This window comes from Macaca fascicularis, chromosome 8 (assembly GCF_037993035.2).
Source record: "Macaca fascicularis isolate 582-1 chromosome 8, T2T-MFA8v1.1".
Lineage (NCBI taxonomy): Eukaryota > Metazoa > Chordata > Mammalia > Primates > Cercopithecidae > Macaca > Macaca fascicularis.
The window spans coordinates 109,565,548-109,853,905 of record NC_088382.1 but is presented as its reverse complement, the minus strand read 5'-3'; the positions used below and the strand labels follow the sequence as shown (position 1 = coordinate 109,853,905).

Sequence of the window (288,358 nt, the reverse complement as noted above, 5' to 3'; positions counted from 1 at the left end):
ATCTTGATTGGGATATTGGCTACAAGAGGATATGCACATACCAAAAGTCAATGACCTGCATACTTACAATGTATGACTTCATCGTATTACACCTTAATAAAATTGAGTTTTAAGAAAATTATTTCAGGAAATACTATTTTCCAGTATGTTCTGGTTTTTCTTTGTGATGTTATTTTCTATAAATATGAACACTCATTCATTAGGATTTCCATGCAGAAGAATCTGCATGAAGAAAAGTGACAATGTCCACTTTCTTCTAAACTAATGGTATGGTTTTCTTAGAGAAGAATGGCATTCTACAGACTTACACTGACCATCAGCTGGTTTAAGGCCCAGATCACTATAAGCTTTCAAGTCACTGACGTGTCTCTCTCAACTTCCACTGGGTCACCCATCTTCCATTCTAATGCCTTCCCCACCCAACCTCCAACACCAATCCTTGCTGGAGGAACCAGTAGCATTACCCCTAGCTTTTGGTAATACAGTACCAAACCTTCCTGTGTCTTAAAATGAACCTACTAACAATATTCCTCAGAAAACTAGAGAACAAATCATCATTTTGGAGCTGGAAGGAATCTTAGAAGCAATCTAGTTTCGCATTATGGTTAGGGGTGAAATCTGAGGCCTCTATCAAGGTTTTAGAACTGGTTAGTACAGTTCTAGGATTAAATCCAAGAATAATCTTAATCCCATCCCAAGATCTGGAGATTTATCCTTTGAAAACCACTTGATTTGTTCAGAACTGAAGTTTATGCATTAAAATGAAGATTTCCTCACCTTGAGTCCTTTATGAGCCAGAGCTCGTCTATAGCAGGCTTTCACGTTCCCATCATCTAGCTGAAGTGCCTGATCACAGTCCTGCTTTGCCTCTTCAAACTGGCACAGCTTCAAGTAACAGAGAGCTCTGGCATAATGCAACGGAACTCAGTATTATGAAAGGTAAAGATTGGATATCTATAAGTTTAGATAGCTAAGAAAAATCAGAAAATAGCTCAATATGTCTGTTTCTATACCACTGCGGTTTCCATTGAAACTTAACATTTGATTCAATTATATGGCACTGGGGATACAACTGCAAACAAAATACAGTCACAGCCCTCAAGGAGGATGCAATCAAGTGGAAGAGACAGACCATTAAAACAAGTGAACACAATAAAATCTGTGCAAAGTACTCTGGGAGCACACGGCTGAGAACTACATCAGATTCAGTGGGGCTGAGACAAGGCGCAGAGCAGGCAGGCAAGACTTCCTGGAATAAGTGACATCTAAGTCAAAATCTAGAGTATGAAGTTAAGAATTATCCAATGTAAACGCACTGGGTTGGAAGAGTTCAGACAGAGGTAGCGGGGAGTGGAGGCCAAGGACACAGCGAGTACACAGACCTATGGTGGGAGAGAATATGGTGTTCTTGAAGAATTAAGAAGAGTTCCATATGGCTGGAATGCAGGGATGAGGCTGGATGAGCAGGCAGGCCAGATCACAAAGGGCACTGGAAGTCATGGCAAGGAGGCTGAGCTTTATAAACTGAGCTTACTGGAAGTCCGATGAAGGGTTTTTAATAGGGGCTGACACGTTTGCCATGTTTGAGACAGTCCCTCTGGCTACAGCTTGGAGAATGAGATGATGGAACAAAGCTGTGCAAGGACACCAAGACGGTGCTGTGGACATTTAGGAGAGGAAAATGGCCCAGAGCAAGGGAATGACAGGAGGGTGGTGGCAAGGAGACAGGGTCACGCTGAAGATGGATTTGGGATTTAGAAGGTAGGAGCATCTGAGCTTGCTGACTGGAAGAGGGAGGTCGGGGATGATATCCAGCCCTGAGTGCAGAAGAGATGGGGGGCGCTTCGGTCTGGAGCTCAGAAGACAGAGATTTGGGAGACATCATTGTAAGGCAGTAAGTGGACCTGGGGAGAGGATGCAATGGCCTCGAGAGTATGTAGAAAGGAAAAAGGATCTAGACCCTCAGAACTATGAGAATTCTAGAGAAAGAAAAGCCTACAGAAGGAGAGGGAGAGGAAGAGAAGCAGGCAATGAGCTGCCTGCCTCCTCTGCAGCCAAGAGGAGGAGGAGTCTTCACAGAAAACTGAGTGGCCAATAATGCCCAATCCTACAGAGGCTGAACAGGAGAAGGGCAGAAAAACATCTGTTGGATTCAGTGACATCTTTTGGATTTAGTGACATCTTTTGTCCAATATTCTATCACCATATTCTATATAGGTATCTTTTACCATGAGGTAAAGATGGTACCTGAGCAACAGTCTGCCCATTCCTGCTGCACACTATCAATGACGCTGGTGCCTTCCCGCAGCACTTCAGAAGGAAAAGGGCGTTCTCCGTAAGACACTATTTTGAAAGGTCATTGATTCCTGCTCCTCCCACACTGGACAATGCCCAGGCCCAGCTAGCTGCAACGAGGCCGGCAAGCCAGGAAATGCTGAATCAGAGTTGCACAAGCCAAAGCAGCCACGGTCGCTTTTGGGAACCTGGTGGCACATACTATGTCAGACCTCCCATCCCGCCCACACCTCAGGCTTCCAGTCTCTGTAGAACTCCCGCAGTCTCATTTCTTTCAGAAACCCTTGGTTAGGACAGCTTGCTATAGAAATTCCTAGAACCATCACAAAAACTTTGGCAATTATTTGTGTTAATAAGTTACTTAAAATATTTTTAATCAAAACTATTAACATAAGAAATATATAAAGTTACAAAGAACTTGCCTGTTTGTATATATGGCACATTCCTTATTGTTAATCTTTAAGCATTCGCTATATTTCCTGAGGGCGTCTTTATAGTTTTTGTCATTTACACATTGATTTCCTTCTTCCTTAAGGGCTTTAAATGTTTTTTCATCTATAGAACAAAAAAACAAAAAAGAGGAAGTATTTGTACACGGACCTCTATGAAACCTTAAGTAGAGCTGTAAGTAAATCCTCTATTGCAAATTAACTTGACCACACAGCATGCAGAGCAAAAATCTAAATGGAACAAAACTTTGTAGACAAATTAAAATGACAAATAGGCTATAAGTAAAAGTAATTACAGAATTATGATACTATTATTTTCTAATTAGAAAATAAGATACAAATGCCGTGTGCGGTGGTTCACGCCTGTAATCTCAGCACTTTGGGAGGCTGAGGCGGGCAGATCACCTGAGGTCAGGAGTTCAAGACCACCCTGACCAACATGGAGAAGCCCCATCTTAACTAAAAATATAAAATTAGCCAGCGTAGTGGCGCATGCCTGTAATCCCAGCTACTCAGGAGGCTGAGGCAGGAGAAGCGCTTGAACCTGGGAGGCGGAGGTTGCGGTGAGCCAAGATCATGCCATTGCACTCTAGCCTGGGCAACAAGAGCGAAACCCCATCTCAAAAAAAAAAAAAAGACACAAGTAATAATTTCATCATGTTATCCATCTTGACGTGCCATCTTTTCTCTACTAGGATTCTAAAGACAGTGACAGAGGCCAGAACCACCTTAGAGATGGAGAGAATTGAGCAAACAATGCTAACAGGGCTCAGGTGACTATATGACAAGAGGCAGAATCTCCAGTAAGGCTGCACATGTGAACTAGCAACCCTCAGTGTTTCCTGTCATCTCCATCTATGCTGCCTCACACAGCACTTTTACAGTGGTACAGGAGCACTTCAGACCTCTGGTTAAGCTTGGATACGACAGAACCAGTCAATGAAATGGGATACAAATATCCACAGCGTTCTGTTTGGCAACTATTTTGTGAATAGTGAACACTCTTCTTAAAGCCTGAAGTGAACATCTATCTGGCACCCCAAATTTCCTTGGGAAATCGTATATCTTTCATTCTCTGCTCCTTTGGTTTAAGTGAAGCAAACCTCACCCCAGCCCTAACCTTTGGGATAATCATTTTATTAATCAGCACATCGGTCCTATGGCCATAGTAATCCAATTGTTCAGGGATGGGTCTATAAGAGCTGATAAAATGTTTTGAAAGATTCTTATAAAATAATTCTTGTTCTTTCCTGTGGAATTTAAGGCTCAAAAGAGGAGCTATTTTGCCATCTTGTGATAAAAAGGGATGGTGTGAGAATGGGGCCATCAGAGCAAGTAAGAGGCCAAGATGGAGAACTGGAATCTCTGAGTCCTGAATCCAGCCATCCCTGCAACCACTCCACCTGGGGACTTGTCCATAGTAAGTGCCCATAAACAGTTTTTTGCTTACTTGAGGCATTATAAGTTGGGTTTTCTTTCATCTGTAATCAGAGTCTGAACTGCTCATTACCAGAATTATAGACTATCCCTATTAACTTGCCGTGAACATTGCTGACAACCTGCTCAGAATCTGTTTCCGGGACCTCAGTATTCATTCAGCTATCACCCCTCTCCTATTCAGACCACGTGTTCAGGGAAGGCTGACCTCACTGATCAAAACCCCAGGTCTAAGCCAGTCAGTGCATGGGGCGTTTCCTCATCAAAGAGATTGGCTCAGGGATGGGCACATGGTCCAATTCAGATGAATAGAATAACAGATTAAAAAGCCTGGGCTTTGAGGAAATGTACTTCCTCATTCTTTTGGTGTTTTTTTTTTTTTTTTTTTTGAGATGGAGTCTCGCTCTGTCGCCCAGGCTGGAGTGCAGTGGCGCAATCTTGGCTCACTGCAAGCTCCACCTCCCGGGTTCACGCCATTCTCCTGCCTCAGCCTCCCGAGTAGCTGGGAGTACAGGTGCCCACCACCACGCCCGGCTAATTTTTGTATTTTTAGTAGAGATAGGGTTTCACCGTGTTAGCCAGGATGGTCTCGATCTCCTGACCTCAGTGATCCTCCTGCCTTGGCCTCCCAAAATGCTGGCATTACAGTCGTGAGCCACCAAGCCTGGGCTACTTCCTCATTCTTAATGCCATCAAAAGCAATGGTTTCCCTCTCTCTTTGGACATTGATATGTGCAGATGTAAAGCCTAAAACTGCTACAGTTCTATTGTTTTCCTGCTACAGCCTAAGCCTCGATGAGCTGAGCCTGATTTACAGCCTGTCTGGGCCCTTTCAGTGACATGAGCCAAGACCGTCTCTTACACTTTAAGTCAACAGACTTTCTGTTACTTACAACCAAGTTTTCAAACATACACAAAATATTAAAATTTGAAGTTTTAAACCTAGGTAATAAGTTTATCCTATGGAATAATCTGATATATAATAAAAATCCATAAATTAAACTTTTGGATTTTGCAATCTTAAAATCTTCTGATAGATAAATTTATTATTTTTTTATTATTTGTTTTTGAGATGGGGTCTGGCTCTGTCGCCCAGGCTAGAGTGCAGTGGTGCAGTGGTGCAATCTCAGCTCACCGCAACCTCTGCCTCCTGGACTCAAGCCATCCTCTCACCTCAGCCTCCCAAGTAACTGGGACTACAGGCACGTGCCACCATGTCCAGCTAATGTTTGTATTTTTAGTAGAGACAGGGTTTTGCCATGTTGCCTAGGCTGGTCTCAAACTCCTGAGCTCCGGCAATCTGCCTGCCTCAGCCTCCCAAAGTGCTGGGATTACAGGCATGAGCCACCGTACCCAGCCAATTTTTTTTTTTTTTTTTGGTAGAAATGGGGGTCTTGCTTTGTTTCACAGGCTGGTCTTGAACTCTTGGCCTCAAGCGATCCTCCTGCTATGGCCTCCCAAACTACTGGGATTACTGCTAAGAGCCACCATGCCCAGCCCCTTAAATTTATAATGTAAACTCAGAATGTAAACAATAATCTTATTTGTCCCTCTGCACAAATTGTATAAAATACTAGTTTACTTTTCATCTTTTATTTCAAATCACAGAATATTTCTGCCCATGTTTCATGTTTCAAAAGATCTCACACAGTCTAGGCTACTCACACCTGTTACCCCAGCACTTTCAGAGGTTGAGGCAGAAGGATTGCTTGAGCCCAGGAATTTGAGACCAGCCTGGGCAACATACTGAGATCCTGTCTCTATAAAAAATACAAAATTAGCCAGACATGGTTGCACACACCTGTAGTCCCAGTGACTCAGAAGGCTGAAGTGGAAAGACTGCCTGAACCCAGGAGGTTGAGGCTGCAGTGAGCCAAAATTGCACCACTGCACCACAGCCTGGGCAACAGAGCAAGATCCTGTCTAAAAAAAAAAAAAAAAAAAAAAAAAAAAAAAAATTCCTGACATAATAGGGTCAAATAGTACTTTCCCAATCCTGGTATAGAAACCCTGAAATAGAATATTAGGGAAGATTTTGCTGAAAAATTTTTCTCAAGCTTTTATCCTCCAGTGTCTTTAAACCTTTGGTATCCATTCTCACTATCAATCAGTAAACAAATACGGACAGAAAAATTCAAACACAGTTGATTATACCTGTGCTATGGTGTGCTAGCTCACAGCTATAGATGCATTTTGTTAGTAAGAAGTAGCTCTTATTTACTGAGCAAATGCTTTGTGTCAGGCCCTATTAATAACAGGCTCTAGAAAACTACAGATCTCCATGATTTTCCTGGGACTGCTAGATCATCTACTTGGCAGACGTCCCCTGTCTGCTCTTTCTTGGCAGTAAAGAAAATGAGGGTCCAACACTAGCTATCTGGACATCATGGCTCAGGAACCTCAGGGCATCTATAAAATGAAGCACAGCCTGGGGACACAAATGGAGTTTCTAAGCTTTGTGGGAGAAATGGGGCCTTAGCTGGCTTTAAAGCAGAAAGCAAGGGTGAAGTCACATTTATTAAATGCTTACTTACTATGCTCAAAGTAATAATGTAGGCACTAAGGAATACAAATTTTTTAACAACTACGATAAAGGCAGAAGGAAGTACCTGCATTACACAGTCATTCATCACTCAACAATGGATACGTTCTGCAAAATTTGTCGTTAGGCAATTTTGCTGTTGTGCAAACATCATAGAATGTGGCTACACAAACCTAGATGGTATATTCTACTACACATCCAGGCTGTATGGTGCAAGCTAATGCTCCTAGGCTACAAACCTGTAACAGCATGTTACTGTACTGAATACGGTGGGCAACTGTAACACAATGGTATTTGTGTATCTAAACACAGAAAAGGTATGGTAAGGGTATAGTACAGTAAAAACACAGTAAAGTTACAGTATTATAATCTTATGGGATCACTGTCATAGATGTACTCCACTGTTGACTGAAATACCATTATGAGCACATGACTATATTTATGTTGTGGGGCTTTATTTTATTATTTTAAACATATCAGTCTTACTCTTTAGCCTCATCACATATAGGGTCTACTGTAGAGCTACATGTTATTTAACTTTTTTTTTTTTTTTTTTTGAGACAGCATCTCATTCTGTCACCCAGGCTGGAGTGCAGTGACACCATCACAGCTCACTGCAGCCTCAACCTTCCTGGGCTCAGGGGATCCTCCCACCTCAGCCTCCCAAGTAGCTGGGACTATACGCATACACCACCACGGTTGGCTAATTCTTATATTTTTTATAAAGATAGGGTTTTGCCATGTTGCCCCGGCTGGTCTTGAACTCCTGGGCTCAAGTGATCCACCTGCCTCCCAAAGTGCTGGGATTACAGGAATGACCAACTGCACCTGGCCTTCTTTTTCTTATTAGTTATGTTAACAATGTTTAAGAGGTTACTACTGGTTTACACAGTCAGAATATAGTATTTTATATAGACATCTCCATTTATTTCTGAGAACCTCCTTGTGAGACATTTATTAATACATTCCCCTGCCTCAAACCACGCATGGTGGCTCATGCCTATAATCCCAGCACTTTGGGAGGCTGAGCCAGGAGAATCACTTTAGCCCTGGAGTTTGAGACCAGCCTGGGCAACATAGGGAGACTCCGTCTCTACAAAAAATTTAAAAATTAGCCAGGCACGGTGGTATGCACCTGTGGTTCCAGCTACTCAGTAGGCTGAGGCAGGAGTATTGCTTGAGCTTGGGAGGTCGACACTGCAGTGAACCGTGATTGCGCCACTGGACTCCACCCTGAGTGACAGAGCAAGACCCTGTGTCAAAACACAACAAAACAAAAAACGCTTTTACATGTATACTAGTAGGACACAGGAGGTATACAGCAACTTCTTAAGACCATGTAGTTTTAAAGAGGGAGAACATAATTCCAGCACTTTGGGAGGCCAAGGCAGATAGATCATTTGAGGTCAGGAGTTTGAGACCAGCCAAAGAGGGAGAACAGGGACTTCACTTAAACCTAGGTCTGATTCTAGAATTAATGCTCTTATCTCTCTGCTTTACTGTGAAAGTACACACACAGCTCAAGGTAACCTTGAGAAGAAATGAGTGTAGGCGTCCCCCACCTGTGATGTCCTGCTGGTGATGACTGCTGGAGTCTCCTGCTTGTTTTGAGATCATCTCTGTTGCCGGATGCCAAGCTTGCAGTGGCACAGAAGCAGGCACAGCAGGAATAGGTGACAGCTTCTCCCGCCAATTTGGTCCCTCCAGCTCCATTAAAATTCTTGATAGCCTAAAGAGAAAATGAATTTTCTCTGTTAATCATTTAGTTTGCTTTTTATATTACTGAAGGTCAGATTAAGAGTAAAATTTACAAGTGCTATGCAAATGTGTACTTCCTTGTAGAAAACATGCAATCCTGAGCATTTTCTGTCCACATAAACTAAAATGTTTTCAAAAATATTTTTACAAGTTATCATAAATGATGCAACTTAGACTATTTTTTAATCAAAACAAAAAATTAAGACATTTTTAATTTGTTAAAAAATTTAATGTATACATAATAAAATTTTATTTTTTGAGAAAGTTAAATATGTTAATAAAACTAAAATTTAAGAGGCCTAGAAGAAATGTCTCCTGTAATATTTAAAATCATTACTAAATTGATAATGTATTACTCTTGAGAATGATCAGAAGTATTTTAGAATTTCTATGCCCAAACTGTACATTATGATAACCACATTACCAACTACTGTGGTTGACAACAGGTGTACAAGACTGGCTGCCAACACTGGTAAGGGCTCGCTGTCATGTGAATAATGCTTTTTCTCAAAACATTTACATGTGGTTAAGATACTCTTTCTTGCTCTGTATTTTTTTCATTTCTATAATTATCAGTTTATTCTTTTGTTTGTTTGTTTGTCTGTCGCCCAGGCTGGAGTGCAGTGATACAATCTCGGCTCACTGCAACCTCTGCCTCCCAGGTTCAGGCAATTCTCCTACCTCAGCCCCCCGAGTAGCTGGGATTACAGGCATGTGCCACCAGACCCAGTTAATTTTTGTATTTTTAGTAGAGACAGGGTTTTGCCATGTTGGCCAGTCTGGTCTCAAACTCCTGACCTCAGGTGATCTCAGCCTACCAAAGTGCTGAGATTACAGGCATGAGCCACCGCACCCAGCCCCATTTATTCTCTTTTCATATGAATGAGGATGAAAAAATAAGATACTAGATTCTACTACAAGGGCTTTTTTATTAATGGCATTTACTGATGGCCATCATAAAATTTAGATTAATGTCCTCGGTGATCACTTATTCATTATTTTAAACATACAGAATGTCATAATTAGATTTAAAAATAAATTAAAAATTATGTCTTTTGAACACATCTGGTTAAAAAGAACTGCTTCATAAGACTGAACTGGTTTACTGGCAATTAGTAGAATAAAGTCAAGTTAGTTAAATCTAGTCGCACATACTTTTTGTGTGAAAAACTTTTATATTTATATGTAGACAAATGTAATGCACATACTTTCCCTGTAGTTTCTTAAACTTAAATTTCCATAGTGATCTTTGGTTATAATAATTGAATCTTACGCTTTAAGATTAAAAAAAATTTTTAATTAATGTATAACCACCCAGAATTGCAGAAGAAAAAGAAGTTTGAGAAAAAAGAATTTTCAAGCAAAACTTGTATTACCAGCAGAGAGGAAGGAAGAAGCAGCTGAAAAGAGATGATGTGTTGCCAGGGAATAAATAAGTATATGCAGGGAAATTTAACATATAAGATTCCTGGAGAGGAAGAGAGGAATATGGTTAATGGAAGACAGAAACAAAATAAATACAGATGTTTAAATTTAAAAACAAAAAAAGCTGCTGCTGCTTAATTTTCCATAATGAACTGGAATAGATGGAAAAGCAAGCATAAATATGAGATTCACAAATAAGAAATAGTGAAAAATTTTAAATAGATATTGTATATAAAAATATACATGGCAAAACCAAAGCCTCCTCATCAACAAAATATCAACAAGAACCATTCAATTAAAAAAAGTCTTAAAAGTCAGTTACTTTAAATGAACCTTCTTAAGTACATATAACAAATATAATACAGTCTTCAAAAAGTTAAACATAGTATTACCCAGCAATTCTACTCCTAGGCATATACGAAAAGGAACTGAAAGTAAGTATGCAAACAAAAATTTGTCCATCAATGTTCACAGCAGCACTGTTCACAAGAGCCAAAAGGTGGAAATGACCCAAATGTTCATCAACCAGTGAATGGATAAACAAGATGTGATATGATATATACATGCATATAATGGAATGTTAGCCATAAAAAGCAATGAAGTACTGATCCATGCTATGCCGTGGATGAACCCTGAAGACATGCTAAGTGAAAGAAGCCCGACACAAAAGGCCATATATGATTCCATTTAGATGAAACATCAGAACAGATAAACCCATAGAGACAGAACACAGATTGTGGTTGCCAGGGGCTAGGGGGAAAGGAAAATGGGGTGTGGCTGCTTACTGGGTACAGGGCTTCCTTTTGGGGTGGTGGAAATGTTTTGGAACTAGAAAGAAGTGATGACTGCCCAAGATGGTGTGTGTACAAAATGCCACTGCATGGTACACCTTAGTTAATTTTATGTATGTGTATTCTACCTCAATTTTTTAGAAAAACCATAATGCAAAAAGGTCAGAAATGTCAGTAATCATGGTCTCTCAGACCCATTTCTCCCTTCAACCATTCAGCCTACTATTAATTAGACTTCTTAAAATACCTTTTCTTCAGGCCCTCCTCTCTGCCAGATACTTCCGGTGTCTCCCCATTTTCCATTTCATGATAACTTCTAACACTGTGAGAAGATCTTACTTTCTCCACCTCTACCTTGAAAACTACCAAGCCGAGGATGGGGCGAATTAAAAGCAACAAGCAATGCCCCAAAGCAAAGGAGTGAACCCTATCTTCTCTGTTTGAAAACGCACTCATTTTTATTGAGGATGTCTACTGGACGCACACATAGGGGCAGTGCAGCAACAAAGATGAAAAAACACAATTTCTGACCTCAGGGAACACCTGCTAGAGCCACAGGAAAAAAATTTTAGACAGAGAGACAGCAAACTTAAAAACAATATGGAAGCTGGGTAATAAAAGAGGGCCCAGTGTTATGGGGGCACTGAGAAAGGGAACCTAAGGCGCACCTCTGGGGTAGGGAGACAGTAGATCAGGAAAAGTAGTTTTCTAGAGGAGGCAAGTCCTCTCCTGATAGATGAGAAGGAATTCAAAGACGAAAAGGAGAAAGGGCCTGCAGGCACATAAAAGGAGGCAGCAGATGGCGCCCTGTGGGGTGGCTGTGCAGGGCCAGGTGAGACTGCCTGATCAAGGCCAAGGAAGCTCAAGGTCAAGGAGACTGTGGGTGCCAGAGGTTCAGTGTCATCTCACCCCATCACAGATAATGGATGTATGTCCCTTTCTTCTAGGCAGGCTGGGATCAGACAGGTTCCCTGTGACTACCAAGAGAGCGGTTGTCAGCTCTGCCTATGTATCTTTCCAGCAGGGCTGGGACCACATGGGAAGGTAAGGTCTGATTTTAAAACTTACCTTGAATTACCATTCTCATTTTCGACAATTTTGTTTAAGGTCTCTTCACGTTCTCTCGGCATCCTTCAAAGCCCCCTCAAGTGCTCTCTCCACAAGTTCCGCCCATACAGACACAGGTGGCGTGGTCGCTCTGTGATCCCTTCCCCCAGCCTGGGGATGAACTGCTGTACACTGTTTCTACCCAGCTATATTCTAGTGTGCTTAAAGACGGACATCATGTCGTTTTTTCCCCTTTTTTCTTTTTTGAGGGGAGCAGGCCGTGGTCCAGGACAGGGTACAGTGTAACATATAAATATTTCAGAAGTTATACTTTAAGCAAATGGGATCAGAAAATATCATACATAACTAGAAATGTTTTTCCCCTTTTTTCTTTTTTGAGGGGAGCAGGCCATGGTCCAGCACAGGGTACAGTGTAACATATAAATATTTCAGAAGTTATACTTTAAGCAAATGGGATCAGAAAATATCATGCATAACTAGAAATGTTATCCAACTAGTAATTTTTCAAATTTCACCGGAAAGCAATTGATGAAGTCTGGAAGTTTTCACCTTCCCATTCTCATGCTGGGAGTAAATAGGTCATAATATAAATTAAATCCAAATTATTTGCTATTTCACCATTATAAATTACTACTCATCCTAGATAAGTGTCTATTTACAAGGGCATATGACAGAAATATCTGGCGGGCTCATGAAGATTGCTGTTTTCCTCAGGAGAAACAACAGATATGTTTCCACTGTCAGATATGGTGCCAGTGAACACCTGCAAATCCTGTGGGAGGAGAGGATTCAACACAGCAGTTTTCACCACATTTTTGGATCTTATTCTACAGCTAGTACTGATTGATTTACTTATTTAATTTTAATTTTTTTTTTTAGATGGAATCTTGCTCTGTTGTCCAGGCTGGAGTGCAGTGGTGTGATCTCAGCTTACTGCAGTCTCCACAGCCTGGGTTCAAGCAATTCTCCTACCTCCTGAGTAGCTGGGATTACAGGCGCCTGCCACCACACCCAGCTAATTTTTGTATTTGTAGTTGAGATGAGGTTTCGCCATGTTGGCCAGGCTGGTCTCAAACTCCTGACCTCAAGTGATCTGCCTGCCTTGGCCTCCCAAAGTGCTAGGATTACAGGCATCAGCCACCGTACCCAGCTACTAGTACTGATTTTATGATAGCAATGTAAATACCTTCTTATCACCACATATATTTAAGCAGCACATATGAGTTATATCCTGTGTTACTAAGATCAAAAAATATATATATAGATTGAGCAGTAATAAATAGATCAGAAAACAAATACAAAGGCATTATAGAACAACTCAGAATGTATTAAGAGAGAGTCAGAAATTAAGTTAAGGAAGAGAACCATTTGATGTAATGGAGTAAAAGGCGGCAATCATTGAGGCGATAAAAGTAACTGAGAACACAGCTATACTTTGACATGTTCTTGAAGGAGGGGAAGGGAAAAACAGTACAAAACAACTAGATTTTAGGTAGCTGCCTCAGATTAATTACCTGTTAACACTGTCATTTGCAAGCTGGAGACCACAGTCTATCTGCAACACTGTTTTATAATCCACATAAGCTTTCCCATACTGCTCTAGGGTTTCATAGGCCATTGCCCGCCGCAGAAGAGGTTTCATTGAGAATGGATGAAGTTCCAGAGCCCTAAAGAAGACAAAAATATTATATACCATTTGTTTTGAAAAATGGTCTTTCGTATATACTTCAGTGAGTAGATACTGCGTACTAAACTCTCAGATATGTACTCATCCGAGACTTCGTCTGGGGAACCAGGCAACATGCCAGAAAGGCAAATCCAGAGTAAGAGAGCAATCACATTTGTGTTCCTTTCTTTTAAACCAATAGCAAAGCACTCTGCATTTACTCTCTCCCACTGAGGCGAGAGCTCCCTGGCAGCATGCCCTGGCATCCCCAGTCCCCTAACAGAGCAGCATGGCACAAGGCACAGAGCAGGGTTTCAACAGATTCTTGTCGTTGACAGATTAAGAAGAAAATTCTTATTTGCATCTATGTATTTAATAATAAAGTACAGAACCATAAAAGTTGCATCACATTTTGAAAATCGGCACTCTAAAACTTATTAGTTTATTATGATTCACTTGCTGCAAAAGGGCTTCAAAAACAGACCAGAAGGGAATCAAGGAACTAAACATACAGTGATTTCTTCTAAGTCATGAATTTTCATCTTGCATGTTTTATTCTTATGAAGTGTTTCCAATATCACTAAAGATGTATCTCATGGTTGTGTTTTTTGGTTTTGTTTGAAGTGTTTAAAGCTACTTCAGCATTTAATATACTTCATTATATTCTGAAGTAGAACAATAAAAAAACTGTACATATAATCCTCGATTTACAATATGGTTATGTCCCAATAATCCCATGGTAAACTGAAAATATGTTAAGTCAAAAGGCAGCACAGAGTCTTTGGTTAAAGAATCACCAATGCTTAAAGACTGAAACCTTGTGGTTGTGTATCCCTTTCACACCATGGTAAAGTTAAAAAATTGTAAATTGAACCACTGTAAGTTAAGGACCATCTGTATTTATGAATGAAAACTATAGTACTCTTGGTTTTAACAAAATCAGCAGAAGCTGCAAAGAAGTCCTCCATGCAGAGATCCTATGAAGAGCCTCCTTTCTATATAACCTACTAACTAGCATCTACACCAGACTGTCTACATTGAAGATTGTGGATTTATTCTTTCAGCTCATGCTATAAGCAGTTAACATATCAAGTAGTTAACTTTCCAGGAAAGCATGAGCAAGGGCTGCTTTCTTTAACTTGTTTTTTTTCCAACAGTCTTAGAAATCTGCTGTGTATTCCTGTCTATAATGATTCAGCAATGAGGAAACATTGACAGAGTATCTGCTATGTGCTAATCACTGTAGACTTCCCCATCTAATCTCACAACAAACCTGTCAGATAAATATTAATATGTTCATTATGTGGGTGAAGAAACAGAAACATGAGGAGTGATGTGCCCACAGGTCAGTTCTTTCTAAGGTGAGCTTCGTGAACGCAAGGGCATTGCCTGTCCTGAGCACCGCTATATTCCTAGTCCTAGATCAACACCTGGGTCATGAGAGGCACTTGGCAAACTTCTCTGTGAGCCCTCAAGAGCCTACACTCTGCCTAACGCAGTACACACAGAACCACTGCAAATGAAGGAACTCTGAGTCATCTGCCACTCAGACCACTCCCCACATCATACAGATACTCAGCTGCACTTGTGGGAGCCCTTCTAGCGTATCATTGAAGTTATTCTAGAAATGCTGTTAAACTTAATCTGCTTCACTTCTCTGAAAAAATAACCAATTTCACTCTGCCTAGGTGTTAGGATTGTGATTGATTTTAATGATCATCTTTGTGCTGTGCTAGTTTTTTCTTAAGTTTTCTATAATAGGTAACTGGTTTTTTTTAAACAGTAAATGTTATTTAAAATATAAAATTAAAATCAAGTAAACATATTTCAACACTAGACAATAGATCCGTGAATATTAGGATCTGTCACCTGTACCACTGCCTTAAATTTAGTTCAGTTTATTGTTTAGGTAATATTAACTCTATGAGCAGAGTCACAACCATGTGACTACCTTCACTTCACAGAAGACTTCCAATGACCAAGGTGCCATTTATCTATTCAAGATGGCCTTAAGCCAAGCTTGGGATCTAAAATTGATGAGATGATGTATTTAATTTTTAGCACTTTCTGCCCAGTAAATGCAAGATTTTTTTCTGTAACCGCAATCCTGCAAATGAATATGAACTTATTAATGGAAATTCCATTAAGGAAAAAAACCACCCATACATAAAAGTAAGCACAGAGAACTTTTGAAGCAGAGCTCACAAAAGAGGCTATCTATTCAAGGTAACACAGTTAAGACCCTAAAGAATCTTCTAATTTCAAGACTGTTAGAGTAGCAAAGATAAGAAAAAGCAGAGAACTGGCCAGGCATGGTGGCTCAAGCCTGTATGTAATCCCAGAACTTTGGGAGGCTGAGGCTGGTAGACCACTTGAGGCCAGGAGTTCAAGACCAGCCTGGCCAAGACCTGTTTCTACTAAAAAAAAAAAAAAAGTACAAAAATTAGCTGGGTGAGGTGGTGCACACATGTAATCCCAGCTACTTGGGAGGCTGAGGTACAAGAACCGCTTGAACCCAGGAGGTTCAGAGGCTGCAGTGAGCCAAGATCATGCCATCGCACTCCAACCTGGGTGATAGAGACTCTGTCTCCAAAAAAAAAAAAAAAAAAAAGAAAAAAGAAAGAAAAAGAGAAAGAAAGAAAAGAAAAGAAAAAAGAAAAAGCAGAGAATTACTAGGCAACATTCATTTGTATTTAGCCTGTTGAAATGTCCTCAATGGAAAGTCACCAAAAGACTTTTGGTGTGGTTTAGATAAACCAAAAACGTTCTGATAGATAAGAAAAGTGAAGTTTTTTCTTTCTCAGTGTTTGACTCCTGATACCACTTATCTGGTAATAAGAAGTTTTGGGCCAGGAGCAGTGGCTCATCCCTGTAATCCCAGCACTTTGGGAGGCCAAGCCAGGTGGATCACTTGAGGTCAGGAGTTCAAGACCAGCCTGGCCTGCAGCATGGTGAAACCCCTTCTCTACAAAAAATATGAAAAATTAGCCAGGCGTGGTGGCAAGTGCCTGTAATCCCAGCTACTCGGGAGGCTGAGGAAGGAGAATCACTTGAACCCGGGAGGCAGAGGTTGCAATGAGCCGAGGTTCACGCCACTGCACTACAGCCTGGGGGACAGAGCAAGACTCAGTCTCAAAAAAAAAAAAAAAAAACCTCATGGAACTCTCCAAAGAGCAAAAGATAATTAACTGAAAAACTAAAAAAACAAAACAAAACAAAAAAACACAAAAACTCCCTTTAACATGTATGCAATCTATTTGAATATAATCACTTGAGCTAAAAAGATGTTCACAAAAGCAGAGTGGCTTCTCTAGCCTTAAACAAGATTGAGAATCACTGCTTTAGTGTAAAATCACTCCCTGCTGGGCCTCATCTCCATTTCTCTTACACTGGGATTGGTAGGCCAGCTATCAAAGAAAACATCTGAGTAGATCGGTCTCTACAGAGGTCAGCACCAACAGCAAGGCCAGGTTCCTTGCCTAGAAAACAGCTCTTAAGTTAGTTAGCACAACCTACCTAAACCAACGTCCACTTCCCTCTCAGGCAAGCCATCTCCTGTCCTCCCCTAGGACAAGCCCCCACTCTAGCTTCCCTGGACACTATGGCTGGAGTCGCATCCTTGACTTCCTCCTGTGTCTACACTGAAACGCAGCCAATTTTAGCCAGTAAATGTTCATCGCTTTAGAGGATCTCAGGTAAGGACAACACAAATCCACTCTTCTGCAGCAGCTCTAATGTTAGGAGTCTCAAGTTTTAACTAAAATGTCCTGACCTCCCTCACTGTGGAAAGGCCTAAAACAAGTCTGAAGGGTTATGTATTAGAAACAGACACTTGAGCTGAAAGGATGTTGGCTGCAAATCACCAGGGGCTTGGTATCCAACAAATTCACATGGTCTGGTCTGTTAAGAGCACTGGTAAAAGCCCTTAACAACTGGCTCTCTGGGTAAAGAAAAAAGGAGGGGTGGGAAGCCCAGATTTGTGGCATTTGCTCATTTCATGGTATTAAATGGTATCCCACCATGGCAGATTTCAAAATATCAACTTGACATCAACCAGCTCACAAAATCCTGAAAAATGTGATAATTAGCGAGTATGAGCCAACACAACTGAGGATGCGGTCTGATGTCAGGTCAAAGAGAATATAAGTATTATTCACTTCAAATTTAGATATGTAAAACTGGCAAAAAAATCCAAGTGCCTCCAGGCCTTCTTTTTAAACTTAGGCACAGATACTAGCAAGCTTTACTCGTATCAATAAACTGATACAGTCAATGAAAACAATACTAAATTACTGACCTTGTAAACAGTGTCCACATAATTTACTGTTCAAACTAGAGGTTCTGAGAGTATTATATGAGACAACATGGGTAAGCCAGAGCTGTGTTAGTCAAACTAGGACATGACTTCTTCTTTTGGGCTTCTTATTACTTAATGGTGGAAAACAATGTTTTATTATGTAGATATTTACCATCCAGGCAGGTAACTTATTGAGTACCATGGGTGACTAATATGCTTCGAGGGGTACAAAGCTGTGTAAGACATGGTTCCTCAGAGGCTACCAGAGGCTGGGAAGGGTAGGGGGAAGTGGGGGACAGGCAGAGATTTGTTAAAGGATACAAAATTACAGCTAGATAGGAGGTACAAGTTCTAGTATTCTATAGCACTGTAGGATGACTATAGTTAACAACGATACATAGTTTCATATATATGTATACATGTATATATACACATATATATGTGTATATATACATGTATACATATATACACATATACATATACTTCATATATATGGATATATATGGATAACTTCATATATATATGGAGAAGTTATCAGGCTTCTCCAGTAGTCTAGGAGTGATATGAAAAGAGCACGAATTAGGGCGGTAGCAGTGGAAATGAGAAATGAAAAAAGTTTGCACAATCTTCTATAACTCTCTTCATATATATACACACACATATATACATATATACATAAATATACATATATACACATGTATGTGTATATACATATATACATATATATACATATGTGTATATATAAATATGTGTGTGTGTATATATGTAAAGTTTACAGTAGAGTCTCTTGTCTGTTGCCCAGGCTGGAGTGCAGTCGTGGGATCTCGGCTCACTGCAACAACGTCTGCCTCCCAGGTTCAAGCGATTCTCCTGCTTCAGCCTCCCGAATAGCTGGGACTACAAGGGTGTGCCACCACACCCAGCTAATTTTTGTATTTTTAGTAGAGACCAGGTTTCATCATGTTGGCTAGGACGGTCTCAAACTGACCTGAAGCAATCTGCCCACCTCGGCCTTCCAGAATGCCGGGATTATAGGCATGAGCCACTGCGCCTGGCCACATCATATATATTGAAGCATCACTCGGTACCCCATAAATATGTACAGTGATTAGTTGTCTATTAAAAAAAGAAAAGACATGGTTCCTAACCTCAATGTGTTTAAACCCCCTTCAGTGGATAACAGGACTTAGAGGTGTGACCAAGTGTCAGTGTAGATGTTATAGGCCTGCAGATGACCAGGAAGTCTGGGGCACCCAAGAAGGTAGAGAGAAGGGGTAGCTGAGCAAGAACTTCAGAAGCTAAGATATGCAAAGGGCATTACCACCATTAGGGGCAACCTGGGCAAGGGCTCAGAGAACAGGGTGGGCGAGAGTAAGCAAGTGGTCCAGTAGACCAAATGGAAGCAGAAACTTGCTTGGAGGCAGTGTGGTGACAGAGAAGTTTACAGTTATTTCGAAGCCAATACTGAGCCATTAAAGGCCTGTTGGAAACAATCTGAACAAAATAATGTTTCAGGAGAGTTATTCTGATGCCGCAGTGGATTGGAATTAGTTATCAGGCTTCTCCAGTAGTCTAGGAGTGATATGAAAAGAGCACGAATTAGGCAGTAGCAGTGGAAATGAAAAAAGTTTGCACAGTCTTCTATGACTCTCTTCATATACATGAGATAATTTCTGATTTTTATGCATCAATCAATTAACATACCATAAAGCTCTTAAGAAATTAGATCCTTAGGCAGAAAATTTAGGATCTTGGATATTGCATTCACCACAATGAAATTATAACAATCTCTTGACAAACCTGAAAACGTGCAGTTTACCTGTTACAATCTTGAATGCAGCCACTGCAGTTTCCTTCTTTTAGGTAACATGCTGCTCTATTTGAATATAAGATACTTAGATCATCTGCAATTTCACTTCCTAAAAATCACATTTAATTAAATACAGTTAAAATCCATTAGCAAGATCACAGTTCACCAGAATTACAAGACAGCCGAGGTCTCCGGTGGGGTGGCACTGCAGTCCTACAGACTGATCATGCAGAACTCGGCGGAGCTGCTACTCGCAATAGCCACCAAGGGAAAGCCCGGCGGGGACGGAGGCAAATGTGCCTGGCCGGGAACATGCCCGCATTCCAAGGTGCTGCTCACTGAGGTCAGGTGGCACGGCGCTCTTAGTCACCTGGGAGGAATGCAGCGATGCCGGCGCCTGTCATTCAGGAGGCGGCAGCGCCTCTCCCACGGGGCCCCTGGGGGTCGGGTGAACCGCAGAGCAAGGGGCCCGGGAAGCGGCGGGGCGCGGCGCACCTACCTGCCGGCTCCAGAAGCGCGATTGCCGCCGAGTACTTGCTGGCCGCCTCGGCAAACTGCCCGCTTCGGAACAGCTCGTTGCCCTGGCTCTTCAGGCCGGCGGGGCTAAGTGGGGCAGCGGGGGTCTCCGCGCCCGGTCCGCCGCCCGGATGCCCGGTGGCGCCGCCGCCCGCCGCCGCCGCCGCAGAGGCCCGCCGCGGGCTCCGCTTGTCCGCGCCCGCCTCCGGGGTCTGGCCCCGCCGCGGCGCGCCCCTTGCCGGCCGCTTGCCACCCTCGGCTTTGCCAGTCAGCTTCTTCTGGATGTTGCCCATGGCACACGGCTGGGCGGCGCGCGCGGCTCCCGCCGGCTCCGCGGGCTCTGTGGGGAAGTGGATGCGGGAAGTGAGGGTTTGCATCACTGGGAAAGCTGCCGGGGAGGCCGCGGGGGCGCCCGGCGCGGAGGGCGGGCTCTGGGGAAGCCGGGTCGGGCTCCGCCCCTGCGGGCGGAGCTGGTGCTGGACGACCTCTGCCGCCCGTCGGCCCAGTCCGCGCCCTCGGGGCCTCTGCGGCTTCCTGAGGACTCGGCTCCCGAGCTCCGGCCAGAAACCTACCCTGCCTGTAACTGTTTAAGCGCTGAAGGGCCTGTGGCTGAAAACCGGCACCTCAGAGCCATCCCCTTCATCAAGCCCACCTGTCCAGTTAGAGCTTACAAAATACGTACTTTTTTGAATGGAGTTGCAAAAACTTGAATACAATTATAGTATCCAACACGGAGGCACCTTTCCTTATTTTAAAATATTAGGAGAAAAAGATTTGAAAGAAAAATAAAGCGTTAGTGATTTTTAAGTCATTTTAAAAGTGAATTTAGCAAAAAAACTCACAAATTAGGCACCTAGTTTTTAAGCTTAAAGGGAGCCTTAAAAACAGTAAATTTTCCATCCCATTGCCTTATTCAAACTAAAAATTTATTTGATTTTGATTAGGAGTTAGGGTATTAATAGCTTTAATAGTTGTTGAATCTATTTTTAAATATGAAAAGGATGTATAAATATTTGATTTATGGTGTCTTATCAATATTTAAAACAAAGCAATTAATCATTTCAAAACACTGTTAAAACGTACTTAAATATGGAGATTTCCAAGCTTTCTCTAACTAATTCTTATCTGATTCTTAATGGATATATTTTCCATTCTCTTTCATGAATGGTAAAGCCAAGATTTTAAGCATAGAGACAGAAGGAACAGAAAAGCACAATTATTTAAGTGAAAATCAGTAGGTGATCACCTTAAGACAAGCATCAAGTATAAAAACACATTAATAAATACTGTTTCCTATATAGCAGAATAACATTCAATTTGGATCACCAGCCAAAGGGATCTTAATTAAAACAATAAAAAATATTTTGCTATAAAGATGAATCTGCAGATTAAACCCAGCAGGGTTATTAGAGTAAGGCTCCAGTTTTCATGTGGTTTCTGTCAGTCAGGTTCTCCACCAGAAACTGGGTGAAAGCACAAAAGTCAGGGTTGGCAGAAACAATGGTCAGCTTGGTATTACTTTCACCCCTTTGTACAGTATCCCCTCAGGTCTGACCAATACTATCACGGCAGTTCATTTAGAACTAATATGGGTCACATTAATCCTAATACCAAGTATTATCATTCCCACTTTACAAATGAGGCAACAGAGAAACAAGGAAGAAGCTAAGGAATGCGCTCTAGTACACAGAGCTAGAAGCCAGCATAACTCGGATTTGTTTTTATTTTTATTATTTTTATGTATTTATTTTGACACAGGGTCTTGCTCTGCTGCCCAGGGTGGAGTGCAATGGGGCCATCATAGCTCACTGCAGCCTCGACCTCTGTGGCAGGCAATCCTCCCCTTAGCTTCCAGAGTAGCTGGGACGACAGGCGAGAGCCAGCCACGATGCCTGGCTAATTTTTAAAATTTTTTATACAGATGAGGTCTTGCTGTGTTGTCCAGGATGGTCTCAAAGTCCTGGTCTCAAACAATCCTCTCTCCTTGGCCTCCCAAAGTGCTGGGATTGCAGGCATAAGCCACTGTGCCCAGCCATAACCCAGATTTGAACTGAATGCAAAGCATTCTTTCCTTAAGACTGAAATGGCCCTAAACAACTCTGATAGTCTCTGGACAGGTAAAGAGAGGCCCAAACATGAAAGACTTGTGAGTTCTGTTGGGTGTTGGGATACCCATGGGACAATGTAGTGGAGCTGTTCAGGGGGTGGCTCCACATGTAGATCAGAGAAGTGGCCTTATCCAGACACAGTGACTTGGGAGTCACTAATATATAAAAGTTTGGGGCCGGGCACGGTGGCTCATGCCTGTAATCCCAGCACTTTAGGAAGCTGAGGCAAGCAGATCATGAGGTCAGCAGTTCGAGACCACCCTGGCCAACATGGTGAAACCCTGTTTCTACTAAAAATACAAAAATTAGCTGGGCATGGTATTGGATGCCTGTAATCCCAGCTACTCAAGAGGCTGAGGCAGGAGAATCGTTTGGACCCAGGAGGTGGAGGTTGCAGTGAGCCAAGATTACACCATTGCACTCCACCCTGGGCGACAAGGCAAAACTCCATCTCAAAAAAAAAAAAAAGTTTGGGTGTGGAACTGGCAAGGTGGCTTACTCCTGTAATCCCAGCATTCTGGCAGGCTGAGGCAGAAGGACTGCTTGAGGCCACTAGTTTGAAGCAAACCTGGGCAACATAGCAAGACTCCATCTCTACAAAAAATAAAAATAAAAGTTTGGATGTAGATGGGATCACTCAAAGGCTCACAAGGATCCCTGAGATATACTAACACTTAAAAGGATGAACAGAGGAAAAATCTACAGTGTAGGCACAGAAATGCCTAGAAATGAAAGAAAAAAAAACAGGAGCGCATACTGCCTCAGAAACACCAAGAATAGTTTGGGAAGAAAGGAGTCAACAATAACAACTATCAAAGGAATGAATGGCCAACAGTGTAGCCTCAAGTAGGGTAGTGTGAGTGGTTGATAGACCAAAAATCCTCAGCAAAATACTAGCAAACAGATTCAACAGCATACTGAATGGATTATACCCCATGGCCAAGTGGGATTTATCCCAGGAATACAAAGATAGTTCAGCATTAGAAAATCAATCAATGCCAACACACCTCATTAACAGAAAAAGTAAAGAATTGCATACATGATCCCATAATTGATGCTGAAAAGGCATGACAAAATCCAACATGCTTTCATGATTTAAAAAAAAAAAAAAAAAAAACTCAGAAAACTAGGAATAGAAGTGAAATTCCTCAACATAATAAGGCATATTTATGAAAAACCCAGAGCCAACATCACATTCAAAGATAAAAGTAATGAAAGCTTTCCCCTAAACATCATCAACAAGACAAGGATGCCCATTTTCACCACGGCTATTCAACACTGCACTAAAAGTTGTAGACTGATCAATTAGGCACTAAAATGAAATAAAAGGCATCCAAATTGGAAAGAAAATAAAACTATCGGCCGGGCGCGGTGGCTCAAGCCTGTAATCCCAGCACTTTGGGAGGCCGAGACGGGCGGATCACGAGGTCAGGAGATCGAGACCATCCTGGCTAACACAGTGAAACCCTGTCTCTACTAAAAAATACAAAAAACTAGCCGGGCGAGGTGGCGGGCGCCTGTAGTCCCAGCTACTCAGGAGGCTGAGGCAGGAGAATGGCGTAAATCCGGGAGGCGGAGCTTGCAGTGAGCGGAGATCCGGCCACTGCACTCCGGCCTGGGCGACAGAGCGAGACTCTGCCTCAAAAAAAAAAAAAAGAAAAGAAAAGAAAAGAAAACTATCTCTATTCATAATTATATGATCCTATTTATATTTAAAAAAAGAATCCACCCCTCTTCACCACCCCCACCAAAAAAAAAAAACCTAGAGCAATAAACAAATTCAGCTAAGTTGTAGGGTATAAGTTGTAGGGTATAAGATCAACAAGCCAAAATCAGTGTTTCTATACACTAGCAGTCAACAGAGCAAAAAGGAAATCAAGGAAACCATTATATTTATAATAGCATCCAAAAGAATAAAATATCTAGGAATAAATTTAACCAAGGAGATAAAAGTATTACTTTAAGAAATTTTTTAAAAGACTTGAATAAATGGAAATATATCCTGTAATCATGGATAGGAAGACTTATTGTTATTAAGGTTAAAATGTCAATACTACTCAAAGCAATCTACAGATGCAACACAATCCTATCAAAACTTTTTGCAGAAATGGAAAAGACAATTCTTAAATTCATACAAAATTGAAAGGAATTCAGAATAGCCAAAAAGATCCTGAAAAAATAAAATCAAAGGGCTGTCTTTTCTCTCTCTTTTTTTTTAGACAGGGTCTCACTTTAATGATATATTAGTCAGGGTTCTCTCTAGAGGGACAGAATTAATAGGATATATATATGTAAAGAGGAGTTTATTCAGTATTAACTTACACAATCACAAGGTCCCACAATAGGCTGTCTGCAAGCTTGGGGAGCGTGGAGAGCCAGACCAAGTCTCAAAACAGAAGAACTCAGAGTGTGATGTGATGTTCGAGGGCAGGAAGCACCCAGCACGGGAGAAAGATGTAGGCTGGGAGGCCAGTCTCTCCTTTTCATGTTTTTCTGCCTGCTTTATATTCACTGGCAGCTGATTAGATTGTGCCCACCAGATTAAGGGTGGATCTGCCTTCCCCAGCCCACTGACTTAAATGTTAATCTCTTTTGGCAACACCCTCAGACACACCCAGGATCAATACTTTGTATCCTTCAATTCAATCAAGTTGACAGTATTAACCATAACAACCACCCCTTGTCAACCTGAACCCATATACATTTCCCAAGATTATACATAATCTTCAAATAAAGACAATAATAAGGTCATAATTATACCTAACATAATACAACTGTCCTTTGTACAACCAGAAATGCACCAATCCCCAACCCAAATACTATAACATAAAGTGAATAATACTTAAATGCTGATATGAAGTCAATCTTATGTCACATGATAAAGGAAAAAGGAAATAAAATGAAGACATTTTCTTAGTACAAATGTATACCTGCACAAACATGTTTTTAACAAAAGGAGAGAATACTCATGACAATTACAGTCCCCGTTTCTGCAGCTGGTCACGTGGGCACAGCTGGTATTGACTACCTTCTTCTACTACCCATTCTCTATTCCCTTTGCCTTCAGTAAGCACCTCAGCAGGTCTTGGTTTTTTTTCTGATGGAGTGCCCCAAACCTTCATTCCTGAAGGGTCTGGGACATTTGTAGTCCTGGCTGGATTGGGTTGTTGCAGTTTCCCACTGACCTTAATCAGAGGACATAGTAATACTAAGAGACGCCCTCATGGATCTCCTGCATTCCATGCATACTCTTCCTTACCTCCACTGTGGAATAGACTGATTTCATTTTGAGAGTCCAGGTCAATCACCCCATTACATATCTGTAATCCCAGCACTTTTGGAGGCTGAGATGGGAGAATGTCTTGAGCCCAGGGGTTCAAGACCACCCTGAGCAACATAATGAGACCCCTGTCTCTACAAAAAATAAAAATGAAAAAATTAAGCAGGGATGGTGCCATGTGTCTGTAGTCCAGGCTACTCAGGATGAGGTAGGAGGATCACTTGAGCCCAGGAGTTAGAGGCTGCAGTGAGCTATGATTGTGCCACTCTGCACTTCAGTCTGGGCAACAGAGAGAGACCTTTTCTAAAAAAAGGAAGGAAGGAAGGAAGGAAGGAAGGAAGGAAGGAAGGAAGGAAGGAAGGAAGGAAGGAAGGAAGGAAGGAAGGGGAAAACACAGGAGTAAATATTTAAACCTTGGATTTGACAATGGATTCTTATATATGATATCAAAAGTACAAGCAACAAAAGAAAAAATACCTGAAAAAAATCTTTCTTAAGGGGAGCTCTGAAAAAAATTAGATAAATTGGACTTCATATAAAAATTAAAAACTTGTACATCAAAGGAAATTATCAAAAAACTTAAAAGATAGCCCACAGAATGGGAAAAGTATTTGCAAATCATATTTAATAAGGGTCTAGTATCTAGAATGTATAAAAAATGCTTACAACTCAACAATAAAAAGATAAATAACCCAATTAAAAATGGGCAAAGAGGCCAGGCGCGGTGGCTCACGTCTGTAATCCCAGCACTTTGGGAGGTCAAGGCAGGTAGATCACCTGAGATCAGGGGTTCGAGACCAGCCTGGCCAACATGGTGAAACTCCATCTCTACTAAAAATGCAAAAAATTAGCCGGGCGTGATGGTGGGAGCCTGTAATCCCAGCTACTCGGGAGGCTGCAGCAGGAGAATTGCTTGAATCTGGGAGGCGGAGGTTGCAGTGAGCCGAGATCATGCCATTGTACTACAGCCTGGGCAACAAGAGCGAAACTCCATCTCAAAAAAAAAAGCAAAGAACTTGAATAGACATTTCTCCAAAGAGGATATACAAATAGCCAATAGGGATTGAAGAGACAGTCAACATAATTAGTTCTTAGGAAAATGCAAATCAAAGCCATAAGGAGCTACCACTACATACCCATTAGGATGGCTTTTAAACAAAAAGGCAGACAATAACAAGTGCTGGCAAATATGTAAAGAAATTGGAACGCTTATTGCAGGTGGGAATGTAAAATGGGATAGCCACTTTGGAAAATAGTCTGCATTTCCTCAAAGTTAAACACAGTATATCACCCAGCAATTCCACTCCCAAATAATGCACAAGAAAATCTAAAACATCTGTTCAAACAAAAATCTGTACATGAGCGTTCACGACAGCATTATTCATAACAGCCAAAAAGTGGAAACGACCCAAAGGTCCAGCAACTGGTGAATAAAGAAAATCTGGTATTATCTACACAATGGAATATTATTTCTACAGAAAAAGGAATGAAGTACTAATGCAAGATGCAACACACATGAACCTTGAAAACATTATCTTAAGTGAAAGACAGATACAAAAGGCTATATACTATGATTCCATTGGTATGAAATACTCAGGATAAGCAAATCCATACAAATAAAAGTAGACTAGTGGTTGCCAGGGGCCCTGGGAAGGGTAAAATGGGCCGTAACTGCCAATAGGTATGAAATTTCTTTATAAAAATGTTCTGAAATTAGATCGTGGTGATAGTTGTACAACTTTGTGAATATTACTAAAATTCACTGAATTTGAAAAGGATGGATTTTACTACATATGAATTATATTAAAATATTTTTAATGCTTATTTTACCTCACTTTTGACAACAAAGGGTACTATTTTTTTTCTATCTCAGCCAATTTGATAGGAAAGAAAAAGAATCTATTTAATTTTCATTTTTATGAGTAATACAAAGTTTATTGATCGTTTCTATTTCTTCATTAGTGATTTGTCTGTTTGTATGCTTTGCCCAGTTTTGTACTAGCACGTCATCTTTTTCTTATTTTGTAGAAACTTTTCATATTATAAGGTTATCAACCCTTTGCCATCTTTCCTAGTTTGTCATTTGTCTTTTAGTTTTTTTACGGCACCTAACAATACATGTTTTTCATTTTCACTAATCAAAATTATTCACCTTTCTCTTTATGATTTTGTTGATGGTTTGAACTCCTGGAAATCTCCAACTTCCACCCTCCTGATCCTGCCGGTTCTAGGACGAGAGAAATACTGATCTATGTTTTATTCTTCTGTTTGTGAGTGACTGTTTAATTTTCTTAGCTTTCATTTTTAAGTAGGAATACCAAGAACACTGCAAGGGAGGGTAGATGCTCACTTTCCTCTGATTGCGTCTCTGTAAGGAGATAGATGGAATAAATACCAAACTCTTTGACAGCTACAGCTGTATGGTGATGGTCACTTCTTCCTTCTAAATGATCTCTACTAGTGAAGGCAAACAGATAGGGAGCTTCCAGGAAAAAGTCCATGAACTCAAATCCCCAGGTGTAATCATCCTGGCCAATAGGCAATTTGTTAATACTGGCCCTTAGAAGGAGAGGCAAAGAAAGCCTATCAATTGTCTTATCTCAGTACCTGACACAGAGCAGGTGCTCAGTAATTGTCAGTTGTTAAATTAAATCCATCAGTTATGTAATACCCCAGTCGGGATGAACTGGGCCTGGCCAACCTGAGTGGAGTTCATAAAGGGAGAGCATTACCAGCCAAGGTTACAAAACACAAATTGCTGCCTTTTTCCACGGTCATGGAACATACCCCATAACGACTGAGAATTCTTTCCTGGAATGTGATGAGATGGAGAACCACATGTAAAGATTCCAACCTGATAACTTTCCTCTGGGCTTTAACATGATTTTCCTAAAAGTGACTCAGGTTGCTTCTCTTGTGTCCAAGGCTCTAGCACCTCTTTTCACACTGTATCAAACAATGTAACTTGTCTGAATGTAACTAGTTCAATGTAACTAGAGGTGAATGTAAACTAGTTCAATTGATTTCATTTCATTTTAGGATGAAAAGATTATGTCTGAGTTTCTGGCTATTTATTCTACTTAATCTCAATTTACTTTTCTGATAAAAGGGAACTTACTGGTCTTAAAATTTATATTATATTATTTTTCTAAAAAAAAAAAAAAAGATGGGGTCTGGCTATGTTGCCCAGGCTGGGATTGAACTTCTGGCCTTAAGCAATCCTCAGCCTCCTGAGCTTCCTGGGACTATGAGTGCATGCCACTGTGCCTAGCTTAAAAATTATATTCTTTGTATCAGAAAGAAACTTACAGCATCCAATGCTCATAGTCGGAGGAGAAATTCTCACATAAATATTCCAGGCTTCTGTCTTGAGAAACTATCTTATAAAAAGAGGAGCAAGCTGAGTGTGGTGGCATGCCTATAGTCCCAGTTACTGTGGAGCCTGAGGTGGGAGAATCTTTGGCCCAGGAGCTCGAATCCAGCCTGGGTGATATGGCGAGACTCCATCTCAAAACGAAAAAAAGAAAAAGAGAGGCAAATGAACATAAAAACAAGCAGAAGGAAGAATATAATAAACAGTAAAAATCAATGAAATTGAAAAAAAGAATTTTAAAGCAGAGAAAAATCCATGAAACAAAAGCTGTTACCTTGAAAACATCAATATACATAGCTAAACCTCTAGCCAGTTTGACAAAGGAATAAAATACAAATTACTAATATCAAAAAGGGAGAGATCACTACAGACCTACCAGACATTAAAATACCAAGGGAGTACTATGAACAGCTCTTATGTAGATAAACTCAACGACTGGAATGAAATGGACCAATTCCTTGAAACTACCAAACTACCAGGATTCAGCTAAGAAAAAAACAGATAACCTGAATAGTTGCATATCTATGAAAAAAGTCAAGTTCTTCCTTCCATCCTTCCTTCCTTCTTTCTTCCTTTTTTTCTTTTTTTTTTCTTTTAAGAGATGGGATCTCATTATGTTGACCAGGCTGGTCTCAAACTTCTGGCCTCAAGCTCCTGCCTCAGCCTCCCAAAGTGGTGGGATTTCAGGCATGAGCCACCGGCATCCATTTAGAAATAAAATTCTTAATTCAGAATATTTCACAAAACAAACTTCAGTCCTGCATGGCTTCGCTGGCAAATTCTACCAAACATTTAAAACATATATATATCAATTCTATGCAATCTCTTGCACAAATAGAAGTAGAGGAAGCACATTCCAACTCATCTTATGAGGTTGGCATTGTCCTGATACCAAAACCAGGTTTTTAAAATGAAAAAGTAAAGAAAAAAGGAATAAAAACTATAGTTCAATATATCTCATATCGAATATATTAACAGACAACAGAAGAAAACTATATGACCAAATCAACTGATGCAAAAAAAAAAAAAAGCATTTAAAAAATCAACATCAATTCCAGATAAAAACTCCCAACCATCTAGAAACAGAAGGCCACTTCATTAAGTTGATACAGGGCATCTATCAAAACCCAACACTTATCATCAAACTTACTGGTAAGACTAAATGCTTGCCCTCTAAGACTGAAAACAAGACACATATGTTCACTTCAGTGCAATAAAGCAAGAGAGAGCAAGAGAGAGAAGAAATGAAAAAATAAAACTCACCTTATTTGCAAACAACATAATTGTCTATGAAGAAAATTCCAAAGAATCTACAAAAAGGATCCTAGAACTTATAAGTGAATTAGCCAGATTGTGCTAGATCAACCTAGAAAATAATCAATTATATTTCTATATTCTAGTAATGAACAACTGAATTTTCAATTTTATAAAATTTTTAAAAATATGATTTACGATAACTTCAAAAAGCTAAAATACTGAAGTATAAATCTGTCAAAGCCTGTGTAGTATCTGTATGCTGCAAAACAAAAAACACTAATGGAAGAAATCAAAGAGGACCTAAATAAATGGAGAGACATACCATGTTCATAGATTAGAAAATGCAATATAGTCACAATGTCATTTCTCCTCCAAAGTGATCTATAAATTCAGTTCCATTTCAATCAAATTCCCAGCATGACTTTTTCCCCCTGAGAATGGGAGTCTTGCTGTCACCCATATGGAAGTGCAGTAGCATGATCATGGCTAACTGCAGCCTCAAACTCCTGGGTTCAAGCAATCCTCTTGCCTCAGCCTCCAAGTAGCTAGGACTACAAGCATGCACCACCATGCCTGGCTAATTTTTTTGGATGACTTTTTTAAATAGAGAAAGACCAATTTTACTCCTTTATATCTGCTATACTATTATTATATTCTATCATAGATCTTTATATAATGATATATAGAGGAAAATCTCTTGTATTTTACAATGACTAAAAATACAAGACTTTTTTTTTTTTTTTTTTTTTTTTTTTTTTACAGTGGCGTGATTTCAGGTCACTGCAACCTCTACCTTCTGGGCTCAAGCAATTCTTCTGCCTCAGCCTCCTGAGTGGCTGGGACTACAGGAGTGCGCTATACACCCAGCTAGTTTTTGTATTTTTTGTAGAGACAGGGTTTTGCCATGTTGAACTCCTGCACTCAAGCCATCCACCCACCTTGGCCTCCCAAAGTGCTGGGATTACAGGCGTGAGCCACAGTGCCTGGCCCATACAAAGACTTGTGGTAAAATAGTCACCAAATATAAGTCATTGTTAAGTAATTTCATATGATAAATAAATATAATTGAATTAAGAGAAATGGGAGGAATGCAGACCATAAAAAGTAAAATATTCAGAATCTATATCCTAGGGGAAAAAAAGGAAAATATAACAGAAAAAAACTGATTTTAAAACTATGTGTGGCCGGCCGGGCGCGGTGGCTCAAGCCTGTAATCCCAGCACTTTGGGAGGCCGAGACGGGTGGATCACGAGGTCAGGAGATCGAGACCATCCTGGCTAACACGGTGAAACCCCGTCTCTATTAAGAAATACAAAAAACTAGCCGGGCGAGGTGGCGGGCGCCTGTAGTCCCAGCTACTCAGGAGGCTGAGGCTGGAGAATGGCGTAAACCCGGGAGGCGGAGCTTGCAGTGAGCTGAGATCCGGCCACTGCACTCCACCCTGGGTGACAGAGCGAGACTCCGTCTCAAAAAAAAAAAAAAAAAAAACTATGTGTGGCCATGCACGATGGCTTACACCTATAATCCCAGCAATTTGGGGGGCTAAGGCGGGAGGATAGCTTGAACCCAGGAGTTTGAGAACAGTCTGGGCAACACAGGGAGACTTCATCTCTACAAATAATTTTAAAAATTAGCCAGGTGTGGTGGCACACACATGCAGTCTCAGTCAGGAGACTGAGGCAGGAGGATTGCCTGAGCCCAGGAGGTCAAGGCTACAGTGAGCCATGATCTCATCACTGCATTCTAGCCTGAGCAGCAGAGCGAAACCCTGTCTCAGAAGAATTAAAATGAAAACTATGTGTGAAGGCAAAGGAACTAGAACAGCCAAACAATTCTGAAAAAGAAAAATAAAGCTGAAAAAAAAAAATCACACAACCTGATTTTAGACTTAACTGCAAATCTGTGTTAATCAAGACAGTGTGGTATTGATGAAGTGATAGACACATAGGTCAATGGAACAGAATGGAGTCCAGAATTGGATTCTACTAACTGGTTATACAAATGTAATCTTTTACAAAGGTGCATAGGCAATTCAAAGGAGCAAAGATAGCTTTCAACAAATGGTTTCAGAAAACAGACCAGGTACAGTGGCTTACTTCTCTAATCCCAGTGCTTTGGGAGGTTGAGGTAGGAGGATCGCTTGAGCCCAGGAGGTTGAGGCCAGCCTAGGCAACATGGCAAGACACTGTCTTTACAACAAATAATTTTTGTTCATTTGTTTGCTTTGTTTTGTTTTTGTTTTTGTTTGAGATAGAGTCTCTCTATCACCCAGGCTGGAGTGCAGTGGTGCAATCTTGGCTCACTGCAACCTCCGCCTCCCGGGTTCAAACGATTCTCCTGCCTCTGCCTCCCAAGTAGCTAGGACTACAGGCACACACTACCATGCCTGGCTAACTTTTGTATTTTTGGTAGAGATGGGGTTTCACCATGTTGGCCAGGCTAGTCTTGAACTCCTGACTTCAGGGGACCCACCCCTCTCAGCCTCCTAGAGCGCTGGGATTGCAGGCGTGAGCCACTGCGCCTGGCCTAAATAATTTTTAAAAATTAGCCAGATATGATGGCACTCAGCTATAGTCCTAGCTGCTTGAGAGCCTGAGGCAGGATCACTTGAGCCCTGGTGGTTGAGGCTGCAGTGAGCTATGATCACACCTCTGCACTCCAGCCTGAACAACAGAGCAAGACCCTATCTCTGAAAAAGAAAAACTTCTAAGAAAATCTTCATGACTTTGATTTAGGCAAAGTGTTCATAGATATAACATCAAAAGCACAGTCCATTTAAAACATTGGATAAATTGTACTTCTACAAAATGAAAAAACCTTTGCTCTGTAAAAGACTGTTAAAAGAATGAAAAAAGCTACAGACAAAAAGTTTTTCAAATCTCATACATAAGAAAGACCTTTCATCAAGATTATAAAAAGAATTCTCGGGACTTAACAGTAGAAAACAACAACCCAATTTTTGAAAAGTGGTGGAATAATTTCAAGAGACACTTCACTAAAAGCAATATAGAGATGGTAAGTGAACACATACAAAGATTCTCATCAGGAAAATGCAAATTAAAACTGATGAGAAACCACTGTACACCTAATAGAATGGGTAAAAAGGGGAAAAAATGCCAATACCAAATGATGGCAAGGATGAGAAGCATCTAGAACTCTCATATGTTACTAATGGCAACGCAAAATGGTATAGCCACTCTGGAAAAGAGTCAGGCAATTTCCAATAAAGTTAAACATATACTTGCCATATGGACCAGCAGTCCCACTCTTAGGTATTTACTCAGGGGAAATGAAAACATATGTTTACACAAAAACCTGCACATGAGTGTTTATAGCAGTGTTTACTCATAATTACCGAATACTGGAAATAACCCGAATGTCCTTGAATAAATGAATGTATAAACTTTGGTATAACTATTAATGGAATGCTACTCAGCAATAAAAAGGAATGAGCCAGTGGTACATGCAGCTACATGAATGAATCTCAGTGACATGCTAAGTGAAGGAAGCTAGACTAAAAATGTGACATACTTTCCAGTTCCATTTATATGACATTCTAGAAAAGGTAAAGCTATAGGAACAGAGAAGAGCTGGGGTGAGGGAAGGGTTTCACTGAAAGGACAGCAAGAAGGCCTTTTTGGATGGTAGAATTGTTCTGTATCCTGACTATGGTGATGGTTACATGAAACCATACATGTATTAGAACTGTATATTCAAAAGGTCCATTTTTACTATATATAAAATTTTTTAATAATTTTAAAATAACAGGAATTAATATAGCTTATACTTCATCTCACTTCAGATAAGATTTAAAATTATTTCCTTTAACTGTAAGACATATGGTTAATTATGCAAAGCTAAATATAAACCCTAAGAAGATTTGCTGCCAGATCGTATTTACAATCTGGCTAAAAGGCAAGCCTGAATCCTTGAAAAACTGGTTACCTTAATTTCTCCCTTTTGAATCCTTTTTATGTTCTCTCTTCCTTCTCACCTCTCTGATTGTCTTCCTCTTTCTCCCTCCCTCCCTTTCTGTTCCTTTGTCTTTATCCTATCTTAACTGATTGTATTTTAATCTGAAGTGTATACATTACATTATTTTTTGTCATGTAAAAAAATTAAAACTTGTTCTTTATTTTTCAAATGGACTGAACTGAACATTTTGTATCTCTCTCAAAATTAGAATATTCTGTCAAATTACTTACAAGTTGATTTTTACTTGTGAATGATTTTCAAAATTGATACTATCTCCCGCCTCCACTGCCCTACCCCTGCCGGTTGCTCAGGTGTTCTCAAGAAAGAGGGAAAAGTTTTTTTTGTTTTTTTTTTTTGAGATGGAGTCTCACTCTATTGCTCAGGCTGGAGTACAGTGGCACCATCTTGGCTCACCACAACCTCCACCTCCCTGGTTTAAGCCACTGTCCTGCCTCAGCCTCCCGAGTAGCTGGGATTACAGGTGCATGCCACCACACCCAGATAATTTTTGTATTTTGAGTAGAGACAGGGTTTCACCATGTTGGCCAGGCTGGTCTTGAACTCCTGACGTCATGATGCACCCGCCTCGGCCTCCCAAAATGCTGGGATTACAGGTGTGAACCACCACACCCAGCTGACGGAGGGAAAAGTTTTTATGTCTCTTGTCAAGTGACGAGGCAAATCTTTCCCCTCAAAGTTGACATAACTTTTGATGTTTTATATTATGAAGATAATGCTTTATCTAGTCTAGATTCTCTTAAAATATTGTTTCAAGTGTTAAATTATACTTATTTCTTTTGCATATTTAAAATATTTTTGAGCATATAAATGGGGCTACCCATACCTGTTTTGAAACCAACACATTTGTTTGCAGTCAAGAAGATACATACAAAACAATTATCAGAGAGAGATATTTAAGGTTAACTTGCAAATGGTTTGTGTCATATGAACACAGTCATTTACATTTAAAGGTGGTGACCAGGAATTAAACTGAGCACTAGAAAAAGGTGACAGGTTAAGAAGGAAAATGGGTTTGAGAGATTCTGTCAAGCTGTATTAAGAAAAAGATGAGCGAAGCTGGCTTGTGAATTTACAAGGCAAAGCTAGAAAAACTTTGGTAGATTACGAATTTCTGTACAAATAGAAAAACTGAGCCAGCTCATCATATAAAAAGGCAGTTTTTTACATAACCTAAATAGAAAAGATATTTTACTCTTATCTCCACTGCCATCTTCATGTTTTCTTCCGCTGTCTTTTCTTTCTTCATCTTCAGAGTTTTCTATTTCCTGAATAACCATCCTTTTGCCTTTGGTTTGAGTCTTAGATACAGCTTCAGAATTTTTCAGATCTCTTTCAACCTCTGACAAGGTTTTCTGCAACATAATCACCATATTAAACAAAATATTTTCCTTTAATAATAAATATAACCATTCTTTCAGGTAAAAACATAAAGATGTTGAAAAAAGAATACAACTAAGACACGGCTTTTTTTGGGGTGGCCTTTGTCTGATTGTAATCATACATGTCCACTGTAAAAAAACAAAAACAAAACAAATAAACAAAAAAACCAGTGTAACAAGTATAAAAAATAAAGAAAAAAATCACCTAAAATCTTGCTACTCAGATACTACTATTAACATTTTGATAATCATCTTTCTAGATGTTTCTATGCATATATACCCACAGAGATGTATAGTTTTACACAAATGAAATCATGCTACATATGCTGTTTGTTTATTTAAAATACAGAGACGAGGTCTCACTAGGTTGCCCAGTCTAGTCTTAAACCTGTGGGATCAAGCAATCCTCTCACCTCAGCCTCCTGAAGTTCTGGGATTATAGGTGTGAGCTACCACACCCAGCATATATGAAAAAGAAAAATTGATATTTGTCTTTCAGAGGAAGGTTTATAGTTTTGAAAAAAAAGTTAAGATTCTGCTTTCTTCCACTTCAAATAGATGTTAACGTTTTGGGGTGTCTAGAACATACCTACCTTTTAAAGCTGTGACCTAATCTTCAACATAATTTGTTTGGCAAGATTGATACCACTTTAAAATAAATACAGAAACAGCCAACTACAGAATTAGGTGAGAAATCACTTTCTGCACTTACCTTGGCCAACTCATTATCAGGCTCAACATCCAGTACTTTACTCAAATCTTCTATAGCTTCCTGGAGCTTGTTTTGATGTTTATATGTAGTAGCACGACGCAGAAGAGCTGAAAATTTACCAGAATAAAAGGTGTGTTTTTTAATATTTGGCATTATGGTTGCAACATATTTTGCAAGTGGAAGAATATGAGCAGCACAGAATACTTTATGATGTAATTACCCAAAGCTCAACTACACCCATTTTCATGTTGATACACACATAGGAGATGACACTGAGGTACATAAGAGAGGCTGCATCAGGCAACTGTCCCCTCTATAACAACCCTCTGGCCCTCTGGCAGCCCCAGGCCCTGCCAGTGTTTCCAAGGACTAAGAGATTTCATACCTCAACCCTTCACAGGCAACACATTGTATTGCAATATCGGAATGATTTTCACTGATAATAATCCTTTCCTTCTTATAATTATGGTGAGTATTATTTTGCCACTTTTTGAAAACATAGAATCCCTTATCAAAATTTAGTATATTGGCTAGGCACAGTGGCTCACGCCTGTAATCCCAACAATGTGGGAGCCTGAGGTGGGCGGATCACTTGAGGCCAGGAGTTCAAGACCAGCCTGGCCAACACGGCAAAATCCCATCTCTACTAAAAATACAAAAAAATTTTAGCTGGGTGTGGGGGCACACATCTGTAATCCCAGCTACTCGGGAAACTGCGGCAGGAGAATTGTTTGAGCCTGGGAGGTGGAGGTTGCAGTGAGGCAAGATTGTGCTACTGCACTCCAGCCTGGGTGACAGAGCAAGACTCCGTCTCCAAAACAAAACAACAAAAAAAAATAGTGTGTTACTGACCAGCATCTAGCTCAGAATATGGCTCATTAGTGACATCTGTATAGCAATCCTTAAAATGATTAGAAGGAGTTACTTAGCACAGGGAACTGAGAGAATCCTGATGATTAAGTCAGTTAGGTCCAGAAATTAAGCACTTTGATAATTCGTATTTGATTTTTTTGGTACGTTTCAATGTATAATTTGATTATTATTTAATACTGACAATGAATGCCTCTCTAGACTCATCATTAACTATTATATAAGGAGAACTTGGTGTAATACGTCATTACTTTGAAAAAGAATCAAGTTTGGTAATTCTGAAAAGTGGGAATTTTTTTTTTTTTTTTTTTTTTTTTTTTTTTTTTTTTTTTTTTTGAGACAGAGTCTTGCTCTGTTGCCCATGCTGGAATGCAGTGGCACAATCTCGGCTCACTGCCTCCGCCTCCAGGGTTCAAGCGATTCTCCTGCCTCAGCCTCCCAAGTAGCTGGGACTACAGGCTCATGCCACCACATCCAGCTAATTTTTTTTGGTATTTTTAGTAGAGACGGGGTTTCACCATGTTAGCCAGGATGGTCTCAATCTCCTGACCTCATGATCCACCTGCGCCAGCCTCCCAAAGTGCTGGGATTACAGGCATGAGCCACCCACCTGGCCGAAAGGTGTGAAATTTTATCTGGCATATTTTAATATGCTATTTTAAAACATAATTATAAATTTGACCAATTTGAATTTTAGTCTTAGAATGAGCTATGAAAATCTAAATGATAAATCATTTTGTTTTAAATTTAATTAAAGTTGTAGCACTGCACTTTAAATATAATTTAGCTATTGCTATTGCTACGCAGATTCCTGAAGGGAATTTCCATGAAGAAATATTCATGACATAATGATTGTCCTTTTCTAAAACTTTTTATCTTGGAATAATTGGAGATTTACAGAAAAGTTGCAGAGATAGTACAGAGAGTTCCTGTGTCCCTTAACTCAGCTTTACCTAATGCTAACATCTTCTTTCTTTCTTTCTTTCTTTCTTTTTGAAACAGAGTCTTGCTCTGTTGCCTAGGCTGAAGTGCAGTGGCATGATCTTAGTTCACTACAATCTCTGCCTCCCAGGTTCAAGCAATTCTCCTGCCTCAGCCTCCCAAGAAGCTGGGACTACAAGTGCCCACCACCACGTCTAGCTAATTTTTTAAAAAATGTATTATAGGTTTTTTTGAGACGTATTCTCATTCTGTCGCCCAGGCTGGAGTGCAGTGGCATGATCTCGGCTCACTGCAACCTCTGCCTCCTGGGTTCCAGTGATTCTCCTGCCTCAGCCTTCCAAGTTGCTGGGATTACAGGTGCCTACCACCATGCCCAGCTAATTTTTTGTGTTTTTAGTAGAGATGGGGTTTCGCCACATTGGCCAGGCTGGTCTTGTACTCCTGGCCTCAAGTGATCCACCCACCTCAGCCTCCCAAAGTGCTGCGATTACAAGCATGAGCCACTACACCCCTCCTTTTTTTTTTTTTTTTTTTTTTTTAATTTTTAGTAGAGATGGAGTTTTGCCATGTTGGCCAGGCTGGTCTCGAATGCCTAACCTCAGGTGATCTGCACACCTCAGCCTCCCAAAGTGCTGGGATTACAGACATGAGCCACTGCACTCGGCCGAGACTTGTTAAAATTAACAGAGTTAATACACGTAAAGTGCTTGGCACAGGGCCTGACAGAGCAGTGGTATGGGATTGGCAAAACCTTCAGTGGGCTGCTGCCTAAAGCTGGGAGCCCAGTCATACTCTGTGACAGAGACCAGCTTGCATAAAACACAGGCCCAACAGGACTTTATTGGTAAATGGAGGGCAATCCATGACAATGACAGTGGCAGGTGATGCACCAGGCTTCCCCTTAGCACTCCCATGGCTTCTGCCACCTCCACCATGTTTATAGGCAAAAAGGGATACATTCCATGTGAAAAAGTGTTTATATTTATTTTGAATCCATAAAAATTTAAAGAAATATAATGTGTCAATTATAATGTATGTCACTCCCTCTTGGAATGACTCCTTCTTGATAACAGAAAAGGAGAATAGAGTCTGATTTGCATACTTCAGGTCTGAACCATGACAAGGTGGTCAGTCACAGGGACAGGGAATCAAAATAGAGTGCAGGTTTCTGGCAGAAAGAGTCATTTTTGGACAAATTTAATTTATAATTAAGTTATTCAAATTATTAATTTAAAGTGAAAATTAAATTATTTATAGCAAGCCAGGCTTAGTGGCTCATGCCTGTAATCCCAGCACTTTGGGAGGTCGAGGTGGGCAGATCACTTGAGCTCAGGAGTTTGAGACCAGCCTGAGCGACACAGTGAAACCCCATCTTTAAAGAAATACAAAAAAAATTAGCCGGGTGTGGTAGCACATGCTTGTAGTCCCAGCTACTTGGGAGGCTGAGGTGGGAGGATTGCTTGAGACTGGGAAGCGGAGGTTGCAGTAAGCCAAGATTGCACCAGTGCACAGCAGGCTGGGTGACACAGTGAGGCCCTATCTCAAAAACAAAACAAAACAAAACAAAACAAAAACAGGCCAGGAGCGGTAGCTCACGCTTGTAATCCCAGCACTTTGGGAGGCCGAGGCAGGTGGATCACCTGAGGTCAGGAGTTCGAGACCAGCCTGGCCAACATGGTGAAACCCCATCTCTCTACTAAAAATATAACAATTAGCCAGGCGTGGTGGTGCATGCCTGTAGTCCCAGCTACTTGGGAAGCTGAGGCAGGAGAACCACTTGAACCCAGGAGGCAGAGGTTGCAGTGAGCCAAGATCATGCCACTGCACTCCAGGCTCGGTGACAGAATGAGACTCTGTCTCAAACAAACAAACAAACAAACAAACAAAATTATATACAGCCACCTAGGTGAAAATATCCACAAAGAAGCTGGGAGAAGGTTCTAGAGGTCCAGTGTGGGCTTATAATTTTATTATATTTATAAATAACAGAAAATCTACATTAAGTTATACTTATTATTATTTTTTTTTTTTGATAAAGAGAATGTTCAAATGCAAGCTTGAGATTTTTTTTTTTTTTTTTTTTTTTTTTTGAGACACAGGGTTCTGCTGTGTTGCCCAGGCTGGTCTCAAACTCCTAGACTCAAGCAATCATTTCACCTCGGCCTCCCAAAATTCTGGGATTATAGGTGTGAGCCACTGTGCCTGGCCGGGATACTTCTCTTTTATTTTTGTTGTTGGTTTTTTGTTTACTGAGATACTTCTTAAAAATATATATGTATTTTATTAAATCCTCTGGGATTATTAGCTACTTCTGTACAAATAATCAGGGACTTAACTTACAAGTTAAACTTAAAGGCAACTTTGTGAAGTTGGTGATTCACATACAGAAATTTGAGTTTATCTGAAATATTTTTAATGTAAACATTGCAAGTATCTATGAATGGTCTTTATTAATGGGTCCTGCTGTAAATGTAAAATAATTCTATAATATTTTTTACCCTTTATGTTTCCAGGTTCTAACTCCAAGACCTTTTCACAATCCTGAAAAGCACTATTCCAGTTCTGTAATTTGATTTCTGCTTGAGCTCGATTGTTATAGGCAACTACAGTGGGAAGCGCCGATATGCTCCTAGAAAAGAAACCGTTACTGGCAACAAGCAAGCCTAAGGTAAACACAAGAACGTAGAGAAATTCAGCTTAAGTTACACATAAAACAATTATAACCTGTGTATAATTGTTGAATGGCTGAATTGTATCCACCAACATTCATATGTTGAAGCACTAACCCCACAGTATCTCAGAACATGACTGTATTTGGAGATAGGGTCTTTAAAAAGCCAATTAAGGTGAAATGAAGTCATGAGAGGGGGCCCTGATCCCATAAAAGTGGTTTCCTTATAATAAGAAGATATTCGGACATACATGTATGGACAGACTATAAAGTCACCGGGAGAAGACGGCCACCTAGAAGCCAAGGAGAGAGGCCTTGAAAAAACCAACCCTACTAGCATCTTGATCTCAAACTTCCAGCCTCCAGAAGTGTGAGAAAAGAAATTTCTCTCGTTTAAGCCGCTCAGTCTGTGGTACTTTGTTACAGCAACCTTTGCAAACAAATATAGCCTATATTATCAAAAATAATAAAATACAATTCTATAAGCATACTAAATCAATATTTAAACAGATGCTTAAACATCCAGTTAATAGCCTTAAGGTTAACTCAGGCTTTAGAGGCATTATGAGAATTTAAATACTCATATATCTGGAATCTGAGCTTTAGTTACTAGAATTAAAATGAAGGTAGAAAAAGATAAATACCTATAGATCACCTTAAAAAAAACCACTGATGTCAGTTAACATCAAATATCAAATACCAAACACATTTTTTGGAGCCAGGCATGGTGGCTCACCCCTGTAATCTCAGCACTTTGGGAGACCAAGGTGGGAACATGGCTTGAGGCTAGGGGTTCCAGACTAGCCTGGGCAACATAGTGAGAGCCTGTCTCTACAAAAAAATACAAGAGAAAATTATCCACGTGTGGTGGCTCACACCTGTAGTCCCAGCTATTCTCCGGAGGCTGAGGTGGGAGGATCCCTTGAGCCCAGGAGTTTGAGGCTGCAGTGAGCTATGATCATACCACTGCACTCTTGCCTGGATAACAGAGTGAGACCCTGTCTCAAAAAAAAAAAAAAAAGAATCTGCCCAAGGTCAGAAAGTGGTAGTCTGAATTCCCTTAACCATTAACCATTATACTATGCTGCTTTAATTCTTCAACTACATGATTCCTCATAAAAGAAGAAAAGAGTTTTGCAACCTGTAATAGACAAGAGACTCTGTGGTATAAATCTACAAGAAAAGAAAGAACAGTTATCAAGACTGACATCCACCTGCCTGAACAGGGGAGGCTGTACTGAATGAATGATCCATCATATATCCTCTTTACCTCATGTCTTCATTTAAACAGTCTGAGAAAACTTCTTTAGAGACATCAACAACATTGAAAAAAATCTATCTTATTTCCAAAGGTGGAAAAAAGATTGTACAGAGTTTAGGGCTAAGGTGGCATTGGTGATTCTATAAGAACAGTTTATCTGTAACAACATTTTAAAAACTTAGTCTACTTTTCATAGGCTGTTAAGAACTTCAGAAGTTCATATACATATTTATTGAACAGCTACTATGAACCAGGTACTTTGTTGGGCCTTGGGGATACAATGATGTAAAAATCCTTGACAATTGGGTTCTGCTCTTACAAATCTTACATTCTAGTTATTATCAAATCACACAAGCTTAAATTATACTTCTGACAAGTGCTACAAAGGAGAGGTAAGACTGCTATAAGAGCCTATAAATTGGGAGGTGAAGTGGGTGGGGTGGGATGGAGATTTAACCTAGTTTGGAAGGTCAAGTAAGACTTCTCCAAAGAAGTAAGGTGAAGACTAAGATCTGAAGGATAAATCAGAATTAACTAGATAATGGGAGGAGGGAAGAGCATTTTTTTCTTCTTAATTTTCTTTTCTCTTTCAAAGGCTAGTCAAGTGAAACGGTGGGAGTGGAGAAGGGACAAGGAAATCTGTATCTGGTTGTGATCAATTAGTTGTAAACACCACTGTACTCAGATCAGCCATGGGAAAAGCATTTTTGATGGAGGACCCAGCATGTGCAAAGGCCCTGTGGTAGGAAGGAGCACCACAAATACTGGAATTAAATCCAGGCAGTCTACAGTAGAGCCTAAGTTATTCACTTCTATATCATATGGGCCTTCTGTTGAATTCCTGTCAGATGGCTTCTATTTTCTCTGCAAGATAGGAAGTTACGTCCTCTGTCAAAAGTAGGAGTGGAGTGGGAGCTTAAAGGTTTGAGAAAAGTATTGAAAAAATAGGAGAAACATAAGTGAATATATGATAAATCACAAGTACAATACATTGAGAGATTCTGACATAGACTTTCGCTTATTTATGTTTCAACAATTAAGACATTATCATTTTTTAAAAGGCAAGTTTAAACCACAACAAACGTCTGCTCACCTGGTATAATACATCACTGCTTCTTCATAATCTCCTGAGTTGAAAGCTTCATTTCCTTTCTCCTTTTCACGAATGGCAAGAAAATCCTTTTCTTTCTCAGTTAGACCTAGAAATAAATGTTATCTGCTATATGTAAACATATAATTTAACAGAATTTTTAAAGTTTAAATCTAAGAATGCTTATTTTAACAGAAGCAGAAGAGAGCAGAAAGATCATAAAATAAACAAAAGAAAATAAAAGGTTCCTTAAGCTTAGTGATGTTTTCTTTTTAAATCATTCACAAGTTTTGAGGATTCAGAATTTTTTTAATGATTGATTTTGTTTTACTTTATAGGTGCCATTCATCTGTTGACTACAAACAAAAACAAATAAACTGCCCCATCTTTTTGTTTTGAAGCAAATAGAAAACAATTTGAGGAATTTGGAGGGAAAAGAGGATTGGAAAAAAAGGAATTACAAACGAATTACAGTAAGAAAAATAAGTTTATATTTTAAAGTCTTACTACATTTAAAAATTAAGTGGGTAAAAGAGAGAAGCAAATTTGTTGAATGGTCAACTGTCGGAGAAAATCCATAAGCTTTTCATGGTAATCTGTGCAGTACTCAAAGACAATGTCTTCTAGATTGACAGTTTTTATTATAATTCAAAAACTTTAAAGACTACTAAATTATTATTTTTTCTCCAATTACCTGCTGTATCTATTCTTGTCTCAATTTTAGACAAGTGTGACTTGTCTATTACCGTCTTTTCTTTGTAATCTTCATCAATTTTCAAACATTCCTTTTCCACGTCAAATCTTAAATGAAAGAACAATAAAAACCAAACGAAATACAATACAGGCAAGAAAACAAATGTATTATTGATATTCTTATATTTGTACAAGTATGCCTTTGGATCCATATTCAAAGATATGCAGTAACTTTATAGTTCAAGTCATCTGAGTTCCTTCTTAAGAAAACACACAATTTAGTGAGAGCTTAAACGTTAATCAAATCTAAACTGGTCAGAACTTTGAAATTAAAATGTGACTAACTTATCTCAATTTTACATTTTTGTTCTTTTATAGTTTGGATGGGTATAAAAATTACATTAGTTTTTTTTTGGTTGGTTTTATATTAAAAAAAAGGATATAGTAGTTTTTTATGTACTGAAAAAACATCAAAAGGGCTGAGGCCAGATATTCTCAGTACTCTATTAAAGTAATTTGGTATTCTTGACATGTTCAGGTTTATAATAATTATTTAAGAAATTACTGCAGTATTTTGTGGTAGATAACTTTTTTAGTGATACATTTTATATAAAGACATGTAAAACATACTTATCCCATTCTGCATAATCCCTTGGAGTTTTCTTTTTAGTTGGTCTTTTAGAACATTTTTCCTAAAAGAATAAAATCATATTTTATGAGGTATATTTAATATAAGATTATCAGGTTTTACTGTAAATGCAATGTAAAGTATTGGGTTAAGATATACAAATGGAGGCCAGATGCAGGGGCTCACGCCTGTAATCCCAGCACTTTGGGAGGTTGAGGTGGACAGATCACTTGAGGCCAGAAGTTCCAGACCAGTCTGGCCAACATGGAGAAATGCTGTCTCTACTAAAAATACAAAAATTAGCTGGGCATGGTGGCGCATGCCTGCAATCCCAGGTACTTGGAGGTTGAGGCATGAGAATTGCTTGAACCTGGGAGGTGGAGGTTGCAGTGAGCAGAGATTGAGCCACTATACTCCAGCCTGGGTGACAAAGCGAGACTTTCTCAAAAAAATAAAATAAAGATATACAAATGGAATGGATAAGAAAAATAGGTACCCTGGAAGTTACTATAACTTCAGCATTAGAGTTATTAAGAATTTTAAATTTGTAGTTATTCTGGGGACAATCTATAGGTTTTTAAGTATATATATGTATAATTTTAAAACTTATATGTGAATATGATTATTACTGATTTTCTTATAATAAAAAAGTACTAAATTCTGATTCATTCTTTTCAAACCTAGGCATTGGAGAAACAAGAATAACTGCTATGTTAGTCAGAAGTTTGCAATGACAGTAATCTGATTTGGAATAATTACATTAAGAAAGAAGAAATTATCAGCTTATATAACTAAACTGATGGAAGGGCAGGGTATTGCTGGATGAGGGGATTCCTATGCCCTTTCTCCAGCTCTCCATGTCCCTCCCAGTCTCTGCTCCTCTCTACCTACTGATTTCACTTTCCCTGATGGGTACTTGCTTTCTTTATGTGGCAGGAAACATCGCCACAAGCATTCTGGAATTATAACCTCACAGCTCTCTCCACCAGAGGAAAAGGAGAGTGACTCTTCTCTCTGTCTTCAGTTAGAGAAATTCCAAGGAAGAACTGATTGGCTAGCTCGGGTCATGGGCCCATCTTGACCAAGCACTAACAGTGGCCCAAAGTAGCCACATTCCCACTGCTGAAGACAGAGGGCAGGTTCTGCACCGGAACAGAATGAGAGAAAGGCAAACAATAGCCATAATGCTCACCAATAATCAGTCTCCGAGACAGGGTACAATTTTTTGCTAGGTAAGTACTAAGGAATTATTAACTTTAAAATATTTATCTATATAGTCTGAAGAAAGGGAAGTATAGTAGAATTTATAATAATAAAGTAGGTGCTGATTTGTTTTTAAACTGTTACATATCTTCATTCTCATTAGGCTCAGGTTTGCTAATAGCAATACTAGGAACTATATAAACCACATAAATGAGTACTATGCAGTCCTTACAGGCTCAAAAAGTCTCATTTGATGCTTGCACTTGATTTCCTGCTCATCAAGACAATGTTCTCAATGCTAAGATGATGTTATGGGTTGAATTGTGTCTCCCAAAACAGTATGATGAAGTCCTAACCCTGGTACCTGTGAATGAGACCTTATTTGGAAATAGAGTCTTTGCAATATAATCAAGTGAAGATGAAGTCATTAGGGTGGGCCCTAATCCAGTATGACTGTGTCCCTATAAAAAGAGGAGACGAAGTTCCAAGAGAAGGAAGCTGGCGGTGTGAAAATGAAAACAGAGCTTAGAGTTGTACCGCTACAAGGCAAGGAAGGCCAGGGCTTCCAAAAGCTGGAAGAGCCAAAGAAGGATCTTCCCTTACAGGTTTTGGAGGCCCTGCCAATACCTTGATTTTGTACTTCTAACCCCTAGAACTGTGGAAGAAAACATTTCTGTTGTTTTATGCCAACCACTTCCTGTGGTGTTACAGCAGCCCTAGGAAACTAATACGAGTTGTATCACTTAGTTTCAAAAGGCATTGATGTGAAATCAGGGGTATTTAATATTCATACGTGGCTCTCAAATACCTACCTGTGACAAAAAATATCCCCCTTTAGGGATCAAGAAATGGACATGAATTGGCTTGACATTTCAAACTGTGTAGATATATCAAAACATCACATTGTTTTATCACACCATAAATATATGCAAGTGTTATCAATTATAACTGAATAAAGAAGAAAAAAATTTTCAATAAATAAAAAAATGAACAGGGAGCAATAAAAGTCTCAAGACATGGACTTAGTATATGGGATAAAATCTAATGTGTAATATTATATTTGGATATTTTAAGAAGGCAATGCTCTCTGACTGAAAGATTGGGACATGTGCCTTCTATGTATTCTTATAACACTGCATATTTACTGTCATAATCCATGGGGCGGCTCAAATTTTTCAGTATCATGACACGCTGACACTCCTCAAAACTATCGGTCATTGGAGTTATACAGATTTTCCAAATATTCACAGATTTCATTATACAATTTTATAAATCACAATTTGTTAATATCCGCATGGAGCTCATCAAAAAAGACTTTCAGGTATGTTAAATAAAATTTATAGGAGGTCAGTGATTTGGACTAAGCTCCTGCACTAGGCCCCAACAGACTAAAATGTAGTCACTGGTGCTAAAGTTCCATATCACCAACCCAAAATTAACTTGCTTATCTGACTAGAGAAATCAAAAGACATAGATAATAACCAAATTTCTGCTTTAACCCTTATAAGGAAAATAACCTGTTGTTAAATAGTCTACTTTTTGTATTCCTTGTCCCTGCTCAAGCTACCTTATAAAAACCAGCTGTTCTGCCATGGCCATTGGAGCACATTTTCTAAATTTTTAGAGGAGATGTCATCCTGATTCACAAATTGTTAATATAAGCCAATTAAATCTTGAAATTTGTTATAATGTTGTCCTTTGACAAGTATCCCCCTTAAGGGCTATTTTCTGTCACAAGCAGAAATTTGAGAAACACATAATATCTAAATTATTAGATATTATTATATTATACTAAATATTTAATACCTAAAGTCCTAATTTGCACTTTGTTTTTAGAGACAGGGTCTTGCTCTGTTGCCCAGACTGGAGTACAGTGGTGTCATCATGGCTCACTGCAGCCTTGACCTCCAGGGCTCAAGCAATCCTCTTACCTCAGTCTCCTGAGTAGCTAGAACTACAACTACAGGCATGTGCCACCACACCACACTAATGAAAAAAAAAAAGTTTTGTAGAGATGGGGTCTCACTCTGTTACCCAGGCCTCGAACTCCTGGGCTCAAGTGATCCACCCGCCTTGGCCTCCCAAAGTGCTGGGATTACAGGCCTGAGCCACTGCCCCACTTGCCTGGACCTAATTTGCACTTGAAAGCTCAGATTTGCTTACTAGCAACAAATACTGTGAGTTGTTTTCCTTAAAGTGACAGGCCTCCTTCATTCACTTTCAACAAAATTGTTGCTGAAATCCCAATTCTGAATAATGACAGTTTGTCAACCATTATTTCAAGTAGAAACAGTGTTCCAGGAAAACGTGGCTATGCATCATATCATAACCATCATATTTCACTATGCAGGGAAGTGCTTTCTGCATACTTCTCACTTTGTCACACAAAATACTAAAAGGACATGTCCTAGAAGTTCAAGATCTAACAAAGTAAATATTCTATTATTTTATTAAAGGTATTTTTAAGTAATATTGGAATTTGTTTTTACTGTATGTACAGTGTGGTGCCTGCCTTGCTTCATGTTAAAGCAACAGCAGCTTTATCCTCAGGGCAAATGCCAACACAGTGACAAGGACAAAGCACTAGTATTATTTTCAAAATAGCACTGACTTTCTGGATCCCCTGGAAGAATCTCTGGGACTTTAAGGGCTTCCTAGACCATACTTTGAGAACTACTGTACCACTAGTCCGTCCACCCCATTGCTCCTTCAGCAATGCTTATTCATTGTTATATTTTCAGGGCACAGTCTTAGTGCACAAGGACTATTCTTTTTTTTTTTTTTTTTTTTTTTTGAGACAGAGGAGATGATCTCAGCTCACTGCAACCTCCATCTCCTGGGTTCAAACAATTCTCGTGCCTCAGCCTCCCAGGAAGCTGGGATTACAGGCACATGCCACCACGCTTGGCTAATGTTTTTGCATTTTTAGTAGAGATGGGGTTTCACCATGTTGGCCAGGCTGGTCTTAAACTCCTGGCCTCAAGTAATCCATCCATCTCAGCCTCCCAAAGTGCTGGGATTACAGGCGTGAGCCACCGTGCCCGACCGACTATTCAATAAATACAATTTCATGGATTGCAGACAGTGGCATCCTCACCAGATTACTGTACACCTCAGTTACGTACGTAATTCCTAATGAGGAGTAAAAAGATCCAGGAAGGTAAATTATCAGAGAGCAGAGTGATGAAGAGCCATGGATATTTTTAAAATAAAATTGATTCAAAGAAAAGATGAGAATCACAAGAATGAGTTAACCTAGAAACGAAAAGACTTGAGGAGTCATCTGAGAAATTACAAGGTCAGATGGATGCCAGGAAACCCAGTTTCAATCTAAAGTTAAATAGAATGGGCCTGGAACTTCAACAGGCCCGTTCTGTATGGAGCCCACAGATTAAAAAGGAGAGGTCTATGTGACAAAATAGGGACCACACAGAGAAATGGGAATAAGGGGAAGAACACATGGCACTAAATAGAGGAATGACATTTATAAGTACTGAAAGTATCTGTTTACTGTTTTAAATCCATAATTAAATTATGTAATATGATATATCCTCTGTAGCCCTACTAGATATATATATATATAATTATTCCCTGAAATTTTCACACACTGAATCAGACCTTTTGCTCTCATCAAAATTGGACAGAAGAGACAGGGCGTATATTAAAAAAAAAAAAAAAAAAAGACTAAAGGCAGTAAATAAGCCCAAGATGCAAGACTTCAAAGGAAAAAACTGTTTCATTTTGATCTCCAAGTAATGAGATACAGCCTAGTGAAGAAGGTGATAGTTCCCAGCCAGCTGAACAAACTCCCCAACTCTCCTAGAGGACATCACACATAGGCTGCTCCGATTCAACTGAGATTGCCCCTTAATAAACAGCAACAATCCTCTCCCACTACCACCCACAAAGATATCAAAAAGGCCTACCTTGCCAACATGAAGACAGCTGTTTGAACCACGAACTGGAGGCAAATTATCTTTCATTGCTGGAAATGTCTCGGTTTCATGAAAGTGCATTTTATCTTCTTCTTTTTTAATTTCCGATACCCAACTCTGAGAATAGAGAAAAAGGTAAATACATAGTTTGAAATAATTATAACCAAGCATAAGAAAGAACTATAGCTGACCCTTGAACAATGCAAGTTTGAACTGCATGGGTCTACTTATATGTGGATTTTTTTCAGTAAAAATATTGGAAAAATATTTGGAGATTTGTGACAGTTTGAAAAAACTCACAGATGAATTAGAAATATCAAAAAATTAAGCTAAGTTAGGTATTTCATGAATGCATAAAATATATGTAGATACTAGCCTAGTTTATCATTTACTACAATAAAGTATACATAAGTTATAAAAAGTTAAAATTTATCAAAACTTACCCACACAAACACTTACAGACCATAAATAGCACCATTCACAGTAAAGAGAAATGTAAAAAAAAAGACATAAGGATGCAATATTAAATCATAACTGCATAAAACTGACTGTATTACACACTACAATACATAATAATTTCACAGCCACCTCCTGTTGCTGTTGTTGTAAGCTCTAAGTTACAAGTATCTGCTTAAAATGCCTTGTGACACTAGTCATCTCTGCAGAAGCAGTTTGTCTCTAGTAAACTGCATCTTGTCATAAAAAGTGATCTCTCACAGTTCTCACATATTTTTATGATGTCTAGTGCAACACTGTAAACCTTAAATAACACCATGGGACCCATACGAAGTATCACTAGTGATGCTGGAAGTGCTCCCAAGAAACAGAGAAAACACATGATATTACAAAAGAAAAAGTTGAATTGCTTGATATGTGCCAGAGATTAAGATCTGGCATGAGCTACAGTTGCAGTTGTCCACCATTTCAAGATAAATGAATCCAGAATAAGGACCACTGAAAAAAAAAAGAAAGAAAAGAAAAAAGAGGGAGAGGAGAGGGAGAGGAAAGGGGGAGGGAAAGGGAGAGAGGAAGAGAGAGGGGGAGGGGGAGGGGGAAAGGAAGAGGGAGAAGAGGAGAGGAGAGGAGAGGGAAATTTGTAAGGCCATCATTGCATCACTGCGGATACACCATCAGGTGCAAAGACTTTGCACTTCTTGTGAAATGCCTTTTTATCTTGTATTGAAAATGCAGCCTTCATGTGGGTGCAAGATTGATGTAAAGAAGACATTCCTGGCTGGGCGTGGTGGCTCACTCCTGTAATGCCAGCACTTTGGAAGGCCGAAGCGGGCAGATCACTTGATGTCAGGAGTTCCAGACCAGCCTGGCCAACGTCTCTACTAAAAACACAAAATTAGCCAGGCGTGGTGGCGGGCGCCTGTAATCCTAGCTACTGGGGAGTCTGAGGCAGAAGAATTGCTTGAACCCAGGAGGCGGAGGTTGCAGTGAGCCGAGATGGCACCACTGCACCCCAGCCTGGGAGACAGAGCAAGACTCAGTCTCAAAAAAAAAAAAAGAGAGAAAAAGAAAGACATTCCTATAGATTCTAATATGATTCCAGAAAAAGTAAAGTCACTATATGACAACTTAAAGCAAAAGAAGATGATGAACCTATAAAGCTGAAGAATTGAATGCCAGCAAAGGATGGTTTGAATTTTAGAAAAAGGTTTGGCTTTTAAAATGTCAAGAGAACAGGAGAAGCAGCTTCTCCCAACCAAAAAGCAGCAGACAAGTTTCCAGGTGCCATTGAGAAAATCACTAAAGAGAAAGAATATCTGTCTGAGCAGGTTTTTAATGCAGACAAAAGTGCTGTATTCTAGGGAAAAAAAAGTGCCACAAAGGATATTTATTAGTAAGGAACAGAAGCAAGCACCAGGATTTAAGGCAGGAAGGGAAAGGGAAACTCAACTATTTTGTGCAAACGCAGTTGGGTTTATGATCAGGACTGACTTTATCTGTAAAGCTGCTAACCCTCAAGCCTTGAGGAGAAAAGATAGATATCAGCTGCCAGTCTTTTGACTGTACAGCAAGAAGGCCTATTCAAGAACCCTTTTTCTGTATTGGTTCCATCAATGCTTTGTTCCTGAAGTCAGGATGTACCTTGCCACTAAGGGACTGTCTTTTGATGTTGGACAATGTCCCAGACCACCCAGAACCCCATGAGTTCAAGACCAAAGGGGTAAAGTGGTCTACTTACCCCAAAACAACATCTCTAATTCAACCTCTAGATCAGGGGGTCACAAAGATCTTTAAGAACTTTACTGCATGCCAGCCGGGCGCGGTGGCTCACGCCTGTAATCCCAACACTTTGGGAAGCCAAGGCGGGTGGATCACGAGGTCAGGAAATTGAGACCATCCTGGCTAACATGGTGAAACCCCATCCCTACTAAAAATACAAAAAAAAAATTAGCCGGGCGTGGTGGCGGGCACTTATAGTCCCAGCTACTCGGGAGGCTGAGGCAGAAGAATGGGGTGAACCCAGGTGGCGGAGCTTGCAGTGAGCCACTGCACTCCAGGCTGGGTGACAGAGCAAGACTCCGTCTCAAAAAAAAAAAAAAAAAAAAGAACTTCACTGCATGCCCTACTCTATGGAAAGGACTGTCAATACTACCGAAGAGAACCCTGATAGAACATCATGAACGTCTAGAAGGGTTACACCATTGAAAATGCCATCATTATTATAGAAAAAGCCATTAAGCCAGGAGTGGTGGCACATGCACCTGTAGCCCCAGTTACTCTGGAGGCTGAGGCAGGAGGATCACTTGAGCCCAAGAGTTGTAGGCTGTACTGTGTGCTATGACCCTGCCTGTGAATAGCCATTGCATTCCAGCCCTGGCAACATGGCAAGATCCCATCTCTAAGAAAAAAAAAAAAAAAGCCATGAAATAATAAATCCATGCTAGAAAAAAACTGTCCAGATATTGTCCAGGATTTCATAGGATTTACAATAGAGCAAATCAAGGAAATCATAAAAGAGATTATGAATATGCCAAAAAAAAGTTGAGGGTGAAGTGTCTCAAGATATGAATGTTGGAGAAATTCAAGTGCTAACGCCACACCACAGTAATTAACAGAAGATGACTTCATGAAGGTAAGTGCTTCTGAACCAGTGCCAGACAATGAGAAGACACAGAAGAAGCAATGCCAGAAAATAAACTAACATAAGACAATCTGGCAGAAGGGCTCTGATTACTCAAGACTGTTTTTGACTTCTTTTACAACATCTATCCTCTGTGATATGGGGACTAAAACTAAAGCAAACGGTAGAAGAAGGATTGGTACCATATCGTAACATTTTTAGAGAAATGAAAAAGCAAAAGACAGAAATTATGATTGATTTCTATAAAGTTACACCAAGTACACCTCTCATGCCTCTCCTGCCTCTCCTTTCATCTCCTCCACCTCTTCCATCTCTGCTACCCTTGAGACAGCAAAACCAACCCCTCCTGTGCCTCCTCCTCCTCAACCTACTTAATTTGATGATGATGGGGATGAAGACCTTTATGATGATCCACTTCCACTTAATGCGTAGAAAATGTATCTTCTCTTCCTCAGGATTTTCCTAATAATATTTTCTTTTCTCTAGCTTACTTTATTGTAAGAATACAGTATATAATCTATATAACATACAAAATATATGTTAATCAACTGTTTATGTTATTGGTAAGGCTTTCAGTCAACAAAAGACTATCAGTAGTTAAGTTCTGGGGGAGTCAAAAGTTGTAAGTAGATTTTTGATTGTAAAGGGAGCCAGTGCCCCTAACTCCTTGTGTTGTTCAAGAGTCAACTATATTTATCATAGTTTCCTATGAGTCAATTTTTTAGACAATGTGATCTTGCCATCCTCACTATCTGGAACATACTTCGTACCTTTTATTTTAAATTGTTGTAAATATGCATAACATAATAAAATTGGCCATCTTAACAGTTTTTAAGTCTACAGTTCAGTCTTGTTAAGTATATATACATTGTTGTTGCCCTTCCTACTTTTATTTATCTTGCAAGACCTTATTCATCATTCTTTTCAGCAAGATTTCCCAGAACTTCCTAGTTGGGCTAAAAGTGCTTCTCCTCCATAATACATTAGCATAAATATTTAAAAATCATCTATTGTTAGTCTCTCTTCTTACACTGTAAATTCCTTGAGGGCAGGGCCTATGTCTTAATTTCATCTTTGTGATTCAGTGTCTGACATATAGTAGGTTCTTAATGTTTATTAAATTGTCACAGGTGCCAGAAAAAAAAATTGAGTAAGATATTTATTATCCGTGAAATAGTATTACTTATTATTCAGAAAAGATGTATTGAGAGTTCTAATATTTGCTAGACACTCTTAAAAGCACTGGGATACAGCAAAAAAAAAAAAAAAAAAAAAAACAACAACAACAAAAAACTATATTATCTGTCCTATCTGTATATAGAAGGCAGGGAGGGTGAAAAAGGGCAAAGAGGAGAAATATGAGAAGAAAAAGAAAAGCAATAAGGTTAGAGTGGTAAAAGATAAGAGGAAGATTTATAGAGGAGGAAGGGAGCAAGAAAGAATGGAGAAAAGGGGACAAGTGACAAAGTATGAAAGAAAGGCAAGTGAAAAGGAGACTAACTTGCGAAGTGACCAACAGGAGTTCTAGACCAGCCTGGGCAACATAGCAAGACCCATGTCTCTACAAAAAAAATTAGCTGAGTGTGGTGGTAAATGCCTATAATCCCAGCTACTTGGGAGAATAAGGAGGATCACTTGAGCCCAAGAGTTCAAGGCTGCAGCGAGCTATTATTGTGCCACTGCACTCCAGCCTGGGTGACAGAGCAAGACCCCATCTCCAAAAAAAAAAAAAAAAAAGTGGTCAAGAAGAGCAAAGACACACAACGGGGAAAAACATAGGCTCTTCAACTGAAATCAAGCTGTCTAAATCCTGAAAACAAGGCCAAAAAGTCTGGACATAAAGTGCTATAGTGCTATTTTTGACTGGTAGATTAATTACCATATTTTTGAGCTCAAGCCAATAAAATGAGAAGGCTGAAAGTTTAAAAAGCAGCATTATAAGTTACAGAATGCATATACCTCAACATTGTTTTTAGATGTTTTAAAATTGTTTTTAACCCCAGAAAAATATAAATAAAATAAAGTAAACAAAAAAACTGGTTCTCCAGAATCTGTGAGATACATATATTTTATATATATATGCACACACACACATATATATACACATACACACACACATATATACACACACACACACACACATATATATATATATATATTTTTTTTTTTTTTTCTTTCTTTATTTTAGGCAGAGTCTAGCTCTGACTCCCAGGCTGGAATACAATGGTGCCATCTTTGCTCACTACAACCTCCACCTCCTGGGTTCAACTGATTCTCATGCCTCAGCCTCCTGAGTAGCTGGGATTACAGGCATGCACCACCACACCTGGCTGATTGTATTTTTAGTAGAGACAGGGTTTCACCATGTTGGCCAGGGTGGTCTCGAACTCCTGACCTTAGGTGATCTGCCCTCCTCGGCCTCCCAAACTGCTGGGATTACAGGCATGAGCCACTCATGCCCAGCCAAAAAATAATTTCTTAAGCAAAATGAAACTGAAGAAACTCTGAGAAAATATAAGTAAATATGTATCTGGTGGAGAGAAAACCTTCCTAACTATAAAAGCTGATGAAAAGATCTTAAAGAATAAAATTAAGAGGATAGCATAAAATTTTTAAAAAATAAAAAACACCACACACAACATTTAAAAGGTAAACAACAAGCTAGAGGAAAATTTACAATATACAGTACAGAACTCTTACAAAACAATGAGAAATACATTAATAGAAAAAATGCAAAAATTAGCTGGGCGCGGTGGCATGTGCCTGTAATCCCAACTACTCGGGAGGCTGAGGTAGGAGAATCACCTGAACCAGGGAGGCACAGGACAGTGATTATTGAAAGAAAGTGGAACAAATGAGGTAAGCCCTACATTTGCTCCAACTCACTGTCTGCAGTTTCCAGGCTGCAGCACAGTTAAAGTACCCAAACAGAACCCTGTGGTCTTGCTGAATTCAGCAGACAAAGTTTGGACGTTAGGAAGACCAAGACTATGAGGTTTCAGGGGGAAAAATATCAGAGAGGAGGAAGCTGTACAGCAAGAGAGCTCTAAAGATAACCTGAACAGCCTTGTATCTATTTGAAAAATTGAATTCACAGTTAAAATCTTTCCTACAAAGAAAACCCCAGGCCTATACAGTGTCAACAGTGAATTGAAAAAATTTAAGAAAGAAATAATACCAATTACATACCAACTTTTTTAGAAAACAGAAGAGGAGACAATACTTCTCAACTCCTTCTATGAGGCCAGCATTACCCTGCTACCAAAACCAGGCAATGGCATTACAGGAAAATAAAACTATTGACCAATATCTCTCATGATCATAGACACAAAAACCCTTCACAGAATTTTAGCAAATCAAATCCAGGAATATATTTGTAAAAGATATATCATGACCAAGTAGAGTTTATCCTGGAATGTAAGGTTGGTATAATATTTGAAAACAATCTACATAATTTACCTTATTAACAGACTACAAAGAAAATCATCTGTTCATCTCAATAAATGCAGAAAAAGCATTTCACAAAATTTAAAACCCATTCATGATAAAAATTCTCATCAAACAAGGAACAGAAGAAAACTTCAACTTGATAAAGGGCATCTACACAAAATTTAAAGCTCACATTATATTTCATAGTGCAAGTCAAAATGATTTCCCTGTAAGACTGGGAAATAGGCAAGGATATCTGCTCTTACCGCTTCTACTAAACTGGAGGTTCTAGCCAGTTCGATAAGGCAAGTTAAAAAAATAAATAAATAAATGGCAGACTGGAAAAGAAGCAAATCTCTCATTTTTCACAGATGGCATGACCCTGCAGGTAGAAAATCCAATGAATCTACAAAAACATTCCTAGAACTAATCCATGAATTTAACAAAATTGCAGGATATGAAGTCAATATGAAAAAGCAATTAGATAAATATAAACTTGTACAATTAAAAATTGAAATTAAAATTAGGTATCTGGAGTAGTCAAACTTACAGGAACAGCAATAGAATGGTGGTTGCTAGAGGATAGGGGAGTGGGGAAAATGGGGAGTTGTTTAATGAGTATAGCGTTTGTTTTGCAGGATGAAAAAGTTCTGAAGAGTGGTTGCACAACCATGTGAACATGCTTCACACTACTGAACTGTACACTTAAAACTGGTAAAGATAATACATTTCATGTAATATGTATTTCACTATAATGAAAAAAACAAACTTTCATAACTGAGGTGACAGGATGAGCAAAACATTGAAATTACAAAAATATTAACATTTATAATAGCATGAGCTACATGTAATGCTTAGGAATAAGTTTAGCAAAACTATGCAAGAACTATATACTGAAAACTATAAGACATTGCTGTAAAAAAAAAAAATTGAAGACTTAAATGAATGGAGAAATATACAATGTTCATGGATCCGAAATCTCAGTATTAAGATGTCAGTTCTTCCAAAATTGATCCATAAATTCAACACAATCCCAATTCAAACACAAGCAAGTTATTTTATAATAAGCAAAAGACCTAAAATAGCCAAAACAACTTTTAAAAAGAACAAAGGTGGAAGACTTGCACTAACTCCAGCCTCTTTTTTTTTCAGCCTTTTATTACAGTAAAATTTCAAGAGTTACTGTAAAACTATTGCAATCAAGACAAGAAGGTAATAAAGATGGACATTTAATATAATGAAACATGCTACTGTGGACAGACTGCCTATGGGGTAGCCTTGCTTATCAAGGAGTATAAAATAAATAAATAAATATAAAAATTAAAATAATGAAACAGAATTGAGGGAGTCAGAAATAGACGTGCACATAAGATCAATTGATTATTTTTTTTTTGAGACAGTCTTGCTCTGTCATCTAGACTGGAGTTCAGTGGCACCATCTCAGCTCACTGCAACCTCTGCCTCCTGGGTTCAAGCAATTCTTGTGCCTCAGCCTCCTGAGTAGCTGGGACTACAGGCACATGCCACCATGCTCAGCTAATTTTTGGTATTTAGTAGAGATGGGGTTTTGCCACGTTGGCCAGGCTGGTCTTGAACTCCTGACCTCAGGTGATCCACCCACCTCAGCCTCCCAAAGTGCTGGATTACAGGCGTGAGCCACTGTGCTCAACCCAGTTGATTTTTTTTAAAAAGATTTTTTAGAGATGAGGTCTTGCTGTGTTGTCCAGCCTAGAGTTAAACAGCTATTCACAGGCTTGGTAATAGTGCACCATAGCCTAAAACTCCTGGGCTCAAGTGATCTCCTTGTCTCAGCCTCCACAGAAACTGGGACTACAGGCATGCACCACCACACCCAGCTTTGGTCAACTGAGTTTTGACAATGGTACCAAGAAATTTAAAGACAATATTTTATTAAACGGTGCTTGAATACTTTTTGTTCAAACACCAATACGAAAATTAAAACTGATTATAGACCTAGATATAAGAATTAAAACTATAAACTTTCTAGGAGAAAAATTAGAGGTCCTGGATTAAACAAAGATTTCTTAGATAAAACACAAAAGCCCAAACAATAAAGAAAAGATTTCATCAAAAGTTAAAACTTGTACTCTTCCAAAGATACTGTTAAAAAAAAATGAAAAGAGGCTGGATGTGGCGGCTCACACCTGTAATCCCAGCACTTTGGGAGGCCAAGACGGGCAGATCACCTGAGGTTGGGAGTTTGAGACCAGTCTGACCAACATGGAAAAACCCCATCTCTACTAAAAATACAAAATTAGCTGGGCGTGGTGGCTCATGCCTGTAATTCCAGCTACTCAGGAAGCTGAGGCAGGAGAATTGCTTGAACCTGGGAGGCAGAGGTTGCGATGATCTGAGATTGTGCCATTGCACTCCAGCCTGGGCAACAAGAGCAAAACTCTGTCTCAAAATAAATAAATAAATAAAAGAAAAGATGGCTGGGCATGGTGGCTCATGCCAGTAATCCCAGCACTTTGAGGGGCCAAAGCAGCCCAGGTATTCAAGACCAGCCTGGACAACATAGTGAAGCCCTGTCTCTACAAACAATTAAAAAAAAAAAGCCAAGCATGGTGGTGCACACCTGTGGTCCTAGCTACTCTGTAGGCAGAAGTGGGAGAATTGCTTGAGTCTGGGAGATCAAGGCTGCAGTGAGTCATGATGGTATCACTGCACTCCAGCCTGGGCAACAGAGCAATGTATCTGATAAAGAACAAGTACTTCATAACTCAATAAGAACACAATGCAATTTTGTTTTTTAATGGGCAAAGGATGTAAAGACACTTCACAATAGAAGTTACATGAAAAGACACTCAATGTCATTAGTCATTAGAGATACGCAAATTAAAACCACAATGAGATACCTGGTAGAGTGGCTAAAACTAACAAAACTGACAATACTATGTGCTGACCAGGATATAAAGCAGGTGGAAATTTTATATATTGCTGTCAGGATTGCACAATGGTACAGCCACTTTGGAAAACATTTTGGCAGTTGAAACATAGTATATTTAGGGCTCAGTATTATCTAGGTTTTAGGCATCCACTGGGGGTCTTATCAAAGGTAAGTGGGTAAACAAACTGTAGGATATTCATACAATTCAATACTACTCAGCAACTCAGAGGAATGAACTATAGACACAAGCAACCACATAGATGAATCTCAGAAGCATTATGTAAGTGAAAGAAGACACACAGGAACGACAACATACTGTATGATTACATTTATACACAAGTCTAGAAAAGGCAAAACTATGCTGACAGTTCAGTGGTTGCCAAAGCCCAGGCAGTGGGGTCTGCACTGACCACAAATGGGCAAGAGAAAAGTTTTAGTGGTGATGGAAATGTTCGGTATCATATACATTTGTCAAAACTCAGTGAAATGTACACTATAAAGGTGGTAATTTTTATGGAATATAAATTTTACCTCAATAAAGCTGATTAAAAGAAATCTGTAAATATTTAAGAAATTTAAGTGACAGATCCATGAAAGATAACTCAACTTTACTAGTAATCAAAAAATATACTACAATAGTCCTCCCCTTATCTGTAATTTTGCCTTCTGTGGTTTCAGTTACCCACAGTCAACTGCAGTCCAAAAATAGGTGAGTACAATACAGTAAGATATTTTGAGAGAAAGAGAGCTCATATACACATAACTCTTACAACAGTATGTTGTTATAATTGTTCTGTTTTTTTAGTTATTGTTCATCTTTTACTGTGCCTAATTTATAAGTTAAATTTTATCATAGACATGCATATAGAGGAAAAAACATGGTATATTTAGGCTTCAGTACTATCTGCAGTTTTAGGCATCTACTGGGGGTCTTGGAAAGTATGCCCCAAAGATAAGAAGGGACTATGGTACTACCATTTTTTCAACTATTTAATTGACTAAAAATGATTACAGTATCCAATAAAGAGTACCTAAAAATGGGCATTTTTTTTTTTTTAAATAAAGAAACCAGGTCTCTCTGTATTGTCTAGGCTGGCCCCAAACTCTTGGGTTCAAGCAATCCTCCCTGAGTAACTGGGACTATAGGCACACACCACTGCACCTGGCTTGGGCATTCTTATACACTGTTGGGGTTGATGTATGAAGGTACAACTTTTCTGAGAACATACGTTTGAAAAGCCTTAAAAACATTCAAACCCTTTGATCAAACAATTTAAATTTTTTCTCTCTCTCTTGCTTTTCGTTGTTAGACAGGGTCTCACTCTGTCACCCAGGCCAGAGTGCAATGACACCATCACAGCTCACGGCAGCCTCAATCTCTCAGGATAAAGCGATCCTCCTGTCTCAGCCTCCTGAATGGCTGGGACTACAGGCACATGTCACCATGTCCAGCTAAGTTTTGTATTTTTGTAGAGACAGCTCTGACTATGTTGCCCAGGCTGGTCTCCTGGCATGAAGTGATCCTTCTGACTCAGCCGCCCAAAGTACTGGGATTACAGGTGGTGTGAGCAACCACACCTGACTAAGCAATTTGAATTCTAATAATTTATCCTGAGGAAATAATCAGGGAGGTGCAAAAAATAGGCCAGGCATGGTGGCTCATGCCTGTAATCCCAGCACTTTGGGAGGCCGAGGTGGGCGGATCACCTGAGATCAGGAGTTCGAGAAGCCTGGCCAACATGGTGAAACCCCATCTCTACTAAAAATACAAAAATTAGCCAGGCATGGTGGCATGTGCCTGTAACCCCAGCTACTGGGGAGGCTGAGGCAGGAGAATCATTTGAACCTGGGAGGCAGAGGTTGCAGTGAGCCGAGGTCACACCACTGCACTCCAGCCTAGGCAACAAAGCGAGACTCCATCTCAAAAAAAAAAAAAAAAATTACAAATAAACATGTTTATTCAGCACTATTTATTGAAGATGATTAAATTATAGGTTTTTTAATAGGATGGAATATTATTCAGCTAATTTAAATGCACACATGTATGGACGTGCACACACACACAAATTTGCAATGTTCCCCTGGGTGTAAAAAGCGACCAATCCTGCCTAATTGACACTAGAAGCCCTTTACGGACAAACAAGAAGCCTAGGATTTCAGATAAGTAAACACATATACAATGTCTCAACAATATCTGTGGAAAATTGGTATTACTCTATACCTTTATATCATCATCAATTTTTTCCCATTCTTCAGCTGTAAAACTGGCTGCTGTTGCTGCTGGTTTATCTTTCCTCAAAGCTCTACTTTCAGGGGCCAAGGCTTCAAGGTGCTTTTCACAAAATTCTGTAAGTTCAGGATAATATCCTTCCTCGCCAGACCTTAAAAAGAAATAAATAAGTTTTAGAGTTAGCACCTTATTTAGGATCATCTAGACCAGTGGTTTGCAGGCTGGGTTCCATGGAGCCCTAACGTTCTGTGGAGATCTCAAGGGCTGCTTCCCAGTCTCTTTCCTCAACCCGCACAGTCTCAATTTTTACCCATTAATCTACGGAACGATACAATGAAGAAAAAAAAGGAACTCCAAAGGAACCAATTTTCATCATACACTTTAAAAACTGGATAAGGGTGACTGGGGCGGGGTGGTCCCCAGCACCGTGGAGGCAGTGGGGCTGCTCCGCGGAGTTGGCGTGGGTTCTGGGTTCATCCCGGCACCACCACGTGAATGGGTTCCTTTAAGATCACTCTGAGGTCTGACCTGCGGCTGGCATAAAAAGTACTCTGTTCCTGAAAGTACACCTTTCACAGCAGTCTTATAGTTTGCAACAGAAGAATTTCAGAATTTCAAGTTCCTGCTCCAAGAAGTGCAATTATTATCAATGATGGAATATTAATATATCCCGTACAGACTGCTGGAAATGTTTTTCTAAAACATGGTTCAGAACTGCGAATTATTCCTAGAGTCGTGATGGAAGTTGTTAATATTGCCTGCTTGGAACATACAATTACCTTTCAGAATAAATATTGGTATTTTTTGTTGCCGTAAAATTGAAATCAGGCATTTAACGCACGATGAAAACACCAAGAGTCAATGAATAATAAGACTCATCTGTCCCTTTTTGTTGTCTGTACTCTTCATGTGAAGAGGGAATGCATATGAATTAAGCGTAATAGTGTCACAGAACATTGCTACCTCACACACAAACAGGTAGTTCATTTGGGATAAATGGATTATCCAACTATTTTATAACTGGGCATTTCTGATAATTTTTTGGAAAACATTTGAAACATTAAAATTTACTGAATCTTACATATTTGTCTGAGTTAAAAATATAAAAAGAATTATGGATCATGGATGGCAATTTGTTTGATAGCATCTGGTTTGCAGACTCATAGTTTGATTTTTAATTAAATATATAGCTTATGATGAAGTCAATAAACATATCAATGAATAGTTAACTATATTAAATTTTTATCAGGCTGGGCGCTGTAGCTCAGGCCTGTATTCCCAGCACTTTGGGAGGCCGAGGCAGGCGGATCACTCGAGGTCAGGAGTTCGAGAACAGCCTGGCCAACATGGCGAAACGGACTCTCTACTAAAAGTACAAAAATTAGCCAGGCAAGGCAGCGAGCGCCTGTAATCCTAGCTACGTGGGAGGCTGAGGCAGGAGAATCGCTTGACCCAGAAGGCAGAGGTTGCAGTGAGCCAAGATCACGCCACTGTACTCCAGTCTGGGTGACAGGGAGAGACTCTGTCCCAAAAAAAAAAAAAAATTGTCATTTACTTTTTTTTTTTTTTTTTTTTGAGACGGAGTCTCGCTGTGTCACCCAGGCTGGAGTGCAGTGGCCGGATCTCAGCTCACTGCAAGCTCTGCCTCCCGGGTTTTTACGCCATTCTCCTGCCTCAGCCTCCCGAGTAGCCGGGACTACAGGCGCCCGCCACCTCGCCTGGCTAGTTTTTTGTATTTTTTAGTAGAGACGGGGTTTCACCGTGTTAGCCAGGATGGTCTCGAACTCCTGACCTCGTGATCCGCCCGTCTCGGCCTCCCAAAGTGCTGGGATTACAGGCTTGAGCCACCGCGCCCAGCCCATTTACTTTTTTTTAAGTTTCAAATCTCATGTATCATATAAATTTCAGTTTAATATCAACCAAAGAAACAAAACTTTAGCAAAAATGGAATATTTTCTCTTCAACATATGTATGTTCATATGTTCATTTTGTACATGATATTAAACTCATAAAGTCAGTATTAGAGACTGGCAGAAAGATAATTTGGACTTCCTTTTCAACAAAGATTTTCTGTTCATAGTTAAATTTTTTTTTTTCAAAGAGGTAGGAAGAAAATGGCAGATAAACAGCTTAAACAAAACACCCTGAAATTCAACCACTCAAGGAACAGAATTCTTTCCTTAGAGAGTTAAATGGAGACATCTGTTCCTTTTATTTTAAGGAAAATCAGTCTTTTCCCATTCTTTTGTAGGTCTGTTCATTCTTACATTTCTAGAAAAATATAAAATTTCATTTCCCACTTTGGGAGGCCGAGGCGGGCGGATCACAAGGTCAGGAGATCGAGACCACGGTGAAACCCCGTCTCTACTAAAAATACAAAAAATTAGCCGGGCGAGGTTGTGGGCACCTGTAGTCCCAGCTACTCGGGAGGCTGAGCCGGGAGAATGGCTGGAACCCGGGAGGCAGAGCTTGCAGTGAACCGAGATCGGGCCACTGCACTCCAGCCTGGGCGACAGAGCGAGACTCCGTCTCAAAAAAAAAAAAAAAAAAAAAAAATTTCATTTCCAAATTAAATTTTAAAAAACAATTCCAAGTTCAATATATTATCACTGAATTAGGCTATTCATAGAATTTCTTGGAACCAACATTATTATAACTGTAGCTTTCCAACTGTTTCATCCAATAAACTTTTCATTTTTATTTATCCATCCTTGACCAAGTATACATGATAATATTCTGCTAAAAAAGGGAAAACAATTGATATTACTGATTTTTCACTTTCCATCAGCGTCTGGCTGGGGACCAACAGGGAAGACAGGAAGCTAAAGGTGATGAAAGAGAAAAAGGAAAGAACCCAGCGATAAGGAATAGGGATAGAGGAAATAAAGAACCACCACAGAGCAAAAGGAATTCTAGATTCCTGGAAAGTAGCTCATGCTCCACAAGTGTCTTCTGCAATAGAACTCTGGTCTCTAAATGAAAATAGCTTAAGAGATCCAAAGAGGCCCCGGCACTTTGGGAGGCCAAAGCAGGAGGATTGCTCAAGTCCAGGAGTTTGACATCAGCCTCGACAACATAGTGAGATCCAGTCTTAAAAAAAAACACACACAAAAAAAAAAAAAGAAGAAAGAAAGAAAGAAAGAGAGAGAGAGAGAAAGAGAGAGGGAGGAAGGAAGGAAGGAAGGAAGGAAGGAAGGAAGGAAGGAAGGAAGGAAGGAAGGAAGGAAGGAAGGAAGGAAGGATAAAAGAAAAGAAATCCAAAAGAGGTGTCACAGGTTGGTACTCCTCAGGACAGTGTTCTTGAAGTGGGTTCCTTGAACACCTGCATATCAATCAGCCAGCTCCACTGGTAAATCACATGTTCCCTGGCCCTACCCCAGATTTTTTGAAGCAGAATTGCTGGGAATAGGGTCCTCAAATATGCATTTTTAACAATCACATTTGATGTATATTCAGTGGGACAGTCACTAGGATGGGGCTCTACCCTGAAAAGGTCCTGATTCCCTGCCTTCTGGTATTACCTTCAGGCCTCCCCGCCACCCTCCATGTGATCAGCGTGTGGTGGGTCACCCTCCTTTGTTGTCAGGTGATATGAAGTGGGAAAGTGCCACCAGCCTAGGTTGGTGAGATAAGCTTATCTCCTAATAGCTTTTTTTTTTTTTTTTTTTTTTTAAATTTTTTGAGACTGTCACCCAGGCTGGAGTGCAGTGGCACAACCAGGGATCACTATAGCCTCCAAGGCCAAAGCAATCCTCCCACCTCAGCCTTCTGAGTAGCTGGGATTACAGGTCGAGATAATTTTTGTACTTTTTGTAGAGACAGGATTTTACCCTGTTGCTCAGGCTGGTCTTGAACTCCTGAGCTCAAATGATCCACCTGCTTCGGCCTCCCAAAATGCTAGTGTTGCAGGCATGAGCCATCACACCCCACCCTAATGGCTGCTTTCACAACTACTTTACCTTCTCCTAGAAAATGTAGAGAAGCCAAGAAAAATGCCCTCCTGGATACTAATTAGCCTAAGTCTCATGCTGGCAGTAGACCTAGGTGAAACTCTCCAAACTAACCATAGGATCAAAACCACTATTTTGGGACCTACCATGCATGGGCAAAAACAACAATCTCAATATTTGAGAATTTTCTTCAGTATTTCTTGTGGGCGGCAAGCCACCCAGGTGCTGAGGCAAGAGACCAACAGCACGAGCTGTTCCAGTGTAATAAAATATATAAAATAAAAATAGTTATACTAGATATAGATCATAGATATGATTATATATATCATTAATCATTAGTTTGTAGCAATTACTCTTTATTCCAATATTATAATACTCCTCATTTTACAATCATAACCTAGGAAAAACCAGGCCATACAGAGATTGGAGCTGAGGGGACATAGTGAGAAGTGACCAGAAGACAAGAGTGCGAGCCTTCTGTTATGCCCTGGCAGGGCCGCCAGAGGGCTCCTTGCTCTAGCGGTAATGCCAGCGTCTGGGAAGATGCCTGTTGCCAAGCGGACTGTGGTTTAGCGGTAGCGTCAGTGTCAAGGAAGAACACCCGATACTTAGCAGACCGGGAAAGGGAGTCTCCCTTTCCCCAGGGGAGTTTATAGAGAAGACTCTACTCCTCCACCTCTTGTGGAGGGCACCTCTTGTGGAGGGCCTGACATCAGTTACCCGGAGGCCTAACCATCTCCCTGTGATGCTGTGCTTCAGTGGTCACGCTCCTAGTCCGCCTTCATGTTCCGTCCTGTACACCTGGCTCTGCCTTTTAGATAGCAGTAGCAAATTAGTGAAAGTACTAAAAGTCTCTGATAGCAGAAATAAAGACGTAAGCTGTGTCTCTCTCCCCTCCCTTTCTCTCTGTCTCGGCTGCCAGGCAGGGAAGGGCCCCCTGTCCAGTGGACATGTGACCCACGTGACCTTACCTATCATTGGAGATGGCTCACACTCCTTACCCTGCCCCTTTGTCTTGTATCTAATAAATATCAGTGCAGCCTGGCATTCGGGGCCACTACTGGTCTCTGCGTCTTGGTGGTAGTGGTCCCCCGGGCCCAGCTGCCTTTTCTTTTATCTCTTTGTCTTGTGTCTTTATTTCTACAATCTCTCGTCTCCACACACGGGGAGAAAAACCCACTGACCCTGTGGGGCTGGACCCTACAATTTCTAACGTAGCTTTTACCTTTAGAAGGCAACAACAGGATAATTAAAACGGTCATACTAAAACATGAAATGATTTTAAATGCTTACCTGAGCACGCAAAGAATTTTTTCCAGATGTTTAACATCTGAACATTTTTCAATGTATTTGAAATCCAGATGTTCAATGGGAATTTTAAATGTTTTTGTTGTTCCAAAGCCCCACAATGATGGATAATCTTTGGTGGTCATAGCTGAAATACAATATTTAAAAGTTATTAATCTAATGTATAAATAATACTCAATTTGGATAGTAGTAACCATGTAGGTACTTGTTTGTATTTTTTGAAGTTTTTAAATTTTTTTGTGGAGACAGGGTCTCCCTATGTTGCCCAGGCTGGTCTCTAACTTCTGGCCTCAAGCAATCCTCCTGCTTCAGGCTCCCAAAGTGCTGGCATTACCAGCATGAGCCATTGTACCTGTCCCACCTAGGTGTTCCTGGACCAAACTGAAGGTTGGCCTGCTAGTTTTTGTGGCCCAATAATGAGATGCAGATGAATTGAGGAGGAAGAGAGTATTTATTTCTGCAACTGGTTACAGGGAGAAGGCCTGGAAATTATCGCCAGACCAACTCAAAATTACAAAGTTTTCCAGAGCTTATATACCTTCTAAGCTATATGTCCATGTGTAAGTGTGCATTCATCTAAAGACATAAGTGATTAACTTCTTTTAATGTATAACTAAGGTCTGAGTCCTGAAGACCTTCCTCTGGGGTCTCAGTAAATTTACTTAATTTAAATGGGTCCAGGTGCTGGGGCGATTACCCTTATCTTGTCTCCTGCTAAATTACGGAGGTTTGGGGAGTTCCTTCAGACCCCCCATAAACTTATTTGTGGAGGTCTGGGGAGTTTCTTCAGACCCACAATAAAACTTGTTTAATCCTAAATGGGTCCTGTTAAAAATTCCTTTGCTATTTTGTCATGCTTTAAGGCCCAGGGAAGGCCTAGGCAAAACTCTTGGTGAGCTTTTGTTACATCCCAGCCTTTGTCTAAGGGCACTGGCTTCTAATATTTAACTTAACCCCTCAGTCAGTACTGAAACCGTTGTTATGGAGGCCTGTGTTAGTGAGACCTGGCCTGCCACATAGGTACTTCTGTATAAAAGGAGGTGGAGTGTTTTGTTTGTTTTTGTTTTTGAGATGGTGTCACTCTGTCACCCAGGCTGAAATGCAGTGGTGCAATCGTGGGCCACTGCAGCCTGACCTTCTGGACTCGGTGATCCTTCCACCTCAGACTCCTGAGTAGCTGGGACTACAGGCACGTGCCACCACTCCCAGCTAATTTCTCTTAGTTTTTTTGTAGAGATGGGGTTTCACCATATTCCCCAGGCTGGTCTCGCACTCCTGGGCTCAAGTGATCCTCCTGCCTTGGCCTCCCAAAGTGCTGGGATTACAGGTGTCAGCCATCACACCCAGCCCTTCTAGGTACTTCTGTAGGAAAAGAAGGTAGAGGGTTTTTTCCATGGAGGAAGTCTACTAATTTTGAATTCTCTGTCCCTGATAACAACAGTTAACATTTATGGAGTTAAATTACTATGGGCCATACATGGATTACCTCACTTAATCTTTACTTAAGCGAAGCTGGAATACAATGACAGAGGAGGTTGTGGTGCCAAAACTGCTTTTTAAGATTTTTTTAATGTTAATTTTGAATGACCTTCTGTTAGTTTAGCTGTCTGTTAACATCCCATTCTTTGTGATTCACTACAAACATAAATAATAACATCCTTTCTGTAACTTGCCTTAACACAATCCTTTTTCCCACCCCCTGCCTCCTTCTTCTCCCCGCCACACAATGAACTATGTTCTAAGGGCACTAAGGGCACTCTGTACATACCTCTCTCTCTCTCTTTTTTTTTTTTTTTTTTGAGATAGAGTCTTGCTCTGTCACCCAGGCTGGAGTGCAGTGACACAATCCCGGCTTACTGCCACCTCCTCCTCCTGGGTTCAAGCGATTCTCCTGCTTCAGCCTCTCGAGTAGCTGGCATTACAGGTGTGGGCCACCACGCCCAACTAATTTTTGTATTTTTAGTAGAGATAGGTGGTCTTGAACTCTTGACCTCAAGTAATCTGCCTGCCTTGGCCTCCCAAAGTGCTGGGATCACAGGCGTGAGCCACCGTGCCGGGCTCTGTACTTACCTCTCTCAGCGCACATATTTGAATTATGTTTATTTGCCTTCCCTTCTAGATTGTGAAAGAGCTTACTTTATTTATCCTCATAGCTCCAGGGCTAACATAATAAGTAGTGCCTATACCCCTTCAGAAACATTCACTAAATTTAATTGAATTGGGAATAAGGAGGCCTTAGAGAAGTTTACTTTAAAGATACTGCTGCTAATGATAATGATAATAATAATAGCAACAAATATATAGTTATTAATGTATGCTAGGCACCATTCTCAGTACTTTACATATATTACTTCATTTAATCCCTCAATTACTGTATCGGGTAGATTTTATTTTAAGTGATGTTAGTAATAACAGTTAACATTTATGGAGCTAAATTACCATGTGCCATAGATGACCTCACCTAATCTTCAAAACCTCTCTCATAAAGGATATTAATAATTATTCCTATTTTATAAATGAGCAAGTCGACAAGTGAACTAAGGATAAGAGTCTCAGTAGGCTAACTACAGAGCCTACATACTTAACCACTGTACCAGTGATTTTCAAACGGCAGGTAGCAACCCATAAATAAATTTAGTGAGTTGCAATTAACATTGTTTTATAATGAGATGGAATACAATAAAAAATGGACTACCTGACATATAATATTAAAGTAAATATTGCTTTATAAAAACTTTTACTTCATGTCTACATAAATGGAAATTATGTGTTTATATAAATGCACGAGGTTATCAAGTAAACTATATTTCTTATTGTGGGTCACTGTCAAAGGTTTTAAAAAAACCCACTGTACTTGGGCAATAATTTTAAAAACAAGAAGTAGCAATGGGTCTAATTCATAGAAATATTTCTTTCAACCCTCTGGGAGTCTGTTTATATATCAGACCTCTGCAGAAAAGGATGACACTGTCCACTTCTCCAAATTCCTGCCGGCTTTGACTTAGGTATAAGATATAGACGACAGTTCTTAGGCTTCAGGATGAGACCTAGCTGATAAATTAGATGTGGCTTTCACCTCATACTTGCAGGGCCTATTGATGAATGGCTCCCATGACAAGGATAACCTTAAGGGTAGAAGTTACAGGAAAGCAAGATGAAGAACTTGTAAATTATTAATGCTGCCCAGAACAGAATGGGTTGCCTTAGGAGGATTTTTCCAAAGAATGGGGGATCTATGGTGGGAGAGATGTAAGCATCTAATGGGATTAAAATAGATTACCTTGAATTGAAGGTATTTTGCAACCCCTGAGATTTTATGATTTCAATAAAATGTGATTAAAAACACATGAAATGATAGAGCCATCTCTTACCTAATCAAATGAATTTCATTCTGAACACCGTTTTAACATTTCTGAGAATTTTTTTTTTAAAGACTAATCAAGTGCAGTAGTGAGAAGGGGAGAAAGAGTACAACAAGGAGTTGGATCTATAACTGAACAATTAAGTGAGAGAATTCACTACCTTTGGACCAAGTCTCTCTGAGAATCCTTTTTGAAAATTACCATTTTTTTTCCTTTTCTTTCTGTAGGATACACCTCAAGACTACTGAATATCCATCTCAAGTTCCAAAAACCAAGTTATACAATACTTTAGAACTCTTCCACCTCTGTTTGCAAAGTCTGTCTCTGATTGGGAAAACCTTCGGTCCCAGCTGGATTTACAGCTTAGTAATACCTCCAGTTCAAACTGCTGGGGCGTGCTAACGCGAAAAGCTGGGTCTCTCCCACCGAGGCACCCTCTTTCCTGCATCCACAGGGCCGAGCGCCCCCTGCAGTCGGGGACCGAAAAGAAACGGCATCCTGCCGCCGTGGCAACGGTTTCTATGTACAGCGGCGCCAGGACCCGCCGGGAGCCGGGAGCCCCACGGCCCAGCCGCAACGGTCTCAGTTGGCTCCCCAGTCCCTGGCTTGGGTCACCAGGGCTGACTGCGATAGTGGACCCGGGAACTCCAGCGTTGCCACCGCGCCCCGACACCCGCCACCGTCCCCCGCGGCCTGGAAAGCCCCGTGTGTTCCCCGGCCCTGAAGGACGTCCACCCCATGGCTCCCTTTCCCTCGCGGCCCACCGCCCCTTCGCCTCCCCGCCTCGACCTCTCACCCCTGCTCCGGGAAGTAAGGACTGAGATGCGACAGGTCTTCTATTCCCGGCCGGCAGGTACACACAGGCACTCACCTGGTTCTCAGCGCGCCGCCTCGGAGAGGTCGCGGCCGCCGCACCGACTCTAGCTGCGCTACAGGTGCTAAGGGAGGGGCTGGTCGCCCGGCCCGAGCCAAAGGCGACAGGCTGACGGCCGGGGCGGGGACTAGGCCTCTGCCACGCCCCGACCTGCTGTCCGGCAGATCTGCCCACCGGCCCCATGTTCACCTTCCCCGCCTTCACTGGCAGAGGGCCATTTGGGCATAAGACTTGGTGTGAGATGTCCCCTTACTCTCGTTTGAGTTTCAATTTGTTGTAGAGAGTTAAAACGCTGGAATCGGCTGGGCCCAGAGGGCTCAGGCCTGTAATCCTAGCACTTTGGGAGGCCGAGGCAGGAGGATGGCTTGAGGCCAGGAGTTCGAGACCAGCCGGGGCAACACAGTGAGAGCCTGCCTCTACAATATATATATGAATATATATAAAATATATAAATATTTTATTTATATATATAAATAATTTTTAAAATTTTTTATTGTATTCATGTATTTAATTTTTTGGAGACAGAGTCTCGCTCTGTTGCCCAGGCTGGAGTGCAGTGTCGTGATCTTGGCTCACTGCAACCTCTGCCTCCCGGGTTCAAGCGATTCTCATGCCTCAGCCCCCCAAGTAGCTAGGATTACAGATGCCCGCCACCACGCCCGGCTAATTTTTTTGCATTTTTAGTAGAGATGGAGTTCACCATGTTGGCCAGGCTGGTCTTGAACTCCTGACCTCAAGTGATCTGCCAGCCTTGGCCTCCCAAAGTGCTAGGATTACAGGCGTAAGCCACCACACCTGGCCCATAAATAAAATATATTTTTAAATGCTGTTAGTGGTCTGTTATCCTGGACTGCTATATTCCCTGCTAAGTAAATTGATTACTCCTATTTAACTATAAAAATGTAATTAAAATTTCAGAGTGCACTGCAACCAAGATTTACTTACTTCTTCCTCTTTAAACAAAAGAGTAAATGAAAGACAAGATTCCCTCTTCCTTTTCATGCATTCCACATTTTCTGAGTGCTGGTTATGAGTCAGGCACCATACTCAGCACAGGGATGAAAAGGTGAATAAGACAAAATACTAATACAACTCAGATGAGTAAAACAATAGAGGTTACTTGTCAGGAAATTTACTTCAGTTTTATAATTTCAAATAGTTAAAATAGATCATGAAGATCAAAGTTCATTTACAGTGCCTGGCAGTTCTGTAAATTTATTTCTCTTTCCCTTTTGCACTTAAATTAGAGATCTGCAGTCTGCTACCAAGCACTGTTAGTGGCAAAAATTCTAATGCTTGGCAGGACATGGTGGCTTATGCCTGTAATTCCAGCACTTTGGGAGGCCAAGGCAGGCAGATTGCTTGAGCCCAGGAGTTCAGACCAGCCTGTGCAATATAGTGAGAGGCTTGCTCTATAAAATAAATTTTAAAATTTTTAAAAAAAGATCACTTTAGTCTTCATAGAGATAAAAGAAGGTATCATCCAAGAAACAAGGAGATAAGGCGAGGCCTGGTAAGGTCACTTAGCCAAGTAACAAGGGGTGGCGCGGGTGTTTGGACCCAAAGCCTTACACCAAAGCCCATATTGTTTACTAAGCTCTTAATTACTAACCAATCCATCAGTAAGTCCCATTGGCTCAATCTCAAAATGTAACCCACAGCCAGATACTTCTCACCACCTCCACAACTACAGCCCTGGCCCAACCACCATTATCACTAACTTTTAACTATTACAGATGGTCTGTTGTTTCTTTGTTGCCACCTGTCCTATATAGTCTATTCTCACACAACAGCCTGGTGATTCTTCACATCAGACCAGGTCACCCTCCTGCTTACTGTCCCAATGGCTTCACATCACAACACCCTAAGTGAGCTGGCCTCTGCCCATCTCTGGAACTTCATCTCCTTCCATTATCCCTCCTGTCATGAAGTTGGAGTCACATGGGCCTCATTCTGAAGTGGGAACAAGATTAAGCTCACTTTCCACCCCAGGGCTTTTACATGGAGTGTTTTCCCTGTTTCAATAATGTTCTTTCTCATTCTTCAGTCCACTTTGTTCAAATAACCACTCCACCTAAACTTATTACACAGAACTTATTCTAAGGAAGGGTGAGGACATGTGTGTATTATGTATGATGAGGCAACTTGTCACCCAAGCTGGAGTGCAGTGGTGCAATCTTGACTCACTGCAACCTCCACTTCCTGGGTTCAAGCGATTTTCATGCCTCAGCCTCCCAATTAGCTGGAATTACAGGCATGTACCACCACACCCAGGTAATTTCTGTATTTTTAGTATAGACAGGGTTTCACCATGTTGGCCAGACTGGTCTTGAACTCCTGAGCTCAAGCGATCTTCCCGCCTTGGCCTCCCAAAGTGCTAGGATTACAAGTGTGAACCACTGGCCGGGCGCGGTGGCTCACGCCTGTAATTCCAGCACTTAGGAAGGCCGAGACGGGCGGATCACGAGGTCAGGAAATCGAGACCAGCCTGACTAACACGGTGAAACCCCGTCTCTACCAAAAAAAATACAAAAAACTAGCCGGGCGAGGTGGCGGGCGCCTGTAGTCCCAGTTACTCGGGAGGCGGAGGCAGGAGAATGGCGTGAACCCGGAAGGCGGAGCTTGCAGTGAGCTGAGATCCGGCCACTGCACTCCAGCCTGGGTGACAGAGCGAGACTCTGTCTCAAAAAAAAAAAAAAAAAAAAAAAAAGTGTGAACCACCACTCCTGGCTTCATTTCTGATTTCATTTTTGAATTTTTCGTAACTCCAATTTCTTAAGATAGCTATCTTAAAGCACTTTATCTCTATACTCCCTAAGATTATTTATAATCATAATTCTTTCAGTTTGATAATAAAGCTGAAGTTAAAAGAAATAAAGTGAATTGGCCAGTCATTGAGGGGCAGGGCTGAATTTGAACAAATTTCCATTCAGTACTTTTCCCATGGACAAAGATGTGCTTTTCAGTGTGTCCAGTCAGCAAGCAGTTTATAGGGTACCAAGTGATGTGCTAACATCAAGCTCAAGCTTACTAATTTTCATATTGACAGAGCACTATTCAAAAGAATATTTTTAAAGCAATTTTATATCAGTTTTTTCCTTGAAACTGTCTAGGTAGGTAAGAGGTAAAATTTCTTCTAGTTAATAGATGAAGGGAGCACAAAAAGGTAAGTGGCTGACCGAAAGCAGTCTGAAATACTTTTTGCATTAAGTTCTTCTGTCCAGTTAACCAGATTGACAATATTTAATTAAACTACTGATATGCAAAGGACTTAGTCTAAAATTAGAAGAGTTAAGAGAAGTGTATTATCCCATAAGTTGGGGTTTATCTGCTTAGGGAACTGTCATAAAGAAATAACATGTATTGGGACTCCCATATCTAAAAAGTTCAGGAAGTAATATATTAGAATTATAAAATTATGAAACCTCAATTTCATTACCAGCCTGGGCAATGTAGTGAGACCTCATCTCTACTAAAAATCAAAAGAATCAGCCAGCATGGTGGTACGTGCTTGCTGGCTATTCAGGAAGCTGAAGTGAGAGGATTATGTAAGCCTGGGAGATGGAGGCTGTAGTAAGCTATGATCATGCCACTGCACTCCAGTCTGGACAACAGAGGGAGACACTGTCTTAAAAAAAAAAAAAAAAAATCTGAGCATGGCAGTATTTCATATAGCATGTAATAAATTTATAGAATTTAATATATGAAGATGGTAGTAAAAATACAGGTGTTTTTTTTTTTTTTTTTTTTTTTTTACAAAATATCATGGACAATATTTTGAATGTCAAAGACAGACATAGCTATTAATAAAGTTGGAATACATCTAATCTTTAAAATGCACATCAGGCTGGCCAACATGACATTCCACAACCATGGAATCCTTGAACAGAATAGCATGTAGGTGTGACCATTAATTCTACATCCCAAAGATCAGGTTAAAGACTTAAACATTTATCCAATAATTCAGTGTAAACCAATGCTCCCCTCCCCAGCCCTTGACTCAGGGTGTTGCTCTGTCCATCAGGCTGGAGTGCAGCAGCACGATTATGGCTCACTGTAGCCTCAAACTCTTGGGCTCAAGTGATCCTCCCATCTCAGCCTCCCGAGTCACTGCCTGTTCTTTTTATATCCTAAAAGTAGAACTGTTGACCTTAATGCGTGATTACACCTGGGAAACTGCACTTGGCTTAATAGCCTGCTTATTCACTTTGCTTGGGGTTGATTTTGCCTTACAGAAAACAAAGTTTCCCTTCATAATTCTGAGATTTAAAAGAGAGTCAAACATTATATGAAAATACAGAAAGGCCTACACCTAGTAATAAATGAAAAACTGAACTCAAGATGATGTATGCGTATTGACAACAAGCAAAATGGTATACTCCATATCAAATGACACAGTGACACGGACAGTGGTTTCCAATAAATTTATTTAATCAGAACTTCAGAGGGTTCTAGAAACCTGCATTTTTAACAAGGACTGCAGATGATTCTAGGTTTTGATTAAAAGTATGGTTTGGGGAAGCAACTTTACCCTTTATTGTACGTCAGATTACATATACAATAAAACAAAAAGTAATGTAATGGAACAAAAAATTGCTTTATACAGAATATTAGTAGATACCCAAATACAATATGGTCTTAAAAATAAAATCATATGTATATATAGTTGTATTCCTAAGTACAGTAGTGCCCCCCTCATCCAAAGTTTCCCTTTCTGTGGTTTCAGTTACCTGTAGTCAGCCACATTCTAAAATAGGTGAGTACTGTAAAAGAAGATATTTTGAGAGCAAGAGAGACCAACCACATTCACATAACTTTTATTACAGTATGTTAGCATTGTCCTATTACATTGTTATTAATCTCTTGCTATGCTTAATTTATACATTATACTTTAACATATATATATCTCTCTCACACATATATCATAGTATATATAGAAGAAAACAGTGTATAAAGGTTTGGTACTATCTGAGGTTTCAGGAGTTCACTGGGGGCCTTGGAATGTATCCCCCAAAGATAAGAGAGAACTACAGTATGCAAAATCGAAATACAACAATCAGAAACGTTAAGACAGCAAATCCAAGTATAAGTGAAGACACTCCTCTGAATTCCCAGGTTTCATCGAGCATCAAAAACAACCACTGTATTAATTTTAGTTAAGGACAAAAACGGTACTTAAACATTATTAAAATTGAAGATTTCAGTCACTTTCTCTTTGCAATAAGCTGGTTATTTAACTTAAAATACAAAAAAGAATGGAATTCACTATTTACTATGATAACTGGTTTTTAAATAAACTAAAAACACTTTCAATTTTTATCACCACCTTTTCCATAAAATGTATCGAAAAACACTAAAGCAGGCCAGGCCCGGTGGCTCATGCCTGTAATCCCAGCACTTTGGGAGGCTGAGGCGGGCAGATCATGAGGTCTGGAGATGGAGACCATCATGGCTAACACGGTGAAACCCTGTCTTTACTAAAAAATACAAAAAATCAGCCAGGCATGGTGGCGGGCACCTGTAGTCCCAGCAACTCGGGAGGCTGAGGCAGAAGAATGGCGTGAACCCGGGAGGCAGAGCTTGCAGTGAGCCGAGATCACACCACTGTACTCCAGCCTGGGCGACAGAGTGAGACTCCGTCTCAAAAAAAAAAAAAACACTAAAGCAATGTTAAAGGTGATAATCTGTCGATTTAAAAAAAATGTGTTAGTTATAGCATAACAATTTACTCAGTATTTTCTTTTTCCACATAGGATCACACTATGTTGCCCAGGCTGGTCTTGAACTTCTGTAGCCTCCCAAAGTGCTAGGATTATAGGTGTGAGCCACCATGCTGGGCCTACTCTCAATGTTTGAACAATTTGTATGCTCAACTTTTTCCATTAGGTAATATATGCAATATTTGTATTTCTTCTTGTGAACTTTAGCTTGTCCATAAAATCAAGCTCAAGAATGAATACTTATACAAATGTAGTCATGCATCCATAATGACGTTTTGGTCAAAGATGGATCACATATAAACAGTGGTCGCATAAGATGATGCTACATTTCTGCTGTACCTTTTCTATGCTCAGATATACAAAAACATTGTATTACAACTATCTATAGTATTCAGTACAATAACACGCTGTACATGTGTGTAGCCTAGCAGCAATATGCTATACCATATAGACTAGATGTGTATGTATAGTAGGATATACGGTCTAAGTTTCTGTAGGAATGATGAAATTGCTTAAGGACACAATTCTCAGAATGTATCCCTATCATTCATCTTTATCAACCCCAGCATTATTCATTTCCTCCTACCTTATATTTAGAAAGCACAGTTAAAAGGATACATCTTTTAGTCCTTTTCTTGTACATTATTCTGTATCCACATTCTCTGCATCTGATTGGATCCCTAGATTTTATTTCATTTTCTGTGTGACATTCTAGAATTAAAAAAAAAAAAAAAGATTTACTCAATGCCTAAAAGGAAAATATTACAGACAAATTATCTTAACTACATTTTTCACCTAAGGCAATTCAAAACACTAAAATATACTCAATCTCAAGGATGTGCTGCTATTATTAAATGTATTAGGTAGGAAAGAAAAGGGTTGTAGGCCATGCATATTTCCAGGAGAGAGAATGAAATCTCAATGAGTTTTGTTTTTTTCTGTTAGTAAACGGAAGACCAAGGACGAACCCAGGTCTACTGACCTCAAGGAGATTTTTTTTTTATGGTTGCTAAAGTGTTCTACTTTATAACTTTGAAGACCAGTAACTCATTTAAGCAAAGAATAAATGTAACAATTTCAAAAAAACTTAAAAAAAATATTCTTACTTTATGTAAGTGTTACTCTTACCTCCACAGATATATATCATTGGTTGCTGCTTTGGAGGTTGAACGTCCTTCTGGGTGTCCATTGTTAGCCCCTGAAATCACAGACTCAAATACTGAATATCTCAAAAGGGCTTCTCACAAGTCCATCTGGGCCCATTTTTCTCAGGAAAAGCTAAAAAGATCCCAATTCCTAATCTGCTCCTTTCCCCAAATCCTACAGGTCTCAAGCACGAAATGCATACACACAAGTATTGAGCGTTTACCCGAAACTGGACATAATAACTACTCCATACATGATAGGCTATTATAATCTTCGTAACAATGCTCGGAGACATCACTCTTATTTTATAGATGAAGCGACCGATATTTAGACACGTTAATTTCCGCAGGATCACTCAGCTACTAAAAGTCAAAGTGATACAGATCTGACTGTAAAGCTCGCGTCTTCGTTTAACACAAGTTCTATTTTTCCCAAACTCTAGTAGAAGTTAGCCAAAAAAAAATTATATCCCTCAACAGGGGAACAGGCTAACCGAAGGAAAGAACAATGAAATAACTCCTATTGGCTAAACATCTAAACTAAAAGAAAATAGGGAAAAGAACGATAGCATGGACTGTATCCCCAGGCACTCTCAACTCTACCCCCATACCGGACCTTTTTACTCCAGGTGTCTTTCCAGTTTTGGCCCAGATATCCACCACAAACCCCAATCCGCCAATTCGCTACCTACACAGCACCGAAAAACTTCCCACTCCGCGTTTCCAAATACAACCCTCTCGTCTAGGCGTCAAGACCAACTTCCGGCGCTGGTACATGACGCACAGTGGAGTCTCTGTCTCTCTCTCTCTCTCTCTCTCTCTTTCTCCCCGCCTCTTCCGCCCCAGGCGTGGCCCGAGAGTCCGGATTGCGCAAAGGCGGTAAAGCAGGGGCTTTCTGTTAGATTTTACGGGTGTAAGTGCCTGTTTGTTCCCCAGCTATTTTAATTTTGCAGGAAAGCACAGCATTGTAACAGTTATGCAAGTACAAGGCGGTGTGTGTTTCTGACTAATGTAGTGGTACAAAGTAACACTTTTCCAGAAGCGTAGATGGTTAGGAGAAAAACCGAGATGACACTTTTCATGAAGTACTAGGCTAGCCGTTATTCGGACGAACGTAATAGAATCGACTACACCAATGATTTTCACGTGGAAAACACTTTTCCACATTGGTTTTAAAAATGGATACCTGTAGTGTGGCAGTGGGGCAGCTGCCGCTTATCCTTCTCTTGATTTTGTTTTTGCTTTCTGGCCCTTTCTCTTATAGGCTACTGAGAGGTGACAACGTGCCAGCAGACCTCGCTCGCTCTCCGCGCCTCCTCGGCCTCTGCGTTCGCTCTGGCCACGCTGGAAGTGCCCTTCAGCACGCGGCTGCGCTGTGGGGGCCCCTCTCTGGGGCTGGCCGAGGCCGTAGCCGGCTCCGTCTGCTCGCTGGGAGGTGAGGGAGAGGCGCGGGCGGGAGCCGGGGCTGCGCGGGGCGCTCGCGGTCCGGCGCAGTTTCCGGGCGGGCGCGGCCTGCCGGCGCCTGTTGGGCTTGATCTGGGGAAGTGCCCCCTCTAGGCTGCCGGAGTGCCCGGGACTAGGTGCTGCAAAGTCCCGCGGCCAGTGCCAGTGAGAAGTGAAGCCGCCTGGGCTTCTGGGACGAGTGGGGACTTGGAGAACTTTTCTGTATGGCTAAAGGATTGTAAGCACACCAATCAGCACTCTGTGTCTAGCTAAAGGTTTGTAAACGCACCAATCAGCGCTCTATGTCTAGCTAATCCGGTGGGGACTTTGAGAACTTTTCTGTCTAGCTAAAGGACTGTAAACGCATCAATCAGTGTTCTGTGTCTAGCTAAAGGTTTGTAAATGCACCAATCAGCACTCTAAAATGGACCAATCAGCAGGATGTGGGTGGGGCCAGATAAGGGAATAAAAGGCCGGCGGAGCCAGCAGAGGCAACAGGGTTGGGGACCCTTAGCATGCTGGAGAAGCTTTGTTCTTTTGCTCTTGGCAATAAACGTTAATGCTGCTCACTGGGTCCCAGCTGCCTTTATGAGCTGTAACACTCACTGCAAAGGTCTGCAGCTTCACTCCTGAAGCCAGTGAGACCACAAACCCACCAGAAGGGATGAGTAACTCCAGACAGGAGGAACAAACAACTCCAGATGGGCCACCTTTGTGAACTGTAACACCACAAAGGTCTGCAGCTTCACTCCTGAGGCCAGTGAGACCATGAAGGAACCAACGACTGGAAGGAACGAACAACTCGAGACACACTGTCTTTAAGAACTGTAACACTCACTGCCCGGGTCCAAGGCTTCATTCTGAAAGTCAGCGAGACCAAGAACCGACCAATTCTGGACACACTACTGTTACATCCTTTGCCGAATCCGTTTACTTGTTTTAAAGCAAAGGCTAGCGTGATGGTAGCTACATGAACAACTCCCACTTAAATCTGAGAGATTTTGGTAGCTTTTGTTGTCTACTCTCCCTCCCTCCGTTCTATGTATTCCACCATAGAACAACAAAACACTCTGCTCAGTGGAGGTGTGTTCTTTCACATACCAAAATTTCAATATGATGGATCAGTTGGGTTCAGAACGTTTACGTTGGTTTCCCTTTTTTGCAGAAGATATTTTACTTAGTAGGGTGAAGAAAATGAAGCTACCTAAAAAAATTAAAAAACAACTTGTTAATAACTATTTTAAAGTTAATGAAAGAAGTAGGCACTCTTTCCCCCAACACGCAATATGTCTGATATTTTATTAAGCAGGTTATACTCCTTTCGGGCTCTCCATCCAGAAATCTGAGAGCTTTGAGCTTCAGCTTTCACTTCCAGAAGTTCAAACTCCTTCTGTTGCATCTCCCCAGACCAGCTTGAGGGATTTAAGTTGATCTTTCCCAGGAAGATGCCATTTAAAAACCTTTCAGGGGAACAAGTAGTTCCTGGCTTCTTTCTTCACAGACAGGCTTACAGAGCATAAATATTTTAACCATTAGTACTGTCACAAAGTACCTTTCCTCTTAACCAAAGAGGTGATCTAACAGAAGAGGCACAATAGGCTTCCCTTTAAGAACTATTAGATGGAACCATTGTTAACCTAAGAGAGATGACAGAGTGTTCCCAAAAGTCATACTTTCATATTTACAAGCTATCTTGTATTCTAACTCTCCAGTTGAAATATCAAGATAATTCTGGTGCAGAACAATTATGGAGATCAAAATGGATCAACATAGGTAGAATACAAATGGGTCCTGGGGCCCTACAAAAGGGCAAGGTAATGACAAGTCATAGCAAGAAGATTCAGAATTTCAACAAGAATTTATGTTGGTGCTAGTTCCCAATCCAACATGCTCTTTCCTATCAGCAGAGACTGGTAGTTTTAGGATCACTTGGGAGTATGGTCAGTGTAAGCTACCCTATTATCAATGATAGCATTAACTAACTTTTTCTGAGCATGTACTACATGCCAGACGTCATTGTATTGCTTTGTTCTAATGGGGGTAGTTGTCTTGCCATCCTGGACAAGAGTGCTTTTTAACTCTTTATTCAGAAGGTTATGGAGATGCAAGTTGCTGTTTTTTTCCCCTGAATCTCTGTGTTTCCTTTTTCCTTGATTATATTCACTTAAATATGTCCAGAGAGCTTGAATATCATGGTAATTTGGGAAATCTCCCATTACGTTTTATTGGATGGTCCCAAAAAGAAGCATCAGATTTTGTGGTAAGCAGACAGCTTTTAGAGTTCTGAAGTCAATGATAGTGTGACACCCAATGCAAGAAAGAAAAGCAAAGGGCTGGGCACGGTGGCTCATGCCTGTAATCTCAGCACTTTGGGAAGCCAAGGTGGGCACATTGCTTCAGGTCAGGAGTTCAAAACCAGCCTGGCCAACATGGTGAAACCCTGTCTCTACTAAAAATACAAAAAATTAGCCAGACATGGTGGCATGCACGTGTAATCTCAGCTACTCGGAAGGCTGAGTTGCAAGAATCGCTTGAACCTGGGAGGCGGAGGTTGCAGTGAGCTGAGATTGTCCCACTGCACTCCAGTTTGGGTGACAACGCGAGACTCTGTCAAAAAAAAAAAAAAAAAAAGGAAGCAAAAAGGCAAAAACTGTGGTGAGCAAAGAATATGAAATTACAGCTCAGTGGCTTAAATCCGGAGTATGTAAGTAAAGCTCAGGCAAACTACATGTAACTAGGTGCCCTTTTGTCTGTTTTTAAAGGTGGGGAGAGGTGACAGTGATTCTTCCTTGAACAATATAAAGGAGATATGATATGGTCTTTTAATCCTCAGTCATAATAAAATATCCAAGAAAAATTAATTAACTGGAGAAAAAAAAAAAGGGCAAAGTTTAAATGGTTTTGGAGTTATGTGGATTTTATTTAACCATAGGCAAAATTCCCTGCCCTGTTTACATTGGGGTGGAGATGGGGAGCAGACATTAAACAAAAATGAGTAGATAATATGGGATTTTAGAAGATAATAAACTACACAGAGAAAATTCAGTAGAATTCTGCAGAATTGCAAATGTGGGGCAGGAAAGGGTAAAATGGCTGTAGTAGAGATTTGTTTGAAGAGCTAGAGAGGGTACTATTCACTCTACCAGTGAGTGTGAGGGTAGGCTTCAGAGAGGTGCTGTCTTGAAGAATGTGTAATTCATTAATTCTTTACAGTCCTACAAGTACCTCAAACTTAACCTCACACTAAATGCATCTTATTTTCTCTCAAGCCTATACTCTTCATTCCCTCACTCCTTGCCCCATGCAGTTGATTCTGCCAACTGAATATGTCACATCTTGGTTCTGCTCCACCCCTACTGCCTTCTGGAGAAATGCAGTAGCTTCCTACTGGTCTCCTGGCAGCCACCCTTGCCTCTCTTCATTCTGTCCTCCATTCTGCCACCGGAGTGGACTTTCTAAAAATGCTCTTCAAACTCTTAACGTGCATCCAGAACTTTCCAAGACTTAGCTTCTTCACTTCTCAGGAATTTTCTCTAATCCTTTCCTCCAACAACTCTTAGTTTCTGCATATAACAAATTATTTGCAGTTTCTCCATGTGCCTAATTGCTCTTGCACATTTTGTTTTGAGTTTGAAATTTTCCTGCCCTTGCACATTTTAAGTTAGGAATTTCCTGTTGTCTGCCTTTTAAATTGCCACTTGAAAATCAAAATCTATCTCATGCACTCTGTTCTCCAGTAGGGTTAGCTGGTTCTTCTTTGTGCTGCTACTGTTCCTCTGTTGCAGCACTTGCTCTATACCAATGAGCTCCTCAACAGCAGTAACTGTGGCTGTGTCAGCTTTGTATTCCCAGTACCTAGCCCAGTAATTGGCACATAGTTGGAAATTAACCGTTAGTGGACGGGCACAGTGGCTCATGCCTGTAATCTCAGCACTTTTGGAGGCTGAGGCGGTGGATCAACTGAGGTCAGGAGTTCGAGACCAGACTGGCCAACCTGGCAAAACTCTGTCTCTACTAAAAATACAAAAATTAGCTAGGCTTGGTGGTGGGTGCCTGTAATCCCAGCTGCTCGGGAGGCTGAGGCAGGAGAATCGTTTGAACCTGGGAGGTGGAGGTTGCAGTGAGCCAAGATCGCGCCACTGCACTCCAGCCTGGGTGACAGAGTGAGACCCCGTCTCATAATAATAATAATATTAGTTTGATTTTGGATGACTAAGGAACATCCAGATGGAGAAATGTCCAGTCAGAGAAGAGTGGTGGCAGTGCCTGTTACTGGCTTAAAAGTGATGGTTGAAGTTCTGAATAAGAATTACATAAGCATGGGATGATAAACTAATAAAAATGCTGAGGTAGGACCTCTCATTTAGGGAGTAGGCCAAGAAAAGAAGCCAGAAAAAGGAGACTAGGAAGAAGCAGCCAAGAGCAGCAGGAGTGTCCCTGGCATATAATAGATGCCCAGTAAATATTTATTGAATGAAAAAATTAGGGTTTAAAAAATTTATTTGGCATCGAGGGTACTTGGGAGTTCATGATGCCCAAAAAGGGATGTTTGTAAATAACGAACACATTTCAGTCTGGTTTTTATTAATAGATTTTTTTTAAATCTTTTTTTTTTTTTGAGACGGGGGTCTCACTATGTTTCCCAGGCTGGTCTCGAATTCCTTGGTTCAAGTGATCCTCTCATGTGTGCCTCTCAAAGTGCTGGGATTACAGACGTGAGCCACCAGGCCCGGCTTAGCTTTTTTATCACAAAATCTGTATATATTCATTGTTGAAACACGAGAAGAAAACACAGATAAAAAGACACAACTAAAAAGCAAGCATAATCCTGTACAAAGGTACCGTATCCAAGTTATTCATACCTTTCAGACCTCATCCCGTGTATATCCATATTTTTAACCTAAAAGGGGTCAGTTTGTAACTTGCTTTTTACATTTGACAGTTTGGAGAAACATTTCCAGGCGAACATTCTCATACATGATTTCTAATGGCATCCCACTGTAGGCCACGTTAGCCTTCCTAAATACGGTAATGCTTCCCAATGTGGGAATGGGGAGAGGAAGAGCCTTTCTGACTCGCCTTAGGGCGGGTGCAGGGGTGAGCAAGAGAGGGGGCGCGCCTTCAGCTCAGGCGAGGACCGAGGCCTGCGGGCGGCCGGGCGGGGGCGCTGCGGAGCCGGAGGAAGGGGCGGGGCGACGCGGGGCGGGGCTGCGTGTAGCGGTTACTCCGGGCGGGCCGTTCAAACCCGAGGAGTGAAAGGCGGCGGCCCCAAGCGAAGCTGGCGTGGGGGTTGCCATAGTCCGCATCCCAGGGGGCGAGGCCGGGGCTCCTCCCCGGCGCATCCAGCGGCGGCTGCCCGGCTCCCCTCCCACCTGTCCGCTTCGGCGCTTCGCCGGACCCCGCGGCCTCCAGGCGGGCGGCGGGGGGACCGCAGGCGAGTGCCCGTTAGCGGGTCTCCCGGCGGCCCCGGCCCCGCGCCCCTCTGTGTCTTCCAGGTGGTAGGCCTACGGAAGCGCGCGGCAGTCCTCACTCCTCCGCTCCTGGTGACGCCAGCCCATCCGCTGCCGCCCTTGGCTTTCTGGGCCTAGCGGATCTTTGACGCCCTGCTGAGACCGTTACCCACCCGCCCGCCATAGCTCCTCGGTGGAGTCAGTGCCAGGCTGCAGCACACACTGCCTTTTCAGGAACCCGAATTTGGGGAGTTTACTCATGTCTAAGTGCAGCTGGAGAAAACAAGGATATTACGATAACTATTTTCTGGAGGGCTGAGGAAAATTCAAAATGATTTAGACCTTCTCAAATGTTAGGAATAATCCCTGCGGCGTGCACACTGTGTACCCTTCGACTTTGAGCAGTCATGGTGCTGCCGCACCTTTCAATTAATTGTGCAAACGAAAGTTTTCCTGTTTGAGTGGCATTATTTTGGCATGAATTTTAAAGACAAAGATGAGAGAATTTCTTGTTTGGAAGCTACGTAACTTTGTCATCTAAGAGCTCAAGATTTACTGATGATAAGAGTTTCCACTTTAACAAATGAAGGACATTTGGGTTTAATGTAAGTATTTCATTCTCTGATTTGATAGGTGCTTTTATTTTTTTTTATTTATTTATTTTTAAGACGGATTCTGTCTGTTGCCCAGGCTGGAGCGCAGTGGCCGGATCTCAGCTCACTGCAAGCTCCGCCTCCCGGGTTCACGCCATTCTCCTGCCTCAGCCTTCCGAGTAGCTGGGACTACAGGCGCCCGCCACCTCGCCCGGCTAGTTTTTTGTATTTTTAGTAGAGACGGGGTTTCACCATGTTAGCCAGGATGGTCTGGATCTCCTGACCTCGTGATCCGCCTGCCTCCGGCTCCTAGAGTGCTGGAATTACAGGCGTGAGCCACCGCGTCCGGCCGCTGCTTTTTTCTTTCTTTTTTTCTTGAAGAACTCTTTAGGGATAAATTTTCTCAGCCTTTTATCAGAAGCCTAGTTTTTTGAAATGAATATGGAAGAGGCTTGATTGAATTTATCCGTGAACTGTTGAGTCCGTAAAATACAACACACAGTCCATGATTTTACATGAATAATTTTAAAATTCAGTTGGGAAGAACCACGTTTGAGACCAACGTCTTGGGGTAGTAGAAAGATGAAAATGATAGCAGAGAAAGGACTTTGGAGGCAACTTTAAGTGTGTAGACGAACAGAAACAAATTGTGTTTTTGTTTGTTTGAAGAGATGGAGTCTCACTATGTTACCCAGGCTGGTCTCAAACTCCTGGACTCAAGCATTTCTCCCGCCGCGGCCTCCTAAAGTTCTGGGATTACAGGCGTGAGCGACCGGCCAGATTAGATTTTTGGATAACATTTTAGGGGAAGAGATGATATCTGCGTTCCCCACTTTGTTTTTAACAGTTTGCCTCTTGAGTTTCCCAAATTCTAGCATTGTGAGACACCTAGTGGTGAAGTAGCAGTACAATTGCCATAACCTTCTAAAAGGACCGTGACCGGCCGGGTGCGGTGGCTCAAGCCTGTAATCCCAGTACTTTGGGAGGCCAAGGTGGGTGGATCACCTGACGTCAAGAGTGCGAGACCAACCTGGCCAACATGGCGAAAGCCCGTCTCTACTAAAAATACACAAATTAGCCGGGCGTGGTGGTGGGCACCTGTAATCCCAGCCAGTGGGGAGGCTGAGGCAGGAGAATTGGTTGAACCCGGGAGGCAGAGGCTGCAGTGAGGCGAAATCGCGCCATTGTACTCCAGCCTGGGCAACAAGAGACTCCCATCTCAAAAAAAAAATAAATAAATAAAAAATATAAAAATAAAAACAAAAGGACTGTGATCCAAATTGAGTGAAAAGTGTTATTTAGCAGAATTACTTTCAGAGAGGGAGAAAACAGTTCATGGGTGGAGGTGTAATTTGAATATGCATTCTAGTTTATTATTTGTAAAACAAAATTGTTTAAAAATAGAACAAAATTATAAAAAGCAGTTTGATAAATCTTGGCTTGTGACCATATGCAGAAGTTAGCAGTGATCTGAGAGGATGTAGATCAGAAGGGGACATATATGACATTTATCAAAAATGAGTATAGACTTAAAAGGTTAAAAAATACTTAGACTTTGTTTAGTAAAAATAATCTTTTAATGATCATCAAACCATAAAGAAATAATTTGTGTTTAGAGTAGCAATTTGCTTTTGTAACAAAGATCATTCACTCATATATTTGATTAAATTTAAGCATAAATAAATTACTGTCACATTACAGCCAACTAAATAGATCTTCCCAGGATCTTTTAATGGAGAAAAATTGTGCATTTGTCCTGGAGAAAACTTTGAAGGAATGACAGTCTTCTTCGTGTCCTTTGAATCATCTGGAAAAATATCGAAAACTATAATAAATTTTTTTTCTTAACACTATTTTTATCAAAACAAATTTGTTAGCTTTCTTTAAGATTTATTTCAGGTTTCTAAAAAGAAGGAATATGATGATACTGTTGAAAAGGTTAAAGAGTAAAATATTTCTTAGTGTCATTCCTTGCTCATGTAACTACTGAGTAACTGTTCTTTAAGTAATTGAGTTGCATTCTTTATTTGCAACTTCAAGAATATTTTAAATGCTGGTTTTCCCATAAATAGTTGCCTGTTAACTGTGAATTCAAGGCTGAAACTGGACCTTGCATCACAAAATATTTAGAAAGTGAGATATGAATAAGTACAACATGCCAAGTTTGAAATGGCCCTGTCTGTGGTGCAGTGGTGCATTATGGTTAGCTCAAGAAGAATGTATTAGTAGTTTATTGATGAGCCAGAGTCTTTGTAAAGGCTTAAGTCTGGGAATTCACACCTTGTGAATGGTTATGGGGACTAGATTTCTACAACAGGTCTGTGTTACATGTTTGAACATTACTCGAGTTGTTCAGCCTGATTGCAGGTGGGTGTAGTGGCAGCACTCATTATTTGACACATTTCCCAAAGATGTTTAAAAAGTAGCATATAGTGTTTTCTGACTAGACTAATATAGGCTGGCACAAATAAGCTGGAATATTAAAATGAAAATTGTTTAGTTCTGTGAAAATCATAAGGTAATAATATCAAAATAATGCTTCTAGGTTTTTTCTCTTTAGGGTAGTTCAATAAAATATGTGTACATGGTGCTTAGCCTATAGTTAATCAAGTGATCTTTGAATATTTATAAACTGAACATTTTGGCTTTTTGATGTCAACAACTCATTTTAAGTAGGATATACAACAGTTTTTTATGGAGTAGAATTTTTTTTTAAAGTAACTTTTCAAAAATTGTCTTACAATTTTCCATTATTATCTGTACTCATAACAAATAATGTATTTTGGTGTAAGCTGCCTGGATTCTCATTTCAAAGGCAGAATAACTTTGTTGTCACTTTGCAGAAACAGAGATTTTGAAGATGTCTCAAAAACACTCAGGTCAAGCTGGCACTGAAGCAGGAAATGGGGTGGACTCTCCTCCAATTGTCAACTCCAAGTACTCCACCTTCAGAGATTTTTGTTCCACATCTTCATTTCAAGATAGTGGCTACAATGAGTTAAAATCTTGTAGCTTTGATAATACAGATAAAGAATATCTTGGAAAGAAAGTAAAAGGCCCAACATTACTCCATGAGCACCCTGAAACTTCAGGCCTGGGCTTAACACATTCTTTAGAGTCTCCCACTCAAAAAAAGAAATTTATCTTGCCTAGGAAGGAAAATGATAAAACCTCAGAACTTTGTGAAACACCTAAAATTAGTGGGAAAAAATGTTTACCTCGCAGAAGGTTGCATGTATCTTTCTCTCTTCTAAAGGGGGACTTTGAATCACAAAATAGTGCTCTAGGAAGTAGTATAAGCCAAGTTCTCAACTTAGAAAAAAATATTCCAAGCAGTGCTTCAGGTTTTTCCAGGGCAAATAATTTTAGCCCTTTAGTTACTAGCACTTTAAAAACAGAAGAAGTGACTTCATGCAGTCAAAAATTGAGGCTTAATTTTTCTCAGCAAAAGACTTCCACAATTGATGATTCCAAAGATGATTGTAGCCTATTTGAAGTTGAATGTATATCTCCAATTCAGGGCAATGATTTTAAAGACTCTATCACGCATGACTTTAGTGATAGCAGTTTATGCATTAATGATGAGAATGCATGTCCAGAGCTCCTGGGCTCCTCTGTTAGTGGAACAACTTGTGGAACAGATGAGGACATATTTGTGACTCCGATAAGTAATCTTGTGGCAAACATTAGATTTAATGCAAGTCAAATACTTTCTCCTTCACCTGAAGTGAGAGGCAATATTTCAACGCCTGAAGACAGTGGTTTTAACTCACTTAGCTTGGAGAAATCAGAAGATTCCCTCTCTGACCAGGAGGGTTCTTTTCAAGAACTACTTCAGAAACATAAGGGGACTCCCAAAGTGGGGGACACCATAAGAAAGACAAGACATCTTGGAAGGTCGAGAAGACTGTCCACCCTTCGGGAGCAAAGTTCGCAGTCAGAGACAGAAGAGGAAAAGCAGATTGTCCACCCTGACTCTGAAAAAAGAGCAGCAGCTGCTTCTGCCATCTCAGGGGGTCAGCTGAGCAGTGATGAGAGTGGGGATTTGACCTTTAGCTTAAAGAATTTATCAAAGACCCCAGCCTTGCAATTGGTGCATGAGCTGTTCATGAAAAGCAAAAGAAAAAGATTACAGGAAAATAGTGGACATGAATTCTTAGAGCAAGGGAATGGGGAGAAAATAGCTGTGCTACAGTGTATACTTGCAGGACTGATTGGCAAGAAAATGGGTATAGAAAAACTGGACATCTTAACAGAATTAAAATACAGAAATTTAAAGCATATTCTTGCTATGGTTTTAGATTCCTTGACTGCAGAGAGCCTATGCAGGTAAGAAGTAAGAGTTATTTATGAAATAAAACTTACCTTTTTTTAAGTTGGAAAGTTTTTCTGTGACTTGAGTGGTTGTCCTTTATTTTGTTTATTATCTCTATCTTTTGTTATCTTATATCAAAGGTAATTTAAGTGAACTTCCCAGCAAAGCTAACTAGTACAGATCCTTCTGTTTTTTTGTTTTTTGTTTTTTGTTTTTTTGAGATGGAGTCTTGCTCTGTCGCCCAGGCTCGAGTGCAGTGGTGTGATCTCGGCTCACTGCAAGCTCCGCCTCCCGGGTTCACGCCATTCTCCTGCCTCAGCCTCCCGAGCAGCTGGGACTACAGGTGCCCGCCACCATGCCCGGCTAATTTTTTGTATTTTTAGGAGGGATGGGATTTCACCATGTTAGCCAGGATGATCTCGATCTCCTGACCTTGTGATCCACCTGCCTTGGACTCCCAAAGTGCTGGGATTACAGGCATAAGCCACCGCGCCCGGCCAATCCTTCTGTTTAAAAGCCTGCTTAAGTAGCAATAATATTGTCTTTTTTTCTGAATAAAGTTCTTATCACTGTCACTTGGAAAGAGAGTTGCTAAATGTTGAATTTTAAATTTTCAAGATGGCAAGCTCTATTCCATGTAAGTTGTTTAATGATTTAATAGTTCAGATCATATTGTCAGATTGCAAGTAGTATTAAAGTTATGACACTTTGTCAGAAATATTGTAACGCACTGTGGTGACTGAGAAATGGCAGTGTACAAAGAATACCACTTAATTATTTAAGTTCTAGAATTTAAAAACAGTGGCTAGCTTTCATTTTAGGTTTTGATCTTTCCAGAGATCAGGGTAATATGGATTATTTCATTTTTATTGTTAACACAGCAGTGAAAGTTAATTACTTTGGGGAATTTCAAGAAATTAGAAACTGAAGAATTTGTTTTCACAGATGTTGCAGTAGATTGAATGCTGCTGCATAATAAAGAGAAAGACATTTCAGAATATTGAGGGTGGGAACTAGGGTTACAAAGACTAAAATGAGCCTCTGTTCATGCCAATTTGGGGGAGTTACAGGACAATCAGAAGACAAGACCCATGGGAATGCCATGGCAATGAAGGAGAGAAGTCACGTGGAACAGAATTTCTGCAAAGTGATGGTTATGGAGGAACATGCAGGAAGTTAGCGAACCTCTTTCTTGACAGGTATATGTCAAGAGTTTTTTATAGGGTCCTTGGTTTTTTTGTTTTGTTTTGTTTTTAGTTTTTGTAGAGATGGGGTCTCACTGTGTTACCCAGGCTGGTCTGGAACTCCTGAGCTCAAGTGATCCTCCCACCTCGGCCTCCCAAAGTGCTGGGATTACAGGTGTGAGCCACTGCTTGTTCTGTCCTTGTTGTTTTTATGGCCACTACCTCTATCAAAGCCCTTCTTTATCTTCCCTCCACACATTAATTGTATGTTTATTGTAGAGAACTGTAGGATTTCTTAGCTGGAAGTCTTCTAAGGTATCTAGTTCAATCACATGTTTCACAGAGGAGGAAATAAGCCCCAGAGAAGTAAGCTTCTGACAGCCACTCAAGGAGATAGAAATAGATCTAGGTCTATAATGAGCTCTCTGATTTCTAATCTAGTATTTTTCCATAAACTTTTATTAAGGTTTAAGGCTTTCTGAAATAGATTTGATCAAGAATGTATTTGGTATATCTTAAGTAGGATAATAAACAGATTAGTGCACCCATGTTGTATGCCTTTTAAAAATGTTCAAATGATAAACTTTTTAAAAAATTAAGGAGATGGCTGAGATACAGGATTTAAAAAATATTTTTGGTATGGATGGGGTCTTACCACATTGCCCAGGCTAGTCTCAAACTCCTGGGCTCTAGCAATCCTCCTGCCTTGGCCTCCCAAAGTGCTGGGGTCACAGGTGTGAGCAACTGTGACCGGCCAGGAATGCTATTTTTATATGCTGGAGTATTTGCATCAATTAAAATTAAAATTGGGTGACACTTTTGGGTGCTTGCTTATGTGAGCAGTTGATTTTCAGTCATATTTCAACAATTGTCTCTCCTTCCCATCTCTCCAAAAGTACAGTATTGGTACTACAAAGTATGTAACTATGTTGGCAGTACTGTTCTTCCTGGTAACTTGTGAGTTGATGATCAGTTGCAGTATCTGTGGCAAATACCCAATTATGTAGTTCGTTTCTTCCCCATTATTTGGTGACTTTATGTCTGTTCCTTTCCTTCCCTCTGATATAGGGCACATATATCAGCTTAGAGAGAGTCAATGGCAATTGAAGTGGCCATGGTAGCTGGAAGAATAGTAGTTTTGACAACTGGGACCCTCTGTAAGAAGTGACTTTTTTATTTCAATCTTTTCTGACCTTACTCCTTTTGATTTGTTAGAATAACAAAAAAAAAAGACCAGATTAACAGTCAAAGTGTTACTTTTTAATAATAATATTATCAAAGTTATTGATAAATCAGCAATCACTGGACAAAAATTGTGTTTTTAGCTGCTTCATTCTCATAAACTTTGGTTAATGAAGTAGGAACTCTGGTACGACCCATAATAGTATTTATAGTTGGCACTTAGTAATGCCAATGACGGATTAATTGTGCTTGTGTTTATGTAATCAAAATGACAGAGATAAACACAGGAATAGGAGAAATTGATGAAACCTCTTGTGTTATAGATGACAATCATTTCCTGTATCTCTTGTTCCAAATTTTTAATGTTACATTTGAAGTTAAATCCTCTTAATCAGTCTCCCAGTGGATTCATACTGGCTTTATATGACCATTTATAAAAGAGTAATCTATCTATATAATGCTGGCATATATTTTACATTTTAATAGGAATTCTTTTATATGATGAATCAGTATGAAATAACAGTGTTGACTAAGTCATATTTTTAATCTAAATTTTTAGGTTTAGATTTACTGCCCGAAATCTTGAAGACAAATTTTTCTCATTAGTTAGCATACACAACAAAATGTTAATCCTATAGAATGTATGCAATATAAGGATGGATCTTTTTGTTATAGTGTTTGGAAAGTAAGCAGAAATTGGCGTGAAATTGTTGTTCAAGATAAAAATGCAAATCGGAGGAGAAAATTTTATATCACACAACTGAAAACAGATTCCGAGGTAATGTATATAATACTTCTCTAAAATGGATTTGTATAAATACATAATAATCTCCTGTTGCTAGACAACCTAATTTGGTTTTCCTGCTATCTTTTAATCTTTTCCATTTAACAAACATTTACTCATAAATTCTTTAGCTTTCCCAAACTCAATTTTCACCCAGTCTGTAAATGGAATAAACAACATAGCATCAAGAACATCTTTTTGGGCTTTGTTGCTGCTTACGTGTATGTGCTCTTAGCAACATTTGAATACCAATTATATGCTGGATCCTAATCATAATGAGATATGCTTATAGCATTTTTAATCCAGTCTTTCGAGTGGACATTACATGCTAGTGACTGTACCAGTACTCAGATTACAATGGTGAACATTTCTGATATGGTTCCTGCTCTCTTGGAGCACACACCCAAATAGGTGACTACAATCCAGGTATGTTAAAGGAAGCCCAGAGTTATTTAAAGGAGTTTTTGACTGATACTTGGGAATCAGGAGAAGTACGTCTCTACTGATACCTGAATGATGAGTTAGCAGTTAGCCAGGTGAACACAGAGAAGAGGGTTTTAGCAGAGAAAATAACCTATGTACAAGCCTGGAGGTAAGTGAACAAAGCAAATTAGTACCTGTGAAGCATCATAAACTTGCAATCCCTTGAGGATTTGAATTCTGGCTTTAAAATTACAAGAAAAGTCCTACAGAAGCTGATGGATTCCTGTCAGTCATGCTGTTTTGTGTAATAGGTATCTGATGACTCTAGCACCCATGTTTGATTATAGATTTAACTTTAGGCCAAAAAAAATTCTGAGAGTTCAATAATTCATTCCTGTTCTAGTGAAAAATATTTAATAACATACTATAAGTAAATTTCTAATTTGACTAAATATAATAATTGGAATGAAGCATGGCATAAACAAATATGAACATCTACATATAGATTGGCAGGTTTTTCATTACAGCGAACTATTAGGGACTGCTATTAACTAAAACTTTGACTTTCTTTTTTATTTTGAAGAAAAGCTTTACCTTTTCACCCTTTCAGAGCTCCTGGCTACTTCTGTAGCTACTGGCTCTGGGAGTTTATAATAGGGAAGATATTAATTGCCTTCTTAACATCTCTTTTTTGAATGCTGCCCTGTATACTAAGGACAGACTTAAAAAACAGTTGTTTAAGCATGCACTTATTAATATTTAAACATTTGGCTCCATATACTCCTTAACTCCTCTAAGGAAGAAGCATATGGTTGTGCTGGCAACCCTCCATGTAACTCCAGATAATGAAATATTCAATTCTCAAAAAAAAAAAAAAAAAAGAGAAATATTCTCATATTTGGCCAGGTACAGTGGCTCATGCCTATAATCTCAGCACTTTGGGAAGCCGAGGTTGGTGGATCACTTGACATCAGGAGTTCGAGACCAGCCTGACCAACATGGTGGAACCCCTGTCTCTACTAAAAATACAAAAATTAGCTGGGTGTGGTGGTGCAGGCTTGTAATCCCAGCTACTTGGGAGGCTGAGGCAGGAGGATCGCTTGAACCTGGGAGGTGGAGGTTGCAGTGAGCTGAGATCATGCCACTGCACTCCAGCCTGGGTGGCAGAGTTAAACTTTGTCTCAAAAAAAAAAAAAGAAAAAGAAAAAATTCTATCCTCATACTCTGTAATCACTTTTTAAAAAACTCAGTTTCTTAAAGAACTATAGTTTTCCTCCTTTCTTATGCTTTTTTTCTTATTTTGACTTGCTTTTTAAAATCTTTTTCAAAGTAATACATGGTTTAAAAAGTCAAATTGGACTATCGTAACAAAATATACCATTATGCCTTCATACTCTTGATTCTTGTTCCATTAAGACAATCATTTTCAACACTTTCTTCTAGTATTTAGCTCCATACTTCTAAATGATTTTATTTCCTTGTCATTTCTTTACTATTTTCTATAGAAGGATTAGGTTCTCTAACCTCTCACTACTACTACCACTACCAACATAACCCCTCTCTCTCTCTGAATTCCTTTCTTTCTTTTCCTATCTTATGACTATAGTTACACCACCATTTGGGAATGAATCAGAATTAGGTGCTGATATTATAAAGATTGTATTGAGATTATTATAACTTTTTTCACAGCTTTAGTATGTCGTACACTATGATTACACTTTCGTTCTTGTATAACTTTTTCCCTCCAGAGTTAATAATTGCCTAGTTTTCTGTCTCTCTCTTTTATTTATTTATTTTTGCTTAGTGTTTCTCTATACAGATCCCTGATTCATCTCCCATTATCCACCAGAACTGAAAGTCTCCTCTGTGTAAGTCCAAACAAATCAGGTATTCTACCTGTTCCTTCTTTTCCTCAGAGACATCCTTCCTGGGGCCCTTTGCTGTCCTATTCCAACATAGACTGGTTGCTTCCTACTTGAACTATTCCAATGTATTATTAACCAAAACAAAAAAAATTATACAAGAAAGTTATTTGATGGTTTTCTCCACTCTTTTGTTTACTTCTTGCCTACAGCTGCTTTTTCTACAACCGCAGAGTTGAGTAGCTGGAACTACATGGCCCACAAAGTCTAGACTATATATTATCTGGTCCTTTACAGGAAAGGTTTGCTGAACCAAACTTTAAAAAATGGAAAAGTAACCAGACATACAAACTTAGATGTAGAATTTAATTTAAAATTTTTTCTTTTTATATTTATTTAACTTTTATATGTTAGGTGAGAAAAGGTCCTTTTTTTTTTTTTTTTTTTTCTAAAAAGGAATGGCCTAGGGAGAGAATTCTGATGGCAAAAAAAAAAAAAAAAAAAAACTCTTCAAAGCTTGTAAATCCGTGTGCAACAGAAAGCTATCCTGGAACTGTTTTGGTATTGCAATATTGATGCCTCTTGTCCTTTACCACAGGGGGCTGTATTAAATGTTGAGGATGCTGCCACTCGGCTCCAGCTTTTAAATCGCTCAGCTTTAAGATCTGTGCAGGCACAGGCTAGGATACCTGGTTCTCAGAGAGAGCAAGGGTCAACATTATCTCCCTGGGGAGAAGTTTTGACACCTCTAGCAAGCTCTTCTGTTACTCACTTAAGTAGTAAACAGGAAGAATATGTTAAGGTGAGTATTTATTATATAATAAGTTATTAGAAATATTTACAGAGTTTGAAATAAAGTGCTCCTCTATATGAAACCAGAAGATTTAGTGTGTGTGCTTTCACTGCAGGTTGCCAAAACACTTTTTATTGATGAAGCATTAAAACCTTGCCCAAGGTGCCAGTCCCCTGCTAAATACCAGCCATATAAGAAAAGGGGACTGTGTAGCCGCACAGCCTGTGGTTTTGACTTTTGTGTGTTATGTTTGTGTGCTTATCATGGGTCTGAAGAATGTAGTAGAGGAGCAGCAAAGCCAAGAAATAGAAAAGATGCTCTCCCAGGAAGTGCCCAGAGTAAGCGGAATTTAAAACGCCTCTGAAGAGACTAAATATAGAAGCACTCCCCCATGCAGTGTTCTATTTATCTGACTTAAAATTATGAATATTTTGAATACATGCAAATCTTCCCATTAATGACAGGTGATGATTTATTTCCTATTTTGTATATATTATAATCCATGGCATTGTATGTTTTCTTTAAACTTCGTTTTGAAAAAACTTTATTTTACTATGTCATTTTACCCATTTTAATAACTTGGTGTTTTAAATAAAGAATTTTCATTGTTGTTATATGTGTGTATTTTATTGTTTTATATAACATTTTAAATTTGTGCATTTCATCACTCTGTGTTGAAATGTTCTTCAATAATTTTTTAAAAAATAGTTTTTCAAATAGTATTAAAGATTTTGAACTCGAGACAGATGGCCTTATAGATTTGGAAAATGAGTACTTGACTGAAATGAAATATAAATAAAATATTTTCAGAAGTTCTATCGAATTTATTCTATAATTTCAGTCTCTGGTTAAGTAAAATTTACTGAATATTAATAACTAGGAAGACATAAAGAGTAACTTATTAGAAGTATGTAGTTATTCATAATGGGAGTCTTAGTTAATATACCCTTATAAGTAACACATTTCAAATAAGAACTTTAAAAAATTCTAGAACTATAGGCACAGTTTTCATTTATTTAATCTAATCTGGATATTCTGACAAATTTGGGCTGGTTGGAAAAGACAGATTTAAGTAAGAAGGTTTACTAAGTTATTTATAAAGTACTTTAAAAAGTACTTAAATGATTTATAAATCATTTCCAAAAATGATTTGAGTTTGCATGTTCTGTTTATAGAACAGCAAGAAAGAGATAAGTTTTTGTTTTGTTTTGTTTTGAGGCATGGTCTAGCTCTGTCTTCTCAGGCTGGAGTGCAGTGGCATGATCTCATGGGATCTCGGCTCACTGCACACTCCACCTCCCAGATTCAAGTGATTCTCCTGCCTCAGCCTCCAGAGTAGCTGGGATTATAGGCGCGCACCATCATGCCCGTCTAATTTTTGTGTTTTTAGTGGAGATGGGATTTCACCATGTTGACCAGACTGGTCTTGAACTCCTGACCACAAGTGATCCACCCGCATCGGCCTCCCAAAGTGCTGGGAGTACAGGCATGAGCTACCGCGCTGGGCTAAGAAACAGATAAGTTCTACTGTTGAACAAATTACTAATACCAGGGGAAAATTTGAAGATAGTTTCATAATTTTTTTGTTTGTGTATGGGTAACTGATATATATACATATCTGTGTTCACAATCTATGCATAGACTTAAATGTAGCTCTTACGTGTTTTTTTAACAAAGCAGTTTGAAGTATGAGTTAGATATAGGCATATGTGGGGGAAATCTGCCTGAAATTTTAACTGGTTACTTAACTTGCTATAAAATTTAGATTAGCTGCTAAATATTAAATTTTCATCTATATCCTTTCTAATTCCACAAAGGGTTTTTGGAGGCTAAATTATATTTATGTAAATTATATTTATTCATAAATTTTCTGAGACATCTTTCACATCAGGATCAACTTACTAATTAATGTTCTTCACTTAGTCTTAACTTTTTTCTCTATAAGAGTTTCTTTGTTTTTAGGAAATTTATTTCAGTCTTGATTCTCTTAATTTATGAAGTTGATTCTTTAATTAATTTAATTATTTAATTTATTTAAGCCCTCTCTTTCTTTTTTTTTGAGATGGAGCCTCACTGTGTCACCCAGGCTGGAGTGCAGTGATATGATCTCAGCTCACTGCAACCTCCGCCTCCTGGGTTCAAGCAATTCTCCTGCCTCAGCCTCCTGAGTAGCTAGGATTACAGGTGCCTGCCACCATGCCTGGCTAATTTTTGTATTTTTAGTAGAGATGGGGTTTCACCATGTTGGGCAGTCTGGTCACAAACTCCTGACCTCAAGTGATCTACCCGCATTGGCCTCCCAAAATGCCGGGATTACAAGTGTGAGCCACTGCGCCTGACCTAAGCCCTCTCTTTCTGTGGCTCAGATCAAACCATATCTTCATTTGTCATATGAACAGTATTGCTATTTTATACTCTTGATTTCTGCCTGGCCTAAATGATATTCCTTCAGTGACTTTTTAGATCTTAAAAATCACAGATCCAGTTCCTTGACATATTTTTAAAAAATGAAAAGCAATATTTATTCAATTTAATGGGTCATTTTAAATACATTTCCTAATATCTTATGAATTTTTATTATTTTATTACAGAATAATGCAAAAGGAAATAGAAACCTTTTTTTTACTTAACATGTGAAAAATGTCAGTAGTACAATGAAGGAATTTAGAATCCTATTTCTAGTCCATCATGACACACTTTGTTATTGTCTTTTATATATTGCAGTCATACTGACCTCTTGGTTTGATCACCTTTGTCATTTTGTGGTTACCCAGCTGATATGGTTTGGCAGTGTCCCCTCCCAAATCTCAGCTTGAATTGTATCTCTCAGAATTCCCACGTGTTGCAGGAGGGACTCAGGAGACGGTAATTGAATCACGGTGACAGGTCTTTCCCGTGCTAGTCTTGGGATAGCGAATAAGTCTCAGGAGATCTGATGAGTTTAACAGGGGTTTCCACTTTTGCTTCTTCCTCATTTTCTCTTCCACCACCATGTAAGAAGTGCCTTTTGCCTCCCACCATGATTCTGAGGCCTCCCCAGCCATGTGGAACTGTATGTCCAATGAAATCTCTTTTTCTTCCCAGTCTCGGGTATGTCTTTATCAGCAGTGTGAAAACAGACTAATACAGTAAATTGGTACCGGTAAAGTGGGGTGTTGCTGAAAAGATACCCGAAAATGTGGAAGCGATTTTGGAACAGGGTAACAGGCAAAGGTTGGGACACTTTGGAGGGCTCAGAAGACAGGAAAATGTGGGAAATTTTGGAACTTCCTAGAGACTTGTTGAATGGCTTTGCCCCAATGCTTACAGCAGTCTGGACAATAAAGTCCAGGCTGAGGTGGTCTCAGATGGAGATGAGGAACTAGTTGGGAAACTGGAGTAAAGGTGACTCTTGTTATGTTTTAGCAAAGAGACTCGTGCCATTTTGCCCCTGCCCTAGAGATTTGTGGAACTTTAAACTTGAGAAAGATGATTTAGGGTATCTGGCAGAAGAAATTCCTAAGCAGCAAAGCATTCAATAGGTAACTTGGGTGTCATTAAAGGAACTCAGTTTTATAAGGGAAACAGAACATAAAAGTTGGGAAAATTTGCAGCCTGACTATGCAATAGAAAAGAAAAACCCATTTTCTGGGGAGAAATTCAAGCCAGCTGCAGAAATTTGCATAAGTAGCAAGGAGCCAAATGTTAATCCCCAAGACCATGGGGAAAATGTCTCCAGGCCATGTCAGAGACCTTTACAGCAGCCCCTCCCATCACAAGCCCAGAGGCCTACAAGGAAAAAGTGGTTTCATGGGCCTGGCCCATGGTCCCCATACTGTGTGCAGCCTAAGGACTTGGTGCCCTGTGTCCCAGCCACTCCAGCCATGGCTGAAAGGGGCCAGTGTATAGCTTGGGCTGTGGCTTCAAGCCTTGGCAGCTTCCACGTGGTGTTGAGCCTGTGAGTGCACAGAAGTCAAGAACTGAGGTTTGGGAACCTCTGCCTAGATTTCAGAAGATGTATGGAGATGCCTGGATGCCCAGGCAAAAGTTTGCTGCAGGGGTGGGGCCCTCATGGAGAACCTCTGCTAGTGCAGTGCAGAAGGGAAATGTGGGATTGGAGCCCCCACACAGAGTCCCTACTGGGGCACTGCCTAGTGGAGTTGTGAGAGTTGTGAGTAGAGGGCCACCATCTTTCAGACCCCAGAATGGTAGATCCACCGACAGCTTGCACCATGTGCCTGGAAAAGCTGCAGACATTCAACGCCAGACCATGAAAGCAGCCAGGAGGGAGGCTATACCCTGCAAAGCCACAGGGGCAGAGCTGCCCAAGACCATGGAAACCTACCTTTTGCATCAGCCTGACCTGGATGTGAGACCTGGAATCAAAGGAGATCATTTTGGAGCTTTAAAATTTGGCTGCCCTACTGGTTTTCGGACTTCCATGGGCCCTGTAACCTCTTTGTTTTGGATAACTTTTCCCATTCGGAACAGCTGTATTTCCCCAATACCTGTACCCCCATTGTATCTAGGAAGTCACTAGCTTTCTTTTGTATTACAGGCTCATAGGCAGAAGGGACTTGCCTTAATCTCACATGAGACTTTGGGCTGGACTTTTGAGTTAATGTTGAAATGAGTTAAGACTTCGGGGCACTTTTGGGAAGGTGTAATTGATTTTGAAATGTGAGGACATGAGATTTGGAGGGACCAGGGGCAGAATGATATGGTTTGGTGGTGTGTCCACCCAAATCTCAACTTGAATTCCCACATATTGTGGGAGGGACCCAGGAGAAGGTAATTGAGTCATGAGAGCAGGTCTTTCCTGTGCTATTCTCAGGACAGTGAATAAGTCTCAGGAGATCTAATGGGTTTATCAGGGGTTTCCACTTCTGCTTCTTCCTCATTTTCTGTTCCACCTCTATGTAAGAAGTGCCTTTTGCCTCCCACCATGATTCTGAGGCCTCCTCAGCCATGTGGAACTGTAAGTCCAATTAAACCTCTTTTTCTTCCCAGTCTTGGGTATGTCTTTATCAGCAGCATGAAAATGGACTAATGCACCAGCCCATTAGAATGTAATCTTTTATTTCACTTTGGTGGTGAAAAAGATTTTATCACATTTAATTTTAGAAATTAACAGTAAGTGGTTCTCTTTACTATAAGTACTGTGAAACAATGGAAGTTGATGTTTTTTATATTTCTGATTTTATTTGGGGTTTAAATATTACAATCAAGTATATGTGAATGAAATAGTATAAAGACTGAATACCCATATTGTAATGATTTTGTAATAAAACTCTGAAGAAAAAGGATCAAAGTAGGAATTCAAAAGGCGTTTCTTTTTGGTGGATTTTATATTTGTGATGGGGTCAAGAGATAGGTTAACTAGAAGAAAGTCATACAGTATTGTGTACAACTTTATAGAACAGAGGATCCAGCTACCCAGAAAAAAGTGACACTATCGTTATTGTGTATTGTCATAACTGACTTGGACCAGTTATCCCAACTGTGTACTTCCATAGCAGCTTGTACACCCTCTGTCGTGGCACTTAGTTCACTTTATTTAAATCAGTTGTTAACTTTATTTCCCTGTAAGCTCTGTGAAGTCCTAGACTATCTTATGTTTGATGTAAATACCATTGCATCCCTAGCACCTAGCGTAGTAGCCAGCCAAGTAAAAGGTGCTTGGTAAATAGTTATTGAACGAGTTGGTGCTATTGGTACTTTCATCCAAGTAAACCACTATAAAATAGTAACTAAACAACTTTATCCTAATAATTTATTAATTAATGTTTGATTTTCAGTGATTAATGCTTTAATATACAAAAAGTGGGATCTAAATGATTTCTTAAATTCCATGTAAACATATAGTCATGAATATATTTGGTCTACTCATTCTTTTAGCTGATCTTTCTTAGAACCATTTATGGTATAATGGAAGGAACCTTAGGCTAGAAGTAAAAAAGCTTGGGTTGGTCTCCTGAACTACTTACTAGTTGTTCCCTTATGCAAGTTACTTATTGCATCTGAGCCTATTTCCTTTATAAATGGAAAGTTAAAAGGCTTGATGTATTGTGAACTCACTCTGGAAACTCTTACACCAATTTGTGTTACTACACATTTGGCTGCATGTGAATAGAATAAAATGAAATAGCATTTGTGGGGATAGAACATATAACCTTGATATCATCATCATGCCAAATGAAACTATAAAATCATCTTCTAAACAGCTTGCAAAAAAATGTCTGGCTTAGGCCGAGCATGGTGGCTTACACCTGTAATCTCAGCATTTTGGGAGACTGAGGCAGAAGGATTGCTTGAGCCCAAGAGTATGAGACCAGCCTGGGCAGCATAGTGAGACCCTGTCTTTACAAAAATTTAAAAAATACTAGCTGGGCATGGTGGTGCATGCCTGTAGTCCCAGCTACTCAGGAAGCTGAGGTGGGAGGATCACTTGAGCCCAGAAGGCCGAGGCTGCAGTGAGCCATGATTATAGCACTGCACTCCAGCCTAGGAGACAGAGCAAGACTCTGTCTCAAAAAAAAAAAAAAAAAAAAATCACACAGAAAATTGGGGTGAGTATTCTAACAAGCAGTCTGCCATTAGTACAAAACAAAACTCTTTGTAGAGCTATTGATAAACTCAGTACACGTGTAATTACAGTATCATAAATGGAAAAAATTTTTCCCATTTTTAAAAATAAGTTGTTCTACCCAGGGAAAAAACAATTCTAATTGAGAATAATTTTGCTTGAATAAAGTAGTTCCTTAGCTCATGGGTAGCTTAAACAACTTCATTACTTGAAAATTTAAATGAGTGAAATGAGCATACTGTTATCCAAGAACTCAGCTCAAAAGAGAGAACTGCTCCAGTTCCAAAGTCTTTATAATTTAAAGGCACAGGGCATGAAAACAAGAGTAAGTATGACAACATTCCAGTTATTGCTACATTCTTACCAGTTTTTTTATTATTAGTGAGGGAAAGCAATAAGAAAAATTCACCAAACATTTATTGATGGATGTACTGTGGGTTCCCAAGGAGGTACCAAAACAAGAGGAAGGATTAAATTTAGCACTTTATTTTTGTGGTTTGTTTCACTTCTTAATAAGGATAGAAGAAAAGAATGAGAATTAAGAGGAAAGCCAATAAATGTTTTACCTTTTATTGATTTGGGGTAATAACCTCTCAATCTTTTCTCCCTGTGGTCTGTTGCCTTGACAGTCTTGCTAACTGATGGGTAAGATTATTCGTCCTATTTGACTTCTACTTAGTTTCAGGAAGGGCAGGTATTCTCTGACACCATAGTTTAGAAAAAATTGCCAGAAACTTGTGGCAAATAATGTAAAGAGAAACAACCCTTTAAGAGCTATCTGATAATTTTATACTAGCATTTCGATGGACACAAATATAGATTTACATTTATCCTAGCTATTGAAAGACTTAAATCTTATTATGGATTTCCTAGCAATAATTTAAGGATTGAATTGCTCTTGAGAAAATATTTTGATACTTAGCACTGTGTAAAGCTAAGTTTTTTCACTACCTTTGCTTAGTTTATGACACAAAGCAAAATTATCATAAATGTGTGACACAAAAATGTACTGAACTTTAAAAAAATTTATCTGTTATGTTCCTGGTTTGTACTAAGTTATTTATTATGGCTTTATTTTCAATTATTTCCATTAAAAAATAGTGTATCATAAATAGAAAATGCTTTAAGCGTTTTTAAAAATTGAAATACCCATTATTTCTGTATGGAGAGTATTTCAAGGATTACATTGAACATTTCACAAGGGGGCACCAAAGACTCATTTATGATGATTTTGGCTTTTCTTCAAAAAAGTAAATGTAGCTTTTATATATTTGAGGTTGATGTGCTGTGACATTGCCAAATAGGGGAAATGTTCCTTGAGTTAATTTTTAAAGTGTATATAGAATAAATTTTGGTAATAGTTACTACTTAGAGTTGGTAATTAAAATATTTTAGTTGGCTTGTGAGAATGTACTGTTTTCCTGGAACACCTTGTTGGTTTCCCCAGAACACCTATTGGCGGGCCCTGGTTTGTGCTTTGGCCATCTGTGTTTACTTGCCCAACAGCTCTACACTCCTGGCTCCCTCAGCATGGACTGTGGAGCCAGAGGAGTAGAAGGAGCAGTGGAAACCTGGCAGGTGAGTGCTGTTATGAATGGTGGTGGCATGCTACCAATGGTTTCCCTCTGGCATTCTCATTCCTGAAGAAAGGTAGTGTTCAGTTCAGGTCCTAATCTCATCCTGCCTAGATTACTGTAAATGCCTCCTAACACGTTTCTTTCTTTCTTCTCATGTTTCAAACATGAGAATTTGAATTTGGGGAGATTCAAATTCTCCCCATTTGAGTCTCTCCCAAACGTACACTGCCTGGTTATTTGTACCAAAATATGGCCCCAGTCATGTTGCTTCCTACTAAAAATGTAGCAGAATTTAGAATCTCCTAATGGTCCTAACTTTCTAGCAATCTCCCCCATCATTCTACTCTGTACACTTTGTTCTAGCCAAACTAGACTCCTTGTTGTTTTCTAAACTTCCCATGTGATTTCTCTACTTCCTTCCTCCTTGCCATATTAAATCACATTAAAATCCTGCTAATCCTTAGTTTATTTCCATGAATCATTTTCTGATCTTTCCAACAAGATGAGATATTTACCTTCGTTGGATCTGGTGTGTATTTATACTTTTCTGATGGTATTTCTGGCATGTTTTGTTTGTGTTAAATTCTTTACTTGTCTTCTACCATTAGCAAGTTCCTGAAGGGCCAAACTGTTTTCTCTCTCTACCTCCTTTAGCATGGTATCTTGTGCATGACAAAATGTGCAGCAAGTGTTAATTGAATTGCTGAAATAATGATGACTGGTTGTCATATGATATGATAAATTTCATCCAAATCTCATTTTTCTTTACATTTTCAGCTGGTATCATGGGGAACTTGAAATACAGTTGTTTTTGAGAGAGCTAAAATAGAGACACCACCCTCTTCACACTACCTTTGCTCTAACCCTCCAACTACTTGGAGTTTGGACAGCATTCCATTTTTGTATTCCTCCTTGCCTTTGCCAATGCTGTTTTCCCTCTTGGATTGTTGTTTTCTCCCTACCCGATGTGTCTCACTCAAACTTGCCTTTGAAGACTACTCAGGGGTCATTCAACTGATCACCTCCCCACTACCCCCAGGCCGGTTGTATCTTTCTCCTCAATACAGCTGGAGCCCCTCTATACTGTGTTATCACAGCATTTATCAGATCTTTTATGTTTTCCTTATTAGACAGTGATTTCCTTTGACCTGTGTCTGTGTCCCCAGTCCTTACTTCGTTTAGTGTCTCAGCACTGAACAGATGTTCAGTTTGGCAAAAGCCTTCCCGACCATCTCTTCTGTTCCCAGTCTAAGTTAGGTATATACACAGTGCTATGGGGCAAAGAGGGAGCGCCTAAATCAAACAGTTCTTCCCTATTGTTGTTAAAAATGAGGAAATGTAGGCCAGGCACGGTGACTCATGCCTGTAATCCCAGCACTTTGGGAGGCCAAGGTGGGTGGATCACTTGAGGTCAGGAGTTCGAGACCAGCCTGTGCAACATGGTGAAACCCCGTCTCTACTGAAAATATAAAAAAGCTGGGCATGGTGGCACATGCCTGTAATCCCAGCTACTCGGGAGGCTGAGGCAGCCAAATTGCTTGAACCCAGGAGGCAGAGGTTGCAGTGAGACAAGATGGTGTCACTGCACTCCAGCCTGGGCAACAGAGTGAGACTCTGTTTCAAAAAAAAAAAAAATGAGATGTGAAGGCTGCTGATGTAAAAGATCTCATTTTTTCTCCTGTGCTGTGAGAAATATATAAACTGCTACCTCCCTCTCATGTACTGATACAGAGTATAATTTGCACTCATTTTCCAGTTACTTTATAAGTACTCTTGAATTGTTTTATGAGGTGTGTAAATATCCCAAGGGCAAGGGCTGTGCTTACCTCCCTCCAGTGCTCTAGTGTCTGCTACAGGTACTATAATCAGATAGAGACACAGTAAATGTTGACTAAAAGGGCTGTAGAATCCTGAAACAGTGACACCAGTTAAAAATATATATCTTTTTTCCCTTCTTTCCCCTTGCTATTAGTATGCATATATTTTATATATCTTTATCATTGGTGGCTAATTTTCAGTTTGGCCAGGCAGTAAACTATATGTCTTACAGACATTATCTCCTTATGTTAAGAGCAACCCTATGAGGTGGCACTGTTATTATCTGCAATTTCTTTTCCAGAGAAGGAAACTAAGGCTTAGAGGAGCTTAAAGATATGTTCATTCCACATTAATAAATTTAGAGCTGGGGTGAAAAAAATGGTGGCTGTTTGATTCCAAATATTTCACCTTGGCTTTCTGCCTGCTCATACTGCCCCGAATAGTACCCCTCTCCTGCATCAGCCCAACTTTGGTGCTGCCTGATTTACTAGAGAATCACTTGCTGTTGTTTTGGCCTTGGGTAAGGAGATTGGAAATTGAAGTTATTGGACTTCTTTTTTTCTGACCACTGATACCTGATTGGGGGATTAAAAGTTGAGATCATTTATTTTGACCAATCTAATATTCTTTTATAAGTTGTAATAACATAATCTTTATTTCTTCATTAAATATGGTCCAATCATTTAACAAATATTTATTGAGCATTTACTGCATTATGTCAGGCTTTGTTCTAGGTGCTGGGGTTACAGGAGAGACCAACACAGTTTTAAAAAAAACTCCTTAGAGCTAAAATCCATTTAACAAAAAGAGGTGGGAGGAAGAAGAAACAAAGGAGGAGAAGAGAAAAGTAAATTATTCTCTACTAGTAAAAATTATAACGTCCTAAAGCAATATTAAGAGTTTTCAAACTTTGACTAGGGAAGGGTTAAAAATTGAATTATCTCATCAGTCTGTGCAAGAAACAAAGTAATGTAATGGAATATATTGACAATTAGAATAAATCTAAACCAGCAGGTCCAGATGGTAGTTATCTTGGATAAGTTAAGAAATTGCCTAATGAATATATTAAACTAATTATGTTCCTTTTTGAAAAAAATTATGAACTGTTAAGTTAGGAAATAGGGGAAAAAATTTGTTTTCCAGATAAATGTGATAATGATGTGGGTAGTTGTTATCCAGTATAGATAAGATACATAATTTAACAAAAGTAAAAATAACCAATGATTATTTAAAAAATGGAAATAAGCAATATATAAAATTTATAACCTCCGTTTCTAAATCTTCTTACCACATGAAGTTACTTTAGAGATTGGAATGTGGGGGTGGTACCACATATCATTCCATGTGGAGTTGCCATCCAGTTCCTAGGAAAAACACTCTAATGCCCTGTCCTGTCATTCAGATTCTTTTGTGTATACAAATTTAAAGTATGCCTTAGCTATGTGGAAATACATGAAGACAGCCCCAATAAGAACACAGCCTATTTATTCAGAGCTTGCTACAGCCAGGGAGTCAGCCTCCATCACTTGTATTTTGCAGAGACTCAGATATAGGCAAAGTAGTGGGAAATCTTGATAGTGAAAAAAAGAGAAGATTTTAGGCATACTCCCATTGGAGGCTGTTAACATAGGAAGCTGAAAATGAGTTAACTAGAATCTAGTGGGCATCCTATGTGCTTGATTTAGGGAACATACTGGGCTTTGTTTTGTTGTTGGTCCTGAGTGGCAAGAGAGGGTAAAATTAGGGAGGCTGGCAGTTACCAACCAAGTCCATACCATTCTGAGCCTATTGCTGCAAAAGTTGTGATTTGGCTTCCAAGGCTGACTGCTGCCAGAGTTTTGTCATACATGGCATGGCCACTGTCCATTTGTATATTCAGACTCTCAGCCATATAGAATATCCAATTTCCATCAAAAATTAAAATCACAATGATAATATGAATTTTGTCTCTTGGTGCTATTCCTATTCACACTCAGAAAAGTTAAGAACAAGGCTTAAGTTGGAGCCTACCACACCAAACTCAAAGAAGGATTAATACTTTAAAATCATTAAACAATAGGTAGGATGCCTGAAATATGCTCCTGATTGTCAAGGAAATATTTACACATACATATACTAGCCAGTCTCTCCAATAGTACTTAGGAGAATCATTAAATAAATCCATGCAGTTTGTCACCGTAAATAAGCTACATAAAGTGCCCTAAAGCAAATTAATCCTTGTACTTTAGACAGTCAGCCCTTTTGGTTTTTGGTTTGAGGCTCATATTAGAAAACCTATGGTTGAAATCGCCAATATGGTCGAATAGGAACAGCTTCAGGCTACATCTCTCAGTGTGAGTGACATAGAAGATGGGTGATTTCTGCATTTCCAACTGAGGTTCCGGGTTCATCTCACGGGGTGTGTCGGCAAGTGGGTGCAGGACAGTGGGTGCAGCCCACCGAGCGAGAGCTGAAGCAGGGCAAGGCATCACCTCACCCGAGAGGTGCAAGGGGTAAGGGAATTCCCTTTCCTAGCCAAGGGAAACTGTGACACACAGCACCTGGAAAATTGGGTCACTCCCACCCTAATACTGCACTTTTCCAAGGGTCTTAGCAAACGGCACACCAGGAGATTATATCCTGTGCCTGACTTGGAGGGTCCCATGCCCACGAAGCCTCCCTTAATGCTAGCACAGCAGTCTGAGATCTAACTGCAAGGTGGCAGCAAGGCTGGGGGAGGGGCATTCACCATTGCTGAGGCTTGAGTAGGTAAACAAAGCTGCTGGGAAGCTCGAACTGGATGGAGCCCACCGCAGCTCAAGGAGGTCTGCCTGCCTCTGTAGACTCCACCTCTGGGAACAGGACATAGCCAAACAGAAGGCAGCAGAAACCTCTGCAGATTTAAATGTCCCTGTCTGACAGCGTTGAAGAGAGTAGTGGTTCTCCCAGCATGGAGTCTGAGATCTGAGAACGGACAGACTGTCTGCTCAAGTGGGTCCCTGACCCCCAAGTAGCCTAACTGGGAGGCACCCCCCAGTAGGGGCAGACTGACACCTCACATGGCTGGGTACCCCTCTGAGACAAAGCTTCCAGAGGAATAATCAGGCAGCAACATTTGCTGTTCAGCAATATTCACTCTTCTACAGCCTTCGCTGCTGATACCCAGGCAAACAGGGTCTGGAGTGGACCTCCAGGAAACCCCAACAGACCTGCAACTGAGGGTCCTGAGTGTTAGAAGGAAAACTAACAAACAGAAAGGACATCCACACCAAAATCCCATCTGTACATCACCATCATCAAGGACTAAAGGTAGATAAAACCACAAAGATGGGGAAAAAACAGCAGAAAAGCTGAAAATTCTAAAAATCAGAGTGTCCCCCTCCAAAGGAATGCAGCTCCTCGCCAGTAACAGAACAAAGCTGGACAGAGAATGACTTTGACGAGTTGAGAGAAGAAGGCTTCAGACGATCAAACTTCTCCAAGCTAAAGGAGGAAGTTTGAACCCATCTCAAAGAAGCAAAAAACCTTGAAAAAAGATTAGATGAATGGCTAACTAGAATACCCAATGTAAGGAAGTCCTTAAATGACCTGATGGAGCTGAAAACCGTGGCACGAGAACTACGTGACAAATGAACAATCTTCAGTAACTGATTCGATCAACTGGAAGAAAGGGTATCAGTGATTGAAGATCAAATTAATGAAATGAAGTGAGAAGATAAATTTAAAGAAAAAAGAAAAGAACAAAGCCGCCAAGAAATGTGGGACTATGTGAAAAGACCAAATCTACATCTGATTGGTATACCTGAAAGTGACGGGGAGAATGGAACCAAGTTGGAAAACACTGCAGGATATTATCCAGGAGAACTTCCCCAACCTAGCAACGCAGGCCAACATTCAAATTCAGGAAATACAGAGAATGCCACAAAGATACTCCTCGAGAAGAGCAACTCCAAGACACATAATTGTCAGATTCACCAAAGTTGAAATGAAGGAAAAAATGTTAAGGGCAGCCAGAGAGAAAGGTTGGGTTACCCAGAAAGGGAAGCCCATCAGACTAACAGCGGACCGCTCGGCAGAAACTCTACAAGCCAGAAGAGAGTGGGGGCCAATATTCAACATTCGTAAAGAAAAGCATTTTCAACCCAGAATTTCATATCCAGCCAAACTTAGTTTCATAAGTGAAAGAGAAATAAAATCCTTTACAGACAAGCAAATACTGAGAGATTTTGTCACCACCAGGCCTGCCCTACAAGAACTCCTGAAGGAAGTACTAAACATGGAAAGGAACAACCGGTACCAGTCAGTGCAAAAACATGCCAAATTGTAAAGACCATCGATGCTAGGAAGAAACTGCATCAACTAACGAGCAAAATAACCAGCTAACATCATAATGACAGGATCAAATTCACACATAACAATATTAACCTTAAATGTAAATGGGCTAACTGCTCCAATTAAAAGACAAAGACTGGCAAATTGGATAAAGAGTCAAGACCCATCAGTGTGCTGTATTCAGGAGACCCCTCTCACGTGCAGAGACAAACATCGTCTCAAAATAAAGGGATGGAGGAAGATCTACCAAGCAAATGGAAAACAAAAAAGGCAGGGGTTGCAATCCTAGTCTCTGATAAAACAGACTTTAAACCACAAGATCAAAAGAGACAAAGAAGTTCATTACATAATGGTAAAGGGATCAATTCAACAAGAAGAGCTAACTATTCTAAATATATATGCACCCAATACAGGAGCACCCAGATTCATAAAGCAAATCCTCAGAGACTTACAAAGAGACTTATACTCCCACACAATAATAATAGGAGACTTTAACACCCCACTGTCAACATTAGCCAGATCAATGAGACAGAAAATTAACAAGGATATCCAGGAATTGAACTCAGCTCTGCACCGAGCAGACCTAATAGACATCTACAGAACTCTCCACCCCAAATCAACAGAATATACATTCTTCTCAACACCACGTCACACTTATTCCAAAATTGATCACATAGTTGGAAGTAAAGCACTCCTCAGCAAATGTAAAAGAACAGAAATTATAACAAACTGTCTCTCAGGCCACAGTGCAATCCAACTAGAATTCAGGATTAAGAAACTCACTCAAAACTGCCCAACTACATGGAAACTGAACAACCTGCTCCTGAATGACTAGTGGGTAAATAACGAAATGAAGGCAGAAATAAAGATGTTCTTTGAAACCAATGAGAACAAAGATACAACATACCAGAATCTCTGGGACACATTTAAAGCAGTGTGTAGAGGGAAATTTATAGCACTAAATGCCCACAAGAGAAAGCAGGAAAGATCTAAAATTGACACCCTCACACCACAATTAAAAGAACTAGAGAAGCAAGAGCAAACACATTCAAAAGCTAGCAGAAGGCAACACATAACTAGTAAGGCAGAATTGAAGGAGATAGAGACGCAAAAAACCCTTCAAAAAAATCAAAGAATCCAGGAGCTGGTTTTTTGAAAAGATCAACAAAATTGATAGACTGCTAGCAAGACTAATAAAGAATAAAAGAAAGAAGAATCAAATAGACACAATAAAAAATGATAATGGGGATATCACCACTGACCCCACCAAAATACAAACTACCATCAGAGAATACTATAAACACCTCCATGCAAATAAACTAGAAAACCGAGAAGAAATGAATAAATTCCTGGACACATACACTCTCCCAAGACTAAACCAGGAAGAAGTTGAATCCCTGAATAGACCAATAACAGGCTCTGAAATTGAGGCAACAATTAATAGCCTACCAACAAAAAGAAGTCCAGGACCAGACGGATTCACAGCTGAATTCTACCAGAGGTACAAGGAGGAGCTGGTACCATTCCTTCTGAAACTATTCCAATCAATAGAAAAAGAGGGAATCCTCCCTAACTCATTTTATGAGGCCAGCATCATTCTGATACCAAAGCCTGGCAGAGACACAACAAAAAAAGAGAATTTTAGACCAATATCCCTGATGAACATCGATGCGAAAATCCTCAATAAACTACTGGCAAACCAAATACAGCAGCACATCAAAAAGCTTATCCACCATGATCAAGTGGGCTTCATCCCTGGGATGCAAGGCTGGTTCAACATATGCAAATCAATAAACGTAATCCAGCGTATAAACAGAACCAAAGATGAAAACCACATGATTATCTCAATAGATGCAGAAAAGGCCTTTGACAAAATTCAACAGCCCTTCATGTTAAAATCTCTCAATAAATTCGGTATTAATGGAACATATCTCAAAATAATAAAAGTTATTTATGACAAATCCACAGCCAATATCATACTGAATAGGCAAAAACTGGAAGCATTCCCTTTGAAAACTGGCACAAGACAGGGATGCCCTCTCTCACCACTCCTATTCAACATAGTGTTGGAAGTTCTGGCCAGGGCAATCAGGCAAGAGAAAGAAATAAAGGGTATTCAATTAGGAAGAGAGGAAGTCAAATTGTCCCTGTTTGCAGATGACATGATTGCATACTTAGAAAACCCCATCATCTCAGCCCAAAATCTCCTTAAGCTGATAAGTAACTTCAGCAAAGTCTCAGGATACAAAATCAATGTGCAAAAATCACAAGCATTCATATACACCAATAACAGACAGCCAAATCATGAGTGAACTCCCATTCACAATTGCTTCAAAGAGAAAAAAATACCTAGGAATTCAACTTACAAGGGATGTGAAGGACCTCTTCAAGGAGAACTACAAACAACTGCTCAATGAAATAAAAGAGGACATAAACAAATGGAAGAACATTCCATGCTCGTGGATAGAAAGAATCAATATCGTGAAAATGACCATACTGCCCAAGGTAATTTATAAATTCAATGTCATCCCCATTAAGCTACCAATGACTTTCTTCACAGAATTGGAAAAAACTACTTTAAAGTTCATATGGAACCAAGAAAGAGACCGCATTGCCAAGACAATCCTAAGCAAAAAGAACAAAGCTGGAGGCATCACGCTACCTGACATCAAACTATACTACAAGACTACAGTAACCAAAACAGCATGGTACTGGTACAAAAACAGAGATATAGACCAATGGAACAGAACATAGCCCTCAGAAATAATACCACACACCTACAACCATCTGATCTTTGACAAACCTGACAAAAACAAGAAATGGGGAATGGATTCCCTATTTAATAAATGGTGCTGGGAAAATTAGATAGCCATATGTAGAAAGCTGAAACTGGATCCCTTCTTTACTCCTTATATGAAAATTAATTCAAGATGGATTAGAGACTTAAATGTTAGACCTAAAACCATAAAAACCCTAGAAGAAACCTAGGCAATACCATTCAGGACATAGGCATGGGGAAGGACTTCATGTCTAATACACCAAAAGCAATGGCAACAAAAGCCAAAATTGACAAATGGGATCTAATTAAACTAAAGAGTTTCTGCACAGCAAAAGAAACTACCATCAGAGTGAACAGACGACCTACAGAATGGGAGAAAATTTTTGCAATCTACTCATCTGACAAAGGGCTAATATCCAAAACCTACAAAGAAGTCAAACAAATTTACAAGAAAAAAACAACCCCATCAAAAAGTGGGCAAAGGATATGAACAGACACTTCTCAAAAGAAGACATTTATACAGCCAACAGACACATGAAAAAAATGCTCATCATCACTCACCATCAGAGAAATGCAAATCAAAACCACAATAAGATACCATCTCACACCAGTTAGAATGATGATCATTAAAAAGTCAGGAAACAACAGGTGCTGGAGAGGATGTGGAGAAATAGGAACACTTTTACACTGTTGGTGGGACTGCAAACTAGTTCAACCATTGTGGAAAACAGTGTGACAATTCCTCAAGGATCTAGAAATAGAAATACCATTTCACCCAGTCATCCCATTACTGGGTGTATACCCATAGGATTATAAATCATGCTGCTATAAAGACACATGCGCACATATGTTTATTGAGGCACTATTCATAATAGTGAAGACTTGGAACCAACCCAAATGTCCATCAATGATAGAATGGATTAAGAAAATGTGGCAAATATACACCATGGAATACTATGCAGCCATAAAAAAGGATAAGTTCATGTCCTTTGTAGGTACATGGATGCTGCTGGAAACCATCATTCTCAGCAAACTATCCCAAGAACAGAAAACCAAACACGCATGTTTTCACTCATAGGTGGGAATTGAACAATGAGAACACTTGGACATAGTGTGGGGAACATCACACACTGGGCCTGTCGTCGGATAGGGGGAGGAGGGAGGGATAGCATTAGGAGATACACCTAATGTAAATGATGAGTTAATGGGTGCAGCACACCAGCACGGCACATGTATACCTAGGTAACAAACCTGCACTTTGTGCACATGTACCCTGGAACTTAAAGTAGAATCAAAAATTAAAAAAAAAAAAAAAAAGAAAACCTATGGTCTTTTTCTCTGTCTATAGCAGCTTAATATGATATCACTTTTGTCCCGCAATTATACTGGTTTCTCATATCATAGTTTTAGCTATTCTGCAGGGTGATTGTCTGAGATGCTCTCTAGGATTCCCTAAGCTGAATTGCAGGTGTACAAAAAGTATCTATGTAAGAACATCCCAAACAAACCCTTCAAATTTGCTGATTATATGTCCAGAGTTAGAAGAGAAAAACAGAGAGGCTTAAGTCCGTTTATGCTTACATTTCTATTTGCCATTAAAGACTTTGATTTTAACTATCTTGGTTTCAACAATGATAGAGTAAAATGGCATTTCTACAGTTTTAGAAAAACTGGCTAGGGACTGGGTGCAGTGGCTCATGCCAATAATCCCAGCAATTTGGGAGGCCAAGGCAGGTGGATCACTTGAGCTCATGAGTTCAAGACCAGCCTGGCTAACATGGTGAAACCCTGTCTCTGCTAAGAAAAAATACAAAACATAGCTGGGCGTGGTGGTGTGTGCCTGTAGTCCCAGCTACTTGGGAGGCTGAGACAGGAGAATTGCTTGAACTCAGGTGAAGGTTGCAGTGAACCGAGATTGCACCACTACATTCCAGCTTGGATGACACAGTGAGACTCCATCTCAAGAAAAAAAAAAGAAGAAGAACAAGAAGAAAAAAGAAAAACTGGCTAGGGTTTATCACTTGGGGGCAAAGACAGAATATAATGTGCTAAAATAAATAGTTCAAGCGATTCTCATGCCTGGGTTTTACAGGTGTGTGCCACCATACCTGGCTAATTTTTTTTTTTTTTTTTTTCAGTAGAGATGGGGTTTCACCATGTTGCCCAGACTGGCCTTGAACTCCCGACCTCAGGCGATCTGCCTGCCTCAGCCTCCCAAAGTGTTGGGATTACAGGCATGAGCCACCGTGCCCAGCCGAGGTGTGTACTTTAAATGGGTGAACTGTGATATGTCAATTATATCTCAATGAAGTTGTTACCAAAGAAATTTGCAAAACATTATAACAGTTTATAACCTAGGCATTTAGGTTCAAATTCCTGTCTTTGTGGTTCTCACGCCATTCTTTAATCTCGTGAGATTGTTTTTAGAGAGAAAAGTCACATAACATAGTGGTAAAGAGCAAGGGCTTTGGAATCAGACTTTTGGCTTCAGCACTTTCAAACTATGTATCTTTGAGCAAATTATCTCACCTTTCTAAGTTTTCTAAACTGTACATTGAGACTAATATCAATCTCTTTGGGCTATTGTTAGGAAACCATAGCAAATATGTAATAAGTGTTAGCTACTATTAATGTTAAAACAAATTGACTTCCCATCAGCATGGGCTATCTAAAAAGGGATGAACAAATCCTGCCTGTGAGCAAAGCACCATGCAGAATGATCTCAATGGAGAGCAACTCCAGAAGTTCATTTCAACAAAGATCTAGTGAGTGGTAGGCACTCAGCAGGGGATGTGGTGGGGGCTGGGAGGAGGTTAAAATAAAATATAGCTCCCTCAGTCCCCAGGAATTTACTGTCTGGTGGGTGGCACTAGGGGAAAAGGGTGTACCTCTTCATACCAGTGATTTTAATACATTTTTGAGATGTGGGTTTGCACCAAGTATTCAAGAGCAAGAGGAGAGACAAATGAAAATAATTCATGGGAAGGTATACTGAAGGAGATGAGACCCAAGCTGAGTTTTGAAGAATGAGAAAATTTAGCCTGGTAAAGAAAGGCCGGGAGAGTTTCTCTGGCGGTGGAAATAGCACAAGCAAAGCCTGAAAAGCCCACTTACATGCTAACTCTCAAATTGCTGTCTCCCAAATTCTGAGTTCCTATGTCAAATGCAAACTGAAAATCTTCATTTGGATGACTAATAGACTTTTTAATTTTTTTCAAACTTTTTAAGATTTGGGGTACATGTGCAGGATGTGCAGATTTGTTATATAGATAAATGTAGGCCATGATGGTTTGCTATACAGATCATCCTATCACCTAGGTATTAAGCCCAGCATCTATTAGCTGTTCTTCCTGATGTGCTCTCTCCTCCCATCTTCTACCCTCCAACAGGCCCCAGTGTGTGTTGTTTCCCCCCACGTGTCCATGTGTTATCAATCAGATCCCACTTACAAGTGAAAACATGCAGTGTTTAGTTTTCTGTTCCTGTGTTAGTTTGCTGAGGATAATGGCTTCCAGCTCCATCCATATCCCTGCAAAGGGCATGATCTCATTCCTTTTTATAGCTGCATAATATTTCATGGTATATATGTACCACATTTTCTTTGTCCAGTCTATCATTGATGGGCATTTAGGTTGGTTCCATGTCTTTGCTATTGTGAAGAGTGTTGCAGTGAACATATGCATGCACATATCTTTATAATAGAATGACTTATAATCCTTTGGGTATATACCCAGTAATGCGTTTGTTGGGTCAAATGGTATTTCTGCATCTAGGTCTTTGAGGAATTGCCACACTGTCTTCCACAATAGTTAAGCTAATTTACACTCCCACCAACAGTGTAAAAATGTTCCTTTTTCTCCACAATCTTGTCAACGTTTATTGTTACTTCTTTTTAATAATCACCATTCTGACTGGTGTGAGATGGTATCTCCTTGTGGTTTTGATTTGCATTTCTCTAATAATCAGCGATGTTGAGCTTTTCTTCATGTTTGTTGGCTGCGTGTATATCTTCTTTTGAGAAGTGTCTGTTCATGTCCTTTGCCTACTTTTTGATGGCTTTTTTTTTTCTTGTAAATTTATTTAAGTACCTTGCAGATGCTGGATATTAGACCTTTGTCAGATGAATAGATTGCAGAAATTTTCTCCCATTCTGTAGGTTGTCTGTTCACTATGATGATAGTTTCCTTTACTGTGCAGAAGCTCTTTAGTTTACTGAGATCCCATTTGTCAATTTTTGCTTTTGTTGCAATTGCTTTTGGTGTTTTAGTCATGAAATCTTTGCCCGTGCCTATGTCCTGAATGGTATTGCCTAGGTTGTCTACCAGGGTTTTTATAGTTTTGTCTTGCTAGAGTCTCACTCTGTTGCCCAGGCTGGAGTGCAGTGGCACGATCTCAGCTTGCTGCAACCTCTGCCTCCCAGGTTCAAGTGATTCTCCTGCCCCAGCCTCCCGAGTAGCTGGGGCTACAGGTGTGTGCCACCACTCCCAGCTAATTTTTGTATTTTTAGTAGAGACAGTGTTTCACCATGTTGGCCAGGCTGGTCACGAACTCCTGACCTCATGTGATCCACTCACATTGGCCTCCCGAAGTGCTGGGATTTCAGGCGTGAGCCACCTCGCCTGGCCAAGTTTTGGATTTTACATTTAAATCTTTAATCCATCTTGAGTTAATTTTTGTGTACGGTGTAAGGAAGTGGTCCAGTTTCAATTTTCTGCATATGGCTAGCCAGCTATCCCAGCACCATTTATTAAATAGGGAATCCTTTCTCCATTTCTTGTTTTTGTCAGGTTTGTTGCAGATCAGATGGTTGTAGATGTGTGATCTTATTTCTGGGCTTCTATTCTGTTCAGTTGGTCTATGTGTCTGTTCTTGTACCAGTACCATGCTGTTTTGGCTACTGTAGCCCTGTAGTATAGTTTGATGTCAGGTAGCGTGATGCCTCCAGCTTTGTTCTTTTTGCTTAGGATTGTTTTGGCTATTTGGGATCCCTTTTGGTTTTATATGAACTTTAAAATAGTCTTTCTAATTCTGTGAAGAATGTTGATGGTAGTTTAATGGGAATAGCACTGAATGTATAAATTGCTTTGGGCAGTATGGCCATTTTCACGATATTGATTCTTCCTTTCCATGAGCATGGAATGTTTTTCCATTTGTTTGTGTCATTTCTGATTTATTTGAGCAGTGGTTTGTAGTCCTCCTTGAAGAGGTCCTTCATTTCCCTTGTTAGTTGTATTCCTAGGTATTTTATTCTTTCTGTGGCAATTGTGAATGGGAGTTCATTCATGATTTGGCTCTCTGCTTGCCTGTTGTTGGTGTATAAAAATGCCAGTGATTTTTGCACATTGATTTTATATCCTGAGACTTTGCTGAAGTTGGTTATCAGCTTAAGAAGCCTTTGGACTGAGATGATGGGGTTTTCTAGATAGAGGATCATGTCATCTGCAAACGAAGATAGCTTGACTTCCTCTCTTCCTATTTGAATACCTTTTATTTCTGTCTCTTGCCTGACTGCCCTGGCCAGAACTTCCAATACTGTGTTGAATAGGAGTGGCAAGAGAGGGCATCCTGGTGTTGACTTTCAAGGGGGATGCTTCTAGCTTCTGCCCATTCAGTATGATATTTGCTGTGAGTTTGTCATGTATGGCTCTTATTATTTTGAGGCATGTTCCTTCAATACCTAGTTTATTGAGAGTTTTTAACATGAAGGGATGTTGAAGTTTATCGAAGGCCTTTTTTACATCTGTTGAGATAATCATGTGGTTTTTTTCTTTAGTTCTGTTTATGTGATGAATCACATTTATTGATTCGTGTATGTTGAACCAACCTTGCATCCCAGGAATTAACCCTACTTGATCATGGTGGATAAGCTTTTTGATGTACTGCTGGATTTGGTTTGCCAGTATTTTATTGAGGATTTTTGCATTGATGTTCATCAAGGATATTGGCCTGAAGTTTTCTTTTTTTTTGTTGTGTCTCTGCCGGGTTTTGGCATCAGGATGATGCTGGTCTCATAGAATGAGTTATGGAGGAGTCCCTCCTTTTCAACTGTTTGGAATAGTTTCAGTAGAAATGGTACCAGCTATTCTTGGTATCTCTGGGTAGAATTCAGCTGTGAATCTGTTTGGTCCTAAGCACTTTTATTGTTGTTGTTGTTGTTAGGCTGTTTATTACTGCCTCAATTTCAGAACTCATTACTGGTCTATTCACAGATTCGATTTATTCCTGGTTCAGTCTTGGGAGGGTGTATGTGTCTAGGAAGTTATCTATTTCCTTTAGATTTTATAGTTTATGTGCATAGAGGTGTTTGTAGTCTTATCTGATGGTGGTTTGTATTTCTGTGGAATCAGTGGTGATATCCCCCTTAACATTTCTGATTGTGTTTATTTGAATCGTCTGTCTTCTGTATTAGTCTAGCTAGTGGTCTATTACTTTAAAACAAAAACAAAAACAAAAAAAACAAAAAAAACACCCAGCTTCTGGATTCGATACTCTTTTGAAGGGTTTTTCATGTCTCTATCTCCTTCAGTTCAGCTCTAATCTTGGTTATTTCTTGTCTTCTGCTAGCTTTGCGGTTTGTTTGGTCTTGGTTCTCTTGTTCTTTCAGTTGTGATATTAGATTGTTAACCTGAGATCTTTCTATCTTTTTGATGTGAGCGTTTAGTGCTATATATTTCCCTTTTAACACTGCTTTAACTGTGTCCCAGAGATTCTGGCATGTTGTAAATTTGTTCTCATTAGTTTCAAAGAACTTTTTGATATCTGCCTTAATTTCATTATTTACCCAAGAGTCATTCAGAAGCAGGTTGTTCAATTCCCATGTAGTTGTGTGGTTTTGAGTAAATCTCTTAATCTTGAGTTCTAATTTGATTGCCCAGTGGTCTGAAAGACTGTTAGGATTGCAGTTATTTTGCATTTGCTGAGGACTATTTTACATCTGATTATGTGGTCAAATTCAGAGTAAGTACTGTGTGGCAATGGGAAGAATGTATATTCTGTTGTTTTGTGGTGGAGAGATCTGTAGATGTCTATCAGGTCCACTTGATCCAGATCTAAGTTCAGGTCCTGAATATCGTTGTTAATTTTCTATCTCAATGATCTGTCTAATATTGTCGGTAGGGTGTTAAGGTCTCCCACTATTATTGTATGGGAGTTTAAGTTTCATTGAAGGTCTCTAAGAACTTGCTTTATGAATCTGGGTGCTCCTGTATTGGGTGCATATATATTTAGGATAGTGTATTACAGGTCTCTAGAGGGACAGAACTAATAGGATATATATGTATTTATATATGTATCTATATATAGGGGTGTGTGTGTGTATATATATCACTATGGTGTATAGGGATCTCTATATATCCTAATTATATATATATTTTATATATATATAGAAGTGGAGCTTATTAGGATATACACACACACACACACATATATATATGTATGTATGTAAAGGGGAGTTTATTAAGTATTAACTTACACAATCACGCAACCACAAGGTCTCACAATAGGCTGTCTGCAACCTGAGGAGCAAAGAGAGCCAGTCCGAGTCCCAAAACTGAAGAACTTGGAGTCCAATGTTTGAGGGCAGGTAGCATCCAGCATGGCAGAAAGATGGTTGGGAGGCTAGGCCAGTCTCTCCTTTTCACATTTTTCTGCCTGCTTTATTTTCACTGGCAGCTGATAAGATTGTGCCCACCAGATTAAGGGTGGATCTGCCTTCCTCAGCCCACTGACTCAAATGTTAATCTCTTTTGGCAACACTCTCACAGATACACCCAGGATCAATACTTTGTATCCTTCAATCAAGTTGACACTCAGTACTAACCATCACAGATAGTTAGATCTTCTTGTTTAATTGAACCCTTTACCGTTATGTAAAGCCCTTCTTTGTCTTTTTTTAATCTTTGTTGGTTTAAAGTCCTTATTGTAAGAAACTAGAATTGCAACCCCTGCTATTTTCTGTTTTCCATTTGTTTGGTAAATTTTACTCCATCCCTTTATTTGAGCCTCTGTGTGTTTTTGCATGTACGATGGGTCTCTTGAAGACATCATATTGATGGTTCTTGGTTCTTTTTTTGTTTGTGTGTGTTATCTCTTTTTTATTTATTATTTTAAATTTTTTTTTTTTTTTTTTTTACTTTAAGTTCTGGGGTACGTGTGCAGAAAGTGCAGTTTTGTTACATAGGTATACATGTGCCACGGTGGTTTGCTGCACCCATCAACCTGCCACCTACATTATGTATTTCTTCTAATGTTATCCCTCCTCCAGCCCCCTACTCCCTGACAGGCCCCGGTGTGTGATCTTCCCCTCCCTATGTCCATGTGTTCTCATTGTTCAACTCTCACTTATGAGTGAGAACATGTGGTGTTTGGTTGTTTGTTCTTGTGACAGTTTGCTGAGAATGATGGTTTCCAGCTTCATCCATGTCCCTGCAAAGGATGTGAACTCATGAACTCATGCTTTTTTATGGCTGCATAGTATTCCATGGTGTATATGTGCCACATTTTCTTTATCCAGTCTATTATTGATGGACATTTGGGTTGGTTCCAATTCTTTGCTATTGTGAATAGTGCTGCGATAAAAATGTGTGTATGTGCCTTTATAGTAAAATGATTTATAATCCTTTGGGTATATACCCCGTAATGGAATCGCTAGGTCAAATGGTATTTCTAGTTCTAGATTCTTGAGGAATTGCCACACTGTCCTCCACAATGGTTGAACTAATTTACACTCCCACCAACAGTGTAAAAGCATTCCTATTTCTCCACTCTGATGATAGTTTCTTTTGCTGTGCAGAAGCTCTTTAGTTTAATTAGATCCCATTTGTCTGTTTTGGCTTTTGTTGCCGTTGCTTTTGGTGTTTTAGACATGAAGTCTTTGCCCATGCCTATGTCCTGAATGGTATTGCCCAGGTTTTCTTCTAGGATTTTTATGGCCCTAGGTCTTAGCACATTTAAGTCTTTGATCAGTCTTGAGTTGATTTTTGTATAAGGTGCAAGGAAGGGGTCCAGTTTCAGTTTTCTGCATATGGCTAGCCAGTTTTCCCAACAACATTTATTAAATAGGGAATTCTTTTCCCTGTTCCTTGTTTGTGTCAGGTTTGTCAAAGATCAGATGGTTGTAGATGTGTGGTGTTATTTCTGAAGCCTCTATTCTGTTCCATTGGTCTAGGTATCTGTTTTGGTACCAGTACCATGCTGTTTTCATTACTGTAGCCTTGTAGTATAGTGTGAAGTCAAGCAGCGTGATACCTTCAGCTTTGTTCTTCTTTCCCAAGATTGTCTTGGCTATGCAGGCCCTTTTTTGATTCCATATGAATTTGAAATTAGTTTTTTCCAATTCTGTGAAGAAAGTCAGTGGTAGCTTGATGTGTATAGCATTGAATCTATAAATTACTTTGGGCAATATGGCCATTTTCACGATTGGCCTATCCATGTGATTCTTCCTATCCATGAGCATAGAATGTTTTTCCATTTGTTTGGGTCCTCTCTTATTTCCTCGAGCAGTGGTTAGTAGTTCTCCTTGAAGAGATTCTTCACATCTCTTGCAAGTTGTGTTCCTAGGTATTTTATTCTCTTTGTTGCAATTGTGAATGGGAGTTCACTCATGATTTGGCTCTCTGTTTGTTATTGGTGTATAAGAATGCTTGTGATTTTTGCACATTGATTTTGTATTCTGAGACTTTGCTGAAGTTGCTTATCAGCTTAAGGAGATTTTGCGTTTTGACTATGGGGTTTTCTAAATATACAATCATGTCATCTGCAAATAGAGACAATTTGACTTCCTTGCTTCCTATTTGAATATCCTTTATTTCTTTCTCTTGCCTGATGGCCCTGGCCAGAACTTCCAATACTATGTTGAATAGGAATGGTGAGAGAGGGCATCCTTGTCTTGTGCTGGTTTTCAAAGGGAATGCTTCCAGTTTTTGCCCATTTAGTATGATATTGGGTTTGTCATAAATAACTCCTATTATTTTGAGATATGTTCCATTGATACCCAGTTTATTGAGAGTTTTTAGCATGAAAGGGTGTTGAATTTTGTTGAAGGCCTTTTCTGCATCTATTGAGATAATCATGTGGTTTTTGTGATTGTTTCTGTTTATATGATGGATTATGTTTATTGATTTGTGTATGTTGAACCAGTCTTGCATCCCAGGTATGAAGCCAGCTTGATCGTGGTAGATAAGCTTTTTCATGTGCTGCTGGATTTGGTTTGGCAATGTTTTATTAAGCATTTTGGCATCGACGTTCATCAGGGATATTGACCTGAAATTTTCTTTTTTTTGTTGTGTCTCTGCCAGGTTGTGATATCAGGATGATGCTGGACTCATGAGTTATGGAGGATTCCCTCTTTTTCTATTGTTTGGAATAGTTTCAGAAGGAATGGTACCAGCTCCTCTTTGTACCTCTGGTAGAATTAGGCTGTGAATCTGTCTGGTCCTGGACTTTTTTTGGTTTGTAGGCTGTTAATTACTGCTTCAATTTCAGAACTTGTTATTGGTCTATTCAGGGATTTGGCTTCTTCATGGTTTAGACTTGGGAGGGTGTATGTGTCCAGAAATTTATCCATTTCTTCTAGATTTTCTAGTTTATTTGTGTAGAGGTATTTATAGTATTCTCTAGTGGTGGTTTGTATTTAAGTGGAGTCGGTGGTGATATCCCCTTTATCATTTTTTATTGCATCTATTTGATTCCTCTCTCTTTTCTTCTTTATTAGTCTTGCTAGTGGTCTATCTACTTTGTTGATCTTTTCAAAAAACCAGCTCCTGGATTCATTGATTTTTTGAAGGGTTTTTAGTGTCTCTATCTCCTTCAGTTCTGCTGTGATCTTAGTTATTTCTTGTCTTCTGCTAGATTTTGAATTTCTTTGCTGTTGCTTCTCTAGTTCTTTTCATTTTGATTTTAGGGTGTCAATTTTAGATCTTTCCTGGTTTCTCTTGTGGGCATTTAGTGCTATAAATTTCCCTCTACACACTGCTTTAAATATGTCCCAGAGATTCTGGTACGTTGTGTTTTCGTTCTCATTGGTTTCAAAGAACATCTTTATTTCTGCCTTCATTTTGTTATTTATCTAGTAGTCATTTAGGAGCAGGTCATTCAGTTTCCATGTAGTTGCACGGTTTTGAGTGAGTTTTTTAGTCCTAAGTTCTAGTTTGATTGTACTGTGATCGGAGAGACTGTTTGTTATGATTTCTGTTCTCTACATTTGCTCAGGAGTGTTTTACTTCCAATTATGTGGTCAATTTTAGAATAAGTGCGATGAGATGCTGAGACAAATGTATATTCTGTTGATTTGGGGTGGAGAGTGCTGTAGATGTCTATTAGGTCTGCTTGGTCCAGAACTGAGTTCAAGTCCTGAATATCCTTGTTAATTTTCTGTCACGTTGATATGTCATGTTAAAGTCTCCCACTATTATTGTGTGGGAGTCTAAGTCTCTTTGTGGGTCTCTAAGAACTTGCTTTATGAATCTGGATGCTCCTGTATTGGGTGCATATATATTTAGGATAGTTAGCTCTTTTTGCTGCATTGATCCCTTTACCATTATATAATGCCTTTCTTTGTCTCTTTTGATCTTTGTTGGTTTAAAATCTGTTCTAGCTGAGATTAGGATTACAGCTCCTGCTTTTTTTTTTTTTTTTTCCATTTGCTTGGTAAATATTCCTCTATCCCTTTATTTTGAGCCTTTATGTGTTTTTGTATGTGAGATGGGTCTCCTGAATACAGCACACTGATGGGTCTTGACTCTATCCAATTTGCCAGTCTGTGTCTTTTAACTGGGGCATTTAGCCCATTTACATTTAACTTTAATATCGTTATGTGTGAATTTGATCCTGTCATTATGATGTTAGCTGCTTGCTTTGCCCATTAGTTGATGCAGTTTCTTCACGGTGTCAATGTTATTTACAATTTGGCATGTTTTTGCAGTGGCTGGTACCGGTTGTTCCTTTCCATGTTCATTGCTTCCTTCTCTTGTAAGGCAGGCCTGGTGGTGACAAAATCTCTCAGCATTTGCTTGTCTGTAAATGATTTTATTTCTCCTTCACTTACGAAGCTTAGTTTGGCTGGATATGAAATTCTGTGTTGAAAATTCTTTTCTTTAGGCAGGTTGAATATTGACCCCTTCTCTCTTCTGGCTTATAGAGAGATCTGCCGTTAGCCCGATGGGCTTCCGTTTGTGGGTAACCCCACCCTTCTCTCTGCCCTTTTTTCCTTCATTTCAACCTTGGCAAATCTGATGATTATGTGTCTTGGAGTTGCTCTTCTCTAGGAGTATCTTTGTGGTGTTCTCTGTATTTCCTGAATTTGAATGTTGGCCTGTCTTGCTAGGTTGGGGAAGTTCTCCTGGATAATATCCTGAACTTGGTTTGCGAATTGAACTTGGTTCAATTCTCCTCGTCACTTTCAGGTACACCAGTCAAACGTGGATTTGATCTTTTCACATAGTCCCATATTTCTTGGAGGCTTTGTTCGTTCCTTTTCACTCTGTTTTCTCTAATCTTGTTTTCTCTCTTTATTTCATTAAGTTTATCTTCAATAGCTGATATCCTTTCTTCTGCTTGATTGATTCAGCTATTGAAACGTGTATGCTTCACAAAGTTCTCATGCTGTGTTATGCAGCTACATCAGGTCATTTATGTTCTTCTCTACACTGGTTACTCTAGTTAGCAATTTGTCTAACCTTTTTTCAAGGTTCTTAGCTTCCTTGCATTAGGTTAGAACATGCTCCCTTAGTTCGGAGGAGTTTGTTATTACCCACCTTCTGAAGCCTATTTCTGTCAATTTGTCAAACTCATTCTCCATCCAGTTTTGTTCCCTTGCTGGCAAGGAGTTGTGATCCTTTACAGAAGAAGAGACGTTCTAGTTTTTGAAATTTTCAGCTTTTTTTGCACTGGTTTCTCCCCATCTTTGTGGATTTATCTACCTTTGGTCTTTGATGTTGGTGACCTTCAGATGAGGTCTTTGAGTGGACATGCTATTTCTTTCTGTTGGTTTTCCTTCTGACAGGCCCCTCTACTGCAGGTCTGCTGGAGTTTTCTGGAGGTCCACTCCTCACCCTGTTTGCCTGGGTATCACCAGCAGAGGCTGCAGAAGAGCAAAGATTGCTGCCTGACCTTTCCTCTGGAAGCTTAGTCCTAGAGGGGTCCCTGCCAGATGCCAGCCAGAGCTCTCCTGTATGAGGTGTCTGTCGGCCCCTACTGGGACGTGTCTCCCAGTCAGGATACACGGGGGTCAGGGACCCACTTGAGGAGGCAGTCTGACCCTTAGCTGAGCTAGAATGCTGTGCTGGGAGGTCTGTTGCTCTCTTCAGAGCTGTCAGGCAGGGAAATTTAAGTCTGCTGAAGCTGTGCCCCGAGCCACCCCTTTCTCCAGGTGCTCTGTCCCAGGGAGATGGGGGTTTTATCTGTAAGTCCCTGACTGGGGCTGCTGCATTTTTTTCAGAGATGTCCTGCCCAGAGAAGGGAAATCTGGCAGTCTGGCCACAGCAGCCTTGCTGAGGTGCAGTGGGATCCACCCACTTCTAACTTCCCAGTAGCTTTGTTTACACTGGGAGTGTAAAACCGCCTACTCAAACCTCAGCAATGGTGGACACCCCTCCCCCCACCAAGCTTGAGTGTCCCAGGTCGGTCTCAGACTACTGCCGTGCTGGCAGCGAGAATTTCAAGCCAGTGGATCTTAGTTTGCTGGGTTCTGGGAAGGTGGGACCCCCAAGCCAGGCCACTTGGCTCCCTGGCTTCAGCACCCCTTTCCAGGGGAGTGTACGGTTCTGTCTCACTGGTGTTCCAGGTGCCACTGGGGTACGGAAAAAAAGAACTCCTACAGCTAGTTTGGTGTCTTCTCAAATGGCCACCCAGTTTTGTGCTTGAAACCCAGGGCCCTGGTGGGGTAGGCACCAGAGGGAATCTCCTGGTTTGTGGGTCACAAACACCATGGGACAAGAGCAGTATCTGTGCTCTAGTTCCTCAGGCTCAGTCCCTCACGGCTTCCCTTGGGTGGGGGAGAAATTCCCCGACACCTTGCACTTCCTGGGTGAGGTGACGCCCCACCCTGCTTCGGCTTCCCCTCTGTGGGCTGTACCCACTGTCCAATCAGTTCCAATGAGATGAACTGCGTACCTCAGTTGGAAATGCAGACATCACCCTCCTTTAGTGTCCATCTTGCTGCGAGCTGCAGACCACAGCTGTTCCTATTCGGCCATCTTGCCAGCTGTCTTGGTCTTGGTGGTTTATCCAGCTTGCCATTCTGTGTCATTTAATTGGGGCATTTAGCCATTTACATTTAAGGTTAGTATTGTTATGTGTGGACTTGATCCTGTCTTCATAAAGGTAGCTGGATATTTTGCAGATTTGTTTATGTGGTTGCTTCATAGTGTCACTGGTCTGTGTACTTCATTCAGTGTTTTTTTGTTTGTTTTTTTTTACTGGCTGGTAATGGTTTTTCCTTTCCATATTTAGTGCTTCCTTCAGGAGCTCTTGCAAGGCAGGTTTGGTGGTGACAAATTCCCTCAGCATTTGCTTGTCTGAAGAGGATCTTATTACTTCTCCACTTATGAAGCTTATTTTGGCTGGATATGAAATTCTGGGTTGGAAATTCTGTTGAGAATGCCGAATACTGGCCCCCAATTTCTTCTAACTTGTAAAGTTTCCACTGAGACGTCCACTGATAGTCTGAGGGGTTTCCCTTTGTAGGTGACCTGGTCTTTTTCTCTGGCTGCCCTGAACATTTTTTCTAACATTTTGACCTTGGAGAATCTGATGATTATGCGTCTTGGGGTTGATCTTTTTATGGAGTATCTTTCTGGGGTTCTCTGCATTTCTTGAATTTGAATGTTGGCCTGTCTTGCTAGGTTGGTGACATTCTCCTGGATGGTATCCTGAAGTATGTTTTTCAATTTAGTTTAGGGTAATAGACTTCTTAAACTCTCTCTCAATGTGGTCCACTCACAGCTTTCTCCAACTCTGTTGATGGCAACTAAACTTTTCTGGCTGTTCAGACCAAATTCTGGAGTCATTCTCAACTACTTTGTTTCGCTCCCATGTCCAACTTGTCAGGAAATCCCCTTGGCTCTACTGTTAAAATGTCTGCAGAATCTATCTCAAACCTGTACTGTTTGTGCTGAACCACCCGGACTGAGCTACCATTAGCTCTTGCCCGCTTCGAGTCATGCTAATATTAATATATTCTCTAGACAACACCCAGAGTGATTCTTTCAAATAGAAATAAAGTCATGTCATTTCTCTGTTCAAACTCTGCTATGGTTTGCATTTCACTCAGAATGAAATCTGGAGTCCTTACCAAGGGCCCACAAAGCCCTTTGTGATTCGTTCCCCCACCCCCACCTCTCCCTTATCTTCTGCCAGTATCCCGTCACTTCATTTCGTCCTCTAATTTTGTCTGGCCAATATAGTGTTTATTTTTGTCTTTTCCTATGTAATAGGGAAAAGGCAATGAATATAACTAGATGGGAGTTACGGTTCCTTGCAATACAAGCACCCATTGTCTTATTCCTTCTTTTCTTAAGCATTCATATACCTGTGGGGCCCCTGCCAGCCTTGGAGTATTCCTACAATGTAGGAGGCAATTGTGAAGCCACCGAAGGTTTTAAGCAGGTCAGATTTGCATTCAGATGGATGATTTTGCATTCATCATGGAGAACGGGCTTAAACTGAACTCCACTGGAAGCAAAGACTGAAAAAAGCAGTTAGGAAGTTTTTACAGCAGTTCAGATGGAGCCTGTACTAAGGATCTTCTTACTAGCAGGAGCGGAGAGGAGACTCCAGATTTCAGAAACACTAAGGCAGAATAAGGAGAACCTAGTGCTTTACTGAATAAGAGGGTTGGGGGGCGGGAATAAGTTTTAGGGAAAAGCTCCCAGGTTTCTGGCTTGAGTCTTGCGTAACCTAACAGACGAAGGTACCACGTTAGGTGAACATGAGGCCTCCTCAGGTAATTTTTAAGCCTAGCTCTCTTCAAAATGCAGCAGTCCTAACTGGCACACACGTGTTGGGGAAGTTCGCGGTTCCTATAGGCCGCAAATTATTTAACTTTTTACACAAGCATTTCATACAACTGTGATGGAGATCAAGAGCTGTGTGTTGCGGGCCTCCTGAGGAATGATGAAAACTCGAGGCCCGAGTCTTCCCTGCTTCCTCCGCTTCCCGGGACCAGCCGCTCTGGCGGCCTCGCGCCCCGCGTGCCCGCGGCCTCTCCCTCCCGTGGAGCACCGCGTTTCTCTAGCCGGTGCTGTTTGGCTGTAGTGGAGGAAGAACGGGCCTGAACCGCGGTTCCACAGTAACGAATTAGCGGCCAGTCGGGTCTCGAGGGCCACAGGCTTCTCCAGGGCGCCCCTCCCGGGTGACTGCGCCGCGGATCTGCATGCGCGTCCGTCCCTAGTCCTCCGCGGCGCTGGCCCCTGCACAGAAGGAAGAGGAAGGGAGGGCAGGAGGCGGCTGGGTCCTTCCCATCGCGGCTTGGTAACCCTGAAAGGCGCCTGACAGGGCGGCCTCGGCCTCCCAAGGCGGCCGCATTGTCTAAGCTCCATAGCAACCCAGGCGCGTTGCGGGCCACACGAGCCGGCGTAGCTCCGGCGCCCGCGCGCCGCCGCCGCGTCGCTCCGGCCCTGACCCGCGCTGGGCCCGCGCGCTGGGGCCCTGACGGCCCGCGCGGGCTCCAGGAGCGGGCAGAGGCGACGGCATGCCCGTGAAGAGGCTCACAGCGGGTAGGTGGCGGCCCCACAGGGACGGAGGACCAGCCTGCGGCGTCCGGGCCGCACCACGCGCCAGCCTCTGGACTTTACCTCCTGCCCTCCTAGAGGTACCCCCGCTCCCAGACATGAGAAAAAAGGGCTTCACTGCCCTCCTGTTGGATTTCATGACGAATTTCACGTCCTCGCCGGTTTACGCTGGCACCGCATTATCTCGCTTAATTCTACATATTGTACGTAGAATAATAGAGGGTTCCATCTATAAAGAAGGGTAACTGCTGGGTCACGGTGAATTAGTGACCAGGCAGGATTCCAGAGGCCTTTCCTTCCCACTTCCACCTTGAATTCCAACTTAAAATGCAAGCCATGTACAGAGAATGAAGAGAGGGCCAGAGATATACTGAGCGTGCCCGTGTATAACATAGGGCTAGGTGCTGTCTCCCATGATTTCATTTACTCAAAGGAAATCAGTTTTGAGGGAGATAATGTAATATTTTGTCTTGTTTCAGAGCCACCAGCTATTACAGAAGAAGAATTTGTAAGTACGATTTCAAGGGGCTATTTTTTTTTTTTTGGCCTTTAAAAATATAGCAAATATTAGATCATAGAAGAAAGCTGTGTGTTTTCTTTCCTCCTTTTTGCCAGAGTTTTGGTTTAGAAACAATTGTAATAACTGTGTACAAGATTTTTTTGAATTCTCTATCTGGCACATTTTTAAGAAGGGGCCAGTTAATTTGTATGGTGGATGTTGTTCATCGTTAAAGTTCTTTCACATAGATGGCCTCATTTAATTTCTCTAAACTCTTTAATGACTCCATGAGAGGAAAGTTTTATCTCCATGGCTCTATTGTGATGTGGCTGTGCAGTTCCTGGTTGGAGTAAACAAAAGTAAATGGCATTGATGGATAAAGAGTGGTCAATTTATCATTCCTTTACAAATGTACTAAATACTCTCAGCTCAGACTTATAGAGAGGTTAAATAATAAAAGTACTTTGCTAAATATATCCTATATATTGTCATTTAGGTGAGTGCTACATTTAGGGTGGGTTCCATTGTAATTCCCATTGTATACAGTGGTTATGGAACTTGCCTGAGGTTACACAGACAAACATGAGGTGTCAGAACCTAATTCCTACCAAGGTCTGAGTCTGATTCCAAGAGCTCTAAGCACTTCCATTATTTATTTATGTCTTCCAGCACTTATGTTGGCTAATTATCTTATTTGCTTTTGGCTTTCAATCAACAAACATGAGTGATTGTATAGTCATAATGTGGTCCTAGATGCTGAGGTTAAGTCTCAAGAAGTTCACAGTATAGCAGGGCCTAACAGAGAAGAAAGGGCTAAGGCTGTGTGTGCTGGTGGCTTTCACATTCACCTTTCCAGAGCTCTGGTCCATTGCTGGGAGAGACAGACACACACACACGCACACATACACACATACACACACAGAGCCACTGAAGGTAGAGGTACACAGAGCAAGTCAGAAATTCCTCCCATCTTCTGGCCATGTTGGCAGAGCTCTGCTTTAAGAAAAAAAATACATTATACACACACACACACACACACACACACATATTTTGAGACAGGGTCTCCCTCTGTCACCCAGGCTGGAGTGTAGTGGCCCCATCACAGCTCCCTGCAGCCCTGACCTCCCTGGGCTCAGGTGATCTTCCTGGCTCAGCCATCTGAGTTGCTGGCACTATAGGCACATGCCAGCACACCTGGCTAATTTTTATATTTTTTGTAGAGACAGAGTTTCACCATGTTGCCCAGGCCAGTCTCAAATTCCTGGGCTCAAGCGATCCACCCACCTTGGCCTCCTGAAGTGCTAGGATTACAGACCCGAGCCACCATGCCAGGCCCAGCCACTCTGCTTTTAATGGGAAATTTCTTTAAGCTGCTCCAGGCCTTCCTGAACTACTCTTAGTTGCAGCAGGAGGTGAGCATTTCTGAAGCCAGCAAATTTTTTCCCATACTGCTGAAGAACACTCAACAACACGCCACTTACCGTTTGAGCAGTTCACCTAACCATTTTAGATGTTGGCCCCATCCTTGAACTCATGATAGCTTGAAGACTCTAGGCGTTCCCTTTCTCTTGGCTTAATTTCACTGTCTCCGAGTTCTCTTATCTTTCATTATTATTCCCCCTTTCTGGCTTCTCTTTTTCTTTTCTCATGAAAGTACTGACCTTCAGGATTCTGTTCTCTGGGCTTTCTCTGGGTGAGCTCCTCTTCTCCTATAGCTTCAGTACCGCTGTTTCGTGGGACTTCCACATCTCCACAACTCCAGTCCAGACACCACTTTTAATGCCAGCTCTATATATCCAGTGGGTTATTGGGACTCTTCATCATCTGAATGTCTGTGTCAACAGTCTAAACTGAACCCTCCTCAGGCCCCCCGACCCCATGCTGTTTTTCCTCCACTTCTTATTTTGGTTTGTGGTGCCACTGGCCAGTCACTCAAAGCCTTGCTTCCCTTTTCTTCATCCCCTGCCTGCAATCATTTACCAAGCTCTTTTCGTAGCCATATCTTTTTCTCCATCCACACAACTACTGTCTCATTTCAGGCCCCCACCCTGGGCCTGGACTTTGGTAGTAATCCTAACTGATGTCATTGCCTCCAATATTCCTTCTGCCAACTCCAATTTTTCTTTATCTAAAGCGTAAAATTCAAGCTCCTGAGCATCACTTGTATTAGATTACTCCCTATTCCTTTGCTCTGTCTGCCTTTAGATTTTTCCCTTTCCTGTCACTCTTACCCTGGCTATCAGATTGCTATTAATTTTTTAAAACATTACCATGTTACTAGCTTGCTCAGAGCTTTTATTAATAGCTAGTATTTATTGAATGCTGACCACATACTAGCTACTAACAACCCTATTAGGTGCTAACCACATACTAGCTACTAACAACACTATTAGGTGGTTATTACTGCCCACATTTCACAGAAGAGGAGGTCGAAGTTCACAGTGGTTAACTAAATGGGCCTGAGGCCGCATATCTCGTAACTGGTAAAGCCGAAATGTCAAATGCTTTGCTTTAAGCCTTCAAAACCTTTTCTATAACTTTTCAGCCTTCTTTAACCTTATCTCCCAATGCTTTGCTCTGTGATAAAGACAACATTCTTACTGTTTTTGGTTTCGTTTATAAACTACATCCACATGCCTCCTGCCCCAGCCAAACTATACCCCACTTTTCTCCTTGCCTTTGCTGTCAAATTTTGTCTCAGTTGCCCTTCCCCATCTATTTCACAATCTTGCACATTCTTCAAGGCCCAGCTAATCTCCTCCATTAAGCCTTTCCAACTAACATCATCCAGACTGCCTGTGAGCTCTGAGCAGCTTTTAGCTGAGAGCAGTTTATAACCAGATTCTCAAATTCACATGCTCAACCAAGTATTGTCTATAGATTAAATAATTAACATGTCTTGCACATGTATTTACCCGTTTTTCCAAAGTGTGAAAGTATTGTTCTCATTAATAAATTACATATTCTTAGGAAAAATGTGTCAGGGACCTGTAGTTCCCCAAACTCCATTCTCTCCTTTTCCATAGTAGATATTAGAACCATTGCTATCCCAGGTTAAGACTACGTTTTCTAGTTTCCCTTACAGCCAAATGTGTTTATGGAACCAAATTCTGGCCAATACGATGTAAGCAGAAGTGTTGTGTCCTACTTCTCTGGAGAGCTGATGTTTATAGAGATCAAATAACGGACCCTTAGGTCACACAGCTAGTAATTAGTTGAGCCACATTTAGAAGCTGGGCTATTCTAACTTTAATACTTACATAAGTGTAGAAGGAAAGAATGAACCCTTTTTCTTCTTTTCTGCCGGCTGGAATAAAGTTGTGATGCTGGAGCTAAAGCAGTCATCTTAGATCATGAGGTGGACCTGGCATCTTGAGGATGGCAGAGACATAAGATCAGAGGGGCCTGGGTCCCTGATATTTGGGAAGCCGCAATACCTTATGATTAATGCCTTATGATTACAACTGCTTATGATTGAGAAAAATATTTTATTATTTTATTTAAGTAGTTTTCTGTTTTTTGTTTTTTTGGTTTTGTGCTCCTGTGTTCATACCAACTTTTTTTTCATATTGTATTTTCTCAGTGGATCTAAAAGTACAATGCTGTTGTGGACACCCGCAAAATAATATTTGAAACTTAACATGGTGTCTTCATCCTCAAAGGATAGAATAACTCATTTAGAATAAAGTATTTGTTTGTCAGGGACACATACCTTGTATATATTTTTAATTTTTTACCTAGGTATAAGGTACACATTGAGAAAGTTTAAAGTGAGAGTGAATTACAAAATTTACACATTAAAATTTAGGGCTGGGCACAGTGGCTCATGCCTATAATCCCAGCACTTTGGGAGGTCAAGGTGGGGCGGATCACAAAGTCAGGAGATTGAGACCATCCTGGTTAGCACAGTGAATCCTTGTCTCTACTAAAAATACAAAAAAAAAAAAAAATTAGCCAGGAGTGCCTGTAGTCTCAGCTACTCGGGAGGCTGAGGCAGGAGAATTGCTTGAACCCAGAAGTCAGAGGTTTCAGTGAGCCAAGATCACACCACCACACTCCAGCCTGGGCAACAGAGCGAGACTCCATCTCAAAAAAATAAAATAAAATAAAAATAAAAATTTAGGAGTCACTCTCGCTTTAAACTTACAGCTAAAGTAAGGTGTAAGGTACACATTCAGAAAGTTTAAAGTGAGAGTGACTCTTAAATTTTTTTATCATTAAAATAGAGTGCATTAATAGTAAAGATTTAAGTACCTGACTTTTATATTCAAAATAATATCTTTTTCTTGTACCTTAAAAGTAGTTTGTTTGTCACTATGCAAGTAAGTGTGCCAGGCTTCAAAAAAAGTCTTTATCAAGTCTTCCATCAAAAAATTGAATCCAGGAAAGAAAATTCTTTATGGAGTAAAAACATTGTAGTGTAATGATCTATTTTGTTGAAGGTTTTCTGATTTAGAAAACCCACAGTTTTATTAACTCTAAAAGCAGATTGAAAGCTGTTTAAAAAAGGAAAAGTTAAAAAAGAGAATACCTTGTAATCTTACCATCAAATTAAGATAAACTTTAGCTTTAAGCAGTATTTACTTGTATTTTACTTGTTAAAAATGGTATTCATTTTTAGCTAATTTTTAGTCTGTTCAAATTTCTATTTTGTTATTTTTACAGGTTGAATGAAATTATAATAAACATAGGGTATTTCTCAAGCATGAGGACATTCTCATTATTTTAACATACAGTAACATAGTTGGCTCTCCATATCCATGGATTCCACATTTGTGGATTCAACCGAACTTGGATTGAAAATATTCAGAAAAAGGCCAGGTGCAGTGGCTCACACCTGTAACCCCAGCACTTTGGGAGGCCGTTGCGGGTGGATCACCTGAGGTCAGGAGTTCGAGACCAGCCTGGCCAATGTGGTGAAACTGCGTCTCTACCAAAAATACAAAAATTAGCTGGATGTGATGGCATATGCCTGTAGTCCCAGCCACTTGGGAGGCTGAAGCAGGAGAATCGCTTGAACCTGGGAGGTGGAGGTTGCAGTGAGCCCAGATCACACCATTGCACTCCAGCCTTGGTGACAGAGTGAGACTCTGTCTCAAAAAAAAAAAAAAATTTCAGAAAAAAATACAAACTTTAAAAATATAGGATAACAACCATTTACATAACATTTACATTGTATTAGGTATTGTAAGAAATCTAGAGATGATTTAAAGTACATGGGAGGATGGGTGTAGGTTATATGCAAATACTATGCCCTTTTATATGAGGGACTTGAGTATCCCCAGATTTCAGTATCTGTGGGGGGTCCTGGAACCAATCTCCAGTGGATACCAAGGGACAACTGTATAGAAAAAAGGTCCATAATTCCAGTCCTCATAAACATGACTAATTACTTGGCAATTAATGACCACTTGGTGTTTTTTTTTTCAAATAAAATATGTTAAATTATACATAATTGGGTTAAATGAACAGTGAGAGCCTACTGGGGCTGACACACTAGGCAGCTTTATATGGAAACACTGGAAGGCAGGGCTAGACCTAAGTACCACCCCTACTTTCTCCTGTTCTTGTTTCTTTAAGAGGTTGCAGAGCTAGCGGCCAGAAGTGTTGTGAACAAGTCTTTAGGAAACTAAGACAGGTCCCAGAGGTCCTTTGTAAAGTGTTAGGCTATTTGGAATTCTTTCATCTCTATGGAATCCTTTACTCTGGGTAGGAATCAAATTCTCTGATGCTTTTTTGGAACTACAGAAACTGTTAGCAGTCCTATTGTTAAGTTAGTAAATAACTTTAAGCAACTTTTTCAAGGTATGGCCATATTAGACACTACGGGGTATAAACATTATTATTAATCCCCAAAGTAGCATACCTTCTGATCAGAGAGATGGCCTTTAATATGAAACAGTAAAAGGATAAGCAGTTAAGTGTTAAGTGTGAGGTTTGAATCGAAAGTACATCGGGATTTAGAGAAGTTTGCCACATCCTCTTTTTAACCGTATAGAATGGGAGAAAAGGTGACCAAGGGTGTGAGATACTCTCTGCTTTAAATGAATATATTGAGTTGTAAAGATCTTTTTTTTTTTTTTTTTTTTTTTGAGACAGAGTCTTGCTCTGGCGCCCAGGCTGGAGGGCAGTGGCGCGATCTTTGCAGTGAGTTGTAAAGATCTTTGTACAAGGAGAAAACCTTAGGGTATTTGTGCCTAATGAATTGTCTTAAGCCTAGTAGGTATAATTCGAGATATGACTGGATAAAAGCGAGTCCAGGCCAGGCGCTGTGGCTCACACCTGTAATCCCAGCACTTTGGGAGGCTGAGGTGGGTGGATCATGAGGTCAGGAGATTCAGACTATCCTGGCCAACATGGTGAAACCCTGTCTCTACTAAAAATACAAAAATTAGCTGGGCGTGGTGGCACGTGCCTATAGTCCCAGCTACTCAGGAGGCTGAGGCAGGAGAATCTCTTGAACCTGGGAGGCGGAGGTTGCAGTGAGCTGAGATTGTGCCACTGCACTCCAGCCTGGTGACAGAGTAAGATTCCATCTCAATAAAATAAAATAAAATAAAATAAAATAAAATAAAAGTGGCGGGGGGAAGGGGTTGGGGCGTCCAGAGCTTCCTTCACCTTCTCAAGTCTTTTGTGTACTTGTTGAGAGAGAGAGACAGAGAGAAGGAAAGGGAAGGGGAGAAGAGAAAAGAAGGGAGGTAAAGGAAGGGGAGGGGAGGGGAGGGGAGGGGAAGAGAGAGGAGGGGAGGGCAGGAGAGGACAGGACAGAAGCCCGATGGAAAAGTACTTCTGGATAGATACTGATGTAATCTGTGATGATAACCTTTGGAGGATAAAAGCAGAGTCCATACTTTTGCTCCTTATTGCATGAACCATTTTAATATCTTCCTCTTTCATAGACTTCATTTATAGAAAATATAATTTTGCAAACCAGTGGGGATCTGATACATGGGCTTTTGGTTTTCAAATGTCAAAAATGCCTTGATCTAGGCAAGCTATACTTTCAACAAGATGTGCTGTGGAGCTTGTCTCACCTTGTATTCTCTTTTTCTGACTCTTTTTCTCTTTTGACAGTATCTCTTCTTTTAATTAGTATTATTTGTTAGAGTTTTTTTTTTTTTTTAAGTTATTAGTCTTTTCTCTTTAGGTTTTGTGTCCTCAGTGTAATCTTTCAATTATTCAGTAAAAAATGTTGTAAACGTTTACTATCTAAAGGCATTGAAAAAATTAAAAGAATAAATAGGAAGCAGCCCTTTTCCTCCAGAAGTTCACAATCCAGGATGAGACATGTAAACAATTACAGTATGAAGTGATAAAGGTTTTTATAGGGGAAATACAAATGACCACTACTCCAGACTTCTGGAGAAGAAAAAAGATGGGTACATGAATAAGAGGGAAAATTTTTCTGGGCAGAATAATCACCATGTGCCAAGGTGCGGAACTATAAAAAAATTGCTATGACTACAGCGTGTAGTATGAGATAAGGCTGGACAGTGGGCAGGAGCCAAATTGCATTCACCATAAGCCCTTTTTGTGGTAGAAAAGGATTGGAGACTGGGGGAACAAATGGATCCCTTGTATTAAATGAGGTGTGGCTAGGAAGACTGACCCATAGGGTGGTACGGATAAGAAAGAATAGGAAAGATGAGGTTTGGCATATGATGGATAGGATGGTGAACCAGAGGTCAGTCCCTTGGTAGATAGGATTCCAGAGTAGTAGTCAGAAGATGGTCAGATAACCAGGAATTTATTCTAGAGGCAATGATGCTGATTTGAGAATCTGTTATTTAATACACAGAAGGCTAAGAAGCCTGTCCATAATGTGCAGAGAAACTTGATCTTATTTCCTTGTAATAAGGCCCCCCTCCAAACATTTACTAGGAAAAAATTTAAACATGTAAGGATTAAAAGAATTGTATAGTGAACACCGATATACCTACCACTAAGATTTCACAATTTTTGTTACATTTGTTTTTTCACATAGCTGGCCTATCTCATCATCCATCCATCAGTCCATCTTATTTTTTATGCATTTTAAAGTAAGTTACAGACATTGATAAACTTCACCTCTAAATACTTCATGAGTATCATGAACTATTAATAGTATTCAATATTAGTTTATGATTCTTTTGTTGATGCAAAATTTATACACTGAAATGCAAACATTTAAAGAATAATTTGGTGAATTTTGACAAATGTATACACCTGTGTAATCCAAACTCCAATGCATATGTAGAACATTTTCATGTCCTAGAAAGTTCTTCAAGCTCCTTCTCACTTGATTCTTGCCCCCATTCCCCAGAGACACCTACTATGCTGTCTTGCTTTCTGGCCTCTCTCCTTTGCTCATGCGTTTCTCTGTGTACTCAGCATTATTACCCCTCATATTTATATTTCTAAATACAGAATTTGAAGTTATTTGAAATGCATTTCAAAGGCCATTTTTCCCACTTGAGTCTATTCTGATTCTTCTTACCAGATAACATCTTTCCTTCCTTTGGAAGAAACAGTTTATATTGTAATTCTCTTATGGCATGTATCATATTCTTTCTTGGACTGTGGGTTTTTTGTCTTCTTATTTCCTCTTCCTTGCTTATAATGTCTTTGTATATCTTGCATCTTTTAGAGTTGTAAAGAAATTGGACTGAGTGTGGTGGCTCATGCTTGTAATCCCAGCACTTTGGGAGGTCTAGGTGGGAGGATTGCTTGAGCCCAGGAGTTCAAGACCAGCATAGGCAATATAGTGAGACCCTGTCTCTACAAAAAAAAAAAAAAAAAAAAAAAATTTTTAAATTAGTTAAGCACCTAAGTGACAGAGCAAGACCCTGTCTCAAAAAAAAAAAAAAAAAAAAATTGTAGTTAATCTGATTTGAAGTTGCGGCAAAATAACTTTAAGCAAAAAATTTTACCTACCATAATTAGCAAGCACACATAAACTATTTTGTTAACCCTCTTTCAGTAAGACATTTGAGAAGTTTGGACTAAAAATGGAAAAGCTGACTTCATTTTCACAGATGGCACACCTGTAATACATAAAAAAAAAAAAAAAACGGGTTTCAAGAGTACATTCAATTCTGAAGAAGTGTTCCTACCTTCATTCAACAGAGAATCTGTGTTGCAAATTTTGCAGTCAGGTTTATGGAATGATGTAATGGAGGAAATGATTCTAACTCAGTTTTCTTCTTGATTATACCATTAACCATCACCAGTTTATTGATTATTTGGAAGATGTTAAACCTAAGCATAGAGACTTAGAGCATTTTAATATAGCCAAGTAATGGGATTGTGGAAACTCTGAGAGTAACTGAGTTACTTCTTCAGCTCAAGGCCTTAATTTTTTTTTTTTTTTTTTTTTTAAATTAAAGGGTTTGTGGTGTAAAGGGCTTATCAGATACTCATGGGTTTACAAGACTGCTTACTGATGTGACAAGATATTTTGAACACATTGAACTAGAAACTACAGTGGGAAAATAGGTTCTTTTATTTACTAAGAGAAGGACAAGCCTTTCCACTCAAGTGCCACATGTGGGTGAGCAGATCGTACTTGGAGGCAGCGCTTATTTCCCATTGTGTAACTACCCAATATCAACGCAACTGCTGAGGTTTGATATTGATAGAAATTAAGGCACAATTTTAGAAAAGAAATATTGATTTTGATGTATTTGATAATACCTGAGGTTTTCATAGTTTTCTGTAAGTGCAAACCAAAGGATATGACTGAATGCCTAGGAAATGTCAAGTCACCAAGGGGTTAGAGCAGTGCTACTGCTGCCACCTGAGAACTCTTACCAGTCCCTGGTGAGATGAGCTGAGCTCAGGAATCTAGAGTAAACTTTGAAAACCTTTATGGCAGTTTGACAGAGTATATTTATATCTGTTGAATTTAATAACAAAAAAATTGGGATTGCCGTATGTATCTTCTATTTCATTTTCTAATTATTCATTCAAAGTTATCTATCTGAAATAGGTTAAGGAAAAAAACAAAAAACAGGGCTGGGCATGGTGGCTCATGCTTGTAATCCCAGCACTTTAGGAGGCCGAGGCGGGCAGATCACTTGAGGCCAGGACTTCGAGACCAGCCTGGGCAACATGGTGAAACCTTGTCTCTACAAAAAATACAGAAATTAGCCGGGCATGGTGGTGGGCGCCTGTAGTCCCAGATAGGAGGCAGAGGCATGATAATCACTTGAACCCAGGAGGCGGAGATTGCAGTGAGCTGAGATCACGCCTCTGCACTCCAGCCTGGGTGACAGGGCAAGACCTTGTCTTAAAACAAAAACAAAACGAGTATCTCCTCTCAGATAGTTCATTGAATTAGAATCTTTTAGAAGTGCAGGACATCTGGAAATGAATATATGAATCTGGAAATTAGAAATTTCAGGCAGTGTGGCAATTCTAGACAATACTTAGGTCCACCTGGTGCTATGAAATACATATTCTGTATTATGACTAAAAATTAAAAATGAAATGTATACTTTAGAAAAACTAACAAGGGATTGTATTGCACTACTGTATGTTATTTAAGATATACACTGTTCACATCTGTGGATTTCTGATCATGTGATCCAGTACTGCCAAATTTGGCCACCCTTATTGTAGCACAATGCCTTCTACCCAGAATTCAGATGTTTTCTCATAAGAGTTAGCAAAAACTAGATAGTCCACTAAATACAGTTGGAATTATTAAAGTAACTTTGGAAGGTAAAGTCTGATAGGTTATTAAATGGCTTGTAGTTTCCCCCAAAAGGATATCTGCCTTGTTCTGCTTTGTTAGACTTTGCCAATCAGGACTTTCTTTGAGCACGTGCTACTAAGGTACTACTACTAAGGTAGTAAATTTATTAAATCCTTAGTTTGTTGTTATTTTAATCAGTTGAAATTTTTAGAAAACTAAATCTTTTGTTTTGAGGTTTCTAGTAAGTTTCTTGATATAAATTCTATAAGTGATTGTTTATAACTCTCTTCTGATGCTGCAATTACTTAAAGAAATTGCCCTGAAAATCTACTTCCCAAAATAGGTGCAATATGCTATAGTGTCTTCCTTATAGCACTATATACTTCAGTACATTTTAAAACATTGGCCAGTATAAAAAGAAAGTAATCAGCCATATGGAAATAATAGCATTGTGTCATATTGTCAACTTTCATGTTAGATTTGCAAAATTGAAATATAATTATGAATAACAAAATAAACACATGTACCATATAACAGTTATGCCATGATGTGCTTTTGACATAATGGAAACAATTACTAATAAAATAAGGTGTCTTAGGATTTGGAAGAGAGATTTTGTTCTTGGCAGTGGCTTTTCAATTTTGCCAATTTGAAAAGTGGCTATGTTGGTGGATGAGATAGTTATGGAAAAAATGTACGCAATCTTTATTCTTAGAACACATGCATTGTCAAAGTTTCCTCATGCAAAAGTGAAGCAAGATCCAGATTAAAAAATGTATCTCATTCTGGGGTGGCGGGGCAGTACAACATTTTCTTCACTTCTTTTATCACTTCCATTGGGCAATTTAAGAAATTTACATGCTCAATTTCATTTGGGCTCCAAACACTGCTTCTTGTTGACTCTGCCTTTATTTTTATGAAATATATATATATTTAAATAAGTCTGTGTGAAACTTACCATGTGGTGGTATTATTTTGTATTTGTTGATTTTCATTTAAGTGCTGTGCTATATTTTTCATGTGTTCTGTTTTCCAACTAAGTATAGTAGCAAAGTGTTTTAAGAATATGCTCCCTTCTGTTTTCTTATTTTTTCCTTTCAGAGATTGGAAGGAAACTATAAAACACTATAAACTGTGTCCAGTTTATAGTGAGGGTTCACTGTTTACTGACTAAAAGAGATTTGAAGATCTACGTGATGATAAATTCATAGCAGAATTAGAGAATAATATAGGTATGATTTAAAACATTGTTGTATAATTATAATACTGTGTTTTTATGTTTTTTTTTTTGCAGGAAGATTCTCTGGCAACAGATGATTTCCTTGTAGACTACTTTAATGAATTTCTAAGCCTTCCAGTGAGTTTATTATTATGATCTATCGAATACATATTATGAAAGCAAAATATTTTAATCACTGAATTATCTTGTGAGACCAATTTATCAGGGATAATGCTTTTTAAAAAATATTAAAGCATTTAGGTAAAGGTTTTATCTTTTTATATAATCATTTGGATTTGAATCATATTTAGAAATTATTCTTATTGAAGAAAGCTGGAGTTTTTCTAACCATTATAAGGCATTCTGTACAAACTCTGGTTCAGCTGTATTTGGCACCATGTTAGGCTTTTTCTTTCTTTCTTTCTTTATTTTGAGACTGTGTGTCACTGTGTCACCCACACTGGAGTACAGTGGTATGATCATGGCTCACTGCAGCCTTGACTTCCCAAACTCAAGCGATCCTCCCGCCTCCCAAGTAGCTGGAACTGCAGGCATGTGCCATAACGCCCAGCTAACATGTTAGACTTTTGACAGAGGTGATAAGGACAAAATATCAAAAAAGTCAGGGAACTAATTTCTTGCTTTCAAGCAATTATTTTCATCCTCTTGGATAGATCTTAAAGTGGAATTTGTATTTAAGGCAACTAGAGTTTTATATCAGTAGTAAATAGGACTTGGCACACTGTCGTTGGTGTAACATAGATGGATGCCAATTAATAGTTTCAGTCATAGACAGCAGTAACATATATTGTGAGTATTAAGGGATGTCCTAGTCCATATAGTCTATGCTGCTATAACAGAATAACTAAGATTGGGTAATGTATAAGGAGTGGAAATTTATTTGGCTGACAGTTCTGGAAGTTGAAAAGTCCAAGATCAAGGGGCTGCATCTGGTGAGGGCCTTCCTCCCACATCATGCCATGGTGGAAGGGCAAACAGAGATTAAGAGAATGAGGGAGAAAGAGGGGCACTGACCTCACTTTTATAACAAACTTTAAACAAATTTTATAACACTCTCTTGATAACCAACCTACTCTCAAGATAATAACATTAATCCATTCAGGAGAGCAGAGCCCTCTTGACCTAATCACTTCTTTTTAGGCTCCACCTTCCAACACTGTTGCATTGGGAATTAAGTTTTCAACACGTAAAATTTGGGGGACACATTCAAACTGCAGCAAGGAATTGGGGAAAAGTGAAATGAGGGGTCATAAAAAGACCTATCTTGAATGGAAATAAAGTTAATAAGGAATGCTGGTTAAATGACATATAAGAAAAGGTTTCTGCTATTGGGTTATGAAAACTGTTTTCCAGAAAAAAATTGAAACATAAAAAAAAAATCACAAGTAATTTTAAAGGGAGTGTACCATAAATGTGAAGTCTCTTAAAGCCTGAACACTGGAAATACCTTTTGAAGGGAAATTACTATTCAGTACTTTCTTGTGTAGATTAGTTTTATATATATGTATGTATCTATGCATGCGTGCACGTTTGTTTTGTATTTTTTTTTTTCTAAGATAATTTTGTACTCTCTCTATTGGGCATAGCTAAGTCTCTGGACCCATTATAGAAGTTAGATTGACACACCAAAGCCCCTGCTCCCTTTCCAAGAACAAGCCTGAGCGACACCACAGGATACTCAAAGAGTTCTTGTTTGGTCTGACTCTTTAACTTTTGTTATCCAGTTGTATATTATATAAAACCCAGCAGCATCACAAAATTGCCAGAACTTTGCTTTTCCAGATTGTGTAGTCTTTCCTGTGGGCTCTGCAATCTCCATTCTCTCTCCAAAACAAGTACATTTTTGTGAAATTTTAAATAGAAAAGTCTCTATATAGATCTAATGTCAATTTCTTAATATTTGCATTTCAGGGTCTTGGGATTTGTGATTACATTGACTTGTTTTGGAAAAGAAATTCTCTTAATTTTCTTTTTCAAAAAATCTATTTTAAATTATAGAAATGACATAACAATAGTACAGACAGTTTACCAAAAATGTGATAATCCTGACACCCAGTCGGAATACACATTGCCATTTTTGTGTTTCCTTTTAGACTTTAGGTGACATGACAGTGTGATTTTGATTGAATTCCATGTAGTAATGTTTTTATCCCTCCTGAGCAAGACCAGAAGTTTGACACCTTCGTGTGTCCCAAGCACTCACCTGGGCTGCCTTTTTCCTGTTTTCCATCTCTCTAAATCCTGTTTTTACTTCCCCTTCCTTTTTTTTTTTTTTGAGTTCCTTTTGCATCTACATTCAGGATCACACAGTCTACCTATTAATTACCATTCTTCACATTACAAGACAAGAGAAGAGAAAATGTTGTCACGGGTTTTCAAAAAGAATCTGGGGACAGAGAGGAGAAGGAATGATGTATTCTCAAACCAAGTGTCTGGCAAAATTCTAGAACAGATTAGTAATGTTTGGTTTATGAGCACTTAGCTAAGAATTAGAAGCCAGTATGAGTTTACTGAGAGTAAGTATACCAAACTAATCTTTCTTTTTTTGGATAGTTATAGACTGGTATTTTAGGGAACCATAAATTAATATATTATTATTTCAATAAAGTATTATAAAAAATAATAAATTGAATCATGTCACTTCCTGCTCTGTTCAAAACCCTGTCTAGGGACTTCTCATTACACTAAGAATAAAATCCAGAATCCTATATGATCTGGCTCTTGCTATCTCTTGATCTTTATTTTCTCCTTACTTTCCCTACTTACTTTCCAACCTGACTGACTTTTTTTATGCTTCTCAAACAGGAATATGCCACATATACTCAGGATCTTTCTACCTGGCATGCTCTTCTCTTAGATACCTGTATCACTTTCTCCCTAACTTAAATCCCTTCTGTTTACAAAACCTTCCCTAACAACCCTATCTAAAATAACAACCTCAACACATGCTCCACTTATAGTGCTTTGTCTCCAAAGACTTTATAATTATCTGTGAAATTAGTTTTCAAATATTTGAACTGGTTCACTAACCATAATCAGCAGGAGTTGATTTTTAATAACCTACAGATTGAATTCCAAATTTGCTAGTGTACAATTCAAGACCTTTTGTAATTTGGCTTCAGCTTAACTTTCTAGCTTTGTATCTCGCTTCACATTACTTGTGCCATCCTGCATACTCTTTCCTGCCTCCCCTAGCCCACCAATCTGTCTTGACCACACTTATTCTTCCCGTGCTCAAATCTCACCATGTAATTGTTGGTATTAGGAGTGAGAGAACTGTGTTTGATTCCAACTTTTCCACTCTTACCGGTGTGATCTTAGAAACCTTGCTTACTTCATTCCTCGATTTCTTTCTCTGTGAATTAAGCTTACTTAATTCCTCGATTTCTTTCTCTGTGAAGACAATATGACTATCTTACAAAATTATTATCAAGCGAGGTAATGTATATTAAGTGCCTAGCACAGGTTTAGTGCTTCACTTTTCTTTTCCTTCACTAGACTATCTCATCCTCCATTCCTATAGCATAATAGGCAATCACTCTTTAATGGGATTGGTGGATGGTCAATCTAGAGGATAATCTTATGTGCCAAACAAATCTGTCATTGGCTTTGCCTTTTTAAAACGATTTTTATAAGAGACTTGGATGAAAAGTTGCAAGTTCCAGTATTAGGTCACTAATCTAGTAAATAATGGTCCACACAGGTTCAGATGGCTCAAAAACTTTTGATTGTTCCATCATGCTATGATGTCTATAGAACTGGCAGCAGAGGAGTAAACTAATGATTTGAGTGAGAGAATCTGGTCTTGTTTTTATCCCGATAGTATGAAATGGACCAAAACAAACAAAGTTAATGTGGTTTTAGGGGTCATTAATAGAAGTGTAGTCAAGCTCAAACAAAATATTAGTCTGGATCACAGAACTCAATAAATGTTTCTTTGAATAGGGTTGTATTGTCAGACTGCGCTTAGACTGTTGTGTTCCATTTTTGGTGCCATATGTTAAGAGTTGCTCTGCCAAACCAGACTCAGGGAGACTGAGCCAATGATCACTCTGGAAACCATGTCAAATGAAGGGTTGAAAGAAGTTTGGTGTTTAACCTGGCTTGGGAATGGGTGACAAGGGTGAAAAGGAGTAGTCCTTTTAAAATATTTTACGATTTGATTGAGGAAGAAGGGTTAATGTATTCTGTGAAACTAGAGTGCAGAACCAGGGCCAGCATTTATGAGATAAATTGATTTGATTTTCACTTACCATAAGAAGGAACTTTAGAATTCGTTTTCTAACAATTAAATGGGCTGACTTTTGAAGGAGTAAACTTGGAGGTATTCAAGTAGAGGTTACAAAATCATTTTATGAGAATATCGTGTATGTGTGTGTATGTGTGTATCTCATGTATCTCTGTATATGTATATATATCTATGGTGGGAGATTGGACTTTCTTGACCAGAGAAAATTTCCTTCTTCTCTGTTTATTTTATCTCAGAAGCTACACTGTAAATTTCCTGGGGGCAAGGACAGGTCTTTTCTGTATCTCCCAAAGCTTCTTGATTATGATTCTGTTTTTATTTCAACATTTTCCGTGTGAGATCCTTAATATAAACAAGTAAACCTTCTAATCTTTTCTCCTGCCTCCTTTCCTCACCCACCCCCACCCTCAGCCCCCACCAAAAACAATAGCCTAAGCCCTAGAGTGTAGATACAGATTATAGGGCCCTTAGGTCATCTCTGAGATGACTTCTGAGACTTTTTCCGTATTTGTAATGACATGCCCATGGTCCCATACCGAATTGTGGTAGAAATGGGCCTAGAAATCGGGCATTCTGGCCCCTACACTATTTCTTTCCATTACACCATTATACTCTTGGGACACATTGTAAGATCCAGAAACTGGTGGCTGGTAGCCTGCCTCTGTGTTATTTTTTGATGAGGGGAATCCAGGACAGTTGCTGCTATTATAAATGATTATGGCACTTTCCAAATTCTAGCTTTCATAACTTCATTCTGTTTGTTCTTGTGCCAAGTTCACATTCAGATATTGTTTTCATTTGGTGTCTGGGAGGTTTTTGCTGTCAACTCTTTATGGACAAGTGTTTGCTTATTAAGTTTTCTTCTGTGCTATAGTGTGAAAACGTTTTTTTTTCTTTTGGCTTTGTTTTGTGTGTTTTATGCTTAGTGACTGTTGTGGGATTGAGTAGATGAGCCCACATAGATTTAGGTTGGTCCTCTGTGGGTGGTTTCAAATGTTTGTGACATTTATAGTTTGCAGAAGCTGAAGGGGTGGCCTGTTCTATACCCTCCTCACAAGGATAGGTATGTCATATGTTTGCCAGACCATGCTTAGCTATGTGCTGTTGGAATTTTACCATAACTTCTTTTTTTGGACTGATTCTCCACACTTTTTAAAATCTGTAAACAATTATAATTTCTTGCAGCTTAATGAAGGAGTTACATGCTAGATGGACTGTTGTGGGGGACCAGTGGGGAGAGAGAGAGAGAGTATATTTTGGGAGAATGCATAGGATGAAGGGGGATGAAGGGTTTGGGTCTTCTCTTGCCAAAATCTAAATACTCAGAAATTGATTTTTACAGGTGTTGATAAGGCTCTAGGAAACTGCTTACTTCACTGTTTATACCTCTGGGTGTTTTGATAAGACTTGCAGCTCAAAAATACAGCACTCAAATTACCTGACTCATTTATTAACTAAGGATATTTTCTATATATTTTATGTGGCACATTATTCCTTGCATCCCATTGGTGAACATGTCTAGTAAACAGTTTATGGTTTAACATCTAAAGTGACAATAAAGCTTAGATTAAAAGAAGTTGTTATTGGTAACTGACTTGTTGCATTCAAGTAGTCAGATGTTTTCCATTCACTGACTAGGGATCCATGTTTAAAATATAGCTTTGGAGCTCAATTAGTAAAGATAGAGTTGGAGCAGAGATGAACATGTATTAAATTAACCTAGTCATTAGTTTTTAATTTAAATACTGTTCAGCTAAATAATTTGGCACCCGGTAAGTTTCACTGGTGCTGGGCTGGCAGTTTAATCACTAATTCTTCACAGGTTTTTTTTCTCTCCCCTTTCCAAAGAAATGTGGAACCAGCAATTTACTCTGGTAAAAATATTTTCATGCACTTGCTTTTTCTGTGAAAATATTTTTCACACATGGATGACTAGTACTACAAAGTTAGCTTTCACCACCTTCAGGTCAATTCATTTTGGAATATTTGGAAAATGATATCCTTGAAATAAGAAAATTAAGTAAGGACAAGAGCAGTCTGTAACAGCTTGTGGAGGATTGGGTTTGAGGCTCAAACTGAAGGTTTTTCCTGTCATATGATTCAAAGTTGAGCATTCTCTAAATCAGCCAACTTAGCTTTTTGGAGAAAAGACTTTCTACATCATTCATTTCTGTCTCCCACACCCTATGTGTCTTGTATTATTACTTACTAAACTATAGGAGTTTTATTGGTAAGCTTAGAAATAGTTAAAACAAAGGACTTGATGTTTAAGAGAGCTTCTTTTTAAGCCAACAACAGGAATTTGGGTACTAATGAAAGACCAGGGTTCTTTCTCCTGGGTATCAAACACAAATGGCTGGCACCACCTCATATGTGAATACCCATGACAGTCAGCACGACGTAACCAACAGATTGTGGCTTTGCAGTTTGTCTTCATCTGAATTCTGCCTCTCCTCAGCTAAAAACTCTTCAGTGGCTCCTCCTTGTTGTAAAGCAGTGATTCTTAAACATGTGCATGCGTTAGAATGATCAGAGGGCTTGTTAAAACTGAGAATGCTGAGCTCCTTCCCCAGAGATTTTGTTATAAGGAGGGGACCGATAAGTTGCTTATCTTTCTTTTTTCTTTTCAACTTTTATTTTAGATTTGGGGGTGTGCATGTGCAAGTTTGTTACCTGGGTATATTGCGTGATGCTGAGGCTTAAGATATGAATGATCCCTTCACCTAGGTACTGAGCATAGTACCCAGTAGTTTTTCAGCTGTTATCTCCATCCTTCCCTCTCCCATGTAGTCGTCCCCAGTGTCTATTGTTGCCATTTATGTCCATGAACACTTGATGTTTAGCTCCCACTTATAAGTGAAAACATGTGGTGTTTGGTTTTCTGTTCCTGTGTTAATTTGCTTAGGAGGGAATTTGCATTTCTAACAGGATATCAGGTGATGGTGATATTGCTGATCTAGGAACCACCCTGTGAGAACCATTTGTTCAACAGTGTAAGTTGAGAGTTACAGCATATGATAGTAGGTCCTCAACGAACTCACCCTTTCTCTCCAGTCTTATCTCTGCTATTCTCCTTTAAAATATTTAAGTTGAATATGTCTCACTGCTTGCAGTTCACCAAATGTAACCTATTATTTTGTGCTCTTGTATCTTATTTTTATTTTTAATTTTTGTGGGTACATGGTAGGTGTCATGCTCCTTTATCTTGATGCATTGGCTGTTACTTTTGCTGAATTCCCCTCTTCTCCCTTGTATACCTGACATTGCCTCTTCATTCTTCAAAATTCAACTCTAGCAGCCCACTTTCCCTCTACATCTTCCTTAATTTCCAGAATATATTAATAGTTAATGAGTCCTTCTGTGCCATCCCATTACTTTGTACGTTCTTCTATTGTGCTTGTTCTTTGTTAAACTGGAGTTGCAATATACATCCATTCTTATTTGAATTGAACTATTCATGTTCTGCAGAAAGAGTGAGGTTTAAAGAGTGACATAAAGAGTGATTTAGCCGGGCGTGGTGGCTCAAGCCTGTAATCCCAGCACTTTGGGAGGCTGAGACGGGTGGATCATGAGGTCAGGAGATCGAGACCATCCTGGCTAACACGGTGAAACCCCGTCTCTACTAAAAAATACAAAAAACTAGCCAGGCGCGGTGGCAGGCGCCTGTAGTCCCAGCTACTCGGGAGACTGAGGCAGGAGAATGGCGTAAACCCGGGAGGCGGAGCTTGCAGTGAGCTGAGATCTGGCCTCTGCACTCCAGCCTGGGTGGCAGAGCGAGACTCTGCCTCAAAAAAAAAAAAAAGAGTGATTTAAAGAGTGACAATGGTTTTCTCTTTTGTACCAATCTGTGTGTATGTGCCCTGGAGAGTGTGAGAGATGGAAGATGAGAAACTGCCATTCCATCAGTGAGTGTCATCCTTCCTGCCTCTTACAGTATGTTGTTATGTCATCATGCTAAGGGTGATTCTAGTGTTAAACATACATATTTTGTGTACAACGTGAGCTTTAAACACAAGTCCATCCCTTCATCCAGTCCCTAACTGAAGAATCAGTGACCCATTTCAATCCAGAGGAACAACTGACTCATGAACTTTTTGAGAACATTGTTGAAGACAACTTTATGGATGTTTTCAAGATTTCAAGGGATTATCTTGACTAAATATGATTTCACCTTATGTGCTGACTTTCATATCCTTTCCCCTCATAGGATGGGTCTTTATTGCCATTTATATTTACTTTTCTGTCTTCCTCTCCTGGATTATGTGTGTTCTGAGGCAGGATCTATGTCTTTTCCATTTCATTTGGGGCTTCGTGGAGGATGCCCTATATTGGTTCACTCAATATATTAAATAGGATATTATGATAATAATTAAATACTTATCGAATAAATGAATGAGCTAACAAAGGAATAATGGAGCTAGGTGATCTTACTAAAGAGCAGAAGATATAGACTTTTTCCCTGGAATGTCCATCATGGACCGATGGAGTATCAAACATGGAAAGCACCTTGGGTTTATCTAGTTACGACTTCTTTTTACTGATATGCCTCAGAAAGGCAAAGTGATTTGCCCAACATTTCTTCCATTTTTAATCATTCTGCTTATCTTTCTCTGGATAGTTTCTAGTTTAGCCAAATCTCTTTTAAGAGTATGATAACCAGACCAGACATAATATTCTAGTTACTACCCTTGTCACTGGAGACATATTTCCCCTTGCCATTTGCATTTACACAAGTTTTAATTTATTTCGGCATTTTGTTGACTCTTCATCATAGACAAAAATGAAAGATCATGTACTTGTTCCTTCAAGGGCAGAAATAATGTTCTATTCATGTTTGTATCCTCTATGTTTAGGACAATAATTGGCACTTGGTAATTCAAACATTTTGCTATTGGTAAAATGAATTACTGGGAGAAGCTTTGAAACAGTTGTTTGCCACTTTTATCATCTTAGAATCATAGTACTTTTAAGGACCTTCCAAGATCTAAGCTAATGCATGGCTTTTCAAATGCAAGAATACTTTTTTATCCCAGCAAGATCTCTGTTCCATTATAGTTAATTCCACAGAAAGAAATTCTTAAGTTTAAAAAGTATAAACATTTTTACATATAAATTCACATTTCTTTTTTAATAATAAATAGAAACATTGCATGTCATTTATTATAAACATAATTCCAGTTTTCCATTTGTTGTTTTTACTGTGCTGTTTCTATAAAGTACTTTTTTTTGACCAGTTCCTCTCCTCACTTTCATGTACTTACATACACTTTCTTCCTCAGAATGAATACACCGCCTTTTTCCCTATGAACTCCATTCAGAATTCAAGTAATTTTGTAAGTGCATATGAGTAGCACAACCTCAATCACACATGAAATTGTAGCTGTAGGGAGTCTGAGAAATAAGGTTTTTACTTTTCCAGGTTTTGCATTTCAGGAGGTTGGAGTGGATCCTGAGTGAGCCAGTCCACAGCATCCACAATAAGTCTTAACTAAAATTACATGGCCGGGTGCGGCGGCTCACGCCTGTAATCCTAGCACTTTGGGAGGCCAAGGTGGGTGGATGATGAGGTCAAGAGATCAAGACCATCCTGGCCAACATGGTGAAACCCCTGTCTCTACTAAAAAATAGAAAAATTAGTTGGGTGTCGTGGCACCCAGCTACTTGGGAGGCTGAGGCAGGAGAATCACTTGAACTCAGGAGGCAGAGGTTGCAGTGAGCCGAGATCGTGCTGTGTCTGGAATTGGTGGGTTCTTGGCCTCACTGACTTCAAGAATGAAGCTGCGGACCCTCGCGGTGAATGTTACAGTTCTTAAAGATGGTGTGTCCGGAGTTTGTTCTTTCAGACGTTCAGATGTGTCTGGAACTTCTTCCTTCTGATGGGTTTGTGGTCTTGCTGTCAGGAGTGAAGCTGCAGACCTTCGTGGTGAGTGTTACAGCTCTTAAAGGCAGCATGTCTGGAGTTGTTCGTTCTTCCTGGTGGGTTCACGGTCTCACTGGCTTCAGGAGTGAAGCTGCAGACCTTTGTGGTGAGTGTCACACAGCTCATAAAGGCAGCGTGGACCCAAAGAGTGAGCAGCAGCAAGATTTGTTGCAAAGAGCGAAAGAACAAAGCTTCCACGTTGTGGAAGGCCACCCGAGCAGGTTGCCGCTGGCTGGCTCAGGCAGCCTGCTTTTATTCCCTTATCTGACCCCACCCACATCCTGCTGATTGGTCCATTTTACAGAGAGCTGATTGGTCTGTTTTACAGAGAGCTAATTGGTCCATTTTGACAGTGTTGATTGGTGTGTTTATAATCCTTGAGCTAGACAGAGTCACAGAGTGCTAGTTAGCTAGATAGAGTGAGCTAGATGCAGAGTACCAATTGGTGTGTTTACAAACCTTGAGCTAGACACAGAGTGATGATTGGTGCATTTACAATCCTTGAGCTAGACACAGAGTCACAGAGTGCTAGTCCTCCAAGTCTCCACTAGATTAGGTAGATACAGAGTACCAATTGGTGTATTCAGAAACCCTGAGCTAGACACAGAGTGTTGATTGGTGTATTTACAATCCTTGAGCTAGACACAGAGTGCTAGATGAAAAAGTTCTCCAAGTCCCCACTAGGTTGGCTAGATGCAGAGTACCAATTGGTGTATTCACAAACCCTGAGCTAGACACAGAGTGCTAATTGGTGTATTTACAAATCTTGAGCTAGATACAGAGTGCTGATGTGTGCACATAACAATCCTTGAGCTAGACACAGAGTCACAGAGTGCTAGTTCTCCAAGTCTCCACTAGGTTAGCTAGATACAGAGTACCAGTTAGTATATTCACAAACCCTGAGCTAGACATAGAGTGCTGATTGGTGTATTTACAAACCCTGAGCTAGACACAGAGTGCTGATTGGTGCACATACAATCCTGCAGCTAGATATAAAAGTTCTCCAAGTCCCCATCCCGTTCAGGAGCCCAGCTGGCTTCACCCAGTGGATCCTGCAGGGGGGCTGCAGGCAGAGCTGCCCGCCAGTCCCCAGCGGCGCCTGCACTCCTCAGCCTTTGGGCTGTGATGGGACTGGGCGCCACAGAGCAGGGGGTGGCGCCCCTGGGGGAGGCTCAGGCTGCACGGGAGCCCACTGCAGGGGGGAGCTCAGACATGGCAGGCTGCAGGTCTGAGCCTGCCCCGCGGGGAGGCAGCTAGGGCCCCGTGGGGAGGCAACTAGGGCCCGGGGAGAATTTGAGTGCAGTGCTGGGGGGCTGGCACTGCTGGGGGACCCGGTGCAACCTCTGCAGCTGCTGGCCCAGATGCTAAGCCCCTCACTGCCCTGAGCCTGCGGTGCCTGCTGGTCGCTCTGTGTGCAGGGACCGCGGAGCCCGCACCCGCCAGATCCCCCAAGCACCTCGCACAGCCCTGGTTCCCGCCCACGCCTCTCCCTCCACACCTCCCGACAAGCAGAGGGAGGCAGCTCCAACCTCAACCAGCCCAGAGAGGGGTTCCCATGGTGCCCTGGTGGGCTGAAGGGCTCCTCAAGTGCTGCCAGAGTGGACACCGAGGCCGAGGAGGCACTGAGAGTGAGGGCTGCTAGCACGTTGTCACCTCTCAGTGCCACTGCACTCTTCTAGCCTGGCGACAGAGCAAGACTGTCTAAAAAAAAAAGAGAGAAATTATGTGGTCAGTTCTAGGTTTAAAGCAGTTGCGTAGTCATAACTCAGGAGTTCTGTTGTAAGCTCATTAGGGGACTTGCTGTAAAGCCACGAAGGGTTCATTTAGCCTTTCTCAGCTGCAGTTGTGCATTTTATGTTAAATATAAAAGTAATTGTTGGCTAGGCACAGTGGTTCACGCCTATAATCCCAGCACTTTGAGAGGCCAAGATGGGTGGATCACAAGGTCAAGACTGAGATTGAGACCATCCGGGCCAACATGGTGAAACCCCATCTCTAGTAAAACTACAAAAATTAGCTGGGCATGGTGGTGTGTGCCTGTAGTCCCAGCTACTCGGAAGGTTGAGGCAAGAGAATCGCTTGAACCCACGAGGCAGAGGTTGCAGTGAGCCGAGATCGTGCCACTGAGCTGAGACAGCGCCACTGCACTGCAGCCTGAGGACAAAGCAAGACTGAGTCTCAAAAAAACTCAAAAGTAATTGTTAACTACCTGCTTTAAATCCTCCCCTAGCCCCTGCGTGTGACGGAGACAGTGTCCCATCCAGAGAGTTAGTAATTTTTACACAAAACCTGTTTGTGATGTGATAGCAGTAGCTCTGCGATAACAGCCAGTCTCCCCAGAGTGTGGTGATGGTTCCGCTTGTGGAATGTGAGCAGCCCACCACACCAGCTCATGAGCTGGAAAGCAACCATTATATCCTCCAAACCGCTGCAGAACCTTTCTAAAACACAAGTTAGAAGTAACTATGTTACTTTCCTACTTAGGATGTTCATATGTCTCCCTGTTTCCTAGAGGGTTAAGATAAAGCCCATACTTCTTGAAATGGCATGCAAAGCCTTTCGTGATGTGGTTATACTACGTTATCTACTTCAAGTCTTTCTTCTCTGTTCCTTAAACTATTCCAACTACGGCTATTCTTGTTCTAATCCGGCTGCGTAGAGTTACCCACATACACCATGTTGCTTTATGCTTCTGTGCCTTTACTAGTAGAACCAGAGTAAATAAGAGTATAGGCTTTGGAATCAAAACGCTTTGTTTGAATCCAAGCTACCCTAACTTCATTGGATTATTACTTAGCAGAGTCCTTGGCGTAGAGAAGTGGTCAGTACACACTAGTTTTGTCATATGTGAATAAACTTTATATGTAATAAAGAAACTTTACGTGTATTAAAGAAGAGGAAATGTTCTGTCTTTGGGACCAGAGAGACTTGTTTCCATAACCCTGATCGTCTAGCACTTTATAGCTCTGAGTCCATGGACCATCACTTAGCCGTCCCTACCATCAGTCTTTTGTGAAGAGCTATGTCAGGAATGTGGAAGTATTCAAGAGAGTGCTTTTAAAGTGTCCATCATGACCTTTAACCTAAGGGAATTAATGCAGGAACAGAAAACCAAATACCACATGTTCTCACTTATATGTGGGAGCTAAACATTGAGCATGCATGGACACAAAGAAGGGAGCAATAGACCTACTATTGTAGGGGCCTACTTGAGGATGGAGAATGGAAGAAGGGTGAAGATTGAAAAACTAGCTATTGAGTGTTATGCTGATTACCTGGGTGACAAAATTATCTGTACACCAAACCCCTGCAACATGCAATTTACCCATGTAACAAACCTGCATATGTACCCCTTAAACCTAAAATAAAAGTTGGAAAGAAAAAAAAATAAAGTATCCATCACATGCCTAGCATCTGATAGACATTCAGTAAATAGTCCTTATCATCTTCATTATGTCTGCCAACTATACCTTAACTACTCACTACTACTAAGTAAGATTGATACTAGGGTCTTAGGGTATCAACAGTCCCTCCTAATTTTTTTACTTGAGCACTTTTTACTTTGTTAGTAGGAAATGTTTTATTTATCCATTGAACTAACTAATTAACATTCTTTGCTTTAGATTATCACAGCTTTGTGTTCCTCTGGCTATACCAGGTCAGAGGGTAGGAGGCAAAAAAAAAAAAAAAAAAAAGAAAGGGAAACAATAGAAGTCAAGCTTGTTCTCTTGTTCCATGTATACTCAGAACTAGAAGAAATGTTTTCCAGATGGTCTTTCACTTTATACAGCTTAATTTCTCCTACCCACATTAATATTTGATGTCATTCTCTACCAAGTTTAATTAATTTCCTTTCTCCAACCAGATAAATCTGATCTGTGATATCAGCAGACTCTTTTTTCTCTTTAGTTTAGTGATAGCATAGTTTAGGAATACTATTTATGTCATTTAGGTAAATGGTGCCTGTTTGAGTCCCATGTTTGAAAGACAGATGCAGTGGGCAACTAATGAAATATATCTATTGAAGAGACTTTATATGTAATTTATGGCTAATTCTTACTCATTGAGCAATACTTATCATTTTGGGAGAAACTCTTAGTCCTAAGGCTTTTGAGACTGTGGACTGATATTCGTCTTGAACTGTATCATCCATGTACTTTAATTCCTCAGAAGGGGAGACAGTCAGACCTTAGAGATGTGATATTATCTGACATTAAAATTTAAATATATATATACACATGCTTCTAGTTCCAATTTTACTATGAAATTCTACCACTTATTAAATTATGACTATAGTATATCTAGCAATCCCATAGTAAAATTTGAATTAATGTTCTACTTAGAACACTTACTGATCCAAGGGGAAGAGTTTGATGTCTTCTACCACTCGCCTAAGCATGTATAAGTTAATCTACATGAATAGTCAGTTCACTGAAGGTACCCTAAAATAAACAAATATTCTGAAAAAGGGACCTGATTCAAGATTCGGAGGACAAATGGGAAAAGACATGGCCAATTCACCAATTACTTCTTACGGAAGTGGAGGCCTCAAAGATGTTCAGTGATTTACCTAGAGTCACAGAGCTACTTACTGGCAAACTGGCATTCAAACTCAGGATTCCTGACTATTGTATATCAACTGACTGGCTTTAAATAAAAGTTGGCAGCATTTAGAATTACCGATAAAAACCTCAGAAATGTTATTTTCTTCTCTCTTTTTTGTCACAGCGCGAAGGATGGTGTTGAAATAGTCTTAACTGAAGAGCATATTATACTTAAATTTGTCCTTTTGGACAAGGGAGATTGTTAGCCTTCATGGCTCCTAAGGATGAAAGACAGTGGGAGCATTATTTCTTCCTTTACTCATTCCTCCCTAGTGATCCACCCCCTTCTAAGAGAATAACATAGCTTTGTAAAGCCAGGTATATATTTCTGTCCAGTTTCAAATAATCACAGTGGTAAGATGTTCATACAAAGGGAATTTCTGCCATAGCATACCCTGACAGTTACTTGTGGCATAAGTACATTGGCAAGGAAGAGTTCAGTGGGTTCCCTGACCTCTACCCAAGGGATTTCCTAGGTCCTAAAAAGGAAGAGGGAATGATTAAAAACACAAAACTCTGAGGTATGCATGCATGTATGTAAACCACAAGTCTTCTTAGAGACTGTGAGTTTTCAGGTTTAAAAAATGTTTTAATTTCCACAAATTTATATTGCAGACCTTTTCGGAGGCAATTAGATTTAATGCAGATTATGGAGTCTTTGAAGTAGTTAATGATGCTCCACAACTTCTGGAAAAACAACTGAAAAAAATTCTACAAAACCAGCAACCTCGAAATCCCATTTTTGATGTTGTAAGGAAAGGAAAGAATGAGGTTAAACCTGTTCAAATGAATGCCTCCGATGAAAATGAGACCATTAATGTCAACTACAATATTATGGTAAGAAAGTATACTGTTTTATCTTGTTAGATGGATAAAGCATTTGGTGAAATCAACATGAGTTTCCTTAGGCTTCCCTTTTTGAAGTGTAGCTACATTTATTAACCTGTGTTGTACGTACACATAGTATTTGTTAAGCACTTTTCAAATCCAATGGCCAGTTTAGCAGTTTTGTTGATGCTCACTTATCAATTTGAGAAGATTCATGTAATTTACCTTGAATATTTGAATATTAGGTTAGTTTTGAGTCATATAAATATAAGTATCCTTTATAATTTTGATGCATGGTGGAAAATGTGGATATATAGGCAATGTATTTCATTTGGGTTTTGAACCAATCCTGTCAAGCAGTTGGGAATTGAGACTTCTGACCCTCAAGTTGTACTGTGTGGCTCTGACCTCCCTGGCCTGAAATTTCATTTTCAGCTTCTAGATTGTGTCTCCTTAGCATGAGGTCAGAAAACCTGCGTTCTAATATTGGCTCCTCTGCTTACTGACTCTGTGTACAAGTTACTTTGATGAGTCTGATTTTCATCATCTGTCAGATGAGGCCTTTACTACCTACTACTTAGGTTTCTTGCATGGATGAAATGAAAATAATAATGAATGTTTAACAATACTATTTCACAGTGATTCAAAATGTCTAGTATAACTAGGCTGAAGTATGTCTAACATTTAAGACATAGATTTACTCTAGCCTGAAAGTTCTTCAATTCTTCTGTTACTGAATTGAAATAATTTCTATCTTTAACTTTCATCAAAAGTTAGTTTAAAAATTTTTTACTAGGTGGGACAATATTTATTGTTTTATTCACTTCCTTCAGTGAATAGAAAATTTTAATTGTATGGAGGTCTTTATGACCTATTTATTTATTGTTAAAAGCTATTTAGGAGCTTCTTGAGTTATGTGCTTTGACACAAGTTTCTCGGAAAGATTTAGATGATCTTATTTGATATATTTGAAGGTAGACTGATTAATTAAGCATGTCTATTATAAAACTAGGGCAGCAATTTGGAAGTTTTTAAAAAGAGGCATGAGTAATGAAAACAGGCCAGCTGCAATGGCTCACACCTATAATCCCAGCACTTTGGGAAGCCAACGCAGGTGGATTGCCTGAGCTCAGTAGTTAGAGACCAGCCTGGGTAACATGGCGAAACCCTATCTCTACAAAAAATAAAAAATTAGCCAGGCATGGTGGCATGTACCTGTAGTCCCAGCTACCCGGGAGGCTGAGGTAGGAGGATCACCTAAGCCTGGGAGGTTAAGGCTGCAGTAAGCTGTGATCACACCACTGCATTCCAGTCTAGACAGCCAAGTGAGACCCTGTCTCAAAAATATACTAAAAATAAATAAAAACAGTAGTGGAGATCGAAGGAATTAAAAAGTACTAAATGAAAAGCAGACAGAAAATGAGGAAAAATCAGACAGAGAATATAGACACATAAAGAATAAAACAACTAGGAAAATGGTAGTAGTGATTTTAAACAAACCACATCAATAATTAATATCACTTTAATCATATAATTAATGTATATGACTAATAATATAATTAATCATATTGAATTGTCATGATGTGTCATTCCTTTGATTCCAGAGCCTTGGGAGGCTGAGGCAGGAGGATCACTTGAGCCCAGGAGTTTGAGGCTGCAGTAAGCTATGATGGTGCCACTGCACTCCAGCCTGTGTGACAGAGTGAGGCCTCATCTCTAAAAATAATGATAATAATAATATACACCAATAATTACATGAAATTTAATGGCCTAAGCACCCCAAGTAAAAGCCAGAGTCAGGGATGATTTTTTAAAAATTGTGATTATTTGCTGTCTACAAGAAACTAACCTTAAAAATAACACATAAATAGTTTAGAAGTGAAAAGGATAGTAAAAGGTATACCATACAATTATGAATTAAAGGAAAGCTGGAGTGACTATATTGATATCTGGCAAAGCAGCCCTTAGAACAAGGAATCTTACCATGGATAAAGAGGAACATTACATAATGATAAAAGGGGGAGGGTCAATTCACCAAGAAAGCTTAACAACTCACAGTATGTATGCACCTAACAACAGAGGTTCAGAATACATGATGCAAGAGCTGATAGAACTGAAAGGAGAAATAGATAAATTTATAGTTATAATTGGAGACTAAAGCACTGCTCTCAGTAACTGATAGAAAAGATAGAAGATCAGTAAGGAAATGGAAGTTCTGAAAAACACTAACCACCAAGTAAATCTAATTGATCTTTACAGAGCACTTTGTCCCACAACAGTGGATGTTTATCCCACAACATTTTTTTCTCTAGTGCACTGGGAATATTTACCAAAATAGACCATATTTTGGGCCATAAAATAAATTTCAGCAAACTTAAAAGATTTGAAATCTTGCCAACTGTGTTCTCAGACCACTTCAGAATTAAACTATAAATGGGTAACAAAATTCTTAAATACTTAATTGCATAACATACTCCTAAATAATTCATAGGTCAAAGACTAAGTCCCAAGGGGAATTAAAAATTATGTTGAATTGAATAAAAACTAAAGCATAACATATCAAAATTTGTGGGATGCAACTAAATTAGTCTTTACAGGGAAATTTGTACCATTAAGTGCTTATAATAGAGAAGACTAAATAAATCTACGATCTACTTTTCACTATGAGAAACTAGAAAAATTAAGTTAAAATTAAACCAAAAGTAAAGAAATAAAGAACAGAATCAATGAAATTGAAAACAGAAAAACAAGACAGAAAAATCAATGAAAATAAAGCCTTGTTTTTTGAAAAAATCAGCGAAATTGGTAAACTTTTAGCCAGAATGCTGAAGCGAAAGAGAGAGAAGATATACATGCCCAATATCAGAAATGAAAGAGGGGATGGGATGTCATTACAAATTTTACAGACAGTTAAAAAAAAAAGAGAATTTGCAAACAATTTTATGTCTATAAGCTCATGATATTTAAATGAAATAGGCTTTTTTTTTTTTTTGGAGACAGGGTCTCATTCTGATGCCCAGGCTAGAGTGCAGTGGGATGATCTCAACTCACGGCAATCTCCACCTCCCAGGTTCAAGCGATTCTCCTGCCTCAGCCTTCCAGGTAGCTGGGATTATAGGCATATGCCACTATGTACAGATAATTTTTCTATTTTTAGTAGAGATGGGGTTTCACCATGTTGGCCAGGCTGCTCTCGAACTCCTGGCCTCAAGTGATCCACCTACCTTGGCCTCCCAAAGTGCTGGGATTACAGGCATGAACCACTGCATCCGGCCCACATATTTCTTAAAAGGCACAAATTATCAATGGTCACTGAAGGAGATATAGATAATCTGAGTAGTCCTACATCTATTACAGAAGTTGGATTCACAGTTTAAAGTCTTTCCACAAAGACAACTCCAGGCTCAGATGGCTTCACTGTTTAATTCTATCAAACACTTAGAAGTGAAGTAACCTTAAATTTATAAAAACTTATACAAAAAACAAAAGAAATCAATTTTTAATTCATTTTATGAGGTGGGCATTACACTGATGCCAAATCTAAATGAAGGAATTTGAAGGAAAAGAAAAACTTACAACTTAACATCACTCATGAACACAGACCACAAAAATCCTCAAAAATAAGCAAATTAAATCCAACAATGCAAAAAGATAATTCTATTTAAGAAGATAATACAGGTGTAAATCTTCATAACCTTGGATTATGCATTGGTTTTGTTAGATATGACACCAAATGCACAAGAAAAAAAAGATAAATCAAAACTTTCATGCTCTAAAGGACACTACCAAGAAAGTAAAAAGACAACCCACAGAATGAGAGCAAATATTTGCAAATCATATATTTTATAATGATGTGTATCTAAACTATAAAAATAACTCTTAGAACTCAAAAATAAAAAGACAAATAACCCAATTTAAAAATGTGCAAAGGGTTTAGAATAGACATTTCTCCAAATAAGATAAACAATAAGCACATGAAAAGATTTTCAACATCATTAGTCGTAAGGGAAATGGAATCAAAATCACAATGGGACACTACTTCGCACCCAACAGTATGGCTATGATTTTAAAAAAGGCAAATAATAACAAACGTTTGTGAGGATTTGAAGTGATTAGAACCTTCATACACTGCTGGTGCAATTGTAAGACGGTACAGCTACTTTGGAAAATATTAGGCAGTTCTTTAGAGCTTAGCCCAAGAGTTATCAAATTACCCAGAAATGCCACTTCTAGGTATATACTCAAGAGTATTGAATACATATGTTCACACAAAAACTTACATACAAATGTTCATAGCAGCATCATTCATAATAGCCAAAAAGTGGAAGCAACTCAAAAGTCCATTCTCATTGGTGAGAATTCCATTTTGGAAAACATTTTGGCACGTCTTTCCAAGTTAAACATATACCATACCACCTATAGTCCATTTGTGTTGCTATAAAGGAATACTCAAAATTGGGCAATTTATAAAGAAAGAGGTTTATTTGGCTCATGGTTCTGCAGACTGTATAAGAAGCATGGCACTAGCATCTGCTTCTGGTGAGGGCCTCAGGAAGCTCCCACTTATGGTGGAAGACAAAGAGGGACGAGGCATATCACATGGCAAGAGAGGTAGCAAGGGAGAGAGTGAGGAGGTATCAGGCTCTTTAAACAACCAGGTCTCATGTGAACTAACAAAGTGAGAACTCACTTATTACCATGGGGAGGACACCAAGACATTCATGAGGGATTCGCTCCCATGACCATGACATCTCTCCCATGAGGCCCTACCTCCAGCACTGGGGATCACATTCAGTACAAGATTTGGAGGAGGCAAATATCCATACCATATCACTGCCTATCTATCCTACCCCTGAGTATTACCCAAAAGAAATGAAAAGTTATACTCACACAAAAACCTGCATGTAAATGTCTACAGTTAGCTTTATTCATGATCACAAAAGCTGGAAGTTTTCCAGATTCCTTTAACTGGTGAATGGATAAAGACACTGTAGTATATACATACAGTGGAATATTACTTAGCACCAAAAAAGAATGATTTATACATGAAAGAACATAGATACATCTTAAATGCTTTATGCTGAATGAAAGATACTAGAATCAAAAGTACATACTCTATTGATTCTATTTATATGACATTCTGGAAAAGGCAAAACTGTGGAACAGATCAGTGGTTGTCAGAGCCTAGGGTTGGATGGAGTTGCTGACTACAAAGTGGCATTAGGAAATTTGGAGAGTGTTGGAACTTTTCTGTATCTTGATTGTAGTCCTGGTTACATGATTATATGCATTTGTCAAAACTTGCAGAACTGTATTAAAAAGGGTGGATTTCACTGTATGTAATTTATACCTCAATAAATCTAACCAATAAGATCTACTGATTGATAGCCATGCTTTATGTGTTTGCCTTGTACATCTAAATATAATTTTTTATTAATCCAATTCTGTAGGCACTTTAAACAGCTTGCGTATGGCTATTCGGAAATAGTTCTGTACTGATTTACCTAAAGTCATCTTCCCTTAACATTCCGGTCATCCCTTTCTGTTTCTTAACCAACTTACAGAAAATTTTTTTAAGGTTTAAATAATTTAACCTTAGATAGATTCTTTTTGTGTTTCTTATACGTATTTATTAAGTTATTTTATGGTTGATCAGGATTGTCTTGTATGTTTTTTGTCTTTATATTTAGTTACTTTTTAAAACCACGAAGAGTTTTGTTTTCAGCTTGGCTAAAGACTTTTCTTCAATTTTTGATTTTATTCTTTTTAAACTTTTTTATTCATTTTATTTTTAGGTCAAATAGGTACAAAAACACTCAAAAGAGGATGAATTATAGGTAAACTGTTTACTAGCTGAATATTCAGCAAATTGGTTTTGAATGAACTGACTACTTTGACAACCTTATAGAATTCTTTAAGGATTCATGTGGATCTTTATATGTAGTTTGGTATCTTCTGTGATACATTGAATGTAGCGCTAATGGGAGTTCAGAAGTCCTGCATGGTTGTCAGTGTGTAGCCTATGCAGAGTCTTTCTAAGATCCAAATGTCCTTCAGATCTCACTGATAAGCAGTGAGACTGTCAACAAGGTGCTGCTGATTAGGTGCTGGCTATTTCCATGGTTTTCTTCTATTCTTTCATTATGCAGAAGATAGTGTTTGGTGAAGGCAAATGAATATGGTTTTTTTTTTTTGCTGAATAGAAGAAAACTATTTGATGTTCCAATCCTGAATGCCTAAAGACTTCTGCACATATCAGCAATGATGAGCACACATCACCCTCATGAGCATCAGCACATTAGATGTCAGCAACACTACTGTATGGACATTCAATTTCCTCACTAGAGTTAGTAATGGTCTATGTGTTAACTCTTATGCAATATCACAGCAAAACTATCACCTTAGATTGTCCATGGAAGCCACATAAATGCAAACATATTTACCTCACTGAGATTGTTTTATTTATTAGTAACATATGTTTTGTGTCCAAGGTACTGATATTATTTAGAATTCTGGGAAAAGTGAATACAAGAAAAAGTAGAATCAACAGTAAGTATTTTAGGATGAACAACAGTAACTCTTCAGTAATTCAGTAATTCTGTATTGCTCTCACAACCTCAAGATAAAATCTGTACTCTTTAATGTTATTTAAAACGCTATTTGCAGTCATGACCCTGCCTACTTCTCCAACCTTTCTGTCTCCATCCCTTAAATCTCATCCTGTGACCTAATACCGCTACACTTGTGGTTTGTCTCCTCTTTTGCTTCCCTGCTCAACCTAGCTAGCCTTGCTTCGGGTCAAAGAGTGAAGTGCATGTTCTGTGGGAAACCTCTTCTGAGTTAAATGTCTCTGTGGGCTCCCACAGAAGCCTACACTGTGGCATTTGTAACACTCTACTATCATTATTAACTTTTTTATCTGTAAGAGAGTGCCTGGAGATGTTAAACAGTTAAAACATTTTTTTAAACTTGATGAACAAGGGGCCTGCAGTGACCTTGGTGGCCTTACCAAGTTTTCTTGGTGGTTCTTTTTCTGTTTGTGATTATTTTTAACCCATTTTATGACTGAAAATACTGAGATTCATTGGCTTTTTTTTCCCCCTCATTCTCCCTCCTTCAACAAGTTACTTAACTTCTCTGGATTCGATTTGTTAATCTGTAAAAATTGAGGCATTATATAGTTGATATAGAATTGTTAAGAGAATTAAAAACGTACCAGAGGCAAGAAGTGCCTCACATTTGTGGCTCAGGTTTATTGATCTCTCTAGTGGAAATAGAAGACCTACGGGTAGGGCTCCTGCTGACAGCTGGAGGTCATTATTACTCTCATGATTAAGCGTTAATCATCCTAAAAGTGATTTTCTTTGACCTTCTTTTCCTTGCTCTTTTTCTTCTCGTAGTGTCTCAGTCGTGAAGAAGGTATTAAGTGGATCAAAAAAGAAAGACTTCCAGCATTTCTGGAAAGTGATTGCTACTTTGAATACAGGTATTATAGTCCCATCAATATATGTATTTTTAAATACATATACATTAGCCTCCCAATTAGCTAGGACTATAGCTGTGTGCCACCATGTGTGGCAAATCTTTTAAATTCTTTGTAGAGTCAGGGTCTTGCTGTATTGCCCAGGCTGGTCTCGAACTCCTGGCGTCGAGAGCCTCCTGCCCTGGCCTCCCAAAACCTGAGATTACAGGCGTGAACCTCTCCAACCAGTCATAATTTAAAAATTATCTATTGATGATAACGGTATTTAGGTGCAGGGTGTTTAACAATGAAAACTAGTGTGACATGAAAAACATAGAATGCTATAGTCCAGAGCCAAGTTTTCCTTTATGTTCCCTGACTTTTAACATGTAAGAACCTAAAATTTGACCTCTGAACAACCATTTTTAAATAAAAATCAATTAAAATGAATACTTCTTAACTAATTAGTGGTTTTATGAATAAGCTATTAATTTTAACAGAGCCAAAGAAAATCATCATTAAGTGAGGAGAGGAGATTGGCTTGAATACATAAAATAAAATTTTAGGTTTTTCCCTGAATTCTGCTATATTTGAAACTTGTTTCAAATTTGTATGATTCCTAAAATGCAGGTTAGCCAAATTGGTCTCACAAGTAAGATGGAGCAAGTCCGGCATGAATTTCACAGTAGAATCAAATTTTTCTCCCTGGATCGTGAAAAAACCACCCAGTCTACCACCTCCTGCCACTGAAGAAGATAATCTTGTAATTATGAAAAAGTTCTATGTATCACTTGGTGAGGTAAAAGTATGAGTATTTTTTCATGACTTAGCGCTTCATTAAAACTTCTGATTTTATTTTTTATTTTATACATATATTTTTTTGAGACAGGATCTCACTCTGTCACCCAGGCTGGAGTGCAGTGGCATGATCATAGCTCACTGCAGCTTCCACCTCCCGGGCTCAGGTGATCCTCCCACCTCAGCCTCCTGAGTAGCTGGGACTACAGGCATGCACCACCACACCCGGCTAACTTTTTTTTTGCATTTTTTGTAGAGATGGGGTTTTACCATGTAGCTCAGGCTGGTCTTGAACTCTTGGACTCAAGGAATCCACTCACCTCTACCTCCCAAAGTGCTGGGATTACAGGCGTAAGCTACCACACCTGGCTGTAACTTCTTATTTTAAGGCATTTGTATTACCTGAACAGAAAAAATGATTTCAAATACATGTAAAGCAGATTTAGCAATAATTCTTATAGATTTATGCTAACTAATTTGCTCTGCTGTCTTTAATTTGAAATGTAGTTAGAAATATTATCCTCATGTGTCTAAAGAGACAAAGGCAAGGTTGAAGAACATGCAGTGTCACCTGGGAAGCAAGGGTAACGTGAATTGTATCCATGGTTTCATTGTTCATTCCAAAATTGCTATGATTTGGATTCTGTTACTTTTGTACAAAAAGATAAATTGAGTCTTTTCCTTCCTTTTCTCTAGGTTATTCCTTAGTAATAAAATGTGTTACTGTAAGGTTGTTATCAAATAAATTTGTCATCCATGATTAGAGAAATGTGAGGGTGTATGAGAGCACTTGAAGAGATTTAACCTAGAATCAAATATCCTTTTGGAGAGTCATAATGTAGTAAGAACTGTTGTTTGATCTTTGGCCTCTAATTATTAGATCTTGTATCTGGAACTATACTTCTAATACACAGTTCTATACAAAATTAGGAATGGCAAATATGTAGCCCTTGTGCTGCTACTCCCTATGACAGACTTTGTTAATCAATTGTGGAAATTTTTCTGCTGAGCTAGGATTTGGCTCCAGATTCTTTACAACACAGTATTCTGGGTAGGCACTTCCATTTTTTTTTTTTTTTTAAACCTTAAGGCTTACTTGAAAATAAGGCACTTTCAATTGATCAAAATTATCATACAGGAGGAAGCCTCTTTGCCTTCTATGTTGGAATAGATAGGCTAAATTTACTTGAACTTTTTTTTTCTTGTGTATCTCCTATTAATTTTGTAGTTCAGCATTTCTATCAGCAGTATTTGTCAAAAACATTTACAGTTATGCCAGTTCCATTATTTCCACTGAATAATGCTTTGTGGTGTATTTAAGGCACATTTTTCTTCTCTCTTATACTGATTTTAAGTATTTTTTTCTTTCTTTCCTTTTTTTTTTTTTTTTTTGAGACAGGGTCTCGCTTTATCACCCATGCTGGAGTGCAGTGGTACAGTCTCAGCTCACTGCAGCCTTGACTTCCCAAGGTTCAAGGGATCCTCCTCCCTCAGCACCCACAAGTAGCTGGGACTACAGGCATATGCCACCACGCCCTGCTAATTTTTGTGTATTTTTTGTAGAGACAGGGTTTTGCCATGTTGCCCAGGCTGGTCTTGAACTGCTAAGCTCCAGCAATTCATCCACCTCAGCCTACCAAAGAGTTGGTATTACAGGCGTGAGCCACTATGCCTGGCAATATTTTTTCCCTTAATTTATATACTATAGAAATGTTGGAAATGTCCTAAAAAATATGTACTCAAGGTCAATAAACATGTAAAGGGAAGAATCAATCTAGGGGAATAAGTTCTGATTTGCTATATGTGAATTTAATTAAATATAAGGGAGTTAAAATCCAAACTAGTTTACTTTTGGTATTTTCTGAGATGAAAAAACTCATTTGTATTCACTTGAGTAAACTTTAACACTATATATATATACACACAATTTTTTTTTTTTTTTGGAGACACGATCTCACTGTGTTGCCCAGGCTGGAGTGGAATGATGCAATCATGGCTCATTGCAGCTTCAATCTCCCTGTCTCAAGCAATTCTCCCACCTCAGCCTCCCAGCTGGGACCACAAGAGTGCATCACCATTCCTGGCTAATTTTTAAAAAATTATTTGTAGAGACAGGGTCTATGTTGCCCAGATTGGTCTTGAACTCCTGGGTTCAAGCAGTCCTCCAACCTTAGCCTTCCAAAGTGCTAGGATTATAGGCATGAGCCACCACACAGCCACTTTAACTATATATTACCATTTTTCAATAGCCTCTGAATTTTGCAGATTCAAAGTTCTTGAATGTTTACATTATTTATGTCATGAGTATACATAGGGATTAATCTTCATGATAATTGGTAACATTTCTTTGAGCCTTAAGTTATACCATCTAAAAAACAATTGACCCATCTCTTAAAAGTATAGGCCGGGTGCAGTGGCTCACGCCTGTAATCCCAACACTTTGGGAGGCTGAGGTGGGCAGATCATGGGGTCAGGAGTTCCAGACCAGCCTGACCAACATGGTGAAACCTTGTCTCTACTAAAAATACAAAAATCAGCCAGGCATGGTGGTGGGTGCCTGTAATCACAGCTACTCGGGAGGCTGAGGCGGGAGAATTGCTTGAACTCGGGAGGCAGAGGTTGCAGTGAGCTAAGATTGCACCATTGAACTCCAGCCTGGGTGACAGAATGAGACTCTGTCTCCACTTCCCCCCCCCAAAAAATATATAAAGTGGAATAATTATGTTAAAGATGTTGAAGTCTGACTGATGACTTCTTTCTCTCCTGTGTTCTACTCCCTCATTCTTTTTTTGCAGTTGAAATAGCAAGGACCTTGTATGTTGGTCTCTCTCAATTCCTTGAACGTTTCTTAATTACTTTGGCCTCCTGCTTAGGCTATTGCTTAGGATAAATAGTCACTCGATAATTATATGTTAGGTAAACATATAATTATATGTGAGATGAACATATAATTACTAATAAATAACTTGATTTTAAAGGAAAAGGGGAACAAAAGTGAGTTAGTCTTTGAAAGCTTTTATGCACCTGGGAAACCTCACCTGTAAGAGGGATGGTGACTGCATAGCTGCCACCTCTCATTTCTCTGTCTTGCTTTGGTCTTCTTATGTGGCTTGACTTGCCATGTTAATTCTGCATAATAGATAGGGAGTAATTTTTCTTCCATTTGAGGTACCTGTTCTCCAAGTGTTTCTTAGGCTAAGTGCTGACCAACCAGCTGATTCAGTTGGATAAATGAGAAATGAGAGGAATGTTGAACACTCCCTTCTCTGCTCTTGTTGAACAACTTGGATTCTCTAGTAAAAATAAAAGAAGACATTACAGAGAGAGGCAGGCAGAGGAATCTTCCCAAGAAGGCTAGGATAGGAGCTTCTTAGGGCTGGGGTTCTAGAAGCTAAGGATCAACTTCAGAATTGAATTGGCTAGTTCAGGGGTATACAAAGGAAAGGAAAAATGGAATGCTGCAGTTAGGGACAGATGGAGTTAGGAATCAGTGTGCAAAAAGCATTCAATCTAAGCAAAGTTGTGAAAACTGAGTCTAATGCAAAGGGGCAGCTGAGTTTGGAGAGGGTCCAGTGGCACTAAGAATAGTGTCTCTGTCATACTGGGGGAGCAGTTGTTAAAAATACTGAGCCAGGTGAGACAGAATAGGGTACCTGAAGTAATTGGGAAAGTTGTAAAGGGGAGCAGCTAGCAAAAGGATTGATGGGTCTGGTGACTGCCAAGTTGAAGTCAGATGGCATGAATTTGTAGTGAATCCAGGAAGTAGGGTTTCATGCCTTTGGTCAACAGTAGCCTGAGAGTGAGAGTGGAGAATTTATAAGTATTGGACACATATTTTCCTTTGGTTATCAAATACAAAAAAAAAAAAAAATCTGGATTGAAATTTCCTTCAGTTTCCTCTTAGCTAATGAATTTTTTGAGTATAATTTTATTTTCCTTCATGAGATAATTTTCACTTTACATATTGTACTGTGCAAGTTGAATATTATTATAATGATTTTTCCAGGTTTGTGATCAGAGCAATACTGCTAATCATATGTTAAACTAATATGCTCCCTTCTTCCTAGGCTTCCTATGCTCAAACAAAAGATTGGTTTGCATTAGCAAAACAAAGTCAGCAAACAGTATCAACCTTTTCATTACCCTGTTGTGTACCCTACAACAAACTTAAATCACCAGCTATTTCATCTGTTTCTGGTAAGCAGTAAAGGACAAGAATGACTTTAGAACTTCTCTTTAAGTTTTTGTTTGTTTGTTCTAATTTTACAGTACAGTAGTTAGTGGTTGGGGAGAAAAAATTATCCACATACCCTTTGCCTCACTGCACTTCCTATGTTTTTTGAGAGACAACTTTGTATAGTGAAAAGGAGATGGGTTTAGAATGCAACTCTGATATTTATTCGCTGTGTGATGTTTGATGAGTTTTTCCACTTCTTGGAGCCTTGCCTTTTCTTGTCTGTAAGATTAGAATAATGATATATACTAAATGTATAGGAAATGCCTGGCCTGGTGCTTGGTACCTAATATGCAGTCAATTAATGTCATTATTTCTTATCATAGTTTACAAATTCTTGTTAAGTCTTTGCAATAAAGTGGGTACAACAATTTTCTCTTCCTAAAAATAAAATAGTTATTGATGGGAATTGAGTTTCCCTTCTGTTTTTAAGTTCAGATTATTTTTCACCTTAAAAAGCATATAAATTTCTACTTTGGGGAGCTTTGTGGCTATACTGACTTTTCATAAAAATAAAAGGAATCTTCCAGAAATGGGAGTTATTAACTGTGATATTGTTAGAGAAAAAAACTTAGGTGTGATGACTCAGGAGAAGAACTTAGGAATTCACTTACAGTTCCTAACTAATCTCTTTTAAGAACTATACGCAGACTCTGGGGAAGTTAAATCTGGATTCCCTAGAATTGAACCTGAGTCTAGGTAAAGAAGAAAATAATCTCCCCAATTGAAAATAGTTGGATTCATAGGCTTCTTGTTGTTTTCCCAAAATATTGAAGTAGATAATTGGAGATAAAAATAGTATACAGGAAGAGAAGGATGGCAGGAGATGGTGAGCTGGAATGCCTGCTTCGCTCTCTGCAACATCCTCCCTTCAGTTCCATGGGATTTAGTGTACGTCCAGCATCCTCTCACAAAGTCTAATTTCTCAATATTGGGGAATTTATTAGCAACAAAAATTGTAATGAAATGTTTCCAGTTCATTGAGATTTGAACTGTGGCAATTGAGAAAATGGTCATTGAGAATGGGGCATGGATGACAACAGTTAGCTGATCTGTGGCAATTCAAGGAGTAGATTTACTATGTGAAGTAAAGCACTAACATCAGACATGTCACTGATTTTTGAAAGAGAAAATAGGAGCTGAATACTATATCTTTAGAAAAAGCATACAAATAATCCTTTTGTAAACCTTCATAAGTATCTCGTGCCATTTTGTAACTTTAATGATAAACTGTAAGTTTGATAGTAATTGAATCTTTTAATGAAATGGTGAATTTTAAAACTTGCTATTATTGTCTCCAGTTCTGGTCTGTTCGTATATGGTCTCAATCTATGGTAGTGAATTTTCTTTTATCATACAGCATGAAATATCAAAGCACATATAATCATTTAGTATACATATTCTAATTCCTTAATAGATTTGGTGCTTATGTATTGACATTTATATATCAGTCTGGAATATTACATTTTAAAAGTACATAATGTATTTTCGAATATCTTCTGTGTGTTAGGGATGTCAGATATTTAGTCCATCTGCCACCATTCTTTTCTTCCAAATCCAGGGAAGACAAGGTTAATTCCCAGTGGCAGTTTTTTTTCTACTGGTTCCAAACGTAACCTCAGAATCCTTCCTTTTTTTCGTTTTTGTTTCTTTTCTGTTCTTTCTTTTTTTTTCTTTTTCTTTTTCTTTTTTTTTTTTTTTGAGACAGAGTCTTGCTCTGTCGCCCAGGCTGGAGTGCAGTGGTGTGCTCCCAGCTCACTGCAACCTCTATCTCCTGGGTTCAAGCGATTCTTGTGCCTCAGCCTCCTGAGTAGCTGGGATTACTACGCCACCATGCCTGGGTAATTTTTGTATTTTTAGTAGAGACGGGGTTTCACCATGTTGGCCAGGTTGGTCTGGAACTCCTTACCTCAAGTGATCCGCCCACCTCAGCCTCTCAAAGTGCTGGGATGACAGGCATGAGCCACCGTGACTGGCCCAGAATCCTTCTTAAGACACTGGTCCATGCAGTCACTACCTATGATAAACCCTTTTGACGTTCTGGCTCTATAGCATCTATTTAATAATAAGAAAGGTTTGTATTCATATCTAATCTAATAGCCTTTTATGACTTAATACAGAGAATTTTATCTTTGATGATGGAGTTCACCCTAGGACAAAAAAGGACCCATTTAAAACCACCAGATTGATTTCTGAATTTGAAGAAGAAGAAGGAGAAGAAGAAGAAGAGGTGTCTGTATCTCTACAAGACACTCCTTCTCAAGCTCTTCTGAGAGTATACCTTGAAAAGAAACAGGATGTTGGTGAAAGCCTGACAATGCATTTCTCAACATGTGAAGAATTTTTAAGCTCCTATGTATACTTTATTTTGAGAGGAGCAATTCAGCAAATTGTTGGAAAGCCAGTTGGAGAAACCCCAGACTATATAAACTTCAACAATATAACAAAAGTGTCATTTGATGATTGTTTTGAGTCTATTCGTGGCAAGAATTTTTTAAGTGAATTAGTTCAAACTACAAAGGAGAGGTCAGAAGAGATAGAACAAACAAGTTTAAGTTCAAAGAGTGAGAGCGCTGGACCAGAGAGCAGGGCCGACTGGTGTATTTCTCATAGGACTTATGACATTGGCAATAGAAAGGAGTTTGAAAGATTTAAGAAATTTATAAAAGGTACATTGGGAGAGAGATATTGGTGGCTATGGATGGATATTGAGAGGTTAAAAGTTCTTAAGGACCATGGAAGACATCAAAGGTAATTCTATTTTTTTATTTTTCAATAGTTTTAAAAACAAATTATGAATATTAATTTGGGTTATTTAGCACAGGGAGAAAGCCCAAAGTAAATTTTTAAAAATGTAATTTTTTACTCTTGGAGGAATGAATGATAATAAAACTTATTTTATTATAATAGTAATATTGATCACACTAGTTTTCTGATTTCATAGTTTTCAGATACTAATGATAACAGTTATTTGGGTTTGCATAATGTTTCTGCCCATACATTCTAGAACTACTTTCAAATTAATCTATTTTCATTTTTATAACATTAAAAGGATGTATAATTTTTATAGAATAAAATAATTTATCAGTTATATAACCACACTAGCATAAAATAGACACCTACTCTCCCTAGTAGCCTGCTTGGTTAACAAATTCCATAATCCTTGGTTGGATGCCAGGTAGCTGGGTATCTGGATGAGTCTCTCTGCTAGAGAACTTCTTGGAGGTCTGATGGGGCTCAGGTCTTTGTTTGGTCAGCTCTATATGTTTTAGATTACTGTAAGTTGAAGAAAAGAGAACCCTGTTTTAGGAAAGTCTTTAACTTGTCTTTAGTCTCCTGATCTGCTCTGAAGCAGACCAACTATAGTAGATTGCAATTTCCTTTAAGGGTTTGACTGAGTATATACTAGTCACTGGGTTATTCCACTTATTTTAATGACATTCAGATCACAAAGCTCATTGTTGTATATAGCTATAAGAGCAGAGGTCACTAAATGGTTGATTATGAAGCATGACCTGATTGATCATTACCAGTTTTGAAGACATGTCAGGGTAGTTACATGCAAGTAGCCTACATAGGTTTTTCAGGATCAACACTGTAGTTCCCACTGTTGCTGTAACAAATCACCACAGACTTAGTGACTTAAAGCAACAGAGTTTTATTTATTCTCAGACAGTTCTGGAAGTCAGAAGGTTCTAGGGGTAAACAAATTCCTTATTTTTTCCATCTAATGAAGGCCTTGGTTCATGGACTTTTTCTCCATCTTCCAAGCTAGCAGCACAGCATCTTCTCTCTGACCTCTGCTCTATCCTCACATTTTTCTCTGTGATGCTGACCTTCTTGTCTCTCTCTTAGAACGATCCTTGTGATTACAATGGGACCATCTAGATAATACAGGAGATCTCTTTAAAGTCTTTAACTTAAGCACATCTGCAGAGTTTCCTTTGACATGTAAGGTAACTTAGTCACAAGTTCTAGAGATTAGAACGTAGACATCTTTGCAAGGTCATTTATTCAGCTTGTCACAAATACCCTTCCCATTTCCGTAACTGTGAGAAGTATCTTTACCTCCACAAAAATTATGGTACCTCTGACACTCAGTGTTGGTTTTGAGATAGTTCATTACTTGTCTGAAACATTTCAGAAGTGAAAACATTTTGGTAGTTGAATATTCTACCAGTGTGTGTGTATATGTGGAAATGTGTTTTCTTTCAGACATCTTGAGAAGATGAAAAAATGCTATCTAGTGAGCAATGGAGATTACTACCTTTCTGCAGAAATCTTATCAAAATTTAAACTGTTAGATGGATCACAGTGGAATGAAGAGCATTTAAGAAATATTCAGCCTGAAGTTTTAAAACCTTTACTTCTGTATTGGTAAGAAAACATGAATCAGTTACTTACTTTCACTTTTCTTAGGCCAGTTGTGAGTTATACTTTTTTTGTCTTACGGATATATGACTTATGGAAACCTAAAATGACAAGACTATTATATCTTTGGCCTTCTTTAAGTTACTTGTCCTTTAGATAATTTGGATGTTTAGATGACTTTAAATCCATAATAAGGTGAAACAGTATTTAAGTTGCCTTTTAACTTCGGTGATCATATTCTTTTTTTTTCCAGCAGAATTTACATTTTATTTCTTTATTTACTTTTAACTTCTATTTTAAGTACAGGGCTACATGTGCAGGTTTGTTACATAGGTAAACTTGTGTCATTAGGGGTTTGTTGTATGGATTATTTCATCACCCAGGTGTTAAGCCTTATATCCCTTAGTTATTTTTCTCGATCCTCTCCCTCCTTTCTATCCTCCACCCTCTGATAGGCCTCAGTGTGTGTTGTTCCCCTCTGTGTATCCATGTGTTCTCATCATTTAGTTCCTACTTATAAGTGGGGATGTGATGTATTTGGTTATCTGTTCCTGTGTTAGTTAGCTGAGGAGAATGGCCTCCAGTTTCATCCATATCCCTGCAAAGGACGTGAACTTGTTCTTTCTTATGGCTGCATAGTATTCCACGGTATATATGTACCACATTTTCTTTATCCGTCTATCACTGATGGGCATTTAGGATTCCATATCTTCGCTATTGTGAATAGTGCTACAGTGAACATACACGTGCATGTGTCTGTATAACAGCATGATTTATATTCCTTTGGGTATATACCAAGTAATGGGATTGCTGTATCAAATGGTATTTCTATTGTTAGGTCTTTGAGGAATTGCCACACTATCTTCCACAGTGGTTGAATTAATTTACACTCCCACCAACAGTGTATAAGCCTTCCTTTGTCTCCACAACCTCACCAGCCTCTGTTATTTTTTTTTTACTTTTTACTAATAGCCATTCTGACTGGCTTGAGATGGTATCTCAATGTGGTTTTGATTTGCATTTCTCTAATGACCAGTGGTGTTGAACTTCTTTTCATATGATTGTTGGCCACATGTATGACTTCTTTTGAAAGTGTTCATGTCCTTTACCTACTTTTTAATGTTTTTTTTTTCTTGCGAATTTGTTTAAGTTCCTTATAAATGCTGGATATTAGATCTTCGTTTGATGCATAGTTTGCAAAAATTTTCTCCCATTTCATAGGTTGTCTGTTCACTCTGTTGATAGTTTCCTTTGCTGTGCAGAAGCTCTTTAGTTTAGATAAATCCCATTTGTCAATTTTTGCTTTGGTTGCAATTGCTTTTGGCATCTTTGACATGATATCTTTGCCTGTGCCTATTTCCTGAATGGTATTACCTTCGTTGTCTTCCATGGTTTTTATTGTTTTGAGTTTTACATTTAAGTCTTTAATCCATCTAGAGTTAATTTTTGTGTATGGCATAAGGGAGGGGTCCAGTTTCAGTCTTCTGCATGTGGCCAGCCAGTTATCCTAGCTCCATTTATTGAATAGGGAATTCTTTCCCCGTTGCTTGTTTTTGTCAGATTTTTCAAAGATCAGATAGTTGTAGGTGTGTGGTCTTATTTCTGCATTCTCTATTGTTCCATTGGTCTATGTGTCTGTTATTGTACCAGTACCATGCTATTGTGGTTACCATAGACCTGTAGTATAGTTTGAAGTTGGGTAGTGTGATGGCTCCAGCTTTGCTCTTTTTGCTTAGGATTGCCTTGGCTATTTAGGCTCTTTTTGGTTCCATATGAATTTTAAAGTAGTTTTGTCTAGTTCTGTGAAGAATCTCAATGGTAGTCTAATAAGAATAGCATTGAATCTATAAATTGCTTTGGGCAGTATAGCCATTTTAATTATATTGATTCTTCTTATTCATGAGTATGGAATGTTTTTCCATTTGTTTGTGTCACCTCTGATTTCTTTGAGCAATGTTTTGTAGTTCTCCTTGTAGAAAATTTTCACCTCCCTACTTAGTTATATTCCTAGGTATTCCTAGCTATATTGCTATATTCCCAGGTATGCTTTTTGTGGCCGTTGTGAATAGGGGTATGTTCCTGATTTGGCTGTCAGCTTGGAACACATTCTTCTACACCTGACATTTTTGTGATTGGTATTTCATAAAATTGGTGTGTGTGTGTGTGTGTGTGTGTATACATGTAGCTAGAGTTGCTATTATCATCTTAATAAGCTTTTTTTGAGTATTACTATAGGCTAAGTGCTATGCTAAGAATACAAGGGTGAAACATGATCAAATCCTTGTGGTCATAGTATGATGGGAAGAATATACATGTGATATTAGTATAACAAAAGAAAGTGTGATAAATGCACAGGATATAGAGGGGAGGTAATGTTTTACTTGGGAACTTGAGGGACTTGAAGCAAGGGAAATAGAATGGGCATAGTGGAAAAAAATATATACCATTTGAAGATCAATGAATTGTTCCATGTGACTGTAATCGATCTGATTGTGTCACTTATCTGCACTAGACTTTTTATTTTAAGATAACTGTAGACTTACAGTCAAAGAAGGCTGAGCATGATGGCTCGTGCCTGTAATCTCAGCACTTTGGGAGACTGAGGCAGGAGGATTGCTTAAGGCCAGGAACTTGAGACCAGCCTGGGCAACATAGTAAGACCCCACCTCTATTTTATTAAAACCATTTTTTAAAATAAAGAAAAATAAAAAAGAAATAATACAAACAGATACTGTGTATCTTTCATGTATTTTCCCCCAATGGTAACATCTTGCATAACTATAGTACAATATCACAATGAGGACATTGACTTTGATACAATTTCTTTGTTATTTTTCTCTCTGGAAGATCTGTCCAATGCCGAAAGTGGGGGGTTGAAGTCTCCAGCTATTACTGCATTGGAGCCTATCTCTCTTTCTCGTTCTAATAATATTTCCTTTTTATATCAGAGTGCTGCAGTATTTGGTACATATATATTTAAAATTGTTATATCCTCTTACTGAATTGACCCCTTTATCATTATATAGTGATCTTCTTTGTCTCTTCTTATAATTTTTGTCTTGAAATCTGTTTTGTCTGATATAAATATAGCTACTCCTGCTTTTTTTTTTGTTTCCATTAACATGGAACATGTTTTTCCATCCCTTTTTTAGTTTGTATGTGTCTTTGTAGGTGAAGTGTGTTTCTTGTAGGCACCATATCAGTGGGCCTCGTTTTTTCATCCATTCAGCCACTGTGTCTTTTGATTGGAGAGTTTAGCTCATTTACATCAATGTCATTATTGATAAGTAAGGACTTCTGCCATTTTGTTGTTTTCTGGTTGTTTTGTGGTGTTCTATTCTTTCTTTCCTTCCTTTCTGTCTCCCTTTAGTGAATGTGATTTTCTCTGTTGATATGATTTAGTTTCTTGCTTTTTATTTCTTGTGTATCCATTGTATGTTTTTTGGTTTGAGATTACCATGAGGCTGGCAAATACTATCTTATAACCCATTATTTTAACCTGATAAGAACTTAACATTGCATAAACATACAAGCAAAAAGAAAACTAATAAAAATTCTATGCTTTAACTTTGTCCCCCTACTTTTAAATGTTTTGTTGTTTCTGTTTATATCTTATTGTACTGTCTTGAAAAGTTGTTGTAGTTCTTAATTTTGATTGGTTCATTGTTTATTCTTTCTACTTAGGATAAAAGTAGTTTATACATCACTGTTACAGTGTTATAATATTCTGTGTTTTTCTGTTTATTTACTATTACCTGTGTGTTTTATACCTTCAGGTGATCACTTATTGCTCATTAACGTTCTTTTCTTTCTGATTGAAATGCTCTCTTTAGCATTTCTTGTAGGACAGGTCTTGTGTTGATGAAATTCCTCAGCTTTTGTTTGTCTGGGAAAGTCTTTATTTCTCCTTCATATTTGCAGGATATTTTTGTTGGATATACTATGCTAGGGTAAAAGGATTTTCCTTCAGCACTTTAAATATTAGGTTGGTGCAAATGCTATTGAGGTTTTTGCCGTTACTTTTAATATGTCATGCCACTCTCTCCTGACCTATAACGTTTCTGTTGAAAAATCAGCTGCTGGATGTATTAGAACTCCATTGTATATTGTTTATTTTTCTTGCTGCTTTTGGGTTCCTTTCTTTATCTTTGACCTTTGGGAGTTTGAGTATTAAATGCCTTGAGGTAGTCATCTTTGGGTTAAATCTGCTTGGTGTTCTATAACCTTCTTATATTTGGATATTGATATCTTTCTCTAGATTTGAGAAGTTCTCTGTTATTATCCCCTTGAATAAACTTTCTACCCCTCTCTTTTCTACCTCCTCTTTAAGGCCAATAACTCTTAGATTTGCCCTTTTGAGACTGTTAAGGCATGCTTTATTGTTGCTTTTTTTTTTTTTTTGTCTCCTCTGACTATGTATTTTCAAAGAACCTGTCTTCAAGCTCACTGATTATTTCTTCTTAATCAATTATACTGTTAAGACTCTGATGCATTATTCAGAATCCCAATTGCATTTTTCAGCTCCAGAATTGCTGCTTGATTCTGTTTAACAATTTTAATCTCTTTGTTAAATTTATCTGATAGAATCTTGAATTTCTTCTCTGTGTTATCTTGAATTTCTTTGAATTTTCTTAACACAGCTATTTTGAATTCTCTGTCTGAAAGGTCACATATCTCTGTTTTTCCAGAATTGGTCCCTGTTGCCTTATTTCATTCATTTGGTGAGGTTGTTTTTTCCTGGATGATGTTGAGCTAGCAGATGTTCTTCAGTGTCTGGGCATTGAAGAGTTAGTCTATTCTCTTGTTACTAATAAAGACATGCCTGAGACTCAGTAATATGTAAAGGAAAGAGGTTTATTGGACTCACAGATCCACATGACTGGGGAGGCCTCACAATCATGGCAGAAGACAAAGGAAGAGCAAAGAGGTGTCTTACATGGCTGCAGGCAAGAGAGCTTGTGCAGGGGAACTCCTATTTATAAAAATCAGATATCATGAGACTTATTCACTACCACAAGACCAGCATGGAAAGACCCACCCCCACGATTCCATTACCTCCCACTGGGTTCCTCCCATGACACATAGGAATTATTACAATTCAAGGTGAGATTTGGGTGGGGAAACAAAGCCAAATCATGTAATTCTGCCCCTGGCCCATCCCAAATCTAATGTTCCTTTCACATTTCAAAACACAATCATGCCTTCCTAACATTCCCCAAAGTCTTAACTCATTTTGGCATTAACTCAAAAGTCCACAGTCCAAAGTCTCATCTGCGATAAGGCAAGTCCCTTCTGCCTATGAGCCTGTGAAATCAAAAGCAAGTCAGTTACTTCCTAGATACAATGGGAGTACAGGATTGGTGTAAATACACCCATTCTAAATGGGAGAAATTGGCCAAAACGAAAGGGCTACAGGCCCCATGCAAGTCCAAAATCCAGCAGGACAGCCAAATCTTAAAGCTCTGAGATGATCTTCTTTGATTCTATGTCTCATGTTCAGGTCATGCTGATGCAAGAGGTGGGTTCCCATGGTCTTGGGCATCTCTGCCCCTGTGCTCTGCAGTGTACAGCCTCCCTCCTGCTGCCTTCATGGTCTGGCCTTGAGCATCTGCATCTTTTCCAGGCACACGGTGCAAGCTGCTGGTGGATCTGCCATTCTGGGGTCTGGAGGATGGTGGCCTTCTTCTCACAGCTCCGCTAGGCAGTGCCCCAGTGGGAACTCTGTGTGGGGGATCCAACACCACATTTCCCTTCCACACTGCTCTAGCAGAGGTTCTCCATGAGGGCCCCGCCCCTACAGCAAAATTCTGTCTGGACATCCAGCCATTTCCATACATACTCTGAAATCTAGGCAGAGTTTCCCAAACCTCAATTCTTGACCTCTGGGCACCTGCAGGTTCAACACCATTTGGAAGCTGCCAAGGCTTCAGAGGGACTTGCACCCTCTGAAGCCATGGCCCAAGCTGTGCCTTGACTCCTTTTAGCCACGCTGGAGCAGCTGAAACACAGGGCATGAAGTCTCTAGGCTGCACATAGCAGGGGGCCTGGGGTCCCAGCCCACAGAAACATTTTTTTTCCCCTAGGCCTCCAGGCCTATGATGGGAGGGGCTGCCGTGAAGGTATCTGACATGCCCTGGAGACATTTTCCCCATTGTCTTGCCTATTAACATTTGGCTTATCATTACTTATGCAAATTTCTGCAGCCAGCTTGAATTTCTCCCCAGAAAATGGGTTTTCTTTTCTATTGCATCGTCAGGCTGCAAATTTTCCAAACTTCTATGCTGTGCTTCCCCTTGAATGCTTTGCTGCTTAGAAATTTTTCCCCCTGGATACCTTAAATCATCTCTCTCAAGTTCAAAGTTCCACAGGTCTCTGGGGCAGGGGCAAAATGCCACCAGTCTCTTTGCTAAAACGTAGCAAGAGTCACCTTTGCTCCATTTCCCAACAAATTCCTCATCTCCGTCTGAGACCACCTCAACCTGGACTTTATTGTCCGTGTCACTATCACCATTTTGGTCAATGCCAGTCAACAAGTCTCTAGGAAGTTCCAAACTTTGCTACATCTTCCTGTCTTCTTCTGAGCCCTCCAAACTGTTCCAACCTCTGCCTGTTACACAGTTCCAAAGTTGCGTCCACATTTTCAGTATCTTTACAGCAGCACCCCACTCTACTGGTACCAATTTACTGTATTAGTTCATTCTCATGCTGCTAATAAAGACATACCCGAGACCGGGTAATATATAAAGCAAAGAGGTTTAATGGACTCACAGTTCCACATGGCTGGGGAGGCCTCACAATCATGGTAGAAAACAAAGGAAGAGCAAAGGGATATCTTACTTGGCAGCAGGCAAAAGAATTTGTGCAGGGGAACTCCCATTTATAAAACCATCAGATCTTGTGAGACTTACTCACTATCAGGAGAACACACAGGAAAGACCTGCCCCATGATTCAGTTACCTCCCATCAGATCCCTCCAATGATATGTGGGAATTATTATAATTCAAGGTGAGATTTGGGTAGGGACACAGAGCCAAACCGTATCAGGTAGATATTGTAGTCTTCACTACCTGGGCTTGTTTGTACCCATCCTTCTTGGGAAGGCTTTCCAGATATTTGAAAGGACTTGGGTATTGTGATATAAGCTGCATCTGCTTTAGGGGGCACACTAAGCTTAGTAATGCTGTTGTTCTTGCAAACTCATAGAGGTACCTCCTGGATGGTCTCGGACAATATCTGGGAGAATCCTCTGGACCCCAAGTGGAGACTCTTGTTCTCTTCCCTTACTTTCTCCCAAACAGAGTCTCTCTCTCTGTTCTGAGCTACCTAAAGCTGGGAGTGGAGTGTGGCTACCACCACTGTGACTGTGCTGGGTCAGATCTGAAGCTCACATAGCACTGGGTCTTGCCCAAACCCTGCTGTAACCACTCCCTGGCTACTGTGTATGTTTGCTCAAAGCCCTGGGTTCTACAATTAGCAGGTGGCAAAGCCAGCCAGGCTTGTGTCCTTCCCTTCAGGGTGGCAAGTTCTTGCAGGCCCTAGGTGGGTCCAGAGTTGCCATCCAGGAGTCAGGGACTAGAGTCAAGCACCTTAGAAATCTACCTGGTGTACTATTGTACTGTGGCTGAGCTGACACTCAAAGCATAACTTGTAGTGCTTCCCACTGTTCCCTCCCCTTTCCAAAGGTGGAGGAGCCTTGCCCCACAACCACCATCACCATGGGCCATGAGGAGTTCTGCCAGCCATCCCATGTATGATTTATTTGATAAAAGTCTACAGATATGCCCCCTTACTGGTTGACATGCAAATATGTAATTCTGAATATTTCCAAATCTGCAAGTAAAGGTTCCGAAATATAGCGTAGAATGACCACAGAGATCTATACAGAATGCCTTCTGATCCTAAACTAATTATGGACTTTGGATTCTCTTTCACTCCCAATCTGTGTTCATATTGGGAGAGATATCCATCTTCTTCCTATTTTACTTTATTTTTAAAATTTTTGAAATTTTTTTAGAGACAGGGTTTCACTTTGTCAGTCAGACAGGAGTGCAGTGGCATGGTCATGGCTCACTGCAGCCTAGAACTCCTGAGCTCAAGTGATCCTCTCACCTCAGCTTCCCAAGTAGATAGGACTTACAGGAACATGCCACCATGCTCAGCTAATTTAAAATTTTTTTCTGTAGAGACAAGCTTGGCATGTTGCCCAGGCTGGTCTTGAACCCCTGGCCTCAAGCAATCCTCCCACCGTGGCTTCCCCAAGTACTGTGATTACAGGTATGAGCCATCATGCATAGTCATTCTTCCTATTTTAAAGGGAAGTAATTTTCTACCAGGCCTTGAAATATGGAATAAGAATTAGTCTTTGGGCTGTGGCATTAAGGGGAAGACCTGGTCCAAGAAGCAATTACCAGCAGGCTCTTACAGCTGGAGTTAACCCTATATCCAATAAAGTGTTAGCCCACATACTGAATACCATGATATCTATCCAATTAAGAGTGGCCTTAACACTATTTTCTCTAAGTTTCTGGCAGTAATGTTGGTCTTTGATTTATATAAATTATTGTAAAGTTAATTCTTACCTTCAAATTTAAAGCTTGAAAATAAATAATATGCGTTATAACTTACTTTAGTAGCATACTTAAGCATTATAAAAATGTTTATAGGCCAGGCACGGTGGCTCACGCCTGTAATCCCAGCACTTTGGGAGGCCAAGGTGGGCAGATCACGAGGTCTGCAGATGAAGACCATCCTGGCTAACACGGTGAAACCCTGTCTCTACTAAAAATACAAAAATTAGCCAGGCGTGGTGGCAAGTGTCTGTAGTCCCAGCTACTCGGGAGGCTGAGACAGCAGAATCGCTTGAGCCTGGAAGGCAGAGGTTGCAGTGAGCTGAGATCGCACCACTGCGTTCCAGCCTGGGCGACAGAGCAAGACTCGGTCAAAAAAAAAAAAAAAAGTTTATATGTTTTAAATGTTAATTTTATTCTACCATTTTTTTTTATTATAGATAAATGCCAAAGTGCTTAAAAATTATCCCAAGTACATTTCTTATTTATTTTACTAGAAACTGTAAGTTGTTTTAAAAATTCCTTTATGGATAGACAGATTTCTTTCCCTCCCTCCCTCCCTCCCTCCCTTCCTTCCTTTCTTTCTTTCTTTTTTTGGAGTTTCGCTCTTGTTGCCCAGGCTGGAGTGCAATGGCACAATCTTGGCTCACCACAACCTCCGCCTTCTGGGTTCAAGCAATTCTCCTGCCTCACCCTTCCGAGTAGCTGGGGTTATAGGCACCCGCCACCATGCCCAGCGAATTTTTATATTTTTAGTTTTCTTATCAAGCAGCTAATAATTTGAACATAATTTTACTTATGATGTTTTTCCCAATGTATGTTGCCTTTTTATGTGAGTGAATGGAATTGCAGGCAGCTGACATATCATAGAAAAATATTTTTTCAAGGCTAGGCAGTAGAGAAAGAAGTAGAAGTTATTAGAAAAGGAGTATGGCGAGACTGTTAATTGTGAGCACAGCTATTATGTATTTTGTGGGCTTTTCATTTTTGAGGCTTATTGTTTAGTTCAATCTTACATTTATTTTTCCAACAAACAGGGCACCAAGATTCTGTGTTACTCATTCACCCTCAACAAAATACGCTAGTGCTGAACTGAAATTCTGGCACCTCCGTCAAGCAAAACCAAGGAAGGATATTGACCCTTTTCCACAAATGGCAACCCTCTTGCCATTAAGACCCAAATCTTGCATTCCACAGATACCTGAGATCCAGGTAGGGTGTACATTCATGCCTTGATCTCTACTAAGTTTGTAGTAAAATATGTATGCTTGAGTGTTTGTGCACTGATAATTTTCATTATAAGCTTTGTTGTGATTGTTGCTAATGTACAAGCTGCAACATTTAGGAAATAAGAAAACCTACAGTCTGTTCTTTACCAAGCAGCCAAAGTGAGCCTTTAAAAATATATAATCATGGCCGGGCACGGTGGCTCACGCCTGTAATACCAGCACATTGGGAGGTTGAGGCAGGCGGATCACGAGGCCAGGAGATCCAGACCATCCTGGCTAACATGGTGAAACCCCATCTCTACTAAAAATACAAAAAATTAGCCGGGCATGGTGGCAGGTGTCTGCAGTCCCAGCTACTCAGGAGGCTGAGGCAGGAGAATGGCATGAACCCAGGAGGCGGAGCTTGCAGTGAGCTGAGATCACGCCACTGCTCTCCAGCCTGGGCAACAGAGCGAGACTCCGTCTCAAACTAAAAAAAAATATATATATACACACACACACACACACACACACATATATATATACACACATACACACATATATATATGTGTATGTGTGTATATATATGTGTGTGTGTGTATATATGTGTGTGTGTGTATACACACATATATATACACACATATATGTGTGTGTGTGTGTGTATATGTGTGTGTGTGTGTGTGTATATATATATATATATATATATATATATAAAATCATGCCACTCATCTTCTCAAAATTCTCCAGTGGTCTTCTTTTTCACTCTGAATAAAATCCAAAGTCTTTACACAGTTGTATAAGCTCCTGCTAACCCTCTGACTTCATTTCCTACCACTCTAACTTACTTCATTCCAACCACATTGGTGTCCTTGTTCTTCTTTGAAGGCACCACAGAAAAATCTCCAGGGCTTTGTGCTTGCTTAGAGCACTCTTCCTCCAGATATGCACATGGCTTTTCCCCTCACTTCCTTTAGGTGTCTGCTCAAGTGCCACTTAATCAGAGAGGCTATTCTTGAGGCTTATTATTTCTATATAAGCGCACTTATGTAGAATAGCTCACATACCCTCCATCACTATCTATACCCTTTGCCCTCCTTTATTTTGCTTTACTATATTTATTACAATGTGATTTATCTCTTTATTGTCTTTTACCTCCTACTAGAATGTAAAGAACTTTTCTTTAAGTGCATTTCACCAGTGCCTAGAACAGTGCCTGGCACATAATAGTTGCTGAGTAAGTATAAATTAAATGAATGAGTGAGAAGTAGCAATAGCTGAATTGTAAGTCGTGAGCATTTTTTCAAATGGGGAAAACAGTACAAAACATAAAGGGGAAAACTTTAAAAAGAGAAGAAAAGTTAACTTACTTTGTAGAGAAGAAATAAATAACCCTACATTTTGGCATAGAGATGTAGTAACTGTAGATACTACCTGTGTTTCAGAAGTAAAGAGCCTTATTAGTCATAGTAGCCCTTAAAGGTGTCACATGTTAACTGTTATTGGCCATATAGTCACATACAACCTCTTGGAAAGATTGCTTTATATTCAGGATGTCTTATTTTAAAATGCAGGAAGATATATCATGCAGTTTTTAAAGTTTTACTTCTACAAGTAGTGTTTTAGAGCTGGAGGGACCTTAACCCTGTCTGTGGTTTAACTCTGGAAACATTAGAATCACCTGAAGAACTGTTCAGACATACCAGTGCCTGGGTCTCACCTTCAGAGATTCTGATTTAATTGATCTGGAATGGGTCAGAATTTTACTTTGTAAAATCAGGGGATTGGCTTACAACTGAAGTTCTCAACCCTTCCTGAACATTAGAGCCACATTTTAGAAGCTGCAATTTATTAAGATTCTCAGATGATTCATATGTGAAGCACTACTATCGACTGGTAGTTCTCAAGCTTTAGCAGAAAAGTCAGTTGAAGAACTTGTTAAAATAGAGATTCCTAGGCTTCACTCAGAGATCAAAATCCAGTAGTCCTGGGGTGGAACCCAAGGATTCATTTGCTTTTCTTTTTTTCTTCCTTTTTTTTGGAGATGGAGTTTCGTTTTTGTTGCCCAGGCTGGAGTGCAATGGTATGGTCTTGGCTCACCGCAACCTCCGCCTCCCAGGTTCAAGCAATTCTCCTGCCTCAGCCTCCCAAGCAGCTGGTATTACAGGCATCCCCCACCACGTCCGGCTAATTTTTTTTTGTATTTTTAGTAGATATGGGATTTCACCATGTTGCCAGGCTGGTCTCAAACTCCTGACCCAGGTGATATACCCACCTCGGCCTCCCAAAGTGCTGGAATTACAGGCTTGAGCCACCCCGCCCGGCCTCATTTGCATTTCTAACAAGCTCTCTCCCTGGTGATGCTCTTGCTGCTGCTCTGGGGACCACATTTTAAGTTAATGTCACTTTAGTGCACAAATGTTTCCTCATCTTGGAGCTGTAGTACAGGAAGCACATCATCTGATAACATATGAACATTTGTACAAACAACATTATCAAGCTGAAAAGAAAGGGGGAAGAAAAAATAAGTGACGTGGTTAATGAAAGGAACTCGAATAAGAGAAGAGAACAATGCCAAAGGAGTGGGCAGAGATTAGCTTGTGTGAAAAAGTGGTATAAACGTGACTTCTCATCTGTTGTCTTCGTTTGACTTCCTGAAAATTATTACCGTATGCTGTCATTGATGTTTTCTAGTTGAACAACTTATTCTGATCTCACTCTCTCTCTCCTTGGCAGAAAATACTCTAAGGAATAGACCTCAATTCCATTTTATTTTTCCATTACAGAAACTAAGGTATAACTTACATACAGCAAAATTCAACCTTTTTAGTGTATAGTTCTGTAAATTTGGACAAAAGTATACATTGTGTACCCACCATCACACTCATGCTGTAGAGCAGTTCCTTTATACCGCCCTACGCTACAATCCACTGTGACCCTTTCTTAGTTTTTTTTTGTTTTGTTTTTGTTTCCCCACCCATCCCCATCAGTTACTTTCTGGCTACTTCTAGCTTTCACCAAAGCCAGCAAGCTCAAAAAGTCTAATATAGGCCTTTGTCTATATGATATGTTAGTTTTTTTATTTTAAGAAGCCTTAAAAAATTATTGTGGTAGAAAACATAATATGGCCGGGCGCGGTGGCTCAAGCCTGTAATCCCAGCACTTTGGGAGGCCGAGACGGGCGGATCACGAGGTCAGGAGATCGAGACCATCCTGGCTAACACGGTGAAACCCCGTCTCTACTAAAAAATACAAAAAAACTAGCTGGGCGAGGTGGCAGGCGCCTGTAGTCCCAGCTACTCAGGAGGCTGAGGCAGGAGAATGGCATAAACCCGGGAGGCGGAGCTTGCAGTGAGCTGAGATCCGGCCACTGCACCCCAGCCTGGGCGACAGAGCAAGACTCCATCTCAAAAAAAAAAAAAAGAAAACGTAATATAAAATTTGTCATCTTAATCATTTTTTATATGTATGGGTTCAGTAGTGTTAGTTATATTCACAATGTTGTGAAACAGATCTCTAGAAGCCTTATTTATTAAGAAGCCTTAAAAAATTATTGTGGTAAAAAACATAACATAAAATTTGTCATCTTAACCATTTTTTATATGTATGGGTTCAGTAGTGTTAGTTATGTTCACAATGTTGTGAAACAGATCTCTAGAACTTTTTCATCCTGTAAATATGACTCTGCCCATTAAAGACCAACTCTCCTTTTTCCCATCCCCACAGACCCTGGTAACCACCACTCTACTTTCTGTTTCTATAAATTTGGCTACTTTTGTATTATCTACTTTAAATAATAAGCTCAGCCTCCTGTGGTAACTCTCATTTACAGAGTGTTGTTTAATGTCATGCTGTGTTCTGAATTACTAAAACAGATGTAAGCCCTATATGGGAAGTTATATATAGACTATACTTGTTATTAATTTTCTTTATAGAATTCTTAAAAATTATTAGTAGTTATTACATAGAGTATATATAAGGCTTTATTGTTTGTTCTGGATAATAAAATATTATAAGTATATTCCTTGCTTTCTTGCAATGTATATAATATTCTAATGGAAGTTGACATATTAGAAAAGTTTTGTATGTTTGTTTTTGAAATTATAAAAAATAATAAAACTACTGTAAATTTGGAAACTGGAGAAGAGACAAATCACTTCTGATCTCACCTACTTCCAGACAACTACTAACTTATTTTCTTTTAGGCTTCTTCTGTGAATTTGTTGTTTTACTGTACTTAGACTTGTTTTCTGATTATCTGTTTTATCATAAGGATTTATCCATGTGTGCCATCATTTTTGTAACTACTGCTTTTAAGTATTATAGAATGCTACATTTATGTATATCCCATTCTCCATTTGGACATTTAGTTGTTTATAATTTTTTTAATCCATGCATCTCATATTCTGGATTTAAATTGTTAACTTTTACCATAAATAACTCTTTAAGAATGGGAAAAATAACCATGAAAAAAAATGCCCCAAAATGGAAGGATATAGTACTGTTAAGATATAGAGCCCTTCTTATGTGGACCAAGGGTATCTTTGTTTCATTTGCCTGCCCTGTGACCGCTGACACCACCACCCCCCAAGCCCTCGCCACACATACATACATCTAGCTCTAATACCTATTCAATTATAGAAAAAAGAATAGTTTTTACAACGTTCTTTCTCCAGGAAAGAGTCTTCTTTCACAATGGTGGAAGTAAGGATATAAGCCTTTGGCTCTTCCTTTTTTATAGTCTAAATTGCTGTGTGATTCCACTTTGCTGCTTGCAAAAGTAGGAGTTGGAGAAGGAAAAAATTTGTATTCTAATGGGAAGCATTGTAGGAGGCAGAGTGAAAGAAAAAGTACTCTAGTGATCAGAATAAATTTGAGGTATAGGTGCGAGCTGTGCTTTTTTCTCTCTCTTATTTTCATTTTGCTCATTATGTTACCATCTTTTAGAAAGAAGAATTCAGCTTATCACAACCTCCCAAGTCTTCCAATAAATCACCTGGAGTAAAATCAGCAACTCAAAAGCCCTGGAAGAGTGCACTTTTGTATCCAGATTCTTCTAAGGATCATGTGATTGAGAAAGGGTAGGTGCAACTTTTTGTATCAAGTGCTTTTCTGCAATACTAAGATTTTTAGAGAATTTAAAAACTAAACAAAAATTAAAAACTAGTACTTTGATATTTTTACATGGGTTCTTAATTTTCAGTGATATGTATTAGAGGCTTATACTTTGCATGAGTACTCTAAATTAGGAGTAGAGTTCCAGATGTTAGTAATTCTCAAGGAGATCGATGCCTCTGATCTCCAGCTTCTCAAGACTTCTCTGAGAAGATTGTCCTCTAATTCTTTTTTGGCTCTATTCAATAATTCTATAGTTCTCAAATTTGAGAACTTATAAGACTCTCAAGAATATTGTCATTGTTACTGACCGGACATGGTGGCTCAGGGCTGTAATCCCAGCATTTTGGAGGCCAAGGCAAGTAGATTGCTTGAGCCTAGGAGCTTGAGACCAGCCTAGGTAATATAGTAAAATCATATCTACAAAACATTTAAAAAATTAGCCGAGTGTAGTAGCATGTGCCCGTAGTATCAGCTACTTGGAAGGCTGAGGGATGAGAATCACTTGAACCCGGGAGGCAGCGGTTGCAGTGAGCCCAGATCGTGCCACTGCACTGCACTCCAGCCTGGGTGACAGATTGAGATTCCATCTAAAAAAAAAAAAAAAGAGGGATGAAGGGTTTACCAGTGTTTTTGACTCTCATAAGCAAACCCTCAGGAAAAAGCAGCCTCAAATGCCGAAATCACCTCTGTGAATTCTCTGGGTTTTGGCTCAGTTATTCTTGACTACATTGTTAGCACTCAGATGCCTTTAAGCAGATTTATTTTTGTAAGTTTTTTCAGCTTATCTAGTTGCCTTCTACCTGAGGTTGATCCAAATCACCTTCTCTGCCATTTCCAAAAGTAGCAGTTAATGAGCTTTTGTGGCATTGAAACTTTGCTTGCATTGTATAAATTAATTCTTTTTTCAAAAAATTGCAACAGTGTTCTGAAGGCACATGTATCTGTTAATTCTTACTGCATCCCCATGAAGAAGCCATTATCATCATTTTTCAAGTGATAAAACAAGTTAAAAGACATATAGGCAGGAGTTGACAGAAAAGCTGAATTTTGAAAACTATACATTGTTATGGCTAGAGTATCGAGTATTACAGTGAAAAAGTAGGAGATGAGCTGAAAAGATAAGTGAGGTTCAGAATGTGAAATTTCTTATCTGTCATATTAAATAATCGAGATTATTCTCTATGAACTCAAGAACAACTGGAGGGTTTTGTGTGTGTAATTTACTGAAATTGTCTTATTCTTAAAAATTAGAAATATAAACATAGTACAAAAATAGTGGCAGGCTATACACTTGTTTAGTGCCTTGTTTTTTCATTTTAAATTTTCATTAAAATATCTTAGATTTTTTTCCATAGCAGTGATTGTGCTATAGCAATAGATATACCGTAATCTACTTTGATTCTTATTCTTGTCAACTTGCCTCCTCCTATGTCTGCTTCTTTCATTTTATACCATACTTTGCATTTGTACTCTATTGATGGACATGACATTGTTTCTATTTTTTTCTGTTACAAACAGTGTTATAGTGGATATTCTTATACATTGCTCTATTTCATATATATATATATATATATATGTCCCCGTAAGGAAAGCATTGCCTTCATTTTTCAGGTGATGAAACAAGTGAAAAGACATACAGGCATGAGTTGAGAGAAAAGTTGAATTATTCAACATTAATTCAACAATTAATATTTGTTGAATATATATATAATATTTCATATATATGATAATTTCCTAAAAGAATTTTTGAGTCAAAGCTCATGTGCTTTTTAAATTTTGCTAGATAATATAAAATATCATTGGAGTTATAACAACTTATACTTCCTTCAGCATATATGAGTGCCTTTTTTTAACCATTCCTTTCCCAACTTAGTGTGCATTATCCTTGCTAAACAGATATATTTTAAAAACAGTATTTCTTATTTTGACTGAAGTTGAACATTTTTAAATATGTTTAAGAACTACTTCTACTTTATTTTCTGTGAATTTGTTATTCTCAGAAGGAGGAAAAGCAGGACTGGAGGAGGCAGATGATTTTAATTTGGCATGCTTCCTAGGTGAATGCTCCAGTGTATAGTACAGTATCAGGCACATAGTATGTGTTCAATTAATATTTGTTGAATGAAGGAATATAGAGCCTAAGGTATTCTTTTGTTTTGTTTTGTTTTTTTGAGTTGTCTTACTCTCTTGCCCAGACCAGAGTGCTATGGTGTTGAACTCCTGGGCTCAAGTCATCCTCCCACCTCAGCCTCGCAAGTAGCTAGGACTACAGGTGTGTGCCACCATGCCTGACTGATTTTTTTTTCATAGAGCTGGGTTCTCACAGTGTTGCCCAGGCTGGTCTGGCCTCAAGCAATCCTCCTACCTCCCAAAATGCTGGGATTACAGGCATGAGCCACCAAGCCCAGCCAGTACTCCAGGGATGAGATGAAACTATATTGGGTTTCAGTTTCTCTACATCCGAATTTTTTGTGTGTTGACAATGTGAATTTTATCTAAATAAAAAATGTAAAATTACATTAGGATATACATTGGGATATACATATTCAAAACAGTTGAAATATAGGTTTGGAGCCCAGGAGACAGATCAATTACAAGTAGAAAATTGAGGAAGCATTACACTTTAGTGGATAGTTGAAGCTGTGGGCATGGATGAGATGATCATGAGAGAGAGAAAGAGCAGTATATAATGAGACCTAAGTTATCAAGGTTTATAGTAAAGGCAGAGAATAAGGAACTTGAAGAGAAGACCAAGAAAGGATAATCTGGGGGAAAAAAAAAGGGGGGTAATCTGAGAGATGGGAGATGTACAAATAAGGAAAGAGTGGTGTCATAGAAGCCAAGGGAAGGAAGAATTTTAGGCTGGGAATGGTGGCTCATGCCTGTAATTCCAGCACTTTGGGAGGCCAAAGTGGGTGGATCACTTGAGGTTAGGAGTTTGAGACCGGCCTGGCCAACATGGTAAAACCCCGTCTCTACTAAATATACAAAAATTAGCCAGGCATGGTGGCTTGCACCCTGTAATCCCAGCTACTCGGGAGGCTGATGCAGAATACATTTAACCCAGGAGGCAGAGGTTGCGGTGAGCCCAGATTGTGCCACTGCACTCCAGCCTGGGCGACAGAGTGAGGCTCTCAAACAAAAAAAAAACGAAACAAACAAAAAAACCCCCAAACAAACAAAAAACCAGAATGAGCAGAATGAGTTGGGAAGTGTCCCCTCCCTCTTCTAATTTTGTAAGAATTTGGGAAGAACTGCATATTGGTTCTTCTTTAAGTACTTGATAGAGTTCACCAGTGAAGGCTTTTGGACCCAGCCCTTTTATTTGTGTGGGGTGATATCATATTATTGATTTAATCTCTACTTGCTATAGGTCTATTCAGGTTTTCTTTCTTTTTGAGTAATTTTTGGTAATTTGTGTCTCTTTAGGAAATTTCTGTAAGGTTGGTATTGAGGTATCCTCTTTTATTCGTGATTTAAGTAATTTGAGTCCTCTCTTTTTCTTGGTTAGTCTAGCTAAATATTTTTGTTTGTTTGTTTGTTTTTCGTGTTTTTTTTTTTTTTTTTTTTGAGACAGAGTCTCACTCTGCCTAGCCTGGAGTGCAGTGGCACAACCTTGGCTCACTGTAACCTCCACCTCATGAGTTCAAGTGATTCTCCTGCCTCAGCCTCCTGAGTAGCTGGGATTACAGGTGCCCGCCCCCACCTCCGGCTCATTTTTGTATTTTTAGTAGAGACGCGGTTTCACCATGTTGACCAGGCTGGTCTCGAACTTCTGACCTCAAGTGATCCTTCCACCTCGGGCTCCGAAGTGTTGGGATTACAGGCGTGAGCCACCGTGCCCAGCTGCTAAAAGTTTTTCTTGGTTAGTCTAGCTAAAGGTTTTTGTTCTCATCAGAAAGAGTATTTTTAAAGTGAAGACTTGAGACTGTTGATATGCATAGAATAGAATCCAGAGGAAATGAAGAAGCTGATGATATATGAGAAAAAATGAAGGTCTCCATATTCAAAGGAGAATAGAGGGACAGGTTCAAGAGCCAAGGGAATGAGATTAACCATGGTCAGGAGGTGGGGCGCTTCTTCCTGAGACAACATGGAAAGAAGTAAGGATGGGTACAGGTGGGATATGTTTGTTGTTCATATCAAGAATGCTTTCAGCTGCCAATACCAGAAACCTAACTAACAATGGCTTAGATGAATTGACCTAATTTTTCTCACATAACAAGAAATCCCATGATAGGCAACTGTCAGTGTTGGTACAATAGATCAGAAAGATTAGGGCCTGAATCCTTGTGATGCTCTTGGCCTTTCCCTCATGGTCAGCAGTATTGCGGGTCCTAATATCAGGCTTTCAAGTCAGAGTGGAGGAGGAAGGGCAATTTCCATTAACCCTCTCCCTCTTGTCAGGAAAGCAAGCTTCTCAGAAGCTCCCTAGCACATTTCATTTTGTATCTCATTAGTCACAACTGTGTCTCATGGCTATGTCTCGCTGCAAGGGAGTCTTAGAAAGTTAATGTTAAGCTTTTTCAGAATCTCAGTGGTACTGTATATAGAAGCATGCCATTCTGCTACATGAGGAAATGGAAACTGAAGCATGTTGTACATACGTTTTGTGTGAGAAGAAACTGCAAGGTAATCTGCTGATGGAGTGGAGTAGAGCTATATTGGCAAGGTAGAATAGGCATGTTTTATGGAGCAAGAAAATAAGGCTTTAGAATAATTACAGCGTGGATGTGGGAGAGGGAGCTGGATAAAAAAATAGAAAAAGATAATATCCAAAGTCATTAGTCTAACTCCAAAGTCTTCCATTATTTCACCCCAAACTAATCTATATAATTCCCTATGAATCTCACCTCTGTGAGGATTAAATATTATAATATGAATTATATCTAGCACAGTGTTTGGTATGTAGTATATAATGTTCACTTTTTAGTGTTAGTGTCTTCTTGCCCTAAGCAAATTATCTTTGCTGCCTTTTAAACAAGGATTTCCATACCCACCTTCATTTATTGCTCACTATTTTCCTATCTAAAGAGCCCCTCTAAAACACATTAAAATTTTTTTGAATTTTATTAAAACACAAATAAATATTTTATTTTTAAATTACTAATATAGGTTGAAGGAATTTCTCATTCTTGCCCTCTCAAAATATTTATTATCCATCCCAGTCATTTGGCATCTATAATAAACCCTCTTGAATTCATCTAACCAGTAGTTATTTTGAGAATTGTCTTCCTATATAACTATGACTCATTCTCTGAACCACCACTTCAGGGCTAGAACGATGTTTATCCTTTTATTCCTGAGTCACATTGCTCAGAAGTACTCTTAAGATTTGGTGCTATGTATACCAAAAGTGCTCAGAATTTGTTTGTTGATCAGTTAGTTCTCATTCTTATAATTTTAGTTCTCATCCTTATAATTTAGGTCAAAGCACGTATCAGAAAGCAGCAACGTCATTCACTTAACATCTTTTACTGACATTTCCGAATGTCTCAAGCCCCAGCTGGATAGAAGATACGCTTATACAGAAGAACCTAAGGTGAGTATTTTGAGGACTCATAAATATTTTGAGGACTCATAAAATATGAGTCCTCATATTTTGAGGACTGAATAAACCTGATTGTTCATTTAACTGATCAATATCTCCTGATTTTAGAGAATTTGTATTGATTTATCATAATATTTTATCTTTACTAAGCAATACATTTGATTTTTTTCCTTGCCATAGGATTTTTACACAAATATTTCCTCTGTGTTTTCCTTTTGTAGTACCATGGTTCTATATACTGCATTGATAACTGTTTTCAACGACAATGGTGTTCTGGTTTTGGTATGATGACACTTGAAAGAAAAATAGTATTTGATATTACGTTTTAGAAGCCTATAATTTTTTTTTTGAGACAGAGTCTTGCTCTGTTGCCCAGGCTGTAGTGCTGTGGCATGGTCTTGGCTCACTACAATCTCCACCTCCCTGGTTCAAACAATTCCCTGCCTCAGCTTCCCAAGTAGCTAGGACTATAGGCGCATGGCACCACACCCTGCTAATTTTTTTTTGTATTTTCAGTAGAGATGGGGTTTCACCATGTTGCCCAGACTGGTCTCAAACTCCTGACCTCAGGCAATCTGCTCGCCTCGCCCTCCCAAAATGCTGGGATTACAGGCATGAGCCACCACATCTGGCCGAAGCCTAGAATTTTTAAAGGGCAGGGTGTTTCCACAGTACAGCTACCCTGATAATGTGGATTTAATGCACTAGTTCTAGAGGAAAACTTCACATTCCCTAAGAATTATACTTTAGGTAGAAACCTTGGCAGTCCTAATACAGTCTGAACACTTAGCTATAATTTTGCATAACTATTTATTTTATTCTATGCTAATGGTACCCCATTTCTTTTAATTAGTTTTTTTTTCCTACTAAAATAATGATTTTTTTTTTTTTTTTGGTTTGGAATGCTGATAGTTAAACATAGTAAAACATTAAATTCTCACTTCAGAATTTGTTTAGCAGGCAGATAGAGAGGTGGAGAAATGGAGAGGCAGTAGGACAAAAAAAGAGTGAGAACCTTACTTAAACCCTAAATTTTTTGTACCATTATTGTCTTATTACAAAGAAGTAGTCTATGAGTTCTGTAAAACAAATAGCAAAGAGTTAAACTGAATAGTAGATGCCCTTTCATATTCTAAAGTCACTCCTGTGCTTGGAGAAATAGCCAACTTTCTGTGTTTCAAAAATTGTATGAGGGTTGCCAGTGCTGTTGGCAGAGAAGCCTATAAACAGCAAAATTTTATGAGAACTTATACTGCCATTTACACTGTGCAGGCCATGACCTACACAGGGTGAGACTGTCCAAGAGGGACCCCCTAAGGATAGTTAATGAGCTGCACCAAGAGGCCTTAGAGATAGTTCTCATCATAACCCTCTGTAGCTATAATAGCAGCACTTCAAGGCTAAAATAACATTCAATATGTATGAAAGAGGCCACCAGCAGGATTTGGAATACTCCTAAAATGGTCTTACTTTGCCTGAAACATGAAAATAATTGAAGCTGGGAAGTTGTTTCAACATTAAGTTTAAAATCAGATTCGTTTATAATAGAATATATTCTGTGACTATAGTTGGGCTCCACAAATGAATGTTATATGACTCTCAAATGCAAACATACTGCATTAATTACATATATGGTACAAAAATAAAATAGTCCAGTGGGAAAATGACAGCATGGTAGAGTTTATGAAATCCTGTTGTGTAATGCCATAAAAAAATTACTGTGTTTTTGGGTGGATAATAGACTTCTGTTTTGTTATGTAGGTTAAAACCGTGTCAGATGTTGGTGCCTTGGGAGGATTTGACATGGAAAATTTGTTGCAATCTTTGTATGTAGAAAACAGAGCTGGATTCTTCTTTACTAAATTCTGCGAGCATTCAGGAAACAAGGTATAAAAGAATTATTTAAAATTTAATTTTATAATTTTACTTCATTTAAAAATAAGAGACATCGAAATAAGTGCTCACATAATTATATTTGATGTTAAAATTCTCATCTGTGATAAGAAAATTCACATTTAATATTTAGTAAATATTTAAGCATCTCAATTATAATTATTTTGTTCATCCTACAATTACAAATTACAATGAATGGTGGCAAAATTATTTCCAGTTGATTTTTCAAAATTAAAAAAAAAAAATCAGTCTTATTTTGTGAAAATGAAAAGTATTGGCCAGGTGCGGTGGCTCATGCTTGTAATCCCAGCACTTTGGGAGGCCGAGGCAGATGGATCATTTTAGGTCAAGAGTTCGAGACCAGCCTGGCCAACACGGTGAAACCCCATCTCTACTAAAATACAAAAATTAGCTGGGCGTGGTAATGCATGCCTGTAATCCCAGCTACTCGGGAGGCTGAGGTGGGAGAATCTCTTGAGCCTGGAGGTGGTTGTTGCGGTGAGCCGAGATCACATCCCTGCACTCCAGTCTGGGTGAGAGAGTGAGACCCTGTTTCAAAAGAAAAAAAAGAGTATTTAACTGGTTCATTTACTAGAGTAATGTTTGGTTCTGCGGTAATATACATTGCCCATATATATCAAAATACGTGGTTACTCCTTAACTGTTAACTAGAATATTTACTATTTTAATGACTAATTATGTGAGAGGCATACATACAAAAATATAATCTTCCAGCAACAATATCAGTAAATATTTTGTGTGTTGCCAGTTTGTGATAGAAGATTAAAACCATCTTAACTGGAACCTGATTTATGGTAACAGCAAGGAGCTAAACAGTTACTTATATTTGAAATTAGAGCTTTGTAAGAGTTTTAATAATTAGGTGGTAATAATTTATGTACTTTTTCCATCTGTAGTTGTGGAAGAACAGCGTGTACTTTTGGTTTGACCTGCAGGCTTATCATCAGCTTTTCTACCAGGAAACACTTCAGCCTTTTAAAGTATGCAAGCAAGCACAAGTACGTAGTAAATAATACTGGTTCGATGTGAAGCACTAAGTACACAGAGAAATGAATATTGTGTCCAGTCCCAAACAAGAGATATCTGGGATCGCAGGCAAAAAGGCAGCAATTAAATTGTTGCCATGGGATTACTTTATTTAAATGTCAGCAGAATATTATTTTATAATATGATTTGTGAGTTTTCAGTTTTCTCTCTTTTATTTGGTTTGCTCTATTTTCTCTTGCCAACTACTTGTTCTTCTGACAAAGAACGTCTCTCTCTTTTTTTTTTTTTTTTTTTCTAATTTATACCTTTTTGGTTTGGTTGTGAGTGATTTAAAAGAAAACCCTGAGAATGGACATGTAATGAATCATTGAAGTGATTGGGAGCAGAGACATTGACCAACGTTGCTCTCTGAGCTTCCTGCAGATATCAGCTGTTGGACATACTAGGCTGTTGACTTGGTATGAGCAGGAAAAGATGTTGACTGAGTATGCAGTGCAAGCCCCATGTAGTTGTTCAGGCTTCAGTTCTGCATGGCGTAGGAGACAGACACTCAGGGAGTAGAGGAAAGAATGTTTCAAGACCACCCTGAAGCCAAATAGAGGAGGAAAGAAAAAAAAAATAGACGGGAAAGAACAGGATTCTCTGTAAAAGGAGACAGAGAAAATAGCCTCTTTTGTGGGGAAGAAGGAAAGGGAACAGAATTGTGACTCAAGCTGACTTATTTTCGCAGTTTTTTATTTTCAGGCTCTTCTGTTCTTTTTTGGAGACGGCTCTCCAAGCCTAGAAAAGTGCTAAGCACTTCTATATCTGTTCACCGCTTAAGTGATTCTTACAATCCAGAATAACTGCATTCCAGAGGACCTCCCCCTGAACAATGCTAAGGAAACTAGCTTCATCATTTTATTTATTATCTTATCATCTTATTTGATGTATCATAGTGTACCGCTGAATGTTCATAGTTACTTCCCCTACCCTGACTCTGGCATTAGTAACTATACTTTGTAAATCATCTGACAAAGTTTTGTACTTTTTACTGTGAGAATAAGGACTTCAGCTCCTACATAGCCCATATCTGTCTCCATGAAATCATGAAATTATATCTAATTTACTAGCACCATTTCTGAGACCACACAGTTGACTGTTCTGTTTGTTAATCCTTTGCCTGTAATTCTCTATTTATCCTCCTCCTCCTAACCTATTGCCCCTGTCTGTTCAAGTACAATGCATTACTTTTTTATGTTTTCACTACTACAAAGAATATTCCTCCAAAAATCATCAGCTGCCCAATTAAGTGAGTTTTTTCCTTAATAATTTTCATGTTTCCATGACCTTGTAAAAGAGAAAATTCAATTTGAGCTTGGTTTACTTGTTAATTATTAGTAATAAATGATTGTAAAACCACACAGTTTTGGTTACTTGAAGGTGGATGATTCTGTTTTGGGATTTTCAAGGTCTATAAGGTTTTTATCTTTTCCTAGGTTCTCTTTTGGATAATTAAAGCAGAGTGAGAGGAAAACAATGGAGACATTTGCTTTTAGGAATGAAGAAAGATAAAAGAAGCAAATCTATGGATTTTTTGTTTTGTTTTGTTTTGTTTTTACATACTTGCTCTTTGCATCTATAGTTATTTTACTTTGTCTTACTTTTTTATTTATTTACATTTTTAGAGACAGGATCTTGCCTTGACACCCAGGCTGGAGTGTAGTGGAGGGATCATAGCTCACTGCAGCCTTGAACTCTTGGGTTCAAGGGATCCTGCTGCCTCAGCCTAAGTGCTGGGGTTACAGGCCTGCACCATCGTGCCCAACTTTATTTTTCTGGTTAGAGAAGCAATTGTCTAAATTGATTTAGGTTTTAATTATCCCAGGTTTCTGTGACTTCAGATACAAGAACTGCCTGTAGTACTATAATCCTAGAGATTCATTTTATGAATGAAGTATGAAATGCTATTTGTTTCTTTATAATAGATACATGATTCTCTTCAGGGGTAAATTTACAGTTTAGATGTTTGGATTGATAATGCCAATGGCAGAATACAATAAACTAGACTGCGTTAAAATTGCTATGGGCCTGGTGTGATGGCTCATGCCTGTAATCCCAGTACTTGGGCAGGCTGAGGCAGGAGGATTGCTTGAGCCCAGGAGTTCAAGGCCAGCTTGGACAACAAAGTCAGACCGCATATCTATAAAAAATTTAAAAAGTAGCCAGGCATAGTGATGTGCACCTGTAGTCGTAGGTGCTGGAGAGGCTGAGGTGGGAGGATCGCTTGAGCCCAGGAGTTCGAGGCTGCAGTAAGCTATGATTACACCATCACACTCCAGTCTGGGGGGCAGAACAAAACCCTGACTCAAAATAAATAGATAAAGTTTCTATGAACTTGATTTTATATTGTTTTCAAATATCTGCCAAGTTGTATGCTAGGAGACCGAGATTGGATTTCAAGAGACTTACATGATTTTCTATACATAAACCCTGACATTTTATTGCCCCATGAAATATTACAGAAATATCTTTATTCAGGCTAGATGGGGAAGGGCATATCAGTAACAGTGATTAGCATGACTAAAGAGTCCAAGAGTTTGAAGTAGTGTCTTGGGTACACCCTGAATATTTTACCACTTGGCTTCAAAATAGACTAGTACACAGTACTAGTACCAATTTAAATGGTGTTGGCAAGGATAAAGGGAATCACCACCATAGTGTAGAGATATCTTTGACCCTAGCAACAGCTTGCCAAGGAACAATATACCACTGCTAAGATTTGGAGACTAGATTGTTCCTATAGACAGTTCTACAGTTGTTTTATTTTTTAATTTGGAGATTTTTCTTTTATTTCAATTTTATTTTTTCTTTTAAAAATTTTTTATTATATTTTAAGTTCTAGGGTACATGTGCACAATGTGCAGGTTTGTTCCATAGGTCTATGTGTGTCATGTTGGTTTGCTGCACCCATCAATTCATCATTTACATTAGGTATTTATCCTAATGCTATCCCTCCCCCAGGCCCCCACCCCCTGACAGGCCCCAGCGTGTGATGTTTCCTGCCCTGTGTCCAGGTGTTCTCATTGTTCAGTTCCCACCTGTGACTGAGAACATGCGGTGTTTGGTTTTCTGTCCTTGTGATAGTTTGCTGAGAATGATGGTTTCCAGCTTCATCCATGTCCCTACAAAGGGCATGAACTCATCCTTTTTTATGGCTGCATAGTGTTCCATGGTGTATATGTGCCACATTTTCTTAATCCAGTCTATCATTGATGGGCATTTGGGTTGGTTCCAAGTCTTTGCTATTGGGAATAGTGCCGCAATAAACATACGTGTGCATGTGTCTTTATAGCAGCATGATTTAAAATCCACTGGGTATATACCCAGTAATGGGATCACTGGGTCAATGGTATGTCTGGTTCTAGATCCTTGAGGAATCGCCACACTGTCCTCCACAATGGTATAACTAATTTACACTCCTACCAACAGTGTAAAAGTGTTCCTATTTCTCCACATCCTCTCCAGCACCTGTTGTTTCCTGACTTTTTAATGATCGCCATTCTAACTGGTGTGAGATGGTATCTCATTGTGGTTTTGATTTGCATTTCTCTGATGACTAGTGATGATGAGCATTTTTTCATGTGTCTGTTGCCTGCGTAGATGTCTTCTTTTGAGAAGTGTCTGTTCATATCCTTTGCCCACTTTTTGATGGGGTTTTCTTTTCTTGTAAATTTGTTTGAGCTCTTTGTGGATTCTGCATATTAGTCCTTTGTCAGATGGGTAGATTGCAAATATTTTCTCCCATTCTGTAGGTTGCCTGTTCACTCTGGTGGTAGTTTCTTTTGCTGTGCAGAAGCTCTTCAGTTTAATTAAATCCCACTTGTCTATTTTGGCTTTTGTTACCATTGCTTTTGGTGTTTTAGTCATGAAGTCCTTCCCCATGCCTATGTCCTGAATGGTATTGCATTTGTTTTCTTCTAGGGTTTTTATGGTTTTACGTCTAACATTTAAGTCTTTAATCCATCTTGAATTAATTTTTGTATGAGGTGTAAGGAGGGGATCCAGTTTCAGCTTTCTATATGGCTCGCCAGTTTTCCCAGCACCATTTATTAAATAGGGAATCCTTTCCCCATTTCTTGTTTTTGTCAGGTTTGTCAAAGATCAGATGGTTGTTGATGTGTGGTGTTATTTCTGAGACCTCTGTTCTGTTCCATTTGTCTATATCTCTGTTTTGGTACCAGTATCATGCTGTTTTTGGTTACTGTAGACTTGTTCTATAGTTTGAAGTCAGGTAGCGTGATGCCTCCAGTTTTGTTCTTTTGGTTTAGGATTGTCTTGGCAAAGTGGGCTCTCTTTTGGTTCCATATGAACTTTAAAGTAGTTTTTTCCAATTCTGTGAAGAAAGTCATTGGTAGCTTGATGAGGTTGGCATTGGACAGTATGGGCATTTTCATGATATTGATTCTTCCTATCCATGAGCATAGAATGTTCTTCCATTTGTTTGGGTCCTCTTTTATTTCATTGAGCAGTGGTTTGTAGTTCTCCTTGCAGAGGTCCTTCACATCCCTTGTAAGTTGGATTCCTAGGTATTTTATTCTCTTTGTAGCAATCGTGAATGGGAATTCACTCATGATTTGGCTCTCTGTCCGTTGTTGGGGTATAGGAATGCTTGTGATTATTGCACATTGATTTTGTATCCTGAGACTTTGCTGAAGTTGCTTATCAGCTTAAGGAGATTTGGGGCTGAGACGATGGGGTTTTCTAAATATACAATCATATCATCTGCAAACAGGGACAATTATACTTCCTCTTTTCCTAATTGAATACCCTTTATTTCTTTCTCTTGCCTACTGCCCTTGCCAGAACTTCCAACACTATGTTGAGTAGGAGTGGTGAGAGGGGGCATACTTGTCTCGTACTCGTTTTCAAAGGGAAAGCTTCCAGTTTTTGCCCATACAGTATAATATTGGCTGTGGGTTTGTCATAAATAGCTCTTATTATTTTGAGATACATTCCATCAATACCTAGTTTTTTGAGAGTTTTTAGCATGAAGGACTGTTGAATTTTGTCAAAGGCCTTTTCTGAATCTATTGAGGTAATCATCTGGTTTTTGTCATTGGTTCTGTTTATGTGATGGATTACACTTATTGATTTGCACATGTTGAACCAGTCTTGCATCCCATGGATGAAGCAGACTCGTTCGTGGTGGATAAACTTTTTGATGTACTACTGGATTTGATTTGCCAGTATTTTATTGAGGATTTTCGCATCGATGTTCATCAGGGATATTGGTCTAAAATTCTCTTTTTTGTTGTTGTATCTCTGCCAGGATTTGGTATCAGGATGATGCTGGCCTCATGAAATGAGTTAGGGAAGGATTCCCTCTTTTTATATTGTTTGGAATAGTTTCAGAAGGAATGGTGCCAGCTCCTCCTTGTACCTCTGGTAGAATTTGACTGTGAATCTGCCTGGTCCTGGACTCTTTTTTTGGTTTGTAGGCTATTAATTACTGCCTCAATTTCAGAGCCTGTTATTGGTCTATTCAGAGATTCAACTCTTCCTGGTTTAGTCTTGGGAGTGTGTATGTGTCCAGGAATTTATCCATGTCTTCTAGATTTTCTAGTTTATTTGTGTAGAGGTGTTTATAGTATTCTCTCATGGTAGTTTGTATTTCTGTGGGATCAGCGGTGATATCCCCTTTATTATTTTTTATTGCATCTATTTGATCTGTCTTTTCTTCTTTATTAGTCTTGCTAGCAGTCTATCAATTTTGTTGATCTTTTCAAAAAACCAGCTCCTGGATTCATTGATTTTTTTGAAGGGTTTTTGTGTCTCTATCTCCTTCAGTTCTGCTGTGATCTTAGTTATTTCTTGTCTTCTGCTAGCTTGTGAATTTGTTTGCTCTTGCTTCTCTAGTTCTTTTAATTGTGATGTTAGGGTGTCAATTTTAGATCTTTGCTGCTTTCTCTTGTGGGCATTTAGTGCTATAAATTTCCCTCTACACACTGTTTTAAATGTGTCCCTGAGATTCTGGTATGTTGTGTCTTTGTTCTCATTGGTTTGAAAGAACATCTTTATTTCTGCCTTCATTTTGTTATTTACCCAGTAGTCACTCAGGAGCAGGTTGCTCAGTTTCCATGCAGTTGTGTGGTTTTGAGTGAGTTTCTTAATCCTGAGTTCTAATTTGATTGCACTGTGGTCTGAGAGACAGTTTATTGTAATTTCTGTTCTTTTGTATTTGCTGAGGAGCATTTGAGTTCCAATTAGGTGGTCAGTTTTAGAATAAGTGCGATGTGGTGCTGAGAAGAATGTATATTCTGTTGATTTGGGGTGGAGAGTTCTGTAGATGTCTATTAGGTCTGCTTGGTGCAGAGCTGAGTTCAAGTCCTGGATATCTTTGTTAACCTTCTCTGTCGCTGATCTGTCTAATGTTGACAGTGGGGTGTTAAAGTCTCCCATTATTATTGTGTGGGAGTCTGAGTTTCTTTGTAGGTCTCTAAGGACTTGCTTTATGAATCTGGGTGCTCCTGTATTGGGTGCATATATATTTAGGATAGTTAGCTCTTCTTGTTGAATTGATCCTTTTACTATTATGTAATGGCCTTCTTTGTCTCTTTTGATCTTTGTTGGTTTAAAGTCTGTTTTATCAGAGACTAGGATACCCCTGCCTTTTTTGCTTTCCATTTGCTTGATAGATCTTCCTCCATCCCTTTATTTTGAGACTATATGTGTCTCTGCATGTGAGATGGGTCTCCTGAATACAGCACACTGATGGATCTTGACTCTTTATCCAATTTGCCAGTCTGTGTCTTTTAATTGGGGCATTTAGCCCATTTACATTTAAGGTTATTATTGTTATGTGTGAATTTGATCCTGTCATTATGATGTTAGCTGGTTATTTTGCTCATTAGTTGATGCAGTTTCTTCCTAGCATCGATGGTCTTTACAATTTGGCATGTTTTTGCAGTGACTGGTACTGGTTGTTTCTTTCCATGTTTAGTGCTTCCTTCAGGAGCTCTTGTCAGGCAGGCCGGGTGGTAACAAAATCTCTTAGCATTTGCTTGTCTGTAAAGGAATTTATTTCTCCTTCACTTATGAAGCTTAGTTTGGCTGGATATGAAATTCTGGGTTGAAATTTCTTTTCTTTAAGAATGTTGAATATTAGCCCCCACTCTCTTCTGGCTTGTAGTGTTTCTGCCAAGAGTTCTGCAGTTTTTTTTGACATTACATACTTGCTTCAGTGAGAGGGCACTACTAGAGAATGAAACAGACCTGGGGACTACTGTCTTTTGTAACTTGTGAAATCTTTCAAATAAGCTATATCCTAACAAAAATTATGCATTTAGAATCTATCACTCTCCATAGCATGCATAATGATATTTAAATAAAAATAAGTAAACGTATGAAACAAAAATTTAAACATGTTCAAGTATACACACACTCACACACACATACACACACACACACCAAATTTTAAAAATAAGAAATGTAGGGGGGCAGTTCCAAGATGGCCGAGTAGGAACAGCTCCAGTCTACAGCTCCCAGCGTGAGCGACGCAGAAGACGGGTGATTTCTGCATTTCCAACTGAGGGACCAGGTTCATCTCACTTGGGCATGTCGGGCAGTGGGTGCAGGACAGTGGGTACAGCCCACCGAGCAAGAGCCGAAGCCTCACCCAGGAGCGCAAGGGGACAGGGAATTCCCTTTCCTAGCCAAGGGAAGCCGTGACAGACAGCACCTGGAAAATCGGTTCTCTCCCACCCTAATACTGTGCTTTTCCAAGGGTGTTAGCAAACAGCACACCAGGATATTATATCCCACGCCTGGCTTGGAGGGTCCCACGCCCAATGAGCCTTACCCATTGCTGGCACAGCTGTCTGAGATCTAACGGCAAGGTGGCAATGAGGCTGTGGGAGGGGCTCCCGCCATTGCTGAGGCTTAAGTAGGTAAACAAAGCGGCTGAGAAATTCAAACTGGGTGGAGCCCACCTCAGCTCAAGGAGGCCTGCCTGCCTGCCCCTGTAGACTCCACCTCTGGGGGCAGGACATAGCCAAACAAAAGGCAGCAGAAACCCCTGCAGATTTAAATATCTCTGTCTGATAGCTTTGAAGAGAGTAGTGGTTCTCCCAGCATGGAGTTTGAGATCTGTGAATGGACAGACTGCCTCTTCAAGTGGGTCCCTGACCCCCGAGTAGCCTAACTGGGAGGCACCTCCCAGTAGGGGCAGACTGACACCTCACACGGCCGGGTACCCCTCTGAAACGAAGCTTCCAGAGGAATGATCAGACAGCAATATTTGCTGTTCAGCAATATTCACTCTTCTGCAGCCTCCGCTGCTGATGCCTAGGCAAACGGGGTCTGGAGTGGACCTCCAGGAAACTCCAACAGACCTGCAGCTGAGGGTCCTGACTGTTAGAAGGAAAACTAACAAACAGGAAGGACATCCACACCAAAACCCCATCTGTACGTCACCAACATCAAAGACCAAAGGTAGATAAAACCACAGAGATGGGGAAAAAACAGAGCAGAAAAGCTGAAAATTCTAGAAAGCAGAATGCCTCTCCCTCTCCACAGGAACACAACTCCTTGCCAGCAATGAAACAAAACTCAACAGAGAATGACTTTGACAAGTTGAGAGAAGAAGGCTTCAGACAATCAAACTTCTCCAAGCTAAAGGATGATGTTCGAACCCATCGCAAAGAAGCTAAAAACCTTGAAAAAAGATTAGACAAATGGCTAACTAGAATAACCAATGTAGAGAAGTCCTTAAAGGACCTGATGGAGCTGAAAACCATGGCACGAGAACTACGTGATGAATGCACAAGCTTCAGTAACCAATTTGATCAACCAGAAGAAAGGGTATCAGTGATTGAAGATCAAATGAATGAAATGAAGTGAGAAGAGAAGTTTAGAGAAAAAAAGAGTAAAAAGAAACGAACTAAGCCTCCAAGAAATATGGGACTATGTGAAAAGACCAAATCTACGTGTGACTGGTGTACCTGAAAGTAACAGGGAGATTGGAACCAAGTTGGAAAACACTCTGCAGGATATTATCCAGGAGAACTTCTCCAACCTGGCAAGACAGGCCAACATTCAAATTCTGGAAATACAGAGAGCAGCTCAAAGATCCTCCTCGAGAAGAGTGACCAAGACACATAATTGTCAGATTCACCAAAGTAGAAATGAAAAAAAAAATGTTAAGGGCAGCCAGAGAAAACGGTCTGGTTGCCCACATAAAAACTCTCAATAAATTTGGTATCATGGGACGTATCTCAAAATAATAAGAACTGTTTATGACAAACCCATAGCCAATATCATACTGAATGGGCAAAAACTGGATTCCCTTTGAAAACTGGCACAAGACAGGGATGCCCTCTCTCACCACTCCTATTCAACATAGTGTTGGACATTCTGGCAAGGGCAATCAGGCAGGAGAAAGAAATAAAGGGTATTCAATTAGGAAACGAGGAAGTCAAATTGTCTCTGTTTGCAGATGGCATGATTGTATATTTAGAAAATCCCATCGTCTCAGCCCAAATCTCCTTAAGCTGATAAGCAACTTCAGCAAAGTCTCAGGATACAAAATCAATGTGCAAAAATCAGAATCATTCCTATACGCCATTAACAGATAAACAGAGAGCCAAATCATGAGTGAACTCCCATTCACGATTGCTACAAAGAGAATAAAATACCTAGGAATCCAACTTACAAGGGATCTGAAGAACCTCTTCAAGGAGAACTACATGCCACTGCTCAACAAAATAAAAGAGGACACATACAAATGGAAAAACATTCCATGCTTATGCATAGGAAGAATCAATATTGTGAAAATGACCATACTGCCCAAAGTAATTTATAGATTCAATGCTATATCCATTAAGCTACCACTGACTTTCATCACAGAATTAGAAAAAACTACTTTAAACTTCATATGGAACCAAAAAAGAGCCCGCATTGCCAAGACAATCCTAAGCAAAAAGAACAAACCTGGGAGCATCACGCTGACTTCAAACTATATTGCAAGGCTACAGTAACCAAAACAGCATGGTACTGGTACCAAAACAGATATATAGAACAATGGAACAGAACAGAGGCCTCAGAAATAACACCACACATCTACAACCATCTGATCTTTGACAAACCTGACAAAAACAAGAAATGGGGAAGGATTCCCTATTTAATAAATGGTGCTGGGGAAACTGGCTAGCCATATGTAGAAAGCTGAAACTGGATCCCTTCCTTACACCTTATACAAAAATTAATTCAAGATGGATTAAAAACTTCAGTGTTAGACCTAAAACCATAAAAACTCTAGAAGAAAGGCAATACCATTCAGGACATAGCATGGACAAGGGCTTCATGTCTAAAAAAACCAAAAGCAATGGCAACAAAAGCCAAAATTGACAAGTCGGACCTAATTAAACTAAAGAGCTCCTGCACAGCAAAAGAAACTACCATCAGAGTGAACAGACAACCTACAGAATGGGAGAAAATTTTTACAATCTACTCATCTGACAAAGGGCTAATATCCAGAACCTACGAAGAACTCAAACAAATTTACAAGAAAAAAAAACCCCATCAAAAAGTGGGCAAAGGATATGAACAGACACTTCTCAAAAGAAGACATCTACGCAGGCAACAGACACATGAAAAAATGCTTATCATCACTCACCATCAGAGAAATGCAAATCAAAACCACAATGAGATACCATCTCACACCAGTTAGAATGGCGATCATTAAAATGTCAGGAAACAACAGGTGCTGGAGAGGATGTGGAGAAATAGGAACACTTTTACACTGTTGGTGGAACTGTAAACTAGTTCAACCACTGTGGAAGCCAATGTGGCAATTTGTCAAGGATCTAGAACTAGAAATACCATTTCACCCAGCCATCCCATTATTGGGTATATACCCAAAGGATTATAAATCATGCTGCTATAAAGTCACATGTACACGTATGCTTATTGCAGCACTATTCACAATAGCAAAGACTTAGAAGCAACCCAAATGTCCATCAATGATAGACTGGATTAAGAATATGTGGTACATATACACCATAGAACACTATGCAGCCATAAAAAGGGAAGAGTTCATGTCCTTTGTAGGGACATAGATGAAGCTGGAAACCATCATTCTCAGCAAACTATCACAAGGACAGAAAACCAAACACTGCATGTTCTCACTCATAGGTGGGAATTGAACAATGAGAACACTTGGACACAGGAAGGGGAACATCACACCAGGGCCGGTCGTGGGGTGGAGGTAGGGGGGAGGGATAGTATTAGGAGATATACCTAATGTAAATGACGAGTTAATGGGTGCAGCACACCAACATGGCACATGTATACATTTGTAACAAACCTGCACATTGTGCACATGTACCCTAAAACTTAAAGTATAATCCAAAAATATATATTTGACAAGGTAAAGAAAAAAAAAAGAAATAAGAAGGGGGAAGAAAGAGTCTACAAGAAGTATTATATGGAAAATGTAGGAATTAGTGAATGAAGAGCTTAGGTAAGAATGAAATGGAAATGAGAAATAAGAGAATTGCTAGGTAAATCCACAGCACTTTTACCACAAAGTGCTAATATAAGGAAATTCTTGCAGCAGTGTCAGATTTTTGTCTTATTGGATTGGACATCAGGGTAACACACTGTTATTTTAATATATCATCTAGATCAGAGGCTATATGACATAGAAGGCAAAAAACATCACAGAATGTGGCATTGAAAGACATGAATTATTTATATTCTCCTAGTTACTAGCTGGGTAAACTTTGTGAGGTCAGTTAGTTTTAATAGGTCTTGGTTTCATGTTCTGTAAAATATGGATGGTGATAATGTTTTACATTTTGTTTCCCTCTACTGGTTTGGAAGTTACATATTATATTTCTCTTTTTACCCTTATAGTTTTGACATGTATACTGAAATCCATGAAGTCTAAAATTAATCGTTATCTTCATCCTCCTCTCAAATAAATCAAGGATCTTAGAACACTTTAATTCTACCATACCTTGCCCATTTTCCATATAATTTTTGTACATTATTTTTGTTAATTTTGGCTTTTACCCTCCTAGTAGTCATCATTACTTTTTTAATATTGTCAATGTTTGTGTCCGTTTATTCACAAATTCCTTGCTTGCTTTTGCTTTTTGTGTCATAATCCTTCCTTTCAGTTTAATTCCTGAAGAATATCCTTTAGTTGTTTTTCCATTAGGGCTTACTAGTGGTAGACCCATTTATTTGAAAATGTTTATTTTATTCTCTTATTGATGATTTAGCTGAATATAGAATTCTAGTTTGACAGTTTCCTCTTACCACTTTGAAAATCCTGTTTTATTGTTTTCTGCCTTCCATTGCTATCATTGAAGAGTATGCTGTTGCTCCTTTGTAGGAGGATTTTTTTCTCATATTTACTTTTACAGTCTTTTCTTTGACTTTGGCATTCTGTATTTCACCTCAGTGTGTTTACCACTGGAAGATTTTCAGGGGCAGTAACATGCATGGAGCTGTCATCTCCTATGATAACAATGCCTTCTTCTGGGATTCCTCCTGAAGCACCTGCCTGAGCCTGTTTTACAGTTAACTTTTTTAATAAGTAGGAGTACATTCTAAAAAAAAGATAAAAAATATAGTGTAGTAAATACATAAACCAGTAATATGATCATTTATTATCATTATCAAGTATTATACTATACATAATTTTATGTGCTATACCTTTATACAACTGGCAGTGCAGTAGGTTTGTTTACACCAGCATCACCACAAACATGTGAGTAATACATGCGCTACAATGTTACTAGGTAATAGGGATTTTCCAGCTCCATTATGTTATGGGACCACCATTGTATATGTGGTCCACCATTGATTGAAACAATTTTATGCAGCACATGACTATATATTTCATGTCACTCTTAACCTCTGTTTCAGGTTTTTCCACCTTTGAATATCTGTGTTGTATGTTTTAGATTGAAATAGATCAATTTTCTTTGTACTGTTTTTCAGTTCATATATTCTTCAGATTTCATTCTGCTCTTTAACTTACCCATTGAGTTAAGTCATTTTAAGATTATGTTTTTGTATTATTAAACATTATATTTGTGTCTTACAAAATTTCCTGGGGTTTTTTGGTCTTTTTCCTCATTTTAAAATTTCTTTTAAAAACATTTTTATTTTGCTTTAAGTCCCAGGATACATGTGCAGAGCATATAGGTTTTCTACATAGGTGTACACATGCCATGGTTTCTTTTTTTTTCCTTTTCTTTTCTTTCTTTCCTTCTTTTTTTTTTTTTTTTTTTTGAGACGGAGTTTTGCCATGTTGCCCAGGCTGGAGTCCAATGGCATGATCTTGGTTCACTGCAACCTCTGCCTCCCCAGTTCAAACGATTCTCCTGCTTCAGCCTCCCAAATAGCTGGGATTACAGGCATGCACCACCATGCCTGGCAAATTTTTTGTATTTTTGGTAGAGATGGGGTTTCACCATGTTGGTCAGGCTGGTCTTGAACTCCTGACCTCATGTGATCCGTGTGCCTTGGCCTCCCAAAATGCTGGGATTACAGGCGTGAGCCACCATGGTTTCTTTTTTGATGTCTTTAATCATTTTAAACATGTGTTATAGTTTGTAGCTTCTGTCATAACAGTATTATCACAAAATTTGTGACTTAAAGCAACACACATTATTATCTCATAGTTTATGTAGGTCAGGATTCTGGGCACAGCTTTGTTGGGTTCTCTGTAAGGTCTCAGCCAGGGCTAGTATCTCATCTGGGGCTCGACTGGGGAAGGATCTGCTTCAGTGTTCACATGGTTGTTAGCAATATTCAGTTTCTAGCATCAGAATTGGATTGGACATCAGGGTAACACGTCGTTAGAGATGGCCTCAGATTTTTGTTGGCAGTCAGCTAGAGGCCACCCTTAGTTCTGTGTCATATGGCCCTCTCCATATGGCAGCCCACAATGTGGCAGTTTGCTTCTCTAAACCAGCAAAGGGGAGTTTCTTAGCAAGACAGGCATTGCTATCTTATGTAATGTAACCATATACATGTAATCACATACAAATAATCACCATTGCTATATTCTCTTGATTAGAAGCAGCCACATGTTATGCCCATACTTGGTGGTAGAGGGTTATGAAAAGGTGTGAATACCAGGAGATACTGTTTTCATGGGGGCCACCCTAGAGCCTGGCTGCTATAGTATTCAATAATTCTGTAATTTGTAGTTCTTGGAAGAACTAATTCTGCTATTTATTAGTTCTGCTGACATGGTGGATTCTTTTCTGATGTGTTTTGTAATTTTGAATTATGAGCTCTTTAGTGGTTTTTTTTTAATCTATGCTCTTTCTGGTAGGCACATTTTGTAATCATTTCCAAGAGGAGAAATTAGCCAAGTATAAACTTGAACATGAAGCCCACATAATAGTAAACTCACGATAGCGAATTCTCAGGAGATATGTTGTTTTCTTTCTTTTATAAAAAGCCTAGGCCAATAGAAGCAAGGCTTTTTTTTTTTTTTCCTTTTTGTCTCCTAGGTTTAGTAGGTGTGAAGAAGCTTGCTTTTCTGGTACTTACTATGGGCATTAAATAAGGGAACATGTGACTGCTTCTTGCAGAGATTTCCTTTTCTGGTATCTTGGCAGCCTAGATTACCTGAAAACTCTTCGTCTAAAAAATACCTGGAAATGCCGGCTAAAATATAACAAATGTGCTTTTAAGTGCATGGCCGAGATAGTAAGGGACATCACCAGGGACCATGGTTAAGAAGTGTACTGAGAACCAGAGTGAAAAGCATGAGCTGACAATGGGACTGTCATGGATAAACCAAGAGTGTGGGTTGTAAGAGCCACAAGGCACAGACAAGGCCCTGGGCCCTTAGAGGCGAAAAGTGACACTAAGACCCCTCACATCTACCAAGGCCTATGAAGGGTTATACACAAGGTGAAATGTGGAGTGAAAAAAAGACTATATATATATTTATAAAATTTATTTTTAATATATATTTTACAAGATCATATACAGGTGGAACAGAGCACTAAATGGAATAAACAGTATTATTAGGGTCAATATTTAAGGTTCTATCAATTACCTAGATAATGAGGAAGGAAAATGGGAATTTGAAGAAACTAGAGTGGATATACAGTTCCACAATATAACTTAAATTAAAATATAGTACATTAGGCCAGGCGTGATGGCTCATGCCTATAATCCCAATACTTTGGGAGGCCGAGGTAGGTGGATCAACTGAGGTCAGGAGATCGAGACCAGCCTGGCCAACATGGTGAAACCCCATCTCTACTAAAACTACAAAAATTAGCCAGATGTGGTGGTGCATGCCTGTATTCCCAGTTACTCGGGAGGCTGAGACAGGAGAATCACTTGAACCAGGAGACGGAGGTTGCAGTGAACTGAGATCATGCCACTGCACTCCAGCCTGGGCAACAGAATGAGACTCTGTCTCAAAATAAATAAATAAATAAAATGAAATAAAATATACTACATTGAATCACAACCTTTTAAGAATCTCCTTTATAATATTCAGTTACTTATTAATGAACATTCACTGAGAAACCTGCTATGTGCCAAGTAATGTTCTGTGGATAGAAAGATGATTAGGACAAAGTTCTTGACTTAGAAGCTTCACTCTCTAGTGGGGGAAGGAGATAATTACTGAAGCACTTCAGTCATATTTAAAACAGATAATAATGTTTCTCTCTTTTTTTTTTTTTTTTTTTTTTTTTTTGAGACAAGGTCATGCTTCTCTGTCACCTAAGCTGGAGAGCAGTGGCTCACGATCACGGCTCACTGCATCCTCAACCTCCTGGGCTCAAAGCGATTCTACTACCTCGGTGCCCCCTATGATTCCCCTAGTAGCTGATACTACAGACACATCACCAGCCCCAGCTAATGTTTTGTAGAGACAGGGTCTCACATGTTGCCCAGGCTTGTCTTGAATTCTTGCACTCAAGCAGTCCTCCCACCTCAGCCTCCCGAAGTGTTGGGATTACAGTCATGAGCCACCATGCCCAACCAGGTAATAGCGTCTTAACTGATAATGAAATTATTTCTCTCTTTGCTGGCAGAAAACAGTTGGTTATTGTTTTGTTTTCTTTTTAAGTCATCAGCTTCTTTTCAAATACCTTTTTCAAATAAGGGAACTGTTTCCTTTTTTCTCATTTTTGAGCCAAAAGCTGCTGTCCTTTAGTCTTATGCTTCATAGGACACTGTCCTATTTTATTCAGATTAACTTCAGAATCAGTTTTACATCTTTCTGGTATCTTCAGCCATAGCCAAATGAAACTTTAACATTTGCAAGTCCTGCTGCTGACATCTCCACCCAATGATATGACAGCTTGAAAATACCCTGCTGTAATGCTCTAGTGAGAGACTCCTGTTGTTTCTCCTTCTATTTCTATGAAGAAGTCACTTGATGGGTCCCTTGCCCAATAAGACTTCTACTATTTACCCAGGGTTTATAGTACTGTTGCCCGTTTACTCTTGTGTTTGCAAAATTTCACAAGAGAAAAAGAAAACACAAAAGCTGAGTCAGTGAATGTTACCAGATCTGTGTTGTGCATTGATGTTTTTAGAAAGCCCATAAGTTGTGATGTAATTGTAATGCAGAATTCATTAAATTATTTAGTAATTATTTATTGCTATCATTATCCTCTCTGGCCCCAGGTCATTTCAGTCTCCTATTAGGTGATTTGAGACACACTGTGGATCCAAATGATGTTCATACAAGGTTGTGCATTGTAGCCCTGCCTTAAGGTTCTCTGAGTATGTCTATGTATTTGTCCCCTTTGCTCCTGCTTTTATAGTGTACAAACTAGTAAATCAATATAAACTGAATAGCAGTTAGACCAGCAATTAGGAGCACATATTTTTCCTAGCCTAAACATGTTATTGCTATTTCCGCAAACATTTACCAAACACCTGCTATACCCTATGCTGTGATTGGTGCTGAGAACACCTTGGTGAACAAAGCACAGGGGCAGCCCCCCAAGCATTCTTTCTATCAAGGGTCAAGAATGTGCTTTCTTTTGCCTACTTTTCCAGAGAACCCTAGAAAGATTGAGAGAGAAAAAAACAGATAAGACCATGTAGCTCCTCCCCCATAAAATTTGCATTGTTCTTACAGTGTTTTCCAGTGAAGTCTGAGGTAACACCCAAAACCTTGGGTGTAATCACAAATTCCTTTGGAAAAACTTTATGGCATAAGAGGGGCAGTGTTGAAGATTTTTCTCTGATAATCAGCTTTATTTTCCCTTTGCTCACTGTCATCCATTACCTTAATTGTTTAGCTCCTCTCTTTACTTGGCATTTACAGGACCTAAATACTTCAGGGTGGTCCTGACATTTTCATTAAAGTGTCACGAGCTAAGTTCTCCTTCTCTAGGCCGATGGTGTATTTTCAGGTGCACCAACAGAGCTCATTATTTCTCTACTCAGCAGCAGCATTAAGAATCAAGCTCTGTTTTCTAAAAGATGAATGGGCATAGGTGAGGGGTGAGGTTGGCTGGTGATTCAATGTGGAAAATCATGTACCTCTTTATAGCTTTATGGTAAATTTTGGTGTCTTCACAATTAGGTTGTTTCTGGAGTACTGGGCAATTACTATTCAGGCTTTGTTACATTATTTGTTTTTGTTACCAGAGAGATGGTGTCCCAATTAGCGGTCAGGCTTGGATTCCTGAACACTGTGAATCACTGAGCACAGAATCAGCAGGGTTCTCGTGTTGCATCGCATTTTGTCATGTTTGCTAGTGAAGTGGATTCAGGAAGAACAAGCACAGCAGCCAGCTTTCTGGCTTGTAGCTACCCACTCATCCCCCACTTCCTGATGTTTACACCAGTTACCCATAGAGTCTTAAGATTTTTGAATACCATAGGTTTATAAACCAAAAAACGATCTCTAAAGATCCTTATTTATTTATTTATTTTTAGATCCTCTTTTAATCCTCTTGTTTCCAGAAAAGCGAACACCCGAACTTCTCTGAACCACCGATATCTATTATACCTGACATTTCTTTAATGTTTCTGTTAGGTTCTGTGGTAATAACTTTATATGGATAATTTTATTTAATTCTAGACAATCCTAAGGGGTAAATTGGTATCTTTATTTTATAGCTTTGGAAACTGAGACTTAGGGAAGTTGAATGCTTTCCTAATGCCATCCATTTAGCAATTGGTGAACTTGGAATTAGTACCAACTATTCTGACTCCAGACCCTGTACTCTTAACTTCTAAGCCATTGCTTTCTTATTATTATCTCTAGAAGAAAGAGTATCTGTTTATCACCTTGTTTAATCTTTCACTTTAATATCTTCAACTATCTTTATGAACATTAAATGTCAAATATCACCTTTAATATTTTTTTCTCCACAAAACTGTAGGTCCATGAAGACATTCTGCTCTGTTTAGCTTGTATGCTCAGGATTGAAGGTGCCATATAAAAGGTGCTGTGATAGGTATTGAAAAATTCATGAACTCATTGGCATGTTTATATTCTTAACAACATATTATAAACCTAATTAAAGATAGTCATTGATTATTTGGAAATGACAGCCAGCCGAGCATTTTTATTTCTTTAAGAAAAATTTTATGTGAAAACAGTTTAATGAGCCCCCATATACCTTCACTCAGCTTCAGTAATTATCAACATTCTGTCTTTCCAGTTTACTCTTAATAAGGAGCTCTTGGCTGGGTGTGGTGGCTCACGCCTGTAATCCCAGCACTTTGGAAGGCCAAGGTGGGCAGATCCGAGGTCAGGAGTTCGACACCAGCTTGGCCAACATAGTGAAACCTATCTCTACTAAAAATACAAAAACTAGCCGGATGTGGTGGCACGCACCTGTAATCCCAGCTACTCGGTGGGCTGAGGCAGGAGAAGTGCTTGAACCCGGGAGGTGGAGGTTGCAGTGAGCCAAGATCGCGCCACTGCACTCCAGCCTGGGCAACAGAGCGACTGTTTCTTGGAAAAATACAAAAAACAACAACAAAAATGGGAGCTCTTAAAAAATTGCATTGGAGCAGCAATGCAATCTCCCTGTCCCCTCCCACTTCACCCAAGGAACCTAAAAATATGGTTGCTTTTTGCAATTTAAACTAGGAAATGAATGTGTAATAAATCAGAACAGATATGAGCAGCCGTCTAGAGACAGAAGGGCTTCACAGGCCTGCAAGATTTGTAATGAAGATGCCAGCACATGTAAAGAAAGAATTTTCCAAGTCAGGAACAGTGGCTCACACCTGTAATCCCAGCATTTGGGAGGCTGAGGTGGGAAGATCACTTGACCCCAGGAGTTCAAGATCAGCATGAACAACGTAGTGAGACCCCATTTCTACAAAAAAAATTTTTTAATTAGCCAGGTATGGTGGTCCATGCTTGTAGTCCCAGCTAGTTGGGAGGCTGAAACAGGAAGATCACTTGAGCCCAGGAATTGGAGGCTACAGTGAGCTATGATTGTACCAGTGTACTCCAGCTGCAGTCCGGCATGGGTGACAGAGTGAGACCCTAGCTCTTAAAAAAGAAAAAGAAAGAACGTCTCACTCATGAAGAGACATTGTTTGGCAGTGGCATCCCGGAAGGTGTAGTGTCTCAGAGGCAGACCTTGACATGCTCTTGAAGAGCTGTCCTGAGCTGTCTGCTCCTTGCATCTAGTCAGCTTGATAGATCTTGAAGGAGGGAATATTCACAGGGCTCATACAGTTACCTTCACTTATTCTGACCATGTAAACTTGTTTTCCAAGGTTGTGTGCTGGTAAACATAGACCTACAACCTTAATGATGGTTGATTTTCTCATTTTTCATTGTAAAGCAATCACTTGATACTCTGGTTTCATGTATCAGTCTTGTGTGCTTTGTTAGCATAGATTATTATACTGGTGAAACAGGTTTTTTTTTTTTCTCAAGCCAGAAATTTTAATATAATCATGTTTTTTAAATTGAATTATTTATCTCAGCATTTTGGGAGGCCGAGGCAGGTAGATCACTTGAGCCCAGGAGTTTGAGACTAGCCTGGGCAGCATAGCAAAACCCTATCTCTACAAAAAAATACAAAAATTAGCCTGGTGTGGTGGTGTGCACCTGTAGTCCCAGCTACTCGGGAGGCTAGGCTTGAGCCTGGGAGGTGGAGGTTGCAGTCAGCTGAGACTGTGCCACTTTACTCCAACCTGGGTGACATAGTGAGACCCTATTTCAAAATAAAGAAATAAAGAAATAAAGAATTTTTTTGGTTCACTGATTTCCAAGAAATTATTTATTAATAGAAGTTAAATAATTCCATTAGTTTAAATGTGTATCTTGCTTTTGTCAGTGAAAGGTTTTTTAAAATACAAATCCAAAAATTTATAAAATAAAACCTTTATTTGTTCCTTAGGTTGCCTTAAACTATATAGTAATAACTTTTTTTTTCTATGTGCTTGTTTATTTTATTTCATCATGCACTCAATTGATTTTGCTTAAAATGTCTTAAGCAATGACCCAAATCTATCTTAAAAGCCTAGCTTTTTTTGTTCCTGGTTTGTTCTCATCTTTTCTTAACACGTTCTATTTTCCCCTTCTGATTTTTTATTCTGTCCCAAACGATTCAAATTGTTTTACTTTTTTATCCTATTGGCATTTTCTTAGGCTCTCGTTTGCTTTGAATTCTTTTTAGTAGGGTCTAAGCAATTGACAAAAATTCTAGTTTGTCATCATTATCTTTTTTTGTACAAGTCCATCTTGTGTTGAAGTAGTTTGCCTCTTGGTATCAAGATGTTGCAATCCTTAGATCCCATCTTTAAGATTCCTAGTTGAAAAATCCAGGGTCCTTCACATGAAAATCCATCTGTGGAAAGCTCCATCTGTAATTTATTCCCTCTCGGCATAGCTCCTCAGTAATGTTTTTGAGCTCCTAGTGGGATGTGAGAGGTCATTAGAAATCATCATTTTTTCCTCTTTTGCAGAAAAAAAGATTGGATTGCTTGAACTTGCTTGTTATTTTCTTTTTCTGCCTCATATGAACTCAGATAATAATGTCCTATGCCTGCTCGAGCTGTGAATCGTTATGAAAACAGACTTCTGTTTTTGCTGAAGTAAATATTTTGTGATTTCTGAAAGTATCCTGTATCACGGCATTTATATTTCTTTTATAAACACCTCTGGGGACTCTTTTTTTCATTTTTCACCCTTAGCTTCCGGGAGTACAGTTCATCTCATTGCTTTGTATGAACTCCAAGCATAGAGTTATTGAGCCCAGTTGAGCAGATCCCATGTTACTTTGCTATTTGCCATCACTTACAGCAATATGGTTTTTTTGTTGTTGTTACAGTTTAGTGGACATCTGTTCTGTTGTGTTTAAGATGATCTGTGAAGTGATTTTGGTTTCTTTGGGGTCCAGACACTGAATCAAGATCCATTAGTACCATTTCTATTTCTCATAATGCTTTAATGTTTCTTCTTCAAATATGTTCTTTGTACTTTCTCATCAGGCCAAGCTAATACTTTCTCATCAGGCCCACTAAACTGATTAATTTATCAGGCTGAAGATAAATGTAATACTTGAAACTTAGTTTTGACCTTTTCTAAATAAGGACTACTCAGAATGTAAACAAACAATTTTAAAGAAAAGCTGTTGACCCTCCTCTTCTGGTTCAGCTTTACTCTTAACTATTAACAGGGCCTTTACTGTATATATTTTTTAAATGGATGTCTGTTAAACAGAGTATGTAAGTAAACTGTGTTATAAATTGGCATAATCTGGTATGACTTGGTATATACTGGTATGTAGCTTTGCTGCCAGTAAATATTTGAAGTAGCTGGTGTCATTTGTTTTTTCCTACTTTATTTCTCTTTCTTTAATGATCATGATAGGAAGAGAAGTATATTTGCCTTATAATCAGTGCTATGATGACAAATGTTCAACAACCAGATCTCTAGGGGAAAAAGCAGCTCCGATTTGTAGCATTTGCTGATCTCTGGGTATAAATACTCTCACCATGGATGATTTCAAGCTGCCAACATGACGTCACTGAATGCAGAGTTGGGAAGAGATGTGCAGTAGCACCCCATCATATAATATTTCCCCCATACAGATACACCTCAAGACCATGGGTAATATTAATGGCAAAACAGTAAAATCAACAGGAAATAATGAGTTTTGAGTAGTCGTTATTTTTGTTTTTAATATAACTTCTTTTTTTCCTGAGGCCTCTGGACTGGACTGAATCATAATTTCTTTAATTGTAAGTTTATGTGATTTAATTTTTGGTAATGACAGAGTTTAACAACTGACTCACAAAATTCCTGAATATTTATGAATCGGCTCTTGTGAGCTGGTACAAGCTGGCTCCAGTAGACCATTGCTTATAAGGGAGGAAGAGAAGTAATAACAAGAAAAGCATCACTGTGAATCCTCTCCATTTTTTCTCTAATGTTACAGCTGGAGACCCTGACTCTTCACCTTTAAAAAGTTTCTTCCACCTTTTGGAGACTACTTATGAACCACTCACACTTACCAAAGAAGGCACATCATCTCTCCTCCAGAATCACCAGGTCCTGCAGTTTACTGTGAACTTCATGAAGGAGCTTATAAAAAAGCTTTGTATATTTCAGTAGCCAAAGGCTTTTTCTTCTTTTGTCTTTAGAGTGTATGAAATAGTGCCTTGGCTTTTGTGGAATATCTCTTTTTCCCAGGGGCTGGCTAAGTCTTTGCTGATACCACGCTGTCAGTCCATCAGGCAGAACCCTAGTGCTACCTGATGGTAAGTAGAAGAAAATTGCGGCTGGGAGCGGTGGCTCATGCCTGTAATCCCAGCACTTTGGGAGGCCGAGGCGGGCAGATCACCTGAGGTCAGGAGTTAGAGACCAGCCTGACCAACATGGAGAAACTTCGTTGCTACTAAAAATACAAAATTAGCTGGACATGGTGGCAGGTGCCTGTAATTCCAGCTACTCAGGAGGCTGAGGCAGGAGAATCGCTTGAACATCGGAGGCGGAGGTTGCGGTGAGCCAAGATTGCACCATTGCACTCCAGCCTGGGCAACAAGAGTGAAACTCCGTCTTAAAAAAAAAAAAAAAAGTAAAAGAAAGAAAGAACATTTTTTTTGCGACAGCAGATGACTTTGGCTTTATAGTTTGTATACTGTCTTGGTGAGCATCTTGGAAAATTACTAGAAGAATGTGAAAGATATATATTAAAATGCCTTCTGCTGCCTTACTAATTACATGATTAGAATTCCCTCCTTTACTTTTGTAGTCAAGTAATGGGTCTAAAAAAATGAACTTGTTAGTGATACAAAATGCTGAAGCATGAACGTTTTCTCCTAATCTCTGGAATACTATATTGGAAGTCTACTTTTAAAATGTCACCAATTTTAGTTAATCTGGTAATATGCTTTACGAGATGTGCTGTCAACTAGTATTAAGATCTCACAATATATAGGTTTTGAATACATTTTATTCTTCATGTACTGAGGGACTCATTTTAAGTCATACAGTTCCAAAGTTTTACGTTTCTTACTTCCAGTCCTGGCCTGGTGGTGACAGCAGAACATCATGTAATCAGTGTTACCAGGCAATCGTAGCAAGATACATACACATGATCATTAAAATAAATACATCAAAATGAAGTATGTGAAACTGTTCCATTAACATAACTAACAGCTGAAATGTAACATAACAAATCAACACATGTGTTACAACATTTGGTATTATTTCTGACTTTGCCTTTTAAGGCTGCAGAGAAATTGTTCTTGTTTTCATTGGAACGCAGATAAGTGTCAAGCTGTAGCTCATCAAATGGCCCCTATTTATGGAAAAGATGTCTTCCCAAAGCCTGTGCTCACCTTTGGCACAGTGAGAATACTTTGCTGGGTGCTTCTACAGTATGCTAGTTGGAATCTAATCCCATAGCTGTCATCATTTAGCCTTTGATACAAAGAGAAATCCAAATAGTACAGACAATTGTGGAAAATATTTCCTTTTTTTTTTATTTTTTTGCTTTTGACATTGTTAAAAACAAGAATAAGTTCAATAAACACACAATTTTCATTTCTCAGGTATGTTTATCTAGACCTTATCATTCAATAAGAAAACATTAATATGGGAAAAGTAAGCCTGGCATGCATTTTGATACATTTGAAAGAAGATTGGGATTCACTTCTATCCAAGAATATGCTTATTAACACATAATTTCAAAATGATTTTGAAAACTATTAAGTGGTGTGGAAATCTTGCATGAAAAATATCATAGTGTTGGAAAAATATAAATTTCAATGGGAAATGTCATGTTTTAAATCGTTTGAGCTATCTCATATGTATTAATAGTACAATGCAGGTATTATATAGAGGATATTGTCTCTAATTAATGAAGCAGCTGAGATTTCCTTGAAGAGGCAAACAGGAATATTTGTTCACTTCTTCCCCCAGTAATGTCAGCAAACTAATATGTATTAAAAATAAATTAAACATTGTTCTTCATTTTAACACCATTTAGAAAGCAAAACATTAATCAAAGTACGGTTTTTCTTCCCCTGCTATTTTGTGTGTGTGTGTGTGTGTGTGTCTTCATTTATCCTAATTTTTTTCTCCATTTTTTTTTCTGCTTTCCAGTTCAGCTCTTCTGTCTCATGGTATCCATCCTACATCTTTTTTTCTTGCTAGTCTTGTTAACTCTCGGGTAATACTGACAGTTCAGTTAGGCAAGAAAATTAACTCCCAGAATTTCAAGACTGTAAAAGATTTTTTAGGGGCAGGCATTACTATTTTTTCTTTTTTTTTTTGATACAGATGCCAAGAAAGTGAGTCACAGGCACAGGTGTAGAGAGGTGCAGGGCAAGCAGTGCATTGTGCATTTCCTGATTACATAACCTTTGAGTGTCTCCAGGAGAGATGAGGCTTAGAGTCATGTTGTGTGCAGTGCCAGGCACTTTGATCACAGACAGGCAGTGCTTGTATCCCTTCTCAAAAACTTTCCTGCTGGGTTGTTAAAGCATCATAGGTTAATGTTTAAATTGGACTCATGTTGGCCACAGCTGTGTGTGAGTGAATCTCTGCTTGAATGTGAATCAGAGTAGCTGACTGGAATATGAAGGGAGCAGTTTCTTCTCTAACATGAGCTGCGTTGTTATTTACTCTGTGGCTAGAAAGGAAGAACTGGGTGGCCAGTAAAAAAAGCAAATGATTTGGATATTTAAACAATGTTTCTAACCCATAATCAAGCTATATGATTTACATATCAAAAAGCATAATCTTTATGTTTCATCTTAAAGTCAATTTATATCAACTTAAAATGATTTTATCATCTTTATAAAGATTTTAAGTGTGTTGTTTAGCTTTTTAAACTTTTGTTTTAGATATACAATTACAATATCTTTTATTTACTAAATATATATATACTCAGTTACCCACTTATAGATTATAACAATCTATAAGTTAGTTATCTATAATCTATAACTTATAGATTATAACAATCTATAAGTTAGTTATCCACTTATAGATTGCCTTGGATTATTAGAAAGACATATTCAGATTTTAGTATCATAATTCAGTTTAAATGTACAATAATTTTACTGTTTGGGCTAATAAAGAATTGACAAACCGAATTCACTTTTCTCATCCTTACTCGTTTAACCGCATGTGTCTCTACCATCCTGGAGAGGTGAGGAACAGCGGAGACAACTTCAACAAAAGACAATAAATGTGTGTAGTGTAGGCTTGGGATGCCATGGATTGGATGACCTCACAAGCCCCTTTTTAATGCTTCCAGTTCTGTGATTTTTCAATAAAGGACTGGGCATAGTGGCTCATGCTTGTAATCCCAGTACTTTGGGAGGCCAAGAGGGAAGGATCACTTGAGCCTAGGAGTTTGAGACCAGCCTGGGCAATATAATGAGACCTTGTCTCTACAAAACATTTTAAAAAAATTAGTGGAGCATGGTGATGAACGTTGACAAAAGGATTGCTTGAGCCCAGGAGGCAGAGGTTGCAGTGAGCGGAGATCAGGCCACTGCCCTTCAGCGTAGGTGACAGAGCAAGCCCCTGTTTAAAAAAAAAAAAAAAAAAGACTGGTAAGGAATCAGGGATGTAGGGAGAGTGTATTCTTCTTCTTCTTCTTCTTCTTCTTTTTTTTTTTTTTTTTTTTTTTGAGACCAAGTCTAGCTCTGTCGTCCAGGCTGGAATGCAGTGGCCCGATCTTGGCTCACTGCAAGCTCTGCCTCCTGGGTTCATGCCATTCTCCTGCCTCAGCCTCCCGAGTAGCTGGGACTATAGGCGCCCACCACCATGCCCAGCTACTTTTTTGTATTTTTAGTAGAGGCAGGGTTTCACTGTGTTAGGTGGGATGGTCTTAATCTCCTGACCTCGTGATCTGCCTGCCTCGGCCTCCCAAAGTGCCGGGATTACAGGCGTGAGCCACCTCGCCCAGCAGGAGAGCGTATTATTTTTAAGGATTATGCTGGTTGTCAGATGGGGGGTTGATACTCTTGAACAAAGAGAAATTGTTTGGGTGACAATAATTCAATAAACGTGGTGAGGAAGCAAAAAAATAAAAAGTGGGAGGGCAAATTAATACCTACATTCAGGTGCAATCATTTAGTTCATTTCTTTTTTCTTCCCCTCCCCTCTCTAGTTTGGTTATTTTTAACAGGAAAGTCTGTGAAGTGTCAACCCAAGTTCTAAATTACATATTTCTGGTTTGAGATTTTGGCATTTGAGAATAGCTATTCAATTAATATGGTTGAGAATTAGACAAATGTCTGTTTCTTATCATGGAACATCTTCTGCTTTTCTTTGCTTTATTTTCAGCTTTAAATATGTGTCAAGTGTTTCTAGGAGTCTTGTTTTAGAGAAACTTCAGAATTTAACTGATGACAATTAAATATGGAGGAACCATATAAGTTATCATCTAAACCCAGATGCTTTTGAGAATTAAACTGTTAATAATTATGCAAAGACAGTAGGCTTAGACTAGAGTAGGGACACATGACTGTCCCAGTGATATAGATCCTAGAGGCTGCAGACTATGTAGCTAAATAATATGCATGAACCCCTATGACTAGGGCGAAATATGAGTGTGAGGTCAGGAAGAAAGGTAGCAGACACTAACCTGGGAAAGGTCTGGCCTTGCTTGGTCAGAAAACTGAGTTTTATGATGTTTCTTGAGATGGAAGTGATGCTACTTATTTCCTCCTGATATTTTTATATTTGTTTTTGTTAGTTTCTCCTTGTTTCATTGGAGAGATTAAAGTCATAGGATTTGCATTTGAGAATAAAAAAGGGGAGCGCAGGGAAGAGTCAAAAATTGTACTATAAATGGGTATTATTAATGAAAACTGGAGGCCAGGCATGGTGGCTCACGCTTGTAATCCCAGAACTTTGGGAGGCCAAGGCAGCCAGATTACTTGAGATCAGGAGTTCAAGACTAGCCTGGCCAACATGGTGAAACCCTGTCTCTACTGAAAATACAAAAATTAGCCTGGGTGGTGGTGCGTGCCTGTAGTCCCAGCTCCTCAGGAGGCTGACACACAAGAATCACTTGAACCTGGCAGGCAGAGGTTGCAGTGAGCTGAGATCACACCACTGCACTCCAGCCTGGGTGACAGAGGAAGATTCCATCTCAAGAAGAAAGAAAAGAAAAGAAAAAAAAGAAAAGAAACCTGGAAACACAGGAGGAAGGGAGAGGCTTCAGAAGTTAGGAAGGGATAGTTTTCTATATTGAGTCCTTGAGGGTCTGGAAGATATTCATGTGGCTATAACAAGTAGGCTGCTAAAAGCAAAGGTTTTGAGTTCAGGAAAGAAATCTGGTGTAAAGCTATTAGCATTAGTATATGGAGTTCTTCCACATTGATTGACTGTTAAATTTTTGGAGCTAGGTGAAGTCTTTCATTCATCTACTTATTCTAAATTTCACATTATGCCAGATGCTAGGGATACAGTAATAAACAAAGTAGACACAGTCTCTTTGTAGAGTGTAGGGTCCAGTGGGAAAAACATAAAAGTACAGGGTCCATGGGAACACACAGGAAGGATTCTTAAGCCAGACTTCAGGAGCCATGGAAGCTGAGTCTTTAGGATGAATAGAACCTCAGTGAAAGGCGAAAAGAAGATGAGGGTAGAGAGCATAGAAGCGATAGAGTGCGGAGTACAAAACTCCTGTGAGGGAGTGCTTGCCTCCTGTGAGAAACTGTAGGGGCATGAACTGAGAAGGTGTAATTGAGCATGGAACTTGAGTAAGTGTCATCTTTTAAGGGAGGAATGGAGGAAAAGGAATCAGCAAAGAGCCTGAGAAGCAGCAGAAATTGGCAGGGAGAGAATCAAGAGAAAGGGTTGGCGAAGTCAGAGGAAAGAGAGTAAAGGAGAGAGGAGATAATTATATTATGCAGTATTAAAGCTGCATAAGGGATCAGGTTGAATGAAGATTAAGGAAAGAAGCTATTGAATTGGCGATTAGGTGGTTTTTAGTGATCTTTGAGATCATTGTCATTGGCATGGAAGCCAGACTTCCATAGATTGAGGAGTGACTATGGAGACTTGTAGAGAAAGGGAAGAAAGAAGTAGGGTAAGAAGTAGGGAGTAAAACAGAGTCAGGAAAAACATTTTAGAATGAGAAAGGCACTAGATTTCAACAACTTTGTAGCATAAAGAAGCAAATGGAATCAATGGAGAGGTAGATTAAAGAAACAAGGCACTAAGGAAATAGCTGGTGTTGCAGGCTCTGGAGGAACATGGTCGAGTGCACCTGAATGCCTTAGGATTGGAAAGACGTCTTCCTTTGAGACATCAGAGAAACAAAAAGATTTAGAAGAGAGCTCTTGAGAGGAAAGTTGAGGGCATTTATACCAGTGGTTTTTCCCAGTTACGTGGAAGATAAAGTCTACTGAAAGTGAAGAAGTGTAAGAGTACAGTTGGGAGCATTAAATAGGATGGCAGTTTTAAAATGGGAAATGGCATTGATTAGAAATAAGCAAAAATGTAACAAACTTTTTGATTGCAGCTAAGTTTTTTTGAATTTTATTTATAATGGAGTCAGTCATGATGGAACTTGAGGGTAGAGTGGGGAGGAAATAGGGATGTTGGTAAGAGTATAGTTGAAATAATGGACAGTTCTCAGTCCCAATTGTCTAAGAAAGTAAAAGCAGCTGGTGCATGATTTACTTAGAGGACATATTTATTTAGATTGTGCTGAAGGTGAAGAAAAGCTTGGTGAGAGATACAAATAGATGAAAATTATGGTCAGAGAGAGAAAGTTGTTCTATTAATATGGTAAGTGGTAAAATAAAGACAAACTTACCTTGAAGAAAATCATAAAGCAAACTTTAAGAAGGTAAAAGCCCAAGGCAGTTGGATACAATCATATACAGAAACTTGGCTTCAACAGTGCATCAAGAAGTGTCCACCATAGTATAGATACAGTACTAGACTATCTAAATCACACATAGATGATCTCTTGGAATTGAGGTTAGCACTAAATCTTAAAGATAAAACAGAAAGAGTAAAGGCAAGACAGAGTAAAAGAGAAGGGAAGTAGATTTAGGCGTCCACCAGAGGCTGACCATCCTAACAGCTGTCATTGTTGTCCTAGCCACCATTTCAACTTCTTTCCTACTTTTACCCTCTTCTCTGTTCTCATTTAAAAAAAGAAATCAGGTCAGGTGCGATGGCTCACGCCTGTAATCCCAGCACTTTGGGAGGCCAAGGTAGACAGATCACAAGGTCAGGAGATAGAGACCATCCTGGCTAACATGGTGAAACCCCATCTCTACTAAAAATAGAAAAAATTAGCCAAGCATGTTGGTGGGCACCTGTAGTCCCAGCTACTTGGGAGGCTGAGGCAGGAGAATGGCATGAACCCAAGAGGCAGAGCTTGCAGTGAGCCGAGATCACACCACTGCACTCCAGCCTGGGCGATAAAGCGAGACTCCGTCTCAAAAAAAAAAAAAAAAAAAAATCAAAGGCGTTATCCTGATTTCTATATGAGAACTTTTCTTGTACTAACCAGAATGCTCAACATATGAGAATTTGATATGTAGCACATCAGATCTTTTTAAACTATAGTTTTGAACTGTAAAAGAAAAAAAATATTTAAAAAAAGTATTTCTGCCCTAATTTAGCCTGACTACTGATTTTTAGTGTAAGTAATTTAGGCTGTTAAATTTTCTTTTCTTTGAAGTGAATTTGGAATTATTGGAGCAAATCCTACATTTTTAAATGTTGTTAATTTGATAATTTTAATCTTTAGTTTCATAATTTACCTAAGACATTATTTTTATTAGTTTACTTTAGAAAACTCTCTCTCTCTGTTTCTTTCCTTTCTTTCTCTCTCTCTCACTGTCTCTCTCTCTGTCTCTCTCCTCACTCTTGTCACCCAGTCTGGAGTATGATGGCACCATCATATTTCACTGTAATCTCGAACTCCTGGCCTCAAATGTTTCTCCCACCTTGGCCTCCCAAAGTGCTGAGATTATGAGAATCAGCTACCACACCCTGCCAGCTTTAAATTCTTGACCTGTGAAATTTCCCTTTCAAATCACTGTTTCGCTTAAAGCCACTCATCTCCCATTTATATACTCAGCAAATATCTATTGAATGCCTATTATATTCTGAACTTTAGTATTCTCTTTTAACTACTCCACATGCCCTTCTCCCTTATCTTAATCACTGGTTCTTTGATACTCTACCCTGCAAATTACTGTATCACTACCCTGATTTTGACCTTGTTTGCTTTCCTACGTGTCATGGACCTCACAGTAGATCATTTCAATTGCACTTTAACCAGCACCTTTGATTCTTTTGTTGCTTTAATGTCTATATGTGTGTGTGTGTGTGTGTGTGTGTGTGTGTGTGTGTGTGTGTATAATTTATATTCTTAACACCATTTATTGCTGTCTCCTATCTTTAAGCTAACTCTTCATTTGGCTTCTGCAGCATTACTCTGACTTGGTTTACCTCTTATCTCTCTGACTTCTGTTTCTCAGGCTCTTTTACTATTTCTTCTGACTTTATTCATTATTATTATTTTATTTTGCAATAAATATTTATTGATATTTACCCATATATTTGTACTTTCCATTGTTTTCTAGTCCATCCTGCTTTTGTCTAGAGCCTCCATTTAATATTTCACCTCTAGAGTCTCCATTTAATATTTCATTTAGGACAGGTCTTCTGGTGATGAAGTTTCTGTTTTTGTCTGTTGATTTATAACATCTATTTTGTTTTTATTTTGGAAAGGTGTTTTTGCTAGACATAGAATTATAGGTTGGCAGTTATTTTCTTTTGGCACATTAAAAACTTGAGACTGGAGTCAATATCTAGTCCATTCCTGCTCTCAGCGTGTTTTGAGAGCTTAGGATGTTTACAGGGACTTCCCCACTGACAGGTCCTGAACTATAATCCTTGTCTCCTAATCATTGCAAGACTTCCAAAAACTCCATTTATAGGTAATTATAAGAATTTTGACTTTTATTATGTGTGAGATGGGAAGCTACTAGAGAGTGTGAGCAGAGGAGTGCTGCACAAAAGGATTTTTCTGTCTGCTGTGGTAAGAATAGACTGTGAGAAAGCAAAGAGTAGTCTGGGAAAACTAGTTAAGAGACTATTGCAAAAAAGCAAGCAAGAGGTGAAGGTGGCATGTAATTTCTTGTCTATCTATTGAAATAACTTCCAAACTGCTTCAAATATTGATCTTACTCAAACTATCGTATCCAATAGTGTCACTGCTCAGTTAAAATCCTTACAAGATTCCCCATTATATCTTTAGGTAAAAATTCAAATTCCTTAACAAAGGATAAGAGATCATATTCATGCTCTGGTTTCTGCCTCCCTTTAAAGTATCTTCTCTTATTCACCTCTTTCCTTTAGCCAGTGTTATCTACTTGAAACCTAAAATCTCTCCATAGGTTTTAAAGCTCCCATAGGCCTCCATGCATTGACCTGTGTTTTGCTTCTGCTTGGGCCATCTTTCATCAACCCTCCTCTATTGTCTGATTATTGACTCCAACTTATCTTTAGAGATTTAGCTTAACAATTATCTTCTGGAGGGCAGGCATGGTGGTTCACACCTGTTAATTCCAGCACTTTGGGATGTCAAGGTGGGCAGATTGCTTGAGCCCAGGAGTTTGAGATCAGCCTGAGCAACATAGCAAGACCCCATCTCTTAAAAAAAAAAAAAAAAAAAAGAATTATCTTCTCTCTGAAGAGTTTCTAGAATTATTTCCTTCCCTAGTCCAATACATAAATGAGTCTTTTCTAGGGATTTGGAAATTTTAATAAATGTTTATGGCATCTACTGTCTGCCAAGAACAGTTCTAGGAACTGGAGATACACCAGTGAATAAGCTACAGTCTTTGCCTTCAAGGATCTCAGTCTGGAAGAGAAGACACATAAATACATAACTGCATTATAGAGTGATAGGCATAGCAGCAGAAAGTGTGATTATTGGGGGAGAATGTGAGTGAAACTTCCTAAAAGGAGGAGAAATCAACGTTGGTTTTTAATTTTTTTAGAGGAAGTCTCACTCTGTCGTCAGGCTGGAGTGCAGGGACATGATCTTGGTTCATTGCAACCTCCACCTCCTGGGTTCAAACGATTTTCTTGCCTCAGCCTCCTGAGTAGCTGGGACTACAGGTGCGCACCACCATGCCCAGCTAATTTTTGTATTTTTGGTAGAGATGGGGTTTCATCATGTTGGCCAGGATGGTCTCGATCTCTTGACCTCGTGATCTGCCTGCCTCGGCCTCCCAAAGTGCTGGGATTACAGGTGTGAGTCACTGTGCCCGGCCTCATGTTTGGTTTTAAACTCTAAATTAGTTTATCAAGCAGACAAGGTATGTGGGGTAGTGTAGCCATCCAAGATGGAAGGAACAATATGTGTAATGGTATGAAATGGCAAAACAGCAAGACTTAGGGAAATTATAGAAAATTTGTATTTGAATGTAAAATTTTAAAGATGATTAATGGGAGACGAGCTTAAAAGATCATTGAAGATCTTATTTATAATACATACCTCTCTTATAGCACTTTTCATCCTGTTATAACCATTGATATTCATCTCCATGTCACCACCAAATTGGCTTCTTCAGAATAGGCATTGACTCTTATTTAATCTTTGCATACATAGCACCTAGCCAAGTGTCTAAGATGCAGTAGATGGAGTACTCAGTAAATGCTTGTGTTGTTAACATGGACCCTTTACCTCTTTTAAAAGATTATTTTAAATAAGACTATTGCTGTTTGGTACAAACTCATATCTGTATCTGTCTGTTCCGAGTTGGTCTAGATATTATCAGGTTCAAATTCTAAGTATTGTGAAATAAAATTGACATAAAGTACAAATTAACTAGAGATTGTTAGTAAAACTTGATTTAAAATGTCCAGTGTGCAAACATTTTTTAAACACAATGTTATTAAATTGCTTCTCAGATATATGTAACTATTATTGAGAGACAGGACAATTAGAGAATGGAACAGATATTTGTGGCAGGTTTGCTGGAGGTTCTATGTATATCTTTCCATTCACTTTTTTTTTTTGAGATGGAGTTTCACTTTGTCACGCAGGCTGGAGTGCAGTGGCATGATCTTGATCTTGGCTCACTGCAATCTCTGCCACCCGGGTTCAAGCAATTACTACTGCCTCAGCCTCCTGAGTAACTGTGATTACAGGTGTGCACCACCACACCTGGCTACTTCTTGTATTTTTAGTAGCGACGGGGGGTGGAGGGGGCGGTTCACCATATTGGCCAGGCTGGCCTTGACCTCCTGACCTCAAGTGATTCACTCGCCTCGGCCTCCCAAAGTGCTGGGATTACAGGCGTGAGCCACTGCACCTGGCCTCCATTCACTCTTATGCTTTTGTCTTCCACAGCATTGGATACCAGATGGAAAGACTTAATGGCAGAAAGGGATAATTAGCAACAGTCTTAAGAACTCTGCAGCTCAGTTTGGTAGGACAGGTAGTCTGTTGTTTCTCCAAAAGACTAATAGCCAGCTTTTCAGTCCTAGTGTATTCTTGCCTCCTGTTTCCAAAAAAAAGTATTTCAAGCCACTTTGGAAAGTAACACAAATGTGTTAGAAATGTTGTGAACATAAAGGAAGAAAAGAGGCACATAAACTCAAATTTATCGTAATAATACTTAGTGCTTCCTCAGATTTTTGTAATCTGAGAAAAATTGACTAATTACTGATGAAGAAATTGGAAAACAAAAGGAAAAACAAAGTCTTTCAAATAGATGCATTGCTTCGTGTTAAGTAGTTCTACCCATATTTTCAAGAAAAATATCACGTTGGCTTATTTGCCTTCTCTTAGTTTTTAAAAAATGCCTATGCTGAGGTATCTGCTAACCATTGTGGCTTCTCTCAACATCCTTTCCCTTCTTCCCTCTTCTCCTTCAGTATCTTTTTGCCACATACGTTGCTCCTTCTGCCACTCTTGACATTGGACTCCAACAGGAAAAGAAAAAAGAAATTTATATGAAAATACAGCCACCATTTGAAGACCTTTTTGACACAGCAGAGGAATATATCCTTCTCCTCCTTCTTGAACCATGGACAAAGATGGTAAAATCGGACCAAATTGCTTATAAAAAGGTACTGTGCCACTGATAAATTGAGTGTGAAACCATTCAGGTTTACTACAATACTCACACCTGTAATCCCAGCACTTTGGGAGGCGAAGGCGGGTGGATCACCTGAGGTCAGGAGTTCAAGACCAGCCTAGCCAACGTGGTGAAAACCTGTCTCTACTAAAAATACAAAAATTAGCTGGGTGTGGTGGCGGGTGCCTGTAATCCCAGCTACGTGGGAGTCTGAGGCAGGAGAATTGCTTGAACCTGGGAGGCGGAGGATGCAGTGAGCCAAGATCACATCATTGCACTCTAGCCTGGACGCCAAGAGCAAAACTTGGTCTAAAAAAAATAAATAAATAAAAACTAAAACTAAAACTAAAAAAACCGTTAGATTTACTGCCAACGATAAGCAGCATTGTTAACTCACAAGAGAAAAACTGGAAAAGGTCTCATGTGGCCCTAAGATTTAGAGCTAAGATTTGGGTAGCCTCAAAATTTGGGCAGGGAAAGTATTTACCCACTTGATTTTTAAATTTTTTTTTATTTTTTTGAGATGGAGTCTCGCTCTGTTGCCCAGGCTGGAGTGCAGTGGCATCACTTGTTTTTTTGTTTGTTTGTTTGTTTTGTTTTGTTTTTTGCCAGTTTTCTTATTGTTACCTAATGAAAGACTTTATGTCATTTTTTGCTCTCCGTACAAGTATGTCAGAATAGAGAAATCTGAGTTTTGGTTTCCTGTGAATAAGTAAATATGCCTTTCTTGCTACTTTTCAGCAGTAGCCTTAATTTTGATGAACAGAAACACCTATTTCATTTTATGCTAGATGAGTTTCAGTTACTATCACATGCATGGAAAACATAAACGTTTCATATGTATTGTGGAAAGTAGATCCTCTGACTTTGGTACTTCTATTTTAAAGTACCCCCAGTGTTCATCAGGTCAGACTGCTTGACTGGATACAAGTTTCAACACGTCTTTTGTCATCCTGAAAGAGGTCGTTTTAAGCCTCAATGCTTGAGTATTTTCACTATTTTATTAATGGGTGAAGGCCATTTATTTAAATATTTATTTTGAATCACAAATTAAAACCATCTATCTATACTTTTTATATTAAGTTAATGCATGTACTGTGTACCTGAGGTCATTTCAGGTGGAACTCTGCTGCCTTTGCATTGTTATTCTTTGTTCATATCTCCTCAACAACTTCTTAGATTGTCATACAAAATTAATACCAAAACACCTTGGATAGAGTTACCTTATTGGATCGTGACTGAAACAACTGTTATGGTTTACTAAGTTCAATGACCAAAATAATTAGATTTCTCTTTGTCCTGAAAAATTAGCATAGCATCCTTTGTATTACAAAAATGCATTTATTACAGTAGGAAAATTTGGATATCAGATGAAGTTTAAAACAATTCTTTCCAGTCATTATTTTAAATATACTGTATGCCATAGAGGATGCAATGGTTTCAAAAAAAAAGGTTTGGAATTATAACTAACTTCCCTAAATCAAAAAGTTTCAGCATTAGTCGTGATTCTTATAAAATGGATGAAAGAAATTGTACTGTTTTTAGTAGGAGGAAAAATAAATCTCTCTTAATTCTAGAAACTTCCTTCTAGAAGTATGAGGACTTATCTAAAAGCCCAGCTGACTGTATTCTGTAGACTCTTTCCCAAAAAGAATAACGCAGCAGACTACCAAAGCTAGCTATTAAATACAGAAAGTTCTCAGGCAGCTCTTCAGTCAAGCTGGTTTTCCCCTGCAGTAGAGAAATAGAAAATGATCTTGTTCTTCTGACTATATGAAACAGTACGTTACAAACTCTGAAGACAAGCTGCTATGAGGTTTTATTTGATGATTGGTGGTCTCCCCTCTTACTACAGCTTTACTACTTAAAGCCTTTGCTCACATACTAATGACAACATGGAGTCTGGTCGTTTCTTGTTTCTGTGAATTATTTGGTTCCTAAAGCTAGTGGCATCTGCTGTCATGACTATTATCATGTTATATTGAATAAAAGTTGGAAATGTGACCAATATATTTGCATTGTTTGTAAGTTTACATTCCTCCAGAAAGCAGGAATGATCTTTGGTGGCACTATATCATTACATAGAAATGTATGCATTTTGTATTGCATCCTTTTGAAGTGTGACCCTGCTATAGCTAATCTTTTAAACTATGTTATCTTTCTGCTTTTGCTTTGAAAATAATTTGCTTTATTGCCAACTGTATTTGTTTTTCAGCCCACTGTTACTAGCAAATTATACATTCTCTTGATGTCATAAGCTTTATTTATTTATTTTAGGTGGAGCTGGTGGAAGAAACTCGACAGTTAGACTCCACATACTTCAGAAAGCTACAGGCTTTGCATAAAGAGACACTTTCCAAGAAAGCTGGGGTAAGGCAACCTTCCACTTACAAAAACAAACTTTTTATCCTGGAGAGGGTTACCACTTTATGTATTGGGCAGGGGTAGACTGTAGAGTGAGGAGATCATGTATTATAGAGTAGGGGATAGGCAGTTTCATTTTTCTGCTGTTCCTTTGCCTAGCATGCTGCATTTGACAGGTGTTACCTCTTATTGACATATTTGACAAGGGAGCCAGAAAAACAAAGCAGATGAGGTATTTGACAGGGAACCAGGCCACTCGTTTGCCTTGGCTAAGACTAGACATTGGAGCCTTCAACTGTGTTATATTCCTTTGAATGTTATCAGTTATTTTCTATATGGCAGCTGCTCTTTCTATTTGTTGTCAGGTTACAAAGGAGTTAAATTAAGTTTTCTAAACAGAAAAGAAACTGTTGTGTGACAGCAATAGGGAAATCAATAAAGAAAAAATATGGGAAGGAATTTAGGAAGATGGTAAAAAGATCATAGGATTGACTAGGGTATTAAAGTGTTACTTTGATTCATAAAGTTGCATCTTTTGGATTGGCTAAGTAAACATAATAAATCCTTAAAGCCATAAAATTAAATTTATGCATCTACATAAAAATGACAGTTAATTGACCTGGAAAATGTTTAAGATGTATTAAAATTTTTGTAACAGAAACACTAGTATGGTATGATCCTGTTTATGTAAAATTATATATGTGTTTCTGCATGTATCCATATGTATAAAAAGAAATATCTGAAAAGACACTCACCAAAATATTAAAGATAACTCTGAGTGGTAAGGTTGCAGGTGATTTTTTTAAAACTTTCTTCTTTGTGCCTATCTGAAATTTTTATTCTTATCCAGAAGTTATCTATTTGATACACTAATACTATCTTGCAAAGGATACATAAAAATCCATAAAGGTAGCATGATATAAGGTTGTATTGTAAACTCTATGAACTAAACTTTATAACACTATCCACACTCCTTCTACATAAGGAAAATTAATTTTTAAAACATTGGTAGCTTATCTCATGGATCCTTTATAAAAACAAATAGGGAGATGAATTAGTTATGTAAGGAATTGTATAAGGAAGGGCCTTTCAAAGAATAAGCCTCTTTTCCCCTTTGCCCTTTCGTTCTTATAAACTGTTCACAAAACATCAGATGTCATAAAATTATCTAAAAATTAACTTCTATATGGTGATTATATTTATATTTTAATATTATATTTGAAGGATGTATTATTAGATAAGTAACTTGTATTACTCTATAACTTTTAAATATTATGTTATAAAAGAATGTCTTATGTTTATGATCAACATTGTTAAGAAAAAGAACCAGGTCACAAAACTATAAATAGGTGCATAATCCTATCTTTATATTTTAAAACTACATCAGACATTGTAAATCTCTTCATGAATTCAATCTGCTGAACTATGCAACCATCATAGTATCTAATCTTCACTTTTAATTTTTAATTTTTATTTTTATTTTGTATTGTTATACTTTTCTTCATTTTTTATAAACTACATGTATATACATAAGTAAGACTGGAAGGCTGTATTAAAAAATGTTAATGGTGGTTATCTTTGAATGGTAGTATTATGTATGATTTTTATTTTCTTATTACAAAAGGCATGTTACTTCTGTACTTAGAAAAATATATTAAGGTTAATTTACAAGCAAGTGCTTTGTGTAGTAAATATTTACTAAATATTTATGAAAAGAAGGGAATGGAATGAAAATAAACAGAACAGAATTTGATACGTTAGAATCTGAACCAGATTCTTTATCCAGATTGTTAGAATCTGAACCAGATTCTTTACAAGATTCTAGTCTTTACCCACTTCTGCCATTGAATTGTTAAATGGCCTTGGCCGAATGGTTAATTTTTCTTTCAGTTTCTCTACTTAAAATTGTAAACAATTTGTTGTGTTTAAGATTTTTTTTCTGAAAAGTACTGTTTCACCAGGATACCACTTGTGAAATTGGAAGTGGCATTTTATCACTCTCTAATGTCTCTAAACGAACAGAATATTGGGATAATGTTCCTGCAGAATACAAACATTTTAAGTTTAGTGATCTGCTTAATAACAAACTGGAGTTTGAACATTTCCGTCAGTTTCTCGAGACTCATTCTTCAAGGTAAGGGACATAACCATATATTTCTCACTGAAAACATTTTTCTAAGCTACTAGTTTTGATTCAACATATTATAAAAGTGATTTGGTGCTATAACAGATTTTACCCATGGCAATAAAAACTGACAAACATGATCATCTGAAATCTGTATAGGTAACTTTTTAAAGATGGAGTACATTTTGATTGTAGCAACCTCCACATAGTTCTTCTAAGTGGTTACATAATGTTGATACTTTTAGCATTGGCTAAGTTAAAATACCAATGTGCTTTATTTTTTCTCTTTTCTACTGTTTATTTGTTTTACATTTCTCTAGACTGGTATTTTAATTACTATTTCTGGAAAATGTCCTTTTTATATTTCATTGAGATATTGAAATTATAATATTTTATAATTTTTATTAACTGATATATAAATGAAACATTGTAGTTTTACCCAGAATCTTGGAACCTTATAACATATTTATCTAATATAAACTGAAGTATTGAATATATTTTTCTTTTTAATATTCTCCCTAGTTAACAGAAACTGATTAGATCTGAGAGCCAAATTTCACTGTATATGGTTTCCCTTCATTGTAATGAGGATTTTTCTATCTTTTTGTTTTTCATCTGTTAATTTTTTAAATTTTTGTGGCTACATAGTACGTGTATATATTTATGGGGTACATGAGATGTTCTGATACAGGCATGCAGTGTGAAATAAGCGCATCATGGAGAATGGGGTGTCCATTCCCTCAAGCATTTATCCTTTGAGTTACAAACAATCTAGTTATACTTTAAGTTATTTTAAATTGTACAATTAAGTTATTATTGACTATAGTCATCCTATTGTGCTATCAAATAGTAGGTCTTATTCTTTTTTTTTTTTTTTTTCTTTTTTGAGACAGGGTCTAACTCTGTCACGGAGGCTGAAGTGGCATGATCCCAGCTCACTGCAGCCTCCGTCTCCCGGGTTCAGGTGTTTCGCATGCCTCAGCCTCTGCAGTAGCTGGGATTACAGGCATATGCCACCACGTCCAGCTAATTTTTGTATTTTTAGTAGAGATGGGATTTTGCCATGTTGGTCAGGCTGGTCTCAAACTCCTGAATTAAAGTGATCTGCCTGCCACCCACCTCGGCCTCCAAAAGTGCTGGGATTACAGGCGTGAGCCACTGTGCCTGGCCCTTATTTATGCTTTCTATTTTTTGGTACCCATTAAGATGAGGATTATTCTAAATCTGACCTTTTGTCAAATGACATGACATATGTGGAAATTTTCTTATTTTTGAAATTGATGAAATTAATGAAAGAACTCTGAGATCCCACCAATAATGGTGATAGATTTTTTTTTCTGATCCTAATATTCCTTTGTCATCATTCATATATTTAGCCAGGATTAGGAGTATAATAGAGTCAAGCTAACTAGCCTAGAAAGGAATCAGAGATAGAATATTGGGTTCATTATTTCCATGATCTAATGCAACTAGTCAAGACAGCCACTTTCTAAGTTCTGTCAAAACAACAATCGGGTGTTTGCTGGAATTTAGAGAAATAAATATGAAGACCTATACGTTGTTTTTGTTTTCATTTTAGCATGGATCTTATGTGCTGGACAGACATTGAGCAGCTCCGGAGAATAACTTACAGAGATCGAAATCAAAGGGAGGCAAAATCTATATACATTAAAAACAAATACCTTAATAAAAAATATTTCTTTGGACCCAACAGTCCAGCTTCTCTGTATCAGCAGAACCAGGTATCAACATGCAAACCTATTTTTTAAACCGATGTTTGAAAACCGGTATTTTATTTCTATTTTTGCCAACAACCTGAAAGTCTCTTATTTTGTTTTCTTTTGCTTATGACTAATGTGTTAGAGACCTTTGATATTTATTTAGGTATTTATGAGCATCTATACATTAAATGTCTTTAATACTCAAATATTATATAGTATAAAAATATGTTACTCTAAAAAATAGTTTATAGAATAAAATAACTTTTATTCACCTACTCATTGACTCATTCAATAAATTTGAGTGCCTTCACTATGCCAGACTCTTCTAGGTGCTCAAGATAAAGTGGTGAAGAAGATGGACAAGCTCCCTGCACCTGTCAACATGTAGGAAAACAGCTGTTATCAACCATTAAGCCAAATCTGTACCACTTTTCTGTTCTTCTCTGAACTGATATTATTCCAAATATAATCGATCTTTGAAAATCCTCTTTACTATGGAACCTTGAACAAACGTTATAAAAGAAAAAAAAAGAAAATCCTCCTTATGATTGTATTTTTCCCAGAAACTATTTTTATTGACCAGGACAGTTTGAGCATTTTGTTGGACCAAAGTCCTATGGCCTTAATCACAATTTATTAATAACTAAATAACTACAGTGTCATTAGATTGACAGCAACAATATAAGATTGGGCTGGGTGCGGTGGCTTATGCCTGTAATCCCAGCACTTTGGGAGGCCAAGACAGGTAGATTGTTTGAGGTCAGGAGTTCGAGACCAGCCTGACCAACATGGTGAAACCCTGTCTCTACCAAAAATACAAAACTTAGCCGGGTGTGGTGGCACACACCTGTAATCCCAGCTACTCAGGAGGCTAAGACAGGAGAATCCCTTAAACCTAGGAGGCAGAGGTTGCAGTGAGTGGAGATTGTGCCCCTGCACTCCAGACTGGACAACAGAGTGAGTGAGAATGTGTCTCAAAATATATGTATATATATAATTGGGATTCAGCAGTAGGTTTGTGTTTATGTAACACTGCTCATGAAATATGACTCAATTTTTATACTTTTGAAATATAAACAATTATTATAATTTATTTAGTTTGAAGTTTGTTAGTATTACATTCATGCCTAAAGATGTAATGTATAGCTTATGAATTTTTTGTTTGGTAGTTTATAAGAATACATATTCTAATGGTATATATTACTAAAATAAAAATTTCAGATTAATGCTAAATTCAGTAAATTAAAGAAAAACTCAGAGTTTCACTAGTAAGATATACCAAATTTAAAAGCTAGATCTTTGGAGTACAGGAGAAATTAGCAGAAGTCTTTGGGAGTGAGAAGGAGCAGGAATTCTAGGATTAAGCAACTTTGACAAAAATGCTTTGTCCTTAGTTCCTTGAGATACAAATCTGGGACACATTAGCAAAAGTGGTTGGGTGTCTCAATAAGCACAAGTATGAAATAAACACATGGAAAGCATTTGCTTTCTACTTGGCTTGCGCTCCATTGCGTGAGGTTTCATGGTATCTCATGCTACTGTGTGAATCCTCCATAGTACACACAACATGCTGAGAATCCAAGTCAGTGAAAGTCACCCATTGCTATCATAGCAAATGGATGTGTTTACTACAGAGGAGTTTTCCCAATGATCCTTCTTTGTTTTTGTCATTACTTTTAAAATGTATTTTGTACTTAAGGATGTCTGCATCACATTGTTTTACAAAGATCGTGCTAGTCCAGATTTCAGTTGTGCAGCCAATTTGCTCTTTAATTAGCAAGGTAGTCTTTTTTTTTCCTTTTCTTTTTTGTTTTTATGCAGAAACAATATTAGTGTTGATATTATTTAGTTGATATTATTGAAGGAGGACTAAGAAGAGGATTTCCTTTTTGTTTTTATATAAAACAATAGTATTAGTAGGGTATTATATTAATATTATTGCTCAAAGGAGAACTAAGAAGAGGGCAGTTGTTCCACTGAGCCATCCAGAAATTTTGAGTGGTATGTACACAGAAACAGGGAGAAACCAGAATGAGTTATGGCAGGAAAAAGCCATTAGTAGCTTGTTGAAGCCAATAGTTAAGCAGAAGGAAAATTTAGATCACAAAGAAATTGTGTTTTACAAATGGTACTTATTGTCTATAAAACATGACCTTTTTCTTCTTCCTGTTGCCTCTGTTTTCTGCTTAGAGGTTGTTGGAAAAGCCCTACATTGCTATCACTACAGCTGCACTGTTCTAGGTGCATAGTGCACTACAGCTGCCATCATCCTATCTCCAACCCAATATTTGTTGGTAATATACATATTTATAATATCTGAGTCAAGGTTGTCTTTTAACTAACACATTTTCCTCATCCACAGAAGAAAATTCTTAAATGGATCAATTTGACTAGAATCACAGATTCATAGGATATTAGAAAACTAATAGACTAATGTCCTCATTTTTCAGTTGGAGATACTGAGTCCATGGAGAGAAAAAAATGCCATTGCTGTGGTCACACAGGATAAAAATCTCACTTCTGTGTTCTTTTTGATATATCATAAGTAAGCACAAATCATACATCTAAAACAACCACCACATACACCACAATTGTCTGTCTGATTTTAGGGGAATTACTGCTCAGTATAGCCAGGAGATGTTATACCGAAAATGAAAATTGGCACTCCTCAGGATGCAGCAAATGGTTTTGTAGTGAATGAATGAATTAATGATTATTAGTGTTTCTTTTAAAAAGCACAATAGTTTCTCTTTCCATTTTAATTTTCTTAGGTAATGCATTTAAGTGGTGGCTGGGGGAAGATTCTTCATGAGCAGCTTGATGCACCTGTTCTAGTTGAAATCCAGAAGCATGTCCAAAATAGGCTAGAAAATGTATGGCTGCCATTGTTTCTTGCAAGTGAACAGTTTGCAGCACGTCAAAAGATAAAGGTATATAAATTAGTATAATCTTTTGAAAGCAGTTGTCAGTACCTCTCAAAACTTCAAATGTGCATACCTGGTGACCCAGCCATTGTATTTTTTTTTTTTTTTAAGGAATGGGTTCTCTCTGTCACCCAGTCTGAAGTGCAGCAGTGTGATCCTAGCTCACTGCAGCCTTGAACTCCTGTGCTCAAGCAATACTCCCACCTCAGTCTTCCAAGTAGCTGAGACTACAGGCATGCATTACCATGCCTAGCTAATTAAAAAAAATTTTTTTTTGGAAGAGATGGAGTCTTTCTATGTGCCAGGCTGGTCTCAAACTCCTAGGCTCGAGCAGTCCTCCTGCCTTGGCCTCCCAAAGTGCTGGGATTACAGGTGTGAGATGCTATGCCAGGCCTTAGTCATTGTACTTCTGTTGAGAGTGGTTTGAAGTATGGAGTCAGCCACGTGTGGTGGCATGCACCTGTAGTCCCAGCTACTTGGAAGACTGAAGCAGGAGGATTGCTTGAGTCTAGGAGATCAAGGCTACAGTGAGCTATGATCACATCAGTGCACTCTAGCCTGGGTGACAGAGTGAAACCCTGTCTCTAAAATAATAATAATAATAATAATAATAATAATAATAATACATTTTTAAAAAGAAGCATGGAGTCAAACTTCCCAAGTTTTTGGTTTTTTGTTTGAGAGCCAGGGGTCACCCTGTTGTCCTCAGTGTCCAAACTAGAGTGCAGTGGCTATTCACAGGCACAATCATGGTGCACTACAGCTTTGAACCACTGGGGCTCAATCAGTCTTCCTGCCTCAGCCTCTGAATTGCTGGGACTGTAGGCAAGCGCCACAGTGCCCAGCTCTGACTGCCAAGTTTTAATCTCAACACTGCCACATGTTAGTTGTACCACCTTTAACTTTCATAAATTGTTTCCTCATTTGAAAAATCGAGTTGGTCATAGTAATTACTTAGTAAGGTTGTTCTGAAAAATGAAGTGAAATTAACATGTGCTTAGTGTCTGTCTTAGAATGGTGCCTGGCACATGGCAAACACTCAACTCTTACCTATTAATATAGTTGTTATTTTTAATATTATTAAGTCCTCACACAAATGGACAAGGTTATACAAGGATATTCATTGTAATATCAAATGGGGGAAGAATTAGATGAGTTATGATAATTCTGTACTATGGAAAAATATGCAGATTTCCTTACAAAATGAAATATGAGATTTCCACATGTACTATATGAAAAATGTCATTTATTGAACAAAACAAGGAGGATGCAGAACAATATATAGAAGATAATCCCATTATATTTACTTACATCTCTGTCTATGCATATCTATCCATCCATCCATCCATCTGTTTATGCTTATGATAGAAAAATATCTATGCCTCCTGGGAATGGGTTTGGGGAGTGCAGATTTTTACTTTTTATTTTGTAAAGTGGGTTTGTCTTTGCTTTGTCTTATTTTTATTTTATAAGAAGTATTTCTTTGATAATTTAAAATGTCATTAGCATACCTTGTTTTTAGGTTTCAGGCAAACCTGATCTTTATAAAAATAACACAGAGGTCAGAAAACACGTAATTTTGGACTTTAGTATGCAAAGCCACGTGCCATTAATACTAATCAGGAAGAACCTGAAAAGCTTCCTTCTATATTCAGTTTCTCAAACACTTTGTGGCCTACTTATTTGGAAATACCGTTAGTCATTTGAGCTGAGCAACTTACGGAAAACACAGTACAGTTGGGAAGACAGAATTTATAGTATGAAGAGGAAGGATTGACTTTAGGCAAAATGTTTCTGGAAATAAGCTTTGGGAAAACTCAAATCTCCTCATTCTCTTTCTTCAGGTTAACTCCAATTCTCTATCCAAAGCCAAGTAAAAGGACATCTGGCTTGCTAATATTATTTACCGCATTTCCTCATTATGTTTATCGCTGTAATTTTATTGTAATGCATAGTAATTTCTTGACTTAGCATTCTTTGGGTGGCCAGAAAAATAAACTGATTTTGGCAACCTTGAACCAAAGACAAAAAGGAGGGGTGACGATTTATTCTAAAATGGTGCTGGGACATCTCACACACTTAAGAGTTGACGCCCAAGCTTTAGAAAAGATGTAGGCCAGAACAGCCATGGGAACCCAGCAATAATTCTCAGATCTTTCCACCTGGCTCTGTCTATCAAAAAGACTTAGCCCCAGTGATTCTAGTCCTTATCTCTCTAGATCCGCTTCTGGATCTATCTGCTATGGACAGGGAGATAGAGTCAACAGCAAAGATTTGTTATGAGTGGTTTCCAAGAAAGGGGAAATAATATGAATAGACAATAACCCCAAGAAATATCTACTATATTTCTGTGTCGAGTAACTTTTAGTACTCTTTTAAAATTAGTTGTGAAAAGTATATGGCTAGAAAATAGCTAAAAAGTCTGAGAAGTTATAACTGTCTTTCCAGCTTCAGTTCCCATGTGAGCTCAAGTGAAACTATCATCATTTGGGGCAATAACAATCGGCTATTATTATCTCTGTTTTACAGATGAGAATGCAGTGCTCAGAAAAATTTGGTATCTGACCACAGGGCTTCCATTTTTAAGTTTTATCCTCTTTCTCCTAAACTTCACTATCTCTTATCCAAGTTAACCTTTATCTCATTTTTTAAGCTACTTAATTAGTAAATGATTTCAAACCTTTAGTCTGAATAACTGGGATAAAATAATTGGTTTTGCTTTCAGGTACAGATGGAAGACATAGCAGAAGAGCTCTTACTACAGAAGCCTGAAAAGAAAATCGGGGTCTGGAAGGCAAGTAATGTTTCTTATATTTTTCCTCTTGTAAGTTTTGCTCTGTCAAAGTATTGTTTTTCTTTCCCCTTCTTGTTCAAAAATTCTCACTGAAGACACACTGTTTCCTAAACTGACAACTGAGCACTGATACTGTTTTTAATAGGTGAATGGAATTTGGAGGAAAATGTGACTCTATCAGAACTCTGTTCTTTTTTTTATATATATACTTTAAGTTCTAGGGTACATGTGCACAATGTGCAGGTTTGTTGTACCATGTTGGTTTGCTGCACCCATCAACTCATCATTTACATTAGTTATTTCTCCTAATGCTACTCCTCCTCCAGCCTGCCACTCCCCAACAGGCCCCAGTGTGTGATGTTCCCCTCTCTGTGTCAAAGTGATTGCATTGTTCAATTCCTACCTATGAGTGAGAACATGCAGTGTTTGGTTTTCTGTCCTTGTGATAGTTTGTTGAGAATGATGGTTTCCAGCTTCATTCGTGTCCCTGCAAAGGACATGAACTTATCCTTTTTTAATGGCTGCATGGTATTCCATGGTGTATATGTGCCACATTTTCTTAATCCAGTCTATCATTGATGAACATTTGGGTTGGTTTCAAGTCTTTGCTATTGTGCAGGGTGCCACAATAAACATACATGTGCATGTGTCTTTATAGCAGCATGATTTATAATCCTTTGGGTATATACCCAATAATGGGATGGCTGGGTGAAATGGTATTTCTAGTTCTAGATCCTTGAGGAATCACCACACTGTCTTCCACAGTGGTCTAGCCAATTTACACTCTCACCAACAGTGTAAAAGTGTTCCTGTTTCTCCACATCCTCTCCAGCATCTGTTGTTTCCCGACTTTGTAATGATTGCCATTCTAACTGGTGTGAGATGGTATCTCATTATGGTTTTGATTTGCATTTCTCTGATGACCAGTGATGATGAGCATTTTTTTCATGTGTCTGTTGCCTGCATAAATGTCTTCTTTTGAAAAGTGTCTATTCATATCCTTTGTCCACTTTTTGATTTTTTTTTTCTCGTAAATTTGTTTGAGCTCTTCGTAGATTCTGGATATTAGCCCTTTGTCAGATGGGCAGATTGCAAAAATTTTCTCCCATTCTGTAGGTTACCTATTCACTCTGATGGTAGTTTCTTTTGCCATTCAGAAGCTCTTTAGTTTAATTAGATCCCATTTGTCTATTTTGACTTTCATTACCAATGCTTTTGGTGTTTTAGTCATCAAGTCCTTGCCCATGCCTGTGTCCTGAATGGTATTGTATATGTTTTCTTCTAGCATTTATGTGGTTTTAGATCTAACATTTAAGTCTTGAATCCATCTTGAATTAATTTTTGTATAAGGTATAAGGAAGGGATTCAGTTTCAGCTTTTTACTTATGGCTAGCCAGTTTTCCCAGCACCATTTATTAAATAGGGAATCCGTTCCTCATTTCTTGTTTTTGTCAGGTTTGTCAAAGATCAGATGATTGTAGATGTGTGGTGTTATTTCTGAGGCCTCTGTTCTGTTCCATTGGTCTATATATCTTTTTTGGTACCAGTACCATGCTGTTTTGGTTACTGTAGCCTTGTAGTATAGTTTGAAGTCAGGTAGTGTGATGCCTCCAACTTTGTTCTTTTGGCTTAGGATTGTCTTGGCAATGTGGGCTCTTTTTTGGTTCCATATGAAGTTTAAAGTAGTTTTTTTCTAATTCTGTGAAGAAAGTCATTGGTAGCTTGATGGGGGTGGCATTGAATCTACAGATTACTTTGCACAGTATGGCCATTTTCACGATATTGATTCTTCCTATCCATGAGCATGGAATGTTCTTCCATTTGTTTGTGTCCTCTTTTATTTCGTTTAGCAGTGGTTTCTAGTTCTGCTTTAAGAGGTCCTTCAGATCTCTTGTGAGTTGGATTCCTAGGTATTTTATTCTCTGTGTAGCGATTGTGAATGGGAATTCACTCATGATTTGGTACTCTTTTTGTCTGTTAATATTGTATAGGAATACTTGTGATTTTTGCACATTGATTTTGTATCCTTAGACTTTGCTGATGTTGCTTATCAGCTTAAGGAGATTTTGGGCTGAGATGATGGGGTTTTCTAAATACACAATCAAATGTGCCGGTTTTCAAAGGGAATGCTTCCAGTTTTTGCCCATTCAGTATGATATTAGCTGTGGGTTTGTCATAAATAGCTCTTATTATTTTGAGATACATTCCATCAATACCTAGTTTACTAAGAGTTTTTAGCATGAAAGGCTGTTGGATTTTGTTGAAGGCCTTTTCTGCATCTATTGAGATAATCATCTGTTTTTTGTCATTGGTTCTGTTTATGTGATGGATTATGTTTATTGATTTGCATATGTTGAACCAGTCTTGCATCCCATGTATGAAGCAGACTTGTTCGTGGTGGATAAGTTTTGATGTGCTACTGAATTTGATTTGCCAGTAATTTATTGAGGATTTTCGCATTGATGTTCATCAGGGATATTGATGAACAAAAAATTCTCTTTTTTTGTTGTGTTTCTGCCAGGCTTTGGTATCAGGATGATGTTGGCCTCATAAAATGGGTTAGGGAGGATTCCCTCTTTTTCTGTTGATTGGAATAGTTTCAGAAGGAATGGTACAACTCCTCTTTGTACCTCTGGTAGAATTCGGCTGTGAATCCGTCTGGTCCTGGACTTTTTTTGGTTGGTAAGCTATTAATTATTGCCTCAATTTCAGAGCCTGTTATTGGTCTGTTCAGGGATTTAACTTCTTCCTGGTTTAGTCTTGAGAGAGTGTATGTGTCCAGGAATTTATCCATTTCTTCTAGATTTCCTAGTTCATTTGCATAGGGGTGTTTATAGTATTCTCTCGTGGTGGTTTGTATTTCTGTTGGATCGGTGGTGATATCCCCTTTATCATTTTTATTGCATCTGTTTGATTCTTCTCTCTTTTCTTTATTAGTCTGGTTAGCAGTCTATCAATTTTGTTGATCTTTTCAAAAAACTAGCTCCTGGATTCATTGATTTTTTTGAAGCGTTTTTTGTGTCTCTATCTCTTTCAGTTCTGCTCTGATCTTAGTTGTTTCTTGCCTTCTGGTAGCTTTTGAATTTGTTTGCTCATGCTTCTCTAGTTCTTTTAATTGTGATGTTAGGTGTCAGTTTTATACCTTTCCTGGTTTCTCTTGTGGGCATTTAGTACTATAAATTTCCCTCTACATACTGCTTTAAATGTGTCCCAGAGATTCTGGTACATTGTGTCTTTATTCTCATTGGTTTCAAAGAACATCTTTTTTTTTTTTTTTTTTTTTTTAATTTTTTTATTATTATTATGCTTTAAGTTGTAGGGTACATGTGCATAACGTGCAGGTTTGTTACATATGTATACTTGTGCCATGTTGGTGTGCTGCACCCATCAACTCGTCAATTACATCAGGTATAACTCCCAATGCAATCCCTCCCCCCTCCCCCCTCCCCATGATAGGCCCCGGTGTGTGATGTTCCCCTTCCTGAGTCCAAGTGATCTCATTGTTCAGTTCCCACCTATGAGTGAGAACATGCGGTGTTTGGTTTTCTGTTCTTGTGATAGTTTGCTAAGAATGATGGTTTCCAGCTGCATCCATGTCCCTACAAAGGACACAAACTCATCCTTTTTTATGGCTGCATAGTATTCCATGGTGTATATGTGCCACATTTTCTTAATCCAATCTGTCACTGATGGACATTTGGGTTGATTCCAAGTCTTTGCTATTGTGAATAGTGCAGCAATAAACATACGAGTGCATGTGTCTTTATAGCAGCATAATTTATAATCCTTTGGGTATATACCCAGTAATGGGATGGCTGGGTCATATGGTACATCTAGTTCTAGATCCTTGAGGAATCGCCATACTGTTTTCCATAATGGTTGAACTAGTTTACAATCCCACCAACAGTGTAAAAGTGTTCCTATTTCTCCACATCCTCTCCAGCACCTGTTGTTTCCTGACTTTTTAATGATCGCCATTCTAACTGGTGTGAGATGGTATCTCATTGTGGTTTTGATTTGCATTTCTCTGATGGCCAGTGATGATGAGCATTTTTTCATGTGTCTGTTGGCTGTATGAATGTCTTCTTTTGAGAAATGTCTGTTCATATCCTTTGCCCACTTTTTAATGGGGTTGTTTGTTTTTTTCTTGTAAATTTGTTTGAGTTCTTTGTAGGTTCTGGATATTAGCCCTTTGTCAGATGAGTAGATTGCAAAAATGTTCTCCCATTCTGTAGGTTGCCTGTTCACTCTGATGGTAGTTTCTTTTGCTGTGCAGAAGCTCTTTAGTTTAATGAGATCCCATTTGTCAATTTTGGCTTTTGCTGCCATTGCTTTTGGTGTTTTAGACATGAAGTCTTTGCCCATGCCTATGTCCTGAATGGTACTACCTAGGTTTTCCTCTAGGATTTTTATGGTATTAGGTCTAACATTTAAGTCTCCAATCCATCTTGAATTAATTTTCGTATAAGGAGTAAGGAAAGGATCCAGTTTCAGCTTTCTACTTATGGCTAGCCAATTTTCCCAGCACCATTTATTAAATAGGGAATCCTTTCCCCATTTCTTGTTTCTCTCAGGTTTGTCAAAGATCAGATGGCTGTAGATGTGTGGTATTATTTCTGAGGACTCTGTTCTGTTCCATTGGTCTATATCTCTGTTTTGGTACCAGTACCATGTTGTTTTGGTTACTGTAGCCTTGTAGTATAGTTTGAAGTCAGGTAGCGTGATGCCTCCAGCTTTGTTCTTTTGACTTAGGATTGTCTTGGAGATGCGGGCTCTTTTTTGGTTCCATATGAACTTTAAAGCAGTTTTTTCCAATTCTGTGAAGAAACTCATTGGTAGCTTGATGGGGATGGCATTGAATCTATAAATTACCTTGGGCAGTATGGCCATTTTCACGATATTGATTCTTCCTATCCATGAGCATGGTATGTTCTTCCATTTGTTTGTGTCCTCTTTTATTTCACTGAGCAGTGGTTTGTAGTTCTCCTTGAAGAGGTCCTTTACATCTCTTGTAAGTTGGATTCCTAGGTATTTGATTCTCTTTGAAGCAATTGTGAATGGGAGTTCATTCCTGATTTGGCTCTCTGTTTGTCTGTTACTGGTGTATAAGAATGCTTGTGATTTTTGCACATTAATTTTGTATCCTGAGACTTTGCTGAAGTTGCTTATCAGCTTAAGGAGATTTTGGGCTGAGACAATGGGTTTTCTAAATATACAATCATGTCATCTGCAAACAGGGACAATTTGACTTCTTCTTTTCCTAACTGAATACCCTTGATTTCTTTCTCTTGCCTAATTGCCCTAGCCAGAACTTCCAACACTATGTTGAATAGGAGTGGTGAGAGAGGGCATCCCTGTCTTGTGCCAGTTTTCAAAGGGAATGTTTCCAGTTTTTGCCCATTCAGTATGATATTGGCTGTGGGTTTGTCATAAATAGCTCTTATGATTTTGAGGTACGTTCCATCAATACCGAATTTATTGAGCGTTTTTAGCATGAAGGGCTGTTGAATTTTGTCAAAAGCCTTTTCTGCATCTATTGAGATAATCATGTGGTTCTTGTCTTTGGTTCTGTTTATATGCTGGATTATGTTTATTGATTTGCGAATGTTGAACCAGCCTTGCATCCCAGGGATGAAGCCCACTTGATCATGGTGGATAAGCTTTTTGATGTGTTGCCGAATCCGGTTTGCCAGTATTTTATTGAGGATTTTTGCATCGATGTTCATCAGGGATATTGGTCTAAAATTCTCTTTTTTTGTTGTGTCTCTGCCAGGCTTTGGTATCAGGATGATGTTGGCCTCATAAAATGGGTTAGGGAGGATTCCCTCTTTTTCTATTGATTAGAATAGTTTCAGAAGGAATGGTACCAACTCCTCCTTGTACCTCTGGTAGAATTCAGCTGTGAATCCATCTGGTCCTGGACTTTTTTTGGTTGGTAGGCTATTAATTATTGCCTCAATTTCAGAGCCTGCTATTGGTCTATTCAGGGATTCAACTTCTTCCTGGTTTAGTCTTGGAAGAGTGTAAGTGTCCAGGAAATTATCCATTTCTTCTAGATTTTCCAGTTTATTTGCGTAGAGGTGTTTATAGTATTCTCTGATGGTAGTTTGTATTTCTGTGGGGTCGGTGGTGATATCCCCTTTATCATTTTTAATTGTGTCGATTTGATTCTTCTCTCTTTTCTTCTTTATTAGTCTTGCTAGTGGTCTGTCAATTTTGTTGATCTTTTCAAAAAACCAACTCCTGGATTCATTGATTTTTTGGAGGGTTTTTTGTGTCTCTATCTCCTTCAGTTCTGCTCTGATCTTAGTTATTTCTTGCCTTCTGCTAGCTTTTGAATGTGTTTGCTCTTGCTTCTCTAGTTCTTTTAATTGTGGTGTGAGGGTGTCAATTTTAGATCTTTCCTGCTTTCTCTTGTGGGCATTTAGTGCTATAAATTTCCCTCTACACACTGCTTTAAATGTGTCCCAGAGATTCTGGTATGTTGTATCTTTGTTCTCATTGGTTTCAAAGAACATCTTTATTTCTGCCTTCATTTCGTTATGTACCCAGTAGTCATTCAGGAGCAGGTTGTTCAGTTTCCATGTAGTTGAGCGGTTTTGATTGAGTTTCGTAGTCCTGAGTTCTAGTTTGATTGCACCGTGGTCTGAGAGACAGTTTGTTATAATTTCTGTTCTTGTACATTTGCCGAGGAGTGCTTTACTTCCAATTACGTGGTCAATTTTGGAGTAAGTACGATGTGGTGCTGAGAAGAATGTATATTCTGTTGATTTGGGGTGGAGAGTTCTATAGATGTCTATTAGGTCTGCTTGCTGCAGAGATGAGTCCAATTCCTGGATATCCTTGTTAACTTTCTGTCTCATTGATCTGTCTAATGTTGACAGTGGAGTGTTGAAGTCTCCCATTATTATTGTATGGGAGTCTAAGTCTCTTTGTAAGTCTCTCAAAGAACATCTTTATTTCTGCCTTCATTTCATTATTTACCCAGTAGTCATTCAGGAGCAAGTTGTTCAGTTTCCATGTAGTTGTGTGGTTTTGAGTGAGTTTCTTAATCCTGAGTTCTAGTTTGATTGCATTGTGGTCTGAGAGACAGTTTGTTGTGATTTCTGTTCTTCTACATTTGTTGAGGAGTGCTTTACTTCCAATTAGGTGGTTAGTTTTAGAATAAGTGTGATGTGGTGCTGAGAATAATGTATATTCCGTTGATTTGGGGGGAAGAGTTCTATAGATGTCTATTAGGTCTGCTTGTTGCAGAGCTGAGTTCCGGTCCTGGATATCCTTGCTAACCTTCTGTCTCATTGATCTCTCTAATATTGATAGTGGGGTGTTCAAGTCTCCCATTATTATTGTGTGGGAGTCTAAGTCTCTTTGTAGGTCTCTAAGGACTTACTTTATGAATCTGGGTGCTCCTGTGTTGGGTGCATATATATTTAGGATAGTTAGCTCTTCTTGTTGAATTGATCCCTTTACCATTATGTAATGGCCTTGTCTCTTTTGATCTTTGTTGGTTTAAAGTCTGTTTTATCAGAGACTAGGATTGCAACCTCTCCTTTTTTTGCTTTCCATTTGCTTGATAGATCTTCCTCCATTTCTTTATTTTGAGCCTTTGTGCATCTTTGCACATGAGATGGGTCTCCTGAATACAGCACACTGATGGATCTTGACTCTTTATCCAATTTGCCAGTTTGTGTCTTTTAATTGGGGCATTTAACCCATTTACATTTAAGGTTAATATTGTTATGTGTGAATTTGATGCTGTCATTATGATGTTTGCTGGTTATTTTGCCCATTAATTGATGCAGTTTCTTCATAGCATCAGTGGTCTTTACTATTTGGCATGTTTTCATGGTGGCTAGTACCGGTTGTTCCTTTCCATGTTTAGTACTTCCTTCAGGAGCTCTTGTAGGGCAGGCCTGGTGGTGACAAAATCTCTCAGCATTTGCTTGTCTGTAAAGGAGTTTATTTCTCCTTGACTTATGAAGCTTAGTTTGGCTGGATATGAAATTCTGGGTTGAAAATTCTTTTCTTTAAGAATGTTGAATATTGGCCCCCACTCTCTTCTGGCTTGTAAGGTTTCTTCCGAGAGATCCGCTGTTAGTCTGATGGGCTTCCCTTTGTGGGTAACGCGACCTTTTTCTCTGGCTGCCCTTAACACTTTTTTTCCTTCATTTCAATCTTGGCAAATCTGATAATTATGTCTTGGGGTTGCTCTTCTCGAGGAGTATCTTTGTGGTGTTCTCTGTATTTCCTGAATTTGAATGTTGGCCTGCTTTTCTAGGTTGGGGGAGTTCTCCTGGATAATATTCTGAAGAGTGTTTTCCAACTTGGTTCCATTCTCCCCATCACTTTCAGGTACACCAATCAAATGTAGATTTGCTCTTTTCACATAGTCCCATATTTCTTGGAGGCTTTGTTCATTTCTTTTTACTCTTTTTTCTCTAATCTTGTCTTCTCGCTTTATTTCATTAATTTGATCTTCAATCACAGATACCCTTTCTTCCACTTGATTGAATTTGCTCTTGAAGCTTGTGCATGCATCACAAAGTTCTTGTGCCATGATTTTCAGCTCCATCAGGTCATTTAAAGTCTTCTCCACACTGTTTATTCTAGTTGGCCATTCGTCTAATCTTTTTTCAAGGTTTTTACCTTCCTTGTGATGGGTTCCAACATCCTCCTTTAGCTCAGAGAAGTTTGTTATTACTGACCTTCTGAAGCCTACTTCTGTCAGCTTGTCGAAGTCATTCTCCATCCTGGTTTGTTCTGTTGCTGGTGAGGAGCTGTAATCCTTTGGAGGAGAAGAGATGCTCTGATTTTTAGAATTTTCAGCTTTTCCGCTCTGGTTTCTCCCTATCTTTGTGGTTTTATCTACCTTTGGTCTCTGATGATGGTGACCTACAGATGGGGTTTTGGTGTGGATGTCCTTTTTGTTGATGTTAATGCTGCTCCTTTCTGCTTGTTAGTTTTCCTTCTAATAGTCAGGTCCCTCAGCTGCAGGTCTGTTGTAGTTTGTTGGAGTTCCACTCCAGACCCTGTTTGCCTGGGTATCACCAGCAGAGGCTGCAGAAGAGCAAATATTGCAGAACAGCAAATATTGCTGCCTGATCCTTCCTCTGGAAGCTTCGTCCCAGAGGGGCAGCCGCCTATATGAGGTGTTTGTCAGCCCCTACCATGTAGACACCTCCCAGTTAGGCTACATGGGGGTCAGGGACCCACTTGAGGAGACAATCTGTCCATTCTCAGAGCTCAAATGCTGTGCTGGGAGAACCACTGCTCTCTTCAAACGTTTAGGTCTGCAGAAGTTGTCTCCTGCCTTTTGTTCAGTTATGCCCTGCCCACAGAGGTGGAGTCTAGAGGCAATAGGCCTTGTTGAGCTGTGGTGGGCTTAATTTTCACATCGTAGTACAGCAGCTTTCAACATCTGACCCACGTTTCAGTGACTTGCCCAAGAACCAGATGCATTGTGGAATTCTGGTACATCTCTTCAAGAGCCCCCAGGTTGTATGCCAAGAATGTTGCAGGACTTTTCCTTCGTTCAGCTAAAGACTGGGTTCTTGTCTGTCCCTCGGCCAGGAAAATTTAGGCTGGGAGACGGTTTAAAGGGTGAATAAAGCTGGGTTTTATTGGGTGAAAAGGTGGGGGGATGAAAGGGAAACAGGGTTCCTTCACAAGGCCAGAGTCCCCTGCTAGAGGCTTCCCATTGACCCTTGGAATTCAGAACTCTGTTCTTTTTAAAAAACTTATTATTATTATTATTCGGGTCTTGCTGTGTTGCCCAGGCCAGAGTGCAATAGTATGATCATAGCTCGTTATCACATCTAACTCCTGGGCTTGAGTGATCCTCCTGTGTTCACCTCCTGAATAAGGAGCTCTATTCTTAAAGAGATCCTTGACCTGTTCAACCTTAGAAGTGTGTGATTGCCTTAAATATGTATTTTTCTTTATTCTGTGTGTCATGGATTTACTGAGACAAGCTGTGCATTCCAACATATGATAGTTTATTATTGAGAGTGAATTACACAAAAAATGAGCAGCATGCAGCAGAATCAGCAGGTTAAATTGTCTTACATTATGACTTTAATTTATCTGTCTGTCTATCTATCTATCTATCTATCTATCTATCTATCTATCTATCTATCTATCTATTGATCGACAGAGTCTTGCTCTGTCGCCCATGTTGGAATGAAGTGGCACAATCTCAGCTCACTGCAACCTCTGCCTCCCAGGTTCAAGCAAGTTTCATGCCTCAGCCTCCCCAGTAGTTGGGATTACAGGCACACACCACTACACCCAGCTTATTTTTTGCATTTGTAATGTAGACGGGGTTTTATCATGTTGCCCAGGCTGGTTTTGAACTCCTGAGCTCAGGCAATCTGCCCATCTTGGCCTCCCAAACTGCTAGGATTACAGGCATGAGCCATCACGCCAGGTACATTATCCCTTCTATTTAGAGCTGCATTTTAATCATAACTGTACACTGCTCTCAGGCATCCTCACAAGGGCACTTTGCCGAGCAGGAGCACACATAAAAAATCAAATCAAATTGAAATAGAAATAAAAATATTAAAAGCAAAAAGATAGAATTTTAGCTTTAAAAGAATTAAGATAACTATCATTTTGATGACTTAAAACCACTACAATATAATACCTGGCTAGAAATGGCCTATTTTGCTTTGTAACATGCATAATAAACATAGTCTTCCTTTTGAACTTGCAAGTTTATGTGTACTTATCCTTCTGCAGGTCCTAATAAAATGTCCAACTAGACCTAGGTGACCCTCTGCTAACTAACAAAAATAGATGTTTATTTGAATATTAGAGGAATGTATGTATCTGTTAGTATGCTCTTTTGTGTGTTTTCCTCTTGAAAAGAAATAAACTTTTTTAATGTTTGTTTTTTGCTATAATTTTGATTGAAATATTACATGGAATGGAATTATTTTTATATAATTGTTTATTACATGTATTTTATTATTTTGTTTAAATTACAGGTTTTAGTTAAATTTCTAAGTTTTACTATCTTAAGCAGATCTTAAAATATTATTTGCTGAGTGGATTTTAAATAAACATCCCAGTCTAATACATAGCTGTTCCTATTTGTAGGGCTATAATTTTAATATGGGCCATATGGTGGGGGTCTTAACTTTTTGTCCAGAGAACATGACATGTGTCTCACTAAAATAGTGACATCTATTCACTTCTATTCACTTTATCTGGGTTAATGGCACCACCATTCATCTAGACTGCCTGGAGTTGCTTCACTTTTCAGTTTTCAACTCAGATGTCATCCTCAAGGCCCTTCTCTGTAAAGGTTTTACTCCTCCAGGCAGAATTAGTTACTCCTTCCTTTGTGTTACCATGGCACTTTTAAAAAATGTAACTCTCTAAACACTTAAATTGATAGTCACATATTATTTGTTTCAAGGAATTTATTTTATGTGTTGCTAAATCCATCTGAACTGTTGTCTTTGGAATGATACTTCCTTGCATGGTTGTAAGCTAAAAATAAGCTTTGGGGAACTTAAATATTAAAATCTATTTAGTGAATTTGATAAAATCAATTTCTTATGTTTTCAATCTGAAAGGCTAAATGGGGTTGAATATGTGATTTTAAATGGGCAAAATAAAAAAAGTAGATATTTTATATTTCCAAATTGTAAAGATGTATAATAAATGTTGATAAAAATACCTTTAGGTGTTACTAAAATGCCATGGGTGCTTCTGGCTTTTATGTTATGTAAAGTAAACAGTCAGTCAAAGGAATTTTAATAAAATAATTTATTAATAATCATTATTTGTTATTATTTTAAATCATTATTAACATAATAAAAAGATGTCTCATCTAAAAATATAATATTTTCAGGATAAAATTATAGTGAAGTGCTATAGTAAATTATTTAACTTATAGAATCAATTGATAATTTTTTCTTAAAAAATGAAAATATATTAAATGTTAACTACCTTTACTTTTTAAAAAGCAAGAGAATTATATATTAATATATAACATATGTAATAATAAAATAAATAATGTAATAACATATAATCATAACATTATGATTACTTTGTTCTGTTTAAGCACAGAACTCATACAATGTACTAAAAAGTAGGTTTTCACCATAATCTCAAGCTGTAATAACTGTTAACATTTTTAAACAATGTAGTCATATGGTCTAAATCATCTAGTCATTTCTTTTTCACTCTACCTCCTAAAAGTGAAGCCATAAAAATATAAAGGAGACAAAAGAGAAAGGAACAGGGGAAAATGTTGTGAAATTCTATTGTAGCCATGCTACACATTTCGACAGGCAAAATTACAGGAGATAGAAGTTGGTAATTGTTAGCCTAATTAATGAGCCAATTTCCTATATTCTCTGTTTTGGACAGCCTGTGGAGAGTAAGTGGATCTCTTCATCTTGTGAAATCATTGCTTTTCGCAAAGCATTATTGAATCCAGTTACTTCAAGACAATTTCAACGTTTTGTGGCTCTAAAAGGAGATTTATTGGAAAATGGTTTACTCTTTTGGCAAGAAGTACAAAAATATAAGGTATTGTATTGGGAGCTGGAGAAAACCACCTGTTTTGAGGAGGAAATGCATTAAAATGTCAGATTTTCAACTAACTTTATGCACAAGATTTGTATAAGATATCCCAATTTTGCCATCTTCTTCCTACCAGTATATAAATATTGAGATGTTTATTGTCCAATCTCTAGATACATTTATTATTATACAGTGAAGAATAAGAGTGAGCCCTGGAATGATAATACAGGTTGGGCATTCCAAGTCTGAAAATCTGAAACCTGAAATGCTCCAAAATCTGAAACTTTTTGAGTGCCAACATGATACTTAAAGTAAATGCTCCTTGGAGTATTTCAGATTTTTTTATTTTTAGATTTGGAATGCTCAACCAGTAGGTATAATACAAATATTCCAAAACCAAAAATGAATCCAAAATCTAAAACACTTCTGGTCCCAAGCATTTTAAGTAAGGGATGCTCAACCTGTATTAGGTTTTTTTCAGATATTAACATACATATGATTTAATGAGAACCTTCCTGAAGAGAGTTTTAACTATATTTCTACACATCAATCATCTCTAAATGTACTGTACATATTTTTTCCTAACAGTATCTATATTTGGTGTATCCATACAACTAAGATCTCTTTGTAAGAATCCCTCCCAGGCATATTTACAGTAATAGTAATCAAAGACACTGGATTATGGATAAATAAACCAATAGAGAAGAGAAAGGAATTAGAAAGAATTAGAGATGAAAAAGAACAGCCAAATTCTTAACAAAATAAGTAAAAGAGAAATGGTTAGGTACAAAGGCAGTTTATTTTTAGGGTTAAGTGTTGAGTGTAATCATACAGAATCTTCACACTGAAGAGGAGGAAGGAACTTTCCCTGTTATGTTGTCTAGACTTGAATAAAGAAATGTCTAGAAATACTGAACGGTATTTTAGTCTTTACTTAAATGCTCTCAGAGGTAGCAGGCTCATTTCCTTGCATGCAGTCTATTCCATCCCATTGTAAACGTGGGGAATAAAAATTAACAATTTAGGAGTATAATGCTTTCAAATGGCCTATAACTATGTACTATGTGACACTAATACAGTTGCTTAACATATAGTTAGTAGTTGCTCAATAAAATTTATTTCTAAGTTTTTCCAACATACAGTAAAACTGTTTTCTACCCTTTTCCGTTATCAACAGTTTTTGTACTATTCTCAGCTGAGACTGTAACATTAAAAAACAACATTTTTGAGACAGGGTCTCACTTTATTGCCCAGACTGGAGTACAGTAGCACAATGACAGCTCACTGCAGCCTTGACCTCCTGGGCTCAAGTGATCTTCCCACCTCAGCCCCCCAAGTAGTTGGGAGTACAGGCATGCACCACCATGCCTGGCTAATTTTTAATTTTTTTGTAGAGATGGGGTCTGCCTGTGTTGCCCAGGCTGGTAAAAAAAAAATGTTTGAGAGAAGCTTTTTCACAGCCTTTCACATGAGCAATATTAAAATAACTTTTTTGGGAATTAGAAAGGAGGTAGAGTGTGTTTTCCTCAATAGGTAATTTTTTCTTATGGGTGGGCAGAACTATCTTTAACCTAATATAAATATGAACAAGCCTAACCCTGCTAGGACAAGAGGTAATGAGATACACTTTGTAAAATAGGTATTTTAAAAAACCAACTATAGACTTATACACCGTGAACCCTTAGTTTTATGACTTTCTCCTTTAAGGCCTCCATTTAAATTTTGGTCTCCATTTTAATGTCTTTTCTACAATATAGCATGAGAGACTTACAATACTAGGTAGCTATTAAAAAGCAAGCTATAGGAGTAAAGTTTTATATAACAAACATTTACTAAGTATCGAATGTGCCAGGCATTATGCTAGATTGTAGGCATAAAAAGGTGAATACAACACACTGCCCTCTTTCAGGCAGGAAAACATCCATGAGAACAAATATTAGGAAATAATGTTGACTCTTATCCATGTTCTGACTAGGTATAGTTTTAGCACGGAGGAGAGAATGATGGGGTGGGGGGACAATAGGACAGTGAAGTCTCAGCAAGAGTGATGATGCTTGCATTGGGCCGTGAGGGAGTTTGCCAGCTGGAAGGCATTTATTCCACTTGATAAAGTCTAACCGAGCTAATTCTTATAAGGCTTACTCTTATTAAGTGTTTACTATGTGCCAGATATTGTCTTAATGCTTTTCATGTAATAATGAATTTATTCTTCACAAGAATCCCATGAGGTCAAGGATGTCATTCTCATCACTTCACAGATGAAACTAATGCACAGAAAGGCTAAGAAATTCCCAACATCACACAGCTAATTAACTGGTAGAGCTAGACTTTGAATCAGGTCATTCTATTGCTAAAGCCCATGCCCTTAACCACTAAGCTGTGCTGCTTCTCAGTATTGATTGTGGTAATATACAAAGAGATGGCTGGAGCAATCTTAGTCAAACATTGCTCTGGATTGTGAAAAGTTGGAAAGAACCAGTTGTACAACAAGGACATTGGTTACTAAATTATGATATATCTATATAGTAGAACATTCTCTAGCCATTAAAAATGTTCTAGGAGAATAATCAATGATGGGAAAAGATGTTCTGCTCATTGATCTTTTTTAAAAACTAGCTACTAAAGGCCGGGCGCGATGGCTCAAGCCTGTAATCCCAGCACTTTGGGAGGCCGAGGCGGGTGGATCACGAGGTCAGGAGATCAAGACCATCCTGGCTAACATGGTGAAACCCCGTCTCTACTAAAAATACAAAAAACTAGCCGGGCGTGGTGGCGGGCGCCTGTAGTCCCAGCTACTCGGAGGCTGAGGCAGGAGAATGGCGTGAACCTGGGAGGCGGAGCTTGCAGTGAGCCGAGATCGCGCCACTGCACTCCAGCCTGGGTGACAGAGCTAGACTCCGTCTCAAAAAAAAAAAAAAAACAAAACAAAACTAGCTACTAAAAATCAGTATGGTTTCATCTAAAGTGTATGCATATGTGTGTGTTTGTGTCTATAAAGAAAAGACTGGAAGGATTTATTTATCCAACAAATATTTATTAAGCACCTACCAAGGGCCAGGCCAAATCCTGAGGATACAACTGTGATCAAAATAGTCTACCCTGTTAGAGCTTACAGTGTCAGAGGAAGGACAAATGAGTGTTAGACAAGACAATTATAAGAGTGTGATTAGTGCAACAAGGGAAGAAACACAGTATGCTATGGGAGTACCTGAGATGGACGTCTCTCCTGGACTGAAAGTCACAGAAAGCTTACTAGAGGAAAGTATGCTTAAACTGAGACCTTAATAATAGGCGAGAGTTAACTAAGCTAATGGCACAACAGGGCAGAACAATTAGAAAAAAAAATCAGTTATAATTATGTCCAAATGCTGTCTTTTTGCTCAAAATTATAATTGTATAGCTTCACAAATTTGTTTTATTTCATGAGCCTTATATTCCATAGTTAGGAGGCTAATTGAATAATATAAAATAGGCTTTTTCTTTTTTTTTCTTTTTTTTGAGACACCGTCTTACTCTGTTGCCCAGGCTGGAGTGCAGTGGTGTGATCATGGCCCACTGCAGTGTTGACCTCCCTGGGCTCAGGTAATCCTCCCACCTCAGCCTCCCCAGTAGCTGGGACTACAGGCATGCACCACCACACCCAGCTGATATTTTGTATATTTTTGTAGAGATAGAGTTTCACCATGTTGCCCAGGATGGTCTGGAACTCCTGGGCTCAAGCCATCTGCTCGCCTCGGCCTCCCAAATTGTTGGGATTACAGGCATAAGCTACCATACCTGACCTAAATAGGCTTTATTCTAAGGTGATGCTTAATTGAGTATGAAGTGCTAATTGTCACAATGTAACATATTAAGTTTTTTTCACACTTACACCAAATTATATATAAAGTTTTACATGAAAGACATCAGAATTTTTATTTCTTCCATAATATCCATGGGAGAGCTATTACAATGCCCAACATATACTGGGTACTTAATAAATGTTGGTTCATTTCTGGGCCTAAAGTGAGAAGTTTCCAATTTGTTTGCTTTCTGATGATTTGGAAAACAATGTCTTTGACAGAGAAATGCCATAATTCAAGCGAAATTACCTCTTTATTTAAAAAAAAAATGATAGTCCTACACCTGTGACTTTAAAACTAGCTCATTTTGGGCAAAGGACATGAACATATACTTCTCAAAAGGTATATAAATGACCAATCAAGAAACATATGAAGAAATGCTCAGCATCACTAATCATCAGAGAAATGCAAGTCAAACCACAGAGAGATACCATCTCACACCAATCAGAATGGCTATTATTAAACAGTCAGAAAACAACAGCTGCTTGGTGAGGCTGCAGAGAAAAGGGGGCACTTACACACTATTTGTGGGAATGTAAATTAGTCCAGCCATGTGAAAAGCAGTCTGGAGATTTCTCAAAGAAATTGAAACACAGCTACCATTTGACCCAGCCATCCCATTACTGTATGTATACCCCAAGAAGAATAAATAATTCTGCCAAAAAGATAAATGTACACATATGTTCATCACTGCACTATTCACAGTAGCAAAGACATGCAATCAACCCAGGTGCCCATCAGTAGTAGACTGGATAAAGAACATGTGGTACATATACACCATGGAATACTACATAGCCATGAAAAAATGAAATCATATCCTTTGCAGCAGTGTGGGTGGAGCTGGAGGCCATTATCCTAAGAGAATTAATGCAGGAAAAGAAAACCAAAAACCACATGTTCTCACTTATAAGTGTGAGCTAAACATTGGGCACACATGGACATAAATATGGGAATAATAGACACTGCTGACTACTAGAAGGGGTAGTGAGGGGAGGATGGGTTGAAAACCTATCTGTTGGGTACTATGTTCACTACCTAAGTGACAGGATCTGTACCCCAAACCTCAGCATCATGCAATATTCCCATGTAACTAACTTGCACATGTACCCCCTGTGTCTAAAATAAATGTTGACAATTTTTTAAATGGCACATTTTAATGTATGATCATTAATTTTAGGTTATCTATAAAGAGAATAATACGATAGGGTAACTACACAGCATGGATAATAAAAGACATAAAATGGCACACCTGTTGACAACCGGCATGCCCACTACCCTTTTTGAGCCTAAATCACCTTGGTGTAGAAGCAAGACTGGACAGGAAAGCTTTTATATCCACCTGTAGGTGGAGTTAGGTGCCTATTCTCAATGTTCTCCTAGGATACTATGTATACCTCTATCATAAAATGTATTAACTATCCAGAATTGGAGTAACGTGTTTTCACACTTCTCCAGTGGAGATTGAACCTTAAAAGGGTAGGGGCTCAGCTCAGTGTCTGGTGTATAACAGGCCCTCATTATATGGTGGTTAAATGAGTCAAAGTAGATACTAATGTCATTCCTTTGCCTAGAGGAACAAGTGATCAGGATTATATGAAATCTGTATTTATGTCATGTACATGTATCAAAGTCTTAGGTTCCTCAAATCCAAGAGAAAGAAAATCTATAATTTTTTAAAGACAGCCTTGAAATATATCACTGCCTTCTTGACCTAAAGTTGAAATGTATATATTAATTGAAATACATATTGATACAGTTCTATTAAGTGTTCTGGTAGTTCATTAATTATATACCATTCTATCTTTCCTTCTTCTGTTCAGGACTTATGCCATTCTCATTGTGATGAGTCTGTCATCCAGAAGAAAATTACGACTATTATCAACTGCTTTATTAATTCTAGTATTCCACCAGCTTTACAAATTGACATTCCAGTAGAGCAAGCCCAAAAGATTATTGAACACCGGAAGGAGTTAGGACCATATGTATTTAGAGAGGCACAGGTAAGAGATCAGGGCATGTGGCTAAGCATATTTTAAAATAGATTGATAATCCTTTTAAAGATAGATATCCTTTTGGGCCAGGCATGGTGGCTCATGCCTGTAATCCCAGCACTTTGGGAGGCTGAGGCAGGCAGATTGTTTGAGCTCAGGAGTTGCCAGCCTAGGCAACATAGCAAAACCCCATCTCTTAAAAAAAAAAAAAAAAAAAAAGTAAATAAAAACTGAAAAGATAGATATCCTTTTAAAGCTTGTACATTATTCATATTTGACAAGGTTCCAGTTCTCCCAATACTGGGACTTATTCTATTTAATTTAAATAATCTTTGCATATGTGACTGAAATATAAAAAGCTAGTAACTTAAATGCAATTTTTTTCATGATCATATACAGTAAATGAAATTAAATATTACCTTTTGGCTTTCCACGGTTACCATTTTTGTTTTTAACTTGTTAAACTCCAGCTAATTCCTCCTTTCTTTTTCAACATATTTCCTTTTAAAATATCTGCTACCACAAAAATGTGTAAAATAGGTGTGTCCCAAGATTTGTGTATTTTTAAAGATTAGAATATTCACATAGCTCATAAAATAAGTGAGAGGAGATTTAAGTACTCTACCAACATAAAGTATACAAACTCATGAAAGGAAAATTGTGCCTGTTAACCTGCTCAAGTTACTTCTTTTTAAGATAAATAATAGAAAACAGTGACTTGGTGAACATAATTTATTTGCATTTTAAAAAGCCTTTTAGTGATGTTGTTCCTAAAAAATGATTAAGAAAAATAAATTATAATAGGGGTAATAGGGAAGGCCATGTCATGAATGAAGTGATATGAAACAGAGATTTAGGGTATTATTGCCCTTGAGCATGGTAAAAGGCGATTATTCTTACATTCATTTGTGAGCCAGCTGTGTTCTAAGTCCTCTAAGGAACCAAAAGTGAACTCACAATCCAAATTACGCATTAAAATAGGCAGAAATATAGAGGAATGATTGAGGACGTGCTATAGAGAAATGGTGAAAACATGGTGTCAGAATGGTAACATCTGTTAATGAAAAGATCTTAGAGATAGCTTAGCCTAGCCTGGGTTTCCTAGTAACCAGGCCAGGACTTATCCATTGATATCAAAGGCCTTGAGTCTGATGGTAAATGTCTGGAGCTGCCAATACCAGTCAGTTCTGATATACTCTTCAAGGATTGTAACCAAAGAATTTTATTGGAGTCCTCTAGCCTATGACTTCTACCTGATTTTCTAAAAGGGAGTCCTACTAGATATATCTTAAATATGGACGTTAGAGCATCTGAAAATAAATAATCTTTATTTAGGGGCCTCATCCCACTGAATCTGTTGTTATTCCTCTTTTCCCAAGGAAGTTTAGAGAATGGCATTGCCGTCTACCCCAGGATACAAGCCACAGATCTGGTTGGCCATCTCCATGTCTTCCCTCTCCTTCATTTCCTTACCTCCATATCTAATCCATTCCTAAAACTTTCCTAGTTGTCTCCTCGTTATCTGTCATTCTATCCACACCTCCACTCACCTACCTCATTTTAGATCTGCAACATGACTCATAATGTATTACAGAAACTCCCTGCCTCTGGATTCTCACCAAACCATCCAACTAAGGGTAGACAGAGCAATCCTTTTTTAATGTATATCTGATCATGTCACTTCTCTGCTTAAAATATTTCAATTCCGGCCAAGCACACTGGCTCACACCTGTAAGTAATCCCAGCACTTTGGGAGGCCAAGGCAGGAGGATTGCTTGAGGCCCGGAGTTCAAGACCAGCCTAGGCAATATAGTGAGATCCTATCTCTACAAATAATAATTTAAAAAATATTTCAGATACTTTCCACTGCCCTCAGAATGAAGTCCATACTCCTAGATATCTCTGTAGCTACATCTTTTACCACTCCCTGCCGTCTCTGCCTTAGTCTAATTGAAATAATTATAGTTTCATAAGTGGCCCTTACTGCTTTCTCTTCTGAGTTTTTTGCAGTATCATCTTCTCTCCCTTGTTTTTACCCCTGTCGCAGCACTTATCACACTCAATTGAAAGTGATTATTCCCATGTCGACTTTCCCATTAGATTGTAACCTCTTTGAGGGCAGGGAATGGTTCTTATTTATCTTTGCACTTCAAATGCCAGGCATAGAGGAGACATTTTTAGGATACATAAATGAATGATGTGAGAAGAAATATATCATGACAGAAAGGAGTAAGATCAAATTGGAAATGAGAGCAAAGTTGAGCAGAAGGGCTGAATAGTAAATTTAAAACTGCTGACAGTTTTAGCATTGGTATCAGTGCAGCCTCTGTCTATCCCTCACTCCCACTATCAATAACCTGAAAGTTTGCATCACCCAGTCAAATTTTCGCTGGCCCCTTTTGCTCATACTAAAGCCATTATTTATTTACTGGCAGTGAGTAAAGTAGCTCTATGTTTATTAAAACATTTTCTTATCCACAATTTGGTTATCTTTTAAGATTACAAAGGTACAGGGTAATTTTAATTAACAATATATATTAGCCTACAATCTCAATTGCAACTTTTAACAATAGAGTGGTTTTATGTCCTAATTGGGTGACTTTTACTAGAAAGCCTTCAAAATGGAAATATATATATTCAAGAACTGGGAGTGACTCAGGTTTTGGAAAGATAACTGAGAAGTATGATTAATAGAGGAGGAGGAGTATTTAAGCTTCAGTTCATAATAAAAACTGCCATGATCCCTTAACATTGGAACAGGGGATTACTTAATTAAGTGTATGGCAGGTAAATGTAAATGAAAGTGTCTTAAAAGCCTGCGTTTCATCAAATAAAGTATCTCTAGATTTTACATTTACACTCCCAAGAGGCTACAGAATTCAATAACAAAATTGTATTTTAAAAGGAGCGAATAATTTTAGTATTACTAATAACATTCATGTATGGAAAAGAGGAGTAATGAAATATGCCATTTCAGGTCTCTTGATCACTGCAGCATTTACTTTTTAAAGATTCCTCTTTTCCCCTATGAGTTGGCTTGGAGCCTAATGGGATGGTTCATTTTTTTCCAGGGCATTAGGTAAAGGCCATTCCTAGCAATAAGATGTTGAACTTGATCTTATGTGGCAAGTCCTACCTTCTTGAAGTAATGTATACCTCTGGAACTAATGGAAAAACTTGGCATGAGAATTAGAGCAACTATTCTTATCTCTATAAATATCACAATTAATCACTTAAAGTGTCCTTATAGAAAGCATTTGTCCAGGATACCGTTCTGCTTTTTAAATGTTACTTTTCTTGCTCTCACATAAAAGTAAGAGATTATATCATTTAAAAGTTACTCAAGATTTATCCTTAGATCTGCAGCTTTGTTTAAGAGCTTTTCCAGAGGCAAAATGGTATTTCCTTTCTCTAAAAGAAAGAAAAGAGGGAGGGGGGAGTTCCCTTGATGAACTGGATATTTGGAATACTTGCATAAAACAGCAGAGTGTATGGCAGATCAACTAGTATATGTTTTAAAAGAAAACATAAATTTCTTATTTTAAAAGACCTAATGGATTCTTTATTAATACAATCAATTGGTTAGGGAAACATAAAGAATAAAGTGACTTTTAAGTGTATTTAGTGTATGTTTTTTTTTTTTTTAAGAAAGACTTCTCATTGGTAATAAAAACCATTGATAATAAGCATGTGCTGAGCAAAACTATACCAAGATGTCTGGAGACAATAAGTTGGAGCAAACATGGTATATATTAAAGATAGAATAGTTAATCTGTTATTATGGTGAATAGAGTTTAAATTGGTACATTTGTATAAAATTGTAATCTGAGACTTTTTTTATACAGATGACAATTTTTGGGGTTCTGTTTAAATTCTGGCCTCAGTTCTGTGAGTTTAGGAAGAATTTAACAGATGAAAATATTATGAGTGTTTTAGAAAGAAGACAAGAATATAATAAGCAGAAAAAAAAATTGGCAGTCCTAGAAGACGAAAAATCTGGAAAGGTGAGACAAGACTCATTTTGGGTTTTATCAGACTTTTAAAAGGTACGTGATATGTGTGAATTACAGAATAATTTTGTCTGGGGATATATAGAGAGAAGTTATGGAATACAGATATTAGTGGATTTTAAGCCTTCAGTCAGAAGCTTCAGACTTTTGGAATTCCTCTAAATTCATTTCAAATGTCATCTCTTCTAAGTGAAGGCTTCCTTGACTTTCTGTGGCAACACAAGCAACTTGCATCCACTGCAATAACGTTCCTCCCGCTTGTAGAACATGCTTTATATAGTCCTGTGATTAAGTTTTTACGTCTGTCACCTTCATCGGACTAAGATCCTCAATGATAGTATCTGCCTTATTCATCCATGTTTTATAAGCCCTTACACTAGTGTCCAGCACATGCTTAATTATTAATAATTGTTTATTGAATAAATCAGGAAATGAATGAACAAATATTATGTACTGGCAGGGGCAGCATTTTCAATATTAAAATTACAGAATGGGCTGGGCACGGTGCCTCACGCTTGTAATCCCAGCACTTTGGGAGGCCAAGGCGGGCGGATTACCTGAGCTCAGGAGTTCACAACCAGCCTGGGCAACACAGTGAAACCCCATCTCTACTAAAAAAAAAAAAAAAAAAAAATTAGCTGGGCGTGGCAGCATGCGCCTGTAGTCTCAGCTACTTGGGAGGCTGAGGCAGGAGAATTGCTTGTACTCGGGAGGCAGAGGTTGCAGTGAGCCAAGATTATGCCCCTGCACTCCAGCCTGGGTGACAGAGCAAGATTCCGTCTAAAAAAAAAAAAAAATTACAGAATGATACATTGTGAAATGTGTAAATGAGTCACAAATTGGCCAGCCTCCCTATTTGTCTACTATCTATCCATTCATTCATTCATTCATTCATTCATTGTTCTCTTTCTCTCTTTATATTTATCCGTTTTAATTAAGAAGGGGTAATTGCTCCCAAATAACATGTTTCATCTTATTTATAAGCTTATGCCTATTTTATTTTTAAAAATAAATGTAAAAGACACCAAAAGACACAAAAATAATATAATGAACACTCACATTTATTTGTGTAGGCCAGAATAAACACTTTTAACATTTTGCCTTATTTTTCTTTTTCCCATTAGAAATAAAACATTGCAAATAGAGTAAGATCTAGTAACCTCAGCCCTGAGTTCTATAACCCTCCCTATACCTAGGATATATTTGTCCAGCTCTTTTTAAAAACAGTGTTTCATGCATATGGATGCATTCATAAACAACACAGAATACTATTTTTTATGTATTTTAACTTACATAAATGGTATCATATTGTATTAGTCTGCTCACTCTGCCATAAAAAGTACGTTTATTCTTTTTATTTTATTTTATTTCTTGCAATGGAGTCTCGCTGTGTCACCCAGGCTGGAGTGCAGTGGTGCAATCTCAGCTCATTGCAACCTCTGCTTCCCAGGTTCAAGTGATTCTTATGCCTCAGCCTCCTTAGTAGCTGGGACTATAGGCACACGCCACTATGCCAGGCTAATTTTTGTATTTTTAGTAGACAGGGTTTCACCATGTTGGCCAGGCTGGTTGCCAACTCTTGACTTCCAGTGATCTGTCCACCTCAGCCTCCCAAAGTGCTTGGATTACAGGTGTGAGCCACGGCGCCCTGTGATGTTCATTCTTTTTAATCAGCAAATACGCTTCCAGAAATTTATTCTAAAGGAGAGAATCAACTGGGTGTGGTAGCTCACACCTGTAATCCCAGCACTTTGGCAAGCCAGGGCAGGAGGATCGCTTGAGCCCAGGGGTTGGAGACCAGCCTGGGCAACATAGCAAGACCTCATCTCTACAAATAATTTAAAAATAAATAAATAAATAAGAGAATCATAAACATGCACAAAGATGTATATACACAGCATCACTTATAATAGTAAAAGTTGAAAATGACCCTTTTTTTTGGTCATCTAATTATTTTAATGGTAATATACACTATCATCTGGATATAAAAAGTCATGGACAGGTTCATCCTATGAAACGCTAGGCCTTGGGTCTTCTCAAATTTGTGCCACACTGGCAAAATATCTTGTCCTTTACAGAATATAATATAACCCTAGCCAGCTACACAGGAAATTGAGAAATAAAATACAGGGTTTCCATTATTAAAGCAAGAGTGAACTGTGTTGTTGATAACATTACCAGGTTAATTAAGGGTTATTAGTAATAAGAAAAAATAGGTACTTTTAAAATTCTGTCACCACTGCAAACAGATTTATCAGATGCTGGTTCAACAATATAGAATAATCTTAATATTACAAGTTCCTAATCGAATGCCAATATATTATTATTTTATTAATACCATCTATGCATAGTGACTACATTTTAATGTCTTTTCTTTGGGGCCTTTTTTTTTTTTTTTTTGAGACGGAATCTCACTCTATCATCCAGTGCCATGGCATAATCTCAGCTCACTGCAACTTCCACCTCCCGTGATCAAGCGATTCTCCTGCCTCAGCCTCCTAAGTAGCTGGGATTACAGGTGCATGCCACCACACCCGGCTAATTTTTGTTATTTTTTGTAGAGGCGGAGTTTCACCATGTTAGCTAGGCTGGTCTCAAACTCTTGACCTCAAGTAATCTGCCCACCTTGGCCTCCCAAAGTACTGGAATTATAGGTGTGAACCACGGCACCTGGCCTTTGGGACTTTTTTTTAATGCATAGGGTTTTATTTTTGTTTTACATAATTATATCCTTCCTTTTTTTTTTTTTTTTTTTAGACAGAGTCTTGCTCTGTCATTCAAGCTGGAGTGCAGTGGCATGATCTCAGCTCACTGCAACCTCTGCCTCTCAGGTTCAAGCAATTCTTCTGCCTCAGACTCCCAAGTAGCTGAGATGACAGGCACCCAGCGCCACACCTGGCTAATTTTTGTATTTTTAGTAGAGATGGGGTTTCGCCATGTTGGCCAGGCTGGTCTCGAACTCCTGACCTCAAGTGACCCACCCACCTCGGCCTCGCAAAGTGCTGGGATTACAGACATGAGCAACTGCACCCGGTCTTATATCCATTCGTTATATGCAGTTTTAATCTTTTTTTTCTCATTACTGTTGTATCATAACCATTTTCTACATTAAACATTTTTTGTGAACACAGCATTTTATGACTAGATAATGTTCCATGGAAGGGTTATGGCCATGGGTTATTTAACCAAATGTTTAAATCTAAACATTTCTATCTCAGTGTTTCTTATGCTGTTGTAATATTGATCTTGTTGGGTAAAATCACTCCTCCCCAACCCCAGCCCACCACCAAAGTTTTGGGTTACTTCATGAAACTATACATTTCAATGTGTAATTACTGCTGAAAGGGTATGACCGTTTTAAGGCATTCAATACATTTACAAATTACTCTCTCATGCGAGTAGTAACCAGGTTCCATTCTGCTTAGCTTCAAAGATCAGACAAGATACAAATTATTCTATTAAAAAGTGTATGCCAATTTAAAATGATCTGCAATCTAAATTGGCAGAAAATACAGATTTTGCTACACTTTTGTTAATATGCATTTTTTTATTATACTTTAATTTCTGGGATACATGTACATAATGTGCAGGTTTGTTACATAGGTATATATGTGCCATGGTAGTTTGCTGCACCCATCAACTCATCATCTGGGTTTTTTTGTTTTTTGTGTTTTTGTTTTTTTGTTTTTTTGGTTTTTTTTTTTGAGATGGAGTCTCACTCTGTCGCCTGGGCTGGAGTGCAGTGGTGTGATCTCGGCTCACTCCAACCTCTGCCTCCCAGGTTCAAGCTATTCTTCTGCCTCAGCCTCCCAAGTAGCTGGGATTACAGGCGCCCGCCAGTATGCCCAGCTAATTTTTTCAATTTTTAGTAGAAATGGGGTTTCACCATGTTGGCCAGGCTGGTCTCGACCTCCTGACCTAGTGATTCACCCGCCGCAATCCCAAAGTGCTGGGATTAAGGCATGAGCCACCGTGCCTGGCCATGTCATCTAGGTTTTAAGCCCCACATGCATTAGGTATTTGTCCTAATGCTCTCTCTCCCCTTGCCCCCACCCCTGACAGGCCCTGGTGTGTGATGTTCCCCTCTCTGTGTCCATGTGTTCTCATTGTTCAACTCCCACTTATGAGTGAGAACATGTGGTGTTTGGTTTTCTGTTCCTGTGTTAGTTTGCTGAGAATGATGGTTTCCAGCTTCTTCCATGTCCCTACAAAGGACATGAACTCATCCTTTTTTATGGCTGCATAGTATTCCATGGTGTATATGTGCCACATTTTCTTAATCCAGTCTGTCATTGATGGGCATTTGGGTTGGTTCCAAGTCTTTGCTATTGTGAATAGTGCTGCAATAAACATACATGTGCATGTGTCTTTATAGTAGAATGATTTATAATCCTTTGGGTATATAGCCAGTAATGGGATTGCTGGGTCAAATGGTATTTCTGGTTCTAGATCCTTGAGGAATTGCCATACTGTCTTCCACAATGGTTGAACTAATTTACACTTCCACCAACAGTGTAAAAGTGTTCCTGTTTCTCTACATCCTCTCTAGCATCTGTTATTTCCTGACTTTTTTTTTTTTTTTTGAGATGGAGTCTTGCTAGTCACCCAGGCTGGAGTGTAGTGGCACAGTCTCCGCTCACTGCAAGCTCCACCTCTCAAGTTCACACCATTCTCCTGCCTCAGCCTCCTGAGTAGCTGGGACTACAGGCGCCTGCCACCACACCCATCTAATTCTTTGTATTTTTAGTAGAGACAGGGTTTCACCATGTTAGCCAGGATGATCTCGATCTCCTGACCTCGTGATCCACCCTCTTTGGCCTCCCAGAGTGCTGGGATTACAGGTGTGAGCCACCATGCCTGGCCTATTTCCTGACTTTTTAACGATCGCCATTCTAATTGGTGTTAGATGGTATCTCATTGTGGTTTTGATTTTTATTTCTCTAATGACCAGTAATGATTAACTATTTTTCATATGTTTGTTGGTCACGTAAATGTCTTATTTTTAGAAGTGTCTGTTCATATCCTTTGCCCACTTTTTGATGGGATTGTTTGTTTTTTCCCTGTAAATTTGTTTAAGTTCCTTGTAGATTCTGGATATTAGACCTCTGTCAGATGGATAGATTGCATATATTTTCTCCCAATCTGTAGGTTGCCTGTTCCCTCTGATAATAGTTTCTTTTGCTGTGCAGAAGCTCTTTAGTTTAATTAGATCCCACTTGTCTATTTTGGCTTTTGTTGTAGTTGCTTTTGGTGTTTTAGTCATGAAGTCTTTGCCCATGCCTATGTCCTGAGTGGTATTGCCTAGGTTTTCTTCTAGGGTTTTTAATGGTTTTTGGTTTTATATTTAACTCTTTAATCCATCTTGAGTTAATTTTTGTATAAGGTTTAAGAAAGGGGTCCAGTTTCAGTTTTCTGCACATGGCTAGTCAGTTTTCCCAACACCATTTATTAAATAGGGAATCCTTTCCCTATTGCTTGTTTTTGTCAGATTTGTCAAAGATCAGATGTTTATAGATGTGTGGTGTTATTTCTGAGGCCTCTGTTTTGTTCCATTGGTCTATATATCTGTTTTTGTACGAGTACCATGCTGTTTTTGTTACTGTAGTCATGTAGTATAGTTTGAAGTCAGGTAGTGTGATGCCTCCATCTTTGTTCTTTTTGCTGAGGATTGTCTTGGCTCTATGGGCTCTCTTTTGGTTCCATATGAACTTTAAAGTAGTTTTTTCTAGCTCTGTGAAGAAAGTCAATGGTAGCTTGATGGGAATAGTGTTGAATCTATAAATTACTTTGGGCAGTATGGCCATTTTCGTGATATTGATTCTTCCCATCCCACGATATTGGTTCTTCCTATTCATAAGCCTGAAATGTTTTTCCATTCGTTTGTGTCCTCTCTTATTTCCTTGAGCATTGGTTTGTAGTTCTCCTTAAAGAGGTTCTTCAGATCCCTTGTAAGTTGGATTTCTAGGTATTTTATTTTCTTTGTAGCAATTGTGAATGGGAGTTCACTCATGATTTGGCTCTCTGTCTATTATTGTTGTGGAGGAATGCTTGTGAGTTTTTGCACATTGATTTTGTATTCTGAGACTTTGCTGAAGTTGCTTATCAGCTTAAGGAATTTTTGGGCTGAGACGATGGGGTTTTCTAAATATAAAATCATGTCATCTGCAAACAGAGACAATTTGACTTCCTCTCTTCCTATTTGAATACCCTTTATTTCTTTCTCTTACCTGATTGCCCTGACCAGAACTTTCAGTACTATGTTGAAGAGGAATGGTGAAAGAGGGCATCCTTGTTTTGTGCTGGTTTTCAAAGGGAATCCTTTCAGCTTTTGCCCATTCAGTATGATATTGGCTATGGGTTTTTCATAAATTGACCATATTATTTTGAGATATGTTCCATCAATACCTAGTTTATTGAGTGTTTTTAGCATGAAGGGGTGTTGAATTTTATCAAAGGCCTTTTCTGCATCTATTTAGATAATCATGTGGTTTTTGTTATTGGGTCTGTTTATGTGATGGATTACGTTTATTGATTTGCATATGTTGAACCAGCCTTGCATCCCAGGGATGAAGCCAACTTGATTGTGGTGGATAAGCTTTTTGATGTACTGCTGGATTCAGCTTGCAAATGTTTTATTGAGGATTTTTGCATTGATGTTCATCAGGGATATTGGCCTAAAATTTTCTTTTTTGTTGTGTATCTGCCAGGTTTTGGTATCAGGATGACGCTGGCCTCATAAAATGAGTTAGGGAGGGTCCCTCTTTTTCTATTGCTTGGAATAGTTTCAGAAGGAATGGTACCAGTTCCTCTTTGTACCTCTGGTAGAATTTGGCTGTGAATTCATCTGGTCCTAGGCTTTTTTTAGTTGGTAGGTGACTAATTACGCCTCAATTTCAGAACTTGTTATTGGTCTATTGAGGGATTCAACTTCTTCCTGGTTTAGTCTTGGGAGGGTGTATGTGTCCGTGAATATATCCATTTCTTCTAGATTTTCTAGTTTATTTGCATAGAGAGATATTTATAGTATTCTCTGATGGTAGTTTGTATTTCTGTGGGATCTGTGGTGATATCCCCTTTATCATTTTTTTTATTGTGTCTATTTGATTCTTCTGTCTTTTCTTCTTTATTAGTCTGGGTAGTGGTCTATTTTGTTAATCTTTTCAAAAAACCAACTCCTGGATTCAGTGATTTTTTTGAAGGGTTTTTGGTTTCTGTATCTCTTTTAGTTTTGCTCTGATCTTTGTTATTTCTTATTTTCCGCTAGCTTTTGAATTTGTTTGTTCTTTCTTCTCTAATTCTTTTAATTGTGATGTTAGGGTGTCGATTTTAGATCTTTCCCGTTTTCTGATGTGGGAATTTAGTGCTATAAACTTGCCTCTTAACACTGTTTTAGCTGTGTCCCCGAGATTCTGGTACATTGTGTCTTTGTTCTAATTGGTTTCAAAGAACTTATTTATTTCTGCCTTAATTTTGTTATTTACCCAATAGTCATTCAGGAGCAGGTTGTTCAGTTTCCATGTAGTTGTGCAGTTTTAAGTGAGTTTCTTAATCCTGAGTTCTAGTTTGATTGCACTGTGGTCTGAGAGACTGTTTGTTATGATTTCTGTTATTTTGCATTCGCTGAGGAGTATTTTACTTCCAATTATGTTGTTGATTTTAGAATAAGTGTTACGTGATGCTGAGAAGAATGTATATTCTGTTGATTTGGGGTGGAGAGTTCTGTAGATGTCTATTAGGTCCACTTGGTCCAGAGCTGAGTTCAATCCTGAATATCCTTGTTAATTTTCTGTCTCATTGATCTGTCTAATATTGACAGGTGAGTATTAAAGTCTCCCATTATTATTGTGTGGGAGTCTAAGTCTCTTTGTAGGTCTCTAAGAACTTGCTTTATGAATCTCATGTATTGGGTGCACCTATATTTAGGATATTTAGGATAGTTAGCTCTTCTTGTTGCATTGATCCCTTTACCATTATGTAATGCCCTTCTTTGTCTTTTTTGATCTTTGTTGGTTTAAAGTCTGTTTTATCAGAGACTAGGATTTCTACCCCTGCTTTTTTTTGCTTTCCATTTTCTTGGTAAATATACCACCATTCCTTTATTTTGAGCCTACGCACATGAGATGGGTCTCCTGGATACAGCACACTGATGGGTCTTGACTCTTTATCCAATTTGCCAGTTCGTGTCTTTTAATTGGGGCATTTAGCCTATTTACATAAGGTTAATATTGTTATGTGTGAATTTGATCCTGTCATCATGATGCTAGCTGATTATTTTTCACATTACTTGATACAGTTTCTTCATAGTGTCATTGGTCTTTGTATTTTGGTGTGTTTTTGCAGTGACTGTTACCAGTTTTTCCTTTCTATATTTAGTGCTTCCTTCAGGAGCTCTTGTAAGGCAAGCCTGGTGGTCACACAATCCCTCAGCATTTGTTTGTCTGTAAAGGATTATTTCGCCTTCACTTATGAAGCTTAGTTTGGCTGGATATGAAATTCTGAGTTGAAAATTCTTTTCTTTAAGGATGTTGAATATTGGCCCCCACTCTCTCCTGGCTTACCCTACAGGGTTTCTGCCAAGAGATCCACTGTTAGTCTGATGGGCTTCCCTTTTTAGGTATCCTGACCTTTGTCTCTGGCTGCCCCTAACATTTTTTCCTTCATTTCAACCTTGGAGAATCTGATGATTACATATCTTGGGGTTGCTCTTCTCGAGGAGTATCTTAGTGGCATTCTCTGTATTTCCTGAATTTGAATGTTGGCCTGTCTTGCTAGGTTGGGGAAATTCTCCTGGATAATATCCTGAAGTGTTTTTTCCAGCTTGGTTCCATTCTCCCTGTCACTTTCAGGTACACCAATCAAATGTAGATTTGGTCTTTTCACATAGTCCCATATTTCTTGGAGGCTTTGTTTGTTCCTTTTCATTCTTTTTCTCTAATCTTGTCTTCACAAGTTTTCATGAAGTTGATCTTCAATCCATTCTTCTGTTTGATCAGTCTGGCTATTGATATTTGTGTATGCTTCATGAAGTTCTTGCGCTGTGTTTTTCAGCTCCATTAGGTCCCAGGTTGACTTCACACTGCTGTGCTGGCAGCGAGAATTTCAAGCCAGAGGATCTTAGCTTGCTGGGGTCCTTGGGGATGGGACCCACTGAGTGAGACCACTTGGCTCCCTGGCTTCAGCCCCCTTTCCAGGGGAGTGAATGGCTCTGTCTCACTAGGGTTCCAGGCTCCACTGGGATACCAAAAAAAAAAAAAAAACCTGGAGCTAGCTCGGTGTCTGCCCAAATGGCTGCCTACTTTTGTGCTTGAAACCCAGGGCTCTGGTGGCATAGGCATCCAAGGGAATCTCCTGGCCTGCGGGTTGCAAAGACCGTGGGAAAAGCATAGTATCTGGGCTGGAGTGTATCGTTCCTTACGGCACAGTCCCTCATGGCTTCCCTTGGCTAGGGGAGGGAGTTCCCCAACCCCTTGCACTTCCCGGGTGAGGCAACACCCCACCCTGCTTCTGCTCACACTCCATGGGCTGTACCCACTGTCTAACCAGTCCCAATGAGATGAACCGGTACCTCAGGAGGAAATGCAGAAATCACCCTCCTTCTGTGTTGGTCTCGCTGGGAGCTGCAGACCTGAGCTGTTCCTATTCAGCCATCTTGCCAGATGAGGTACCTAAAATAGTCAAATTCATAGAAACAGAAAGTAGAATAGAGGTTGCCAGGGTCTAGGGATAGAAGGCAATGAGGAATTATTATTTAATGGGTACAGAGCTTCTGTTTCAGATAATGAAGTTCTAGAAATGAAAAGTAGTTGGTATGGACTACGTATTTTTGTTCCTCAAAATTCATACGTTGAAACTCTCATATTATTTTTAAAGACTAATTTGAAAGGCATGAAATGTTGTTCTTATTTTCATGGCTTTGATTAGTAGGGATATTGAAAAAATTGTCCATTTTTGTTAAGCAGTAGCATTTCCTCTTTGGGGAAGCTTCTGTGGTATCTCTTCTTTACTCCTCTGTTGGCTTTTTTCCTTAAAGATTTGTATTAAATGAAATGCAATTATGCATGGTTCTTTTTTGTTATAATTACTTCAAATGTGTTTTTCTCTTAAATTTGGGTAAGTTATTTTTTTCTTTTTTTAAAGAAATTTAATTAATTTTTTATTTGTCTAGATTTAGGAGTACAAGTGCAGTTGTGTTACGTGGGTATGTTGTGTGTGGTAAAGTCTAGGCTTTGAAGTATACTCATCACCCAAATAGTGTATGTTGTACCCAACAGGTTGTATTTCATCCTTCACTTGCCTCCCACTCTCCCAACTTTTGGAGTCACCAGTGTCTGTTACTCTACTCTGTATGTCTGTGTGTACCTATCATTTAGCTCCCACTTACAAGTGAGAACATGTGGTTTTTGACTTTCTGTTTCTGAGTAAGAACATGACCTAAATTTCTAATGAGTGTTGCTAATTAAATTATCTATGAAACACCCTTTTCCTAGAATATTATCTGTTGAAAGTGATTATATTCATTTTATCATTCAGCAAACCTTTTAGTGCATAAGATCATTCATCCACTGAAAATGGTGATGTAACTTATTAATTTCATCATTCAGCAAATTATTTGAGTGCATACTATGTGGCAGACACTGTTCTACAGCAGATAAACAATGGTAAATAATACAAAGGCCCAGTGTACATTCCAGTTCTATATTTTCACATTTTCACAACATATTCTACATGAAAAGGCAGATTTAAAAAGAGCAAATATAGTTAGATTCTATTTGTATAAAATTTATATAATAAAATATAAAGATTAAAATTGTGAATCTACACATTTTCCCTAGTGAGAAATATGGATGGATGTTCATGAAAATGTTTATAGTGGTTTTTCTTGGATTCCAGAATTTGGGAATGATTTTTACATTCAACTTAATCATTTCTCTCATTTATTTTAAAGCATTTTTATATTAGTATGAAATAAAATTAAAGATCAAAGCAGGAGACTGTCACATTAGTGATATTGACTTGATGAAACCTCAAGTGCAGCACTCACTATGAAATATTGTGTTGTATGATGTTACAACTCCTTAACCATAATTTTATATTAACATAGCATTATCTTTTTTGGGGAATAATTTAATTTAATATAATTACAGGATGGAATCAAACAATATGCAAATACTTCAGTGCCTGCTATCAAAACTGCTCTACTCAGTGATTCCTTCCTAGGCCTCCAACCATATGGCCGACAGGTAAGCATGCAAGATGGTGCAGACCTCATTTCCCCTCTAGAGCACTGGATAGTGGAATGCAGCAACTCAGTCATTGTACAGTACTAGAAATGTGTTTGTTTGAAAATAAGCCTACAATTATAATAGTAGGAGAGATTGAAGGGAGTTTCTTTGAGCCTTCAGAGAGCGTTAAAATTTCAGCCAATCCCAGATAGTTTAATAAAGAAAAATAACTTCTTGAGATACATGAGGAAGACTTAAATTGCAGAAGTTGAAATGATCACCTTGTTGGAAAAGCAAATAAGACAGATACGGTGTAATAGAGAGAACAAGATGGAATATATATAGGATGTTGTATTCTTGGGTTAAAAAATGACAGAAGAATGTCAAATGCTTAGTCTCAAATTTTTAGTTTTTTGAAGTAGTCATAAAATTAACCATACATGGCCACCAACCAATACATTATGGTGTCTGTGTTCACATTTACATTTATAACTAGTACATTACTGTTACTTCCCTGAAATTTCATATGTTTAACTTATGTCTATTTTTGATGACTTGTATTGAAAGCATTTGTATCTTGGGATAATACTAACTCAAGAAACAATCTTTTTGGCATTTAGGAATGTCAAGTAAGTTCAGTTACCCAGCTAAGATAACTGGCCAGCTATAAAGCTATTATTGAGAGAAGAGAAATATCCAATTTTGTGGAACTGTATACTGAAAGAGATATCTAAAAGCCTATGATACCTAGTAAATAATACCATTCATTAGCAAATGGCTAGCATTAAATTTTAGAAACAGTGTGAAAGAGGGAAATGTCCAGTTAGAGATACTAGGTTTCTTCTTCTTTTTTTTTTTTTTTTTTTTGAGGCTGGGTCTTGCTCTGTCACCCAGGCCGGAGTGCAGTGGTACGGTAACTCTTTGCAGGTTAAAAGGTGTAAGGGCTCTTTGCAACCTCAACTTCCTAGGCTCAAGGAATCCTTACTTCAGTCTGCCAAGTAACTGGGACTACAGGCGCACACCACCATGCCTGGCTAATTTTTTTGTATTTTTTGTAGATATAAGGTTTCGCCATATTTCCCAGGCTGGTCTCAAACTCCTGGACTTGTGCAATCCTCACACCTTAACCTCCCAAAGTGCTAGGATTACAGTCGTGAGGTAACAGGCTTCTAATCTTTGTTTTATCACAAGTCAGTATTAACCCCGAAACCTGGATATAATCACATAATTTCCTTTGAGCCACTTACCTTATCTGTTAAAAGAGAGAGCGAGTAAGGGATGATGATGATGATGATGATGATGATGATGATGATGCTATCTTGTCATATTCAAGATTTTTGTAAGAAACTAAAAAATTTTTAGAAACCAAAGATATTTTATAAATATAAATGTAGCTTATTATGACTTCTGTTTAAAGTATACATGTTGAATTACTTTAGCAATTTGTAAAGTAATAATACACTGACATTTTGTAAATGTAGATACCCTATACAGTTGTTCCTCAGTATCCACTGTGAGGTGGTTCCAAGACTACCTGCAGATTTCAAAATCTGAAGATGCTCATGTCCCTGATATAAAACAACATGGTATTTGCATATAACCTATCCACATCCTCCCATATACTTTGAATCACCTCTAGATTACACATATTACCTAAGTATTATACTATAGCATAAGTAAATGCTATGTATATAGTTATACTATATATTTTATTTGTATTATGTTTTGTTGATTTTAAAAAATATTTTTGATCTGCAATTGGGTTGAATCTGAAGATGCAGAAGCTGTGGATGTGAAGGGCTCACTGTATATGCATTTGTTTTAAATAGATTTTGCACATTGAAGAATTATAATGAATCCAAATGCAAAATTACTCTCCCCCTAAAACTTGATTTACGTCAAATGGAATATATAGAGATCTTTCCTAAGCACTAAATTTAATATCAAATTGAATATATAAAGATGACTGAATAGCTATCAAGATATCTGTAAAGCTTTTGTTAACATTGATTCACTGAGAAATAGAATATCACCACCCTCACGTTCCCACCCCATCTCCTCCCTTCGAACCAGGGAATTTAAATATTTTGTCAAGGCTATGGAAGAAAATACACTTACTTTATCATAAATATTTGTATGAAAATGGACTAAGGTAGGTTGATAATAATTTGTGGTACCCAGTTAAAAGGTGACCTGGGCACGTTCAGTTGGTGAAAATTCATATCATTATAAACTTGTGATGTGCACTTTTCTTTATGTGTGTTATACTTTAATACAAATTTAAATGAAGAGGCTGATAGAAGACATCTTACCTTCAGTTTATTTCCTAAGGCAAACATTTCAGAATTAACTTTGAAAATTGTTTTTTTAGCCAACCTGGTGCTACTCAAAGTATATAGAAGCCTTAGAACAGGAGAGAATTCTTCTTAAGATCCAAGAAGAACTAGAAAAAAAGTTGTTTGCAGGTAATTTTTGCTTTTTGCCTACAAGGTTACTTTTTTGTCTTTTATCACAGATTAATTTTAGAAGACTTTGCCAATATTTACTTTACTGTTTTTCTTATCTCTTTTATTTTCACGCAGGCTTGCAACCTCTCACAAATTTTAAGGCTAGTGCTTCAACTATGTCTTTGAAAAAGAATATGTCTGCCCACGGCAGCCAGAGTGAGTTCCCAGTGTAGTCTATCTTCAGTTCTTTCTTTCTTTTTGTTGGAGTTCTGCCTCTCACCTGGCCATTCAGAATGTACAGGGAGGAAGCGGGGAGGACCGACCCCTCCACCCTGTTCTGCCCCCCAACCCAGGAGAATTTCTCCATGTGTGTGAATCCTGCTTCTCTCTGTCTCGATTCCTCTCCTCTGCTACGGAGGAAAGACTAACATATATACATAAAACTTCATGTCTTTTCCAGAGTGACAGCATTCATGTGAGTGTTTCCATCCTGCTGCTGATAGGCTCAAGGTATGTCATAGTCTGAATGTTGGTTGGTCCCACACATGTCCTCTTAATACACTCATTCATGTACATGCACGCATGCACATACACACAGCATACCACACATATAACATGTCCCACTAATAAATCGATGGGGAGGAAAGCCTTGCCTCCCTTTTGAATGGCACAGTCTCCTAAGAAGTAAGGCCTCTGGAGAGTAACCATGTATTGCTTTTATTTACTCCTTGTCTGTTCTCTTCTGCAAAGAACATATATGGAAGAATGGGCTATAGTTCAGTTTTCCCAAGATTTTCTAAGCTGGGAATATTAGAAGGAGCTTAAAATTTAAAAAAACAACAAAAAACAAAAAAAAACCCAAAACAACAACAACAACAACAAAAACACTAAAAATTGAGGGCCCTTCTCCCATGCAGATTCTGAGGTGATTATACAGTTTTGATTGGATACTAGTGTTAGAGTTTAAGAAAGCCTTACAAAGTAGTCTAGTAGTATAATGTAGTACAACATGTAATTCATTGACCTAATACTTGAAGAACCGAGTTAAATGTCCTGTTTCTTTTATCTTTTGCCTTGTAGATTAGCTTTTTGGTTTCTTAACATCCTTAGTTTTCTGGTTCTTGGGAGGTTTGATGAGTAGGCCTTAATGTTCTTAGGCTACTCATTGTTTTTCTCTTCTAGTTTACCCTAGCCTCTACATTCTTTTGCCCATTTCTCCACCCCTCAGGCCAGCCTCATAGTCCCTCTAACATTTGCTGACACTCCTGCTCACTTTTTGATCCCTATGACAGCTGTATTATTCCGTTCTCATGCTGCTATGAAGAAATACCTGAGATTGGGTAATTTATAAAGGAAAGAGGTTTAATTGACTCACAGTTCCATGTGGCTGGGGAAACCTCAGGAAACTTACAATCATGGCTGAAGGGGAAGCAAACATGTCCTTCTTCAAGAGTCAGCAGGAGACAGAAGTGCCAAGCAAAAGTGGGGAAAGACCCTTATAAAACCATCGGATCTCATGTGAACTCACTCACTATCATGAGAACAGCCTGAGGGTAACCACCCCCATGATTCAGTTACCTCCCACTGGGTCCCTCCCATGACATGTGGGAATTATGGGAACTACAAAACGAGATTTCGATGGGGACACAGCCAAAGCATATCAAGAAACTCTATGAAAGTTTTTTGTTGTTTTGCATTTATATTTGCATTTATATTTTTTTATATAGATGTTTATATTTTCATCCATTTATTTTTACTTTGCAGGAATTCTTTAAACCAGATTTTGCTGACATGAGAAGCTCCAGTGATTTGTTTTTTTGAAGGTCTGTATCAGAACAAGCCTAACATCTAAATAAAGTTTGATTCTCAATTATCCAGATGGATAAATAAAGAAAATTTGGCTTGTCTTACTCTTGCAGTTTTAAAATTATAGCTATTCTGTACACATGACATACAAGACTATAAGAATTGTTTAACTTATTTAGAATAAAACAACTACTATCTAGGTTTGAAGAACCAAAATGTTTTGCTTATCACAGTCATTAAGGAAGTATAATGCTATGTTCCTCAAGTCACCTTTCAACAAATATTCCTTGAGCATTTACTGTATTTGGTTAACAGATGTATTCAGCAGGTGATTAGGGGACAAATATTCCAAGTGGTAAATTGACCCAAAACATAAAAGAAGAGCCTTCCCTACCCCATCCCCAACTCTAAAGGAACTAAGTTGTTATTATTATTATTATTATTATTAGTAGTAGTAGTAGTAGTAGTAGTAGTAGTAGTAGTAGTAGTAGAGATGGTGTCTCACTCTGTTGCCCAGGCTGGAGTACATTAACACGATCTTGGCTCACTGCAACCTCTGCCCCCTGGGTTCAAGTGATTCTCCTGCCTCAGCCTCCCGAGTAGCTGGGACTACAGGCATGTGCCATCACGCCTGGCTAATTTTTGTATTTTAGTAGAGACAGGGTTTTGCCACGTCGGCCAGGCTGGTCTCAAACTCCTGACATCAAGGGATCTGCCTGCCTAGGCTTTCCAAAGTGATGGGATTACAGGCATAAGCCACCATGCCCTGCCAGGAACTATATATTAAAGCAGTGGTTCTCAGACTATAGTGTGCTTAAGACTTACTTGTGACATTTGCTAGCAACGTGCATTCCCAAGCCCCCTCCCTGAGTGTCGCATTCAGTAGTTCTTGGGCTGGACCCAGGAATCTCACTCTTTAACAGACACCTGAAGTGACTCTGATGCAATGTGCCATAAACCACTGTTCGAAATAAACTGTTATGGCAGCAAGAAAAGAGTGTCAAAAGGTAAAAGCCACCTTATTAACTGGAACTATATTGTGGCAAAGAGAACCCAGACATATACCCTCCTATACTTTTCCTGGAAGAAAAGGAGAGTGTGTAAGAAATGACCTGGGAGAATCATCTGGGAGCCTTGTGACTCAAGAGCTCTGAGGTATGACCTAGATCACCACATTGGAAGCCCTGGACTTCCAGTTTTGTATAATCCCAGAAAGCATTTTCAAAGCAGAAACTGCCACTCCAGATTATCTGAAGAGTTAGATATTTTAAATGGGTAAACTATTAGGAGATCTACTTCAGAGATCATTTTTTTCTTCTAAAGCAGTGGGCTTTCAGTAGTGTTTGTTTGTTTGTTTTATAATCATTGGAACCCTGTAGTTTCCTGTGCTCCTACAGTGCCACATACCCTGTAGTGTAGTGGCCATGAAGTTTCCTTTTCTTCTGACTTCTACTCTTGTGCTGTCTTCTCTGGTTTTAATTGAGCATTTTATATGATTCCATTTTCTCTCCTCTCTTAGCATATCAATTATACCTTCTAAATTTTTCTTATTCATTGCCCTAGAGTTTGCAATTTATATTTACTACTAATAAAAGTCCACCTTCAAATGACACGATAGTGCTTCAAGGGTAGTGCAAGTACCTTATAACAGAGTGTTCCCAATCTCTCCCTCCTCCCCTTTATCGCAATGTTGTCATTCATTTCTCTTATCCATAAGCTATATTCACTGAACACATTGTTGCTATTACTATTTTGAACAAACTGTTATCTGTTAGATCAGTTAAGAATGAAAAAAATAAAACATATTATTTTACCTTTTTCCTTTATTCCTTTTCTGATGCTTTTTCTTTCTTTTTATAGGTCTGCATTTCTGACCTATATAATTTTCCTTCTCTCTGAAGAACTACTTTTAACATTCCTTGCAAGGCAGATCTACTGGAAACAAATTCCTTTGATTTTGTTTGCCTTAAAAAGTCTTTATTTCTCCTTTACTTTTAAATGATAATTTCATAGAACACAGAATTCTAGGTTAGTGGGATTTTTTTTTTCCTTTCAACACTTAAAATATTTCACTCTACTCTCCTCTTGCTTGCATGGTTTCTGAAGATAAATCAGATGTAATTCTTATCTTTGCTCCTCTATAGGTATTGTTTCCACTGCTACCCTCTGGCTTCTTTGAAGGTTTTCTCTTTGTCTTTGATTTTCTGCAAATAGAAATATGCTATTCCTAGGTATAGATTTTTTTGGCATTATCCTACTTGGTGTTCTCAAAACTTCCTGGATCTGTGGTTTGATGTCTATCATTAATTTTGGAAAATCCTTAGTCATTATTACTTCAAATATTTATTCTCTTCCTTTCTTTCTTTTCCTTCTGGTATTTCTATTATATATATTTACCCTCCCCCCCACCTTTTTTGTCCCACAGTTCTTGGATATTCTATTCTGTCTTCTTCATTCTATTTTCTCTTTGCATTTCAGTTCTGGAAGTTTTTATTGATCTCTCTTCAAGTGCAGTTATTTTTTCCTCAGCTGTATGTAGTCTGTTGATGACCCCATCAATAGCATTCTTCATTTCTATTTGATTTTTTTCTTAGACTTTCCCTCTCTGTGCTTACACTGCCCATCTGTTCTTGTATGTTATCTAATTTTTAAATTAGAGCTTGTAGCATGTTAATCATAGTTATTTTAACTTTCTATTCTGATAATTCCAATAACTCTGTCTTATCTGAGTCTGGTTCTGATGCTTGCTTTGTCTCTTCAGACTGTTTTTTGCCTTTTTGCATGCCTTGTAATTTTTTTCTTGGAAGCAAGACATGATGTATTAGATAAACGGATATGAGGTCAGTAGGTCTTAAGTGTAAAATTTCATGTTTTTCTGGCTAGGAGTTAGGCTGTATTTACTGTTTGCTGTAGCGGTGGCATTAGAGGCTGAAATTTCCTCTATGCCTTTGTTTTTCTCTCCCCTGTTGTTTTGGGCTTTTCATAGAGACTCTTTGATACAGTGCCTGAGACTTGAAGTTCTCTTAGCTAAAATCTCTGTTATTATACAACAGACCTATTGATGTGGTGGTAGGGCGGGAGAAGGGGAAAGCATTTTATAGTTCCATGATTAGGTTCTCAGTGTTTTATTGAAACTAAGTTGGGTATTTATTTCCCTTCCCCTAGGTTGTTAGGGCTTTGGTAAAACCCTCTTCTGTTAGGTTCCGGTAAAATAGTTTCCCTTGAGTCAGGCCTTGTTAAGAATAGAAAACTCTTGGTGTGTTTCAAAATGGTGACTTTATTCCTCCCTCTGCCAGAGCAGATGAGGATTTTTCTCTGGTCTTCAAGGGAGAACCTGATGGGCCTCCTGTAGGTAAAACTCAAGAAAGTATGGATGCGCCCCAAGACTGGACTTCCTCAGAATCTTTAATTCTCAAGTTAGTCGACACTAAGCCTCCAGAAATTTGTTAATTACAGTTTCAAGTATTCCTCCAGATAGTGGCTGCAGCTGCAGGCTCCTGCTCCCACTAAGCTGTAATTGTCTGTATCTGCCCGTCTATCTCCAGTTTTAGTGGCAGCAGTTTGCTCTATTACCATAATTCTTTGATGGATCCAAGAAGAGTTGTTGATTTTCAGTTTTTTCGGCATTTTTCTTGTTGTGAGGATGGTAATGATGACCTCCACATTCTTTACTTGGGCCCTGAAGTTTGATACCTGTATTTTTAAAGTATTTTGTAGTCAGTTTTGTGCTTAAGATAAAATTAAGAGGCCAGGCATTGTGGCTCATGCCTATAATCCAAGTGCTTTGGGGGGCTAAGACAGGAGGATTGCTTGAAGCTAGGAGTTTAAGACCAGCCTGGACAACATAGTGAGAACCCATATCTACAAAAAAATGAAAATATTAGCTGGGTGTAGTGGTGCATGTGTGTAGTCCCAGCTATTTGGGAGGCTGAGGCAGGAGACTCACTTGAGCCCAGGAGTTTGAGGTTACAGTGAACTATGATCATGCCACTGCCCACCAGCCTGGGTGACAGAGCAAGACCCCGTCTCCAAAAAAAAGAAAAAAAAAAGGTTAATTTAATAATTTAAAGTTTTGTGTTATATATACATTTTAAATTGATGGTAATTTTGTATCATAAATATTTACATATTCCTTTTTAGCCTACCCTAAAAGCATCCCACAGCATGGGCTCATCCCAGTTTATGCCACCAGAGGCAATTTCCTTGTATTAATGTGCCCATGAAGTATCATCTGTAGTTCTACCAGTTTTTAACATTTCTTCAATGCGTCTTCTCCTTTTTCCCCTTCATTATTGGATGACTGTCTTATTCCAGAGCCTTATCACCTTGGATATGGGTCCTAATTAGTATCTCTTTCTCCTGCCTGTCCACTTTACAACCATCCTGAGTGATCTTTCTAAACCTTGTGAAATTCCCTTCTCTAAATACATCATTGAGATGATTGGTAAACCTGTTATTAGTAAAATAGAAGTTCTTCATTTAGCAAGATATACATATAAGGCCCCCCTATTGAGAGGTGAAGCCAGCTGGACTTCCTGGGTCGAGTGGGGACTTGGACAACTTTTCTGTCTAGCTAAAGGATTGTATATGCACCAATCAGCACTCTGTAAAAACACAGCAGTCAGTGCTCTCTGTCTAGCTAAAGGATTGTAAATGCACCAATCAGTGCTCTGTGTCTACCTAAAGGATTGTAAATGCACCAATCAACACTCTGTGTCTAGCTAAAGGATTGTAAACGCACCAATCAGCACTCTGTAAAAATGCACCAGTCAGTGCTCTGTGTCTAGCTAAAGGATTGTAAACACACCAATCAGCACTCTGTAAAAATGCACCAATCAGTGCTCTGTTTCTAGCTAAAGGATTGTAAATGCACCAATCAGCATGCTGCAAAATGGACCAATCAGCTCTCTGTAAAATGAACCAATCAGCAAGATGTGGGCGGGGCCAAATAAGGGAATAAAAGCTGGCCACCTGAGCCAGCAGTGGCTACCCTCTTGGATCCCTTTCCATGCTGTGGAAGCTTTGTTCTTTCGCGCTTCACAATAAATCTTACTGCTGCTCACTCTTTGGGTCCTCACTCCCTTTATGAGCTGTAACACTCACCACGAGGGTCTGTGGCTTCATTCCTGAAGTCAGCGAGACCACGAACCCACCAGGAGAAACAAACAACTCTGGACGTGCCACCTTTAAGAGCTGTAACACTCACTGCGAAGGTCTGCAACTTCACTCCTGAAGTCAGCGAGACCACAAACCCACGAGAAGAAAGAAACTCCAGACACATCTGAACATCTGAAGGAACAAACTCCAGACACACCATCTTTAAGAACTGTAACACTCACTGCGAGGGTCCGCGGCTTCATTCTTGAAGTCAGCGAGACCAAGAACTCACCGGAAGGAACCAATTCCGGACACACTATCTTCTGAGACATTCGGATCAGGCATTTGTTCTTCTGGGAAGCTATCTTTGGTATTCTTCCCTTACTACAGATGCCCCAAATAACTACAGAAGTTATCCTCTTCTGTCCTATCACTGTCTTGTTCACTGTTCTGTAATACAGCGTTAGTCACAATGATTGTAACTTTTAAATTATATGTGTGTATACCCTAATACAGTTGTTATTTGGCTTTCCATTCTATCACCTTATATAGAACATTTAAAATAGATGTATGTTAAATATTTGTTGAAAAAGATGAAGGAAATAGCTCCACTATAAAATTCCAGCAAGGTAAAAATCACTGCTCATCTAAGAAAGTTCAATATAATGCTATTCATAAAAAAGTGCCATTAATAGTCTTTATAATTATACATATATAGTAATATGGAATTTTATGTGAAGTGTGAAACTTTTGTCCTATCTACATCATTTTTCATATCTGTGTTATGTCTCTAAGATAATAAATTAATACTTCTTGAATCACATTAAATCACTTTAGGCTGGCATTTCTCAACCTCAGCACTAGTAACATTTTTGGCCAGATAACTATTTATTGTGGAGGGCTGTGCTGTGCATTGTAGGATGTTTAACAACGTCCCCGACCTCTTACCCATTATGCCAGTAGCACCTCTCCAGTTGTGGCAACTCAAAATATATTTAGATATTTTGCTACATCGTCTTTAGTTGAAAACCACTGCTTTGGACTTTTGGACATTTTTATGTTGTATTTTTTGAAATCTCTGATGATAATGGAATCTTTAAATTCTAATTCTATTTCATATACTTTTAAAAGTATCATACCTGCTAGCTCCGTAAAACTACCAACAGTGTCTTCTAAATCAGTGATGACTCATTTGTTTTAGTGAGTATCTATACTAAAGCCACTTGAATAATTTATTTCCTTTTACATAATCTTTGAAAACATAATGCCTAACAGAGATGCTCAGCCAATGTTTGTTGAATTAATAAAACTTAAAATAAGTTTTCTATTTACACTTAGTGTAACATAAACTATATTTTAGGTAATCTTAAAAGTGCCCTTAAATCTGATTTGGGTGTGTATAAATAAATAAGCAAATA

General features: G+C 38.8%; 4 protein-coding genes, 3 long non-coding RNA genes and 1 other non-coding gene across 34 annotated transcripts in view; 5 read left to right on the top strand and 3 right to left on the bottom strand.

Annotated features, from left to right (window-relative positions):
* Positions 1–119, top strand: part of LOC141407441 (uncharacterized) — a 6,352-nt gene extending 6,233 nt beyond the window's left edge. Inside the window, exon 3 of the long non-coding RNA XR_012416563.1 lies at positions 1–119. This exon is cut by the window's left edge and continues 31 nt beyond it. This is a non-coding gene — a long non-coding RNA (uncharacterized lncRNA).
* Positions 1–70,684, bottom strand: part of SPAG1 (sperm associated antigen 1) — a 78,283-nt gene extending 7,599 nt beyond the window's left edge. Inside the window, exons 1-16 of one of the 6 annotated variants that reach the window (XM_045398559.3) lie at positions 70,611–70,684; positions 66,363–66,504; positions 61,111–61,270; positions 49,444–49,569; positions 44,317–44,378; positions 43,688–43,794; positions 42,997–43,102; positions 40,470–40,600; positions 36,160–36,266; positions 35,261–35,420; positions 20,038–20,394; positions 19,548–19,647; positions 13,280–13,432; positions 8,286–8,452; positions 2,718–2,850; positions 778–904 (exon numbers count right to left, since the gene is read on the bottom strand). In XM_045398559.3, coding sequence (XP_045254494.2) covers positions 778–904; positions 2,718–2,850; positions 8,286–8,452; positions 13,280–13,432; positions 19,548–19,647; positions 20,038–20,394; positions 35,261–35,420; positions 36,160–36,266; positions 40,470–40,600; positions 42,997–43,102; positions 43,688–43,794; positions 44,317–44,378; positions 49,444–49,569; positions 61,111–61,270; positions 66,363–66,502 — 2,136 coding nt within the window. In that variant the 5' untranslated portion in view covers positions 66,503–66,504; positions 70,611–70,684. Of the gene's footprint in view, positions 1–777; positions 905–2,717; positions 2,851–7,858; positions 7,977–8,282; positions 8,453–12,784; positions 13,433–19,547; positions 19,648–19,773; positions 19,909–20,037; positions 20,395–35,260; positions 35,421–36,159; positions 36,267–40,469; positions 40,601–42,996; positions 43,103–43,687; positions 43,795–44,316; positions 44,379–49,443; positions 49,570–61,110; positions 61,271–66,362; positions 66,505–70,610 lie in introns of those variants that run through there. The other 5 variants (XM_073999219.1, XM_073999218.1, XR_012416562.1 and 2 more) reach the window with 5 other exon arrangements.
* LOC102141369 (uncharacterized) lies at positions 4,009–45,546 on the top strand. Its single transcript, XR_006700477.3, has 5 exons — positions 4,009–4,164; positions 11,645–11,741; positions 40,485–40,639; positions 43,332–43,466; positions 45,251–45,546. It is a non-coding gene; the product is annotated as an uncharacterized lncRNA (long non-coding RNA).
* A 4,338-nt stretch (positions 70,685–75,022) lies between the features above and the next one.
* POLR2K (RNA polymerase II, I and III subunit K) lies at positions 75,023–79,122 on the bottom strand. Of its 4 annotated transcripts, none has more exons than XM_065519474.1 (4): positions 78,665–79,122; positions 77,462–77,531; positions 76,952–77,044; positions 75,023–75,754 (listed from the first exon to the last, which is right to left on the bottom strand). In XM_065519474.1, exons 2-4 carry the CDS (start codon positions 77,520–77,522, stop codon positions 75,732–75,734), a joined length of 177 nt encoding a protein of 58 aa, XP_065375546.1. In that variant the 5' UTR covers positions 77,523–77,531; positions 78,665–79,122; the 3' UTR covers positions 75,023–75,731. The 4 variants fall into 4 exon arrangements, with proteins under 4 accessions (XP_065375546.1, XP_045254492.1, XP_045254493.1 ...); XM_045398557.2 differs by lacking the exon at positions 78,665–79,122 and adding an exon at positions 78,095–78,242; XM_045398558.2 differs by lacking the exon at positions 78,665–79,122 and adding an exon at positions 78,167–78,242.
* Positions 78,327–80,156, top strand: LOC107130659 (uncharacterized). The gene is made up of 2 exons (XR_001493072.4): positions 78,327–78,391; positions 78,743–80,156. It is a non-coding gene; the product is annotated as an uncharacterized lncRNA (long non-coding RNA).
* Positions 80,157–84,144: 3,988 nt separating this feature from the next.
* Positions 84,145–96,121, top strand: FBXO43 (F-box protein 43). Its single transcript, XM_005563800.4, is given in 6 exon segments — positions 84,145–84,888; positions 84,891–84,938; positions 87,814–89,293; positions 92,321–92,423; positions 95,313–95,516; positions 95,623–96,121. Coding segments are annotated over 6 exon segments (2,124 nt in total). The 5' UTR covers positions 84,145–84,848; the 3' UTR covers positions 95,872–96,121.
* Positions 96,122–129,116: 32,995 nt separating this feature from the next.
* RGS22 (regulator of G protein signaling 22) lies at positions 129,117–281,933 on the top strand. 19 transcript variants are annotated; one of them, XM_015455078.4, is made up of 28 exons: positions 129,117–129,269; positions 129,764–129,792; positions 141,753–141,815; positions 157,087–157,308; positions 164,700–164,785; positions 165,392–165,524; positions 169,627–169,756; positions 171,914–172,544; positions 174,009–174,170; positions 183,769–183,943; positions 188,884–189,017; positions 194,482–194,596; positions 196,367–196,492; positions 197,416–197,517; positions 231,858–232,052; positions 234,338–234,430; positions 236,386–236,558; positions 238,129–238,291; positions 241,042–241,200; positions 243,920–243,988; positions 256,370–256,531; positions 262,188–262,367; positions 266,204–266,362; positions 277,513–277,608; positions 279,962–280,055; positions 280,173–280,253; positions 280,498–280,547; positions 281,802–281,933. In XM_015455078.4, the coding sequence occupies exons 1-27, from the start codon at positions 129,245–129,247 to the stop codon at positions 280,500–280,502; spliced, it is 3,762 nt and encodes a 1,253-aa protein (XP_015310564.3). In that variant the 5' UTR covers positions 129,117–129,244; the 3' UTR covers positions 280,503–280,547; positions 281,802–281,933. The 19 variants fall into 19 exon arrangements, with proteins under 19 accessions (XP_015310564.3, XP_005563856.3, XP_073855309.1 ...); XM_005563799.5 differs by having other exon boundaries at positions 165,392–165,560; XM_073999208.1 differs by lacking the exon at positions 141,753–141,815 and adding an exon at positions 141,560–141,690.
* Positions 235,801–235,867, bottom strand: LOC123575401 (small nucleolar RNA SNORD77). Its single transcript, XR_006700692.1, has one exon. It is a non-coding gene; the product is annotated as a small nucleolar RNA SNORD77 (small nucleolar RNA).
* Positions 281,934–288,358: the final 6,425 nt, after the last annotated feature.

What these genes read in the sequence shown, in the direction of transcription:
- RGS22 (XM_045398548.3), top strand. Translation starts at nt 129,245, where the DNA reads ATGCCCGTGAAGAGGCTCACAGCGGGTAGGTGGCGGCCCCACAGGGAC. An exon ending in TACCTCCTGCCCTCCTAGAG is followed by an intron (nt 129,365 to 141,752) that starts GTACCCCCGCTC and finishes TTTTTTTTGCAG; the next exon opens with GAAGATTCTCTGGCAACAGA. An exon ending in AGCTATTTCATCTGTTTCTG is followed by an intron (nt 169,757 to 171,913) that starts GTAAGCAGTAAA and finishes GACTTAATACAG; the next exon opens with AGAATTTTATCTTTGATGAT.
- POLR2K (XM_065519474.1), bottom strand. Translation starts at nt 77,522, where the DNA reads ATGGACACCCAGAAGGACGTTCAACCTCCAAAGCAGCAACCAATGATA. An exon ending in AATGATATATATCTGTGGAG is followed by an intron (nt 77,045 to 77,461) that starts GTAAGAGTAACA and finishes TTTTAATTCTAG; the next exon opens with AATGTCACACAGAAAATGAA. An exon ending in CAAGAAAAGGACTAAAAGAT is followed by an intron (nt 75,755 to 76,951) that starts GTATCCTTTTAA and finishes AAATTAATACAG; the next exon opens with TGGTTGTTTTTGATGCTCGA.